Source organism: Phasianus colchicus, chromosome Z (genome assembly GCF_987193195.1).
Source record: "Phasianus colchicus chromosome Z, bPhaCol1.hap1.1, whole genome shotgun sequence".
NCBI lineage: Eukaryota > Metazoa > Chordata > Aves > Galliformes > Phasianidae > Phasianus > Phasianus colchicus.
The window spans coordinates 24,959,583-25,247,940 of record NC_143476.1 but is presented as its reverse complement, the minus strand read 5'-3'; the positions used below and the strand labels follow the sequence as shown (position 1 = coordinate 25,247,940).

The 288,358-nt window shown below is 41.1% G+C and overlaps 6 protein-coding genes and 4 long non-coding RNA genes across 34 annotated transcripts in view; 2 read left to right on the top strand and 8 right to left on the bottom strand.

The window, feature by feature from the left end:
- Positions 1-10,157, bottom strand: part of TMEM38B (transmembrane protein 38B) — a 13,118-nt gene extending 2,961 nt beyond the window's left edge. The window contains exons 1-4 of the mRNA XM_031607747.2: positions 9,932-10,157; positions 6,045-6,201; positions 1,886-2,070; positions 743-830 (exon numbers count right to left, since the gene is read on the bottom strand). Of these exons, the coding sequence (XP_031463607.1) occupies positions 743-830; positions 1,886-2,070; positions 6,045-6,201; positions 9,932-10,037 (536 nt within the window). The 5' untranslated portion in view covers positions 10,038-10,157. The remainder of the gene's footprint in view (positions 1-742; positions 831-1,885; positions 2,071-6,044; positions 6,202-9,931) is intronic.
- Positions 10,158-23,599: 13,442 nt separating this feature from the next.
- TAL2 (TAL bHLH transcription factor 2) lies at positions 23,600-32,757 on the bottom strand. Of its 2 annotated transcripts, none has more exons than XM_090131544.1 (2): positions 32,641-32,757; positions 23,600-25,415 (listed from the first exon to the last, which is right to left on the bottom strand). In XM_090131544.1, the coding sequence occupies exon 2, from the start codon at positions 25,403-25,405 to the stop codon at positions 25,052-25,054; it is 354 nt and encodes a 117-aa protein (XP_089987670.1). In that variant the 5' UTR covers positions 25,406-25,415; positions 32,641-32,757; the 3' UTR covers positions 23,600-25,051. The 2 variants fall into 2 exon arrangements, with proteins under 2 accessions (XP_089987670.1, XP_031463609.1); XM_031607749.2 differs by lacking the exon at positions 32,641-32,757 and adding an exon at positions 25,496-25,827.
- Positions 32,758-47,735: 14,978 nt separating this feature from the next.
- FKTN (fukutin) lies at positions 47,736-66,819 on the bottom strand. Of its 3 annotated transcripts, XM_031607742.2 has the most exons (11): positions 66,776-66,819; positions 66,460-66,633; positions 65,924-65,983; positions 61,363-61,566; positions 59,577-59,854; positions 58,172-58,304; positions 56,907-57,036; positions 55,664-55,797; positions 53,626-53,753; positions 50,617-50,694; positions 50,091-50,167 (listed from the first exon to the last, which is right to left on the bottom strand). In XM_031607742.2, the coding sequence occupies exons 1-10, from the start codon at positions 66,815-66,817 to the stop codon at positions 50,655-50,657; spliced, it is 1,323 nt and encodes a 440-aa protein (XP_031463602.2). In that variant the 5' UTR covers positions 66,818-66,819; the 3' UTR covers positions 50,091-50,167; positions 50,617-50,654. The 3 variants fall into 3 exon arrangements, with proteins under 3 accessions (XP_089987684.1, XP_031463601.2, XP_031463602.2); XM_031607741.2 differs by lacking the exon at positions 50,617-50,694 and having other exon boundaries at positions 47,738-50,167; XM_090131558.1 differs by lacking the exons at positions 50,617-50,694; positions 65,924-65,983; positions 66,460-66,633; positions 66,776-66,819 and having other exon boundaries at positions 47,736-50,167; positions 59,577-59,896; positions 61,363-61,452.
- A 109-nt stretch (positions 66,820-66,928) lies between these two features.
- FSD1L (fibronectin type III and SPRY domain containing 1 like) lies at positions 66,929-100,550 on the bottom strand. Of its 5 annotated transcripts, none has more exons than XM_090130858.1 (14): positions 100,287-100,550; positions 96,479-96,574; positions 95,402-95,533; positions 91,760-91,861; positions 88,537-88,559; positions 86,147-86,268; positions 82,711-82,920; positions 82,288-82,386; positions 80,455-80,581; positions 79,326-79,358; positions 75,303-75,397; positions 74,619-74,870; positions 74,197-74,285; positions 66,929-73,247 (listed from the first exon to the last, which is right to left on the bottom strand). In XM_090130858.1, the coding sequence occupies exons 1-14, from the start codon at positions 100,491-100,493 to the stop codon at positions 73,125-73,127; spliced, it is 1,710 nt and encodes a 569-aa protein (XP_089986984.1). In that variant the 5' UTR covers positions 100,494-100,550; the 3' UTR covers positions 66,929-73,124. The 5 variants fall into 5 exon arrangements, with proteins under 5 accessions (XP_089986984.1, XP_089986985.1, XP_089986986.1 ...); XM_090130859.1 differs by having other exon boundaries at positions 75,303-75,394; XM_090130860.1 differs by lacking the exon at positions 100,287-100,550 and adding an exon at positions 98,767-98,890.
- Positions 100,514-105,531, top strand: LOC149912751 (uncharacterized). The gene is made up of 3 exons (XR_016461501.1): positions 100,514-100,597; positions 100,862-101,267; positions 105,325-105,531. It is a non-coding gene; the product is annotated as an uncharacterized LOC149912751 (long non-coding RNA).
- A 12,462-nt stretch (positions 105,532-117,993) lies between these two features.
- SLC44A1 (solute carrier family 44 member 1) lies at positions 117,994-186,236 on the bottom strand. Of its 4 annotated transcripts, none has more exons than XM_031607756.2 (16): positions 185,985-186,235; positions 165,589-165,678; positions 163,977-164,119; positions 156,892-157,028; positions 147,448-147,541; positions 142,884-143,053; positions 141,043-141,132; positions 136,753-136,880; positions 135,528-135,714; positions 134,516-134,681; positions 131,883-132,039; positions 131,541-131,624; positions 130,933-131,070; positions 128,531-128,767; positions 126,958-127,038; positions 117,994-124,745 (listed from the first exon to the last, which is right to left on the bottom strand). In XM_031607756.2, exons 1-16 carry the CDS (start codon positions 186,009-186,011, stop codon positions 124,722-124,724), a joined length of 1,953 nt encoding a protein of 650 aa, XP_031463616.1. In that variant the 5' UTR covers positions 186,012-186,235; the 3' UTR covers positions 117,994-124,721. The 4 variants fall into 4 exon arrangements, with proteins under 4 accessions (XP_031463616.1, XP_089986639.1, XP_031463614.1 ...); XM_090130513.1 differs by lacking the exon at positions 117,994-124,745 and adding an exon at positions 173,913-174,165 and having other exon boundaries at positions 124,754-127,038; positions 185,985-186,236; XM_031607754.2 differs by lacking the exon at positions 117,994-124,745 and having other exon boundaries at positions 124,754-127,038; positions 185,985-186,236.
- A 12,597-nt stretch (positions 186,237-198,833) lies between these two features.
- LOC149912750 (uncharacterized) lies at positions 198,834-205,715 on the bottom strand. The gene is made up of 3 exons (XR_016462089.1): positions 202,557-205,715; positions 200,642-200,745; positions 198,834-200,469 (listed from the first exon to the last, which is right to left on the bottom strand). It is a non-coding gene; the product is annotated as an uncharacterized LOC149912750 (long non-coding RNA).
- A 25,026-nt stretch (positions 205,716-230,741) lies between these two features.
- On the top strand, positions 230,742-238,430 carry LOC149912749 (uncharacterized). Its single transcript, XR_016461980.1, has 3 exons — positions 230,742-230,825; positions 233,009-233,151; positions 236,869-238,430. It is a non-coding gene; the product is annotated as an uncharacterized LOC149912749 (long non-coding RNA).
- A 17,370-nt stretch (positions 238,431-255,800) lies between these two features.
- LOC116238192 (uncharacterized) lies at positions 255,801-264,958 on the bottom strand. Of its 15 annotated transcripts, XR_016461882.1 has the most exons (7): positions 264,738-264,824; positions 262,462-262,530; positions 262,306-262,364; positions 259,443-259,594; positions 258,674-258,808; positions 256,019-256,746; positions 255,801-255,918 (listed from the first exon to the last, which is right to left on the bottom strand). XR_016461882.1 is itself a non-coding variant. In XM_090131746.1 (5 exons), exons 1-5 carry the CDS (start codon positions 264,749-264,751, stop codon positions 256,699-256,701), a joined length of 342 nt encoding a protein of 113 aa, XP_089987872.1. In that variant the 5' UTR covers positions 264,752-264,824; the 3' UTR covers positions 255,801-256,698. The 15 variants fall into 15 exon arrangements, 2 of the variants coding, with proteins under 2 accessions (XP_089987872.1, XP_089987874.1); XR_016461883.1 differs by lacking the exon at positions 264,738-264,824 and adding an exon at positions 264,870-264,952 and having other exon boundaries at positions 255,801-256,746; XR_016461885.1 differs by lacking the exon at positions 264,738-264,824 and adding an exon at positions 264,870-264,951 and having other exon boundaries at positions 255,801-256,746; positions 262,462-262,525.
- Positions 264,959-279,849: 14,891 nt separating this feature from the next.
- Positions 279,850-283,488, bottom strand: LOC149912748 (uncharacterized). Its single transcript, XR_016462028.1, has 3 exons — positions 282,553-283,488; positions 280,585-280,661; positions 279,850-280,491 (listed from the first exon to the last, which is right to left on the bottom strand). It is a non-coding gene; the product is annotated as an uncharacterized LOC149912748 (long non-coding RNA).
- Positions 283,489-288,358: the final 4,870 nt, after the last annotated feature.

The following is a 288,358-nucleotide window of genomic DNA, read 5'->3' as shown; positions in this document are numbered from 1 at the left end:
CCAAGCAGTTGCCAAAGGTGTCAAAGAATGACCTTGTTCAAGTCTCATTCCACTGTGACACTCCACCAGTTCTACAGTTATGACCAGCTGACAGTTGGCTTGAATTAGGCCTTTGTTACCAAGTTTTGTCAACATAGCTGTGTTGACTTGCAACATGGAAAGATTTACATCTTCCATCTAGCTTCCTCATGATGGTACTTCAGCTGACATGTATGCAGTCAGAAAACATGAGAACTTTCTGTTAAATGAAGTCATGCTATATTTTTGCTATAATAAATAAACAGTTCGCACCTTCTCAAACAATCAGAATCTTTAGTGGAAAAAGTGCTGGCAGAGAAGGTAAGAGTGTTCAAAAGAAGCCATATTGGTGATGTTCAGAATGTGCGCTAAAACCACAGACTTTACTCATGTATTTGTGGTACTTTCCATTTTGGATTGAAGGCCATGTTCCTCCATAATGTTTTCCAACAATTTTCAACCATTGTTTAGCCATAATTTTTATTGACTTTTTCCCATTTGGTATACTTGTGCTGCAAATCCCAAATGACCAAAAGATTGCTAAAATTACACAAGATCAACAACCAATCTTTCACAAGATAAATACCAACCATCTATTATAAACATTTCTGTTTGGGTTTCGATTTCTTTTTTTTTCTTGTATTTTTAAATGTAAAGTGAGTGTCAACAGAGGAAGTTATTAAAACAGCAGTTAACATATTGCATTTGTTTTTAAAAAACTTACTAGGACATCTTCAGTAGTTCATTGGTTTCAGGTTTCCACACTCCTCTCACCAACTGCTCAAAGTTGGAGATTAAGCCGCTACCAGCTCCTGAAATTCCAAAGATTAACAGTAAGCCTTCACTGGCACACTACCACTGCTGCACAGCCTACTGTTGCTCCAGCAAAACTTGTTAAACCAGGCGCCAAATGTGGCACCCAAAGCTCAGACTTAAAGAGATTAATCCAATCTTTTATATGTGCACGACTTGAGTGACCAATAGGAAACTTCAGAGCTTCAGCTACTTAGGAAGAACGCCAGGCTCATCTTTACGTGGCAATCTGAAATGACACACTGATCATTGCAAACAAGTGCCTAAATTGATAAAGTAAATCGCTACAGAAGCTTATACTATTCCATTGTTCATGTTAGCAACTAAGTACAGAGAATGAGAGTACAAAATAGGAGGATCCTCCACAAGAGAAGATGGATGTGTGTTTTATATTACAAAGAGGCAAAACATAACCACGTATTAAAAATTCTGGCCGGTAAGACTGATCTGTATCATCAACTGAAAAAGTTATACGATAGATCTTCATATGAACCCATGTTGTTTCCCAAAGCCCAGCAGCATTAAGCAAATAGATTCAAGATCTGCAGCACTACAACCTGAAGCGGTTCTTACTTTGTCACTATAAATATAGCTGTTTGGAAGGTAGATTCCAGACAGCATGCAGGCTAGAAGGGTAATTCCGCTGTTTAAAATAAGCTCATGTTAGCAATAAAAAAGCTAAGAAGACAAGCTCTCTTCTTCAGCCACGTGTAAGGAAAACATTTTGGAGGACACGTTTTTGGAAAGGTTAGTGACAGCAGTGAAGCTACGTGGAAGATCTACTTCTTTATTGCCACCAACTGCCCATCCTAGAACTCCTCACAAGACCTTCTGAAAGGATAAGATGAACTTCCCTCAAAGTCATTCCGTGTCACCCTTATCCAGGCAGAAATGCTGCCACACAGACTTCTCCCTTGGGGGGATAACATGCTGTATTAGGACTATCATATTCATCATAGCAAGGAACGGTGCTAGAGTTATGCTGAAGGGCTAGGCATTTAAATACCACTCCAAAATATCATAACTCATCAGAAGAAGATGTTATGCATGTTACCTCTGGCCCAGCCCACAGCTACCATGACAAGCCAGGCATCTTCAAAATGACTGTCTGCATGCGTAACGCCAGCCACTATTTTCCAAGTCCTAGTCACTTCTTTCATTCCTGCAACCAGAAGCCGAAGAGGCAGAAACGCAAAGCACTGGTAGAATTTGTCTTGTGGGCAATAAAACATAAGATACCTGAAAATCATATTGAGAAAACCTGTTACCAGTGTTCAAATATTTCTGCTAACAAATTCACTAGATATTTCTTGAACGTGACTAGCAAAACTTGATACACTATTCATAGCTTAGTTTCATATACTGCAGATACAGAGCGAATCTGAAATGCTTTTGAGCATGTTTGAGCTCTTCTACCAAATCATGAAACATTACTATCATTGTTGTTGCCGCACTGTCCCAGCTGAGAACTCCTGAAAGCAATCAGAAGGAGCTTTAAATTTTTACAGAATATTCCAAGTTGGAAGGAACCCACATGAATCATCAAGGCAGGCTCCTGAAACTTCTTTCAGCAATGGTTCTGTAGTTTACATACCACATTTAGATTATTCAAATTATTAAATTGCTGTCTGACTTTGTTTTTGTGTTTTTGTTTGTTTTTTTTTACCACCAGAAGTAAGACAGGGTGATAAATTATGTGCTGACAATATGCTTTCCCCCAAAAGGTGTATGGAATTACATAATTGCAGCAAGAATGCCTTCCACTAGTTAGTATCACGCCAGACAAAATGCACAGCTATTTTCAAACCCATTTCACATCTTAGTAACCACTGATATTAATTTTTCCAGCTTTCCAGTTACAAGTACATTTCTTTCTTCAAAGTGTTAACAAAACAACTGAAGGTATACTTTAATGTTTTTTTAAAATCAGGTTGTTTTCAGAATAAAATAAAGATATCTAACAATGAAATCCTAAGTTGACAGTAACTTGTGTTTAGATTATGTGATGTTTTACTTTATCTCCTCAATCATAACCAAATCTCAGTCCTTAAACAGACACTCAAGGACTCCTCAGAATAAAAGTTAAAAAAAAAAAAAAAGCTTAAGCATCTATATTATCTCGTAATAGGAATAAAGCAGCAATAATGAAGTGAAAGCAGAGACAACCTGTATGAGACAGGAAGTTTACGTCTTCATTTTTTTCTGAAAGAAATACCTGCCTCTTGGTTTAGGCTTCTGAGCTCAATCTAATCTACCAAGAAGTACAAAGGCTGTATCTTTTCCCAGTTTTCTCAGGCAGCAAGGTAGAGATGCATCTCTTTCCCTAGTTCACTCTATCAAAACAACTATCACACACCAGAGCCAGGAAGATTCAGTCATGTTTCTTGGTCTGACATTAGAAAATATGAGAACACTTGGGTGTTTTTCCAGAAATAATGCCTATCCTTAGCAGCAGAATGCCATGATGCTTCCTCCACAGGAAGGCAGAACTTAGCTGAAGTCCTATCCTAGTTATGCACTTTTTTTTTTGCTGCAATTTACTAAGTATCTTGAGCTATCACTGAAAACATATGAAGCTTTTTCTCTTCAAGACCTCCCAGACTGAAGCATGTAATAGCCTTTTTCTCAAATACATGGAAGCTATTGGAATTTACATTAATAGCTAAGTATTGCTCCTGCACTATTAGTTCTAACATTGTTTTGAACTGCTTAAATTTCTTCCTTTATCTCCTATTGCAAATTCAATTGCCTTTGCAGCAACCAAGCTTCAGCTGGTATGTCATAGATGTGTATAGAGCATGCATTTTGGTGGCTACTGCAAATAGCCATTTAAGTCATGTAATCAATACACAACACAAGTCAGAATTAATTTACAATTGCAAAACGAGTGTTTATGACATCAAAGCACAGATAACTGGATTGAATTCAAATTGCAATGCTAGTCCACCACATTTCTGCCTCTAACTTCTGTTAGTAAAGCTTGCTAACAGTAGATGTCGCTGTCCTACAGACTATTTAGGAGCATTTCTTGAGCACAGCAGAACCCCTTTCATTTTCCAGTTTTATGCGTGATCTGGGGAATTTTGCTTCATGTGACTTGAGATCGAGAATTAAAGTTATTGTACTAATGAAGAGAGAACTCAAAACTAAAAGCTTAAGAAGTTTCATAACATTCATAGGTTCTTATTAAAACCTCATTTTATTTCAGCACAGCAAGTCACATTTGTCCACATTAAACTGAAAGTTACGTTCCCTCTTCCTGTCCTGTCTAAGTTTCAGCTGTGACAGAATTTTTTTCTAGAGAGTATGGTATGATGCTATGTTTTGGTTCAAGGAAAAAAATAATGTTAATAACACACTGATGTTTATAGATGCTACTAAGCAGTGTTGTACAGAACAAGGCCATTGACACTGAAGGCCCCAAGGAGTTTGGAGGGAACTGAATCAGGACAGCTGACTTAAACTGACCAAAGGGATATTCCATACTATATGACATCAAGTTGTAAGAATTTTGAAGGCCCTGGGAGTTCATCTCTCTCTCTTCCCCTGTTCAGGGTCTAGCTGGGTATCAGTAAGGAGATGGTAAGCAATTGCTTCTGCATCACCTGTTGTATATATTCATATACACATACATACTTTTTTTTTGTTATAATTATTAATCTTTTCCTTTTCTCTATCTTAGTAAACCGTTTTACCTCAACCCACAGGTTCTATTTTGTTTTTCTCTAGCCTTTCCCCCATCTCACTGGTAAGGAAGGGATTGAGTAAACAACTATGTGGTGCTGAGCCACCTGGAAGGTTAAACCACAACAGCTCATTTGGCACCCAACATGGGGCTTTTCACGGGGACTGGAGTGACCACAGGGCTGGTTGTGAGGGTCACAACACCTGCAGGGCCTATAAAAAGGTCTACAGTAACTGCAGAGTCTGTTCACAAGAGAGTCAGAGCAACTGCAGGACCTGTCACAGGAGTTGGAGCAGCCACAGGGTCCGTCGTAACAGTGGGAGCAGCCACAGAGCTTGCTGGAGGAGTTGGGACAACCCACCTCTTTGGTCCCTTTGTTGTGAAGGGTCTTGGCTCTGTACAACACTGCTTAGCAGCAACTACAACCCTTGGTGTATTATCAACATTGCTTTTCTCCTAGAACCGAGACACAGCACCATACCAGGCACTCTGAAAAAAACGATTTTGTCCCACCTGGAAATAAGACACCTCCTAACTCAAGTATTATTTGTTAGAACAGTCTAATATAAACCAGAAGCCGATTCTGTAAATATTTTATCAATACACATTTAATTGTAGGTTATTCATCCCAGTGATTTGCTTAAATTTGTCTGCATCTTCCACTGCAAACCAGAAGACTAACAGATACACTCATGTAGATGTAAACACTTATTTTCATTTCTGCGGTTTGCAGTTGTAAAACTTAATAGGCAACAAGGAAGGATTTCAAGCAGCCAATACTCCTGTAAAACAGGAATCCACTGCTGCTCACAAATTTTGTTAAGTTGGAGGATTCCTTTCAAGATCAAAGCAACAAACTGATCTTTCAAACAACTGACTTCCACTGCAAGGCTACCTTCACATGAAAATAACTCCAGCACTATTTACGAACTCCAAAACAGGCCAAATTGCTGCCACGTTCACATACCTGACTTCCCATTCAGCTCTCTATTGGCTTTCACTATAACCCCATCCATTTAGGAAAGCAATATGGGAAAGGGCAAAAGACAGAAAAAAAATGTCAGAAAGAAGACACTGGAAGAGAAGAAACAACATCCATGTCTTAACTCCCCAGGTGAAAAAAAGTTCAAGAACTTTATTTCAACCGCGTTCTGGACTTCAGAAGCTACCACTGAAAATCCCAGATGGCATTTATGACTTCTGTGTATCCAGAAAAGCAATAACTGAAGTCTATTTTACTCTGGATAATCTGTTTGACAAGGGATACCATAAAAATATAAGGAAAATGTAGTGACCGAGCATTTCATTATAAAGCACTTTGTAAGAATTGCTTTTTTATGAACATTTCACTTCTACAGAAAGGGTTCTTAACCAGCTATTTTGCTGCAGTGACTTCTCTGATGAAGAGAGACCATCTAAATTCATGATATTTCAAGTTAAGCTTGATGATATAATCTTACTATTTACAGTCAAAGTACAGCCTCCTCAGAATAAATAATACTCATGTGACTCAATTGTGGCTGCTTACCAGACTGAAGATGCCAGTAGAATATTTGTGGTCTTTGCCAAAAATGCTACTGGAGGTTCTCCAAGCATCAAGGAAGACAAAACAGATCCACCAAAGCAGCAAAGCATAGCACTAAACCAGCAAGCAACTGGACTGCGGATTGACACTTCCACAGCTCCTAAAGCAAAGAGAAAAGATATGGAAACAGAAGCACACATTTGAGAATCATGTTACATTTTAAAAGACAGTATTTTTTAAGTCACACAGTCTTGCACTGTTCCTTTAGGTCATGAAAAACCCTACACAGATCTGCAGGCCTTCAGAGGAGAAGTCTTTGCTAAACTTCCTATGATATTAAGTGTACACTATCTAAATAGAAGTGAAAAAATGACAGTGTTCTCTCAGCATCTTTTGTGGGTTGGTTCAGCCTAACTATTTGGCTACCAGTAACAGCTTTCAAAGTATGGTCTGAGAGGGTTTGTTGTAAAGTTGCTTTTGAATTTTTATGAAGAATATGTAACTGTTCCGCTGACTGAACAGGACTGGTACTAATACAGCTACTGTCTGAAGATTGTTTTACAACTTCCATTTCTGCTTTTTAGTGATTACGAATTCAAGTTTTTTCCTCTTAACACCCTCCTAACAGCATTCACTGGGTAAAATAAAAGCACAACCCAAAGCAATTGAGCAAATATTGTTTCGCCTGCAGTTCTGAACAGGTAAAAATGTTTGCCCAAAGACATACAATAAATTTAAGCTTCACGTGTTATTAAAGGCTTCACTGTTTCATCTTTAAAATCTTAAAAATTGTTTTTTAAATTGCAATTCAACCATACCAGAAGAGTTTTCAATAGCAGAAGATTATGCTGGACTAAAGAAAAAAGGAAACTTTAACCACTTCTAAGGGGAAAAAACACTTTATCAAAGCCAAAAATATCTTGAAATCGTTGTTTTGATTATTTCCTTTCACTTCAGGAGTTCGCCACTTTCAAATCTTCCCCTTTATAAAGACGTAGGGCTCCGTTTGCCTAAATTAAGTGCATTTTTTATAGTCCAAATGCTAAAGGTCACAAAAGCAAAGATGAAAACTAGTGTCCGCCCCAAAATGAAATGTAGCGTTTGGTTAATGATTCAGCAGAATCATTTTACAAGAATTCTACGGGAAAAGAAGGTTCTTATCAAAAGTGGGATGCGTAAATGTGTCAGAGAGAATACAGCACTCTCACTATAACTCACTTTAGACAAGACTATTAACAAGGCTGCTCCAGTTTTAAGTGTTAGTGCAGTATTACAGCAGAAGGAGATCATGTATAGAAGAAGCATCCCAAATTTTACAGAGTAACAAGAAAACCTGGATGATGGCAGCAGCCACCATAAATCACGAATCACTGGGGATCACATGCTACAAGGGCATGATGCTGCTAGTAAATATATATCAACAGTTGCATTATGCACTACTTTAACTCCTGGCCTGATGTAACACCAAATGTAATCTGCACTGTTTTTTGGAGCAAGACTGGTACTCATATTATCACAGGAGGTTCCGCACACAAGAATTTCTATCCTCCAGACCAGGTGCAGAAGAAATCTTACATTTCATCCACCATCAGGTGGGCCTCACCAACCTCTCCTTCATTAGCACGATGCTTCTCACCTGGCATTAGTGGAGAAGTAATCATCTTAACATCTTACTTGTGACCTCCTGGAAAATATTGAACTGTGCTCCTCCCTCCCCAGACACAGCACAGATGAGAGCTAATGAAAAGAAAGCCTCCTTCACCTCACCAGGTGTTAGGCAAGATTAGTGACTGAAGGGAAGGAAACCACTCCAGGTGCTGTTTCTTCCTGAAAAAATAGGATTTCACTGATGGTCAGTAGGAGAATTTTCTTAGTTAATATATCATACACGTAAAAAATAAAAAAGTTTATCCCAATTTAAAGCCTATATTAGCACCTAAATTACAAATGGGATGTAACTTTCAGAAAATAAATGGAGTTTTAAGTAGGTCACATGTTTTTTAAACAAGGAGTCATTTATTTTTGTCCTCTGGCGCACCATGAAAAACTAATGAGGCATCATACAACCATGCAGGATATTATCTGCCAAAAAGCCAAATGTTGTATTCTAGAAAGCAAAGATAAGGTTTCAAAATACAAAGATTATCATTCAATGCAGTTTTAAATATTATTTCTAGATGATATTAATAAAAAGCTTTGCCAGCTTATTCTGTAAGTAGGTTAAGATCTGCTTTAAGCTTCCTAACGTGTTCTAAACAGGCATACCACGAATACATCTAAAGATCAAACCAGAAGCACTTCTAGAAGAGTTTTCCCAGCATTCCAATTGAACTGTACATACTGTGAATTAAGCTAAAGCCAGATTTAAGCTAGAAAAAGGATGCCAAAAGCATTAGCTCTCCTCAGATAACTTGGATCCTGTATCAGAAGACTTTCAAGACCAAAACTAGCACGTTCCTTCTAAATGCTGCATATCCACAACCCTCAATTTCTGTTTTCTTCTGCTCCCCTTTCCTTCCACCTCCTCCAAGAAAATATGACCCCAAACTCACCATCTGGACTTACAAGCAGTTAGTTAAGCAACCCCAAATGTGCTGAGCAAGAAATCTTAGCTTAATTGATGCACAAAGCAACATACTGGTTGTCTCTGCTATAGTTCATCAGTACTCACAAGAGAGCGAGAAAATCTAGCTAGAAGGACTGGGAAAATTCCCAGTTAGTATGTGCACATCCATCATAAAAATACACCTAATCTGGTGTTTAGCAGTTAGTAATTTAATGAAATGCCAACTGAGATAAACCAAACTCGGCTGTGACAGGACTACATGTTTCCTCTGCCAACAGACACTTAATCACTACCCAATTATCCACGTGTAAAAGAGAATGACTGAGTTTCTGAGAACACACAGAGCAGCGCTGCAGTGGCACAGGCTGCCCAGGGAGGTGGTGGAGTCACCATCCCTGGAGGTGTTTAAGAACCGTGTGGATGTGGCACTGAGGACTGTGGCTGATGGGCATGGTGGGATGGGCTGGTGGTTGGACGTGAACATCTTGGAGGTCTTTTCCAACCTTAATCATTCTGTGCTATAATATTCAAACTGTTTGCAAGCAAGCGACGGACCAGCATGCAGTCACTGTAATTACTGTTACTAATTCTGAGTATGTGGGAATACTCAGAAGTTCTGAACTTTACAGCTACCAGGTTGAAAATTAAATTTTAAAAAAGCACAAACCATTGCTTTTGCTGTCCTGAGGTGATGTCCCACTGAAGCTACACTACATTCGGCATGAGCATTGCAAAGCAACTCCTATCACTCAGCTCCTCCCATGCGTGTTCAGTCCAAAAGAAAGTCTAAGGGCAGTGCTTTTTAACCACCTTTAGATAGAAAGCTCCTCTTTAAGTTGCAGAAATGAAGTGTTGCGTGTCAGCACCCAGAAACAACTTCAGCTGTAGTGACAAGCCGTGGTGAAGATGCCAGCACTTGACGTTGGCCTCCGCAGCCTGCTAAGTGCACTTACTCAGCAGGAAGCAAACATTCACCTTGACACGCTTCACAAGCGACCAAAGAATCAGCTCTCAGAAAGCAAACAGAGCCCTGCGGCTCCCGGCCAGCTCCACAATCCACAACGCCAGCTCCGTTTCCTGCACGGCTCTCAACCCGAAGTCACTCCACAGGTGGCTACGCTAACACAAGGCGCTCTCTACGCTCAGGACAAGGAGAAGGGGGGTGTGGGGATACCAGTGACAGTGTGAAGCGACGCGCTGGAAAAGAGCAAGCGGGGGCTGAAGCGTCGCCCCGACGCGCGCCGCGCAGACCGCCGTGGGACGCCTCTCCCGCGCAGGGGCACGGCGCCACCCGCCCCGCTCCCCGCGGACCCGCGCCGCTCACCCCGCTGCTCCTTCAGCGCCATGACGGAGGCCATGTAGTGCGCCAGGTCGAAGAAGGGGAACATGGGCAGGCGGGAGAAGAGCAGCGGCACCTGCCCCAGCTCCATGGCGGCGGGCGCTTGGGGGAAGCGTGGCCCTCGCCGGGAGCCGTCGGAGGGCGGGGCGGCGGTGCGCCGGGACGGGGGAGGGCGCGTGCGTCCGTGAGCTCGCTGCTTTGCGACTGAACTTTGTTTGCTGTCGGTTTCTTTCTGTGCTTGAGTGCAGACATGAAAACCGGTTATTTGCTAGAGCAGCATATCGCTTTCCACAGCTGGTGGGTGGCGATATGTCGGTAGCTCTGGCGGAAGGCAGGTCGGCACCGCTCTGTCTCCCGCTGAGTGCTGACGCGTTGCCGTGCAGCAGCGGAGGATTTCTGGCAGGCTGTTCTGCCCGCAAGCAGTGGAAGTGCCGTACCGGTTCTGCTCCTTGCAGTACTGCTGCGTGCCACGGAGCGGCACCGGCCTCGTTACCGGCAGGTGGGAGCCGTTCGGTCTTGCGTGGGATCAACGGGAGCCAAATGAACCGGCAACGACCGCAACGAAGATTGGGTGACAGAAAGAAACGCGAAAGAAAACGTGGGCCAGCGACACGTGCGGTGGTTGATTACACCGCAGGCGTGCGCGCTGCCGTGCCTGCCCTTCGCCTAAATAAACCCGGCTGCTCTGAAGTGCCAGCACGTCTTTTCACCTCTGGCAGCAGCCGCCTGCATTACTCGGGTCCTCGCGTACACATGGCATCCTCTGCTGGGGGTTCTGCTGTCAGTGTGATAAGATGGCATTAGTTTATAAGCTAGTTATGCTTTGTGTATTAGTAAAACATTGGTTTTTTGGTTTTTTGGTTTTTTTTTTTTTTTTAAACTAGGAGGTCTCCCCTTATTTCTTGTGGGTGAGATGATAAAAGGAATATTGTGTTTATAAGAAATTCTACAATGGGCTGATGAGTATTCTGCTGTATTCATAGTATCATAGAATGGCTTGGGTTGGAAGAGACCCCTAAGATCATCAAGTTCCAACCTTCCTGCCACTGGAGGGGCTGCCAACTTCCAGATCTGGTACTAGACCAGGCTGCCCAGGGCCCCATCCAGCCTGGCCTTGGACACCTCCAGAGATGGAGCATCCACAACCTCTCTGGACAGCCTGTTCCAGCATCTCACCTCTCTCATAGTAAAGAACTTCCCCCTGACATCCAATGTAACCCTTCCTTGAGCTTAAAACCATTCCCCCTTGTCGTATCACTGTCTACCCTTCTAAAAAGTTGATTCCCCTCCTTTTTATAATCCCCTTCTAAATACTGGGAGGCCACAGTGAGGTCTCCTTGAAGCTTCTTTTCTCCAGGCTAAACAAGCTCAGCTCCCTCTTTGCAGAGGAGGTGCTCCAGCCCTCTGGTGATCTTCATGGCATTTCTCTGCACCCCCTCCAACAGCTCCACGTCCTTCCTTGTACTGGAGGACCCAGACCTGGACGCAGTACTTCAGATGGGGCCTTACAAGGGCAGAGTAGAGAGGGACAATCATTTCCTTGTCCCTGCTGGCCACCCCTCTTCTGATGGAGCCAGGATACCATTGGGTTTCCGTGTTGCACGAGTGTAAATCTCTACATAAAAATAATAATTATTATTATTATAATTAAACAACAACAACAAAAAAACAGTAGCCCTGCTTTTACATGTGCCATAGTTGTTTTGTTTTATTTTGTTTTTGCAGGAGTATGTTGTTTTTTTTCCCAGTACAATAATAATAAATTAATACAAATGTTTTCTGAATTTTCTTCAGAAAACATTCTACCTATTTATGAAGTTGCCACGTTTTTACTTCCAAAACAGCAGTGAAAGTTTGAGGTGTCACATGCTTGTCTGCTGTTCTTGACAGCTGCCTTACTGCATGTCATAACTGATTCTGGACAGACAATTGTTGTTAGTCCATTCCAATCAAAGTTAAAACCATTATGTAACATTGGGCAGTAGCAGAATGAAGTGGTGAAGAAAACTGGTTTCAAAGTGAATTCAAATCCACATCTTTAGTCTTTGCAGAGCATGAGATTAGTTACTTGTTACTCCATACATCTTACAAAAGCCATGGAGAATCTGAACTAGATTATTCATACCCAATTAATAATGTTGTATTCATTTCTTCTGGCAGTTGAGGTGGTACAATTTTTGAAGAGGTCTATGTTCCTAGCTTGGAAGCACAACCTGGTTTCCTGCTGCTGAAAATGCTGAATATGGAATATGCTTATTTAGTGTTGTATTTCTTAATGTCTGGGATTCTACAGACACTGACTTGGAATTGAAAGATGGTACCGTAGGAAAAGAGGAGAACTTATTTAATCATCAATTTGAAAACTCATACACTTGCACCCCACTTTCCAAAACCAGGCAAACAGAAATGTTCATATTCTGTGGATTGCTGTATTTAGTTTATTCACCTTTCTTAGATTTTTCAAACTCAAATCTCTTAAGCAAAATCAATCCAGGTTAAAATCTGGGTCTTTGCTACATACAAAAGTGGACACTCTCATTGTCTGCTGTCACTCTGCCTTGCTTATGATCTGCGGTCATCTGCACACAATGCTATCTATCTTTCATAGAGTCATAGAGTCATAAAATGGCCTGGGTTGAAAAGAACCACAAAGATCATCTAGTTCCAACCCCCTGCTATGTGCAGGATTGCCAACCAGCAGATCAGGCTGCCCAGAGCCACATCCAGCCTGGCCTTGAATGCCTCCAGGGATGGGGCATCCACAGCCTCCTTGGGCAATCTGTTCCAGTGTGTCACCACCCTCTGTGTGAAAAACTTCCTCCTAATATCTAACCTAAACCTCTCCTGTCTCAGTTTAAAACCATTCCCCCTTGCCCTATCACTATCCACCCTCATAAACAGCCGTTCCCCTAAGAGGATCTTTGTCCTCTTCCAGTTCAGTTCCCCATTTGCTCCATAGTTCTCTGCCTCACTTGTATTTCCCTCAGCTTTCCCAGCAGTCTCTTATCCCCCTCAGGCTTCTTACTTTGATTTTCTAGTACATTTTTGACTCCTTCCTCTTTCTGTTGCACTCTATTTCTTTCATTGTGATTCTTCATAGCTGTATCCCAGCTTTTCTTATTTTCTTGTTTAATCCATGCCACTCTCTGCATTTAGTCATAGTTTAGTACAGGTCTCAGTCTTCATTCACAATCTGTGAGGTCTTTGTTACTTCTCTCTTCTGCAAGCTTTTAATGAATGCTCAGGCCATACTTTCTCTGTAGACCTTCCACCTTCATAATTAACTGTGCTATCACTCTCTTTCTTTTCCATGCTCTTTCTCCAGCAGGTCACTTTCTCCTGTCTCTTAAGTTTTTGTTTGTATGTTCAGTGTTTGCTAAAGTGCTTTGATAAAAATACCTGCAAGAGGTAAGCTCGGGAAGTTAACACAGATATTTATCTCCTAACATAACATCACTTTATTTTCCTTGAGTGCTGGTTGATGCAAGTCTAGACTGCAAAGTGGAGGTACAAAAGTGTTTCTTATCTGACTAACAGTTACTCAGTGCCTGAGTGCTCAGGTTTTTCATCCCTGATTAGTTTTCAGCACCGGACTAAGCATCTGCATAGTCCATTATGTGCTTTAATGGGGCTGTGCTTATAGAACAGAGTTGATTTCTAGAGTGAGCTTGAACTCGTACTCCTACTCCAACTCCAGGTGTATCACTGGATGTTTTGTTCTCAGGACTTAAACAACAGGTTGCAACACTGTTCACAGAACTACAGGGTGGCTAGAGTTGGAAGGGAGCTCAGGAGTACATCTGGACCAACCTTTGCTCAAGGGCCACCTAGAGCAGGGTAAGGGAAAGCTCTTGTGCTTTCAGAAAGGTTTCCTTAAAGATCTGTCAGTGCAATTCCTATATCCCTAAGAACAGCTTCCCAGGTGATCCCATCCAATAGTTCCTTAAACAGTTTAAAGTTTGCTTTCCGGAAGTGCAGGTCCTGCCTCTGCTCTCCCCAGGCCCTTATTTCTCAAGGCCATGAACTCAACCTGAATATGGTCACTGCAGCCCAGTCTTAACTTCTTTAATGTTCTCCTCCACATTGGTGAGCACCAGGTCCAGTAACACTTCACCTCTGGTTGCTCTGTCCGATGCCTGGACCAGGAAGTTATCCTGGAGTCTCTTGGATTGCTTGCAACCATACTGCTTTCCCAGCAGATATCCAGGGGTTGAAATCCCCCATCAGGATGAGAGCCTGTGAGCTAAAACAAGAAGGCCTCATCAACGGGCTCCCCTTGGTCAGGCATTCTGTAGTAGGCCCCAACAACCAGATGTTCTTTATTGGACTGATACCTATTTTTAACCCAAAGTTCTCAACTTAATCTTAGCTGTTTTTCAGAGGGAGCTCTTTACTGTCTACCTCTTGACACAGAGGGCACTCAACTGCCCCTCCTGCCCAGCCTATCCTTTATAAAAAGTTTGTTGCTTTTGGTCATCATTATGTGATTCATTTCACCATATTTCTGTGTTATCTAACTGCACCATAGCTTCCATTTCATACTGCTTATTTCCCATACTATGTACTTCCCAGGCACTTCTGCTGGGCTATTGGCTGCATTACCTTCTTGAGGGAGGTTTTTCCCTTTGCTTCCTAAAGCGACGGGGTTCCCTGGCTCTTCTCTGTCACTCAGAAATACATTTACTTCCCCCATCAAATCTAGTTTAAAGCCCTGCTATATACATCATATTTTCTGTGTTGGATGCATCAGTAGGGCAAAAGCCCAGACCTTTAAAGTTGACTGGATATCAGAGGGTTTAGATGTTCAGTACTTTCTGAAATCTGGCCTTCAAGAAGCAGAGGATCTGGGATTACTTTGTCTCAGATATCATGCTGTTTGTTTAATGGAATGTATTTATGTACAATGTAGCATAGCTTATAAGAACATTGGTTTGGCTCATGTCTTCCAAGCTTCAGTATTTCCCAGGAAAAAGAAAAACAAAGGAGATTTCTGTGTGAAATCCAATCAACATGTAGTAATTTCAGAAAGCATATTTTTTATATTTGCACTTAATATTTTAATTTTGCCTTTCTGATTTTTTTTTCTGCTTTGCTTAGTCATTCCACTCAATATTTTCTTTACTACTAAATTTGCTAAGTACTGGTTTACATGTTTTAATGCATGACATGCTCAGCAAACAAGATCTCAAGATACAGAGGAGCAATGCTGGCAAGATAATAGATGTCTCCTGCCCTATCAAATATCCTAGATGTAATGCCTTCCCTGAAACATTGTACAAATACAGCTGAGCCCAAAATTGAACTTGAGATGACAGCTTTAAGACAGTCATTTTTACTCCTCCATTTGTTTTCATAAAATGTTGCCCTAAAACATTCCACTTAGGGCTGCAGGACTGAACAGTCTGCTTTGCAGGAGAAATGAAAGCCATGCTACTTAAGATGGAGTGCAGAACAAATATCCTCCTTAAATTTCCCCTTTTCTCTCCCAGCAGCAAATAATTTATCTTTAGCAGAGGAAGGAATTGTCTCTCAGAAACCACCATTCTGAATTTCTCCCTGAAATGGGTGCAGAAAAAAAGTAAACAACAACAAAGTGGACTTTAGTATTTTCCCATATTCTTTTGGCTAAGAAAAGGCAAACAACATTCACCGGAGTTCTAGAGACAGCAAGTTCAGGCCCATCTCTTGCTGGAAGTGTTGCAGCGTCCACTTCCCTCTCTTGTAATCTCTGCAACTGATAGGCAGCACTTTTGTTATGTGTGAAAATGAGATACCTCCTTCCAACATGAAATGCAAAGTATACTTGAAATTAATACAGTTAGCAGAAGCAGAAGTGGAATTGTGTATGTCCTAAGCATCAGCTTACTCCAGTGCTGTAGCAGTGTCACTGTCCTGTGCAGCAATCATGGTTGGTAAGGCCAGAGCTGGAGTGTTTCATCCACTTTCAGGTTCCCTAGAGAGAGAAGTAGCTACTAGAGCATGCCCATTGGAGTGCCAAGAGATGATTAAGGAACTGGATCATATTCTCTAGAAGAAGAGGCTGACACTTGGAACTGTTCAGCCTAGAGATGAAATGTCTGAGGGGAATCTCATCAGTGTGTGAAAATGTGTACTGGGAGGCAGTGATGTAGAAGGACCTAGACTCTTCATTGTCAACTGCTGACAGGATGGTAGGCAATGGGAATGAATTAAAAACTTGAAACACATCTGAGCACAAGAAAAGATTTTCTTACTGTGGGGGTGGGTAAGCATGGAAAGAGGTTTCCTATAAAGGTTACAGACCCAGTCTGTGGAGATTCAGATCCAATTGGCACAAACTCTTGTGGGTAACCTGCTCTTGGTGGCATGGCTTGAGCAGGAGTGCTGAACCAGGCAATCTCAGGAGGCCCCTGGCAATCTAAACAATTCTGTGATTTTGTGATTGTCTAAATTTTACAATAAGGTTGCTTTTATCTTGAAAACAGATTTTCTCTATTCTTGAAGGAGAGTTTCCTGAGCAATTTCAGTGATAGCAAAGATAATGCTGATAAAACAAGGCTAAAGCAAGGGGACATGGCCAGCTTCTGCAGAGGTGGTTCTTATTTGCAGTTGTGTGTGCATGCCTGAAAATGCATTGCCCATTATTCAATAATTTTTGAGTGCAGCCTCAGTCTAGTTGAACAGATGAGGTTGTATCAGAAGCTGTCTAGTGCCATAGCTACCACCTGACTAACAATCCGTGGACCATACTTCAACTACTAGATTCTGGGAAGGATTAGTTGAGGAGAAAGAAAAGCAACGTTCAACAGGAAACAGACTTTCCATTGTGCGCCTTCATTGTATATTCTCTGTGCTCCCTTTTCTGCTCAGTAACGCAGGCCAGTTTGGAACACTCTAAGTTGTCAAGAGCAGCAAGGGGTTACCCAGAGTGTGCTTTGTCTGACAATACAGACAGCCTTTTTTGTTAACTGGCTTGAACCCATTAGACAATGGTGTGTTTCCCCCTCCCACACCCTCAATCCTGTCCTCACCACCCTCATCCCCAGCCTGGCTCACCCTCCACAGATCCCTTACAGTGTTTGGGTTCATGAAGTACAAATTAGCATAATCAGATTAGCTTCATGGGGTTGTAGAGCTGAAAAGGAAGAAAAAGAAAAAGTGGTTCACAAAGAGAAGCCCTAAGGAGGGCAGAAGGGGGTGATATTGCTGTTGTGCTGTGGTGCTGAAAACTTGCACCTGCATAGCAAGCAGAGCCTCTTCTCACTAAGGACTCTTAGATGGTATTAAAGCATAGGAATTAACTATGGGGGGAGGAGAAGGAAAGGAGAGGAGGAGAGAGGAGGGGAAAGGCGAGGCGAGTGGAGAGGAGAGGAGAGGAGAGGAGAGGAGAGGAGAGGAGAGGAGAGGAGAGGAGAGGAGAGGAGAGGAGAGGAGAGGAGAGGAGAGGAGAGGAGAGGAGAGGAGAGAATTCTGTAAATTGATTTATCTGTATTGGGAATGAAGGTTTGCTGACAGTAGAAAGTATTGATTCTATTCATCATGGTTTGGTAATCTGGACTATCAAGATAAGAGCTTTAGAATCTCTGCAAGAGACTGATAAAGAGACATTGTAGGAAAAAAGCCTACTGAGCAGGGGTGGTGGAGTGTGGTGGGGGTTTTTATTGTTTTGTTTTTTGTTGCTGTTTTTCTCGTAGTTTTTCTTGTTGCTAAAATTGGTAAATAACCTGCTTGATTGCTTTAGTGCCTGCCCTATTTAGCACCTTCCTGTTCTTGCTGTGAAAAGAACCTTCCTGCAGAACTGAAGACAAAAATCCATAGTCACAGGTTTTAAAAGCAGCTAGAGACTATGTATTTTTATATATATAGGAAGCAATATGAAATTACTTTTAGGTGCCTGACTTAGTAAGTCTTCACACGCCTTCCAGAGCTGCTTCTGCACTGCCAGCTATTCCATGTGGATTCACATTCATCTTTCTGAGATATCTTAAAAGCACACATGCCCAGAAATTACAAAGTAAACCATAAAAGCTCCCTACCCAGAAAACACCCCAAAAAGCACTCATGACAATCCTGAAATGTTTTAAGTTGAGCACTCAAGATCAAGAATTTTATTGTGAACTTCAGCCTTAGACTTCAGTACTTCAGAGGCAGGATAAAAGTAAACATAAATATCAGAGGAAGTCAAGCTTATAGGCATATTTATGACAAGCCCCTGGCTGATGCAAACCTGTGGATTTCAAGAAGAAATACTGTTTCTGTTTCTATTTACCTTAACAGCGCACGGTTGAGAACTGTTCAAAGTTTAAATGATGTAGTGAGGAGAAGTAAAGAAAAGTTTTTTATCATTTTACCATGATTTTCACTTATTTACCTTTAGAAGTAGGCAATCGATGTATCAGATGTATTGTTAACAAAAATATAAAATGTATTAAGATATTAAAAATATAATTAATACTTTTATGTATTGTTTCAGCAGCCTGTGCTGCTGGAAAACACTCTGGAAATGTTTAAACTAATAAGAATCTCTGCACTAGGGCTTTCTGAATTACCTGACAATTTGATTTATTTACTAAGTGTAGCAGAAATGGGTTGATAGTGTACTGTTTTCTGTAGGTGACATATACGTAAGTAACACAGAGGAAGTCTATGCACCCACAAGACAAGTGTGCCAGACATGTAAGATTCATCATACATGCTTTCTCTCGCTTTCAAAGGTATTTCCTTTTCATTTTTGTTATTTTTCTTTTCCCTTCATGTGAAAGAAGAATTAGATATTAAAGACAGAATTTGCACATGACCAGAAGTGAACTTTAGCAAGTGTCCAATAGATGATGAGAGGAATATATATACAAATATTTTCTAATCTGCTCACCAGTTCAAAATAGATTGTTAAAATTTGTCTGCTAACACTGCCTGTAATGAGTTTTTCTCCTCATGCCCATATCTAGGTGGTGGGGAATACCCGTTCGCATTGTGTCTGTGCAGAAACGTGTCCTTTGAGACTGGAATATCCTCTGCCAAATGCTTTGGCTGGGCATGTTCACCACACAGCAGCTGGCAGCTCTTCTGTGCCTGGAAACACAGAGAAAAAAGGAGCCAGAAAGGGCAGCTCCCTTCAGCACCAGGTTATTTCTGCTGCCTTTGCAGCAAAGGGAACATTTCCCATCCAAAGTAGTGCCAGTGCTGAATGCTTTTGGCAGATGCAGCCTGCCAGGCTCACTTGCTCTGGTGCGCCAGCAGCCATCCTCACATTTGGCAATGGGCTTTTCCCATTCAGAGCGACAGAGATCACAACAGAAGCTGTTACTCAGCTCTTAATAGGGCCAAATACTTTCTTCTGAAACGTTTTTCACCCTACAGGCAGTAAAATACACAGTCAGTTGGCCTGAATTTCTGTGCCTAGTTTACTAGGTTTAAGAGCCTCCTTCCAGTCTGAGTACTTTTAGCCATTGTAGTTTCCTCTTGGAAGTCCTTACATCTTTCCAGTACATGTAAATCCTTCTAAAGCTTGAATTTAATAATGTAGCCTTGAATCTGGGATTTCTGTAGATCATATTTTGGCTGGTTATATATTTACATATCAGAACACAGTAATTCTCTTTGATTTGATGAAGATTTAATACTGCTGTTCCTAGCCTCTCTCAGCTCCAGGTCATCTAACGTTTGCCAAAAACAGTCACCAAGAGAAAACCAATGCTGTGAACCAACTCCACTGTTAACAACGATCTGCATCCTGGGTTCACCCCTGTTAAGCAATGACGGGTTTCTTAGGCATCATACAGTGGTATTTTGTGGCTAACCTTGAACACTGTGAAGGCTCTTCCCCAGGTCTGAGCTATTCAGTGTTGTTCAGAACCAGCCAGGTGTAATGGAACAGAAAGGTGCGATCATGGGAAACTTCTTCCTTCTACCTGTGAATACGTCCCTGCTTTGCTTGCCAACACAAAAGTTAGAAGACACATCTGAGGCCCACAACAAGGACTTCTTCCTACCCTTCATCCTGAGCTACCTCTATGCTCTTTTGTGACACTGACACTCAGCAGAAGAATTGCATACACAGAATCATAGAGTCATTAAGGTTGGAAAAAACCTCTAAGATCATCTAGATCAACCACCCATCTACCACCAATATTGCCCACTAAGCCATGTCCCCAAGTACTACGTCTGCACTTTGCTTAAAGACCTCTAGGGATGGTGACTCCATAACCTCCCTGGGCAGCTTATTCCAGTTCTTCCTAATATCCAACCTGAATCTCCCCTGGCACAAGTTGAGACCATTCCCTCTCATCCTATCTCTGTTATCTGGGAAACGAGGACAACCCCCACCTTGCCAGAACACTCTTTCAGGTGGCTGTAGAGAGCAATAAGGTCTTCCCTGTGCCTCCTCTTTAGGCTGAACAACCCCAGTTCTCTCTGCTGCTCTTCATGAGATTTGTGTTCCAGGCCTTTCACCCCAAAGATGGCTGCTCTTTGCCTGTGTTTTTGCCAGGGGGATCTTTTTCCAAAAGATGCCACACCTGGAACTTAGCAGAGGACCCTCAGTTGTGCACTGTTGGTTTTGCAATATGGTGGCAGCAAAACAAACCATGGAGGGATGGGATATGCACTTGTTCACAAACATAGGAAAAGGGCTGGCTGAGAATACAATGGGATGAGTCTGTTTCTCACAGAAAAAGCCTGGACCAACCCAGAGTGCGTTGAAGACTCAGCGGTGGCTTATCAACAGAACAATGATGATAAATTCAACCAGATACATCTCTTGATCAGATACAGAGTAACCTGTCTACTTTCTGTTACCTCTACTTGTTTGAGCTTCTTCCCTTCTATTCACCTTCCCCCTTTCAATTCTCATAGCAGCTGCTGTACAAAAATACAATTATATCCCTGAAAACTGATGGATTTCAATTCTGACACTTCGTCTTTGGTTTTAGATTTAAGATTGGCTCTCAAGTGACCTCTGCCCCACAGGTCAGTAGTTAAGTCGCCTATTCTCTCCACCTCTTTTCATCAGCCAGCCTTCAAAGGACAAAAGTCAGATCTGCCTTGCTCACACTACTTTAGCTGTGGTCACTGCATATCATTCTCTAGTAGCAGATGAATTCATGAGAGACACTTAGATATAGGAAGATAAATTACTAAATGTTTGCTTAATTGTGCATCTCTGGAACACCTTGGTGCTGCAGCTTCTACTTTGAGCTTACAACAAGATGCTGAGATGTATCTTAGTATCCTAAATAACACCTTTTTGCCATTTACTTTGGCTGACTCAAGAATCCCGTGGGTCTCCCTTAAGTCCACTGTAGCTTCATCCTCCCTAATTTAGGCTCACTATAACTAATAAGGCTGCTGAGTGCATGTCTTACCACAGAATTTTGCCAATCTGGACAACACATCTGGGTAAGAAAAAAAAAAGAAAAAAGGCACCATCCAGACCTGTGTATACACTGCACAACATGTAGTGCTAGATGTGGTGTGTTTCTTGTCAGCTAGGATTTGAATCCACTGAATCCCACGACAAAACCCTGACTTTATGCCTGGCCTCCCTCTGACCACAGGCTGGCCCTCACTAGAATTCACACAAAACTAGAGCCTTCTTGCAAGACATGGTCTCAGCATTTTTCTTTCTTTACTCAACCCCAGTCTCTAAGGAGCGCTTCAGTTACAATCCATAGGCACAAAGCAGATATTGAGAATGTGGAAGACCACATAATGAACACAAGTCTGGAAAACAGGCTTGTTCTTAGGGGTAATGTGGTTAACTTACACTTTAACTTTCCTGGCAACAGTTCGCCTAGGTTCTGCAATAGCAGAAGAGTGCCACTTCTCTACTGGCAGCCCTGGCAGCCACCCTCTGAAAAAAGTAATCTTCATTCAGTCTGAAATGTGGAGATAAATTCTTCTGTTGATCTTGATGGAAATTCTGAGCAAAGGAATGACTCATCAGGATTTCTGCTTCACAAAGGCATGTGAGGACGCCTCATTCCACTCAAGCTAGTGTGTACCATGAGTTGAAGAGAAACATAACTTATTTTTTAACCTTGCATCATACCATTTACTATCTGGAGATACCAAAAATTCTTCTATAAAATGACCACCTTACTTAGTTTTCCATGCAGTATTAAGAGCCATGTTATTCCCCACCTCTCCCTCCCCCCCACCCCAAAAAAGGAAAACAATGCCGCTCAACCCAGTTTAGCGGCATATATAGATACCTGTAGGAGACACAGTAGGGGTCTTACTATTAGGGACACTTAAGTCATTTATAGTAAGGTTTTACCACTGCCACAATATGTGAGAGACATTTTCAGCCAGCTACAACTGATGTGGTACATCTCTGCGCCACGGGAGCCATTATCTTGCCAGACAATTTTGAGCATACCAACCAGTGTGACATTACCTGCAGCAAGCAGAAGATCATCTCTGAGTTGACATAGCCTTGCATGGTACAAATACATATCTTCAAGTTTACATTTGCTGATTTCATTATTTTTATATAGAATCTCCTGAGACATCTTTCTCAGGCATGTTTTGTACAAAAATGCCTCTCTTGCACATCATAAAGTACCATTGAACGTTTTGAGCTGGAAAATCATCAGAAAGTATGAGTGACAAAAAACAAAGAATTCCTGATTTTATTCATCATCTGATAGTACTTCCAAGTTGTTTCTAAGATCAAGAATCTTGCGTAAGAGCTGAATAGAAGAATGAATATTTACTGGAAATTACATTGCAGTGAATCTGATATTCTCTGCCAAGTGGTATGCAAACGTAAAATGAAATTTTAGATAAATTTTTAAGAACAAAGAGAGATTCATTTCTTAAATAATTTATTTAAAATATATTAGATGTTAAATAACATAATGTAGCGTAAAATGTGATCAGGTGCATCATATTTGTTCCTGATCATACAGATAAGAAATCCCCAAAACACGAATGAAAAAAAAAAAAAAAACGACAAAAAGCTCTTTGGCCAATAGATCTAGTCAAATACACATGGGATGTGAAAGTAGGGAGCTCCTAAATGGAAAAGGAGAAGAAAATGTTGATGAGAACCGAAACAATACTGAGAAAGGAACTTTAAGGGATAGGGAATATTACAAGCATGTTACATTACAGAACTGACAGGTTTCCTTTTGCCTTCCCCAGGCAATAATTCTGCTGATGAGATGTTTTGACTTGTCTTGGTGACACGTTTCTTAGGATAGCAGATGGCTGATAGAACAAAGAACACCATCACACCTCACCAATAAGTGCTCTGATTTATTTGGACTAATTCATCGAAAAGCTAGGAGGAGGTCTTGGCTCATTACCTTTGATGCAGAGGTGGGGAGAAGGCAGTGCTAGTTGCACAGACCATGCAAAAGACTCCTATGTATTTCCACTCAGCTGCTCTCCTCTACCATCTTTAGCTCTCAGAGCTCAGTAATGCAGGAATAAGCAAGTAGAGATTCACAATGTTCAGAAACAAAATGGTCATTAACCATGTAAACTTTTTTGTTTTTGTCAAAGGTTTCCACTGACATTCCTGCACCCTACAGCATCAACCCTGGATCGAGTGAGCAGTGTTGTTTTGTCAGTGCACTAAGCAGCACAATATGCACGTCACAAGAACCAGTCCTGTTTTTTGGTTTTTTTTTTTTTTTTTTTTTTTTTTTTTTGTGCAGCCCTGAAAGATGCAAGGAGGAAGGAGAAAAGTATGCCTGCTGTTTGGTGAAGCTTTAAATGCAACTGAGCTGTGGGTGGCAAATATCCTCAGGCAGAAGGGCTGTATGTGTTACTTAAACAATCCCTGTCTCCGTATCCTGAAGGCAGCTCCCTGTGTCACAAATAAGAAGAAACAGCCTAGAGAGATGCTTTGGCATCTGGATGCTCCATTTCTTTACCTGCCATGAACAGCTTTTTTCTAAACACTGACATGTACCTTGTTTCATTTGGAAATAGAAAGGACTTTTGTCAAAGGGAACACGTGTTGGCCTGGAAGCAGGTCTACTTGAGCCCAACATAATTTTTTCTCTTGCTCTCAGTGGCTTTGTACCTTTCACGAGCATGACAGATCTTTTCTCACACAGGTTATAATTCAGGAAAGTGATTTGTGTGCAACAACCCACAGTGATCACCCTCACAGAACTCTGCTCATCCTGCTTATTGCCTGAATACAGCATGGTGGTTGCCAAGACCCCTGGCATGCAGCCTGTGCCAAACAGGCTCTGGAGCACATTGCTTATTGCATCCCACCTGTGCATGAGAAGGGCACTGATCGCTTGTGTTCCATAAAGGGTTTCTGAGAGTGTCATTTAGGCCTTTTTCCTGACACCTCTTGCTCAGAACAAGGGCTTCCCCTATTTTTACAGCTGTTGAAGAACAAAGGCATTTAGCCAGCAACCTGCTTGATGGGTTTTGATAGCAGCTGGAGGGTAGTCAGCCAGCTTCCTTATTGTACACATTATCACTGCTAGGTATAGGCTTCACAGATTTCACTGAAAGTCATCTGTGACTCTTCCTTTATTTTAAAACAACAGTTCTGTTTTAAGCTAATTTTTAATTTTGTTAAATATCATTTTGCTGTAACATTAAGGATTCCTCCAGTCTGATAAAGATGTAGCCAGGTTCAAGGGCCAGGATTTGTATTTTAAAAGATGTTCAAGTTGGAAATAAGATTTGCAGTGAGTACAGGTGGCTACTAGAACCAGTAGTGGAGGACTGGAGAAAATACTGCATCCCTCAAAACTACCATGGTCAGGCATCTTTCTTGGACATGTTTTGTGGCACATTCATCATTTCTTAAGCTCAGAGTGCTTCTTCAAAATGCCATGGGAGAATAATCTCTTCCCCTGCCAGAACCACTGGATGGATTTCTATGGCCCCAACTGACAGAGGAGGTCAGGGCAGGGGCTCTTCTGCCTTAGAATTGTCTGTTACAGCAGTGAGTCCTTCCTAGTTCCCAGAGCATGACCACTTTCCCTCTGCTCTTTCAGTTGCTAACTGACCAAGGAATTCCTTTGCCATTAAACAGAAACTTAAATGAAGCGGTAATAAATACAAATAAATAATCATTGTACATAGAGAAGCAACCCACAAACATAATGACTATTGGACTAACACCAAGACTGCATCTCTCGTTCTCTGCTAAGGAGATGAAGTCTCTGACCAGCATTCTGCAATGTTGCTGCTCATGCTAGGAGAGGAGGCACCACAGCTTTCAATGAGAGTCAGCTCCTCCATACTCTGCAAGCATGGGGCTTGCTGGAAGAATCCCAGGATGCTGCCTCGCGCTGCCACTGCTGTCTGCTGCAGGCCTGGCTCTCCCAGCACCTTGACAAGGAAGTTGATGTACCTCATGGCTAGCCGTAGTGTCTCATTTTTGCTCAGTTTTTTGTCTGGTGGATGGGTGGGAATAAGTTTCCTCAGCTTGGCAAAGGCGCTGTTGACATTTTGCTGCCTCCATCGCTCCCTGGTGTTGGTGAAGATCTTCCTGGTCATTTTCAAGGTGCTGTAAAGTAAAGGACATGGAGATTGAGTGCTAGATATCCCTGACTTTCCTGCAGGCTGCTGCTCTGGGCATGCTGTTACCTCTGTAGCAACTGTGAACACTTTGTGATGATGCTAGGAATTCCTAATTGTTGCCCTCTGTGGCTGGTGTTCTTGCCCTGAGCACACAAATTCATCCTGGTCCTAGAAATTATGTCTCAATTTAAATCCACAATCATAGGCATAGCAGCTGCAGACATCATAGTCCAATAAGAATTTCACAAAAGAGTAAATGAGTTTAATTTCCTTGTACACCCCCTTGATGCTGCCTTTATCTCAGGTTCTCCAGCCTTCTAAGGTTCTCTCACAGGAGAACTCCCTTTAGCCTCCACGTTAGTCCTCTCAGCAGGCAGTGTGGGGCTCCTGAGCACTCCTTGAAGGGTAAAAAGGGAGGGGTGGGCAGGACCACAGCAGAACACCCGTGTTTGTCAAGGCCCATTTCACACCTTCGTGGGGGCTGTTCCCACCTGTCTTAAGTTTCAGAGTATAGCAAGAGATAAGCCATACATAGGTGGACCTCCAGCAGGGGCCTTCAGAAGGCAGACAGCTGATGATAGTGAACACATGATTACTTTAGGATTACTTTAGGTTATTTTAGATTTCTCCAGGGAAGCAATGGTCTGGTTCTCTGCTTACATTGATGGCTCACTGCAGGTGATAGGGATTCCCCAGTTCAGTACATGCAGGCTTCTATTTTAGCCTCTGAGATCTGCTAAGACTAAGCTACAAATGCCATGAGTGCTCCTGGGCAGGGCTCACAGGTTGCAAAGGGACAATGTGATGCCTACAAAATGTGCAGGCATTCCAAAAGTCCATGTAGATGTTACTTGGCCATGCTGCTTCACAGTACCAAGAAACAAAGGGGACCCAGTGCCCAGAACAGACCTGGAAACAGGACACTGCTGTGGTAGGTACAAGGGGTAGTTTTAAATGCCATTTAGTAGAAAGGTTGCCAAAGACTTCTGGAATTCACCTAATCCTGCTCATTGACATTGCCAGGCCATGGGAGATGTAGACTGGCTGTCAGGCCACCCTGCTGTTCTTGTTCATTTTCCTTTCCCAGGAAAGCCCTCAAGTCCTGCTCAGAAATATCTGATGGCTGTAGTTCCCTCTCAGGAGCCTTTCCTTCTGTCTCACAGCCCTGTGGGAGATGTTCACTCTTCCATTTCTGAAGCGGTTTTTTTTATGCCAATGGCATGCAGACAGCTGGAGCAGAGAAAACTATTGACAGCCAAGGGACTAAAGGACAAATGCTTCCACCTCCTCTCTCATGCATGTGAAACCCTGAGTTCTTTATATTCATCGGTAAACTCGCTCCCAGGGCAGTCCCAGAGGGCTGCAAAGCAGGGGAGGCAGCACTCCTCAGGCTCAGAAGGGAAAACACCGGGGTGAGATCCCTGCTGTGAAGCCGTAGCCATGTGAAGAACCTCAGACTGTGCAAAATGCTCACGTTCATTGGAGCACGTGGCAAAATTCTGGGTAAGTAAAGCAATCCCACTGTGACACAGAGGTCAGTGGGTCTTCCTTGGCAGGGAGACAAGACATGCACAGCAGACGGGAAGTCCCCTCTCAGCACCTTCACTTCACAGTCTAACACTGATTGCAAATCACCAGGCAAACACAGCTGTAGGGCCATAAATCATGTTGGAGCCACATTCAGACACCTCCATCAGAGACGCACTCATGTGGACTATATATGGCTGTGCTCCCAGGCTCCTCTCATCTGTAGCCTCTACACTGCTACCACGTTGCTATTTTGGTAGAAGCTTGAAACTACCATCAGCCCAGTTGTCTACACAACCTTAAGAGGAGAAGAAAGTTGTGTGATCAGAATGTGCTTGTTTCATGAGCAGCTCCTGTTAGAAACTAGCTCTAATATTTTAAGTGGCTGAGAGTTCTTCCTATTTTTGTAAACTTGCATGGAGACCCATTTCTTGATTCAAATGGAGATTGTCTTTTTAAAAAATATTTTTTATTTTTAAAAAATTAAATCGCCTGTCTACTCTGAGTATTACTTCGAGTTTATGCATTGTGGACAATCCTTCTTTGTCCTTTGCACCCACCTGGAAGAGCCAGCATGCAGCTTTTAGGCAAGAATGCTGCCGAGTCAGGAAAATAGATTTCAAGCATTGTCCTCCAGTGCTTCTGTCAGCTGCAGCATGTTCATTCCCCAAGGCAAAATTTTTGCCATTACAATTTTATTCTTCCAAGCAGCTGCTTGGATTTATATGAAATTCAGAGCACCACCCGCTTCTCTCCACCCTTTTCTGTTTTGGTTTGGTTCAGTTTGTTTGTTTGCTTGTTTTAGAATAAATTTATCTGTGTACAAAGCAGTTGTTTTTTTATAAACTAGAAAAGGTTATTTGGGCCTCCTTGTTTCCTCTAGTGATCTGGGTGGACTGTATTCAATCTCTGTGCTATCATTCCGGTACCCTGCTCTGCTTGTCTGCATCTCAGCCGTGAATGCCGATGGAAGCTTGGCTCCTTCCTCCTGCTGCATAGCACCCGCCACAGCACTCCGGGAGAACAGGTCAGCGCTGCGAGCTGGAGCATGTCACCTCGTCATTTTAGAAGCGTTACTGGTGGAGAAATAACCCCCAGCCTGCTCCTTTGCACCACGCTCGCTGCCTTTGTCTCTCTCCTCTTTCGCTTGGAAAGGACAATGTCCTTTCTGTGGTCACAAGCCTCGTCAGCAAATAGATGCCTTTGTGAGACCAGTGCCTGCTTTACACTTCAAAAGTGTGTGCTCGTATTTCTGACATTTGTTCAAGATCAGCAAACAGCAGCTTCCCCCGCCCCGCTGCCTCCTCCTGCTCTGGTGCCTCCACAGGGAGGTCCTCGCAGGTGTAAATCACCTCCACAGCCTCTCCACCTTAAATCTCAGTCCTCCTCCTCTTCAGTGTCTTGGTGTTTCACATAATTTCATTGTTTCTCTGCGAGGTTCTGCTGGAAAGGTGAGAGAAGAATGTGCCTGGTCCACCACTGCCCAATGTTAACGTTTCAACACAGCTTAATTCCTCACATCATCACCTACACACTCTTCCAATTTTCTCCAACTATGGCACCTTCCAGTCAAGGAGCAGCGAGTTCACTGACAAAGCATCTGATTTCCATTCCTTTTGTCTCATTCCTTCCCCCCTCCTCCCTCCTTCTCTCCAGCCCTCCCCACCAGGCTTGGCTTTCAATGTGAAATTGCGTGCAGCTTCAGATCTTTGCTAATGCTGCACGTCTGAGCAATATATTCTTTAGTTTTCCTGGTGCAGTGCGTAAAATATGTATTGGCTAGTGGCTGCGTGCAATTTGTATCACACCAGCCCATTTTAAATCTCTGCAGAAATCACCACCTTGTTTCCACATATTGCAGACAAATTGCTTTAACCTGCAAACGTGGATTATTCAGTGCTTTCTGGTCACCTCTGCCAGCCACAGGCTAACAGCCCACATTTATGTGATGAAGGAGGAAAATAGGAAGGCAATCCTGCCTAGATCCAGGAGGATTAATTCTGCTCACAAGAATGTAAATCTACATCAGGAGGGTTACACCGTTTTTACTGGAGGAGTAACGCTGCAGTTCAAAACGTTGTCATTGAGGACAGGATTTAACTGGGATCAGAGAGGCAAATCCAGAAGCAGTGGTTAAGTGCATCTTCATGAGCTGAGATCCACATCTGCAGCACGTAAAGAGAATTGTGCAGAGCCATAACCACAGCCCAGCAGTGAATCCGCCCTGACAGCCAGCGAGAGAAAAACAAAACACTGCCACCCACCGAACAGATAACTGAAGCTCTTCCCACCTCCTGCCTACCCTTTTGAAAAGCACAAAAATGGGGGAAAAAAAAAAATTCTGGCTGTGGCTAATGCAGCCGCAAGTGTCACCAGACAAAAGACTAAACAATAGCAGAGATGAAGATCTCTCTCTCGGTGGCAGCAGTTCTCTCCGTGCAAGAGTTGCTCAGGCAATTCCAGCAGCAGCTGCTCCAGCCTGGGGACAGAGCACCATTTCTGCAAGGACTTCCCTGGCAAACGGCCCCGAGCCAGCATTTAATGTCCAAGGGCTGGCAGGGGACTCCCCAGCAGCCCAGCACTCTATCATAATTAGCAGGTTGCTATTAAATAAAGATCTTGGAGGAGAAAGTTCCTCCCTCAGTTTATACCTTTGACCTCGCTGAAGTTAAATCCATGTTGAAACTAGCCACTGGAGACCTGCTTCTGCAAATCTTAATCAGACAGCAGATGCCTGCTGCCAGCAAGAATTGGAGTGCTGCTAGTAAACCTGTAATGCCATGCTGTTACTCCATAGGGGAAGAAACCCCGTGCCTGCTAAAATTGGTTATTTAACACATCGATTTTGTAAAGTCCCTTCAGCTCTGAGGTAAATGGCTATAGAGCAGCAGGTGGTGCCCGGATCTGGCACCAGGCAGGTGTTGGCAGCCTGATCTGCCACAGGGAGCAGAGATCGCCGATATAGCTGCCCACAGCCATGCTTTGTTCACTTTGCATCAATGCAACACGGAGAAGAGGAGAAAGAGGAAGCTCATTGTTTTCCTCTTCAGCTTCATGCCAGCCGTGGAGCACAGGACTCAGTGCTGTGCAAAGATTGAGCATGGATGTCACAGTACATTACACTGCCTATCAATAACACATGTGACTTTTTTTTTCTCCTCTCTGTAGGAGAAATAATCTTGAACTCTCTGCAGCTGCACCATACTCTGCTCAGGCCTGAAGGATTTCCCTTGGCCAAGAGGGGAAGAGAGGGAGGGGGGGAATAACATGCCCCAGCTCAGTGGACTGCTGGAGGAGCAGCACACCTCTAGGAGCTTGTTCCTCTCAGCTATCCTGAGTACTCCCATATCCTCCTCACGTGCTACCTCCCCATATCCCATCAGAACACTGGTGGACAAGTCATAGGGAGAGCACAGCACAGCACAGTGAGACAAAGCCATTCTGGCCATCAGGAGCTGTGCTGCTGTCCTCATTCCTGATAATTCTTTGCCCCTCCGTGTCCCTTCTACCCATCATTAGTCTGTTTCAGCTAGTGATGGGTTGTTAGACTAGTATGGTTTGGTTGCGGCTGGACTTGATGATCTTTAAGATCTTTTTCAACCTGAGCAATTCTATGATTCTGTGACTCTATGGTTCTATGTTTTTGGAGAGGAAGGCATCTATGTGTTTGTACAACCCAGTGGGGGAAAGGCCCAGCTCACAGTGGCCCAACTACACCAGGCGTTGGTAGTGCTGGGCTGGTGCAGTGAAGCTGAGTGTTTGCTCCCAGCTCTCACAGAGTGATTCCAGACATCTGTAAGGGAACTTCATTTTGTTTTAAGCCAGGTGTAGGAAGAGGAGCTACTTCAGCATTAAACAAGGGCTCCTTTGAGTGCCTCATGCCTCTGTGAGGAGTGTTTTCTGGCAGTCATGCAGTACAAAGTGCAGCAGAGCAACAAAAGCACCATAATGAATAGTCAGCATTGACAGGCTGATTTACCTTTTGTAGGGTCTGTAAACATGGGACAAAATGCACACAGTGAAATTTCTGCTTCTTGGAGCATTCCTGGCTAAGAGCAGCTCTTATAGAGCACTCCCAGCTACACTGTCCTCTTGTCAGACCTTTTGAAAAGGCACATCACTGGAGTCATCTTCAACAGAGCACTGTAATGGTCACAAGCTTAAGGCAGCCTCTGCATTGAAGGGTACTTGCCCAAATTACAGTTTTAGAAGGCAGGTTTCTCCACAGCCAGCCTTGCCTCTGTTGGCCCTGATTGCCCACCTACAAGATGCAGATCTCTAGGTAAGCTCACCGCTCTCCATCAGTCACACTGCTAACCTGCATGGGACAGTGCCTTATAGAAAGATTGGCATTCAGGTCTGCTAAATCATGTCCCTGAGCACCATATCCAAACAGTTTTTAAATGCATCCATGGGTGGTGACTCAACCACCTCCCTGGGGAGCCTATTCCAGTGCTTAAGAACCTTTTCTGTAAATAAGTGTTTCCTGATATCCAACCTAAACTTATATATTCAAAGAGGCAGTAAGAGCAAGCTGTGTTTATTTTGGCCCTGTTTTGCTTTTTCTTTTGTGATTTTTTTTTTTGTGTGTGTGTGTGTGCATGTGCGTGTGTGTGTGTATGTCTGAAATGATAGGCACAGAATGGAGAAGGGTTCTAAAAACCATGTATCATCCTTTACTATTTCATGGAAAGCAAGAAAAATAGGGATGATTACCTTAGAAAAAATGCTTTTATTATTTACTGACAATCTCAGGCAAATACAGCTCTATTAGCCCTGGAAATACTAACCTGTTCTGCATTGGGCAGTTTCAATTTATTTATTTATTTATTTATATTGAAGTCTGAGAGTTTTTATGTTTTACAGCTGAACTTAAATGAATAATGTCCTTAAACTTTTCCTGCTAAGTAAACTACTAACTGGGACAAATTTGGAATGCAATGTGTAGTGCAGACACATCAGCTGTAAGGCATATGACCAGCAGTGGGATGTTATTAAGTACATGAGGTTTGAAGTTTGAAGCTCTTTGTTTACATCCTTATTTATTTACACATTCATAGGATTTCCACAGTCTATCTAGTTCATAATCACACAACCAATTCTGGCAAATGTATGCTTCTCTATGTTTTCACAAATAATTTGTTTCAAATATCAAACATTCATTTATTTCTCAGGGAGCTTATGGTGCTCTATATAATCATTTCACCCAAATGCAACAACTGATTACAGCACTTTCTGGTAGTATAAATGAGTTTGCCTAATGTGTAGTTGCAAGGTCATAATGTAAGGACATTTCTTTCCAAAACAGTAAAAATAAAAAACTAATTTCTCCTGGTGTGAGGCTAATTCACTGAGTCTTCTCAGTAGATGGTAAGAACTGGAAATTCCTGGCACAAAATTAGGGGAATACAGTTACTTTGCTTGATTAAACACAACCGTTTCTGGAACTATTCTGTCAGATAAGATGCCTTACTATTAGCTTTTTGATGACAAGATTCTGAAGTGCCATGACAATAAAGAGGAATCTAGGGAATGGTAAAAGGTAATTGCAGGAATTCCTTCCCTGGAAGATATTCCCTGCTGTGTGTTTCAGAAAGGAAAGATAGGCATTCCTAAGAAAGTTGCAAGGTAAGCCCAGGAGATGGGATGCAGTTCTGCACAGAGACAAGTAAATTGTCACTTACATTTCTGGTCACAGGTACTTGAGGCTCGGCAAACCAGGACAGCAGATGAAGGGACAGCAAAATCAGACGCGTCCTTTTCCCGTTCCCTAGCAGCTCTTGCCGTGCCTGGCCACAGAGCTCGCTGCCGCTGGATGGAGTCAGCCTGGTGCTGGTCCTGGCTGCCTCATTTATAGAATAGCAGGTCCTTTGTCTGGCGCGTGTCACCACTGGTCCTAGCAATCCAGGAGCTTGCTTTGCATCTCCCGGGAGATTTTCTCTGTCCTGCCTTTTCTCTCCTAGACACCACTCTCTGCCTCTTTCTGTAGGGACAGGGGGGACTGTACCCACTAGCCCAGACACAGCTCTGGCTGGGTCAGATGTACTTTGTGGAGAAAAGATGGAAAGTGCTTGTAGCAAGAATCAATTTTTGTCCTTAAAAATATTTGTTTATTTATTTAATCAGCTCTGAAGCTGTAAATGTTTCTGGACACCCTGTCAGCTCGGTGACAGCAGCCAGCAAGCTCACATATGACCGCAAGAAACAGAACACAGACTGATACTGCGAGGAGTACTGAGGAGTGAGCCTTGTGTGCAGGGGTGCCCCCCAGCACGGGGCCGGCAGAGGAGATGGTAGCACAGACCCCCTCTTTGTCAGGCTGACTCTCCAGAGAGAAGGTCAGAGGGCGTGGGGATGTCTGAGATGACCTCTGAACACAACGGTCATGTTGGTAACGCTGACTGATTCGTCCTGTGTCCCGGGACAACGGTTCTCTTAGTGGGAAAATAGTCACAGAATTTCCCCAGACCCAAGCCAACAGGGGCACAACCTTGGTACAAACGCACGGTGAGCTGTTAAAAGCGCTGCACATCTCTGCTAAGAGGGCTGCCCCAGCGATCGGAGCGTCCCAGCGGTGGAAGGTCGCGGTTGCTCTCAGTCCCGGCAGGGCAGCTCCTCCGCCGCGGAGCTCAACCGGAGCTTCAGCCCTTTCATGCGGTGAATTAATAGTGGCACTACAGCCTGAAAGCTGTGTCAACTGCTTCATTTAGCACAAGTGTTATGTTAACTAAAGGTCCTATTCCAGAGGGGCCTTTGGCTTCACACAGCCTAATTTCCATGTAATTTACATTGGAAAGTTGCAGAGTGCTCCTTCTCTGTGCTGCGTCCCCAGCCCGTCGCTTACCCACAGCCTGCCAGGCATCCCCTGGTCAGCACGCTGTCTGCAGCAGCGGGTTTGGCCAGCTCAGAAAAGGGCAAGACTGAAATTGCTCATCCCTGAATGCTTGAACAACCCTACTGCTCAGGGTTTTCGAACCCTGGCCAAACACAGAAAATACCCTGCCAGAAAAGTGGCTGCTCTTGCAGTGAGAAGGGCTGCATGGGCTGTTTTATGTTCATGTTTATGTCTAAGTGCAGAGAGCTGGATCTTGCTCTGGCTGCTGTCAGACATGGGTTTCACTCATGCCCTCTGCAGGGCCAGGTTCATCCTTCCAAGGATGACAACTCACCTTTCTCTTCCTGCAAGTTCCAAGGTCTAAGTAAGCCCCAGCTGCCTCCGCATGGCACCCCTGCAGCTAAGACCAGGACACTGGGACAGCTGGCAGGCAGGGAGAAGGGAACCAGGATAGTGAAAGCAGTAAAGGCTATATTCTATCTTGGGCTCTTTCTCACAAAGATTTCTGCAGGGATTCATCCTGAAATCTTCCTTGGAATCTGAAGCAAATCTTCACTGAAAGAAATCTACGTTTTTAGCAGCTACTCATAATCAGCTCATGAAAAGTCAAAGAGAAACAGAATACTATTGGTAACTTGCATTCTGCCTCTATGCTTGCTTATGCTGTGGCCAGTTTTTCTCCTCAGACATATACGTGAGAGCAGTCCTGGTGCTGATGCACAGAGAAGGCTGAGGAGCACTTGTGCAGCTGTGAGAGTTGGGGACATCAGGCTGCTGTATGTGCCCCATCCCTGGAGGCACTCAAGGCCGGGTTGATGGGGCCCTGAGCAGCCTGAGCTGGTGGGGGCAGCCCATCAGTCCTATGGCACGGCTGTGGGACTGAGGGGTTTAAGGTCCCTTCCAACCCAAACCATTCTGTGATTCTGTCCACTTTAAGGAAGTCAAGAGCTTCCTTATGTATGTGGGTGACTGCAAAGAACAAACATCCACACTACTATGTTTCTTGTGCGCCCTTTGGAAATTTGTCATGCTAACCTTTACATTTTAGCCCCTGAAAACATCCTAGGGGGGTAATTCCAGTTATTCTTCTTCCTAAAAGATCGAAAATCTGCTCCTGGCACTTGTGACTGCACAGTACACAAGCTGGAGCAAAGGGCTCTGCCCTGCTGTGACACAGCTTCTGAGGCTAACAGAATCAGTTCCTGTGCACAGCCATGATCACACAGAAAAAAAAGAAAGTCATCCTGCAGATGAGCAGGAAATCCCCGCCATAGTAGGGCAAAAATTTCAGGAGATGGGCCTGGGTTCAAATTGTTTAGAGGGTGACCTCTTTCAGTTTGATGAAAGCAGGACACAGTGACGGGTAGAGAAAGGACAGCAAGGAGCTGTAAACACACAGTAACATTACTGCTGTGAGTTCAGAGCCGCATTTTACAGATGGGAACAATAAGAAGCAATTGCACACATCTGGGTATCTGCCCTTCGAAATTAAAATTTAGATCAATAGATTTTGAGTACAGCAAGCTGGAGGAGTCTGTGTGGGGCTCAGAACAGCAGCTGCATGCAGACTGCTGAAATATTAAACTTACATAATCTGCAGCTTTCTGTAACCTTTTGAATCTCTTATTAGTGCTAACAAAACATTCCCATCAGGGGGCGATTTAAATTCTGGCCACACTTTTCAGCTTAATTCCAGAAGCTAAAAATCTTTTCCTTTTTAATGCTGAAACTCACTGATAGCCTCAAAGAAAATGTTTTAGCCACAGAAGAGAGGAGCTGCAGACCCCTCTAAATCACACACTGTCAGCAGGGAGAAGAGGCAAGCAGCTCATTTTCCTCTTGACACAGAAATATCCAGACATTAAAAGTTCTCTGGAATTCACCTAAATGTGAGAAGAGCAAGACACTCATCTCAGTGAATCTCCACTGGCACACAACATGGAGCTTGACCAGGTGGTGTGCAGACATATGAAGCTACCCCATAAGCATTACTCAAAGGAGTGATTCAAAGGAACGAGGAGCTGAGTGTCAAGAGAGCTCCTGACCATCTTTTAGGTCCAGAAGGGTCCCTGCCATAGAAGCGTTTGTGCCTCCTGCAGCAGCACTGTAACCAGTGGCAAAAACTAGGAACCAAGAGATTCAATTTCCAGTCATGTCCAGCAAAATCCTCAATGCATTTGATGTGCTGGGAATGCCCAGGCTTTTGTGCTGTCTAGCAAGTTCTCTTCCTTCATGTGCAAGTCTGTGAAACCATTTGGCTTGCTTTTTGATGGAGGAAGATTAGCTCTGAGTCTCCCCAGCATCTCTTCTGAGTGCAGGTTGCTGCACTAAGGGAGTGGGTGAGACTGGAACACTCAAAGGAGAGGTCCCATAGTTGGTGCTTGGCCCTGCTTCTCTGCAGGACCAGAAATGCATCTGTTTGTGAATGGAGACAGCAACAACCCCAGCCTCTCAGAACTACTTTATGATCTTGCAATCCATTTCCCATAGAAAACTTGGACATGCTCACTTTTCTCACCCATAAATACAGCTTTCCTTCTTTACTTTTAAAGATTCACCATCCTATTTTAGGTCAGTGATAAATGCATGTCCTTACTGCTGCCTTGATAATTGTATCATCTGTTTCAAATTTCAATTTCTTCTGGTTTTACATACATATCTATAGCTGAGGTCAACTGATGCAATTTCACTGGCTGCTGTGAAGCAGCAATGGTGTACAGCATGCAGAAATCACTCCTCACTCTTTCCACTCTGCTGATTTGTAGTACAAGACTGGGTAGCAAGCCCTCCTGACCATCTATGAGTACAGCAGAACTAGTGGAAATCCCCATTTGAGTGGAAAAGCTCATTTCCAGTGTGTTGCATCTGCCATGGAGAGCAGCTTCCATCCTTGTCACAAACAAAAGGGGCTGCTTTCAGCCAGGACTGTTATACAGCGAATGTAGGTCAGCTTAGCTTCCTGGGTGATTTCCAGTGGCCGCACAAAGAATAAATAAGCTCTTCTTTGCTAGTTGTAGCTGACCTCTATTGCCTTTCTCTGCTTTCCACTCCAATTTGTGAAAAAATAGCAGTCCTGCCGCGATAAAAAAGTGACAGGCTCAGAGACCAGGTGAGGACTGTGAGCTAGAGTTTGAGGGCTGGTGCTCATTATGACATTTGTAAGACACTGTTGTGATTGCTGGAGCTCTGGACAAGCATTTCAGGGAAACACCATCCCATGTGAATCCTAGGGCTGGAGGATGTCATTACCTTGCATGCACTCAGCCAAAATGCAGGTTCAGGTGATGCAGTGCTACATGTTCAGGCTTAATGGACAGATTGCCAATGGTCATTTTTTATTATCTGTCCCTTCATTTGGTTTGATCACCAAAAGCATCATCCCAGCTGTTAGTCCCGCAGCACAGGAGGGGGAGAACATGGACAATGCCTGCTCTGGCCCGTGGTTTGGTGGTGTCTCTTGTGCTTGCCCAAGCAGCAGCACCCGCCTGCTCGGAAACAAAGCCCTGTGCTGCTGCTCCACATCTCAGCACCCTCTGCCCACCCCTTTCAGCAGCGCTGCCTTTTTGTGGTTTAAATGTTCCTTTTTAGAGTGCCTTTTATTTCCAGCTTGGAGAGCAGGGATAGAGATGGGATAGGGATGCTGAAGTAGGAATTTACATAATCTGATTAGCAGGGGATTATCCAATGGCTGCTGAACAGCCTTAGTGTGCTTGAGCTAAAAACCTCAGTATTCATTGCTCTCACCACCCTGCAGGACGACTGCACCTGCAGCAGCAGCTAATTCTCTCCTGGGGTCTTCAAGGAAGGAGAAAAGCGAGGGCATCTTTTTATTATTGTCTGGGGGAGGACTGAGGAGCTGCAGCTTTCTGTGGTGCAGTCTCTAATTGATCTGTCTGCATTCGCCTTGAGGATGCTAAAATGCAACTGAGCCCATTGGCATTACTAGACACAGGCACTGTCTTTGAACATGGACAGCTTCTCCATGTCCCCCATGTGCCTGCATAGGGAAACCAATGGGGTCCATCAAGATCTGCACAGAAAGCAGTTGGGCAGAAGGGTCCTCTGCATGCCAGAACTGCATGTCAGCTTTCTACTGTACTCACCCAGACGCAAACCAGTCTCTATCCTGCTCAAGCAGCACCAGTCAGCCTATCAGGCTGTATTGCTCACATCTCTCCTCAAGGAAAAATGCCATACCATGACATGGGGAGAAGTACACTCAGATCTTCTGAAGACTCATGCCACGTTGTCTTATTGCCCATGAGCTGCCACATGGCCACATGACTTGGTTAGGTGGTGGTTGCAGAACCCAGCACCAGGCCAACCAAGGAGTAAGGCTGCAATGCAGCTCACCCACTAGCACAGCCCCAGACCTCTGTATGGAACAGTAGTCCAGACTCTGAAAGCAGGCTAAAAAGCCCTCAAGAGAGTGCAAGGTGGATGCGGTCACCCTTAGGATATTCCAGAAAATTCAGCATCTGTAGCATTGTGGACTGAACTGAGCTGAGCTCTCTCCGAAGGAGGGGGAGGTAGATGAATTCTAGGCCCTGGTGGGACAGAAGGATTTCAACCAAGCCAGTTCTGCACCTCAAACATCCAACCATGAGGAAGGAGTGAAATTCCAAGGTGAGAAACATATCAGCTTGGGAATGGAAAGGAACTGGGATACAGATCTCCAGGTTAGATAAAACAGTAGGCAGCACAAACTGGACCCTCACATACGTTTGCATCAAAGCCAGGGGAAGAATTGGACATTTTTCCTTTGCACAGAGGGACTTCTGTAAGCTCAGGAAGCAAGAAAAGCTTTTTGAAACTTGCAAGTAAACAAAAGCTCAGGTTTCCGGAGGAAATGAGGCGCAGCACCAGTAGAATTCCTCTGGTAAAATCACTCGACTAAGGGTGAGCCTCTGCTTCCAGAATTACGCTCCATCTGCACTGTTAGGCCTGGAGATGCTGGTATTTTCTTCACTCATGGCTGCTGTATTTGCTTGGGGTCTCTGAATTATGGCTGCCATTCACAGACACCACCTCCACAGATTTGCAGTGCAATGTATCTTTCTCACTCCAATCAACAGCAGTGTGAACATCTGATGCAATATAGTTGTCTGGTTAAATAAGGTTGCAGAGCATCAGGAAGCCATCCTGCTCATTTGTTTCTACAATTTATGCTCTCCTTCTGAAGTAAAAGAAAGTCACTTCTGATTTCTGGGGAAGAAGCACAAGAGCAAAATCTGGAAAAGGGCATCAGGGGGAAGCTGCAGGTGCTATCAGCACATGCAAAGTCATCTCCACGGGGCATTTTCTTGGAGGGACTGGATGCAGAGAGACTCAGGCTCACACCTGGAGCTGCCTGGAGGCAGGAGCTCCTTCTAGCTGCTGGCTGGCCTGCTTTGTGCAAAATTGGATTCTTGTGGGAGGCAGCACATCATAGAAGGTGTCCAATATACTGCCTAGCATCAGTATCACTGTGTTTCATAGTAGAGGTATCTCCCAGACACTTCTGTACTTTGGTGTAATTTGCATTCCTGGCCTTAGTAGCTATCATCATATAGGGGGATAAACAGCATCCTGGGTTACAAGAGTTCTCTTGCTTTGGGGAAGTTCGTCTCTGCTGCTAGACTAATCCTTCATACTGGCATCTGCCCAGGTGCCAGGAGTGACTGACAACAGGTCTGCTAGCATTTATCAGTGTAGCCTGCTGCCTGCTGTGGGAAGCCCACTTCATGCAGAGCCTTACTTCTCTGTACAACTGCAGCTTAGTAAGGCTCCAATGCAGCAAAAGCTGAACCAAGACCCATGCCTCTTGAGCAGAAAAACAGTCAGAAAGGAAAGAAGCAAAACTGATCTAGTGCCTGATCTAGTGGTTGGCAGCCCTGACCATGGCAGGAGGTTGGAAGTGGATGACCACTGTGGTCCCTTCCAACCCAACAGATTCTGTGAATCCATAAAAACAGAAGTGAGGGCACTTGCACATGAGGGTGGATAAAATTCAGGCCCTCCCTTTAGTACAGGCCTTCAGTGTATTTTGGAGGTTAAAGTCTTGGACCTAGTGCAACCATTGGGCATCTCATGTTATTCTAGGCAGGGAGAACATCACTGCTGATCAAAAATATGTGGAGATAACAGCAGCATCTCCTTGTTCCGTTAAGTGTTCCCAGCTGTGGACTTTTATATGTTTATTTCTTGGACTTCAACAGCCAGAACAGTAAAACTTCCCCTCAGGTGTTACTAGTTGCTCTATCAGGCTGGATTTTAGGAAACATTTCTTCTCAGAAATGTGGTGATACAGTGGCACAGGCTGCCCAGTGAGCTGGTGGAGTCACCATCACTGGAGGCGTTCAAGAACTATGTGGATGTGGCACTGAGGGCTGCGGTTGGTGGGCATAGTGGGGGTGGGCTGGTGGTTGGACTTGGTGATCCCAGAGGTCTTTTCCAGCCTTGATGATTCTATCATTCTTGTTGTTCTATTACTTTTGTACATGCAGAACTGTTTTAGCTGCCATTCAATCCCAGGTACACAAACCTGACTCTTAAGAGGAACAGGAAATCTATATGCACAATGAGCAAAATGAGGAAATATCGTAGCACTAAAAGCCAGACTATGCTTCTCTAAAGCCTACAGCAAGCCAGTGACGACCTCCTCCTGTTCAGCTCTGCCCCCCACACTCTGGCACCCCATGCAATGGATCAACTGCTCTGCAATATAGGGCAGCTCTGCTCCAAAGCCTCTGTGTTATTTATGAGTTTGGAAATCAGAGCCACTTGGTTCACTGCCAGTAAATGGCAATGATTGGAAGGAGGGAGGGGAGGGCTTGTGTTCGGCTCTTCATTCTCTATTCATTGTGAAAAGGGGATCACTCCAGCTAACTGGCCCATGGAGATAAGGATTTCAGACAATCTGCATTAGCCTGATAAGCCAGGTTTGCATTGCAGAAAGATTATTTGTTAAGAACCCCAGTAAAACAAAATACAGTCAGAAAGCTTATCAGCACAACTCATTTCCACTCACAGCCCTCTGACATCTCCCTCCCCTCATAAATAAAAACCCAGCCTGAGCCTCAGCTCTTCGGTACAGAGCAGGGACTGAGGACAAGGAGCAGGGGGGAGGGCTGGGGGAGGAAGAACAGGCTGAGCTCCACTGCAGGAGGGCAGCCATGTCTGGCCAATGTGGAGCTGTCAGCTGGGAGCCAGGGCATCAGGGCTGGCCCCAACAGCCTGTCCTCTATGCCAGCCAAGGGTCAGGTCAGGAAGGAGGAGTTCCTGCGTAGAATCATTAAGGTTAGAAAAGATCTCTAAGATCACCAAGTAGCACATACCCACCATGCCCACTGACCACATCCCTCAAGTGCCACATCCACACAGTTCTTGAACACCTCCAGGGATGGTGACTCCAACACCTCCCTGGGCAGCCTGTGCCACTGCATCACCACTGGAGATGAAGTTGTTTCTTTTGGAGAAGAAATTGTTCGTAATAATCAACGTGAGCTTCCCCTGGTGCCACTTGAGGCCACTACCTCCTATCCAAAGCCAGTATGTCTTCTCCTAAAATGGCTTCTGTCCTGTGCAGAAATGATCTTTCTCTCTGACCAAAATGGAAAGCATCCAGCTCCAAATTTCAACCAGCCCTGTGTCAGCCTTCAGGAGGAGTAAGGACTGGGTAACATTTAGAGGAACTCAGAAATGGCATTGGGGAAAATGTGGGAGATGGGGCCATGCTGTGGTGTGGGCCCTTCCTTGGTTTGCTCACAGGAGATACTGTGGACCATCGCCTGTAGGTTTGAACAGCTCTACTTGTACAACAGGGAAAAGCAGCCAAGATTTGGGCCAAGAGGCAGAAGATGGATTGGCTGACATCAGTAGCTTCTTGTAATTAAGTGGCTGTAATCATTTGCTCCTAACAACAAAACAACAGGTATCTTTTAATGAAGAAATGTTTAGTGCGTTGCAGTGGCATTGCTAATGAAGAGAAGTGGCTGCAGCAAGCATCCCCTGACTGCTGAAGGCATCAGTGGTATAAGGACCACCAAAGATCCTGCAGACAGCACACTGTGAGCTCTGTGCTGGAGACAGGCCCAGCCTCTCACTATAGTGCTCCTGTGCTTCTGAGGTGCTGCATGTCTCTGTCAGGCTCACAGAGCAAAACACCAATGCCCAAGCACACCACAAAGTCATCTCTGACTGACAGCCAAAAATCCTACTGACTTCCTTTTCCCAGTTGTTTCTGGGACTACAAGACCCATAACTCTGGATCGGAAACTGACGTCCTATGGCAGCAGAGGGGTCCAGGCCGCAGAACAAGGGAGCTTGGCGCTCCGTTTCTCTGCAATAATCTGTTTGTACCTACTACATCTGTTTGAACCCACTGCATTCCCTTACATGGGAGGATACAGGAGCATGACCTGTACTCTTCTCATGCCTCTGTGGACCAGAATGTGAGCTAACAACTGGTGTATATGCTCTGTAGTCACTGCCCATAATACACTCATAACTGCCATCATCATCATCAGTGTGCTGGGGAACACCATGGCTTATCTCAAGCAGCATATGTCTTTTCTGGCATAAAGGATTCCCTGGGGTTTCTGTGCATGTCTCTCTGAACATGGGCTGGAAAGGAATACATGAAAATAAGTTTGTGTGGCATCCATGCTTATAAATATAGACAAAACATCTCCCTGGGCAGTAAGGTATGACGTGTTGGGTCAGTCATGGAGCTGGGAACAGGGCCCATCCTGCTTGCTATGAATGTATCATGGCTTTCCAAAATAAAATAGTTGGGAATAAATACTTCTGGCCTAGCTCCTGTCTTTACCGGCTGTCACCTATTTAATCTTCTCTCCCTTTCCATGTTTGTTCAGAAGTCTCTCTCTTTCAGTGCAGCTGGAAAGGTTGTTACTAATGGGTGACCAAGCCTGAATGCTGACAATGTCATATGATTACAACTGTCCAAAGAGCAAACACACCAACTTTTCAACAGGAGATGCTGTTGCTGCTCTGATGAGCTTCTGAGATACAGCTCCAGGCAGCGCTGGTGATGAATGGGGGATAGTGCCAACTCAAGATGAGAGGCCACAGGGTTCAACAGTTGCTGTATGGGAAAGCTGCTCTACTTCAGAGTTTTTACTTTTCTGACTGGGGGTGACTGGCTAACAAGGGCTGTAATTGTTTTATTGATGTCAAGGAGGGTCTCGGATTATTTTTGAAGTGGCAGGAACAGCAATGGCTGATCTGGTGAAAAGAAAAGAGTGAAGTGCCAGGACTGCTTGGCATGTATTTGTTGCATGCTGAGATAGCAGATCAAATCCAAACTACAACACAATCATCATAAAAAGAGAATCAATACCCATGGGACACAATCTGCCATGTGTGAGTCCTTGCTTGAATTTAGAGTTTGCAGATGACAGAAAACTGAGAGGAGTGGCTGGGGGTTGTGCTGCTATACAGGGGGACATCCATGGACTGGAGGTGGGGGCTAGCCAACCTTGTGGAGCTCAGCAAGAAGTGAGAAATCCCATTTGTGGGGAGGAACAATACCAGACACAAGGACTGGGAAAGAAAACAGCTCTGCAGAAAGGAGCCATGGAGGCCTGGCACACACTAGAGTGTGCCAGTGTCACAAGGGAGGCCAAAGGCCTCCTGGCTCCATTAGGCAAAGTGTCACCAAGCAAGTTAAGGGAGGTGATCCTTCCCCTCTGCTCAGAGTTAGTGAGGCTGCACCCAGAGTGCACTGTTCAGTTCTGGACTCCTCACTGTAAGAGAGACATACATAATTGAGACCACCCAAGAAATGGCCACTAAGATGATGAAGGTGATGTGAGATCTGGTACTGTTCAACCTGGCAGAGGAGGCTCACAGGGATCACATCAGTGTCTATGTCTATGTAGGATAAGAGTCAATGGACACAAACTGGAGCAGACATTCACTTGAACTTCGATGAAATGACCTGTGTCCTCCTTCAAGCAGGTGCCTGCAGCAATTTCACTCCACCTAAAGACAGCCATCTGCTTGCATGGAGATGGGACCATTTTAAAAATATCATGGAAACATAGTCATAGAATCACTGAATGATTTGGGTTGGAAGGGCCCTGAAAGCCCACCCAGCCCCAACCTGTGCCATGGGCAGGGCTGCCCCCCAGCAGCTCAGCTGCCCAGGGCCCCATCCAACGTGGCCTGGAGCACATCCAGGGATGGGGCACAACAGCTTCTCTGGGCAGCTGTGCCAGGGCAGCTGTTGCCCTCTGAGTAAATAAAAGCAAAATCTTTGGATGTAAAAGCCTTTCAAGAAGCTATGTTTCATAACTTATTTGATTGAACTCCACAGGGCTCTGGAGAGGTTCTACTCGCACTCAAGCAGTGTCTGCTCTTGGCATTTCAGATTGGGCCTGTTTCTAATATATATTTGTAAAATCCAGATTTTGCAGGCCTCTCGCCTTACATGGTGTGAAGAACACAGCTTTCCCCATCACCTCAGTTGCAGTGCCTTGGGCAGGCACTCAATCGTGTGATTATTTGCAGCGTCTTCATGAACTACCGCAACTTGAGAAGCATCATCTGCAGCACATTCCTAAATCATTCATCGTGGTTTTTATTTTAAATGATGCAGAAACTGCTTTCTAATGATTCAAAACATAACCGCAGTAATGAGAGCAAGTGTGCAAGAGTGCTCTCTGCTCAGCCTTGCCAAGCTTCCATTCAGAATTGTAAAGGTTTCATTTTGGAGTGTCAAATAGGAGATTTCTGCTTCAAAGACACAAGAAGAAAAAAAATCCATCACAGATCTTTGAAACAGTCATTCAGATACTGGCCAGGTTATTCTAGAATCCCGAGCACATTTCCTTTGCATTGTACACACTAACATTCACACTGATGGTTAAAGAAGGTATTCATAAATTTTCAGGCCAGAGGGGGAACACTGTGAGCATGCAGCATGATCTGCAGTGCAGCAGGCATGAAATTTCACACAGTTATTTCGGTATAAAATATTTGTCAACTCCTTTAAGCTGGATGAAAGATTTATTTCGGGAAAGCAGGTGCTACCACAAGTGTTCATTTCCCTCCGCTCAGAACAAAACTGTCAACAACCCTTCATTTTTTCAAGGAGAGGGGTTTTACCCAGACTCCTTAATTACAACTGTGATTTGGATTTGGTAATACAGATTCAGCGCTTACGTCGTGTACTTTGTTGCAGGCTAGATCAATAGGACATTTATGTATAAAACTAAGCCTCCACAGAGAACTCACTATTAGGCTAAGTAATGCCATTAGGGAAAACCATCAACAGATGGAGATCAGATGCTGGTGCCTATTTACCAGAGCTGAGGATCTAGGCCTTTATATGCAAGTGGAGGATATCTTTCTTTTACATGCTTATACACAGACCTCCAGTTTCTGTATTTTATTCAGCATTACATTGTGATATAACAACATGTCTATAAAGAAAAAAAGTCTCAAAAGTAAGGCTTGCACCAGTTTCTTGAGTTGCTGTGTGAACTTGGAGAGTTCTGCAAACATACAGTAAAGGACAGAACTGTTAGTGGAAGACTGGCTGGTATGAAGGAAGGTATTTGTTATTACACTGATGCCACCCCTTCAACATCTCATTCATCTGTGCAAAATAAACAATTCCAAGTGATAGCAAAAAGCAGAGACTGTTGTTCTCTTGAGCTGGCAGACTTCACAATACATGACAAGGGGAGAGAATTTTAAAGCAGCAAAGGATACAAACTGTTTTTAACACCAGGAGCCAACATCTCCCAGAGTCTGTTTCAAGGGAAAGGGCATAAGAAAATCAGCAATTTATTTTTCATTCGGACAGCAGAGAAAGACTTGGGGCGTATTTTCACAACTTTTTCATATCTGTATCATTACAGAGTTCTGTTTGCCTTCCATTCCTTGCTTTAAAAGAAGTCTGGGATGAATCATACACAGATCATTCTGCTATCTGAACATTCCTTCCGGATGGCATCTCCCTCCAACGCTTATTGCCCTGCACAGCAAAGCAGCGTCTGTTCTGTGCAGGAGAAGCAGGATTGTTCAACAGCCTCCGTCTGCCTTAGACATATCCTTCCAAAAAGCTGTGCTGCATTCTTGTTGTAAAGGGTCTAATTTTCACATGTTTAAGATCATGCACTTTCTTATCATTTCCATAGTGGTAATGGGAATGGCTTCACTATCATTCCCACTATGAGCTATTTAGGTGCTCAGCACCACTATCAGATTCCAGAAAAACCTTTCTTAGACTCATACACAATGTTTCCAACTGTAATTTTGTAGATGATGATCATGGAAAACAGTTAACTCACTCCAACAGCAAGACAGGATTAGCTACAATTAATCCTTAAGTCTAAGCTGACACATCTGATGACCTGATCTTAGTGACCACCAAAATCGAAAGCTTTGTGCATTTCCATGTGTAACATACCCCAGAATCCTCTGCAGGCAACCTTGCTGTGCATTTCTCTCATTTACTTTTATCTTCTGCCAGTTGTGAAGAGAGTAAATGCATCCCTTCCTTTTTTGCAGCACTCTGTTATGGATTTTGGAAATGTGCTACAGCTCTTGTCCTACAGCCCTTCTCTTAAGCAACCCAGTTTCTACAAACTTTCCTCACAGAGCTTTAAACTTCTTGTTATCCTCCACTTCTAGGCTTTCCTGAGCAGGCTCTGCAATCCTTAACAAATGAACAAATATAGCATGCTTTGTTTGCCACATGAAAATGACAGAGCTTCATGTATTGTTGGTTAAGACCTTAAATACATGCAGTAGAAAGAACTCTGAAGTTGTCCCCTGCTCATAACATTTTCAAAAAGAAGGTTGTAAATTAGGAAGGTAAAACAGCACTAGAATTAGGAATATGTCTGGGATAGGGCAATTCAGAGGAATATAGCAGGAAACAGATGCCTAAATCTGGGTGTTTCTTTGGCATTGCATCACAGTATGCCTCATAACACAGTATGCCTTCCGCTGTGTATACACCCTCCTTGGACACAATCCTACAAGTAGGAAACATGCAGCTGGGCGTACAAAGCACGTCAGGAGACATGCAGAAATATAATGTGGTTGTGTAATTGCAAGATCCTTTTTTCTACCTTATTCTAACTATCTTTGTTGTGGATTTCGATTACTTACATTTTGAAGACAATAAAAAAATAAACAGCAACATACACAAGCTTGGGCTCCCTTGTAGGTCAGTCTGACAGTCTTTCAAGACACCGTATTTGTAATCTTGACCACCATGGCACTCTTAAGAGCCTGAGGAATCTGATTCCAACACCAGTCAATACGCTGTCAGACTGGCTTTGCTGCTGCTGAGAATTAACTGCAGATTTATTCATAATATACTCCTGGACTGAGAACAGCAACATACCTTTGTAGTTCTCTGCTTCATCATGTGCTCAGCTATGGAAACAATCTGGTATATCATTTTGGAATCATATGAGGTCAGAAATGTGTTCTGGTTTAATGAGAACCAACAAATGTTGTGGAACAGGTGCAAGCTACCCTTCTCAGTTCAACTTTCTACTCTCTACCTGCTGACTTGTTTTGCTCCTGGTTTTCCAACTTCTCCTTCTGAATTCAGAGGAAGTTCTTACTCTACTGACAAGCAAGACAAATATACCAAAGTATTTTCAGTAGGCAAAATGAAGTCCACAAGATTCTGGAAAGCACCAACACCTGATGCTATTTTGCATTCTTATTTAAGCAAAAAAATCTATTTGATGAAGGGGACACTGGAAAAGGAATGTTAAGGGAGAACATATTAAATACTCCAGTGTTTTGAAAAACAGCTTTGCAATAGGAGCTGCGAGTGTAGATGAATGCTGATGAAGAGTTAAAGTGCTCCTCTGTGAAGAGCTTCCACTGTGAAGAAACCAGGGAGCATTCCATTTCAAGTGGCATGAAAATGTAATGATAAAATACCATTGTTAGAACACAGCAAATCAAATCAGAATGCCAAATCAGATTTGGCATAGCTGAATTCTCATCAAGTTTATTAAAAAATAACAGCTCAAAATAAACAGTCACTAAGCAGTGTAAGAAACAGCTCAAAATTTTTACCTTTACAATATTTCACAGTAACTACAATGACTGTGTTAGAAATGTTGACCAAGATGACAAAATAAAGCATGAAACCACAACTTGAGCAGTAAATTAGAATCTCATTCTTCTAATCAGTGTTAAATATTTATTTGTATCTTCTGAAAATATTTTAACTTGAATAACTTATATACAGTTATCATCAAATATTTTAAAGATCCACTCTCAGGGACATGCATTTTTTCCATTACAAATTCTTTCCATCTATGAAGTCAAAAATTTGACAGGATTACAATTTTCTGATAGAATCTGTCCTTTGATTCTTAAAAGACCTATTGTAGTTGTAAAACTTGCAGACTGATTGTACATTCTTTAGTACAGAAGTCAGTGACAACAGAGTTCTGGGCAGTAAAATCAAGAGGACATTGGCTTTTTCCATTTTAAGGAACAAAATACAAAAAAAATATACCTGAGAAATTATCCCTTATGATGCAATGTTTATGTTTGCAAGTAAATGGCAATAGTAGGATTTCACATCTTGTTTTTCTTAACTAGGCAAAGTTACAGTACCACTTCAAGACAACATGACAAGTTTTTGTCAGAAGTGGTATAATTCACTCAAGTGCCTCAGTGGCAGGAGAACTCTGGAACACAGAGAACTAGCAGGGAAATGTATGCCACACACTCCAGGATGAAAAATGCAAGGAAGACCCAGAGTGCACCTGGAATGATACAGTGCTGGAACAGCCCCACAGCAGCAGCTATTTCATCTCTTCAGAACTGTATGTATCTGAACATAGAGCTGAAAATTGCACACCACACTCAATCTTGCCATGTGGAAGAGCTGCAGATCACTGATAGCCCTTCTACTTTAACAAGAAAAGAGGGAATCTAGATCTGTTGCAAGAAAACAAGACAAACGTTCAGTACCTTGATACTAGTTCATAAGTAACCCTGGGTCTGTATCACATACTAGTCCTAACTCACCAGTAACACTAATGGTCTCATCTCCCCTTCACAGCAGGACTGGAACAATCCTGCTCATTTCACATGAGCACAAGCTCATATGAAAGCTATTATCCCTCCCTAAAACAGAGAACAAAAAAGCTTATTTCACTGACCAAAAATGCGACCAGAAACGAGAGCTGTCAGGCTTGCACTTTTCCCAGTCAAAGCCTAACATACACTTGCACTTCATTTGCAATTATGCTGTTGCAAACTTGATGGAGCAGTTGGTATTTGTGCACACTTCTGTTTACGCTTACAGAAAAGAGCTATGATTCACACTGACCTTCTGTGAGCCCCTGTTTAACAGAAAAGTATCAATTCCCTCATTTCTAGAGAGCAGTGATACATATGATCCTCTAAGCTCAGCTCCTACAGAGGGAATACCAATTGGGACATCAAAACCAGGAAATACCTTCCTGCAGCATATCCTCAAGTTTTTTAAAAAAGAGAGAAAAAACATCTAACATTCCCTGTTGTAAATACATGTGGTTAGTTCACAAAAAAAAAAAAAAAAAAAACAAACCTGTTACTGGAAGATCTCTGATGCAGATTGTGCTTTTGATTCTTCCTTCACTTAACATTACATCATAACCCAACACATGCAGTGCAGGTGGGTCACACAGGTTCTGAACTGAAACATTTCACTCCAAGAGGCAACTACCTCACATACTGTAGCAATACATCAGTCTCAAATTAAATGTATTTATGGGACTCACAAATTGGTGTTTAAGAATTGTAAATCCATGTGAGGTCCTCAGAAAAAAAAAAAAAGAATATCTTGAGGATTTTCCATCCTATCTTTCTTGAGAAGTGAACAGTCCCAAGGTTTTGATGATCCCCAGATCAAGCAACTTGGCCATGGGTTTTGCTTTAATAGTCAACTGCCCATACATTTACTGCAAGATTTTGTACACTTTTACTTTCAGCTTTCCCTCTCCTTAGTTTCCAGAATCTGCCTTTAATTTTTAGCTATGTGGACAACTCACAAATTATCTGCAAAAAATGGAAAATGTCTCTTCAGGAAACAGATGAGGAGTTACAAAAGTAGCAGTTGAGAGACAGGAAATTACAGACTGACAATTTCAAGGATACTAGACACTTTCTGGGAGCAAAGAGGTGTTCAGTAGATTTGAATGACTTCATCCCATTCGTCAACAGGCCAGACACCGTTGTACTGCACATTGGATGGTGAGTTCTTCCAATCCCACGTCTTGACAGGAACCTTCCAGTCTGGGCCATAGTTGGCTTCAACATACTGCAGGGTCTCACAGGGTACATGGACCTTGAGTTCTACAAATTCAGTCCAGCACAGAGTAAACTTCGGGAAGAGATACCTGCACCACAAGAGCACACTGTCACTAGCAGAAGACATGCTTAGAACATGTAAGTCAGACCATAGAGAAAGCAAGCAACTGCAATGAGTGGCCAAGTTACATTTGCAGATTTTTTTCTTATTTCATAGTTTTCTACCTATGAAACATCATCTACCAACTGGACGGGGTTTTTATCAAGAGTAGCTGGTTAATACTTGCCACACATTCTCAAGGAGGAGCATTTCTAATTCTATTACTGTTTGCTCCCACTGCTGGTCTCCCATGTAAAAGAAATTAGTCCCTGTCTCTACTTTTCCAATTACAAACTGAAATTAAGCTACCTTGTTTGAAGGATATCAAGATATTCGACACGTTTTTTGGGAAGGAAGATTTGAAATACAGCATGAAAGACTTTTCTGTGAGTCAGGCATGAAAATCAAAGGTATAATTTTTTATAAACAAGCTTTTACCTTTCTTCATCTCATGAAACAAAGCATTCCATTTGCTTTCAGTAACCCTGCTTAAACACAGTGCCAGACTTGGAGCAGCTGCAAAGAATTAAGATACAGCTGCCACTCTGTACTTTCTGAAACCCCCGTGGCCCATTTAAATTAATATATATTCTACCAAACCCACCTTGTTTTTTGCCTGTTCTTTTCAGCAGAGGGCTCAGTGTAGGCCCCAGATACGCTTATACTACTGGAAATTGACAGCTTGATCAGAATGACATCTGATAGGAACCCTATATGTTAAACCAAAGTGTAGGCACCATTCCTGCAGAGGATCACTCCTACTTCTTATGTCTTCCACAGAAAAAAAAAAAAAAGTGTTCTCAACATTATTTTTCACAGGTTAAAAAGGAATTGGAAGTAGTTAGCACTTCTGAGAAAAGAGTTAAAAGATTTGTGCATTTGCATGATTTAAAAATCTAGCAAGTTTCTCCAAGTACAAAGCCAATATTTTTTCTAAGAGCTGAGCAAACAATTTCAGAAAATAAAACAACCTTGCTTTCATGCTTTAAATGGAGGTGAAAAAGAGTGAACAAGCACTTTTTAATTTATATCTAGGGACTGGCAATTAGCTTTAAACTGAACTAAAAAGAGAAAAAAAGTCAGCTACCAAGGGGAAAACAAGATAAATAAACTTTATTAGTGGGTCTATAATCATCAAAAAGATATTTACTTCTTATTAACCCAGGAAATCATTCATCTATCAAGCTGAATTGCAGTGGGCATGCATGCAAAAGCAAAAGCTATCAGCTCACAACTGAAATAATACATCCTCCAAAGAATGAACTCTGAATAATCAATTTTAAGGAAAATGAACAGATAATTTAAACTAAACTATCTAATCTACAAATTTAAAGTCAGTTAGAAACTCCATCAAATTATTCAACTATTTCTGAAATCAAATGTTTACATTCCCTGATGAAAAATATTACTTTTGTTGAGGCTTCCCACCTCTGGGATCCTTGTTCATTGTTCAGCCATTACAAGTGGCTCAGACAAGGCTGGGTGCTTTTGTGCACATACATACACCATTCACTATTTCTTCTTCCAATTTCAGTCTCATCAATCAGAGAAGATTTTATGCTTACAGAAAAGTCTCTATATTAAGCAATTACAGAATTAATTTTAAGAATTAATTTAAATTTTAATTTAATCATTTTAAGGATTAATGCATACAGTGTAGATTCGATTATTAGGAAAAGTTTTTGTAAAGACATATTCTGTGCTAAGAATGAAACTATCTAGCACAAATCTTCTAAACAAAGAAAGAGGTTCAGTTCTTGTAACCTCAAAGACAAAATTGTGGGGGGATTTATGAGTTTGCCTGCCTCTGCAGTGTTGTGGGAGTATTTCTATACGTAGACATGTAAACCACATAGCAAGACTTGTATGGCTTGGAAACCCACTTGCCAAGGAAGTAAAGAGAAAAACGGCTATTGAAAAATATTTTCTAGACTAAATGAGAAATAATTCCATTCTTCATACTTTTATTTAGTAAGATATGTAGAAAATACATTCGCAAAAATATTTAGCTTTTTTGAAAAAAAAAAAAAGATTTTACCCTCCATTTATTAAAATCATAAATATCTCTGAATAGAGCCGCCTTTCAGATCTGTGATGATCCAGCAGCAATCAGTCTCTCTTCTGATACAAATGAACAGCAGGTGAGATTTAGGATTTAACATGACCAAACAATCACTTCACTTTTGACCGACCTCTCTACTTCAGCTAGTCAAAATTTTGAAAGTGTGACGGCTAAGAAAAATTGAGGGTCCCAAAGACTACTAAAGAAATGCAATTTTAAAGGAGGATGTCAACTTTTACTGGAATGGAAACAGATATGAAACACAAGTAAAGAAAAAAGAATTTTCTGGTCAGCTGCCTAAAAAATACATTAAAAAAATCCTCCATGATTTGTACAGAAAGAAGAAAAGACATTATACTTGCTCTAGACAACCATAAAACTGTACATATTAATGTACAGTTTAATGTAATAAAAATATAACATATTACATTTCCTATGCAGGAATTCTCCGGTAATTCTTCCCCTGGTCTATTTTTAAGTGTACCTTTTGACTCTGCTTGTCAAAGTACCTTCCCCAATCTTTGTTTATCATTTCAGAACAAATAAATCTATGGCAAGAAGTCACACACTATCACTGTCTGGATGACAGTGCACAGTTCCTGTTAGCTAACAGTAAGCAAATGCAGTTCAGCCAAAATGCAGAAGATAATGATATCCTATGTAAGTCAACAAGGCTTTCAACCAGTCTACAAGTGTCTCTGGGAGAAGATGGGTAATAGAAAGAAACAAATCTAATTACCAAAACCCCTCTTCAGCTTGCTGAACAGATTAAGAAGCTGTTGTACTTATTTGCTGCTTTAGCACTGAAAGAATGAAGCAAGAAATGTGGTATTCTATTTAAAATCCTATTCTCAGAACTTGAACAATGAGAAGGTCTGCAATAATTATCTGCACTGCTGTCACATCATTATAGTCAATGAAGTATTCCAGATCATTACCACAACATCCAAAACTATGTAGTTTACTTTGGAAGGACAGCTGAGGCTTTCTGGCATAACACTCGTCAAGACAGATGCCTAATGATTTGTTTTTCACTTAGCATGTTTGTAAAACAAAAGAAGGTTTGAGAGACTTCTTTCTCATCTTAAATCTTTAACTTAGCCCTTGCACACTCCAGATATCATCTGGCTCATACACGACAATGTTGTTTCAGATTTCACAAGAGAACTAGCATTCAACAGGCCCAGCACCTCTCTAGTAAGGCATAGTATTGTTTTCTTTTCACTTCTGTAGTCTCAAAGTACAAAAATCCCTCTGATTCTCCCCTGATATATGCCACAAAGAGCACAGACTTTGCCAAATAAAAAAGCAAAATACAGAATGCTAACACTAAAACCTAACTCGTTCAGTTTCTTTCCAATTAAAAGTATAAATCCAGTTCATACTTAAATTTCTTGCCCGACTTAGCCTGAGTTCCTCCATTCCATATGAAGTCATCTTCTTCATAGAAGAAAAAAATATCAAGTTTCACATCATCATCTCCCTGGAAAGAGAGTTCCAAACTGTCTTCTACCTGCAAGACAGAAATACAAACTATATGCACTCATAAAGACACAAGGCTATTGAAGCCAGCAGGTTTCAGGGAACAAACTCATTTTCAATAATGCAGTGGAAGTGTAGAAAATACACCAACACAGCAATTTCTTTATTTGAAAAAACTACAAATTTTCTGCACCTCGGTGAGACTGACTTCTCTTTTCCACCCCAAAGCTCTGGCACTATCTCCTTGTTTTCTGTCACAAAGTGAACACAGAGCTATCTATTCAATGATCAACTGTCATGTCATTCTGCCTAGGCAAGTAAGCCAGAACTCCAGCAGTTTTCCAGGAGAACACAAAAGAGCTGTGTGAAGAAAGGCAGAAATCTAAAGCAAACCATTTTTCATTTAGATACTTATGGTAAAACAAATGAAAGTAGAGAATGATGACCTTTCACTGCCATGAAGTCCGCTACTCCCTTTGGAAAGCACCTAAATGTAGCCCTTTCAAAAGAAAAGGTATTATGGTATGAGTTTAAAATAAGAATGTGTTGTAATTTAACCCCAGTAGGCTGATAAGCACTGCACAGCTACTCACTCACTTTCCTTCTCACTACCAGGAGGACAAGGGAGCAGGAAAAGATGAGTGAAAAGCAGAGCAAGAAAACTTGTGGGTCAAGATAAGGACAGTAACTGGTAAAGCAGAAGCTGCACACACAGGTACATCAAAATAAGGGACTAGTTTGTTACTTCCCATTGGGAGGCAGTTCTGGCAATTCCAGGAAATCAGAACTTTTTATGCATAACAGATACTTGAGAAGACTGATGCCATAATTCCAAATACTCTTCCCTTCTTTCTTCTTTATCCCAGCTTTCTTTATGGAATATCCCTTTGATCAGTTTATCTGCATTTGCCTCTGTCCTCTTCCAATTTTTGTATAACAGCATGCTAACAGGGAAGCATGATAAACAGAAAAGGCCTTGATGCTGTAGAAGCACTGATGAGCAACAGATAAAAACACTGGGATGTCCTTAACACTGTTCTGGTCGCAAATCCAAAACACAGCACCATACCAAATACTAAGAATAAAATTAGCTCTACTGCAGCACAAACCGATATGGCTTGCCACACAAAACTCAAGTTAGCTCTAACAGTACTATCCACTTACCACCACACCAAATCAACTTTTACAGCTGCATTTGCTCTGCATCAGAAATAGAAAATGGCTTGCTTAAGGCTCCCAGCTACCCTCACACAGGTCACACAACAGCCTACTGCAATCCATACAGAAATTGCCACCACCTGAAAATGCCATTTGCTAAAAAGCTCACATAAAAGAGCAGAGTAATATTAGTGAATAAGCAAGTAAGTATCTTCATTTAACACCTACGATAACACCTTCTTTGATGATAAAATGCTCACTAGCACCAACAATGGTAACTTTAATTGTGGCTGAACCTTCACATCCCTGTGCTTTTGTCTTCTACCTTTACATTCCACTCTGCAGCTTACACTCCAGGAAAAGATAATAATTCTCCACATAAGCTGATAATGGACTAGCTCAGTACCCACCTCAAGCAATCCTTTACTTTCTGCTATTTTTGAACATAAGGATGCAGATAATCTCAGAGCTGTTACCAATCCACTCTTACAATCAGCCACATCCACATCAAATTCTATCTCAAGTTTCTCTAGCAGCACTGACACAAATTAGACCCCTCTAGAATTTTATAAAATCTCTTCTGTGTGAAATTCAGACTCCCCAAACATGAATGAAGCCAGAATGAAGTAAGAATGGTGTCCCAGAGAACATGAAAAATCAGTGAGCAGAGTTCAGATATCCAATTCTACATAAATGAACTGCAGCAGTACTCAAACTTACTAAACTACAAAGACATAGTGAATTCTCATACAAAAAGAAGTGAATTCTTCCTTATCTGTGTACCTTGCCAAATTTGTGCTTTAATGGTAATCCTGCTTTCTGAAAGGCTGGAATGATATCAGCTTTGTAGTCCCTTATAAAGATCCCCAGGTCCACATCTTTGCTGTAAGGAATGACATTGCACTGTCTATACCATCCTGAGAAGTGGAAAAAAAGAAGAAAAAAATTAATAATTAGTTAACTTTGGAGCATGAGAAATATATCGCAAAACAAAAGCAGTACAAAAATGACCTATCAAAGGGTAACCAGCCTGAAATCCTCAAATGAGGTCATAAATAAGACTTCTGGTTTCTCTAGAAACAAATGAATCACACTAAAGAAAACAGAAGGACTAATGCACTTACAGACACCTCCTTTTTCTATTAAGTCAGGAATGAGAAAGTACTAACTCCTAAAATGAAAATATATTCAGCTTTCTATTCTAAATGTCTTCCAGGAAAGTATATTCTTTATCTGGGTCCAAATGTAACAAGAAATGAACAGTTGTAGGGCTGTTGCCATGCTTATAGTTTTCAATTACTTTAAATAGATTTGAAGCATGAAAGCAAAACACTATGACAAGAACTGGGACATTCTTTTGTTTGTTTTATTAATGCAGTTTCAGTAACTGTTCATTCAGAAAATAATTCTGTAGGCCAAAAAAAAAAAAAAAGACTTGTTCGTATGTGAGTTATCACAACCTCTTTCAGTAAGGAAAGCATCTTCACCAGTGAAAAGATACTTCTTTCAACTTTCAAAAGAATTAAAAGCTTGTAGTACCTACTCTACTAGTTTTTTTTAATTAAAAGACTGTGTTTTAAAATATATAAATAGATATTAAGTTTGCATAAAAGCTCAATGATAAACATTAAAGAGCATGGGAAGAAAATTAGGTGACAGCCTATAAGAACATCAGAAGTGCTCAGAAGAAGAATGTTCATCATTGTATCTTCCAGCCAGCACTTAACAAATTGTAAGCCACACAACTTAGAGAATTTGTAATTACTTTCCAGGCTGAGTAACACAGAAACTGCTAGCAATCCTTAATGCTTTACTTGGAATACACTCATAATCTCCAAGGCACAAGTTTCTCAAAAGAAATCAGGAAATCAGGTTAAGAGAAAAACGCCTTATTTTAATAAGGTAAAACAGAACATCTGCTTCACACTTCACAGATACCACCTTCCAGCTGCTAACCTCAGGTGACATCACAAATGCAGGAGAGGATAAAATGTTTAAGATTTCAGATCAATTAAAAATGTTTTACCAAGGCACGTTCCACTGCTCAGCCAGAACTTTACTCCCAAGTTATTCAGTGTCAGGGCAGCCAAATGCAGCAAGGATTTTGCTCTTTTTCTGAATTCCACTGCATCAACAGAAGCATCATCAGGATACACCTGGAAAGCAAAAGTAAGCTGTTATGAGAGAGCAAATTTCTCCATCCGTTTTTCAGCATCTTAGGAAAAAATGACCTCTGAGAATTTATTTAAGTAATATCTAGACATTGTCTTCTCTCATACACAGTTCAGTCTGAGAACATGCACTGGAATCATAGGTCAAATTTCAATTCTGAAATTTCAAGATTTGTCTTTTCCAAAGTAGTGTAATGTAAAGTCACAGTAAAATAGACTAAGACTACATATATTAGATAAAGATAGTGGTAACAACACACACAATTCCTAACTCTGCTCGCAGAGAAGCCAATACCCATAGCCTAGGGGAAAGCAGGGATGTAGTCACATTTGAGCATATTACAGATTTATTTGGCGCCACCAAGTGTTACAACTGGATGTTCAGAACTTCTGCTACACAACTGAAGCAACGTGAATGGAAAACGATGCCAACTACAGCTCAGTAACATCTTCTGTTAAGAAAAGCCAAAACCATGGAGGCAGTTCTGGGCAAACATCGCCAAATCAAACATGCAAACAATGCACTGACCACTCAACTTCAGAACCGATGTTACTAGGAACTCCTGGGTGACAAACACCTCGGAAAGTTTCAAAATAGAAGCCAGCTGCTTATTTCAGTATTGAAGTTCAATATGCTTTCCCAAGCACACTTTCTCTACCTGTGATAATTACTGCCTGGATGTTTCAGAGAATCTGAAATCAGAACTAGGAACGTACTATTGCAATACATTGCTCAACTGAATGCAAAAGTAACGATTGTTCAGAACCTTGAGAAATGTCGTAAGTAAAATTTTAGACTACAAAGATGCAAAAGATCTCATGAAATCTGTTTAACAGTGAGACTATGAGAAAACTGTGGACAGGTTAGTTACCCCATCTTTTCATAGTTTTGAAAAAAGGGATAAAAACCACACAAGTCAAAAAGAAAGACCATGATTCTTCAGTTAAAGCTTTGGTTTATTACCATTTACTGAATTATGTTGAGTCCCAGATTCTATAGTTAGCTTTATGCACATGAAAAGTTGCATTTAAATAGAAAAGTGATGAACTGCTTGTATGTTCAGGTCAATTGGTGAAAATATGCATTATATCTCAGAGACACTACTTGATTACCACTAACCTGAAAGAAAGCCCGAGCTTCTCTGTACCTACATTCAAGAAATCTAGAGTGTGACATCTCTTCTAGAAAACTGGATGGATTTTTTGGAATTTGAACTTTTAAGTCATCAATAGAAACAAGCAGAAGTTCAGGCCTGCATGGAAAGAAAGATAGTAGGTTACTCAACTCAACTTCTTTACAAACTACAAGCCATTTTGTCCTTTAGCACTGCGTGAAATCTTAAAACATACCTCTGTCAGTGACTCCTCTGTCCAAACTACTCAAAATGAATTAAGAAAGAAGAGAAACAAAAGCTTCAATACATCCTCATACCCTTCCAAATTTCATTTAAAAAGAAATTCTGTGCCTGTAAGCCCATACTTACCTTTTCAGATCAGCATTTCCTTTACTGATTCATAACTTACACTAAATTTGTTCAGATCTGCTGTTCAATGCCCTTGAAAATTCAGGTTATTTGGTTGTCTAAATACAAGATCGACTTTTAAGAGTCAAATTTCAACCTATCCACAGAGGCTGTTTGCCTTAAAAGTTTAAAAACGATTAAGTCTTCACAATGAGTGAAAAGAGGTATTTAATAGCTTACATAGTCATTTTTAAATGTTTAGGAACACAGTCCACATAGCTTCCGTGTTTTAAAAGGAAGAAAAAGTAGTCTCAGCTTTAAGGAAAAAAACATAAATAGATTTATTTTGACCTGTGAAATGTCTGGCTGTTTTAGCATGGCATAAACACATGCCATACAAGAATACTGCTCTCAAAGCATAGTGGTACCTGCTAGGCTCTGAAAACAGTGACAAGATTTGCCACCGTCTGTATTTTCTGAAACGCTGCTACTGAAAGTGCTTTAACAAAAAGCAGACATTTACAGTAACTTCACCAATGTGATGCAAAGTTTAAGCATAAGACTAGGGACAAATAAATTCAAACATTTGTGCAAATAAGGAGTTGGAGCAGCACTTTACAAATCTAGGTTTAAAAGTTATTTGTTGCTACTTTTCTGCATGATACAAATGCCACTTCTCTTTATTCACATTCTTTAACACCGGTCATTTATTAAAATATTACTAAGCAGATTTGTGTTGCCTTCCATTTTCAACCATGTTCTATATCTGTATTAAACTTTTGGATGCACATGATTGCAGGAAGAACATCAAATACATACCAGTTATTACTGTATCTCCTGCCACTTGGCTTTACCTTTCTCATTTATAAATGATGAGAAACTCTTGTTTTCAATAACCAGAATTGGATTTACTCTCATAAATTTACCTTACAGGCACTCCGAGAGCTAAAATATTCATGATTCATTTTAAAATTTATAGAAAAGGTCAACCTAATATACAAGAGAAAGAAATTATTTTGGAAATGATGCTATAGCCTTTTGCCTCCTTTGTTGTGAACTCACTTTTCATAAGCTCCAGGGTAGCGACCAAAGTGGAGTTTCCGGAAAGGCACAAATTTTCTGTCCATGTGTTGCTTGAGCCTTAGGGGGCCATGCCAGAGGAAATTACCACTCCTCTCATAGAACACCACCAAGTGAATGGCATGAGATGCTAGTTTAAAAATGTAGTGCAAGGGAATTTCAGTCCCAGACAGGTCATCCATCCCATCCAAGCGAGGGTCCTTATTTAGAACCTTTAGCCATTGGAATCCCATCTTCTCAGCAGTTCTAAAAAGTCCCACCTAAAAATGGGAGAGAAAGAATGGCAGAAAGAGGGATAGAAGCTAAACAGAAAAGAAACGAAAATTGAATGCTTAAGTTATTAGCTGACGTTATTCCCATTTTTCCATTTTCTTACTGGATTTAAGCATCAACCACTCAACAATTTGTTACAACCTAAAGATTAGGACTGCTGCTGTATTTCCTTTTCTTAAATTTTGACCAGCAAATTATCAATAAAACAAAACAGTAAACGCTGTAAGTCTTTTCTCAGCCACTACATTGTGCATTTTGTAGCATCAACAAAAGAACTCTTTGTTGAAACTCTACATAAATAATATGAAGTGTAATCCATGACCTTTACCATAATTAAAAGTCATTTTCATTACTGCAATAAAAACACTCATGCAGTTATCAACAGATTTTAAAATTTTAAATACATTAATATTAAGCCACTGACTTTTCTACTTTCATTAAAAAAAAAAGAGTATGAAATTCTGCCTGGTAAGAACCAATCGATCAGCACCTGACAATCCTTTCAGTTACTCCTCTGGATTGTACAGATAGTAAAAATAAGCTACAAAGGAATGGGGAGATGAAGTCCTATTACTGTTCTGCTACACAATGTTATTCTCAATTCCTTCAATTTCTTTACAATAGTAAAACCATTGTCTGATCAACTATGGAGCATCAGCACTCTTTGCTTGGTTAGGACTGCTTCAGTAAAATGGCTACAGAGCATTTTAATATTTCTTGATGGGGATGTGGAGAAGGGACATGAATGAAAAAAGGAAAAGAAAAAAGCTGTTTATCTCTGGCATCTGTAGTTTGTATAATTTAATCCCTTATGTATTTCCAGATGCTACAGATGAGGAAATTATCTTGGATTTAATTCTGTCCTTCATCTCCTACTATATCTCCACTTTCAAATGCATCCACTTAAAAATCTCATGCTACTGAAGAAAAGCAGCAGGTGCTACTATACTAAGTGACAAAACAAAATGGTGCGAATACACAGATGTCCTAAAATAAATATAAATGAGCAGATTATCATAATCTTTCCAGCCCTGTCATATTAATACTTGCATTTTCTCATCAGATCTCCAGATTCAACATTTATTATGGCTCTATCTACATAACAGGCTTAAAGATTTCCCCTTCCATTTTAAAATATCAATCTCTTTTTCCTTTTTGGGGATGGCACCTTAATACAATTGCTTCCGAATACTGCAGATAGCTTCTCAAGAACCTTTTGTTATCAGGAAAGGCTCTCAATACCTATTTTCTAATCAACTGTGTGACTTTCTTCAAAGCCAGGGTTACCATTCTCTTTCAACAGCTCATGTGTTTCTAAAACTTCAAAGGCTAGTACATGAAAACTTTTACTTTAAAAGAGTTTCTACCATCACTCTTAGGAGATTTACAGCAAATTCTGTGTCCTTAATGCAAACATGGAAGCACGATGACACAAAATCATAGAACAATTAAATGCATTAAAATACACTATGTGAACTGAAGAAAAGAAACTCACTTCATGTTTCCACGCTTTGTCCAGTAGTGCAAATGTAGTGAAGTCTCTTGGAGCACAGAAGTACTTGCATTCTGGACTAGGACCATCAGAAGAACTTCTGATCTGTTCAATGTCTTTATCAATGAGTCCCAGAATTAAAGGATCAATCAAATACACTGGTATATTGTGACTGGATATTAAGCCTAGGAACTTCCTAACCACATGCTGTTTGACAGAGGAGAAAACTAGAAGTTAGAAACATCATTTGGAAGTGTACACGAATCAGTACATTAACTCTTGACCAACTGATAAAAGGAAATCTTATCTCCCAACGTGCCTTATCTTATCTGAGTGTGCCTTTACTTCCAGAAACAACTGCAGAAATTGAAATTTCTTCTTTCAGAAGAGCAGCCTGCTCTCAAGCACACTCTATCTCTAAGACTAGAGGAAAAATCTTTCACATTCACTTAAAAATTTTCAGAAATTGAAGTGCTTCAGAGTGCTGTAATCTAGAATAGCCTCTAAATTAAGCTCTAGATTCTTTCCAGTCCCAGATCAAGTTGGAAAGTGCTTAAATAAACTAACAGATGACAGACATAGATGGAACACACATATGGCTGCTGAGGGAACTGGCTGATGTCCTTCTGAGGCTCCTCTATTACATTTTGAGTCAAGAAAGAGCCAAATTCCATACCAACTCCAGAAAGAAAGCTCTGGAGAACTCTGGTCAGCTTTATCTCAATCCCAAAAAGCTTCTGGAGCAAAAGCCCCTGTAATGTCACATGTAAGCATACAAAAGGCAAAAGTGTGACTAGGAAAGTCAGCCAAGTGCAAACTGCACCTAATGACCTCGCTGCCGTGGAAGAAATAATTAGCTCTGTGAGCAAGGGGAGAGCAATGGATGTTTGTTCACATTCTGATTTTAGCAAGTCTGTTGACCTACTCCCACGCAATATCCCTGAACCTCAAGTGGAGAGATATGTACTGGGTAGGTGCAATAGAAGCTTCATGGAGAACCAGCTGACCAGCAGGCATACACCTCTGGATCACCTGTACCATGTCCTACCAAACACTGGTTACTACTGGCATCTCAGCAGGGTTCAGTTCTAGTCAACACTGCTTTGTAACTTTATTAATAATCTCCACAATAGCAAGGAGTGCATTCTCAGAAATCTGGTAGACTACACTGAACTAGAAGATCATTCAGTATGCCAGAGGGCAGGACTGCCATTCACAAAGACCAAGAAAAGGTCCAGTTACTCATACTGATGGTGACAGGAAGCACAACAAGTACAATCTGGGCAAAGGCAAAGCCTGACATGTGGGATGGGTGAAGTTCAGCCAATAGGAAAGGCTGGGGCAACTGAGCAAGAGAAACTGCAGAAAAGTACCCAAGTGTTCTGGGGGAAAACAAGGGCAGTCTACAGAGTGTCAAAGACAGTTCGGTTAAACCAGAATTAGGAAGACACAATCTGGAGATCTAGTTCTGCCTTTAATAACAGCATAAGTAGGAGGTACAGAGAGGATGAAGTCAAGTTTTTCTCAGAGGTGCACTCTTGCAGGTTGAGAGGCACATGGTTATAAAACAGGGAATTGCAATCAGATGTTAGCAGAATTTTTTCCCAGTATATGATCAGATGCTCAGGAAGGTTGCAATATTTCTATTCTTAGAGCTATTGGAAGCTTAGCTGGCAAAAGGCTGAAGCAACCAGATCTGGCTGGCTCAACTCTGCAGAAAGTGCTGAATTTGCATCCACTTCTGTGGATCTAACAGAACGATCATATGGTAAATACTGAAAAGCAAGTACACACAGATTGCCTGGACTTTACTGCAACAAATTGGTTGTGGCAGATTCTCCACGCAGACAAAAACAGATCTCTTCTATCTCACTATTTTCAATTGGGTTTATGCTTTACACCTTAGGTTCAACAGAGACCTCTGCTGGAAAGAAGGAGGCTAAGCCTGTTGGAAAAAAAAAAAAAAGGCAACCACCCAGCAACCATAATAAAGAATATCAAATGAGAGAAAGAAGGAAACTTTACAGTCCTTATGAACCATTAAAAAGACCAAGACAACCACATTTCCAGTTCACAAGTATAGTACTAATCTTTCATGGAATGCTTTCAAGCAGAAAAGTTTTATGCAAACACTGACTACATGATGCAGTCACTCTAAACTGAAAACAGAAAGGGCTTTAGCATGTAACAAGTAATAAAAAAAAAAAAATCAAGACTTGTATGAATTCTGGAAGCTTACATCTTTGTACACAATTACAAATCAATCGTTGTCTTTCCAAAAAAATATGTGATAGTCTTAGCTTAGTCTGCTGATAAATGGAAAGAATAAACTTACTCTAATCACAGAACATCCTTAGGAAATAAAGTTCTTCTGTGACTTTTTGTGAGAGACAAAGTCAGCTATGATTTACTTTAACACTATTAGGAATTGTGGGAAATAGAAGATAAATTTTAGAACAGTGTTGAGCACCTGATGTCATTTACACCACTAATAAGAAAGAAACTTCTTCACGCTACCCACTGTCTATCAGTAACACTAACTATCCTTGATGCCTAATGTGCACAAAGCATGATTTGGCAAGGAGGCAGGAAGAACTCAGGACATTCAGCTGTGGCCACACTGCCTAAAGGCTAAAATATGTACCAAGAAGGCCCTGTGCATGGGGAGAGGATTTACTAACTTGACTCAGAGGAGAATTTTGATCAAGTACATTTAAATGTCCATGGCGCAGGGACAATTTACAGCAATCACTGTAACTGTAATAGCAACTGCAAGCTGCAATTGCTATTAAAATTGTATCTGAGACGTTTAACTGCAAGAATTAAATTTCATTATGGAAAATACAGTTCAAATCAGGAAAAAAAAGTTTGTAACAATACTGCTAGGCTTTATGTCTGTTATATCTCAAGGTTTCTAGTTGAGGGAAAACAAACAGCCTGCTGTCCAAGCTACTAGTCCACCAAACTGACCCTGGTCTTCCAACTCAAGCTCACATACTCTTAGAATCAAATTGCTGAGTCCATCCAAACAGATTTCACTTTCCAACTTCCAATACTGGTACAGGATTCTGACTTCAGAGAGGTAGAAAAACATGAGTGAAGACAGAACACAGATCAACAGTTATAATCGAGAGAGCAGCACACTACATGCGCTCTGCAAGCAGAAGCAAGCCCATCCCTTTAGTGATTTCCACTATACTCAGCCAAAAGGTAAGCAATATGCTAGCCTTCTTTCTATAATTACAACAAGCAGATGAAACTGATGAACAGGAAACTAATCTGTGCAAAGACGCCTACTTTTTTTTTCTTGTTACTTTTCCAGGAAAACAGGTATTTCTACTTGGAACTTAAATCAGCAGGAAGAGATGATCACAGTATCAAGCATAAACTCATTCACATAGAGTAGTTTGGACTCATCATGCAGGGACTCAAAAAGAAGGAGCTCTAAAGAGAAAAAACGGGACCATGGACCATCCTGCTCAATTATGAATAACCCTGTAAGATCAAGTTAGAGCTAAAGAGAATTCTGCTTACAGAATGGCAGGCTGGAAGCTCCACTTTGACTTTATCACCTAATGCCACATTAGTGGTTCCAAGAGGATGTCAACTCCAAAAATTGCAAGAGTCTTTGTGCCAGCAAGCAGTCCACAGAACAGTGGGTTTGCATTATTTCCAAGTACAGTTCTTAATACGAACACCATCCCTTCTGCTCAGCAGAAACAAGGCACTTGCATGGCTGTTTTGCTAACTAGCAGCGTTATCATACTGCATTCAAAGCAAAGGGCAAACAGCTCCCAGCACACCTTCTCCTTAACCACCTCTGCTATTCTTGCAGGAGGAGATCTGTCAGTGAAAGACTTCTGTACATAAATAATAACTACAAGTAGCTGAGTATCTGTACTTAGGTATACTACATACAAGTTCGTATTCAACTGACTGAGTTTTTCTTTCCCAGGACCAACATGATGTTCTAGCTGCAACAAATCCAGCACATCTTCAGTAAAACATAAACTAAAGCATGCAATTTTGAGTATGTAAGGGCACTCATAACACTTGTCCTGAATGCTGGAATGCAGCAAATAGCAAATGCTGAAATGTATAATTTTCCTACTTGTGAAGAGCTTTATGATCCAACATAACCAGGTAACAAGGACCACTTAGCAGCTGGCTAAGTGCTGCAGCAATAAAGAAGTACTGCCCTGTGACCTGCTGACTTTTCTATCATGATACTATCAAACAAGCTACAAGCCAAAAGGCCAATTTTCTCAATACTCTGTCTGAAAGCACATGTAAGCCTAGATTAAAATTTCTGTCAGAAAGAGATTTGATTTCAAGAGCACAAGACAACAAAGGACCGCACATGCAAAGGCTGCCACCATGTCTCAACTCCACGGTGAACAGTTTTGAAATATGTAACCACCTCACTCAGTGGAAGAAGCATCTTTCAGTTCCTAACACTAAAGCACCCCCAGCGAAGAGGCAAGAGAACTAGGCCTTGCATGTGCAATTCTGTGCAAGCTCTCCGAGAACCGCAATGGAAGTGCGCAGTCAGTGACGTACGTACCCATCTGGTGCTGTCTTGGCCAGACTGGCTTCCTCTGGCTTTTGAAAAAACTGCTCCATTCTATCAAAAACAAAGAAGGGAAAATAATTAAGTTTCAGCTGAATATCTGCTTATGACCTCTTACCAATATTTTCGGGGGCATTTCTCCAGTTAGCCCGCTACGATTATGCCCGCTGTCGCCTAACTACAGCACTGGAAGAGAAGCCGAAGCCTGCTGCTGTATTTATTAGCATTGAGACAGGCCGACACGAGCCGCGGGGGCAGGATCAGGTCTTCGGGTTTGTGAGCCGAGGTGAACAGCGGGGTGACAAACAGGCACCGCCCGGCCAGCACCACGGGGCAAAGCAGCAGGACAACGCTCTGCTCTTCCCAGACGCAAAGCAGCCCCGCGCTGCTGGAGCACCCTGACGCCGTGAAGGCACGGCAGCTAGCGGCTCAGCTTCCAGCCTCCACAGACGGTAAGGAACGTTCCGCCGCGGCCTCGTTCACAATCGCGGACTGCGGGAAAGCGGCCAAAGGCGGGCGCGCGGTTTTACCTTCTGCGACAGGTAGAACTTGTAGTAGTAGAGCTGGAAGAGGAGGAACACCAGGCTGGTGAGGCTCAGCACAGCCAGCACCACGTTCTTGTTGACCTTCTGCATCAGTCCCGGGGCCGCACGACAACGCCGCCCCACAGCAGCGCCGCGCCTCTCATCTTCCCCGCCGCCGGCCTGCGGGAAAACGCGGGGCGGGAGGCGTCGCTCGGCCACGCGGCGCCACTCGGGCCGGGCAGCCGCGCTGAGGCGGACGCCGCCGCGCCGAGCTCCCCGCCGCCGCGCCGGGCCTCCCGCGGCACGGAAGGGCCGCCCTTACCTGCGCTGCCACCAGCCGCTCCGCGCCGCCCGCTGCGCGCATGCGCGCCCGCCCCGGCGCGGCACAGCGCCCCGCCCGCCCTTCCTCCCCATTCTCTCCCTCCGCCCCCCGATCTCTCCCGCCCCCCGCCCCGGCAACGAAGGCAGCGTGCTGTAGGTTGAGGTGTACGCATCAGCTCTCAGCTTTATTTAGTAATACAAAACGCCGGCAACACACACATGTGAAACAGCAGAAGGCGCCCTGCCTCCAGCGGGCGGCGGCAGGCCGGCGGGCAGGGGGCTGCCGAGGGATGGGCCGAAGCGCGATGGCAGATGAGATGAGGTCCGGCAGAGCGGCCCGGCCCGCAGGAGTGAAACGTGGCCGAGTTCCCCTGGGGAGAACGCCTGCCTTCTGTCTGAGTACGAGGAGCAGCGAAGGAGGTTTGTGCCATAGCTTCGTGCCGTTCTTTGAGGAGAAAAAGCGATGAGGAAAGAAAGACGAGCCCCCTTCTGCCTTCTCAGCTTGGTACTTAAGGGAACACCTACCGGCTGGATGCTTTTACATCACCCTTTCTGCAATCCGCATTCCTAAACTCGCGCACCTTCTCACAGAAATGAAGATAACCTTCTGCTATATTCATTCAAGGGAAACCTCCAGTTCCTTACAAGTTACGCTGAAGATATTTTAATGCTGAAATATTACCAGTAACTGCTTCACTAAGTAGTAGTAAAATCTCATTTTGGTCATTAAGAAGATCTCCCCTGACTTGCCACCAAACAAGTGGCTCCAGAGCAGGGAGGCTCAGTATTGAAGTCACCAGCTGTATTACTGCGATGGACAGAAGATAATCCCTGCCAAAGAACCATCCCTCCGATCCCTGAAGCTTCTCTGGGAAAAAGCAGCTCGAAAGGCTGCATGTATCTCTCTTTACCCGCAGAGCAAGTTCTTAACAAATATCATTAATATACTTTGTACAAACAGTGTATCAACTGTATCACTAATATATTGGTACTCAAGTCAAAACAGACACTAGCTAAAAAAAAAAAGTCTAAAAAAATCTAAAGTGCTTAAGGCAATTCTTCATATCCCCATTTACTGGAAAAAAAACAAACACCAACAATGGAACTAGCTGTTAGCAGCAAAGATCTGAAATCTGTGCAAACTATTGTAACAAATTTATCTTTGAAGAGTACAAAGTCACATGTTAAGTTAATTTAGGACATTGGTTAGACTACAACTTGCAAGTCAAGAAAATCACAGTATGAAACACTTCACACTTCCTTCAAACTAGGCATTAAAGAAAAAAAATTACATAGGTTGCTCTGAAAGCAACGCCTCTTAGTTCCATGGAAACTACAACATATACAAAGATAGCACTATTTGATAGAGCACATTCTCAGCTACAAAACACTTTTTCAATACAATCACCACCATTAGCTATGCATTTTTTTTCTAACTGTGAGCAAGAGTGCAGCATGCAGGCTTGTAAAAATCTGCTCTAGCAGAAGTGACCCTCTATGGCCACTGGTGAAACACACCACTCACTGCCTCATCTTTACTCACATCCACTGTTTGGTCTCCATACACATTCAGCAAGTGTCGATTAATGTCAGTGGGTGCCACTATCTCCACATGGAGGAATTCAATGACACACCTTTGCTTCATTCCCACTTCCAAGTCAGACACCATTCTGTCAGACTGCCCCTCTACTGCCATTTCTCATATAACAACAAAATTTTGCCTGGAAGATTCAATATCTACTGCCATACCACCATCATCTGCTTCTGTCACCATAGGTTAACATAATAAAATAGGAGGTATTACTTTCTGAGGAGCCCTCATACATTTTAACACTTCATGTATAATCAAGTTTACCTTACAGGTTTTCACAGAATCAGAGAATGGCCAGGGTTGGAAGGGACCTCAAGGATCATGAAGCTCCAATTCCCCTGCCACACGCAGGGCCACCAACCTTCCCACCTAATGCTAGACCAGGCTGCCCAGGGCCCCATCTAATCTAGCCTTGAACACCTCCAGGGACAGGGCATCCACAACCTCTCAGGGCAGCCTGTTCCAGCACCTCACCACTCTTTCTGTAAAGAATTTCCCCGACGTCCAACCTAAATCTCCCCTCCCTCAACTTAAAACCATTTCTCCTTGTCCTGCTGTTATCTACCCTTTCAAAGAGTTGATTCCCCTCCTGTTTGTAGGGTTCCTTTAGGTACTGAAAGGCTGCAATGAGGTCACCCCGCAGCCTTCTTCTCTCCAGGCTGAACAAGCCCAGCTCCCTCAGCTTGTCCTCATAGGGTAGGTGCTCCAGTCCCCTGATCATCTTCATGGCCCTCCTCTGGACGCTCTCCAACAGCTCCCTGTCTTTCTTGTACTGGGGCTCCACACTTGGACGCAGTACTCCAGATGGGGCCTCACAAGAGCAGAGTAGAGGGGAACAATCAACTCCCTGTCCCTGCTGGCCACCCCTCTTTTGATGGAGCCCAGGATACCATTTGCCTTCCGAGCCACAAGGGCACACTGCTGGCTCATGTTAAGTTTTTCATCTATCAAGACCCCCAGGTCCTTCTCCACAGGGCTGCTCTCAAGGACCGCTCCTTCCAGTCTGTAGGGATGCCTGGGATTCCTCTGGTCCAAGTGCAAAACTCTGCACTTTGCCATGTTGAACCTCATCAGGTTCACCCGGGCCCACCTTTCTAGCCTCTCGAGGTCCCTCTGAATGGCATCCCGTCCTTCAACTGTGTCAACTGCACCACTCAGCTTGGTGTCGTCAGCAAACTTGCTGAGGGTGCAAGGGTGCACTCAATTCCGTTATCATCCATTTTCACTACATCATCTGTTTTCACTACAGCTTTCTGAAACAATCTCATAATTAAAATCATAGAATCCTAGAATAGTTGAGGTTGAAAGGGATCTTAAAGCCCACTCAGTTCCAAAACTCTGCACTGGGCTGCCCCCTACCAGCTCAGCCTGCCTAGGGCCCCATCTCCAACCTGGCCTTAAGCACCACCAGAGATGGGGCAACCACAGCTTCTTCAGGCGGCTGTGCCAGGGCCTCACCGCCCTCTGAGTAAATTGCCCTGACATTTAAGGTAAATCTCTCTTCCTTTAGTTTAAAGCTATTCCCCCATGTCTCATCACTTGGAGACCATGGAAGAAGTTGATCTCCTTGCTGCATTTGAACTATGGGAGAGCTGCAATGAGGTCTCCCCAGAGCCTTCTCTTCTCCAGGTTGAAGTCCAGCTCCCTCAGCCTTTCTTCATAGGAGAGGTACTCCATCCTTTTCATCAACTTTGTGACCTTCTCAGAACTTGCTCCAAGAATTTCATATCTTTCTTCTACTGGGTGACTCCAGGCCTGGACTCAGTACTCCAGATGGGGCCTCACAAGGGTAGAGCAGAACAGGGAAACATCACTTCCCTTTGCACTGCTCTTCACAGAATCATAGAACTGCTCAGGTTGGAAAAGACCTTAACGATCATTGAGTCCAACCACAACCTAACCATACTGCCCTAACTCTAACAACCCTCTGCTAAATCATGTCCCTGAGCACCACATCCAAACAGTTTTTAAACACAACCACCTCCCCGAGGAGCCAATTCCAGTACTTAACAACCCTTTCTGTAAAGAAGTGTTTCCTGATATCCAACCCAAACTTACCCTGGTGCAACTTGAGGCCGTTTCCCCTCATCCTGTCACCTGTCACCAGTGAGAAGAGACCAACCCCACTCTCGCTGTCAAGCATCTTTCAAGTATTGGAAGAGATCAATAAGGTCTCCCCTCAGCCTCTTCTTCCCCAGACTGAACAGCCCCAGTTACTTCAGTCTCTCCTCATAGGGCATATTCTCCAAGCCCTTCACAACCCTTGTTGCCTTTCTTTGGACCTGCTCCAGCACCTCCATGTCCTTTCTGTACTGAGGTGCCCAAAACTGAGCACAGTACTCAAGGTGAGGCCTCACCAGTGCCGAATACAGGCGCAGGATGAGTTCCCTAGTCCTGCTCACCACACCATTCCTGATACAAGCCAGGATGCCATTGGCCTTCTTGGCCACCTGAGCACACTGCTGGCTCATATTCAGCTGACTGTCCATCAGTATACCAAGGTCCCTTTCCATCAGGCAACTTTCTAGCCACTCCTGCCCAAGCCTGTAGGGTTGCCTGGGGTTACTGAGACCAAAATGCAAGACACAACACTTGGCCCTATTGAAACTCATACAGTTAAACTCAGCCCATCAATCCAGTCCATCCAGGTCCCTCTGTAGTGCCTTTCTCCCCTCAGGCAGATCAACGCTCCCTCCCAGCTTGGTGTTGTCTGCCAACTTACTGAGGGTGCACTCAATCCCCTCATCAAGATCATTAATAAAGACGTTAAATAGAAGTGGTCCCAGTACCAAGCCCTGGGAGACACCTTGTGACCTCTCTTATTACACTCTCATTACAGAGTTAGAGATTACTCAATGTTGTTTCTCATTACACACTTTCTCCTCTGGAAAGAAAAATTAATATATATAGTAGGGTAAATTTAAATAGAAACTGTAGTTGAACATTCAAAATCAAGCAGATGTCTGGGTAGTAGGAACAGGCGCTTGGCTAGATGTCTATTAACCACAGCCAAAAGAATAAGTCTCAAAATAAGAAGCAACCATCATAATCTTTTTCTCTCTAAACACCACCAGGGCCCAGGCATGCAAATCTTATATGACAATGACATCTTTGCAATTCAGCTCTACTCAGATGTTCACTGCAACAAAAAAGACTAATGAAATAAGGAAGAAATACTTGAGAATTGGATAGTAACAACTGTCTATGTGATAGTTTCAGATGCCATTCATTTAAGGATATTGTCATAATCACAGAACTACACAGAACTAAGTTGGATGGGACCTCTGGAGACCATTCATTCCAACTCACTGAGAAGGCAGGTTCCCTACAACAGGTTGCACAGGAAAGCATCCAGGTGTGTTTTGAAAATCTCCAGGGGAGACTCCACAACCTCTCTGCGCAGCCTGTTCCAGTGCTCTGCCACTCCCAAAGCCAAGAAGTTTCTCCTTGTGTTCAGACTGAGCTTCCTTTGTTCCCACTTGTGCCTGTTGCCCCTTGTTCTGTTGCTGGGCACCACCAAAAAGACCTGGGGCCCATCCTCTTTGACTCCCATCCTTTAGATATTGTAAGTGTTGATAAGATGCTCTCAGCCTTTTCCAGACTAAGCAGTTCCAGGTGTCTCAGCCTTTTTTTCATACAGGTGATGCTCCAGACCCTTGATCATCTCTGTAGCTCTCTGCTGGACTCTCTCCAGTAGTTTCCTCTTCTTTCTTGTACTGGGGGAGCCCAGAACACTACTCTAGACATAGCCTCACCAGGGAAGAGTAGAGGGGGAGAATTACCTCTCTTGATTTGATGACCAAGTTCTTTTTATTGGGGCCTTGGTTACCATGGGCCTTCTTGGCCACAAAAGCACACTATCTCATGGCCAACCTGTTGTCCATCAGGACACCCAGGGCATTCTCTGCAGAGCTCCTTTCTCCTTTGCAGGAGGCCAGTCCCAAATCTATACTGATGCATGTGGTTATTCCTTCCCAAGCTTAATCTCTACTACTATTCCACCTTCTCTGACACTGCGGGCCAACACAATAAACTAGGAGGCATTACTTTCAAAGCAGTCCTATTATGTATCTGAAAAAATTATTTCTAAGCTCTTGGATGTGATTAGAGGGAAGCAAGCAGATTATTTTTAACAGTCAATGATATACAAATAATTCTCACTGAAATATTAACTCTTTCCACAAAGAATATAACATGCCTTTTTTGTTGCTGCTGTTTTTTAGTTGGCTTTTTTTTTTTTTAAAGCTCTCCCACTAATAAATCATTTAACTACTATTAAACTTCCAGGTAAGAACTAAGATAAAAAAACATCATTTTATGTGATTTGTGGAAGAAAATATGACTTCCAATCCAAAAGTAAATTAGGTGTTAGTTTTTGATATATTTTTTTAAATCAGAAAAAAAGCACAGATTGCTCTATTTCTTCATATCTACCCCACAATCTCTTACATGCATATATTCTTTTAAAATACCTGCTTATCTCATGTTTGTATGAGAAGACCAATGGTATTAATCTATAGTCAAATAATTCTTGCTGAGAGAGCTAAAAAAAATACTATTTGTTATATTCTTCATAGAAAAATATTTGTAACAAAATTAATATTCAAGTCCATAACAAAATGCTTAAGTACAGTAATAGAAAAGTACACAGCTACAGCTCTTGATTTTCCCACCCATTTTTCAAACCAATTCTCAAGTTTCAGTGCATAGCAGCTGCACTGAAAAAAACATTCAATAATACAATAGTGTTCAGTAGACATTACTGGGCAATATTATTTAGACTACTAGTTGATCTGCTTAATCCATTTTCATTTTCCTGGAGTGCAGTGAAAACACTTGGCACCTGCAAACCAGTACTTACTGCAAGACCACCACACCAGATCTGAAAGAGAAAGGAAAAAAAATATTCACAAATAATCTAAACATTATGAAGCAGTTATATTTCTGTTCTCCCCTCCCATAGTGGAAATGACACAAAACTTAACCCACAGCTGCATTTGTCTTCTCTTTCTCTGTAGTCATCACACAGAAACATTCTGATCAGAAGCCAATTCTGAATAATCATCAAATAGCTTGGGTTGGAAAGGATGTTAAAGCTCATCTATTTCCAACCCACCTGCTATTGTCCAGGCACTTGAGTTGTTACTATGAAATAAAGTGACAGCCTTCTCAGATGTCTAAAGTTCTCCCAGGCCTATATCCTGCTCCCCAAATATGACGTGCTTGGTAGGCAGCTTATAATGCAGCTAAGGCCTCCAACTCCACTTGTTCAAAGCCCTTAAAGGGAAAACAAATATGCAGTAACTTATTCTCTTCTCCTGCATTTTTGCAGATTTGAATTTTCACAATTAAAACAAGTTTTTGTTGATTAGCTTATTGGCAGAAAAAAAGGCATGCAGACCAGTGAAACGACTAGCAAGAAAATCCCACTGCTTTAAACATTTGAAAGCCAGAATGTTTTATTTCAGAGGGATGCATTTAATCTAGTTTTATCTCATGAAATCTGCTGTGGCAGCTTTTAGCATATTGGGCTTTCATCTGCATCAGTTTGGATCAATTATTGTAGCAGGATCATCAGCTAACAAAACACACAATGAATTTATAAGGATTTTTATAAAGATGAAGCGTCTTATAGTTGAGACGTCTGTAGTCAAGAGTCTGCCCCAGAGAAGTGTCAGGCTATAGTGTAAGCACTGTGTGAAATAAAAAAGGGAACATTTAAGTATTCTTCATAAGCAGTAATCCATGTTTCCACCCTTAAAGCACAGCTATTAGTCTTCAGCAAAGTGAATATTCAATTTTAGAAAGGGATCAAAATTTTGGATACTGACCATAAAGGCTGGTAACAATGGCTGTGTAAACTTCATCCTGAAGGTATGTAGCGGCACCTTTGAGATTGCGTTGTAAAACGTGAGCTGACCTGAAAGAGGCAGAAAGCAAGCTGAAAGACATGTTTAATGCTGCTGCTGTCTAACTTTCTGCAAGTTTGGTACTTTTCCAGGAAAACATCTGGAATAATTTTCCTAGAACAGAATTAGTTTATTCTACGACTGAAAATTTCTCAGCAGCTGTGTCATATAGATGAACTCGGGTCATTTGACATAAGCATTACCACATGAACAGCTTTGTCTCTTTTTGTAAGAGACCATCAATTAGAAGCATCAGTAATGTACTACTTTGCCTTGCATTGCTTCAGCTAGACACTATTATTCAAATAAGCTTTTTAGCTCAATTTAATAGAATTGCAGTTTACCTCCATCAAAGTTGCAGTATACTCCTAATCTGTCTGGAACAGGTATATCCAGTGTCTTGGTCTTATTATTATGTTTCGCTGCAAATGTGTTTTGCAGCCAGTTGTTGACATGGATGCACCAGCTTATGTTAGTCTTTCCCAGCTGATCATATTTCCCCAGGGTTTTATACGCCACGCCCACACTGTAGGATTTGCAGTCCTTCTGTGCTCTCACTTCCCAGTAGTGCTGACCGCTTTCAATAGCATTATTTCCTATTAAAAAATACATTTAGTTGCTATATTTGTATCTAACAATTTTCGCTTCCTTATAGGCATCAGTTAGGTTTCCCCTATTTTAGCTTCTTTACAGTAAAGACTTTGAAACAAAAATGTGAACAAAAAAATGTAAGTAGATAAGAGATAAAGCAGAAAAAGGAGACAGTTTTTACTTATATCCACTAAGACAAGATACATTTAACATTAACTCGTGTTGAAAAGCTGTGAATGCCAGTCACTAAGAGCTTTGTAACAGAGGACTTCAAAAGACCTGAAGCCACTTGGTCTAGCTCAAAATTCTGGTGCTAAATAAGCAAGACTACCCCTTGGTGTGGGGCAGCATCATGTTCACAGCCTTGAACGAACTCAGATTTATCCTCTGATTCTTATCTAATCTGACTTCAAAGTCATTAAAAAAGTTCACTTTACCTAACACAGTGTATGATTCACCAGCAAAGCGATCTCTGCTGCCTTTCACTGTGGCCTTTCCACCAGTAGATGTCCTCTTCGGAGATGCACCACTTCTAAGAAAAGAACCGTTCAACATTTGCACACTACTACAGCAATACACATCAAAACAAGTCTTCCTATGCAAGAGCCAATTATGTTACAAAAAAACATACACAAGCTACTGAGATGGCAGAGTCAAGTTCAGCCACTAGCAACACAAAACTAGTAGTCAGCTAGTACACATGCACAAAAACTGAGATGGAAAACATGACAACCAGGAAAAAAAAAAGATACAACAAGTTCAGAGAAAAGGAAATAGATGGAAAAAAGTAGATGTGTGGCACACAGACTTCTACATAAGTCAGTATTTTGCCTGGAATATTCAGAACCTTGGACTGCTTATTTTTTGGATAAGATTTCTAATAAACCACATGAATCAGATACAACAGTTGAGTACGAATGCACTACTGATACTCAATGCAAAGATACCTAAATTTCAGTATCAGTGAATGGAGAAAATAACACCAGTCTTATCTTAAAGACAGGTTTTTCAGAATACATATTGCTTGGATAAACTGTGAAAGAAATCCCAAGAAAGAGTGCAACCCAATGAAGAACTACAAAAGGAATAAAACAATAACTGTAATTTCAAAAATCACACACTAAAGATGATAAAAACTCAGGAATATCAAATTTAAGCAGAATTAAAAGAGCTGAAGCAAGACTTCCAGAGTTTAATGTAGCACAACCCTCCTCAAAAAAAAAATTAAATATCAAAGATATATATTCAACAAGAAGGAATTTTATTTATTTACTGAGTCTTTCAAAGACCACACAAAATTAAGCTTTGCCATAACACACTGTGCTGAGGAGCACACAGCAACACCATAGGAATCTTTATAAAATTTAAGAGTCTAATCCTAATCAAGAAAGGCTTTGCTTTTGATTAAGTATGATCAGAAAAATCTCCCTTAAGAATTAATAACAAAATAAACGCAGAAAACTTTGTACTGGAGAACATATTAATAAGCAATCAGTTGTTTTAGAGAGTAATTTTTAACCCATGAGATTTCCAAACATTTTCCTTTACCTTTGTTATCCCTTCAAAATATAATTCCTAAAAATTTAATCATTAAACAAAATGAAAGCTATTAGCAAACTACAGTGAACATTAAACCTTGGTAGTCAGAAAACCATGTTGGGTTTCACTTTAAAAGTAATTAGCAGCAAAAAAGTTTAACTTCTCAGAAGCAGCTATGTAGCTTGCAGCTTTAATTTCACTGACAAAATTTAAACATTATAGAAAGCATATTACTTCTGACATATTTCAGGGAGATCTCCAAATCCACAACCCCCAGAGTCTAGCATACATGAGCTTATATACAAAAAAGGATGCTTTCCCTTTAACTTTCTAGTTCAGCTACACTTTGGTAATGCTAATTATTTTTAAATATCTAGTACAAGTACAGTGAAATTGAGCTTGTTACTGTTCTGATTCATTCTGGAATTGTTCTCAAATACCACTTCATAAAGGGTCAGAAAGGCCTCTTTTGCCTAGTATCAAAATTTAAATAAAGTCAGGTGGCAATCAAAAGCTGATTGGTATTAAACAATCATTAAAAATATGCTAGAATATCTTGTTCATCTTCACTTATTTTGATCTAGTCAAGGAAGCCTTCAAGAAATCACTGCTCTCAAACTGATGATTATTTTTAGCACCACAACCTAGCATATAAATTAGCAATACTGATCTGAAACTAGCCAACCTTCTAAATTGCTTGCAAGAACTACATGAACCAGGTGAGTAGCATGCAGTGATCCAAACTACATCAAAAGCCTTTCAATGTTATTAATGTGAAAACTTGTAGTTTACTTACCAAAGAAAAAAGAAGCAAGCAGTTGCATAAAAAAAACAAAACAAAGCAAAACCAAGAATTAAAGCATAATTTCAGGGGAAAACACTGCAGAATCCATCCTGCTTTAAATAGAGACCATTCATTTGCATATCCAACAAAAGCCGCTGAAATTTTTCTGCAAGATTAGGTATAACTGAGTTAGGCAGAAAGCAAGCGTGGCCACTTAGAGAATGACTGTAAGAAAAGCAGGTACTTTGCTAGAATTTTGCCAAAGTCAGGAATACATTAAAAAGTCTTCAGTATAATTTCTTTCAGATCTTCTTTAAATGGCCACGTGCACGGGCTTTCTCAACTAAATCTAACAGCCTTTACCAGTTCAGACAATGCATTCAGTATTAAGCATGAAAGTTTTAAAAAAATATTTAAAGTTGTTTTTAAGTGCTTACCTCTCCCTTCAGAAATGGAAAGGCAGGAAATTTTATAGCAGTAAGTCAGTTTGGTGCCCTCTTTCTAATGCAGTACAGATTTTATTAGCTAATAGAGTAACTGATGTATTTCTTCCACTCTTTTATAACAAAATCATAGTCTTATATGTCTATAGTACAGCAATTAGCCTCAGTTCTTGTTTTCTTTGGTGAAAAAATATGACTGAGCAACATTCATTCTCTTTTGGAGAAGACTAAGGACAGATATCAGAAGTTACAGAATGGCTTAGGTTCTAAGAGACCTAAAGACCATCTATTTCCAACTCCATCATAAGCAAGGATGTCTTTCTCCAGATCAGGTTGCACAAAACCTCTTCCAATCTGGTCCAAGACATTAATACAGTCTTACAGATATGTTACAGATCATTTAGAACCTTATGGCCATCACATCCTTCCAGCCCTTAAAAGATGTCTATTTGCCATGTAAAACAAGTATTACCACAGTCTTTTCACCAACCGTGGAGTTAGCTTCAAATTTTATACCGTCTAATACAGACGAATTTCGCACTGGTACTTTTAGACAGGGAAGAAAAGCCTCCTGTATGAATCAAAGATCCTAAATCTCCTGCAAGAAAAGGTGAGTTGAGAGGCAGTTGAACATGGCCATATCCTACCAAACCAAAAGCAAGAACTAGGGAAGCCCTTCACTGATAGCTACAAAAACAAGAGACAAAGACTCCCAAGGTTTGTAGAGCAAGGACTCAATCCCTGAAGCAGGCTTAAGACTTAGTTCAGCAGAAATTGATAGCTTCCTGTTGCAGGACTATTGGCAGTGCACAGTATTTTTCAGTACTGCTCACATCAAACAAAAACATATCCTCCTGATAGATAGCACAGAAGAGTAATGTCTATGAGAAATTAAGACCTGGGCGTTTGCTTTGATCCCACAACTACTAAGCCAGTGAAAAAGTACAAGAGAGCAAAAAAAGTAATTTCTCAAACAGGAGTTTGAATAGACAATCGTAACAAAAGTTCTAACTGAAAACACAGTTATACAAGGAGTAAGGGAATATGAAAGCCTTTTCATAACAAAAATGATGCTTTCTCATTTAAAAAATTGACTCAGTAGGTAGAACTGCCATTAATTTTTTTTTTTTTTTTTTTTTTTTTTTTTTTTTACACATACCATCAGGTTAAACTCTGTGATCTTGGGAGACATGAAAACATGTTTTTCCTGATCCAAGACAACTATTATACAAGTTCAGAAGCAAAAAATAGCTAGATTAAAAAATAAGAATTAAAAATATCAAGTTGTTTTAAAATTCTCAGAAATTATCAATAAGTGCAGTTGGCAGAATCACCATTAAGTCACCATGTGGCAGAAGTTTAAAAATATATATAACGGATGTATACTGGTTATATATAGATGAATCTGTAAATAACAGGAGTCTTTGTATAAACTCTAGAAGGCACAGTTCTTCTACTGCAAATCACACATCCTGCACACCAGGAGGTACTCTTATGGGACTATTTTCCAGTCACTAGAAAACATACAAAATCTGTGATAATACAGTCAAATTCTTAAGAATTTTATAAAGCACATAGAAGCTGTTACTGATAAAGGCTATTAGATTGCTCACTATACCAAGCAAAGGGATTTAGCAAAGAATCACAACAACACTAGATGTTAGACAGATCCTAAGAATGAGGTATATTATCACCTTTTACTGCTCTTAAGCACAGTATTCCGGCCACTGTCAGATAGAAGTATTCATTAAACAACTGTTCCATTATTACAATAAATTGTCCACATTTTTAAATAGCACTATTATCATACTTCTGGCAGTACATGCCTATGGGGAACATATTTGTTCACGTATTATTTCAAGCAGTGTTGATTATACTTTGAAGTTCCAGTTGAAAAATTTGAGGAAAAATTAACCAGCTCTATGGGCAATAGAAAAGTGATGGACACCATTCACACCTTTATCTTAGCAAGATTGTTGACCTACTCTCCCTCTTCATATCTTCAGTGGTGGGATATGGACTGCAAAGTGGGCTAAAAGCTATGGAGAGAATCATCTGACCACCAGGCTCAGTGCTGGGGATGTGGTTTTCCAGGTGGAAGAACCCCCACATAATAGGAAAGACTGGGAGACTGCTGAAAGAAGAGCAATTCTGCAGAAAAACCGGTAGGAGTCCTGGTGGACAAGTCTGCAACATGCCCTCGTGGCAGATTTGGCCAACCACATCCATGGATGAATCAACAAGCCAACCTCCAGGAGGCCAAAACATTTTTTAAAAAGGTATGTTCTATTATCCTTATCTTCCACTATCTGGTTTGTTTTATTGGTACCTCTTCCTTACCAGTAAGAGTTAAGATAAATTCAAATATCATTTATAGTATCAGTTTCATTCTTAACTTTAGCTTTCCAAAAGGACACAGCAGCCATATATTTCCTTAGTTATTTTTATAGTAGAAAACCTGTCTCTTTACAAGTATTGATCTGCAAAACTACTGGACACAATTTTAGAGCTGAATACCAGTTACTTTCCAACATTTACTTCATCTTATTTTAGAACTTTGATTGATGCCTTGGCAAATTTATTTTGCCAAGACTTATATTCAACTTAATGTTTTAGACATTTATGACTGATTCCAGAAATAGCCTCTACATCTGTTACAGAGGAGGAGAAACAAAGAATGAACATTCCTTGCAGAGAAAGACTTTTGAGTGAAAATTCTTTTGATGTCCCACCATTGCACCGTCAATTTAATTTCTCCCCACTCTCCCTTTTTAATTGCCAGATAATCATTTCAGACAATACATATATTTACAGAGTTCTTACCTGCTTTTATTTTCTTTCCCTTTTACTTTTTCTTGGCCTTTACCTCCAGTAGGTTCCCATTCAACATAGGAATCTTCAACTTTTAAGTTCAGATGAGATGAAGTATTGTCCAAATCAAACACAAATGCTAGTCAAGACAAAATGTGAAACAGTGAAGTGAAATAGCATTCTCTCCCTCTGGTGGAGACTAAAAAATAAATAAAATGATGAAAGTAGTAGAGAAATCATAACATTATTATTTCACTTATAAGAAACATCAACTTATTAGTTTGATGTTTGCAATCAAGGTAAGAAGCACCTTAAAGAACAATAATCTACCTTTAGTGTATGGGTTATATAAAAATATTTTTTTATCTTTGTAATGCTGCAGTTTTACTAATTAAATTCAACCAGTGCTTTCTGCTAGTTACAGCCTACTTAGACTCTTACAGTTATGATTGATTTTAAAAGCCATTCTCATTCTCTATGCACCACAGCACTGATTCTCCAATGAGGTATTTGTGATTAATAAGGACTACAATCGTGCAGAAAACAAAACTGTCAGGATAAAACATTAGAGTCAAACTGTGAAGTCCATTACAGATAAGAAAACAGGGGATGCATGAAACTAGAAAAGACTTGGCATTTGCTGCAGTCAACTTCTTTATCCAAGAAAAGGAAATGAACGCAGCATACTAAGTCCCCTAGAGATATTTATAAATAAACTGTTCTGTGAGCATCCTAATACAATCAGCTATTACAGTCTGATGCTGAAAGTATACTTGAGATTTTAAGATTTTGGAACTCAACAGCACCTGTTTAAAAAAAAAACAAACATGAAGTATGTGGATGCAGATATTGAGTTTCTATGGGCTGATTACTGAAAAAAGTAAACTAGATGCATTGTTAAGGTAGAAAAATACCACAGACAGTCTAAAAACCAGAATTACGTTTCTGGTACTGGATTAAGGAATGTAAGTAACTAAAGTATTTAAATATTAAAAATATGAACACACTACAATGACCATTGCTTAGAAGTATTAAAATAGTTAAAAAGTTATCAGAATGCACATTGCTTCATTCAAATTGCATATAACTTTGTTTTTATTTAGTGCTTACAAGTAACATAATTTATATTTTAATTGTCCATCAACAATTGTCCATCTATTGTTTGTATCAGCAATTTTGCCCATTATAGTACAGAACTTGGACTAGTTTGAGTATCAGAATCATTATTTCCACCAGAACAATTAAGAATTGCATTCTTTTACAAAACATCACTGCCATGGAATTATTCTTCTAGCTTATTGGAAAACATCATCAAGAATCCATCAGCTGCAGATTACCTCAATTTGGAGCTGCTTGTTTTTTGAATAATTACCATGATTAGAACCTAGAGCTACAAAGTTAAAATATCCATAAATACTATCAGAGGGCAGGAGCACCTCTTCTGCAAAGACAGGCTGAGTAAGGTGGGCTTGTTAAGTCTGGAGAAGGTTCCAGGAAGATCTCACTGCATTACTTAAAGGGAGCTTACAAACAGAAGGGAGACTGACTTTTTCACCGGGGGAATGGCTTTAAACTAAAAGAGGGGAGATCTGGGTTAGATGCTGACAAAGAAATTTACTTAAGAGGATGGTGAGGGCCCTGGCACAGCTGTCTAGAGAAGCTGTGGGTACCCCATCCCTGGAGGTTCTCAAAGCCAGGCTGGATGGGGTCCTGGGCAGCCTTATCTGATAGGGGACAATCCTGACCGTAGCAAGGAAGTTGGAACTGAGTGCATTTTAAGGTCCCTTCCAACCATTCTATGCTTTTTACAATATAAGACAAGGTTGAAGTCTTCCCATATTTTACCTTTTGTTTCCAGAGTCACAGGATCGGAGTATTCCCCTGCCACAGCTTTGTTGCAAGCTCGTACTCTAACATTGATATATTTTGTATCAAACTTTAGACCTAAAAAAGTAGATGTTCAGAAAACGGAATTGAGATTAACCATTGACAACTTTACATGACTAAGATCTATTTCATATTGCAGTCTTTCATTTATTTCAATTTGGAAAAAAAAAAATAATGTATCACCATGAACTTAATTTAAAAGGTGAGTTTTTATAAAACATCATACTCCAAATATGAGAAAGAGCTGTCACTGTTCAAAGCATCCAAGACCAAAATGAAACAAATGACACTTCATTACATACAAACAAACGGATACTCTGCAAAGCTTCAAAGCAAAAGTTACATCAATATTCTTAGGTTTTAAGCATAAACAGCCTTTACCTGATAATGTATATTCAGTAGCTTTAATATAGTCTATCAGTTCCCAAGACTGTTCATCTTTAACACGAGCAAGGCCATCAAAGTTGGTTTTCCTATATTCCAGTACAAAGTGATCAACTCTGCTGTCTTCTTCAGGCATTCTCCATGATACTGTTATACAGTTATCAATGACTAGACATGCTGACAAATCAATCACTGGAGCTTTAGGAACTGCAGAAAAACAAATACACAAATCAGCTCAAAGGAGAGAACAGAGTCAACATAGTATGTTCTCCTATTTATTAGAATTCTGAAACTACCTACAGCCCACTAACACTCATTTCTTCTAGGGAATAAACTCCATTATCAAAACACAATAAATGACTATGCATAACTTTCACTTAATATGCACAAAAGAATAAACACTGACATCAGAATTAACATTTTCATCATATTTTACACAGATTTGGGTTCTGTTAGTAAGTTAGGTTACGCAATAAGTATATGTAAGAGCAGAGAGGAACTGAGCCCAGAGTTATGACCCTATGTTTTAGGTAACATTAAGAAGCTTTATTTTTCGAGTCTTTTGATTAATACCAATTGCATCCCTCAAATATTATCACTTAGTTTGCTTCCATCACCACAGACAGCAGTAAAATAGTTTCCACTAGCCAGTTATCTAGTTCCTCCCTCTTTATCTTTTGTCTTAAAAAAAGGGGAGAGTGTTCTGAAGATCTACTAAAGAAGATACAGTACTTTTGTTTATAACAAAACAAAAGTTTTCATGAAATTGAAAAGCCTTAAGTCACTTGCTTGAAGTGACTTAAAGCACTTTGAAGTGTTTGAAGCACTTCTTGCTCAAAGCTTTTGGAAACGGGATCTGCAAAAGCTTTTTTGTTGTTTCAGCATTCACAAAAGCTTCAAAGAGGCAGGAACATTTGAGAAAAGTACAATGCTGAAGCATCCACAGGACTTGCAGAACTACAGATTTTGTCAAAAAAATACCACACCACTTTTCATGTTACTAAAGACTTGTGCATTTTTCCACATAGTTATGACCAATTAACTAATTTCTAATTATATTTAGGTTGTCTTTGTGCAATTGAATCTATTTCTTGAAAAAATTCTTAGCAGTGATTCCTCCTGATGACAACCAGCACCGCTTTAAGTATACTTAAGTCACACTTAGAGATGTGCAATTTTACTTCTAGATACAGCATCTCCACTAGAAGCAGGTCTAGTTTGCTTCATGCACATCACACCTTTCTATGTTTACTTGTTCAAATATTTTTAAGTTGCACTGGTGGTCTGTACTCTTTTCCCTTTGGTTAAGGGAAGTATACTCAACTAAGCATAGGTTTAAAATGCTTGAGAACAGCTAAGCTGCTCAGGAGTAAAAGTTTTAGTCTTGCTCCACCACAACACCAAGATTGTTTTCACCTTCCCACATTAGGTCACATCAGGAAACACCACCAGGTCAATTTTGTCTATAAATTTGAGCTATCAGGTTTCAGTGCCAGAGTTACTTGATAGCTTAGCACTAGAGAAAGTAGAAAGCTATATCCAGAAAATTTTCCAGCTTACAAATGAACAGCCCAAACAATACCAATTTTTTTTTTTTTGCATTTAAAAAGAAAAAATCACGCATATAAGGAAGGTCATACAAATTGTATCTTCGTTCAGATATAAGATTATGAATGTTTGGAGTCAGATTTCAACACTCATCTTTGTCAAATGTGCACAATGTGATCAGATTATCTAGATTGTTCCCTTATATGTAGAATACAAGGCAATGAGCAACAAAATCTAAGAATACAAATGGGAATTTCTGACTAGACAGTGCTAGCTAAGTATTAAAAATATTGATAATTTATTATGCCTGTTACTATGTACTGTATCTGCAGTAAAGATAGATGTGCAAAATGTAAACTGATGCTGCCAAGTCTTTCACAGATTTGGAATAGTGACATACAGATGAAGAAATTTACATCCCTGCCAGCAGTACTCCTGTTGACATATTCTCAGTATGAGTCAAGGGCAAAGTGGAAAGAAAATAGGAAAAAATGAGTAAAATATGAAACATACACTGGAATATATCATCTAAATTTACCACCAAACAGCTGTGATAGCATTCTGTCTCAGATGCGATAATGTTCATGTTGGCTGCTATTCATACCAGCTAGAATGGTACTTGTGTCTTGGATTTAAGATGAGAATAATACTGATAACACATCAATTGAGCAGTGTTTACAAAATTTGATTCTTACACTGCTTTGACAATGAGGAGGCTAGGAGTGCACAAGATACTAGGAGGGGACAGAGCAAGGAGAGCTGACCTAAACTGACCAGAGGAACATTCCACACCATATGATGAAGCCTTCAGAACAGCTCCTGTTGTTTATCGCCTTTTAAGGTTTCTCCATCACTATCTGTGGAAGTTGGCCTCTTCTCCCATGTAACTAGCATTAAGACTAGAGGAAGTGGCCTCAAGTTGTGCTAGGGGAGATTCAGATTGGATATCAGGAAAAATTTCCTCTCAGAAAGAGTGATCAGGTGCTGGAAAGGGCTGCCAAGGGAGGTGGTTGAGTCACTGTCCCTGGAGGTGTTCAAGAAACATTTAGATGTGGTTCTAATGGACATGAGTTAGTAAGGAAATATTGGTGATATGTAGATGTTTGTACTAGGTGATCTTGGAACCCTTCTCCAACCTTGGTGATTCTATAATTCTGTGTCAGTCTGAACAAAAAAAAGCTAGAGGGAGTCATCTTTGCTAGGGTACTGGCACAGCATCAGTCAGCTGGTGGTAAGGAAGTACTGTACACCATTTGTTTTTGTATTATTTCTTGTAGGGTTTTCTTTGTTTTCTACCCCATACATTTTAAACTGTTCTTACTTCAAACCACAAGTCTTGCTCTTTTACATTTTTTTCATTCTCCATCTCATACTGTTGAAGGCAAGCAAAGCGAATGGCTGTGTGGTGCTGAAGTACAGGTCAGTTTAAAACAAAACAGAAAATTCAAAAGTTCCACTATTATAGTAGATACCTATTGCCATGTATATAATATCGCTACTCACATAAGTAACTTAATAGCTTACAGTTCCATGCACAATTTATTACAGGTTATTAGGACTTCAGTGCATCACTAAGCATCAAGCTACCAGGTATAGTCTTCAGAAACTTCAGGTAGTTTCATGAAGTACAGAAGAACATACAACTCAAGAAAAAAAAACATATGACCTGGAAGACGTATTCCCACTTCAGAAAAAACATAAATATCATTCTCAGAAGTGCCATGTTTTGCAGAAGTGAACAAAAAACTAGAAAACTTTTACCATCGAGATACTCTGCTTAACATCCAATTAAAAACTGCTCATTAGGATGCATTAGGATTTTCTTTTTTTAATATAGTCACTTATTGAAGTAGTAACAAATTAAACTCACTGCATACAGTTTTACCTGGCAAAAACTTAACAGTCTGGAGTGCATGCCTTTCCCGGGTGAAGTCCACCATCAAATGAGTCATACTGTCACTGACCTCTGGTTTCAGAGAGATGCGAAATGCTGAAGCCATTGTGACTCTAAAGTCAGGAAAGCAGTATTAGCAAAACATGTTTTGCATTGTTTAAGACCTGTAGTCAGTTTCAGAAACAGCAATCAGATCACTTGTGTTTTTAGTTTCAAACTGTTAGCCAAAAAAAATACTCTAAACTACAAGTGTTCTAGTCTTTCATAACTGTTTAGCACAGATTCCAAAATAGTCCTGATGTCTCAAAGAGACTACAGTGCAAGTTCCCGGTGATTCCCTTACTAGACAGAGAGAGATACTAAAAATTACTAGAGAAAACTTCAAGCCTGTCTTTAATGCCTTAGAATCTGATTTGAAACAAAGAACTTGTATTACCTTACACAAAATGAGGAAGTGCATAAAAATCTAAAACAGTGCAGAATTAGATTGCGTTTTACATATTCAGGAATTTCAAATGTAAAACACTAAGTTTAATAAGTCCAAAAAGGACAAGATTCATTAACTACTTAAAGTAGAATGCATTTTCTAAAACTAAATGTTGCTTGAAAGCCATTAATAAACATCAGTGAAAAACCTGGATCTTGTGATTTTGATTCTTATGCATGGATGAAATGCCAAGGTTGCAGATAAACAGAACTCTGGAGCATGCAAGTATTTGATCAGCCTCATAAGACATATCAAAGCACTACTCCACTTCTGGAATCTTAGATTAGACATTATGAATATTCTTAGGATACTTTAGTACTACATGGACTAGACCAAAATAAAAGAGTAAGTCTATTTTCTGGTTCTTTAATACAGAAGTCATTCAAATTCTGCCACATGGTCTGATGACATTGATTTGAGATGGCACAAGGATCTGTTCCTGCTGTAGAAAAAAGTTTAACAACAAAATAGCAGATAGTCAACATTAGCAGATAGTCAACTGGAAACACTAACACCCAATCTACACGCACAGGTCTGATACATCTTCAGAACACCTAATGCATATCATTTCCATGAGGTATCATGTTCTTCACTGGCATATAATAGAGATGGTGTGCTAACTGCAGTTACATTAAAGAATAATAAAAAACATTGAAATGTTAGGCAGTGAAGAAAGAAGAATGAGTATGAAGGTGTGCATTAAATATACAAGCATGAGAAGATTATAGTTTGGGGAAACACAGGACTATTATGACAATGAAATGAGCACAGTAAAACAGACAATATCCCAAGGCACAGTAACTTCCTGAAATTCAGTGTGGGCAGGTAACAGCCAGATTCCACTACCTGACCTGACTGTTAGACTAAATCTCCTCTTAGGAAAGTAAAATGCTCTGATTAGCTTTTACAGAACATTAAGTCAGTTCCAGACATTAACTTCTCTTGAGGTGCCATTATTAACTTCTCTTGAGGAACCTGTCACAATTGGTTCAAAGGCAAGATTACAGAGCATTTCAAGAAAACAGAAAGGATAAGAGGATACCTCCTTAAGTATTAACGGTTAAGTATGAATTAAATTTTAAAGAGCTAAAATATCTATCACTGACACCATCCATCTGATTTGTTAACTACTTCAGTTCTTTACCCTTGGAAAAGTGAAGATTTTTCATCAATCACTCCTTTTATATAAACATCAAGACAATTTAGACAAGCAGATTCTCCCTTGAAAATATGTAAGCTGAAAGCAAACCAATTTGGTCAGCAGGAGTAATATACATAGGTAAGACCCTGTGAGTGGGTTATAATTGTTACATACAACATAGGAAACTTTCTGAACCAGGGTGTCAGACTCTCAGAGTACAATTAACACTTTCAGCTTAAGAAGATGATCTTAGCATTTATTTTGAAACAGAAACATTCCATTTCTAAACAGTAGTTTCAAGACACTGCACAATGAAAACCCAGTAGAAATAATGAATTTAAAACAGTTCAGTGATATCATCAGAAATACCTGAAGTTAGCTAGCAAAAGTCTGTAAGAGGTAATAAATTAATCAAGACTTGATCACAATTTAAAGGAGCAGAGTCAGCTTGAAATATTATTCAACCTCACCCACCAGCTACTAAAACAATCAGAAGTTTTGCATTAGAAATATGTTTCCCTATGTTAAAAACAACTCTTTATCAAGGGATGAAAGGTCTGGAACCAGCAAGGAACAACACTGAAGAGGAAAAAAAGTTTTAGTTCTCTTTCGTAAGTTGTGATGTCATGAGGAACACTTAAGAAAGCAAAAACCATGAATTTGATTCAAGCTGACTATGTTCCTTAAAAATAAATGCATTTTCAAGGATAAAACTAATTCAAAGAGACAAAAAGTGTAGGCTTTGTACTGTACCTATCTTTGATCTGTCTGGCAGCCTTGAGGCACATCAGGGAGAAGAGAGAAAAGGTAGTTAGCATTTTCATGCAAGTCTCAAAGGCAGTACCATGCAAGAAGACAGAACAATCTCATTCCTATTGCTCAGGTTTGAGAATCAAAACAAGTTCAACATTTGCATTAAAAAAAATTTCCATAAAGCATGTTAATAGTGTTAGTTAGAATTGCAACAACATATATTACCTGGAAACAAATCAGTCTCAAGAACCACAGGAAACCAGCTCCAAATTACCAAACTTCCTGTCTGTAATTTTGTCTCTGCAGATTTCTCTGCATCAGTTATGTTAAGCTCCATTATATTTCAAAAGAGCCCCGTGAATAAGTTGGTAAAATTTAATGACTGTTATTCCCATTTAAATTGGAAAGTGTTTAGTGGTATTCAGCCATACTTGAGTTATCCATGTTGTATATTCACACAAAAGATAGGACTAACATGTTTCCTTTGAAAATTACTACTCCAACACCACTTCCTAAAAGGCAGTGACTGTACACCAAAATTCCAAAATACAAAACAGTTTTTCCTCAGTATTTAAGTGATAACAATGAAGATGATGCAGAACCAATGTCATATTTCAAAGACAAATCTTAACCAGCATTTGGAAAGACAAAAATCCCAGTCCCTCACCAAGAGGAACTGCAAAGTGAAAACATTATTGTAGAAGTCATGATGGCTTAGGGAGACCTGTTGAATATCTATTTGAGTTAACACTGCTACTAAAGTAGCATTCATCTTCACTTTACCATCTTTACTACCATCCTTCCCAAAGACTGTACATAAACTTGCAAGCCAAACAAATGAGGGACCTACAGTTTTTTTCTAAGTATAAATAAGTGGGGGAAAAAAGATATCCCTCCTATATAAAAATAATCTTATGTTTCCAAAGCAGGAATTAGAAAGAACAAATGTTCATAAATAATCTAGCTTAAGAGATAGCTTTGTTTTATATTAAACCAAAGTTATCACTGGAACTGTTACTGATTTTCCTATGTGACAGCTGTAGACAAGTCACTGTTACTTACAAACCCTTCCTCGTAATCTCTACATCTGGTGGAATATGTGGCATTCAGGATTCAGTGAACACATTTCTCTGCAAGGCAGCCCTGTCTTAACTCCTTTGAATTTAGTTTCCAGACCACTGACAAGAAAGGGTTCTCAGCCAATTTCATGTTGGCTGCACAGCAGTGTCAAATCACATCCTATCCAACCACAGCACTCTAGCATGCTCTGACCTCCAGGTAATCTAACTCATTAAAAGTATTAAAAAAATTTACACTAAAAAATACAACCTAGTCTTGAGCTTGTTTCTCTTGAATGGATTTATTGCAGGATCCAAAAAAAAACATATGCCAATTAAAAAAAGGTATTCCAGTTAATAGCCCAGTAGATTTAACTAACTAATAGTCAATTCAGTATTACTACACCTGAAACACCTGAGTGTTTTTTTTTTTTTTTTTTAAGTTCAAACTACTGTAAAAGCTCCTCAATGTGGGGAGCTCAGTGAACTGGACTCCTGTATCTTAAGCCTCAAACTCCAAATTTAAAGACATTTTCTCCTAAACATTCAATAACTTGCCTTTGCATATTTGATTGGAATAAAAACGTTATGGATTGATTATCTGTAAACAAACAACTTACAGAGAATAGAAAGCTGCATTCTACATGCTGATCAAGAGTTAACAATCTTTGTACATCACTACAAGTCAGAAAAGACAACCCATACTGAAGTGCTAGGAAAGACATTTAGTTTAGGAATTGTTACTTTTCAAGGCAAATGAATCAAAACCGACACTCAAAGCAAGACAGCACACATGTTGCCAAGAGGTATAAAAAGGCAATGTAAGACAGCTTTCCTGCCCAATCCTCTGGAGTAATTTGCATTCTTGTTCCCATTAAAAGATGGAAAGAAAAAATAATTTGGTCATGGATTTGGTGGAACTGACCCTGCTACTATTGTGAGAATTATTAAAGTTATATTAGAGAACCCATTGTACTGAGTCATTGTATACCTAGAACAGTTTAACTCGTTTGTAACCATATCCTTCTTCCAGCTAGGCATATGCTGGCTCTCATTTACAAGTGTGCTGAGATAAAGCTTGCATTATTTGTATTAGAATCACAATGCAAGGCCCAGATCTGGCTCTAGGCTTCATAGTATACATTAGCAGGTTTTGGGAAATATAGGAAAAGTTGTCCTGAATTCAGTTTCATGAGATCTGATGGTCTGAGCCAAAGGGTTCAGATTATAAATATGAGTTCCATAGCCTTCATGAAGTTCTGCAAAACAAATACAACTGCATTTAGAATACTGGGACACTTCGCAAGTGTCATGCAATAGTGTAGGGCAAATAACAAGACATTTGCCATGGTTTTAAGGGCTGATTACCACAAGGTTTCAGTTCAGTTTCATAGGGATTTACTTCACCATCGCTTTTTGGGTTGACTTACTAGCATCAATACAGATTTGCTGAACACTATTAGCTATATACAAAAAGACATTCCTTTTCCTTCCTCCTCACACTAAATAAGATAGCATCTATATTAGTAGAGAATCCACATAGCAGCAGTCATGATGGACCAATTTAGAAAGGCCTCACAGCGGTGTGCGTAAGGTCTCAAACTTTTTTAGTACTTAAATATCATTAAGTGATACTGATACTAGAGCAACATAAAGATAACCGTAACAGGTTAACTGTACTCATACAGGAACTAAGTAGAGGCTCTGCAACTTCTTTTTGCCCAATCATCAACATCACACATCTGCATTGAAGCAACAAATGTCCCAAAGTTGAGTCCACCATGGCCCATGTTAAAAGCTCTACTACAGATATTCAGCTTTACCCTGTACTTTTGATGTAGCTAAAGCTCCAAGGAACTGCCTGAAGATGTGCAGTTGAATTGCAAGCCTCTACTACTAATTCATCTGGAGAAAGTTACTGAACTTTATTCATATAATTCTGTAAGCACTCCCAGATGATCACATTTGAGCTTGACCACAAGCTAAACTTCCTTGAACACCACATCTTAATAGGTCAGCTTGACAAAAGCAAGTTAAAACTCAACACTACAGGCTAAACAACACAGTTAGTACTCTGCTGAGTCCATTACCATAACACAGAAGCTACTAGAAATTAATCGAAACACCAGCACCTGCCTAACACACATCCATTTAACATTTTCTACCTCTGAGAATTTCACAGGGTCCTTTATGTCCAGCGACTGCGCAGCAAGTTCCAGCAGCTCTTCAGAACTCTCCAGGGCATTACTACACTGGCTAAGCTGATTCTGAAGAAAAGAGAATATTTTTATGCATTCATATTTAAAAGGTTATTTGCTATGTACTAGTGTTACAGTTACATGGCTTTGCTATGCCTCTTTAATTACTTACAAGGTTACCTTAGCTAGTTGACATATAGTGAGTTTTAACTAGAACTTCACTGTGCTTGACAAATGCACAGTGGTATAAAGCACATTCCAGAAACCCAAAAGGGAAATCGAGCTGAATAGGTATATAAAAGGCAGATTTGATTCTCACAACATTAGGTTTACAGAAGCTATGAGATGCCAAAGTCCATGTATGCTCTTATTTCTACCTACGAAATTGTCCTCCATCAATAAACTTGTAGCTGTAACAAAAAAAAGGCATTTTATTCCTATCCAGCTCTACAACTGGCATAGGTATCTTAAAAACAAGTAGTATAATATAATGAATGATGGCAAGGAAAGAGGAACAGATAAAGAAGAGCAATAAGAAACTTTTTCAAGGATCAATTGACAATTAACCATTAATAAACTACCATTTCCAGTAAATAAAGTAGTTAGTAAGGAATCTCTAACATAACTATGGATACACCCTCTAAGCAGATTAATTACGAACACTCCACAGGACTGTAAACAAACTGCAGGTCAAGCAAGACACACATTTTACATCTGGCAGCAGCTTTTCTACAGCCATTCAACATGTCTTTCTAACCATGTAACAATACACTGTAATAACTCAAAACAATTTAAAAGCAAGTAGTATTTTCATAGAACAGCTTGGGATTGAAGGAACATTAAAACCTACCCAGTCCCAACATCTGCTGTGGGTAGGGTTGCCAACCACTGGATCAGGCTGTCCAGGGCTGCACCCAACCTGGTCTTAAACACATTCAGGAACAGGGAATCCACAGCTTATCTGGGAAGCATGTTCCAGTGCTTTACCACTTTGAGGACAGAATTTCCCCCGAGAACTAAGCCAAACCTGCCCTCTTTTAGTTTAGAGCTATTCCCCTTGTCCTATCACTAACAGACTTCATATGAGGTCAATCTCCCTTGTGAGTGCCTCTCAAGTACTAGAAAGCATTCTCTTCTCCAGGCTGAACAAGCCCAGGTCCCTCAGCCTGTCTTTGTAGGAGAGGTGCTCCAGCCCTTTGAGCATCTTTGTCACCCTTCTCTGGATCCACACCAACAGCTCCACATCTTTGTTATGCAGATGGGGCTTCACAAGAGCAGAGAAGAGGGTGACAGTTACCTCTCACCCTGCTAACTGTCCATCTTTTGATGCAGTCCAGAGTAAAATTAGCCATTCAGGCTGCAAGCACATACTGCTGGCTAATGTCCAGCCTTCCATCCACCAGAATGTGCAGGTCCTTTTCCACAGGGCTGCTCTCAAGAAGTCTGTATCCATATCCGGGATTGTCCTGACCCAACTGCAACACTGCCCTTGGCCCTGTTGAACCTCATTGGGTTCACATGGATCCACTTTTCAATGTCCCTTTGGATGGATGGCAACCCTTCCTTCTGTCCTATCAATTGTACCACTTGGCTTGGTGTCATCTGCAAATTTGCTGAAGGTGCACTCAATCTCACTGTTTCAGTCCTTAATGTTGATGTTGAAGAGCACTGCTCCAAGGACAGACTTCTGGAGGACACCACTGATCACTGGCCTCAACCTGGACACAGAGCCATTGACCATAAGCCTCTGGCTATAACCATCTATTAACTTCAGTGTTAATAAAAAACACTGCCCTAAAAAAAATGTACCTTTAAAGCAAGGAATAAGAGTAATTTCTAGATTTTCAGCACTAACATCCAAGGAAATTTGTGAAACTAGCTTAAAAATGTAATCCTCAGTCTTTTAAACTACTGTGCAACACCAATATAAATGTTTCAAGACAAATTAAGAAAATCCCTTAAGTTCCCTTAAACATGAAATGTAGATCACACTGAAAGCTTTTGATTTCCTCATACAAAGTTTAATTCCAATCAATGGTAACAGTTTAGATTGATGCATTCAACACAACAGTTTTTATTTGTCAGTTTGCTTTAGTAGGTTCACTGTCAGGAAAAAGCACTCTTGCTGTGCACCTTAAAGGAATTTTGATCTGTCATCAAGTAAGGAGAACATTCCTTGGACCAAAAAGTTAGATAACAGCCACAGCTGAAAGATAAATAAGTGATTTAACAACTGTGTCAGTTTTCTGCAACATTGTATTTGTTTTCATCCTCATCCAGTGCAAATAGTAGCTCCCCTGTTCAACACATACCAGGCAGTAACAAGCGTTTACTACATGTTTAAATCATACCATTCAATCAAATTAGATTAACCTTCAGAAAATTTCTCAGTAAAATCAGGCAGCTAGCTGACTAACTATCATCTGACTGCCAAAATAGCTTTCCCCACCAGAAGTGTTACAAGATGAACCTCGGCTCTCACTAACTATATATATATGGTAGAATAATCTATGTAAGCTACAGCTGAATTCCTCCTAAAAGTTAATTACTGAGAAGTACTAAATACTTAACTTTTGAGTATACTTAGAGGTGCGTGACCACCATCTGTTGAGGATGTTCAGAAGGTCTTAAAGCAGACATGAAGAGAAATAAAAAATAAAAGAAAAAATAAAACTGGACATGGGAAAATAAAACTTTAGATATATACCCAAAAATTTTGGAATGCTTTATCCTCCTACTTAAAGATTGGTGTAAAGCAGACATAGTAAGGAAGCCTGTGGAATTCGTATTAAACAGTTACTTGAGCTTCTTTAAAATTATTAGCTAAGTAAAGGCTCCTTTTTTCTCCTTAATGCCATGTAAAAGCAAATAAGGAAAAAGATTTAAGAGGCAAAAGAATGATACAAGTTAAATCATGTAATGAAAAACACTAAAAAAAAAAAAGCAGCTTCTGCTTATAGGATTAATTATCCTACGTATCCTCATGTAGCTACACCTTCTGACAGCTAGTGCTAACTGGCTACACTCTACTGTAAATATATGGATTTTATACCTATTTCAAGAAGCTGCACTGTCACTTCTATATCTCTGAAGTCCACTGCAAAGATTCTCCTGCACTAAATCATACAACCATAAAACCATGAAATGTACTTAATGAGTTTAGTGGTGGGCACCAGTTTAACATTTTCCTATGCAACTCTCATACATTTTCCATACAAACTGAAAAAAAAGTCAAAAAATCACTTCAGGCATCAAACTGAAGTTTCTCATATTCCAAATGGAGAAATAAAGCAATCTCAGTCCAAAAGTTGTTCATTAGTTTGAAAATAGAAAGCATATGTCCTGCTCCTATAGAGCCTTTCTCCACCTGTAAGTTACATCATACCACTACCTTGATATACAGTAACACTTAGAACATAGACTTGAGACCAGAAGAGGTCAAAGAAACACTCACAAAGACATTTACCTTGTAGTTACTCTGCTTCCTGCAACACTGTCAAAAATCTCATTTTCAGGTAAGGCTTTAAATATCAGTTTAAAATTTCTTGTAGTTTAAAATCAGTTTAAAATTCTCAGTTGCAAAGAATCTCAGATATGTTTTACACTTACCTGAAGAGCTTGAATTTTACGAGCCTGTTCCTGCTGAATAGTGCTAGCCATACTCCCCTTCATCTCATCCAAAACAGAATACAGAGCATCAAATTCATCATCCAATTCACTAATCACATTAGAAGAGTTTATCTGAGAAAAGAATTGAAAACAGCTGCAATCTATAGTGGAAGCAATGCAGACTTCCTTGTTTTTTAGACTGAAAATCATGTGGTTTGCCTAAATGCACTTTGCCACGACTACAATATCATTTGTTACCATTCCTTACTTTATCACTAAATATTAAATGGAGGGCCCCCTTTTAGACAGACATAACATCAGCATGCTAAAAACTAAAATTCACAAAAACCTCATACTCAAACTCACACAGAACCAACATTTGGAAACTATATTCTGTGCCTAAAAGCATAGAATTCACGCCCCTCTCACCATTATATGTTAGGTCCCAGACGTTTGTAAACAGGATATTACACAGTTCTATTTGAAGAATTTTCATTTGAAACTAAACTGCACTCAGAAAATCTTAAAGATTTGCTGGAAAACTTCATTTTCTGAAATCAACTTGGCTCAGTTTTAGCTAGAAACTGCTTATTGACAGACAAAAAGAACCTTAACCTCAGCTAAGAGGTAGATGGTCTAAAAATTAGGTTTACCAGTTGACTTTAACCCAACAATTTGCAAATACTAAGTATGGAAAGAGCAAAGAATTCAAGTGTTTAGATGGTCTCATTTTTCAGTCTGCCAACAGAAGTCTGAAAGAACAGACAACTTGCAACTAGCATGAATCAAAATCAGACACTAACATCACACATCAGAATCAGACATTCTCTTCCAAACAAATCAAAACCCCAGACTGCTTTCTGCTAGAAAAGCAAAACCACTACACTTTCCAAGCTGAGGCAGAACTTTGGAAATAAAATGTTTTCCAGTTTGGTTCCAACATGAAGTTTTATTTCACACTTGATTTTTATTGCTCCTTTTGCACCTGTTTTACACTACACAACCAGTCTAAGGCTGACAAAACCTGATAAAAAGCTGCTCCCGCCACATACAGGCTACAAATCCTAACAAACATACCTGAACATTTCGTATTGTTTGGTTCAGCATGTCAATGAAGTTGTGAATTTCATCATTTTTGTTTGCGAGAGTAGAGATGATCCTTTGCAGAGTCTCCTGGAATTACAAAGACAAGTAAGAAGTGATTACAAGGTCCTTCTGCAGCTTAACACTTCAACACATGAAAATTCACCGTGCATGTTCTAAGTTCAACTCTTCTGATACATGACCACAAGATATGTTTTGTAATGAAAAAAAGATTAATGACCTAAGAAGCATTTTATTAAGTTAAATAACTTTAATTATACTGAAAATCCCAAATCATCTGAACAGCCAGGCTACTTATTGTCACCACACTGGCCTACGTAACTTCTCTAAAAGACTTTGCAAAGCAAATGAGAGAGAAGCAATAAAGAAAATAAAGCAGTTGAAAAGAAATAGAGAAGAAAAATTAACATTATCTCTGCTGTAAAAAAAAAAAGTAGAGTAAATAACTAAGCTAACAGCTTATCCTACGTGATCAGCAGAGTAAAGCTAGTAGCTATTTGTAAGCTTATTCTGCAGACTGTGAAATACTTCGGTAAATACTTTGTGTAGTCTAAGTAAGAGCAACCTCAAAGACAAAAGCTAAGTGATTACTAGGAAGGTTCTCTGTGATATACTGCTGCCAGCCATTGAAAAGCAGAAGATTAAATTTGCAAAATATGTACTCAGTATGAAAAATTGCTAAGGAAGTGCTTTTTTAAATTAAAACAGACTACAAGCTTAATTTTAACAAGCCATCCTCGTATCTGAAGACTAATAAAATACATCAAGTATTGGTACTTAAAAAACTCAGTCTTACTGTAAAGTTCAAATTCTGTACAAATCAGAATACCAAATAAATCAGTTCTTGAAACAAATCTGAATCTACAATACTATGTTTATGCCGCTTGTTAAAGTGAAAGCTGTCTTAATTGTAATTAGGATTTATTATTCAGCTTGACTCAGTTTCGAGTTGCTATGCTTAACATTGTTACTTACAACACAGGAAATCAAAGCAGATGGAGGAGCTTGTAAGCCAGTTTTTGAGGTGTGCTACTTAAAAGATGTCACAGAGGTCATTATCTAATGTTCCACCTCCCTCCACACAAGCAATTTCTTAGCTCTTTACTAAAGATCTCATGTCTGCTAAAAAGCAAGAAAAAAGTTTTATCCCTTAATAGCATCTAGTTCTACAGTGAACCCTTTTGTCACCTTGCCTTTAAGAAACCTTTCCAATATTCCCAAGCCCATTTTCTCCTGATCCCCTTCCTCACAATTTAAAGAATCCTCTATGATGCATTTACTGGGACTGTGACCCACTGCCTGTTTGTACACTGTCATGCTTTATCAGAGGAAAGTAAAAACTCTGCTGCTTTACACAACACATGCTGAAAAAGACATAATGCAACTGCAAGCAACGCCTGGAATTCAAACTCTCAGGTGCAAAAACAAAGCCAGGTTGGTTTCTTGCAGAAACAGTGAGTGCAGCGAGTCTTCATCACTTCATTACAGAATCTGCTCATTACTGGGTTAAAGTCTAACATATTTAAAAGACACCTTTGTGCACAGACTGCCAGATAAATGCAATCATCCAACCAGCTGCTTCTACATTCATTACCAACCAGAAGCAATTGTTTTTGCATGTCAGCCCACAGTTAAGCCTTAGATCCTATAAACATAACTGTCAATTTGGATGAACAAGAAAACTCCCAATCCTCTTTCAGCTGGGATTTTAGGGCTTACTCAGTCCTTCCATGCAGAAAAAAATTAGTCTTCTTGTACATAGTTCTGAACAATGCTTTTGGCTTTCATAGATGTGTGTGACTAAAGGAAAAGATCTACACTTGAAGAAAACCTAGTAATCCTTTAAACAAAGGATCTAAAGTACAGCAGCAAATCTAAGCAAACTAGCAAACAAGGTGTTCCACACCTGAAGTTACAGCGACCAGTCAACCAGTACAGAACTTTTTAAATAAACCACAAATGTCTCCAAACAAATTCCACCCAGTATGATGAAACTTGAAGAGTAACACGCCTTCTGCAAACACAGATGTAAGAGGCCTAAAAATACATTACGGTGTACTTTTTTTGACCACCTGAGGCAGGTTAACCTTGGCCAGTGGCTAGGTGCTCACCAAGAACTCTTCCACTCCCTTTCCTTAGGGGGGCACAGTGACAAAATGAGGTGAAGAAGCATGTGGGTTAAGACAAGAACAAACAGATCATTTACCAGTTGCCACCACAGGCAAAACAGACTCAGCTTGGGAAAGTATAATTTAACTTACTGCCAATTTGGATAACAGATTAGGGGAGGGAAACATTCCTTCACACAGGCTGCTCCACCAGGGGCTCTCCCACAGGCTGCAGGGAACTCCTGTCTCCGGCACCTGGAACATCTCCTGACCTCCTTCCGCATTGACCTTGGTGGCTGCAGGGCTGCTTTTCTCCCACTTTCCTTACTTCTTTCACAAGAGAACCTGCACAGTGATTTTTGTTTTACATTTCTTATGCTGTGTTATCACAGAAGCACTATCTGTGCTGCTGGTGATATCCATGCAGCCAGCAGTGGGCACATTTTGGAGCCAGCTGGAATTGGCCCTGTTTGACACAAGGACAGCCCTGGTTTCTTCTCAAAGGCCAACTCTGCAGCCTCTCTGCTACCAAAACTTTACCACATTGATCCAATACACCACCAATGCTCAAGCCATTAGAACAAAGTCAGCTTTCTAACATTGCCAATATACTTTTTTTTTAACATGTATTAGATCTTGCTCTATGTGCTCATGTAGGAAGGATGAAAGTATAAAAGGGCATGAAAGAGGAGATGAAGCTGTGCAACATGTAGCATCTTGTAGCTTTGCTGGCAGCGTAAGAGCAAAACAACATATCCTCCTCTGAATAACTAGTAACCGACATTGCATGACACCTGTTGAAGCAGATGCAAACCTGGCTGGAGCCGAAAAGTAAACTTCAATGGAGTTACATCAGTTCTGTTTAAATAGCAAGTTGTCAGTTTGCTCAAGATCAGTTTTGTGACATGGTTGGACGCAAAATGGAGCTTCCGAAGCAGCCTAAATTCAGTCTCATAACGACCACGCTTCAAACAGGACACGCTTCCGTTGCCTCCATTAGCCTAACCTGCTGCACTTCTTCCACACATTGAAGTCGCCAGAATTTGAAGGCAGCAGCAAATTAGCAGACGAAACACCGTGAAATCGGAGATGAACTGCAACTGTACTACTGCACCCAGAGCTCTGAGACCCACACAGGGCTGAAGGCACCAGGCGCACCAACCCACAGCAGCTGCAGCCCTCCCCGGCTAACGCAGTACAACGGAGGCACTGCTTGGCGACCTCACCTTCAGAAGCACCGGTGAGCATGACGCATCAGCACAGAAACGCTTACGGATGAGAAAGATAACAAAGCCCCCTAATCCGAGTGATGTAGGCCACGAGCAACACAGCGCTGCTCACGAGGCAGCTTCCAGGCAGGGGAAAGCAGAGCAGCCCGAAGGCCCGCGAGCCGAAGGGCTGAGTCAGAACTTTCTGCACATCTCCGTATTTAGACACCCAGCTCCGGGCCAGGCGCACCGCCCCGTCCCACACCGACTCCGCCGGGCCGGCAACGCACGGCGCGACCGCGACCCCGGCCCCGGACAGCGGCACCACCGGGCACCACCGGCTCCCAGCGCCCGCGTCCCCATCGCCTCGCTCACGCCGCCCGGGCACCCCGAGCCCTCCCCAGCCCCACAGCCAGCCGGAGCCCCGCGGGACCGGGGGACGGCTGGCCCGGCAGCATCACTCACTTTTTGCTCCTCCATGGCAGGCGATCGCGGCAGCGCCGCACCGCGCCCCGCGGCCGGCACAAGTAGCGCGGCCCGAACCGCCCACGGGCCGCCGCCCGCTCCCGCCCTCGCGTCACAGCGAATGCGCGCAGGCAGGCGCTTACGCACGCGCGTTTCCCCCCCGCTCCCTGCGCGCCAACTGCACGTGTGCCTCGCCAACCCGAGCATGCGCAGTCGGAGCCGGCGGCCGCGGAGCCGGGCCCTATTGCACCCCTCACCGCAGGTTCGAATCCCGGACACGGAGGGAAGGCGCTGAGCGGGGTTGGATGGTGGTGAGATTCCCCCCCCCCTCAGACTATTGCGAAGAGTGAGGTCTGCCCACCTCGGGGAGCTCAGAGCCGCCAGCGGCAGCCCCCGCAGCACCGAGGGGTGTGGGTTCTGCTTGCCTTTGCACCCAGCGTTATTTATGCGGCTGGATGTTCTGGCAGGCAGCCTTGCTTCATCTCAGAGACCGCTAATCCAATTTAAAAAAGAAAAATAGTTCCAGCACAGTGCTCGCGGGGGAATCGTAATTTCGTAATGGTGATGTTTTACAGAGCTGCTGCCTCGGAACAGCTGCTGAGTTGGAGAGCAGCTTTGCTGCACCAGTGCTATGGAAATCCCTCGCTGCTGGGAATGTTTGCTGCCTAACGGTGCAGGAATCATTTTATTCAGGTTTCCACAGAGCCCTCTGTAGTCACGGCTGTGATTCCTCCGCCTGCCCCAAAAGGCCCACAGGGCAGCAGCCCTTGGGCTGCCACGAAGGCTGGCATTCCATGATGCCTTTCACTGTGCGTGAGCCGGGGCCAGGCTTCAACAAGGAAAACACTAGCGAAGTGAGGCGGTGTGATGCACCGAGATGCAGCTCCAGCCCTTCGGAATCATCCACAGACCTCCTGCAGCCACCTCACCTCATGCAGGCTGGGCCTTGGCTGACAGTTTATTGCACACTCCAGCTATAAGGTATCTCCTTTGTTCCACATAATACCCACAATCGATGCTAGCATTTTCCAGGTTGGCATGTTCTTGGAGAGATAATCTTGTTCTCGTGTCCCAAGTTAGCTGTTTTCCAGTTCTGAACTGTTAATTTTGCATGCATTTCTATGTTAACACTTCCCCCACTGTTTTGAAGCATTGTCATCCTTGCTAGCAGCCCACAGGCCTAAAGACTCCACACAGAAATTCAAGGAAATAGCCCTCGGTTTGCAGTATGCGTTTTCACTTTATGTGCTCATTATAAAACTCACAATTAGAATCTACATGTAAAGGAAGAGGTAGAAAAATCTTGTCAGTTACTGAAGACTTCCTGATGAGAAGCAAGCAGTTGTACACCCGCAAGGAAAGCACTTACTGGTGGAGTCAAGACCTCCCCACTTGCTACTTATTTCAGAGCAGCCAGCTCTGTCTTGCACAGCTGCTGATTTTGCTAGCCCTGAACAGAAAAAGAAATCAAATAACAGGCTTTGGTTTGAGGACACCCCAGAAATCTCTTGAATTGTTTCAGACCACCACTAGGAAGTCAGCAGCCTGCAGCTGCTGGGCTACATGGCTGCTGATGGTGAATGAGTAAGCAGAACTGAATGATGACTGAAACTGCTCAAATACAAGCCACCTGGTTATTCATTCGTACATACATACATATATACATACATACATAGCTTTCCATACCAAACTAGTAACAAGCAGTTTCGAAGTCCAGAGATATTTCATCTTCTAGGTGATGGCATGCTTTCAGGACAAGATTATAAAACTGCACATTCTTTCTACAGATTAAAAATAAATAAATAAATAAATAAAATCCGTGCTGGAAGGTTGTTTTTTTTTTTTTTTTTTAAAAAAAAAGGCAGCTGTAGGTCTTAAAATAAATGCTTACATTTTTAGACACAGCTTCTCAAGAAGATTGCAGACTTAGCATGACCAATACTCCATGAATAAAAAACAAGAGTCTTCAATGTCGTTTTCCTTGAAGAGTTCAGAAACAAAACTAAAGATTTTCAGTGTCTTGGCCTGGGAAAGAAGTAGGCAGCTAGTTCAGAATTAGTGCCTGTAGTCAGATGCCTATAATGCCAGTAATATCAGCCTCAGGAAGGGGTATGTTTGACTCCCAAACACTTTGAAGGCCACATTAAGGAGAGGTGAGCAAAAATTGTTATTTCTGAAACTGAGAGTTCTTTCTTTAGTTTGAGATCTGGATTATGTGGAAAGATCCAACCACACATCTTCTTACATGCTCCCTTGTTACAAAACTGCAAATTCAAAGGAAGGTTCACCTTTGGGAAATAACTCTGTGTTTTTATAGGTTCCTCTATCATCTTTACAAGCACAAACTGACCAAACTGAACAACAGAATATCTGCTAAGATTTTCTGTGAAGTTATTTGTAATCTTTGTGTGTGTGTGTGATTAGAGATTTTGGAAACAGGAAGGGCTTGTGAGAAAAAATGTTTCATGTTATTAGAATTGCTGTTAAGGGAAAAATAATGAGATATTTGTGATTTGCACTGTAGCACTAACATATGTCACTGTATGTATATTCATCATAGAATCATCAAAGAATCATCATAGAATCCTTGGAGTTGGAAGGGATCTTCAAAGGTCATTTAGTCCAATTCCTCTGCAATGAACAGAGACACCAGATCGATAACAGCCTTGTCATCACTGGGCAACCTGTGCCAGTGCCTCACTACCCTCACTATAAAAGACTAATAATCTGTAACATTGTAAAAGGCATATCTAATCTAAATCTCCTCTCTTTAAGCTTGAAACCACTTCCCCTTGTTCTATCACCCCAGTCCCTGCTAAAGAGTCTGTCCCCTTCTTTCTTGTATTTCCCCATTAGATACTGAAGGGCTGCTATCAGGTATCCTCAAAGCTTTCTCTTCTTTGTGCTGAACAGTCTCAGCTCTGAGCCTGTCCTTGTAGAGAGGGGGATCCATCCATCCCTTGGATCATTTTTGTTACCCTCCTCTGGACGTTCTCCAACAGGTCCATGTCTGTCCTGCACGAGGACTCCACACCTGGATGCAGTACTCCAGGTGAGGCCTCACCAGCACAGAGCAGAGGGGCAGGATCACCTCCCTCGCCCTGCTGGCCACACTGCTTTAATGCAGCTCAGGATACGGTTGGCTTTCTGGGCTGTGAGGGCACATTGCTGGCTCATGTCTGGTTGCCATCCACCAGTACCCCCAGGTCTTCTTTGGCAGGGCTGCACTCTATCCTTACATCCCCCAGCTTGTATTGGTAGTGGGGGTTGCCCTGACCCAGGTGCAAGACCTATCTTCTATAAAAGGGGATAAAAACCCTTTCATTACATTTCTCATGAGGAGGAGTACTCCATCAAACTCTACAGAAGTCCCTAGATCTTGTCATGGTATATTTCAAGTTGAAAAAAATGAAACAATAAATCTGTGGAGAAAAAAAAAGTGAATATTAGATTTTTTTTTTTTTTTTTTTCAGGAAATGTTTATATAAAGTGGTGCCTTTAAAAAAAAAAAAAAAAAAAAAAAAAAAGGCAGGATGGCATTATTACCAGAGAAGTCAAAGAATCATAATTAATTAAGCATTTTAATACCTCTTCAGTTTCAAAATGACATATTTTTTAACTTACCAGATGATTCCTCTGTGAAAGTGAGTGTCTTCAAATAACATTCTGGTCCACGTTACTTTATCAGCCACCTTACAAGACTGAGAAGGGACATATAACCTGTGCCAAGCCACCAGTGTTAGGAACACACATGGGATTTTAGCCCAAATCCCTTGCAGAAACCATATTAGATAGGGTGTCTTATGGACAGATGGCTACAAATCTAAAGTATGAGCAGAAGTTCTTTAAGAGAATGGAAGAGAGACTAGAGAATGTCTTGTAAGTTAAGGTTCTTAAGGCCAGTAACATACATGTTGGGAAGAAGAATCAAAGGAAGCAAACGCTGGCAAGAAAGTTGTAGGAGGAAGAAACACTTCAGCTCCCTGAAACAAAGAATGGACTTGCTTGGATAATCACAGAATAATAGCAGTAGAGCTTGGATTTAATCTGCCTCTACATGGAGTGAAAATTAGAAACATCTGTTTAACAATTCTGTAATAACACTGCTTTACAACAGAGATAATAAAATGAAGGAAGGACTTTGCCCCAGAGCAACTTCCTTCTGGCACTGAACACGTTGCTTTGCTACAGTTTAATATCTGAAGCATAGAGCAAGATTTAACCCTAATAACCTGGCTGCCTGCTGAAATCTTACTATCTTCAGCTCATGACAGTTTCAACACTGAGATTCTTTTCTTTCCACTCCAAGCCCACAGTTGTTTTATACATACTATATATATATATATATAGTTGGACTGCAGTGCTTCAAGTTAGTTGCTGTGCCAGATATGTTTGTGCATCTGAGAAGGAGACAACAGGTTGTATTTCTGAATGGAAAGAGGTTAGAGATTAACGCTATACCTCTGGTTGAGAAAGCAAGCTAGCAAAACAGCGAGGTAGGGAGTCTGCCTATTTGTTTGTCAGTATTTGTTTTGAGTTGGACATGAGCAGGGCTGTGGCAACTGATATAGCATCTTGGTTTCAGCTGGGACAGAGTTGATTTTCTTCATAGAGTCAGATATGCTGCTATGTTTTGGCTGCAGGAGTAAGACAGTGTTAAGAGCACACAATGTTTGTACTCCTTGCTGAGCAGTGCAGCACAGAGTCAAGGATGTTTCAGTATTTCAGCATCTTACACTGTTCTGCCAGTGGGGGGGTTGGGGGCTCACAGGGAGCTGAGAGGGGACAGAACTAGGACAGCTGACCCAAATGACCACAGGGATATTCCATACCATATGGTGTCATGAGAAAAAAAGTATAGAACTGAGGGGAGCTGGGCAGGGTGCAGGTGGGCAACAGTTGGTGGGTGGAGAGCAATTGCACTGTGCATCAGTTGGTTTGTAGTTATAGTGTTATCATTGCTATTATTTCTATCTTCCTTTTATGATTTAGTAAATAGATTTTATCTCAACCAACGAGTTTTACTTTTTTTCTCCAGTTCTTTTCCCCATCCTCCCAGGAGAAGAGGGGAGTGAGCTATTGAGCTACGGTACTGAGCTGCTTGCTGGGTTAAATGACAACATACATCTAAAGAAGTGGCTAAAGAACTGGCGCTGGCATGAATTGACCTCCCTCCTACAGTTGAAAGTCACCATTATCTGTTACTTTCAAAAGGCTGTGTTTTCATGTCTTAAAATAAAAGACAGCTCATTCCCACCACTGACCCAGGGCACATTTCAGGGCGTGCATGTAGGCATGTATCAAAGCAAGATCACATCCCAAACAAAATCCCCCCACTAAACTCCTTTCTCCTCTCCTCTCCTCTCCTCTCCTCTCCTCTCCTCTCCTCTCCTCTCCTCTCCTCTCCTCTCCTCTCCTCTCCTCTCCTCTCCTCTCCTCTCCTTTCCTATCTAGCAGTAACTGGTGTATTTTTTCAGATGCCTGGTCTTTCTGAAGGAGACAGCATATGGACAGATATCAAGCAGAAAAGCAAAGGGACCATCCCAGTGATTCAAATAAGACTTAAGCTAGATATTGGGTGGAGACATTCAATAACAATAAAAGCTTTCCTGGCTTTCCTTCCAGGAAGCTGCCTGAAAACAGTGAGGGGGTGGGAGGGTTTTCATGGGTCAGCCCCAGAGCTTTCTGGAGTCCTGATGGTTTGGTAAGGGATGGTGACAGTGCTGCTCTTTCAGCACTTGGTTCATCACATTATTACTTTGATGAATATGAAATCCTCAGAAGTCAGGCCAATGATGGCTCATTTTACTAAGTTTTATACTGAACTTATATTTTTCAAAACAAAGTGGATGATAGCTGCAGTAAAAGAACTGAACTGAGAATTTTTTATTAAAATTCCCACTGATATTTCCTGACTAGTAGAGGTCTGCCTCCCTCACAGTGTTTTGATTCATACTGAGAACAGAGGACAGTGGACAGAGGCAAACAGGCTTTTCTACTGTTCTTTTCAACCTTGAGTCAGTCGCTGAATGAAACAAAACAATGCATTATTTATGCACACACAGAGAAAGCTCTGGCTATGAAATTGCTTTACTGTTTCAACTGTCTCCATTGAAAGGCACTGAAATGAACGCACAAACATTGCTTTGAGCTAAGAACTGCTTCTTATATATGTATACTTAGTAAAATAATGCTTTGGTTTTTGGAGAATTTTCTTAATAGGTTTTCTATTAGGAAGGGAGGAGAGCAAAATGTGTTTTGAGACTTAAATGATTGATTCCCTCCCCTGTAATTTACATTAAAATCTACTGCACTTCTATTTTCATATACAACAAGGCATTCAGCTTTTTGAAAACTAGAATTAAAAACAAACAAACAAAAACCAAGACTTGAATTGCCCTTCATTTAATGATTCTTTCATGCCAGTGTATGTAAATAAACAAAATGTCAAATGAGGATGTCATAACCCTCCAAGGATTTTTAATGTGTTTGCATCATATAAAGTACTGTAGATCAGTGGCAAATCTGTCCTTAGTGGCAGTGAGTTATGAGGAAGGAGGAAAAGAGTTTGATGTGGTTGACATATAAGTCACTATGACCACTTGGTAATAAATCAGGACAGGGAGGATAAAATCTTTTAATCTTAGCTCCAGCTCAACATGCTGCTAATGGAGGCTTCTGTGGCCCAGGTGCAGACATTGCCCTTGGCTTTGTTGAACCTCATGAGATTCTCTTGGGATAACCGCTTGAGTCTGTCTGGTTCTCTCTGGATGGCATCCTGACCCTCGGGCATTTTGAGGCACTACTCAGCTTGGTGTCATCTGCAAACTTGCTGAGAGTGCACTCAATCCCGCTGTTGATATCAATGATGATATTGAAGAGCACAGTACTGACCCCTGAGGGACACCACTTGTCGGTGATCTCCATACAGACACTGAGCCATTGACCATCACCCTCTGGCTAAGATCTCACAACCAGATTCTTGTCCATCAAACAGTCCATCCATTGAATCCATACCTTTCCAATTTGTAGAGAAGGATGTTATGGGGGACCATGTCAAAGGCCGGAAAAATGACATCAGTTATTCTTCTCTGATACAGAGATCTTGGATCCTGACTCCTGTACGAACCCTTCCTGCACCAAGGAGCAGATTCTAGGTGTTGTCTCCCTCCACCCTGCTGCATGCCATGGGGAGCTGTGCTGGTGCCCTGCTCACCCACAAGCTCTCCCAGTATGATCAAAAGACCTCTCGTGTGGGGCTGGGTGCTGTGGCCAGCTGGTGCTCAGCACACCCATTGTCCAGTGGATGGAAGGAAGTGTGGTTGGGGAATACCACCAGCTTGAGGAGTCAGGAGCAGCAAGCAGGCCAGGGTTTGCCACACTCATGGGTCAGAAAGGTAGCTTAGCCACAAGCTAACATGGAGCTTTCACCACCTCAGAGTCAGCACTACTCACCTGCTTCTGTAGTTATCCATGGATTTTTTTCATGTATCCAGTTTACACTAAGTGTACTGTATGTGTATATACAAATACAATTACACATTTTGCATTTTTATTTATACACCTGCTTTACACAGAGTTATTTTGTGGTTTTGGTGAAAGGGCCTCTGTGTGCTCCTGGTGCTTGGTTTTGCAAATTTCGTTATCTGCATGTTCCCCAACCCTGCTTTGAGACTGCTCTGAAGCCACGAGGCAAAATCTTTCTGAGGCCAATTAGTTGGTCACATGCTCTTTTTCTCCAAAATGCCATTTTAGTTTTGCATTCCACAATTATTTACTTCCCCATGTCTTATTCTCATATCTGTAAGCTCTGTACACCTGGTTTTGCTGCTGCACACAGCCTTTCTATGCACACCTACTGAGGTACTGCTCCAGGGTGTGCTGGCTGATGTGGGGCCACTTCAGCCTTGCTACTCTTGGTACTCTTCTACTGCTTGCTCTTCCTGTTGGGTCAGATAAGGCTCAAAAAAAACCCCAGCTCAGTTTTGGTTAACTTCTGTAAAAGTTCTCTTTCTTTCCTTTTAAGATGTAGGATACGCCTCTGTAAGGAGGTACACTTATGTACACTGCTCAAATAAAGAGCAGCCAGGGGAGTTCACGTGAGCTGACGGAAAGAAATAAAAAACCCATTACATGAAAACAAAGATAAGGATATTTCTTGGGAGTTACCTGCCCAAGAAGATGGAAGTTGAGTTCTTCGATCATTTCAGTTTGTCAGATTCCAGAGCTGCTCCTTTCATATGGAACTGGCTATTGCAATAAGCTTTGACCCATGATAAAACAGAGGGAATAAGTACATTTTCTTAGCCACCACAAATGGAGGGCTGGCCTGGAGCCACCAGCCCAGAAGTCACTTCACATTTTGAAGCAAATTTTGAAAAGCCCTGCAGTCATGAGCAGAAAGAAATGAGAAAAATTGAAGAAACATTAGAAGAAAAAAATAGCAAACCAAGGAAGATTTTTGGATTCATAAAAGCACGAACACCTGGGTAAAAGAGTCCACTGTTAAATGCTATTATTAATAGAGGGTTACAGAACAGGAAATAAGAAGAGATGAAGAAAGAAAAGCTTTAGCCTGCAAGGCTGTATGCTGGTATACTCCAGAGAAGAGATCATCATGAGAGTTGCCTTTTGGAGAGAGGGAGCACAATTAATGCAGTGTTCAAGGCTGGCTGCACTTTGCAGGACTACACAGTTGACTGCACTCCTCCGACCACTACAAATTAAGGAGCACTGCTTTTCAAGCTTGCCTTCTGGTCCTCCCTTCCCTCCCTTCCCACAAGATTCTCCAAGCACATCATGAACACAGTCTTCAGACTCTTGCGGTGAGACAGGGTGTGCCCAGGGCCCCACTGCTGCCTTAACTGGCACTCAGCAAGGAGAAGCTGGGGTGGTGGCAGGCGATGGAGGACATGAGAGACTTTGTGCAGCTGCTTGCTAGTGAAGATCAGTGGCTGCCTGCTTAACGGGCTCAGAACCTCCTCATCCTCTTTCTGTGCTTAGACCTGGTCACCCACTGTCAGCTGGCAGGCACAAACTCTATGTGTACCTATGTTCACTTTGCTGGTGGAGTACAAAAGTGGCTATGATGAACATCCTACCTCCTACAAGCAAAGTTGTGCATCAGGGACAGGTAGATAGCTGTGAGCACTGAGCTAATGGTACTGTGTTGCTGCAAGATTCCTGGAAGGAGGAAAGCCTGCAATGACTGGTTTGCAGCTGGAGTCATAGAATCATGGAATCATTAAGGTTGGGAAAGACCATTAAGATCACCATGTCCAACCATCAGTCCATCACTAACCACATCTTAGTGCCATACCTACACAGTTCTTGAGCACCTGTAGGGACGGTGACTCCATTACCTCCCTGGGCAGCCCATTCCGGAACCTGACCAGTCTTTCTGAGAAGAAGTTTTTCCTCATATCAATCCTGAACCTCCCTTGGCACAACTTGAGGCCATTCCCTCTCATCCTATTGCTAGTTGAGTGGGAGAAGAGACTTTGACCTCCACCTCACCACAATATTTCAGGCAGTTGCATAGAGCAATAAAGTCTGTTCTTTTCCAAATGAGCAATTCCAGCTCTCTCAGCCACTCCCCATTAGAGTTGTGCTTCAGAGCCCTCACCAGATTTGTTGACCTTCTCTGGACACTCTCCAGAGTCTCAATGTCTTTCTTAGAGTGCGGAACCAAAACAGGAATCAAACAGAGGCAAGCTGCCCTTGGCACAGTGCGTGACCCACACGGCAAGTTGGGCAGGGCAGAGGAGCCTGAAGGCTTGGTGCAGGGTAACCTCTTGCACGCATGGAGACCCGGGCACAATGGAGCAGGTGGCTGTTACTTGGATGGCAGTCCTCTCTCTTCTCCCAGCAGCTGCAGGTGGCCTGAAACTGTTGTGGGAATTACACATGTCAGCCACCACAACTGATTCACCCCTAGCTTTCCACTGAATAAACTGAAGGAGGGATTTTTTCTACAAAGTATTCTTAAATAGCAGTACAGTTCGAGGGAAGTGCCTCCTAGGAGGGACCGTCCTTTTCCAATAGCTTCCAGATTTACAGTCTTCACCACACCTCCTCTGTATGCCACCTACGCTGCTAAACAACATTTCTGGGCCAACGGGTTTACCTTTTCCTGATTGTCTTCTTCTGTCTTCAGGCAATTATTTTATGTATGACTTCTTTTTTGTTCTTAAGACGAGGAAACTTTGTAAATAAAATGTTGGTCCTACTTGCTTGTATAGCAGTTTCATCTGGGCTTGTGTTACAGTTTCTCTGCTTAAAAATGGAAGATTTGAAGTACATTCTCATAGGCTAAGGTTCCATCAACTTTAGCTACTCATGTGAAATGTCTGTGTATTTCTTTTTCTGCAGAAAGCCAGAGGAGCATGCCTTCTTCCCAGGGACAGCCATCTCCAGCTCTGCCCCTGGCGCCACTGGAAATCTCCAGCAGAGGAAGAGAGGTGCTCCAGACGTCAATCACACACCTAGACCAAGCAGTCCTGCTCCCTTCCCCACAGTGCCTCCTGCTCCCTTGGCAGGCCAAACCAACCTGCAACCAGCTGAGACAGCCCATGCCCATCACAACCTGCTGGCTTGCTCCACAGAGAGGAACAAGGGCTGAAGGACTGGTGTAGACCCATCTCTGCTCCAGCACAGGTTTCGCATAAGCTGCAGGTCCTTCTGCTTTGGCTGTCTCCACTGTGTGCTTGTGGAGTTTGACCCATGAATGCAAAGGCAGTTGCCACAGGAGAAGATGTGGGATGGACATATGGGCACCCATGACATCCCTTCTGTTTTAGGAATTGAGGAGAGGCACACTCAACAGATGCCAGTGTATTTCTGCAGACATCACTGTCAAGACTTGGCCCTCTCTTTGACTGTAGATGAAGTCTCTGTGAAGAAAAGTGCAGCTCCATATGTTAATTCCGGCCTGTGACCTTCTCTGTAGTGAAACGTGTTCCTCCAGAAGGGTAACACTGTGGTCAGAGTCCTGCAACAGGAAGCGGGCAGTTGTCCTCGAGCAAACAGCTGTGTGGTCTGCATGTCTTTCTGCAAGGAAACAGCTGCCTGCTGCTAATGCAGCTTGGATTAGCAGCCATTTGCTGGTCAGAGGCATCACAGACTGATCACCAGCAGGCATATAAAAGGTGGCTTCTGCCAGATCCTTGGGGGAGGATTATGTCCTCCCCTGCAGTGGCTGCAGTTTTTATTTGGCAAAGAGTTTACTGAACTTGTTGGAGGCTCTTGAGGAACTCCCTAAGAGATGGGAAGAGCAAAGACACGGGGAATGCAAATTTGCAAACACTTCCACTGCCTTTGCTGTGACCTGCATTATGCTAAGACATGTGCTGCATCCCCACGAGCATTCCCATTAGACTTTGGTATCAGCTGCCCCTTTGGCTGCACTCCTTGTCTACAGGTTCTTTCAGTCCCTGCTCTCAGAAGGTGATGTTGAGCATTGGTGCAGGAGAGGGCACTGTGAGACTGATTCAGGGTCAAAGCTGCAATTAGAAGAGCTGGCATGTATAGCCATACCACTGAGGGGGTACAGCTATGGTCTTTCAGAAGAGAGCTGAGTAACACAGGACACAAAGCTATGGAGCCCCAGCATGTGGCACTGTGCCTGCTAAATTCATTAACAGAAGGAAGCTTTAATTAAAAAATGCTAGTTACCAGAGATACAAGTGACTTTCGGGTGCTGTTGGATTTCTGTTGAAAGGCACAGCAAAACACTGCAGAAATCGGTGAGCCTGTGTTCTCTGAATTGCAAATGGAGTGTAGTGTTTAGCTTTCTCACACCTCCTCAAAGAGAGCAAGCACTCCAAGTAAACCCTAGTGTTTACTACATGGCAAATCAACACACACACTAAACCCAAAGCTTTGGGCTGTTCAGGTCTGAGCCAGGCTTGTGTCTCTAGATGGAATGCTAAGATTACCACTTACACTGACAGTCATTACCACCCACGTGATAACCCCGCATCCCTCCCTTTCAACTGAATGCCACTTGAAGAGAGCAGTTGAAATCCACAATGCATGAGGCTTTTGGGTCCTTGTTCAGACCGTTTCATTGTGAGATGCTTAAAAGCACTTTAAAGTGCATTTTTATTCTCCACTCTGTTTGCTGCAGGATTAAGGGAGGCACAGGCAAGTGCAATTGAAATTCCATGGGTAAGAGTGGGAGCCTTGTTTTATCAAGTGCTACACGATGACCTGCATATACAGAGACAGAAATGGTAGCACAGAGCATGCAAGAAAGCAGCAACACAGCCGTGTTCTCTGTTACCAGCATTTAGCTACTAAATGGAGAAGGAGATTACAGCTAAAAATAGCAGCAGAACAGCATGGTCATCAAGCAGCCCTGTAAGAGGCAGGCACTGGCTGGAGCTATTGTCCATCTGTCTACCTTAAGTTATTAGGGCACAGCAGAGCAGAGACAGCTTCCACCTCCTTTCCCCTAGGGATGTCTAGATCCTAAGACAGACAAATAGGATACCTGAGTTGACAGGGACAGAGATGGTGAGCAGCAGAAGAGGAACATTGCCAGACAGCAGGATCAAGAGTCACTGTGAGCAGCTGTGGCTATGCAGCACCCAGGGTCTGAGCTGGAGGAGCAGAGAGGTGGGAAGGGAGGGGCTGAGATGGGGAGAGTTGGGGACCATTCGTGGTGATGTGGAAAAATCACAGAGGACAGCAAAGAACCGGTGGGATGATAGGCACAACTGAGGCCATGCCTGGGATGGAATGCAGGGGAAGAGGAGGGCAGGATAGTAAGCGAGAAGAAATACAGACAGCGGGGGCACAGGGGAGTGCTGCCTGCTGCATGAAGATCTCGTGTTTGTTCAAAGAAAAGAGAAAACAAGGTTGCAGTGATGGATGATTTGGAGGGTATAAGATTCAGGGACGAGAATGTGACACTATTGAAAACATTTTCAATGCCTTGGAGAAGGCAGTGTTGCCCCTTTAGATGAGCAGCAGCAGAGATACAGGTTTAGAATTTTGGGTGGTATTGTGTGGAGCCAGGAGTTGGACTCCATGATCTTTGAGGGTCCCTTCTAACTTGAGATATGCTATGGTTTTGTGATATTCTATGATTCTGTGATGAGAGACCTGACTCCTTTAAGTTTCATGCATTGCAGGGAAGAGATGAGTGAGATGAGTGTACAGCAAATAAGATGCAGCAGGAAAAAACATGGTGCAGCTAGGCACGATGAACCTAACTCTCCTTATGAACAAGAAGCTGGGGAGTGCAAAATGACTTTCTGACCCTTCTTGCAGCTGCTATAACTGAAATGCACTGGAGCAGACAAATTTTGCTCTGAAGGCTGATTTCCTGCTGCTTCTTGGAGAGCAGCAACCTCTGGTGTGTCACCTTACATCCCACACTGACCAGCTGGCTGCAAGAGGCAAGTGCGGGAGCAAGAGGGTCTGGTACCATCATTGCCACTGCAGGGACTCTGGTGAACCATCTCCTGACCTGGGCTTGGGCGAGTCACAAGGTGAGATTCTCACCTGCTCATGCTTGTCATGGCAGTCACAGTCTGGCTGCACCCAGCAGGGAAATCACGCCAGGTGCTGGACCCATAGCCTGCAAAGCAGCAAACATTGACAGAAGCCAGCCCCTCTGGGAGCATCCATCAGAAGGCTGATAACAGGCGGTAACCATTTCTGAGGAAGGCAGCAAACTGTACAGCAGCTGTGGTTGGCACTGCAGTGAGCTCAGCCCAGAGCCAGCCAGGAGACAAAGAGGGCATGAAGGCAGTAAGGGCAGAAAGGGGTGTTCAACGTTGTTTTGCCCACCAGTAGCTCCTCTCAGCAACCAGCACTGGCCCAAGAGGTGCCTATGAAGGCTCCAGGATGATTTCTATCTTTCTCAGAAGATGCGCTGCATGCTGATGGCTTGCTTGAGGGCCAAAACAAGAGAGACAGAAAAGTGAGTCATTTGCTTTTATAATGTAAAATAAAAAACAAAACATGTTGCAAATTTCTTCCGCTGCAGGAATCCTGGCACTAGGCTTGCTATCAGGCTGTGGGAGCACTGCTGTCCAGCCCAGGGAGCAGAGCTCACCCCTGCAGGATGCAGGAGGAGCAGACATTGCTGGATGTTAAAAAGCTTCCCTAATAAGCAGTGTGCTGCTCGGGCCCCAGCAAGCTCTTCTTCTAGAAATGCATCAAAATGGTTTGCAGCAAAATACATGTGGATGTTTTGGTGTACTGGTTTTCATGGGCAGGGGAAAGAGTAGTGACATGGGTGAAGGCGTGAGCTGAGCCAAAGAGAGCTGCTTGAGAAGGATATCACAGGTCTGTGCACAGCATTCTGCAGAGAAATGGCTCCTGATGGCAGCCTGTGGTGAAAGTCACTGCTGGCTTCTTTACTACATTGCTTAATTGGACACACCTTCAGCTTTAGGGAATAAGCATTTCCTGTGATGCTATTTTGGTGTGAAATTTACTCTACCAGCAGTCTCTTTGAAGTGGGGTTATGATGAAGCACTGATCTTATTAGCTAATTGTGCTTGCTAGTCAATGGTTATCTATTTCACAGCCAAATTACAATGGTTGGCCAACAGGCTCTGCAGTCAGAGTGCTTTCAGTTCCCCCTGGATTTCAATATTGTGACTGCAAAGGAAGGAACAGAATAGCCAATGAAACTGTTACTGTTTAGGCTCTTGATGCTGCCTATGCCTTGTAGTGAGCTGTGGCCTTAGGCTGCAAGTTGGCAGGGCTCATCTGGAAGCAGTCATTGAAGCATTTTAATATGAAAAATTAACCCTTTGGCTCAAGAGCAGCCACATTTTTCTGGTCTAATATGTATCCACTAAATAATCTGCACAAGCACCATACGCAAAGTATACAGACACGACATGCTCAGCACCACTCGCCTGCTGTGCTGCTGCTATTACAGCATAATGGTGTTTGTCCTGGCTTGATATGGTGCCTTTTTCCTTCTCAGACCCCCTAACAGTGTCTCCCTCGGTAGACGAAGCAAGGACAGCTTTGATCTTTTGCAGAAGTAAGATGCTAAAGGACAGCTTCTCCAGCAGCCCCTTCTGCTGCAAATCCAATGATCCCAGACCATAGAGGCTTGTCTGTCTTCTAGCAGTTTTCCCATATAGCTCTATGCAAATGCCTAATTCTAGCCAAAGATGACCTAATTCTTTTTAATTGCCAGCAGAAGCTTTGTTATTCCAGGGAAGCCGTAATTGGTAGATGCAAACACAAATGCAAACACACTGCAAAGAAATGTGCTGCTTCTCATGCACTTCTGGGAAGCCTGGGTCTGTTAGTAGCTTTGTTTGTTTGTGGGCTTTGAGAAAATGATGCTTTGATAAAGTCGTTGAGCTTCAACACAGCCAAGTGAGAACCCCAAAGCAGCACAGCCCCTTCCGAGGCTTCCTGCCCTTGTGCTGTTTCACAGAGGATGGATCTAACACCTGCCTGTTCAAATCAACCTCTGTCCTTCCTTTCCTGCAGGCTGCAGGACTGTGCTCACAGGAACAGGGCAATCCTCTGCAGCCCTCCTATCAGGCATTATGAAGCAGGCAGCAAACTCCTGCCTGGAAACCCCTTTCCTTTCTCTAGAAATGTTCCAGCATTTGATATGGTTTGCACTCACCTTCTTGACATCCCCATCAGCTAGACGGCAAGCACAGGGACTGTGGGCAGTGGGCTCCAGCTCCAGAGCAGGTGGTGCTGAGCAGCCATGGGAAGCCATATCACAGAGCTCCCCCCCCGGAGCAGAGAGGAAGGACGTGGCAGGCCCTGCCACACCACCCTGCTCCAACCAACACCGCCAATACCTGCTCAGTGTTCTTTGCTCAGGGCTTGTGCTCCTCCAGGGCTTTGTGTTTAGAACCAGAAGACAGCTAAGAGCTGTCAGAAAAGTAATTAAAATCACGTGACATCTCGCTGCTTCTGGAACTGTGGAAGATTCACATTCTGTTTTTCTTTTTTCCCCCAGCAGGTCAGAGGGTTCAGGTTTGTTTTTTCTTCTTCAAAGCGTCAAACACCCGCTCACCCATTTATTTACCTCTCACTTGATTACTGCCAGCTCGGGTGGCCAAACAAAACAATTCAGAGCTTCTGCCACCGGCTTTGCTTCTACCTTTGACTCCTTTAACAAGGATCTCACAATGTCTGCCCTCGCAGCGCATTTTCTTACACGTTGATAAATGAGGAATGAGAGGCAGGTGCAGAGTATGACAGTAGGTGTCAGAAGAACAGTTTCTGTAGGTGCTCTGTGTACAGTGCAAGCTTCATCCACTTCACACACCCATAACTTAATTGGGTGTGTGAATAATAATTAGAAATTCTAAATAATCTCTCCCTAGGCACTAGCTAATCTTCATTAAACATCTGAATACCAGCGACTAAAACTGGGTCAGCTCCTTGGTGGTGCCCCCTGTGGGAGGAAGGAGATGTGGCTTGAGGGGAAGAACTGCTGGGAGAATTTAGTCTGTGACACGCTGAAGGTCGCAGCCCCACAGAAGGCCAAGCCTCCTCTGCTTGGCTGATCAGCATCCACTGTGCCCCTCCTGCTCCAGGCAACCAAACCCACCTAGCCAAGCTACGCAGCCTCATCCTTTAAAAAGATACAGAAAAGGTGTTCTCAGCCAAGGGGGCACACCTTCAGGGAAACTGCCTGTGTACAGAGGGCTGTTCGGCCCTTTCCATCCCAACTACATTCATTCACTGCGTTGCCACAATGGCAGAGCTGGAAGCAGCTCCCAGGTGAATTAAACCATGTTATTCTAATGCAGTGCTGATGTGGTTTGCAGTAAATAATTATACAAGCAGAAAACATTGTTCAGCTTGCCATATTAGTTTATTAAAAAAAACTGGCAGCCAGAAAGCAGAAACTAAGTGTGCCCATTGGAAGAAGAGGAGGATTAACGTGCATTTGCACACACCCCCTGCTAATAAGATTATAGGTGTTGTTCTGAATTGCTTCTGCTTACCGCCCATCTGTAGCTTCCTGAGCTCTTCAGAACATCTCTGCAGAACAGAGACCCTCTATTCCCTCCAGCGTGGGGAACATGTACAAAACATTTCATAAAGAGGAGCTGGCTCCAAATAAGTCGGGGCAGCACTGGGATGAAAAGTTTGCACAGCTGTCACAATACAGAACAGGACTTCCTTCACCTTTCCCTACTTTGAATTCCCCCAGAATTATCTCTGTTGGGCAAAGCACATTAGCAAGTCAGGTGCAGGTAGCCTTAGCAGCCCTGACAGGGCTGTCTCCTGGCCGTGAGCAAAAGACTCTGCATGTGCACAATGGAAAGTGAAGGCTGATCAACCTGCTCAGTGTGGGTCTGACCTTTTAGGAGCTTGCATTCTGGAGAGGCCAAGGAACCTGGCCATGGGGGAGACTTCATCTGCATATACAGCATAAAGTTAATGAGGCATTTTCATACCCCCAAGAAAGAAGCTGAGGAGCTTTTGAGAAGAAAGACAAACAAAAGTGGGCCCCACTGAGCCCACCCAGCCCAGCAAAGCACTTGTATAGCATGGATTTTCTTGGCACCAGGACAAGTGAGGGAGACAAAAAGCCAGGCTCAGCACTGCTGCAGCTTCCCATCTAGAGGGCAGGCTGGCACAGAGCACAAAAGCCAAGACACAGACCTGGGTGGACTCTGCTTGCTTTCAGTGCTGTCAAACAGCATTTCTATGAGGAAAGGTGGCTGCTAGCACTCCACAGAAACAGAAAGACTTTCTTATTTAACCAAAAAACAAACTTTATTTTGATACATTAAAAAATCTATACATTTCTTAGACTAAAATACAGTTTTGCATCAGTATTCTGGCACAATGTCAGTTTACACAGAAAATCTAAGATTAGATCAGCACTGTTATATTTCCCTTCTCTTCCTGCATTCACAGCTTGCAGTATAAGACATTTCTAGTTCTCAGACAACAATAAACAGTCTCACATTTATTTTTCCCATTCCAAAAGGAGGTGGCATTCCACTGGAAAAATGAAGCAGTTGTTAATTTATTTTAGTTGAATGTACATTATTCAACCAGTTCAGGGGTTTAACTTCCCTGTTAGAACTGTGAGTGAAAGAGGATGAAAAACTCTTTTTTTACATGAAGCTTTGATGGGCTATGACAACACAAGAATTTTTTTTAGTACTGTCAAGCCTTTAACATTTGTTTGGAAGATTTTCTTTTTTCCTTATCACAGTTACTGTAACCAGCAACACAATCCAAAGTATAAAAATAATTCCTTTCCGTAAGATTACACCTTTCTTGCTCTGAAGAGCAAAATAAAAGCAGGGCACAGGGGACATGGCTGTGAGATGTCTGTGAAATGGAATATGAATTTTCTTTACTATGAAGATTCTGTGAACTATTTTCTACCTGTGAAACTCTGCTCTCCATGGCTCCACTGGCCTCTGGCATTTGCTCCCTGGCCCATATTAGCAACAAAACAAACTTTTGTTGTGTTCTTCCTCCTCTCCCCCTCCAGACAGATGATCCCACAGCTGCTTTGTTTTTCTAAGGAGATACTCTTCAGTTTGAGCAGGGATGGATCCATCCAGTACCAACACCGGAGCACACACAGTAATTATTTTTAAGTCAAAAATCATGAGTTTCACAGGGACTCCAGTCAGAGCTCAGCTTTCGCTGGATTTCAGGAGTCTTCAGCTTCACAATCACACTAATCCTTTCTGAAGTAGTCATTACCTGCCCATATTTCAATCAAGCAAGAGGGGAGAGATGGCACACTTGAGGAGTGGCAGCCACCACTGCTACTAAAATACTTCAGAGATGCCAGAGGTGTCTCTGAAACTTCAGACATTTGGCTAATTCTGCAGTTACCTATTACTTCAGCTCAAAATTCTTGCAAGTTTGATTCTGGAGGGAGCCCTACAATTTTCCAGATAATTACCAAATGCTTAAAATACCAAATTGTGCTCAGTATATTCATATATCATGTGATGGCTTCAGTGAGACAAGGGAGTAGAATGTGACGAAGTTTCTTAGTTTTCTATAGTTCTGGTTTAGCTGATTTCTCTCAAATGAATGCCAAGTATTTTAGCCTCCCAATGGATATTTTAGATGGATTCGTGCTACCTATTATCCCTGGAAATATTCTCATAATCCTAATGTCCCTAAAGAGCTTTGGCTTGGTTGCATCAGCTTGCAAACACTGCAAGATACCTCACAGTTCCATCCCAGACCAGAAATTCTGCCTTCTGTGTATGACCCACATCACAAGAGATAAAACTCATCTCTTCTCTCATCTCTCTAAATATATTTAAAAAAAAATCTTGAGAACAGTATTTGCTACAGAGCACAAGAAATATAAAGTTACTAATCTCCATTATCTCTCTCGTAATGTGATGGAAATAACAGCAGAGGTGAAACAGTTGGAAGAGCACTGAAAAAATTTAATATTTGGAGTAAACTTCCATTGTCCCAACAAAAAGCTGAGCACAAGAAATGCTTCACGTAAGTCTGTTGGGTTTTGTTCCATGAAACAGTATTTTTTTCCATGGAGGGGAAGGAGTTTCCTCCTTTGGGAAGGAGCTATGTTTTTTCACAAAGATGAAACAGAACTTCAGTAGTGATAACGTGACACACAAGCTGTTCAAGAAACAATGGGCTTGAGATGTTCAGATTTAGTAAACAGTATCTGCACAGGCAAAGCCATGATTTACAAAACTGGGATGTGCACCATTAGGTATCTACTTTTAAACTCTAACGTTTCTTAAAATGACTGTGCCATGTTCAATACATGATGTAATATGCATTCAGAACCAAATGATCACTGGATGGTGATGATGAGTATATGTCTGCTACATGCATTTATTCTGACTCTGTAACATACATTCATAGAATACATCATAACTACTCAGAGCAAACCACTAAAGTGCAGGCCCTGAGGGCACATTAAATATGTTGTCTTCAGCGCTGGCTGCTCAGTTGCCAGGACGCTATACAGACAGGGCTCATTTCTGCTTTACATCCCCATTTTGTGCTGAAAGAGTAAGAGTCAGCATACCCTGCTCCCTCCCTAATGGGAGCACTGTGGAGCAGACTCATTGCCTACTCTGAAAAAAGCCCTTTCAGAAAGAAGTAACCACCCTGAGAAGGTGCAGTACAGAAATGTGGGAAGTGAGTCTTGGGTTAACAGTTAGGTAAGTGGACCTGGGGGCTGCATTTGGCTGGAACAGAGATAATTTTCTTTACAGGAGCCCATATGGTACTGTGTTTAGATCTGTGATCAGAGCAGCGTTGGTAGCACACAGTGTACAAACCCACTGCTGAGCGGTGCTCCCATAGGGTCATGGCCTTCTCTGTCTCTCCCTTCCTGCAGAGAAGGCTGGGGGTGGGCAAGGGCTAAGAAGGGACACAGCTGGGAAAGCTGGCCCAAACCACACAAAAAATACTCTGTGCCATGGAATATCACACTCAGAAAACAAAACAAAACAAAACAAAAAAACAGGGGGAGGGAGAGAGTCTTCCAAAGTAGCCATTATTCAGAGATTGACTGGGCATCAGTCTGCTGGCGGGACGTGGTGAGTGATTGCCTTTGCAACACTTGGTTGATGTTGTTTTTTTTTCCCCTTGATTTTTTCCCATTATTTAATGAACTGTCTTTACCACAACCCACATTCTGATTCTTCCCCCAGTCCTCCTGGAAAGGAAGGCACAAAGGGACTAGGGCTTACCTGGCAGGCAGGTTAAACCCCATGACAGTATGTACTTGGTTTTCCACTTGATGTTGTCCATTCTAGGACATGCTTCCTTACACTGAACATCCTTGGCTTACCACACCAAGCTAAGGCAACACGTAAAACCCAATCTTGTTTTTGGCAGGTGGGAGTACAAACAAAAGCTCATGGAAGGCTGAAGATGCAGTTCTAAATTGGCCATACCACGTGCTGAGCTTAGCTGCAGAGCAGCACTGGAATTGTGGAAGTAATGCATTTCACTCCTAATCACAGCAAGCACAGTGATGGAGTGGTACTACAAACACACACAAAAAAACATCTCAGAATTTCAGCTCTGCACCTACTCCCCCTCCCATTCAGTCCAGGTGATATCATTGCCTTGGGAAGGTGAGAAGGCATGGGCTAAGTTCAGTGGGACAGGGGGAGCTGACACTCAGCCGCTTGGTACTCCTTCACTGAAAGAGCAATACAGAAACAAGAGCTAAAAGAACAAAGATTCTTTAAGGTTGAAAGAATCACAGGGGTTGGAAAGGACCTTATCTAGTTCAAACCTCTGCCAAAGCAACAATAATACATTGCTCAGCCTCCAAATAAGATGGAGGATAACAAAATAAAAAGAATTAAACAATTAAAAGAACAGCAAGCTTTTTACCTTTGGAGCCTAGCTGATTAGATGCTATGTGCCAGACTGTCTGCAGAAACCAAGTGCTGGGAACCAGTAACTACACTGGCTCAAATCACCAGTCCTCACGCACTGCTTGGTTCAGCGGGCTTTCCAAGGAGATTATTTCTGTATCTCCTCCTCCTGCAGTGTTATTCCCAGTGCAGAACAGTCTAAGTGGTGCAGACTGCTTCCCACAAAGCAGTCCATATACTGATGCCAAAAAGAGTATTTAATCCATCTCAATTGGAAGTCCCTAGCACCTTTACTCCAACTACGGATTTACAGTTCAAGTGCTCTCCACTACTCCCATTAAGGGAGGAAAGCAGAGTTTAGGCTTGTCCTGAAAAGTTTTTTTAGACTCCAATCTTCTACTTATCTCCTTGCACAAGACCACACTGGAAGAGGATAGCTTGCAATCTGGTTGCAATTCACCTCAAAGAACATTCAAAAGCTTTGAAGGGCCACTGGAAAGCCTGCATGTTGATGGAATGCAGTTCGGCATGACTGAAAAGCTCAGCATGCCAGATACACAAGAATGGTACATATGATTTTATTAAGAACTCTGTAATGATATAGGTTTGTCACTTAAACTTTACAGCTACCATAGAAAAGTGTTGCCTGTATCTCTTAAACACCATGTAAATAAATCAAATTTGTTCTTAAAACAGGATAAACTGCTATAAAAATGGTGCACAGTCAAGTCATACAAAAATACAAAATTTGTTTCCAATTGCAGTTCTAGTTGCGATTGCAGAGAAAAGCTCCCACTTCCAGTGAGCAGAGAGCACAAACTTGCAGAACTTGTCACGGCAGATATTTGTTGTCAAAATGAGCAGAATCCAAGGCTTTGATCAAAGCACCTCCAATAATTTCCAACAAGATGGAAATTACAGTTCTCTGGAAGCAACTGGGTATGTGAGAAGTCTCTTAGCCTTGGAATCCAGTTTCTAGGATTCATATGAGCCAGTTTTTAAATTTCTGTGCTAAACCCCACTGATCTACACAGACAACAGTGTTCAGTGCAACTGAAGCTTTAGCAACAGGTTTAACAGCAGGAATGCTTTCTCTCCACAAGCTTAAGGCTGTTACAGGGCTTCTTCTAAATAGCCTGACTTCTAGCTCACCTTGAGAGGCCTCACCAGACAGTGCTCCAGTCTGAATCCCAGGCTGAAGTTCTAGTTCAGTTAACGTACACACAAATGTATCTTACAATTTCACTACTTTAGACAGCCTCCTGAACTCAGTGGAGCTGATGTGATTTGGTTAAACAAGTGTCTAGTGCTTGCAAGACTGGGTAATTCTGTCTTCCCATCTCCCCAGCAGTTACCACCTCTAAACATATTTTTATTTTCTTTTCATACAGTTTGGTTTCTGTGATATGAAAACGGTAAGTCTTTTTAATTGGCTTACTGAAAGAAAACTAAACAAATGTAAGTATCAAACGACTTCTAGAAGCAAAGGTGAAACATTTCACTATTGCCAAGAGGTAAGAGCACTGATTAGTTACATGACACTCTATTTTTCAAACGCCTGATCCTCTGAAACGAAGCACAGAGAACTGCTTATTCTTTAAACCATAAGTACAACTGAGTTTCTTTGACTAGACATACCTCTCCACTCCATTGCAAAGCTTCCACAGAAGGGCTTTTCTCTTTCAAAAGGTTTTCTTGAATGGAGTGATCAAACCATTGAGGCATTATTTATTTGTACAGAGCTTATATTTAGTGCAATAAGTTTAAAAATTCTGCTCTGAAGTATTAACTTTACATTAACAAAAATAGTTTTCTTAAAAAAATTGTAACAAAAGGACTATATAGCATTGACAGAGCATGAATTCTTAGCAAATACACTTTTAACCATTTACCATAACATTAGGCTGAACAAAATATTAGCATTCATATCTGGTGAACTTCCAGACTGAAAGAAATGCAATTATCTCAGAACCATACTACTGCTGCTTTTTCTTTCTTTCTTTTTTTTTTTGAATAAACAAAACAAAACACGTTCTCTTATCATTATTCGATGACTTCAAATAACTATCCCAGGCAGTTACACTTCCAAATAAATGTATCTCTGCCCTTTCCTGTTTTAACCACCTGCTACAGTACATAGAAATACGGGTGAAACAATAGGCAAGGAATGGTCCCTTACACATCCCAAACCTCTCTGACATTAAATGAAATGAACTATAGAGTACTTGTTTGTACAGTATTACAGTTCATTTCTCCTTCCATCCTCAGCATGTTTACATCAAGTCATGAATTAATCATGAGTATGACTAAGACTGAGCTTTAATAATCTGTTCTTTGAATTGCTCATATGGAGAATCTATGTCCCTAAAGGAGCACTGTTGACGTTTGAAGGAGGCTACTGAATTTGGGGCAGGGCAGGGGGGAGGAATTGGTAAGAGGGTAAGTAGGGTAAAACACGAAGTAAATTGCATATAAAAATCATTATTCCCCATTTTCTAGTTTCTGCTGAATAGGAGATGCAAGGGCTCCCACACATGTGAATACCTGAGGAGTTGGTTATTGTGATATCTGATACTGATAAACAAAATGGGGCCCTGCCAGGGCCGTAAAATAAAATGACTGCTTACAAACCAGTTAGAACTGAATTAACTTGCACTAAAACTACCTTTTAAAAAGCTAATTTAATACTGTTCTTGATTTGAATGTTTTGCTTATGTGTAGCTATCCTAGATTTAATGCAAATTTACACAAACTAAACAAAAAGCTCTCAGCAGATTAGCCATGTCATAGGAAATCTGTCTCTAAACCCAATCATCATTAAAATTATCTTTACAATGATTCCTCCTCCAGATTGTGAAATATCAAGCAGATAAGAATCAACATTTCTGTGACTACAATGAATCAATTTAAAAAAATGGAACAATGATAAAGCTGCTTGTAAAAGCCACCCGTATGAAAAGAGTACATGTTTCACAAAAATAATTGTTAAAAAAAGTATTAAATCCCTGTTCCTTTTCTCTGATTTTGGCTGATTATTTATATATATATATATATATATGTATATATATGTATATATATATTGTTTTGGAATGTCAATGGGTTCCAATATGGCTGGCTAGTTTCAAGATGAACTTGCTCCAGAGGCCTAGAAAACAAAGTCATACAGTACAGTCTTAGACAAATGCCACAGGTCAAGGAGAAACTGAGTCAAAAGGGTCACTGGAAACCATAAAGAAAGTACAGAAAGGTTTTCCTGACAGTCTCTTTGGAGACCAAATGTTCTAAATGTTTCCACACCTCTGGTATTAGTATCTATCTAAAGTACAAATGCATTTAGGGCACTCCATTTTTTAGAACTAACTGTCACACCTAGAAAATAACCATTTCAAGAAAACTGAGGCAAAACAGTAAAGTTTATTTGTTGGGATTTTTTTTGTTTGTTTGTTTTGAAGAAAAATTAATCTGATTTTGAAACATCCAATTTTGGGACTACAGGTGCTATAGTTACAGAACAGAGCTATTAATGATCCTAATCCAGATCTATCTCAAACCTTTATCAATGCTTTGGTGCATGGTATCAAAGACTTCCCAGAAATAATAACTGCCATTACCTATGCTGTGCACAGCCCTTGTCAGGAATAGGGGACCTAATATTTATCTTATTCACCTGGGTTTAACATCCCAAAATGGAGGACCTCTTGAGAAAACAAGGTCCCATCTGTTCCAAACAAGACTACTAAATGAGCACCAGAAATGGGAGTAATTCAGCACATGACACTCAAGAGTTCAGCATCTTCTCCAGCAGTTCTAGGAGTTCTGATCACTGCCAGGCTCAATTGCCTAGAGTCATGTTTATACAAGAACAAAAAAGATGCTCGACTTGCCAGTACTTCCATTGCCTTTTTACGAGGGGAATGGATATAAGCTTTCATAATGAAGCTTTAGGTAGTCAAGTACAGATCAGAGTACTGGTCTGTGCAAGCAGCGAGGAAAGCATAAGCAGAAAATCATTTAATCTCTAATTCAAACTATTGATTCATATTAACATAAAATTTTTGAAGGATAATTTTTGTAAATGTGACTAGAGGGTCTGCAAACCCAATTTTCAATCATTTTAATGGCAGCTTCATTGTTAGACCACTTTGAAAATCCTAATATAAGTGTTTGAACAGCTAGAATTACTCCCTGAAGGAAACAGTAAACGAGCATAGAATTTGTTTTTAAAATGTACAGACACAGGAGCATTTAGGCATAAGCAAATCTAGAAACTGGTATGCTACAATGAAATAGCAAAACACGCAAAGCTACACATCTATCAATTCTACAGCGGGAACTCATTCCAGCTAGGTCAAAAAGTGCTCATGCAACATGGCTACAGGTATATAACTAAAAAAATTCTAGTCATTAGCATACACTTATTTGGATCCCATCAGATTAACAGACTGTCCGCTTGGTGAAGAACTGAGTTAGGCCCCTCTGAGAAATTAATGATTGAAGATGACTGTATTTCATGAAGTCATACTGCACGATGACAAGTCATACCTTGCCCAGCCTGGCTTTCCATCATATGCTCTCAGTTCTTCACCTTCCAAACTGATCCACCTATCTGTTACTTGTATCATGTAAGGCTGTTCTTTATTCCAGGCTACTCAGACATGCAATGCCTTCCTAATAGGCACATCATAAGTAAGACAGGCTGCGGAAGCATAGATGATGCATTGTTCACTGTCTGCATATTTGACAGTGTGAGATGGAAAGAGCACACAAAGAGACAAGCAACATAAGTAGTTGGCAATAAAAACAAACAACTGGGAGAAATGTCATTTGAGCAGGTTGAAAGGAATCACTGTACACAATCCCTTGGCACTGTATAAAATAATTTGGTGACAGCTTTAAATGCCTGGTCCTACTTCGCAACAATGGATGTGCTCAGTAGTATTCCTCAGGCTTTTACAGTGTTTGTAAGATAAACAAAAATAGCTTATTTCAAGAATTGAACGTAGATTGAACTCAGAATAGTCTAACAAATTCCAGAGTCATCTTATTTTTAAAGTTCTCAGGAGTTAAGACTATCTGTATACCTCACAGCATTCACTATTAAGCCTGATGAAACGATACTGCATTTGTTTCATATGACACAGTTCCTTTCATCTTACTTTTACAGGAGATGGTCTCAGCTGTGACAAAAACTCTGCCATCCAGGTGATAGGCAAGCTCACAAACAGAAAAAGCAGAACGTCTTGAGTGATACAGAGAACAAAAACTTCTCCTGAAGAAGTGCAGTCAGTAAAGACAAAGAGGGAGAGGAAGTAAAAGTGAAACTCTTGGAGGATGGCCACCTCCTCATCTGCACCTACCATTGGTTTTAGCTCTCTGCCCTCAGCTCCACCTCCCCGGCCAGCTTCTCTCATAGATTTCCTACTATTCTCCACAAATTCCTGAAAAACAGCAGTAACATGAAAAGTGCTTTCTCAGAGCAGACTTCAAATATCTAATCTAAATATAAAACTTCAAAGATGTAACTGTGCAAAAAGTCAATGCAACTTCCTTCTTCCAATTTTGGGTAAGATTGTTCATAAAATATCACAAGAGCCACCACACGGTTCTCCGCATCAAATTCTGAAGAATTGGAAGCCAAACAACCATGTGTCATGGGGTGCCATAACAACTTTAGTAATGCCCACAAAGTTCTCCTTTTTTGGAGAAGGAAGGTAGGAGGGCAATTGTCACAAAGCTAAATTGCAGTTACTAAACCCTGTTCTAAGAATTAAGTGTAATGGCAGAGCACCATTAAACAGAGGGACTTGGAGATAATTACTTGCAAAGTCTTGTTTATTTTTCTGACTCCCTGAATGCACATTCTTCAAATTTTCGTCAATCAAAACTACCTACTCAAAGACTAACTGAGGTGCTTTTCATGTATTTTCTCCTCTTAAAGGCAAGCACTCTGTATAAAATTTCAATAAACTTTAACTACTAGCACTCTGTGATACTTACTGTTGACTAAAGAAAATTGCAATGTTTTTGTGATTGATCTTCGCTGTCTTCTTAGACAGCATGCTGCATTTTACTACTACTCTGTACTAAAATGCAAGTCATCAGATAGCACTCTCTCTTACTACATACCCTAAATTCTGTACTGTTTTACCAATAATTAATGTTAAATTCTTGGCACAACTTTCCAACAAGTTAGTCAAAAAAAAAATTACACTAAGAAGTCACAAGTGTCTTCCTCTAGCCTACACGTGGGGGTGCAAAGGGCCACCTGAAGTGCTAAAACATTATCAAGAACTCATCTACTCATCAACAAACTGAATGATTTGAGCGGCACAATTTTTGTGTCTTCTTCTCCAGCCAAACCAAACAGGGAATAAGACAGAACAACAAAAACTGAACTGTGCAAAGGGTCTTGACACGCAATCTGGCTCCAGCACAGAACATAAAACCTTATTTATGCATTTATGCATGACATATTTCAGGTTGCTGTCCATTTGAAAAGAAAAACTTCAATGTGGTCACCAACTGTATGTGAGGTAGAACATTCTAATTTTTATTTTCTTCCACATCACAAGGGAGGTCCCTTTTAGGAAAGAACAACTAGCAAATCTTTCCATACTGTTTTGCTGCCTTCTCTTCTGCACTGCATCATTTACAAGAAATGATACCCAAAGGTATGATTCTGTAAGAGGACTGCTCATCCAGCTGACAGCAAGTTCAAGTCAGCATTGATAATGCCAAATCAGGGAGGCCTTACTACTTATCTAATGCTCATCACACCATTCCTGGCTGATCAAGTCATGAATAAGACAGTGAGGTAATCTAAACTGAAAAAAACTCAAAATTTATACTCAGCTAATGCATTCACTGCACTCTCAAGATATCCATCTTATAGAACTATATGCTTTGACTCAGAGAGCTATGTGAACTTACCATGAGAACTTTATCCATGTAGAATTCCCTCCCAGGGCTTCCATCATTGTATTTTGTATCGATGGCAAAACATAAGAAAAGGACATCAACAACCATTTCATAAATGGAAAGGAAGCAATGAGCAACCAGGAACGCAAAGAGGCAGACAATTATGAGAGGCAGCACCCAGGTAGTGTAATCTCGTTGATAATTCAGCAACATAATCCCGGCCAAACCTGTACTGCAGACAATCAGGACCTGAAGTGGAAAACATAAATAATCAAAAGGTTTGTATCATTAGTATTGTCATAGTTCAAGTTACACTTTCCTTGCTTTGCCAATCCTATAACTATAACATCCTTGACTCCCCACCTCTCTGAATGGAAATGTTTTATTTGTTAGTCCAGCAAATGAAAATCAAAATAGTTTCAAACACATCCTTCAATACAAAAGGTATTTTTCAGGTCCAATTATATTTATATCCAACTGGTAATAGTTCTAGTATTACAGAATATTCCTACAACAAAAGAACATTACTCTTCCAATTATTAAAAAAAGACAGAACCAAACAACTTAGGTGCAACTATGTTTGGTTTTGGTTTGTTTGTCTTAGGGGGTGAAGCTTGGGGCAATGTTATGGTTTTTACTTTGCTGTGGGAATTAACTTAGCCAAAACATCTTCCAAGTTTGTCTTTACCGTCTTGTCTCCATACAGAGAAAGGAGATCAGAATTAGAAATGATCAGATTTGACTATAGGTCAGATTACAATGGTTCTATATACAAGGCACATCATACATTCCCATAAAACTATGGATGTACTTCCTTAGGTATCAGCTTCATCTTTCAGAGTAACAACTGTTGTGCATACTCAACATTTTCAACATTTATGAACCTTCTATTATGAACTACAGCTGAACTTCAAACTGAAGAATAGGTCAGCTTAACTGTACCACGAAAACACAGGGCTGGATTGTAGAGGAGATGGACTGGCAACCTAACACTGTTCAGTTGATACTATTCTTAATAAACTGCACTGTTTATTTCAACATTTCTGTTACTGGTGTATTTCTCTAATAATTTTAAAAGAGATTCTTTACAGGAGATGTTCTCTAACACATTTCAGACTCCTCCATAAAACTGCATTACGTATTTTATGATCCCTAGAGCATTTTATACTTTCATTATGTATTTACTTCTCCACACATTAGTTACTGGATTAAAGCTCAGTGCGCTGAAGTCTGATTTAACAGAAGAAGAATGTAATAAGGAAAACAGTTCAACTAGTGGGCAAATGTCAGGTGATTTAAGTGGACAAGTATCAAATTCTAGTAAATAATGGCAATTATTTGCTATAATACTATTAGTAAATAAATCCTCAGAAAGCTAGTAATTTACTGGATTACAGATCTCTATCACAAAATCATTAAGACTGGAAAATATGTCCCACATCAAATCCAACCATCAACCCATCACCATCACACACACTAAATCATGTTCATTAGTGCCACACCTACATGGTTCTTGAATACCTCAAGAGAAGGTGATTCCAACACTTCCCTATGCAGCGTGTTCCAATACCTCACCATTCTTTCTGAGAAGTTTTTCATAATAGTCAACCTGAATCTCCCATGGCAACACTTAAGGCCATTCCTTCTCATCAGGACTCTGTTACCTGGGAGAAGAGGCTGGCCCCTGCCTCTCTACAATCTACTTTCAAATCACTGTACAGAGCATTAATGTCTCCCAAGAGCCTCCTCTTCTCCAATCTGAACAATCCCAGTTCCCTCCCCTCAGCTAATCCTCCTAAGACATGTCCTTCAGACACTTCATTGCCCTTCTCTGGACACGCTTCAGAGCCTCAATGTCCCTCTTGTACAGAAGGACCCAAAACTAAACACACTGCTCAGACCATTTCTCAAGTAGCACCAAGTATAGGGGAGTTCTTAGAGAAACAAAAAGCTGACTGACCACAGGAATTATTCTAGTCTACTTCATTTCTCAGAGTATAAGTAACTTTGTTGCTTAAACTAACAGTTCTTAGTTGCAGACTCCCATACTGCCTGCCAGTGCAATTTTGTCAAAAATGGCGATCAACAAAGTGCCAACTTTCAACAAAAACTCGGAGAGCAGAATTCAGAGAAAATGCCTCATTTCCTTAAGATTTTACATTTCTAACCACATAAACAAACACATCCTCAGAATTTCTGGCCACACTTCGCTTGACTCCCTAAAAATGTATTCATGCAAAAACTCATCATTCAGCCATTTCTACTTGACCTAAGCATATCATCTGCTTACCTACTCTAATTTTGGACAGCTCCTTCTGTACATGGTGTAGATGCAATAAAGTGAGAAAAGGAATTTTAAAACACTTTGTATCTGATGTACACGTCATTGCTAAGGAAAGCTTGCCAAGACATACCTTTCCAAGGAACAACATAAAATCCCCAACAGTGTTTATGGCAGCCACTCGCAAAGCATTCTCCACTAGAATAACAAAGGCATCCTTTGCTGAGGTGCAGAAGTTGGTGCTGTTGATAGCTGTGGCTGTATATGCATTCTGGGAAGAAGAAAGTGAAGATTTACTTAATGAAAAGTCTTTCAAAAGGGGAATAGGAGAAGGAGTAAAAAATTGGGAAAATGGGGAAAATTGAATGTTTTTCAATTGTGTAAACATGAAATATTAAACCTAGAAAAGGTTCAGTCCCTTGTCACAGCAAACATCTTTAAAATCAGATGTAGCCTTGCAGAGGACCTAGAGAAGATCACCTCCAACCCCTAAATAAATCCATCTCATCTAAAGTAGAGATATACAAACTTTGCAAAGATCAGTACTGGCTTTCACCTTTGCAATGTAAACAAAGACTAATGTAATCCCTGTATTTTAATTTCAGTAACGAAGACAAAATTTAAGTACCATCGTCCAGTTCAGTTTCAAAGTATAACACATTATGTGTCATAATATGATCATTCTATGAATCACATAAATCATAATTTCTTTACATAAAACTTGAATACTGAAAATCCTACCTGATTTAAATAGGTCAGGCACTTTTCTAGACACCAAAGGCAGCAGATGCAGGCTTTAAGCATACAGCGAGCACAAGCATTTTCCTAGGAAAGCACAAAATTTAGGGAATCAAAGTAAAAAGACAGTAAAAAGAACAGATTTTAAGAAAACGATATTACTTCATGTTTCAAGTAGCTGATACTTAACTTGTTAACTCAAACAGTTACTCTCAGTCTTATGGTTCTTCAAAGACCAAATATTTCAAAATGACACTTTCAGCCTCCCCAGTAAGTTTAACTAAATCATCTGCAAGCACATCTGGCTTTGAGTTTCAGAAAGGATATGGAATCTATTTCTCTTACTTTTCCTTTGAGTTGTGTATGAATATACATAAGAATCATTCGTGGTATCTTCACCAATGTGATAATGAAAGACCCCTTTGCAACTGTTCCTAGATGGTAACATACAAGGCGGTTAACAGATGCCAGGATAGGAGTAAATGGCAGATTCCTTTTCTCCCTGTTGAAAAGAGAAAAAGAATGACATAGAATAATCAACATGCATTTAATGTCATCCTACAGAATTGCTACAAATTCCCAACAGTCTGGCTGCAAAAGGAATTTCTTATCCTCCTTCTAGTTGTGACTGCATATTGTTCACTCCACATAAAACACTGATAGTTTGTGCAAATCACAATTTTGGCTCAATTTTGGTCTAATTTACCTCTTATATCTTTAAGTAACCATGTTTTGAAAGAATAAGAGTTCCCATCTTGAGAGAAAACTATTTTCATGCAAGTTTCATTCCAAAGGGTCAAGAAATAGTCTTCATCACACGAAAGTAACTTCTGTGTAACTTCACCATGAAATGTTAATGACTAAACAGGTTTTCCCTATATTTTCTTCCAAATAACTTTAGAGCTCAGGTGAGGGAAGTCAAATTCCCCCTTGGACACAATCACATAAAAGTTAAGGCCTGAGTCTTCACCTAGGCAACCAGATCACTATCTCCTTGTCAAGTAAACATAACTGAGTGATGACTCTATCACATATGATGTTGAGATCAGCTGTTGCCCAAGTTGAAGAACTCCTTCCTGCTAAGGTGAATGAATAGCGAACATATCTAAAACATTCTTCCATACATATTTGCTGTGGAAATATCTTCATGCCCTTTACTTAATACCAAGTCACTTTTCAGTTTAGAATTATATTTCAGAATTCAAAAAAGACTAACAGTATGGAACAATTGATAATTGCTATCTTAAATTAAAATTCCTATTAAGGAATGACAGTTTCATTTAAAAAGTAAAATCATACACTTTCAAGTGATGGCAAATACATAAATCAATAAAGCAAATGAAACACAAGCATTGTTAACTTGCAGCAATGTAAAACTTTCTTCTTTACTCTGTACATCCACAGTTCTTTACTTTTTACAACCCTGCAGCATCTGATAACAACTTCTCAGATGTATTTCACTGGTATACTGGAGGACATCATCATTAATAAAAATAGTCTCTGTCACCACAGTAAATTAATTTACTTGCCTTGCCTTTGATATATTTTAAAGAGACTAGGGCAGATAAGAAATCAAAGGTAGTTCAGGTAACAGTCACAACTAGAAAAAGACAAACTAAACATTTGTGATTATGCACTTCAAAAAATATCTGTATGATTATTTAAAAACCTATTAAAATAAAAATCAGACTTTTCATAGCATATCACAAGAATACAGTAGAGTTGATGGATATCCCTACAAGTTTTTCTTAATCATATCCTTCACATGAAAAGCTTGCTTAATTAAATCAACACTGATAAATACTGTGTCAACACCTTTTATACATGCTGCTCTTTAACCAGAGATCCTGCATTTATATTGTTTGGAAATGGCTGAGAAAATCTGAAGATTCATTCCTGAATAATGATGTGCATTTTTGTCTATTTTACTTTTACAAAAGTGATAAATAGATAATTAGAATTGTTGACTCTTTTCCTTAACAGAAATATTGCAACAGTTCTGCTCCACATATCAAAACAGTATTTCAGATCATTGAAATACCATTTTTTTCTCGTGAAATAGCAATAACACAGCTGATATCAGGTGGGGTTTTTTTTGTTTGTTTTCTGACGTTGTTTGTTTGGTTTCTGTTTTGTTTTTTGTTTTTCTAGGGGAAAAAAAGTGGATCCTAAATGGCTTAAACAAGATAATCTTCACTTATTTTGTGTACATTTTGAGCACCCTTAACTTCAGAAAAGTCTTCAAACACTAGAGACAGAACTCTGAAGTTTGGATGAAGTTATCTGGACAAACCTGTGATTATGAAATGAGTCTTATCTCTGTGAAACCAAATTCTAATGCCTGAAGATTGTTAAAAAACACTGCTTAAGCATTACTATTCCTTTCTTGAACAGCCAGCAGATACGTGCAGAATAGCCAGGGTAATGTTCTGATACCCAACTGGGGACATGCAATGAAATATGGAGTTTTAACGCATAGTATCTCTTCAATATTTGTACATAATTTTGTGAGAATCTGTATGTAAATAACAAATCTATTAATATCCTGAGCAATCTGGAGTAGGAAAGACTAACAAAAACTAATTTAAAGGCCACTGTTTTGCAATTAAAATAATAACAACAAAATGCTGCCAGTAGATTTTCAATCTCTATTGAGCTTATCGTCACTAGCTATTAGTACAAAAGATAGTCTTCTAGGCGCATTCTTCTCTAGTAGACAATCACCCATGTTTTCACAATGTGCACGTGTTGCAAGGTAAATAAGGCTTCAAATCCTAAACACCCAGAATATCATCCAGCAAATAACCAGCAAAACATGTTATTATAAAACTTCACATGATATCAAACAGGTTAATATAATTCAACTACTCTCCAGCTTTCAGACAGGAAGGAAGTATTCTCCCCAAAAGATCTATCCCTCATTATTTCTCTTAATTGCGTTTCTAGGCTGCTCAAAATAAAGCTAAGTTTATCCTTACCTTGTGAAATAGTACGTCACAACAGCTCCTGCTACTGTCATCTGCTGACAGGCTAGGATAAACTCACTGATCCAGATGAGTCCTACTACGTGGTACCACCACATGTACTTCAGGGGGCCTGTCATCCGAAACTCAACAAATCCTTCTTCATTTGGGACAGGATTGCCTAGAAATTAACAAGGACAAGAAAGAATCAGTAATTAGCTGTTCATAACCATTCAGAAAGGAACCACTCTAGGTTCCACTCATGCTACTAGATGTCAGATTTAGGAAAATAGTTCATAAGAAAGACATACCTTTTGAGACAATCTGTATAACAGCATTTGAAAAAAAAATACACTAACATTGATAATATGCATAATATTCGAAATGCTGCAATATTTTTAATTTTTAGCCATACAGTGAAAAGTTCCAAGATTAACCATACCTACCAAGTACCAAGAACTCATAAAATTAAATATAATAAAAATAATTTTATTATATTTTCATTCTTGATTTGTCTGTTTTGTTCTTGATATAATTTACAGTGATCATTACAGAAATAGCTCTATGATCTGAAACACCAATACATTTAGATTAGCAGTAATTTTCAAAATTCTAAGGCTTTGGTGATGAATTATGGCCACAGTTCACTGCAAACTAAAACAAGCATCTTCCATTTTAAAAGCATTTGCTAGGCTTCTCTATTGAAGTAACTAAGACATGAACCTCTAAGACTGACTAATTCTAGGAGCTCCTAACAAAACCTTAACACAAACAAAGATCTTGTCTATGCTCTTACAGTAGACAGACATTCAGAGTACAGTAGCTTCTCTCAGAATAACATGTACAAACAGAAGAAAAATCAAAGAATATTTCACTAATAATCTGGAAAATACTGAACATTTCCAGTGCACTTATGTTTTGGGGACAGCAAATGCATGCAATGGCCCTTACATTACCATCTCTTCAAACATGTAAAAACTGGCTTAAATATAGTATGTTTTTCAAAATAAGCCTGGGAGCTGTTTACCTGTAGTACCAAGGAAAAGTAGGACTGTGGTCCAATATGTCCAGAAGAGGATAAGAACAAAGAATGTCCAAAATGGCTGGAAGACTAGCAGTGGCAGGTGAATAAAGACCTTGCCGGCCACATGGAACAAGGCAATAGTGAGAGCTACTCGTTTGCGCATAATTAACATTATCAACAGCAAGATAACCTAGAAGAAGAAGTTTTACAAATCACATTTTAGAGAACTGAAAAATAAGTAAGCAAATACTTTGCACAGTTGGGATATTTAAACAAAGAAAATTAACATATGTTCTATTTTGAGAGCACAAGATCAAAATGTAAAGTCTGGATCAGCTTCTTTTGGTGAGAAGTTATTTTCCAAATCACACATTTAGGGAATTCTAATCACAAATTATTTATTTGGAATCATCATCAGCTACAGGCTTACAAGAGTATGCCAGATTTCACCCTCAGTTACGCTGTCATAGCAATGAATTTAGCAAGATTGGAAGATTCAACAAAGAAAACAATTTTAACATTCATTTTTGGACATTGTATGGTGGACTTGTCATGTAAGTTAGTCAAACAGTGACAATTTTTAGTTGCAAGGCCAGTGACTCTGAGTGAATAACAAGCCTGAGAGAACATACAGTGGTTCAGTAGTGTTAGTATTTCAGTTCACAGAATCACAAAATGGCTTGGGTTGGAAGGGACCTTAAAGATCATCTAGTTCCAATCCCTCTTCCATAGGCAGTGTTACAAACTACTAAATCAAGCACTAGATAATGTTGATCAGGACCCCATCCAACCTGGTGGCTTTGAGCACCTCAAGGGATGGAACATCCACAACTTCTCTGGGCAGCCTGTGCCAGCACTTTCATAAAGATCCTTGTGTAAGTGGAAGAAATTTGGGAACAAGTGATTTCAGAAATACGAGTAGACTTTTAAATAAACTGAAATTGCAAAGTACCTCTGAACTGGGAGCCTAACAAAAATCTCATAAGTGAAACAGGATTGGGAGCTTCATACGCAGCTATTCATGGGAGGTCTCTGTGGACATCTTAGAGTACAACAGAGCAGATGCAGATTTAAGATCTCCCTCCTGACACAAGAACATATTACAGAAGGAATAAAAGACATTGCGAGCAGTAGAGATAAACTCTTAAAACTTGTGAGATATAAACCTTCCACCTGAATAAACAAACAGAAAGAGACAAGAAAATCATATGTAACTAGAAAAACATACCGTGAAGACAGTAGCTGAAATGGCATAGATCAGGAGAGCCTGAAGATTTTCTTTGGCTATTTGAGTCTCAACAGTACTGGCAGACATTCGTTCTTTAGCATAGAGCCACCACAGGACTCCTGTACCACCTGTGTTTTAGAAGGGAAAAACAAAAGTCATATTAAAGATGCTCTTTCTATGTGACAGAGTCACATCTAGTACCAAAGAAACTAAGAAGTCTCTTTTTTTAAGTCTGGTCTGATACAGAAGATTCAATGAAACAAATGGATAACTCAATACGAACCTGTAGAATCACAGAATCCTATGAATTGGAAGAGATCCTTTAAGATAATCTACAGCTAGATCACGTTGCTCAGAGCCCCATCCAGCCTGATCTTGAATGTCTCCAGGGACGACGGAGCATCCACCACCTCTCTGGGCAACTTACGCCAGTGTCTTATCAGCCTTATCATAAATAACTTATTTATATCCAGTCTAAATCTCCCCTTTTCATTTGAAACCAGTTCTCCTTGTCCTGTCACCACACATCCTGATGAAGAGCCTGTCCCCTTCTTTCTTATAGTCTACCATTAGATACTGAAAGGGTGCTACCTGGTCTCCTCAGAGCCTTCTCTTCTTTGTGCTAAACAGCTTCAGCCTGTCCTTGTAGAGGAGGAGATCCATCCCTTGGATCATTTCTTATGGCTCTCCTCTGGACATATTCCAATAGGCCCATGTCTCACCTGTACTAAGGACTGCACATCTGGATCCAGTACTCCAGGTGAGGTCTCATCAGAGAAGAGGATTACCTCCCTTGCCTTGGTGACTACACTTCTTCTGGTACAGCCCAGGATACAGCTAGCTTTCTAGGCTGCAAGGGCACACTGCTGGCTCATGTCCAGCTGCCATCCACCATTACCCCCAAGTCCTTTTCAGCAGGACTGTGCATTGTCTTTACATCCTCCAGCTCGTAGTGACAGTGAAGGATTATCGTGATCCAGGTGCAAGACCTTTCACTTCAAAAGACGGAGAAGTGCTCAACTGTTGTCTGTTTCTGTCTTCTCAATTTGATACACTCTTTCCAGAATCTCACCCCACTATGCCCGCTAAAAAGATTTGCAGCTCTTCATGTTTTAGGTGAAAGTGTGTGATGCAACTAGTTCATAGGAAACTCTAGTAGTTAGATAACAACAATCACTAGACAGACAACAGAGGAAGTAAAACTGAAGAAAGGAAAGAAAGAGCAATAGAAGAAAGGGTGAAATTATATGGCAGGATGTATGCAAAAATTCAGAAGGGGAAACCAAGAGGGAACTTCAGGTAAGGATGCAAAATATCAAAGGGAAAAAGAGGAGTCTATAATCTCTGGAAAGATCTATAGAGAAATAAAGGAACAGTCTTGACCCTGAAAACAGCACCTCAGGTTAATGACAGAGCTACACGTGCATCAAGACACTGTTTTTCAGGCATTGCAAAAACATCACTGAAAGGTATCATGGTTTAAACAGAAAAAAAGGCCAGGAGGCCAATACAATATGATACTTTCTTCTAATCACTGTAATGAAAACCTAGCCTTTAAACCAGTACTTCAACTGCATACTTTACCTGTCTTCCAAGTTAGAAATTTTTTTAAACACAGGATTCCAGCTTCTTAATGAACTAAGCTTTACTGCTGTTATTTTTTTTTTTCTCCTCGTAGTATTCTTTTCTGTTATTCCTTGTAAATCATCTGCATAAGCTTATCTAGAGATCACACTGACTTTGCTGAAGGTATTCTACTGAGCTCTAAACTGGAGGATGCTCTTTTGGCATCTCATAAGCATACATCAAATAAAGAATAAGCAATATATTTCACAGAAAACATGTCCTTTTTCAGTCTCTGTAATGGATGCAATTTTTTAGAACATTGTAACAGTAAGTTACAATAAGATAAGTTATTTAGTTCTTTCATTCAGTTTGGTTATCCAAGAATCATAGAACATTCTGAGATGGAAGGGACTCATAAGGATCTTCCAAGGAAGCTGTAATTGGTAGATGTAAACACAAATGCTCACACAGCAAAAAAACATGCTGCTGCAACTTCTTCAATAAAAGGTAATGCCCTGGGAACCATCTGAGTTTTCCCACAGTCCACTTCTGAAGAAGCTGTCTGCGTTCTGGCCACATCTGCATCCCATTGCACTGCTCATTGCTTATTACACGTGACCTCCTTACTGCCTTTCTAGAACCACAGAACATTCTGAGCTGGAAGGGGCACTCAAGGATTGAATTAAACCCCCTGCTCCACAAAGCACCACCCAAAACTCAAACCCTATGTCTCAGAGCACTGTCCAAACACCCTTTGAACTCTGATACAGGGGCCGTGCCCACTGCCCTGTGCAGCCCATTCCATGCCCACAGCCCCCTGGTGCCGGACCCTTTCCCTGACCCCCAGCTCCCTCCGCTGACGCAGCTCCATGCCGTTCCCTCGGGCCCTGTGGCTGTCACACAGAGCAGAGCTCAGCGCTGCCCTCCGCTCCCTGTGAGGAGCTGCAGCTGCCAAGAGGGTTCCCCTCAGGCTCCTCAGCTCTGTGCTGAGCACAACTTGCCCTCCATACATAGCCCTTCCTCACAGCCCTCCTTAGGATGCCCTCTAATAGCTTTATGTCCCTTTTGTACTGCAGCACCTGCACGCAGTGCTGTAGGTGAGGCCGCACAGTGCAGAGCAGAGGGGGCAGCTGTAGCACTGGGCCTGCTGCACCCGAGGGTATGGTTGGCCCTTTGGACTCCAGGGTACACTGCTGCCTCATGTTCGGCTTGCTGTAAGACAGAACCCTGTGATCCCTCTCCACTGGGGCTGCTCTATGCCTCTTGTACATATAACCAGGGCTGCCCCACCTTGTGCAGAATCCAGCACTTGCTCTTCTTGAACTTCATGCAGCTGCTGACTGGCCAGCCCTCCAACCCGTCAAGATCTCTCTGCAAAGCCTCCCTGTCTTTGAGGAATTCCACAGCTCCTCTCAATTTGGTGTCATCTGTATACTTACTTAGTATGCATCCGAATCCTGAATCCAGGACATTTAAAAAAACATTACAGGAACCCTACCTACCCTACCTTCCATTTATTGCAACATTTTCAGTGCAACCTGTCAGCTAGTTGTTCATTTACTGTATTATCTTTTTGTCAAGCTGGATATTTTGTCTAGAAGACCTCTGTGAGAAACAGTATTGAAAGTTTTGCTGAAATCCCAAAAGCTTATACAACTGGCTTCAATGATCACATCCTGCTGGGCAAACCACTGCCAGTTTTAATTACTACATAGGTATTCTTACATTCTCCTAAAGACAGTTTTTAAACTCTATGTTTACTAATTGCTTTTGTTTTGCTGTCTTCAAAAATAGAGTTTCTTACTAATTTTTATTTTAAAGTAAAGAAAATATATAACAAAGCTTCCAAAGAAACTATATGTATTTTTTCTCTTTTCTGTAGTCACAGACCCTGTGATCAGTAAGCAGAAAAACAAAAGTGATAGTCTGCTTTTTTTTTTTTTTTCCTTTTCCAATCCCTTGCTAACACAAATTGAAAATCACTTTGCTAGTACTTTCTAATTCAGTGGCTTTATTCTTGTTCCTTCCCTATATTCATCTGTCCATACATCACACATCTGTTACTATTACAAATATAGAATATAACCTTCATAGAAGATAATGCAGACTAAGAATCATTTTGTATAGGACAATCTTTGGTTGTACTCAAGATGTCCTGGCTAGTTCTATTTCATACACTACCTAGGTCATGCAGGACTTCCTAGGTCAATGGAAATAGGATTTAATTAGAAATTACAGAAAACCATCCTTGTTTCCTCTCTTCAAGGACATATCTTAGACAGGCCTACAATAGCCCCTAGGAAGACTGAAGGAGCTCATGAATGTGTCACAGTTATATGGACAAATCTATGTCCTGAGATACCCTGAGGCCACATAAACAACAGCTGCCCTTTGATTCCCAAATGCCTGAGTACACCCAGAGGGTTGGTATGCAATCAACATATCCAGATCAGCTTGCTGATATGACTGCAAAGTTAAGGAAAAGGCAGAGGTTAGGGCTGCATGACCTAGGCTGAAAGAAGCTTGCTTGCCAAGCAAGAAGTACAGAAAATCCCTATGGAGCAACATGCTATCTGAGAGAGTACTGCAATTACAAGGGGCTCAAATTAAAGCTGAACAAAAAGGAATAGTCCCAAAATAAAAGCAGCATTTTGCTAGCCTGTAGATGTAGAAAACAAATATGAGAACAGGGCACCCAAAAAGTTAGAGATGAATTCAACTTACCAAGTGATCCTAGAATGACAAGAATTGTTAAAATCCAGACAAGTACTCTTGAAATGTACCTGATTATAACCATCAAAATCATGGACAACACTGAAAAAAAAAAAAAAAAAGAGAAAAAGAAAAATGAGATAAGCAGAGAAATTATTTTAAGTAGGAATAGCCTTTCTAATTCTTCCACTGCACTAAGATCAGACTGCCTTCAAAATAATTTTTAGGCAGATTTATTTTCTGCATCTTACAGACTCACTGCACAGATAGTTAAGGAAATCAGGCACCTCTACATCTCCTGCTTTGGTGCTGCTGATTAAAACAAAAGAGAGCATAAGTACATGTACATGGTACACTACATACAAAACATAATGCGTACGTATAGACAGATGTATTTAGACAATGACATAACAGACAGCAAGACATGTTAGTACTCTTGAGTCTAGTAACATGAGCACACCTCCTCAAGAACACAACTTTGTGTTATTTTCAACATTCAGAATGAGTTATTTAACAAGCTCTGTTCACACAGTTCCACTGTCATTTAGGAACTACATATTAAAAAGACATCTTCAATGTCAGCCATTTAGGGAGTAGTGTACATTTCCACATACCTATTTGTATACAGTAGTAAGCTACTAAAAACAGGCTTAGATAATCACACTATCTAACCAATTATTTAAAAGTAAATTAACTATGAAAATATAAAAAAGTGGAAATTATCACATAGTTTTCTCCCTCAAGTTAAAACTAACTGTATGTAAAACACTGTACTAACTTCTAACTCTTAACCCAAAAGTAGCACTAACAATTCAGCTACTGATTTTCAGAATATTCTGGGCAGTTATTTTACCATTACAAGGCAAAACAATAATCAGCTCTCCACTGAGAGCTGAGAAGATACGCAACGGTTTCCTGTTTCTGTCAAGTGGTAACTAGCCTCTTCTTTTTATTTATTCATTTGTTGTAACTACAAAGGCAGATTAAAATAGAAAGACTTGTTTTTCAGTTACAGCTTTGCAGTCTTTTATTTTAACCTCACACTGCTCATACACACGACTAGTTCTGGTGCTTTTCATCTCACATTTACTATACCTGGTATACTCAGTGTAAGGACTTAGTAGGAGTATACCCATTAGGAAAGTAATTTATGTGAGTAACTAGCATTCCACTTTAATTTACAATATTTTGTTACCACAGCTCTTCAGTTTTGTGCAATGTGTCACTTTACAGGCCAGAAAAGGCCTGTATTTTAACTGAAAAACCATTCAGTACCTCTATACAGCTGGGAATTTATAGCTTTTAGGCTGTTTTTCAAAGGCCTGAAGTTGGATCTCCTTTTTTTTTTTTTTTTTGGGGGGGGGGGGGGGCGGGGGGGGGATGGAGTAACATAAATTACATTTCCTTCATAAAATTCAAGTATCCCTGCACAATTAATTTAAATTAAACAAACCAAAACAAGAAGGATAGTACTGTGCACCTCTCTGTCCTTTTTATTTGGAAGGGGACTTCAGTTGGCAGATGAATATTATAAAAGAAAAATGTGAATATTTTAATAAAAATGAGGAGAATGCAGATGCTCTGTTAACTACACCAAAACTAATCTTAGCTAATCAACTGTCCCACATCTTCTATCTCCCATCAGTGGAAGAGGAGAAAAAAACAAGAATGCACATGCACTGCTTCTGAAGAAGTCATCTAGCTGTCAAAAAATATGTACCATTCTGAACCATTTTCTAAGGGCTTAATGCTATAATACATGTTTGTTTGTTTGTTTTCTTCTCATATTGTGATTAGAGGGTGTTAACAATCTCCCACTGCAGTAAATAGCTAGTAATGAGAAAAACAATTACCTAGTGACAACAAGCAAAGTCCCATTATAATCTCTTTGCTGGTCATAACTCCACTAATCAGCCTGTGTAAGACACTACTGTCACTGACAAAGGTGATCAGGGCCTCTGCAAACTTGGCATAGCAGGAAATGTTCACAGGAGCACAGCGATGGAAGAATGGAATAGGTGCACTGGTGACACAAGAAAAAAAAAATCAGGAAAAAAAATTACTCCTACTTAATATAAATGCCACATCAACACACAAATGAAAGATGAATAGATGCAACCACTCCACCCTCATAACATCATAACCAGAAACCATGTGTTGAATGCACAAGTGCTGCTGGAATGAGGATGATTATATGGGAAATGATGTCGTTCTTACAAGTAACCCTGTGAAGTTGGAGCGCACATTCCAATAGCATATTACCCTCCCACCCATAAACAGTAAGGCTCAGAAAATGTATGTTCCTATGTCACTGAAACATATCTCATTCAAGCGTCACGTGGTGAACCAGCAGCTGAAACAATGCCTCTCACACATGTTGAAGTGGAGTACTGGCTCACATTTAAAGCAAAGAAATACCAGAATGACAATACTACTCTTAAAAGGACATATTTTGCACTTCAAGACATCCACATTTACAACTGTTGTCAAGCAAAACCAATACACATATTTTTAGTATTCCCCCATACTACACTTATTCTTTTACTAAATACTACAATCACAGTGTTTAGCTTCATTACTTTACTAAAATAATGCACTACATTCTCTGCAAAAAAATGCAAACATGTCTCTATGACTTCATTACTCCTTAACTGCTTTGGAAGCATCCTCACTCAAAACACTGGGGCTAGTATTAAACTTTTTTGAATGCTCAGCACAATTTGCTATCAGGTCTATCAGGGGAAGATAAAAGAGCAAAAATCTTCACACGAAAATTGGATGATTTTGTTTTCCAAATGTTTCCCATTTCTGGCTCATAAACAATGTCACCTCCCAAAGTGGCCTACTAAATCTTTGTGTCAAACTTCCCAATTGCAGTTCAGATGTATATTTCATTAATTATACACTCCTTTTTGTAAACTGATCCAATAAAAGAAATATATTTCATGCTAAGTCAATCTTTTATAGTTAAACTTATTTCATACTCTATAATGTTCCTTCCTTACAAGATTTCAGGGGATTGCAGCAGCAATGCACACAATGTTTTGCAGTATCCCCATTTCAGCAATGACTCATAAACCAATGATTTCCTATTTGTTTATAGCTATTTATAAATCTCAAGCCTTTCCAAAATTCCAACCTTTATCTTAAACACTCTGTGAGCAAATCAGCTGTGTTAGGCACATTCTTCCTCAGCATTGCTGCTTTTTATTTTGAACAGAAAAAAAAGAAAAAAGACAACATTCCTAAAACCATGAGAGTGTAATTATCTGCATGGAATTCAGGAGAAATTATGATTACCTTCCAGACTTAGATAATTAATAGATTCTAGGTTTATGATTGAAGTGACTGACAATTGTAAATTATACAGTTCCAATCTCACTGTGCCGAACAGACAAACACATTTGCAGGTGCTCATATTATAATCTACTGTTGGTTACTGATGAAGACAGCAGTTAAGCACAGCAAAGCAATTCCACATTGTTGTTAAAAAACAAACTAAACCAATACTCTATTTAAAAGACAGCTCGCGTATCCTCTCAGCCTATTTGGAATATGCAATATGCTACAGTTCATTATAAGCGTTAATAATGGGAAATATTGAAAATTGACTTTTATTTTACTGTTAACTGCTCCAACTTTGCACAAATTCTGGAGTATTTAAAAAATTGTCAATATCAGCAGCAATACACAATTTTTGATCTGGGAGTATGGAAGGAACTATTATCTCTGCAACATGAATAAGAAAATACCAATTTTGAAAAGTAAGTCTAGCAGGAATAAAATGCCATTCAAAAATCCACCCTAATAGGAAAAAATGTTTTTTGTGCACCACTTTGTATCACTTATCTAACACTCCCTATGTTAAAGTACTTAAACTACACATTTATTTTCCTATGTAATAATTAATTTCTAACTTTATCATAATTAATAAAAAATGAGGTTCCTACAAGTTTTCCTGAATAAACTGCACTCCCGAGAATTCATCTTTTGAGATTGACTCCTATTTCAGTGGTTCTGCCTCAATGAGAAAGGAAGGCAAGGTGTCCTGTTTAATTAAAAATGCAATAATAGATCTATTCTCTGTGACTTGTACTATCTTGTATGGCCTCTCGATCATTACTTGGAATACTGCATACTGAAACTGAATTGCAAGTTTCTCAGAATAATATGTTGCTTAATGAAGAATAAAGCAAACACAGTTCAAGCCAGCAAATGAAGTTAAGACCTCTACCTAACTGTTCAAGTATTCAGTTTCAGAAGATAACTCTTTTCTTTCACAATTATACCCACAGAAACCTATTATGTGGGAAATGCTGAATCATGGCCTGCATCTCTGACTGATCACCTGAGGTGTGCAATGAGTCAGCCCTGGCAGCTCAGGTGAAGACAATTCTCCCGTGCTACTGGAAGAGGTGGAGCCTGCTCCACCTCTCCTAGATCCCATTTAAGAGCTGACTATCACTAGAGAAGGATCTTTTTTGGAGACTGCTCCTCTTGGAGTCTTCTCAGTGAGTTCAGGACAAGGGTAAGCTTTCCATCCAATTCTTTGTCACTGTTACCTAGCTTTTTGTTTTCTATAAGCTTTACCAAATAGACTCTTGGTAAAGCTCCACAGAGCTGGTTGAGAGAGAAACACTGGAGGAAAAAGCTGCGTGGGTTTTCCTCTAGTGTTCTCTATTCCAAAACTAAAAAGAAAGGCTATGATCCACTGAGACTCTAGAAATTCTAGGCAGTCACAGCAGAAACGTGAATTGCTAACTGCACTGCTAGGCTGAACCGCTAAGTCAAAGGTACATAGAGCCTTGAAGGTGGTGGATCGGAGTCCATTGAGAACTGCACGGTGAGAAGAAGTCATCAAATATCAAGGGACAGACCTTGCAGCCTGAGCTACCTCCAATTCCACTGTCCTAACGGCAGTTAGGTGACGGTTTCTACATCTGAATCAAAGAAAAGGAGGGCTGGTAAGTTCAGCCAGAATGTCTCAGTCTACAGTGTGCAGGCTTTTCATTTGTCTCCCTCCACAGGATTCCATTTCCCCTCCAAATTACACCAATTTTCTCAAATAATTTAACCATAAAAATCTGAAAAACAGAGTGGATTACATATACAATACAGGCCTTTTCTGCCTGAGGGCATCAAGCTTAGACTTCTCAATTTCAAAAATATTCAAATATGTTGTACATTTTATTCATGCCAAATAACAAAGGGGAAATATACCACTGACACAATAGCTTTTTGGAAATAACTTGAGGCAGCGTTTCCACAGAATTTACATGGTATCATTAGAGTTCTAATATACTGTTCTACTTAGCTGTTTTCTTATTAAGTTACATTCATTCAGACTGAACGGCATGGGAAAACACAGTGAGAAAAGTCAATATATATCTGTCAGAAATTAAGACTGACAAGGCTTTTCAGTATGCAAGCCAGCACTGAAATTTTCATTTTTGTATTACACCTATAACAGCTGGGTAGCTGTGCAGAATACTGACTTGCTGTGGGGAAAAGTAAAATAAATAAATTCCAGCTGCTACATATATTAAAAATATATTTTCACCAGATAGCCTACCATAAAGACAAGAGATACTTAAAATTAGAGTTTCTAGAACTGACATTTTATTAAACTGTAACAAAAGATGATGCATAGAGCAAGAGTAGGCAGTTACAATCTCTACTGGATATGCTTGAAAAGCTAAAATGCGAGAAAACAGAACTGGATTCTTCTTGAGAAGAATTATTGATGAAAAGGTGTGCAATCACTTCTTTTCACAGAAATGCTTCCAGTGGAGCCAACACAGCTAGCAGTAGCAGAGTCTCTGGAGCAAGAGTCCTTTCTCTCTACTTCACAAAAAGCAGTCCAGCATAATATTTTGAACAATAAAACTCAAATTGATCTGTTTACAAAATAAAAATCTCTTTATTTCTTGAGCATTCCCACATTGGTCATCTGGGAACTGAAAGAATTAAAAATGAAGCACCTTGCTGCACCTGATTAGTTGACATAAGGTGCAAAAAGTGAATACTCAACATGTAATTTCTGAGGCATACTGGATTTTTGAGAGGGAAAATGACATAGTCACACATGGCTCCCTGAACTGCAGTGTTAGAAGGCAGCTAGCTGTGGGTAAAAGGTAGAAGAACAGCTGATACTCAGCACTGTATTGGTTACTTGAGACAGAAGAGAACTGAGTGATATCAGCTCAGTCTTACTAACACGTGTGGATAGTTCAGGTTTTCCTTTATGAGCTGCATTCCCAATGCATTTTAAAAACATGCAACAATACTAAACTAAAAAAGAATCCATCTGTAGAACAAGAAATTTATGAGGCATATTTTCTAAAGAACATTGAAGCGTATAAACAAAGTAAGACTCTGTTCCCTTCACCCCCACATCAGATAAGATGTTAATATTACCTCTCTGGAACAGGATATTTAGGACACAACTTGGCAGCCCTTGGATCTGTTGTATATTCTGATGGCAGTAGTTCATAGCTACACAGAGTAGATCCTGTTGAGAGGGGGAAAAAAAAGAAAAACAACTGATGGAAAAAAATCAAATATTCCTAATCTTTGCAAACAATATCAAAACTGATACAGGTTGTTGTTCTGTAGTGCCTCATGCTATTACTGCAATGTTATGCTACAGCTCCTCCTGTAATGAAGCATTGAATCAAGCTCAGCATACACTTCAGTTAACAGAATTGTGTTTTCCATCTAGTTTTGGATTTTCCAGAGTTTGTGAATTCAAGAGGAAAAGGCTGATTCATGACCCCATATAAAAGACACACAACACCTTGAAGTCATTTTTCCCTGCTACTCCACTACATTTTTTCTTGATTATTCAGAGTGTGAATATTGCATAATACAGCATTTATTACATTAATAAATATTCAGTTAAATTTTAAAAAATATTTTAAAAATACAACTGATCTATAGACTTCAGAGAAAAGAATAAAGGAACCAAACTGCAGAGGTTATGTAGTTGGCCAAATACAAGGTCTGACTGTATCAGATGTCTAAAGCTCTTAAAAAAGCTAACTATTCTACATGTACAAGCCAGTACAGTATTGTAAATATCAAATTGCCAAAAAGAAAACTCAAACATTATTTCAGTTTTACTTAATAGAACGTGCCTAATGGACATATACTACCAGGCAGCTCTCTTCCCATTTGTCTATGATCAACATACTCAACACTGACACCAGTGTTTCCAGGAATATAGCAATTGCCAAGTCAGATTGGAGCACTGCTTTCTCAGAAACAGGGAGAAGAGAGAAAGGCTATAAGTGGATGAGCTGCTTATCTAAAGTGAGCTTCTTCCCAAGCTTGCTTGCTTTCTAATTCTCCAGTGCAAGCATTCTGTGTATGTAAAAAAGAATGGTAAAGGCTAATAACTAAGGACATCTTGGTAATCCACAGGTACATTTTATTCCTCGTATTCTCAAAAGTCTTCGCTCCATGAATACTTAGTAATAGGGAGTTCTACAAACTGGATCTAAATAACATAGACATTATTAACTTTTCCACAAGTTAAACTGTGAGTCTTGAGAAACACTCTTCTCTCAGCTTGTGTGACACCAAACATAAGTACTATTCAAAGAAAGTGAGCATACTATTTGTAGTTGTAGGTATCTTGTTTACCATTGGCATATTGCTACTCCTATGAAAACATCTCTGTATATGGGCTGGAAGAGAAGACAGAACAGCTGAGGAGGCTATTCCATTCAGTCTCTGGAACACTAGTTAAGTATTGCTTCTACGGACTAAATTTCTGGGGGGAAGATCCAAAACACCAAATACACCACTAAAGAAAGTTAGATTTCTTGCAGAGGAAAACATCTGAACTCTGCTTTCAGTTCTATTGTTTGTGTGCATCCTGATGCTTCTGTTTGATTATGTGGATAACACTGTATTAGATTGAAAGACATGAGACAAAATTACCTTCTTAACATCACAGTAATAAAAGTAGTATTTAAAAGTAATTATTGTTCTTTTTGGACAAAAGGCACTATAATATTGCGGAAGTTTTTAATCTGGACACGTTGCTATAGGTATGAGAGGTATGAAGCGGGGTACACTGCAGGAAGCAGTCACATATGTACCATCTTTTACAGACATAGGGAACAAGAAAATATTTAACTGTGTTCTGCTTTGAATACAGACCAAAATCTAACTTATAGAAATTATTTCATGAAGAAGCAGAAGGAACTGTATAAAGACTCCCTGGCTGTGGAGGAAACTTGAAGCACGTTGTCAGTTCAGCCTGGAACCCTCCTGAGCATGCTCCCTCCTGTCATTCAAAGGAGCAATGAATGCCTCTGGCTGTCACCACCACCTCTTGACTGGGACTTTCATCCCTAGCAGTTGATATGAAGAAGGAAGTGAAGCCATCCAAAGGGACCTGGACAAGCTGAGTAAGTGGGACCATGTGAACCTACTAAGTTTCAACAAAGCCAAATGCAAGATGCTGCACCTTGGTTGGAGCAATCCCAGACATGTACAGACTGGGAAAAAAATTCCATGCAGGGATGGGATCAGGAAAGCCAAAGTGCAGGAAAAAGAACTTGACAAGAGATATGAAAAATATCATGGAATTCTGCAGGTACAATGGTCAGGAGACATGCAAATGAGAGTACATCCCCTTTAATAAATGAGAAGGAAGAACTGTCTTCCTTGGATATGGATATGGAGAAGGCTGAGGTAGTCAGTGAGTTCTCTGCCTCAGACTTCACTGGCAGGTACGCTTCCCACACCTTTTAGATCCCTGAACCTGCACACGGGATCAAGTGAGCAAAATACCTCCCACTGTAAGAGGAGAATGAACATGAGACCATCTCACAAGACTGAATGCATACAAATCTATGGGGCTGGTTAAAATGCATCCTAGGGTCCTAAATGAAATGGCTGACGTGATTGCCAAGCCATTCCTTCATATTTGTAAAGTCATTACTGTTAGGTTAAGTGCCTCTGGCTGTAAAAAGAAAAACATAACTCCCATTTGTAAGAAAGGGAATAAGGAACTTGTGGAATTACAGGGTTGTGAGCCTCACTTCAGTGCCTGGGAAAATCACAGAGCAGATCCTCCTGGAAGAGATATGAAAACACATGCGAAAGGAAGAGGTGAAACCAGGACAGTTGGTTCTGTGACATGTGACAGTGGCAAATCATGCCTTCCAACCCAAGCCGTTCTCTGATTCTATGAAATTCTTCACTCAGACGGCAATAAGACATTGGCAGAGGCTGCCCAGAGAAGCTGTGGATGCCCCTTCCCTGGAGGCACTCAAGGCCAGGCTGGCTGGGGGCCTGGGTATTCTGATCTAGTGGGTAGCAACTCTGCCCACACAGGGAAGATGGAACTAGATTATCTTTTTTCCAATCCAAGCCATTTTAGAATTCCATGATGATTCTATGAACTGCTTGCTCTTAGAGCTACTTTGGGCCTCTTGCCTTCAATTTTACATCCATGGAACATGCTTCCTTAGGACTCCTTTAATATGGGCTAGTCTAGAGACTAATCTTTGCGTAGCCTGTCTCAGTTGTGCTCTTTGAGTTTATGAGGGCTGGAGAAGCTAAATGATTAATTCCAGTTATCTACTTTGCTGAGACAATTAGTTTACCAAAGACATCACTATTATTCCTAACTACTAACACTCTTAATTGTTTCATAAACATTATAGGTAGAATTCAGAGAACAAACTGAAAAATCATTATATAATAGTTCTTTGTTACCTCTGCGCATATATTTCTTCTGGAGAAATAATTAGGCAAATAACATTCAACTGTCTTACATGGATTCAATTTGAGATCACAACATGATGTAACCTTAAAGAAAAATACTTCTGAACCATGTGGACTAACAGCTGCCCAGCCAGCAACAAATACACCAGAGTCTTCTGGTCTCACAGTGCTTTTTATTTGGTGCTTTCACACACTAGGTGGTATTCCGGAGATGCAACAGTTTCTGTCCCATGGCTTATCCATAAGAAGAGCTGCTCTAGGCATTAGAATATTTGTCCTAGTCATGGCCTCAAAATATCTCAGAAGATATGCTTTCCTTCCAACTTTAACACAGCCATGGGTGTAATCATCCCATTTCCTTTAAGAAAAAAAGAAAAAAAAAAAAAAAGATGGAAGCTTAAGACGCTGGATCATTTATCTGTGAGGAATTCTGCTGTAAATTCTACAGCCAAAAACCACAGAATAGGTAAGATGACAAGCAGTGTTTCCATAGAAAATGTAAGTTACTATTCATTGCTAACAGAAGTCTCTCTTCATTCCTCCAAATTTGAAAAAGCCTCAAGCTACCATGTAAGGAAATACACTGGTGCTGATTTTTCATTCCTTATTCACTAGGTTTGACAATTGTAATTATATCCTGCCAACAACCGTATGAAATAATTGCACTTAGAATGCGAGCACTAAGAATACATGAAGTTTAGGCTTGGATCAGTTTCCTACTTGCCAAGGGAGTAACGAAGACACTTCAGAAGCAAGAGAGTTCACATTTGATGCTTCATTTGTAAATGAAGCAGCATTATGTTATGCACAAGTTAGCATCAGAACTATAAACGAGTGAGAAAACAAGAACTCTACATCTCAGCCATCGATATGAATACAGTCTGAAGTAGTAATTAACATGGAAGCATCGGAGATCTGCATAAACATACCTATATATTGTAGACACTTCTGCTGTGAATGGTTCCAGGATACACATAAAAGGTCAGATGAAGATAGAATTTTACCTAAAAAATTAATCTAATTTCTGGGTCATACTAGAAACCAGAAAAGTACTGATGCCTTGAGATTAGCAAAATGGCACTGGATGAAGCACTTTGTGGTCAGGACTTCTTAGATATATACAATAGATACGTTCTCAGTAAATAAAGCAAGTTTCATTGTCTAGATCTATCCTTCAGAATCTTTCAGGAATACACTGTGTTTCAAGGAGGAGACTGTACGTAGCTAAACTCCTGGGTGTTCCAGGGGGATGTACCATCACAATGACATTCACAAAGTAAGGACGATAACACAACCTTTATGATGACAACAGAGCAAGAATTCACACATGTAATATGGCTCTTGTTTTCTCTCTTAATAATTAATAAATCTTACACTTTTGGACAATTCTGTGCCTTCCCCTAATTCTTTCACTGTACTCAAGAGCTTCACAATCTCTTTCCCAAGCAGCAATAACCCATTTGTAATAAAACACAAAAGATATACCAATGATTATTTCCTACCCCTTCATTCTGCAGGTATTCCATTACATTTGATGTTTTGTTCCACTATCACCAACTTCATATTTTTTCATGTAATTCTAAATAATTATATAGCAGTACCAAGATTCATTACCACACTGCTCCTCCCCTTTCCAAGTGGTTTTTTAATGTAATAAAAAATACTGTATTGGTGCAGATTACTGAAAGACTCCAAAGCAGCCTCCCTTTCTCTTGTGAAAACTGCTTCATTCTTTCTAACTGCACCCCATTTTGAACACAAAATAATTCTAATACCATGGTTGCAGTAACAGACAAAGTAGCCATACTGCCTTTTATCTCCAAAAAAAAAAAAAAGTTATTTAAAAAACTGGTAGTCAAAATTAATACGTTCAGATTCCCAAAGATCTTGTGGTTCATAATCTCTTTAACCATATGCCTACATCTAATGTGGAACAAATGGCTTTTAGAAAATTAAGGATTGAGTTCCAAACAAGACACTTCAATTGAGGGAAAGGATTAAAAATGGTAGTAGACGGAAAAAAAACAAGAAAAATGTCAGAATCTAGCAGTGATAACTACTATTTTTATGGTATTTCTATGGCAAATACTATCAGCATACTGTAAAGGTTTACTTTGATTACTATGTGTAAAGAAATTATTATCTTCAGACAAAAAAAAAAAAAGTGATTTCCCCTAGAGGTCAGAAAGATGCCCTCCTCTGATTCCCTTTATTGAATTTATTGACTTACTTCAAGTCAGTTACAGTAGCAGACTTAATGTACCTTCACCTCAAACTCTAAAGTCTACCTGAACTCCAAACTTGCCTGGTCTAGACACAGCATTCTCCTTATGGAGATGTCTGACAACACATATTAGAATAGAAATATTTCAGGTTCCTAAATCTGCATGTAGTTATTTACAAAACATATATGAATGCCAGTTCTCATAAAGACTAGTTATTACAAATAATATTTAATTAAATATGTCAGAAATTCTGGTCAGCTGTTTAGTGCTGTTTATTTATTTATTTGTGTTTTGTTTTTTTTTTTTTATACTGACACCACATCGCTCATATGTCACAATTATAAATTAATTACATCTTCAGAGATGTTAAGAAATGCTTTGGCAAGGCCTTGAAAAGGCCACTGTAATGTTTCCTGAATGTTATGCACCAATCAGCTTTCTGTAAAAAAAGAAACAATACACAACACACACTGTTTTTTTTTTTTTTTTTTTTTTTTTTTTTTTTTTTTAAGTGCGAAGACCAAACAAAAACATCAAATCCCTGCCTGAAATGTTCTGCTGGGTGAGAAAGTCCTGGAGAGATCAGCCAATAATCAGTTCACATTACAAAATTTCTTTGTTGTGCAAAATCCATTAGCTCCGTAAAGTCAACTATTAGTTTGACTGTGTGAGAGCAGCAGTAGAAAACATTCCCTGTAAATGCTGCATCAGCTTCAGGAGTCATTTCAAAACATATTTAAGATTTTCAGCTTGCATTTTTGTACAGGCTGAAGATCTCAGCCAACTGCCCAGCATTCTCCTTCCTTGTTTCGCCACTTGTAAGAGGTCCCAACCAATTACCAGTATTTTGTCGATCAATCACTCTCAACAGACTGAAGGCACACACTTTCTTGTTTCCTGAACATCAGCCTGACTTTCTGAAGAACAGAGTTCTCTTTTTCTTAGATGCAATGGCACTGCAAATGCAGTACCTTGTAGTGAGAAACCAAGTGGGGTAGAGAAGAAGTTACTGACCTGAAATGGCGCAGCACTATGCACCAAATCATCTCTTTTTCCCCAAATTACAGCAGAATAGCAAGTGCATCATTATTGATTCAGGAAGCCAAAAGGCTGCTTCACGATGAAATGTTCTTCATGTCTCAAGCAAGAATTTTCTCTCCCCTAAATGCATATTCATAACTTTGCTTACAAACATGTTGTACTGCACTATAACAAAGACTTCCTCCCTAAAAGCTTTGAGTCCTGGGGTAGCAGTTCTATCACACTGAGTGTAAGCAGTTAAGTACCTACCCCATTTTAGGAAAGAAACCATAAATGCTAAACTATTTGAAGGATCATATCTAAATAACAATAAAATAATGAAACAATTCAATATGTTGCAGTATGTTTTACAACTTGTATTACAACTTCTCATAAAGACATTCAGGTAAAATTCTTCATCTGAATTTACTACATCAACTCTTGATGGGCTGAGGCACAACAGAAGACTTCTTTTGAATAGAATGATTCTTAAGCAGTAATTTAAGAAGAAATTGCAAGGGAGGGCATCTGAGGCAGATGAAAATGGCTAGTTCTTCAAATTACATGCAGCAACCTACACAAAGCCTATCTTCAGCATCACTATAATCTTCAGGCTGTAGAAGGGTTAAAGCTTTTAGAAAAGTTCAGCAAATAAAATTAAGGTTTTATTGCATTCTACACCCAGGCATTTTCAAATATTAAGGCGTGGGTTTTTTTTGATAGGTGTTAGAAGTTGTTAGCATGGAAAACTCAGCATTGACTGTCACAGTAAACCAAACACATATCTCTTGCCTTCCTTCTTCAAATTTCAACTTGATAACATCACTAGAATAGAAACTGCAACTAAACTGTGTGCAGTCATGTTCAAATTTCTCAGATTTCCTTATCAATCTTTTTTATAGGGCTTATTGTCACTTGAAATAGTCTGCAATATTAATAGTTAATAGCTTAATAGTTTTATGTAGCTTAAACCTATCCTTAATGCTATAAAGCTGCTCTCAGAGAAAAGATCCTGATTAATGAATCCTATAATTTTTATATTAATTCGATGTTCCTTCGCTACTGCAGGATTGAATAATGCTTTAAATTTTACTATCTATATGCAAACTGCGTTGCCATAACATTTACAGTGCTCAATAGGTAGGCTGTTTATTTGCTACAAAATAAACTTTCTGGAACCTGCCCTGGTTGGTGAACATTTAAATCAGAACTAATGCCATGAAAATAAGTTCCACAGAATTGTGTGATTCCAGTTTTGTACAGCACACACTTTAAAAAAAAAAGAAAGCTTGACTTAGTTTAGTACCCTTCTTTTGGTTGTCTTGAAAAGCCCAAAATCATATAATGGAAACTGGGGCTTGAACTCATGAATTATTCTATTCTGCTTTAACAATAGATTTCACACTTTTGGCCAAGATTCTCTAAGCTGAAACAATTGGCTGTGATACTAATTAATGAAAATCTGTGAGTTTTGTTTAAAACCTAAAAATGCTAAGGGAAATACAGTTAGAACTAAGAATCATGAAGACAAAACGTTTTATGAAGAGCGATTTTTGCTATACTTTAAAAAATGATTATGCTGAAAATATTTCAGGCATAGTTAATGTAAGACTTTACATAGAAACACAGGAACAATATTCGTGGTTACACAGTATTACAGGTAAAACAGGTTACACAGGCTTTTTATTACTTCAAGGTGTACTTAAACTCCACACAAAAATAAACTGAGTCTGCACAAAGTAAGAGAAACTCAGCTAGATTTAGAGGTGAAAAGTAAAACCATGTTACAGTAATACTAATTTTCATTGTGGGCTTAAGTTGACAACAGTAAAATAAATTACATGAGGAAGTTATCACTCCCAAACTATCCCCTGCATTGTGTTGAGACAGCTATTTGTGCAGTAACATAGACTTTCAAGTAACACACTGGGAAGACCTGAGAGCGCTAATAGTGTTCTAGGGCCACTTGAACTCATTCTGTTTTCAAAAAAAAAAAACAAAAAAACAAAAAAACAAAACCAAGTGCTCATATCACCAGTAGTAGAACAGAGAACAACATGTCATTTCTGCCTGTGAAAAGCAGTCAAGTTCACTGCTTTGAACTTGGTCAACCAGACGGACTCATCATTAGCTGAGTCATGAAGAAATCTCATCATAGCATTTTAAAATAACAGGTGTGTAGTCTAGAACAAAATTCTCCACCTTAATAGTTGAAGACCTTGACAATTTCCTCAAATTATTTTCAAGTTTTTATCTTTACTTTGTTTTGCATGGTCCAAAAATTTATTATCTCTTGTGCATTTTATAGTATTTTAAAATATGGATCAAAATGATAATATCAGTATCATTACTACAAAGAAAAAGTACTGCTTTTGGGGATGGAGTACAGTGTTTTATATGGTAATACAGTTGTTCTCCCTATTTTTTTTTTTTTAAGTGTTTAAAAAAGCAAAAAACAAACAAAAAACAATCCCCAAAGCAAAAAGGTATTGCACTGTGGCACTGAATAAAAGCAGGACAATTTCCCACCACAGACATGCTCCAAGTGCAGTTTGACAGCAGAAATGCCAAGGAGTCACGGGCCTCTTGAAGGTATTTCAATAGTTATTGAACAGTAATATCAGAACATTTACGAGTTGGGACACGCTCAGTGTTAGACATTCTCTTAAATTCTCATTATACTTTCTGCTCCTGTTTTAAGAATGAGCCTTCAAAACTGTCTAAGACATGAACACAAACATACTAACACTGTAAGCTTTAAGAGAAAAGTTAGAGTTTAACAGCATTTCTTAATCAAGATTTCATTTTTCAGATAATGCATGTCTTTCCACAATCTTACAAAATTGGTATGTGAATAAATGTGTTTTTTTCATACCATTAGTTTCTGCAAATTTCTGAACATCAGCCAAAGTTTTTAGTTCTTTCCTTGGGCAAGCCGATACACACAAAGCAAGAGATTTGATCTTCTGATGTACCAGATCAATATTGCATGGGTCCAAGAAGAATACATACCTACGGAGGAAAAAGATGCAAATTACTTCTATTTTAATCAACAATTACATTGAAGAAAATTAATCTCAAGCTACAAGATTCACTGAAGACTAACTTTAAATCTACTGAGAAATGTGTAACATTTTACATTAATACAATTGCATGATTAAAAAGAATTCATATACTCAACATATGCACCACAAATACATTAATATTTTTATAGACATTTGGATCATACAGCAAGGATATTAAACTATCAGATGCAATCTATTCAAATCTATGTTTACAAATATATAGACTAGCATTTCTATCATACCTCTTCACAGATATCTGTCCTTAAATTGAAAGATAGAGCTTCTTTCAAAATCAAACAAACAAAAAAACCCAACAAAACAAAAAAAACAAAAAAACACCCCACCTCAGTATTTCCAGGCTTTCGAAACACAACAAATCCCATGAGGTTATACTTATTCTACAAAAAAATGACCATCTGTTCTTAATGAACACATACAATACGAAAAATTCAAAACAGCTTTTTCGTTTAGATTGATTTTTCATAGTGCCAGCCCATTAAGTTGAGCACATCATATTAGTATTTATTTTAAATTAACATTGTTCATGTAGTTCAAGTGGCTATAGCTCAGGTGCAGTATTTTAAAAAGATTCTATCTCACAACTTTCCATGATGGCCACTGCCACTAAAAACAAACAAACAAACAAGCTGCTTGTGAAGTACATACTACAGCTCTATAGCCAACTTTATCTCCTATCTGTGGACACTTCATCGCAAAGACTAACCCTACAGTACTCCCCATTCATGGTATAATGAAGTCAGATTATCTGTTTCTCTTCTCCCAAAAGCTGAACAAGCATTTCAAACTCCAATAACTCTGGTAACATGCCATGAATTAAAATACTCTCTTCATATCATCTAACATAATAATGATAAAACAACAACAACAAAAAACCCAGCCATATAAATGACTTTTTTCTGCAGTCAGAAATTCATCCCATAATCTATAAAAATTCCTTCTGACCTCAGAAAACTTTTCCAAGCTACTTTATAGTCACATAGAGTTTATAAGTACATCTTAAAATATATAGTGCACATAAGACTTCTCTAGAAGCACATTAACAGAAATAAAACATTAATGTTTCGTTTGAATATTGGATACTGCTATGTCAGAAAGAGTTACAACAAAATGTAATGTCCCAATATGTTTGACACTACATACTTAAGAGATAATACTCTGAAAGTGACATAATTTTTTAACAAATCTAACAGACCATGACAAAATGTCAAACCATACATCTTTTTTAGATAACTGGAACAAATCTGCTTCAAAAAACACAGCACAGACACTAGGAAAAAGAAAAACAAATACATTCTATCAGTAGGCCATGCTCGTAAAGGCTAATGTTTAGACTCCATTTCAACACTTTCTATGTGCAAATTCCCAACTAATCTTCCTTCCTTCCTTCCTTCCCCCAGTAAAACTTACCTATTATCCAATTCCAGTGTATGAGAGTTACTACTACTTCCTGAGTTTTTCAGCCCTTTGCTTCAAGACTTTGTCTCATGTCTTGAAACTTAAAATCCATGTTATCTAAGTAAAGTGTAATATAGTAATATCCCATATGCTTTCTTTTCTTTGTCCATATTTCATAAACATTCTATAAACATCTTTGAATTGATACTGAGATAGATAACAGCATGTTAGTCGGATAGTCTTGTTACCACTTCTTCATGAAAGCAACTCCCCGTAAGGAGGGGAACTTGGGTGTCTTTTAAGGGTATATCAAGTTCAAGCAGCCATTAACAAGAACATTTAAGACTCAAATCTGAACAACAAATGATGAGGGAGGCAGTGATGATCACAAACCTCCTCATCTCACTATTGTCAAATTCTGATAAGGGAGGGAGACAAACATTTGGACATAAAACATGTCCCATTAGTGAACTACAGCAACTGATGGGCTATCAAGTAGTAGCATGCAAAGAGAGACTTCACAACTGATACAGATACAAACATAAAGGTCCAGGACACTGGAGAAGGTCAGTGGAGCTATGCCAGCTGAGGTGACAACAGGGATGGGAACAAAGTGGGAAAGACATAAAAGGGGCTCACTGTGTGTATGCTAAGGCTAGTCAGAAGGAATCCTGCACCTGACTACCACAGCCTGTCCAATTTTCTTACTAAACCCTTGCTTCATCATCTCTGCATAACGTTGCTCCATGTAACATGCACTTCACACTGCCACGTAAGAGCTACCAGGGGACCAGCACACACAGATGTGGTGCCAGCAGCACTGAGGTGACAGGCGCGGCCATGATGATGGCTTGTGGATCTCTTGTGTGGGCCTGCACCAGGGCCTGCTGGCTCTGCCAGCCCCAGGGCAGGAGGGGACAGTGCTGTGCCTGTGTGCTGTGTGTCCTGTCAGTGTTCTGCAGTGTTTGTCCAGCTGTGTCCCTCAGCCTGGGAACAAGCCCCACATCCCTAGGTTGGACTCCAGTGGTTGTGCAGGAGGGTACTCCCAGCATCCTTTAATATGTACTGCTGGGACAGCCAAAGGAAAACCAATTCAGCATTGCTGGTACTCACAGACTGGAAGGCAGCCCAATATTCTTCAAATGAACTCAAGGACTAAGCTATAATCTTAACATCTGGAAGAAATTAGAGTATTTTGTAAAATAAATACTACAGCTTCAAGTCAAGACAGGTGACTTGGAAATACAATGCAAATATAGCACCATACACAGTTTGGACAGAAGTATGTTTAAGTGGACATATATGGTTCAAACACTATATTGTACAGTTCAGAGATGGCTCTAACAGAAATAAGGCAGCTGCAAATCAAACTCTAAGCTTTAAATCAGTGACTTCAATCCATGCTCTATGGAATCAGACTTTTTTTATTTCAAACAGCTAAAATACGAGTTGAAATATCAAATAACAGTATTATAGAGGAAAGTGGTTTGATTTTTGAGCTACAATTTATTGAAAACAACTAATTTTATTGCAGAAAATTCCATACCATGTCACCAATGAACAGGTTTTGCTCGTCTTGTACTGCACTTTCACTTCTTCAGAATCAAAAATAGACCAGTTCATTGGTAAGACTGCAACTTAGATCAGCAATACAAAGACTTGCAGCTTCCACACTGCAAGTGAAAATTTGAATGCCTTAGGAAATTCAGTATGTCAAATTCGTAGCCTAATAATTCTTCTGTAATATCTCACCAGCCTACTTTTTTGGAAATCTACATTTGTCTCTGAAATTCAGCACGATGAAAAAAATTATTTCAGGTAAAAATAAATGCATTAAGTTTTTAATATGTCTACATTCCATAGGTATAATAAAAACAAAAAATGTTGATTTCATGTCTAGTTTTAAATGCATTCTTATAACAGAGGAAGATGGCATGAGTCTACATCAATTTTCAGAAGTCATAGCATCTGAAAATAAGGTCAATATCAAGTTGTTTACCCTGAGGCAGAACGTTCAAAATGAACTTCAGTACAAGATTTAATGTATCAAACTTACACATGTAATGAAAGAATATATAAAATAAAATTTTTAAAAACTACGGGCATATAGGATAATCTTCCTTATTATTTGGAGTTTCTATTTTGATATGTTCCTTTTTTTCTAAAGGTAAAAGGAAGTAATATAATTTCAGAAATGATCTGAGATCAGAAACAGAGCATCAATAGCTCTGGCTCCTGACGAGTGACCTATTCATAACCATGAGAAATGCAGTAATCTCCTCTTCCCATGCAAAAACAGGAAGTCAAAGCATTATCCTTTTATACAATACATCTTGATTCTGGAAGCATGAACAGTACATTTTAAGCACGGTGGCAAATCGTGAATAAGTTTATATTACCTTCAAGTACTTCATACATTCTTATATTTGCCAGTGTCACTGACGTCCTCAAGGCATCTCTTTACAGGCAAATGAGCACTTCACAGAACAATCATTTACTGTGATTTATAAGCATCTTACCAAGATAATGGAGAAATGAATTAAACTATCACAATCAAAACAAATGATGTATAGGGCATCTAATTTTACTAAATAAAGTTTTCTTCATGCATGCTACAAACTCCACCTGGCTTTTGCTATTACCTAAACATCAACACTTTTCATGAGTCAAAGGCATTTATTAAGGTGAAATGCCACCTTAACTCTTCTCTGTATCAGCACATGTATATTATTTTGTACTTAAAGGAACAGCAATAACTGAATTCTGCATATGCACCAAAATATTGCTGATCAAAAATACCACTGACTAGCATTTCAGGAACCTAAACAACACTAGGAATCAACTATGCTTCTGAATAAAAAGCCATTTTTAGCCCTATCATAACTGCAAAACTTGAATTAACTGAACTAATTTAAAGTGGAGAGATTTACTGAGAATCCAGCGCTGGACTATAATTCTATGTCTTACTCTAAAATCACGGTCTATTAAAGCTGTTTTTCCTTTGTAGAATACAAAGATGTCCGATTCACTCTTTGTTGACAAGATCAAGTTGTAGAAACCTCCTTCCACCATTCCACTTCACTGATCTCAGTGTAACTGTTGTGCAATTGTGCACCTATATGATCACACCACAGTGAGATCCTCACCCTTACCACTAGATTTTCATATTCATGCAGATCACTCTTCACTTTCTCATTACTGTCTGTAAGGTTTACTGTCATGTACAAGAAAGAAAATGTTGTTTTTAGAGACGATTTAGCTCTTCTGCCTTGGACTGGGAAATGAAGACAGAATTACTCTGCCAGCAGAATAAAATGAGAATAACTTCACTTTTCCAAAATCACAGAGCTTAAAGCCCTTCCTTTCTCCATACAAACTGAAATATTAAACAGGAATAAGACAACATGATTTTTACATATATCTGAAAAATACTCCTAAAAAAAAAAAAAGCATGAAACATTCCCATGACCTGTACCTCAGACACTGCAGGAGCTCCATCTGCTAGAGACAGATGCAAAGTATCTGTCAGATACTCCCTCCCTAGAGGTATTCAAGGCCAGGTTGCATGGGGCCCTGGGTAGCCTGGTCTAGTATTAGATACGGAGGTTGGTGATCCTGCCTGTGGTAGGCAGACTGGAGCTTCATGATCCTTGTGGTCTCTTTCAACCAAAGCCATTCTATGATTCTATGAAAGTAGGTTGTTTCTTCTGAAAAACTGCCCCAAAAAATTAAAAACTCATGGAATATGAGAATGCAAATATCACTTGCCTACAAAAGAATTGGTTTCTAGCAAATCAGGCACCCTGACAACACAATAGCTGGAGAATAATTTGTCCTACTAGAAAGAAAGCCTTTTTACACTCTTACCAAACAGAAACGATGACATCCCATGTAAGTGTACCTAATCATTCACTTAAGCCATTTCTGAAGCTGCAATATCTTCTTCAGAAAAATTTGATCCTTCTGAACTGTACAAAGACTTTGGCTTGACAAATAAAAAACACTATATGTTAACTGCATTTAAAATTTTCCCTATTTCTATTAGTAATCTTTCCATCATGTCTATACAAGATGAATTCATTTCACAGTTGCAGATGTTTCTCCTCATGATGATCTCTGTCAAATGGATATTCTGGAATTTAAGAGACTATTACACTATTATTTGGTATATTTCAGTCATGTGCCTGTGATTCTCCACCTTCTTGCACCGAGACAGACACCATTTATTTATCAAGGGAAGGAAGTTTAAAATATTAATATTTAAATTAACATTTTCTCTAATAACATAAGAATGATGCTTCTTACTACACACATCTGACTTCAAAAAGCACTAAAATACTACATAGTAAAATAAGAAAATTATGCTGGGTAAGTTTTAAGCTTTTCAAGTCTCCTAGAAGTTTCAATTAGTTTAAGAAAAGATCTCCTTTCAGAAAAAAATCCATAGAAGTTTTCAGACTATTTGTTTAATTTCTTCTAATGACACAACAGACACCTGGCAACATTAAATTTTAAATCAGGTGTTTGAAAATCTTTATTACAACAACAAAAAAATAACATACATTAGAAAAGCATCCTCCTAAAATAACACCCACAAATTAATGACTTTCCATTAGTTTGAAAGTAAAACCATGAAGTAAAATCATCACTGTCAGAAATTGAAGATTTTTTAACTTTTCTAACATAATCAAATTTTGAAAGAGACTTTTTTTTTTGGTCAATTAATACCTGCGTTCCAGGCTAGGCTAAGTAGCTTACTTTCTGAAATTACCCAAACTGTACACATGCATTCTGAACAGACAAGAGGGCAGATCTCAATAGACATTCACTCAACAGGTTTTCAAGTCCTCATTCCAGAATTAACATTAATTAGCTCCTGTATTAATACTGAAGTATTATTATTTCCTCAAAATAGATAGATAGAACCCAACTTTGCTGATCCTGATCTCTAACTGTGATTTTCCTCATGACACTGCTTAATAAGAATTGTGCGCTGCTCTTGCATATTTTCTCCACGTGCCCCTTTTATATATGCTACTCACCACCCAAAGTTTAGTTTTAAAGTCCTATTTTAATGCGTTGGATATTTTCCAGTTCCCCCTAAACTCAATGGCAGAAACTAATCACAGAAGCCCAATCACTTGGGCTCCTTGCACAGATATCAAAGGCCTAATCTCAAATTTCTGAATTGCCATACCTAAAACCAAAACAAAGACGACCCCTTGATGACCTGATAGATATCCCCACATCTCATGTGGATGCCAAGAATGAGAAATTTCTCAATGACTTAACTGCACTCATGTTACACTTTTGTCAACATACACTTTTTAAAGTACTTCTGCTGTTATGGAAGGTTGTAGCTCCACAGATGTGAAGAGTGGAGAACGATCAGAAGAAAAGAGTTAGAATATTCATTTTCGAATTCTACTGAAAATCACTTTCAAAGGATACAAGGATGAAATTTTGGTTTCACACTCACTTCTTCTGTGTGAGGTCCAGACCACTGTTGGCTATTCCCTCCACCTTGACATTTTTCTGTCCACAGATATTTCCATAACTGTCATATCCTGAAAGCAGTCTTGCAGCTGCTCCTGTAGCTATTGTAAAGCCACAGATAAAGCCCTGTGGGGAAAAAAATCCACAATGGTAATATTCTGTCAGACAGCTGGGAAAATTTAGTTTAATTCATTTGTTTCTAAGCACAGTTTCTTTAAAAATTCTTTCAGGTCAAAGAAGGAAAGACAAGGACAATCCACAGAGAACTACTGTGCAATTATAAAACAAAACGCAAGGCCAAAAGAGGGCTCATATCTAGCACTGCACATTAATCCAAGCAGAATTAAGAATCTCATAGGTGTTCCTTTTTGAGAGTCATAATATCCTCATCAAGTGGTGCATGAAGCAGAAGAGAGAACAAAGGCACACAGTGAAAAAGAGCTACAAAAAAGAGCTACAAGACTTTCTACAGTCCTGCTTTTCTTGCATTATGGTTTGTTTTTCCTTCAAATTAAGTGCTTTCAATGATAAGCTAGAAAAGGCCTATATGACATAAGTTCATTTTAAAGAAATATTTTTGCTCTAAAGCAAAAGAAGTGGCCAGGTGAAAACCAGAACTGCTCCACACACTAGATTCAAACGCAGGAAAAAAAAAAAAAAGATACAGCGCAAGAGAATGCAAAATGACTCACAGAGCAAAATGGCAAATGCTCAATGTCAGGCAGACTTTGCTGTGCATTTTCTGAGCTCTTATACTAGCAAAACTAGCATCAAGCCAGCAATAATGTGAACATGATACTGTTTTGAAAAATATCACCAGCTTTCTAGCAATGCCTTTGGCATGGAGAAGCAAGCCATATGCTTGCCCCACTATCATTAATGATGAGGCAAGCTATGACATGAGAAATCAGTCGACACAAATGCATGGAGCAACAGGATCACATGAGATGATGACGACTGGTAACAAAGTCAGTACTGAATACTTAAAACGTGAGTGGGTTTTAAGGTCTGAAGATGTAAGACAGAGATCCTCTATAATGGACAGGCTATCGCTGTAGAGAAACTTCAGACAGCAAGCTGTTCATTGTCCTTCTCTTGCCAATGCACTAATGCACTTACAGAATTAATACTCAAAGTGAGAACAAGGTCAAAGTCGGGAAAAGGCTATCATCACAAGTAATAATTAAAGCTGATTTCCAGCACTAACTCTCAATTTACAGGATCTCTTTATATTACATGAAGGCCTTATGATCATGCATTTTACATCCTATAGTACTCAGCTTCTTGGATGGTTCAAAAATTCTTCCCTAAACACAATTAAAAGAAATCATGTAATTCCTCCCCATCTGATCTACGTTGAGACAATGCAAGGATGACCTTTCAGCCCATCCTGGTACTTGACTGTTCAGATGAACTCTCCCATAGAACATCAACTAATAGGGTATGTGAACAACTGGGGAATTGCTCTGTGTATTGCATTCCTCAGACAAGACAATCTTGGACACTCATTAGGTCACTGAGTTTCAAACTTTCTTCAAATAATGCAAACTCTTCAACTATGTAACAATCATAAAAATCCTTTACATTTTACTCACCATCCCTATGCAGAAGAGGATGAACAAGAGCAGCCATGGTACATCTGTACAGCTGTGGTCCTCCAGAGGCTTCCATTCTCGTTTGGAGCTCTTATATGAGAAAAGAGAGATGGGGTTAACAACATTTGTTTAAATTTTCTGCTCCTAATAGATAAAAGGCAGAAAATGATACCATGGGGCATTAACATAGAGCAGGAGTTATCTTTCAAATCTTAAATACCAGTGGCCAAAAAACTGGAGAGTAGGACTTGTGAAAGGCACATTAAAAAAAAATCTCCATTGGCAGCTAGATCAACAAAGAATAATTTACCCAGAAAAAACTGATTTATGCAGGAATTTACATTACCCATTACAGGCACTCATCCAATAAACAGATTTCTTTTTTCTTTTTAATTATCCAGAAAGAAGCTAACAGCATAGAATCAATGTCTTCTACTGTAGACTTCCACATCTGCCTTGCATTATTTGGTATTAGACTTTTCAAAAGCTCTTACATTTTAAAACACTACAGGCAGGTTTAACAAGTACAGTACATGAACAACAGATACAATAAACTGGTGTTAAAGAAACACTTGTCTACCTGCAAAGAAGCAGTTGAACACAACATTTCAGGAAAGAATTCTCTAGTAAGTATTGCCCAGGTGCCACAAAGGAAAGTCTTGTACTACAAGGTCGAAACAATAATGCTGAATGCAATTTATACCTTCAAACAATAAACAGGCAGTCTTAAGCAATTCAGATTGTTTGCTGCTCATGAGGTAAAATTTCTCAGGTGTTCATACACCACTAAAATACTTAGAGGTCTTTTGCTGTCTAGTCAAGTAGTTCAAGAAAACAACAATTTTCATGTAAAGAATTAATACCAGCTGTAGCAGGAAAAAAAAAATCACCATACTAGAATGTCATTATTATAGTGACAATATTAATTATAGCTACTTTTAAAAACAGATAGATAGCGTGCAATCTTTACAATTAGTTCCAAAATAAGTACTGTTCATACATTTCTATCAAGATCCCCAAAACTACTCACACTGTCTTTATACTCAGGGAAGAAAAGGAGATTGAAGTATGAGCATAAAGAACAGCTCTCTTCAGAAAAAGAATCAAAGTTTTAGATTTCTTTTTCCACTCACGACTCCAAAGCATCTTCAAGACTTAGGTGACAGGGTAGAAAATGTCAATATTGAATAAAAACAAACACTGTTGACATTTCAACCAACCATTCTATTCCCAGAGTCTTATATTAAGAAAAAAGAGAAAAAAAAAGCATGTAACCTTTGCGCTGTTACCAAGCCATACTTCGCTATTCACATATCTGGATGGATATCCTACACAGGTAATGCCATCTGAAAACAATAATGCTACAAAGTAAAAGAAATCCTGCACACAGCATGTATCAAAAAGGATCCTTCTGAATAGCTCAGCTTTTCACTAGGTAATTCCACCCTGTTCTTGCCACCTCATATTAAGGAAACTGCAGTGGCAGATACATGTGTTTATATTTTTAATTTGTGCTTTACACATTCACTCATCAGTCAAAAATCTTGCTACTTTACTCAACAATCACTTGTGAGAGGCACTAAAAGGTCACATCATTCATCCTACTACACTCATTCAACAAAACTGCCTTCTGATCCTGGCAAGCTCACGCTTAGAGCCAACACGCTATTTAAACTTAACATTTGCAGTGAGATTGTGACATTTATATTGTTTTAATTAACATAAATGAATTGCACAAAATATGTAAAGCTTTGTGCTTCGTATTCCTAAATTCACTTCCAAGAACCCTTGATATTTGAGAGTCTTACTTTTATTTATGCACAACAGAGAAAAATTTCAGCCATAGCCACACCTTAAGAGTAATCTGCCCTTGAGAAAAGAGGCAGCAGTCAGATGGATAGTGTGGTGTGGGTTTTTTCGATTATTTTTTTTTTATCCTCTGTACCATCTGCAAACGAAATCTTCTAATAGGATTTTTAAAAGCCACTGGACGTCCTCTGAAGTAGCTCCGGCAAACATTCAGCTTGTCTGACAAGTCACAGTTACAATAAGTAACCCATTTTACTGACAAAAGTGGACTGCAATTTGTGTTTCAAAAAGACAACTTGAAAAGCCACGGCGTAACAGGTATGTAGAAAGTTACCAAGAAGAATTCAGTCTACAGTAGTCTTAACTTGGCTCAAAAATACTAGCTTTTGTGGGGGGGGGGGGGGGGGGGGGGAAGAAGAAAGAAAGAATTAGGGAAGTTATTTAAAATAAAAAGTGCCTCTGGAAGCAATTAAAAAGATACTACTTATCAACTGGCAATTTAACCACTCAGCAAACAAATACAGTAAGAAATTATGCATCGTTAGGATAATGTCTCTAGTAGGCTCTCCTCTAATTCAGGGCTTGCTACAAGCCAAGCTAGCTGCCAATATCTGTTTGCTGCTTTCTTCTCAGTTGCTTCCTTGTACTCTGGATTTCCACTTGAACTTCTTCCTTAGCTTTACAACCCTTAATCATCATCTTTGACCCTGGTGTCTATGTCTCTCTACTGGCTACTCCCTGTGCACACTATGTACTTAAACTTTTATTCAGATACCAGTTTCCATTCTTGGGCAACAAAAATTATAAGCCTGCGCTCAACATAAGCTTTAACAAGTGTTTGTTGTTCTGCAGTCTGGAAACGACGCTTTGTTTCCATAAATCAGCAGTTCTACTAATTTGCACCTTTCCCCAAGACAGATTAAAATTCTTCAACATTTATTTAAATTTCCTGCCTCGCTAAAAGAGAAAACAATGCCAATGGCATTCTGGGGTGCATTAAAAAGAGCGTGGCCAGCAGGTCGAGGGAGGTGATCCTCCCCCTCTACTCTGCCCTGGTAAGGCCTCATCTGGAGTACTGTGTCCAGTTCTGGGCTCCCCAGTACAAAAAAGACAGGGATCTCTTGGAAAGAGTCCAGTGGAGAGCCACAAAGATGGGGAAGGGCCTGGAGCATCTCCCCTATGAAGAAAGGCTAAGTGAACTGGGTCTGTTTAGCCTTGAGAAGACTGAGAGGGGACCTGATCCAGGTCTATAAATATCTAAGGTGTGGGGGGCAAAGTGGCCAGGCCAGACTGTTTTCAGCAGTGTGCGGAGACAGGACAAGGGGAAATGGCCAGAAACTGGAGCATAGGAAGTTCCTCACAAATGTGCGCAAGAACTTCTTTATGGTGAGGGTGACGGAGCAGTGGAACAGGCTGCCCAGGGAGGTTGTGGAGTCTCCTTCTCTGGAGATATTCAAGACCCGCCTGGACGCCTACCTGTGCGACCTGGTGTAGGGATCCTGCTTTGGCAGGGGGGTTGGACTCGATGATCTCTGGAGGTCCCTTCCAACCCGTATGATTCTGTGATTCTGTAATATATACTTCCCTCTTCAAATAGAGCTTTAATTATTTATGCTATGCTACTTGTGGATCCCCTATGGCTAAGAATGCACAGAACTCCACACCACTGCAACAGTGCAGAGAACCAGAAATGCTGTCAGACAAAATGGACCGCAGGCAATAAAAAGCTCCCCAGGCTAACTGGCAGGTTGGGAATGCTTTCCTGTCCTCAACAGTTGATTTCACTCCTGATTTCAATGGTTTAAGAGTTATTTGCTTAAGAATCCAAACAAGCACTGAGAAGTTTGTGCATGAACAATTTCAAGAATGACTAGCAAATTCAACAGTTCCCAAAGACAAATGAGAATGTGAGAAACACAAGCCAATGACTTAGGCCCAGGCAAGGATTTCTGTAAACAGTATTATATTTCACTTTTGCAACAGCGTGTGTTCTGCAAGCAGGAGTGCCTGCTGTAAGAAAAATGGGCTCTTATACCTCCCAGTTCCCAATGCTGAGTCCCACCCCTGCTGCCAGGTTCACATTCTTCACATACACATCCTCTAGGTAGTTGACAAAGTCCACCTTTCTGTTTCTCCAAGCAAACAGAATCCAAAAAATACCAAGCCAGTATCTCCCCTTCACATATCCAATAACTTTGTTTCTTCTCGTGCAGTTCTGGGTGCAGATGTAGATCTCCCAGCCTTTACTTTTGGTAGCCCATCCCTCCACCCAGCAACCTCCCCAAGGGAGGTGAGCACACAAAAATTAACAGGCCAGCCAGACTCTTCATTTATCTCTCAAGAACGCACATACTCCATTCTTTAATCACTGACAAAATCTGGCATCAAAGGCTCTGAGGTATGTCCTTGCAGCATAACATTCTATTACTTACGCTAAAACAATATGTCGTCTCCCACAAGAACTGCTGGGCTTAGCACAATTTTACAACATCTTCATTCCAAACCGAGAAAGCTGGGTGTATAAAGGTGGGTACTTTTGCTGGAGAAAACTGAAAAAGTTGAATCTCTTCCCACTTAAATTCAGAGCTACACCATTGCAAGTAAGCAAGTGTTCATATGCAAATGTGAAATAGAAGAGACCATTTTCTTGATATTCCTTCTATCCAATCACTTTGAAGCACATTCGGATACCTCTCCTACCTTCTTCTCTCCCTGACATTTCCAAAGAACACCTTTGCAGGACTAAGCTGTGGGAGAAATCTGAATATAGATTCCTCCTGCATATGTTAATACAATTCTTTACAGTTATCAGCACAGCACAAAACCAGTGGTTACTACCTTCACTATAATTGATGTACTGACTGGAGGGCATCGCTCTTGTTGGGCAGTTGAGTGCTTATGTGCATGTTTTTAAGTAAATGCACAAAAGAAGTAAAATATGAGGCATGTGACCAATATCACAGATACAAGAAATTACAGAGAACACACAGAAGGGTGAAAACAACCTCATAACAGAAGTCATGGGGGGACACTGATTGCCCTGACACAGTCTGAAGAAAAAAGAAGTTAAAAAAAAAAACACAAAAGATAATTGGATGATGAAAATCAGGTATCAAAGACTTTCTTTAAAAACACAGCGTCTCCTGCAGTGCGAAATGTGGGGGTAATATGACTGAAGTAAGACACCAAATAAGAGTATGTGCAGTATTATGTGTATATATATATAATACATACATACATAGATATATGTATGTTTGTGTACATATATGCACACATAATCAAGCTGTGCTTAAGCAGCAAAGATGTGCATGAGATCAGGATAATCATAGAGGATGTTGCAACCTGGGAGAAAGGCAGCAGAAAAATCCTATAATCTTGTTGTAATCAGATCACATGTTTCAGGAAGACAAAGATGAAGCTATCACTGAGGTAACCGAGTGACTAACTGTTCTGAAAAACATCCATTGTCTGAAAAGATGAAGCAGGGAGAGGTTAGACTCTAAGTTATTTTAGCTAGTAGTTTAATGAACATACAGATTATAACAACACTGATGTAGTTCAGTTCAGGTAGGTAAGGACAAAAAAAGGAAAGGAGCCCACACATTTCAGTCCAAAACAAAGCTTAGAGAAGACCCAGGACGGAGTGAGCGCTCCATCAAAATCCCTACATCAATAGTCATGATGTAGGGTGATCTTTCAAATTACTAGTCTAATTCCAGAATTCCAGAAATACACAATCACAGTGATCAAAAAGCCATGCAAAGACAATAATTTAAAGCAATGCCCACAGTCAGAAAAGTGAGGTATCAGTTATGTGAACAAAGCCAATCTGGCTCAAGAGAAGGCTTCGAAGATGAGGCTTTCAGAGCTCCTGGAAAGTTCAAAATCATGACAGTTTGTTACCTGTATTTTCAAGTAATGATAGATACAACAGTGACCTAAAATTCTTGTGCTTTAGCATTTTTTTTATTCTGTTCTACTTGAAGCCAAAATACCAGAAAATAAGACAAAAAAAAACAGAAATCATTTTTAAACAGAGATACACATAAAACACTTTGACATTCCTTCTCAGAAGGCAATCAATTATTTTCTTTTAGTTATTTCTTACCTTCAATCCAGTTCCAACAAAACATGCCACAAAACACCTGGTTATCCATTTGCAGTCACTGAGAATAAGCTCTCACATTTTCTAGACTAGAAATTGATGCTTCTTTTTCTAATCCATACAGAATACAAGACAATTTTGACTTTAGAAGCTGTTTCTAAACAATCAGGTCTACATTTAAAAAGGATTTAAAAGTGCACTCTCAGGCACTTGAGCAGTTGGCCCAATCCCCCTTTTAGCAGTTCATTTTATGCTTTATTGAGATGACTTTTCAGACCAATTGGTTTCACTACTCTGCTGAAAGTTTTGCTAGGCTGCAGTACTGACAGGCACACAGACACACAACTCGCGTTCAAAGGCTTCACCGCAGCTTTCACCATTAAATTCAGTACCTGACCTTTCCTTAAAGGCTGTGTAAGTTTAGAACCTATATTCACTCCAGTACTTTCCCTTAAACACACTGCACTTGTTAGACTCATCCTCTAACACTTATTTGCCCTTTTCTATCTAACCCACCTTCCAAATTTTGAATATCTCAGTTACAACAGCAACTGCACACTTTTTAAAAAGATTTCTTCCCTAAGAGCATGTTGACTTCAAATCAGAAAATTTAATAAAATTTAAGATTTGACTTTCACAGAACAGTTGTTAGGCTGCTGAAACAAATGCTGGCGTACGTGAATATCTGAATTTGAGTCTGTCGCTAGTTATTTCTAGGGACAGATTTCTATTTGTTTTTGAGCACAGAATCTGGGGGAAAAAAACCCCAAAAAACAAGAAAATAATTAGCTCTGCAAGGCATGGAACTGGTTAACTTTTATTTCTCTTGGACTTTCCACATGATACATTCATACCTTTCTACTTCTGAAATTGTTACTGTGCTTCATGAAGTATAAACATTTCCTTGTTTTGTCCTCCGCTTTTTCTTACCCTTAAGATTTCTGGCATCTAAGAATAAATCAGCTCTTGCCACAGCCCTTTTTCCTGCAGTGACAGTTTGAACTCAGTCGTTCATTAACTCACAGCAATGTAACAGCTTTGAATTAACTGGCAATGCTGAATTAGCTATCACTGCGAAGCTGGCTGAAGTTGAGTCAACGATTTTAAGAGTTATTTGGGGGAGAACAAGTATTGCTCTGAAAGAATTAAATGTGGGTAATTTGTGCCAAAGCTTTTTCTCTTAAAACATAAATAGCTATCTGTTTAGATCATTGCAAAAGGATTATATAAATGAACTTTTCAAATGTCTATAATTCATTTAATTTCTCTACTGCTCTGCAGTCTGTAGAAAAAAAAAATGGAACATTCACTGTTATCCTTTTCAGTCTGTTTCAGTAATACTAAGAGGGTATTAAAATTTTGGACTGCAAGTATTTCAGGTTGTTTTTCTCCCTAAATGAAAGGATAGCTTTCATTGTACTTTAATAAATCCCCAGAGACATTATTAGTGATGTGGCAGTCTAAGATTACTTGTTACAAAACCTAACCTAAGAGCGATACTGATCTAACCACAACCCCTTTGAATTCTCTGTTTTTTATCACTTTGCTTTAACATCTAGATTCAGAGTATGCGCAACTGCAGCTGACTGCAGGAGAATAAGCAGAAGTAACAGCTGCTGGAAGCTGTATTTGTATTCGCAAATGAAGGAATTCAGAAATGGGTGTGTAGCTGAGTACCTATTTACACAGAATACAAACAGTCACAGCACACACAAAGCACTACTACACAGCACTTGGAGGCAAAAAAGACCCTCATTTTGACCAGGTCCTTCTGTGGGAAACAACTACTGTGTCCTGCAGAGCCAGCTCTCTCTTGAAAGGAGATCAACCAATTACCATTTATGTGAATTGCACAGTGGGCATCTGTACGTCATTCTACATCTACAGCAGAAGTTCAATGCTCCAGAATATCCAAAGTCAGATGCAATACCACACACAGCAAAAAATGGCACCCGAGGCATAGCCCACTCCTGAGTTCTCCCCCAGAGCACCAAATCAAACAGCTTGCTACCAAGAACACATACTAACAGAAGCTATCCAACAATCTATTTTTCAAACATGCTCATACTGCCAGAAAAAAAAAAACACTTTTTTTTTGTCAGTTAAATAGTGTTTCCTAACTAACTAACTACCAGGCAAGGAGCATTTCTTGGATCATTTTATGCATCATTTTATCTATGAGCTAAATAACAGGCCTATTCATATGCTGGCCTTTACCATGAAGCAAGCTGTGTGGAAAAATACAGATCACAGCCTGAAGAGGCGACCAGCCCATGAGAAAGGGCAGTTGTCAGCTTGGAAAAACAAGTAAACTGCCTCTAGCTTCATCGCACTGATAGAAGGAACTTGTTTGTGAGAAACTGCCCTGTAGCTGCAAATATCCTTGTTTTCTGTGAACTACCTTGCTTACCCTGAAACATGAGGCTTTGCTGTTCTCCCGCTGTTATATACATCTGGCCACATTATCAGGGGGTCGTGTGGACATCTTGCTGGCTGCCACAGGTATCTCCTGGGGAAAACCTGGGGAAGACACTCCACTGGCCAGCCTCCCCCAGTAACGTCATTTACCTCTCTATTCAATTGATGAATATTAACTTGCTTCTGTGTACTTTCTTTGGTATTGGTAAACCTTATGCAGAAGCACTGGTGCTTTTGAATGCAACCTATAAAAAAGGGGAAACAAACAAAAAAAAGTTTTTACTGCAAGAATGTAAATCTCTGTTTTACCAGACAGCATGGCACTTTTTTGTGTCTGAGGTACAGCACACTTTTCTACACTATTCAGCTGTTTACATGAAGAACTAGCACTAACTGTTCGTTGTCCTAACAAAATTTCTTTCACTTCTGTGAACAGATCCTGATTCTTGAACTGAAATGAAAGAGGAGATGAGTCCTGATCCATTAATAGCTCAGGATATTTCTAGATTACTCTACTTTGGAGGCTAATACCAAGAAAGAAAGAAGTTTCCCACTCCACGAACAGTTGCCTCATTTTGACATAATTAAACGAAGTATCCACTCTTCTGGATAGTTCTCCCTCTTCACAATGAATCTAAACTGCAATGAATAAGTAGGCTATATCCAAAATTAATGCTACCAATAGAACTGGTTTTTCCTTCCAAACTCTCTCAGGTGGGATTTGGGAAAAGCTCATGTAGATTTCTTGCTCAGCAGTAAATGGGAAGCTTGCAGAGGTATTAGAAGTGCTACATGGTTATATCATGGCCTTGTGCCAGTTTGTTAGTTCCCTCTTGATACCACATATCTCTCCTGGTTTGATTGCCTTCTCGCTTGTTACTTCACTCCCTGTTGCATAAGACTACCTGGGAGAAGGCTGTAGGGAACAGGGACAGATGAGAGGCTTAGGAACATCACATCCTGAAGCATCAGTACCTTTTGTTGGTCTGTCTCAGTGTGGAGGAGATATTTGAGCAGTTCAAAGGCTGTGTGAAACTATCTGTGAAATCAGTGAATCCCAGCGGAAGGGCCTGCTGCTTAAATGCAGGCCCACACGGCACACATGGCAAGTGCACTGCTGACCAGTGGCTGTGCACCCTGGGGCTGGAGCACCTGTCCCAACGAGAGCATCTGCACTGTGCTACACTTCCTTGCTCCCAGTTCTTCATGGAGAGAGCAGCCACATCTGCAGTGGGCGATCTGTGATGATTTCTGTTTACAAGGAATCCCCAGTATTTATAAACACTTGGGATTTTTTTTCTAGCTGTGACTGCTAGAGAAACTCAGACAGAATTCATGAATTAGGCAGTTACACTTATCTATGTGTGAATTTACTCTGGTAAATAGAAGGTACACAGGGAGACAGTGAAGATGTCTCAGTCCCTTTCATCTTTGACTCCATGACTGTTGGCCTTTCAAGTGGCGCCTGCTTTGGCAAGGTGGGGGTTGTACTCTTCTCCTGGTAATTAGCAAAAGGATGAAAAAGAATGGCACCAAGTTGCTCCCGGGGAAGTTCACGTTGGATACGAGGAAAAACTTCACTGAAGAGTGGTCAGACATTGAAGCAGGCTGTCCAGTCATTGTCCCTGGAGGTATTCAAGAAATACAAAGATGAAGCACTAAGGAAGATGGTTCAGTGGGCAACACTGTTGTAGGTCAATGGTTGGACTAGATGATCTTAGGAGTCTTTTTCAGCCTTAATGATTCTATGGCTTACATTTTGAACACGAAGTAGTTAAAATACACATGATAACCATTACAGGTGTAGATAAAGTGTGTCCCTCATAAATATCAATGAGTCAGACGTTACTTCATGAAAAGGAGAAGATGTGTCTGCCTATACAGCCAATCTAATAGTAATAACTGATCTGAACAAGTATGTAAAGCATCTGAATACAAAATTAAGATCTAGGAAATTGCTTCATATTTTCAAAGAAAAGCATTAGTCAACTCATAACCTGTTAAAATAGTGCACAACGGGACTCCTACTGAGAGGGAGTAAAAAGATATGCCCATTTTCTAAAGCCTTCACACATAACAGAGCCTAGAGCCTTCGACAATATGAAGGTTGATGCAAGCTATCTCTAGGGAGAATTAAGTCTGATTATTTTAGGCTCTTCTATTACTCGAAAGATTGGATGATTCTGTCTAAAAAATAAACACACTCAGTTCTTCGCACATAAAGCATCTGAGAGAAAGAACTATCTCACGTGAACTAGCTCTCTACATAAAATTTTCATGTGATAAAAAATGCATTGCCAAAGTAAAGTCCTGAAGTGCTAAATTTGTCTGCAATACATGACTTCATCAACTACAGAAACACTAATACAGTTAAAATGTTTAACGTTACCCGCTGATTTTCTGAACAGCATTTAAAATTGTTCAGATAAAATACCCAACAGTATAGAACTGCAGGCCACACAACAGCAAACACGGATTCTGACAATTCCCTCAGGTTCGTGTTACAACTGATTTATTATGCAGTAATTTACTGGTACTCCATTATTTGAGTAGATACAGAAAATCCAGGCTCTAGTAATCACTATGAGTTCACCTGAAAGGTGGAATCATAGAATCACAGAATCACCGGTGTAGGAAAAGGCCTCTAAGATCATCCAGTTCAGCTGCCCACCTATCACCAATATTTCCCACTAAACCATGTCCCTGAGTACAATATCTAAACGATGCTGTAGCAATAAAAACACCTCCATAATCACAAAGAAATTCTTAATAGTGACCTTGATACAGTCCCACACCACATCCTTGTCTGCAAATTGGAAAGATAGGGATTTGACGATTCTACTATTCAGTGGATAAAGAATTGGTTGGACAGCTTCAGTGAGAGGCTGTGGTCAGTGGTTCCACAACCAGTTGGAAGCCAGTGATGTACCCCCCAGGGGACAACATTGGGGGTCCTGGCAGACAAAAAGCTGGACATGAGGCAGCACTGCGTTCCTGCAGTCTGGAACAGTATGGGCTGCAGAGGGGTGGCAGCAGGGAGAGGAAGGAGATTGTCCCTCTCTGCACTGCTCTTGTGAGGCCTCACCTGGAGTACTGCGTCCAGGTCTGGGGCCTCCAGAACAAAGAAGATGCAAAGCTGTTGGAGTAGGTCCAGAGGAGAGTCACAAATTGATGAGAGGATTGGTGCACCCCTGGCTAGGGTTATCTATTAGGTTAGATACTAGGAGGGCATTCTTCACTTGAGCAGAAGCCCTGGCACAGCTGTCCAGGGAAGCTGTGGTGCTCCATCCCTGGAGGCTTTTAAGGCCCCGCTGGATGGGGTCCTGGGCAGACTCAGCTGGGGAGTGGCAGTCAGCCCAAGGCACAGGATTGGAACTGGATGAGCCTCGTGTTCCCTTCCTGCCCAAACCTTTTTATGATTCTAGACTTGGCCTGGTCTGTCCTTGAGGGTTAGCAGTTGGGCTCCTACTGCAAAAAACCTGCCAATACAGCTTCTCCAGGCAGACAGAAACTTGGAAATGCCCATATTTACATAACAGAAAGTAGACCTCCCATTTCCAGGGGCAAGGGAGAATGGTACTGCAGTACTATTACAGAAGTCACAAACACTACTGCAAGTGGCAGTCCGTCATCTCTAAAATGAAAACAGTATGCTGTGTTTTTTGCAAGCGCCCTCCACAATGATACCATTCTCTGCATAAGAAGCCAACCCAAACTCCTCCAGGCTACACCAAAAAGAATAGTGTTACAAAATATGCAAGTTATGGTGGTGTTTGGTGCCTATTTCTGTGGTACTTCTACTACAATCTCATTTATTTTTCAAGACACTGTGAAGCAAATCCTAGATGAACTTCTGGGACTTGCACCCATATTTGTTAATGGCTCCAGATCACCAACCATTATCCAAGGTCTTGTCCCCAGAAAAGACGTTCAGAGATCCAACTAGAAAAAGGAAGAGGTTCCTGACAGTTTAATACTACTGTAAAGTTACTCACTAAAAGATAATGAACTTATACTGTACTTCAATTCAGCACTTCCACACCTACAGTTTCATTAGTATTCTCATACACACCACACAGTATTTACAAGTTTACAACATAATGTAAACAAAAGCACATAAGACAGTGTTTATAATATTATAGATGGTGTAATATGTTTACACCAGAAATTCATACTTTGAGACTTCATTTATGAATCTGACATACACTGTGCACTATATCATATTACACTCGTTTTCAGTCAACTCATATTTAACACTGCTTCTAAAACTCCCTTGGTGACATCACTTCACAGTCTACAACTTAAATATTTATCTTGCAATATAACACAGCTGTCTTAAAAAGAGCTGACATGATCAGCACACCTGCTGATATTTTAAATTTCAGAAATAAGGCCATCTGGAGACAAAACCTGAGTTTTTAACTCTCAAAGTATTTTATTCTTGTTTCTTCTCTTCAAGAAATTAGTGAAGTACTTATTTGAAAGCAGCAGTAAGTCAAGACATTTCAAAAATATCACAGTAATATTTTTCAGGTAATTAAAATACACATTTCAGAGCATATTTGGTATTTCCATGGGGCTTTAGATCAATAAAAAGTAATTATGCCACAAGAGAAAGTTCATTTTAAAGATATTTTACACCATGTTAGTTCTTCCACATTAATTTTGTTATTTGTCCATTAACCTATTGAACAGTTTCTCAGATTTTACTCTTGAGACTGCAAGTCTCAAACTGTTACTTATTTTTAAAACTCTGTAATAGTAAAACTTTGTACAACTACAGCACACGCTTAGCTTCCAAATAAGTTAGCTTTGTCACAAGGTGACACCAACAGCAGAACATGACACTCAGCAGAATCCCCAAATGTGTGGCTTTCATGGGAAAGTAAGAAAATGCTGCCTGTTTCCGTGCACTCACTCTGTTGTAAGCAATTCGATCTAAAAGAACAACTTATCCTTTCTGAAGTACCTAAAGCTGAAATTCAAGACCAAACTGAACTCTTTAAGAGCTCATGGCTTGGATTTCCTTTTGTTTTGTTTTTTAATTATTATTACTGCATTTACAATGCCTGCAGAAGAGCCTCCTATCTTTTGAATGCAAGACCCACTTGGCAAAGAGTTCTGCAAGCTTAGAGAGTCATATTGGCATGTGCCAACACAAACACAGTTCTGGAACAAAAAATTGTGACTCTACACTAAACACTAGGAACTAACTCTTGCATATATACATTGGTCACCTACGCTATTCCGTATCACTGCATATGAAAGCAGAAAGACAGAGCTATGACAGAAATTGCGAAGCCATCAGGCATATTCAACCATAGTTAAAAGGTTATCATCAGCACTAGCTTCCCCTCACAGAGAGTGGGAAAATATTGAGTTTACATTGATTCTTCCGTAAAAAACCCTGACTTACAGGTTCCAGAACAGGAATGAAAACCACTCAGGATTACAATAAGAGGGCAGTTTGAGGACTGCCCCAATGTCTGAGGACATCTAAAGCGCATTAAACTAATAAGAACCAACACTAAGAAGGCTCTACTTGTTATATGGAAGAAAAAGTAGGAGAATAAAAAGGTAAATAATGCATCAGGTACTTACTTCATCACATAAACACATTTCCTTGTGTGTAAGCAATTATTTTGCAGTTCTTCATAGCAAACTAGGGGGAGCCTGATAAGGAATTCCCAACTTCTAAGGATTGCAGCCTTGTACAAAACACTTCAATGGCTTTCCTGTTTAGTTTCTACAGATCTAAAAAACAGCATTCAGAGTTCCCTTTTTCAGTCAAATAATTCATCTGGAGAGCAGCAACAGTGGCTCCAATACAAAAAAATAAAAATCCAGGTCAGAGTTCATTTGTGCTGTAAACAGCTGCTTAATTACATCATATTTATTAGGAGAGGATGAGAGGATGTCAGGCATAACTGCATAAGTCACCACATTTCCTTTGTCATTTCACTCCACTTCATTCTAGTAGTATTACTGGCTCAAACAGCTACAGCTAGAAACTATCATGTTAAACATATGATAGAACCTCAACTTTCTCATCGAGTGCAATCATCTCCTATTCTTGCAGTACACTGCATGCTGGTGTTAGTAAAGCAAGAGAAAAAAAATCGTAAAATGGTGAAGATGGACTTGAAAAGGGAAGATTCTGAATACTAATGCTTTTTTTTTTTTTCTTAAAACACTCTTAAGGCTGTTTTTAAACTGTACAGTTTTGTTCCCCATTATAAATTTACTTATCTAAAATATTTTTTAAGAAGGGAGAGAGGAATGGCCCAGGGACAAGAGGCTATTAAATGCAATGAAACTCATTCACTTCCTAAACCTGTTAAAGTGACTAGAAAGCCTATTCACCAACACAAACTTGCTCCATGCAATTCATGCATAAACAAACTCTCCAAATAGTTTCATCAAATATAGGTACAAATTTGCAATCAGTTCAGCCAGAGGGTAGAAGTAATCTGACAACACCCTGCTTCTTCACTGGCTTTCAGAAGCAAACTGCAGGATTTATACAACCGCCCAGATTCTTCAAGTGAGAAAGATCCAAACAAAAAATAAAACACACAGTTTCTGTCAAGTTGGTTCACCAGTTCTGATTTTCACAGGCAAAACAACTGATGTTCACATGAACAAAAATTATAATTAGCCTAAAGGAGAAAAGCGCATACAAAGTTAATGAAAAGCTCCCTTCAGAGCTAAGAGCATCGAGACGCTGGGAACTTCACCACATAACCACAAACACGGCCAGTTCAGCATCAGGAAAAACAGAAATAGTCAGTGGCATAATCCTGAATACACCCTTTATGATTATCAACCTGGAAGTCTGACAGCTGACAGCAATCCAGATGCCAGTGAGACTACCATAAGCTTTTAACTGAGCATTCACCATTAAGATAGCAATCTTTCCTGAAATCATTCTCTCTTTACAGAAAAATTATCTTCTAATGATGCAATACTCTATACTCGCTCTTAATCCAAGTGTTCAGCTTTTGAAGTGCTAAAAAAAAAAAAAAAAAAGAGCGAGTCAGAGTTATCAATCTCACAAAGGAAATAATGTGTTACTTACAACTTTTAAGATCTGACGTAACTTAAAGACAGTCTACACTTCAGAAGGAGCTAGACCTCTGCAAAAAAAACTCAATGGATTTGAAAAGGAGTATTTACAAGTAGCTCTGTAGTTTAAGTATTTCCTTCTATGAAAAGATCAAAAGGAATCCTATGTGCAGGTTGTGTAGCTGCTTGTGACAGCATTTGTAAAATGTACACCTGATGCTTCAGAGGGAGTGAATGGAGTTCACAGACCAGAAATACCGGAGGAAAAAAAAAAGAAGCAAACAACTTCGTGAGATGCCTGACTGAAAAGCACTGTCTCTGAATCCTACTTGCATGCTTCATCCTTCATTCTGTATCTGCTTGCCAGAGGCTTCTTCTAGAGTCCAGGTACTGAGAAGGAAAATAAATGCTGTAACTGCTGGAAGAAGAATTCACATCTCATTCTACTTTTAACTATAAACACTGTTAACCAGTTCATCTTTTTCCACAACCATATTCATAAGAGCAATGAAGTGGGCATGGTTTGAAGCCACTTGTATTTATAAATTTGACTGCAAGATCTTTTAGCAATTGGAGCTAATGTGCAATGAATGATATATGTTGTCCATAAGAGCTCACAAGAGGCTTATGTTTCACCAGAACTATGAAAATATTATAAAAGCTATGAATTCTAAATTTATTCTTTGATGCTTTAACATCAAGTGCCATAGAGAAGGTTAATGGATGATCTGCCTTCTCTTTTTATAATGGAATGTTTTTCTGGTCTTGTAAAAAACAAGTCCAGTATTAAAGCACATGCTATATTTAACCCACTCATCCCTACAGTTTCCAGCAAGGCTTGAGGTTCTTTTCATGCACATTTTACATCAAGTTCGCAGCAAATAAAGACGTGAAGATTAATATACATGCATACATATATACACACACACAGAGTCATTTCCCTGACCAAGCACAAACATTGATCCTACATGCCAAAGTACATATCTACTAACTACACTCAGCTTCTTCAATTTATCCACAGAATACCAGGAAAGGAGAAAGAATTCCGTATTGGAGTTAACCCAAGAAAAAGCAGTTTCAGAAAATCCACTTTGTCTCACAGCTTGTTCTCTCTTCCACAAACTCCAGAACTCCATATCCCTACATACAGGGATGCAAACTTTGCTATAAATCAGACCACTGGAGCAATTAAACTGTCATGGAAGTTTTCTTGCCTATGCAAACAAAATAAACAAAACAAAACCAAGAACAACAACAAACAAAACAATCCACCACCATCTGTATGGATTACTTCAGTCAAACAGCTCTACAGCAGAGACTGACAGTTACGATGAGACAGGAGTGATGAACTCTTATAGTACCTCCTGAAAATTCAATTTATCATGGACTAGTACAGTGAGACAGAAAACATCACTGAGGAATAATGGAAAGAACTGAAAGAGTGTTGCCCCACACCTGCAAACTCTTTTTTTTTTTTAATAGATGAAACCAAGCGTTTGATAAGGAATTTGACTATCTACTCAGAACTTCAGCACTACTAAAATTCAGAAAGCTCACTTCCAAAGGATAACAACAACAAAGAGTAATGAGGAAAAAAAATTAAAATATTGTCGAAGTTTCTTGCACAGCAGATCTATGGCGAAAGAGATGCACCAAGACAGAAGCACCTTGGAAAACTCATGATGAAAACGGGAAGACCTTGGGCTGAAACTGCACAAAGGTATTGACAACGCAGCAGCACTGCAAGGCAAGAGATACATTAAAGGTGAGGCTTTTTTCCACCCTTTACAAGGTTTCCATCTCAAATAAGTCACTGCACCTTTGCCTTACAACCATACTTCAAAGAAACTGAAGCATTAAGAGGACCCTAATCAATTAATAGTACACAGTTGGAAAGTTTAGCCAACAAAAGTTTAGCCAACATTGCACAAGGTTTGGTCAAAGCTCACAAAAATGCAGAGAACCAAGTATGCACAAAAATTTAAGTCCGCATAAGTAAGTACAAAATAGCATGAGCGTCTAAAGAACCAGAGACCATGACAGCCATAGCAGCGATAAGGCACAAGAACTTCGCCTGTGACAACAAAGAACAAATACCAATCAGAAAAGACTGTTTATCAGAAGTGAAAGAACTTTGTTGCAGCATGAAAGATTGAAATAAAAGGAAAAAAAATCCCTGGGTATTCCAGATTAAAGCACCTCAACAGGTAAGATGGCAGTGCACTAGCAGCAAACAATGGCTGTACCAGGAAGAAAGCCTGGGATCGTCCTGCTGAGTTTAAGCTGACATCACTTTTAACAGTTCAAATTTGAAAAATTTCGTAAGATAGGAGAAAGATGATGAAAGGGTTGAGAAACAACAAACAAATGGAAGTAAAAGCGCAGACAGTGGTGGTGAAAAGAAATAAACAGCCAGAGAGTGGAGAAAAGAGTAAAAAGAGGACAGTAGGAGCCCAGGAGAATACAGCATCAAGATGCAGATTACTGTCAGTATCAAAAGCAAGAGAGGGCAAGGAGGGTAAGAAAGCAGGGGAAACCTTGCTGCCTGGCCAGGAGCATGCAGAGAGCTTAATGAGGCAAATTTCAGTCAAGTACATAAAAAGGACTGAAAGAACTTGGTATGAAGGAAGAAGAGAGAATGTCCAACTATTTAGATTTCTATTTCCTGTTCCAGAAGTTTGGAAAAGAAGGAATGCAGACTGAAGCTGACTGTCAGTTCTACAAATGGAGGACTGTAACTCGATAAGATTTGGAAGGGAATAAGATGCCAGGAAAAGGTAAAACAAAAACAAAACAAAAATCCCCAAAACCCAGATGTTTGGAGATAAACAGAATGAATGGGAATTTAGGGTCAGGCTAAGCAATTAAAGGCAGAAGCAGCAGACAACAAACATGGGAATCCATCATTGAAAATAGTAGGCTCAGTGCAGAGAAAAGGTAAACACGTCAATTTGAATCAGATTTTTTGTTGTTGTTGTTGTTGAAACCTTGAGATTCTACAGGGAAAGAGAAACAGGAAAAAGCCTAAGGCAGAGCTCCTGACTGCCTACAAAGCAAAGGAACCAGGAAATGCACTGGAAAAAAAAAAAAAAAAAAAAAGAGGAAATTGAGCATGAAATAAGAGCTAGGGAGAAGACACTAAAAAAAATCTGCCTGGTTCAACAGCCAGTCACAGGTAGATGCAGTAACATAAATGAGATGAGGAGGTGGCAGTCGTGAGAAAGGACTTGGAGATGCAGAACTAGACAAGAAAATGGCTGGCAAAGCCAAAATACAAGTAATTGCCTCTCTCAGAAACAAGAATGAGGATTAGCAGATGAAGATCAAACAAGCTGGAAAGCTGGAGAATAAACTTAAGGAGAAATGAACTTGATAAAGTCATAAGGAATGAGGATAAGGAGTCACGATAAGAAAGACTGTCTAAGCCTAAGATGAAGCTGAACAGGGAGAAACAAGATATGAGGCAACATGAAGGAACATCTGATGGAACCCTGCTCAAGGAAAGCTTTAGAGGAAATAAGGGAGGGGAAGGCATAAAAGCAGGGGTAGAGGAAGCCAACATCTATTGTTAATGATAAAGGAAGGAGATGACAGACGATAGGCTGCAAAGCAGAGCTGCACTGTTGGTAGAAAGGTTTCTGCAAACAATATGCCAGACAAAACTGTTGCTGATAAAATATTCAGCAACTAGCCTTTGATTCAGATTTCCTGAGGAGATGCAGAATTGCTCTTGGTTAGGGAATTAAATAATCAACCATTCTCTACAGCTCAGTTACGTAGACGGGATGCTAAGCTCAATTACTGTGCCACATCTTACCACATACAAGGAAAGCAAATGAGAGTTTCAGCAGCATATTATCAGCATCATGAGATCTGGCAGGGAAAGGCAAAATTTCACAAAATAAAATAAAATGAAATCAGTTATTTGAAATCTGAGAACTTAAAACATCCAATCTTCTATTTCTCCCTGCTTTTGGTTTGACACAATCCACAAACGAGTCTGCTTTTTCATTTAAGAAAAGAACATAAGCGGAACAAGCAATTCAAATTCATCAGGGACACCTAAAAGGGGGGTATGAAACGCTTACAAAAACGAATTTTGTTACGGATCATAGAAAATGAGGTCGGAAGGGACTTCAAAACATCACTTCAAAACATCTGCCTCGCTCACAGTGCTCAAAGTCCATATCAGCCTCGCTTAAGCCACTCCTGGCAGATGTTTATCCAGCACAGTTTTAGCAAACCTCAAACCACAGACTCCCTGGCAGCAGCCTGCTGCAGTGGCCTCACGATCTGAACATCTCTAACATTCATGAAAAACGACATTCTCTACAACTCCAGACCATTTCCCCACACACAGCTCACTGCCTTCCTCTTTGCAGCAAAATTCGCCATACAGAAAGGATGTTGTTCCCTGCTGCAACTGGACAAGCTCTCTGCAGAGCTTTGCATGGGAAGGACAGAATCCTTATTTAAAAAAAAAAAATAAATTAAATTAAAAATATAGTAATAAAGAAGAATACTGACTGAACGGCTGACTTAAAAAACTCATCTCTGTGATGAGTCATCCGGGACGGCAGAGATGGACTTTCCCACAGAAGCAGCCCGCTGGAAACTGGATCCAGCCACCGTAACCTGAGAGCCAACATTCACGGGCGGGCACCGTCGCGGCGTTAGTCACGATCCACAACCTCGGGAAGGAGGCCGAGCAAACAGCGTGAAGTTCCGGGGGGAGCAGCGCTACAAGAGTGGAGGGACGCGGCAGGGAAAGCGGCCGGGGAGGAGGGGGAGAGGCGAGACGAGCACAGCCCCATACACCGGGAAGGGCGGCGGGAGCAGCCGGGCCCGGAGCGGGGCAGAGCCGGGGCAACGGCTGGGCGAGGACGGGAGGAGCCCCGGGGAAAAGGGCACAGCGCGGGTGGCGAGGGGGCGGCTGCGGGGCCGGGGGCGCGGGGGCCCGGCGGCGGCGGGGCAGAGCGGGGCAGAGCGGGGCGCTCACCTGCGCGGCGGAGCTGCAGCAGCCCATGGCGTCCGTGCGTCCCCGCCCCGGCGGTGCCCGCTAGGCGCTGGGCATCCACCCGCCGCGACGGCCCGCCCCGGGGCGGTGGTGGCGGTGGCGGCGGCGACGGGCGAGGCGACGCGGGGCAGCGCCGGGCTCTGTCGAGAGAGCTTCGCTCCTTCAACGGCTCCACCACGGCGCCCCCGCAGCCTCCCCGGCGGCGGCGGCCGCGGTCGAGGGGCGGAGCCTCAGGGCGGGGCGGGGCTCGAGGGCGGGGCGGGCCGCCAGGGCGGGGCCGGGGCACTGCAGCGCCGGGGGGTACCTGCGCCACCGGCCGGCACCGCCTCCGCTTCCGCCCCGCCCCGCGCGACGGGTCGCTTCCGGTGGCGCAATCTCTTTCGCCCCTTCGCCTTGTTGCCTAGGCGACAGCGGGGCCGGAGGCAGGCTTGGCGCGGGGCCAGGCCGCCCTCCTTCTCTGACTGGCTCCCGAGCGGAGTGGCGGCGCGCGGCGCCCCGCCCGTGGTTCGGGAGCTGCGGATAGGCTCTCGGAGCGCGGAGGGAGGTCCGTGCGCGCCTCTGCGGTGCTTCCCGCTCCCTGTTGGGAGGCGCTGTGAGAAGCCCGCGGGCCTGCGCCTTGAAATGCCTTCGGCTTTTTATCCCGTTCGGCAGCTCTTATTTTAGTCGCAGCCGTGTGTCTCATCCGGTCAGGCGAAGGGCTGGCCTGGACTGATTGCGGATGATGCGCCCGTAGCCCTGCACTGCGGGTCGGTTGCCGAATGTTTTTGCGGCTGGCTCGGGCAAGTTTTGCAGCCTTCCCAGAGACGAGCTCAAAGGCTGCTATTTAAACCTCGCTATTTAAACCAGACACGGAGGTGTCTGCCTCCGTGGCTGCAAGAAAAGTTGTTTCGTGTTGCTCATCAGCTGCGTCAAAGTTCAGGCTCCAAGTGCAGGCAGGACCACACGTGTAAAGCAACAGATGCCTCCGAGCCGCTGAGCTCAGTATGGCGAGGCTGCATCTCGTAGTCATTAATAGCAGCAAAGGCAACAACTCTGCCCAGAGTGGAGGAGAGTTCTCCTTGGAAGCTTGCAGCCCCTTTTCGGGTAAGGTTGTGTGGCCCAGCGGTTTTACTTGAAGGTCAGTGCAATCCCACCGATATAACAGAATACCCACAGAATACCCACAATTAGAAATAACACCATATTGATTTAAGTTTAAAGGAGGGCATGTGACTAGCAAAGGAGGCTAGTTAAGCAGGTTTCCAAAATAGAACTAAAACTGGTGTGTGGGTGAATTGTGAATCATGCATCTTTTTTAGCTCTTCTCACTTTAATGGCAAACAGTGTTGCCTTCACAATTTTCATAATTCCTTGCTCGTGGGTTAGAAATGTCTTTTTACCACTCGTATACACATTGCCATCGTTTTTCATTGCTCCGCCTGATTCTATCCAAATATTTCTATGGTATTTGAAAGTGTGACCTTCGAAGAAGTATTTTGCAGCAGTGCTTACAGGCCTGTCCGACCACAGCCTGCATGAAGCCCAGCACAGCTCACAGTGCAGCTGCCCCCTGCCCCGTACCATCATGGTGACATCTCTTCCCTTGTGAGTGGCCCACCGTGGCCCCTCGGCAACAACCAAATATTGGTGCACGATCAACTCTCCTCTTTGTCTTTTCAAGCCAGCAAGAGTTTGCAAGATACGTTTGTTTAACCAGATCCTTGTGACCGAAACTCTTCTCTTCAGCTTTATCTTGTTTTGCAGGAACCCCCCTGTTCTTCCTTTATGCTTCCAAAATTTCAGCTTATTTTGCAAGGAAATTTTATCCTTTCCTTTTTCATCTCAAGACTTCTCTCTTAACAGAGAGAAATGTCCCTCACTTCACAATCACGCCTTATTTGTGTCATCGCTTTTTGGTAGCATGCACACTTGTGAACAGTTGTCAAGGATGAAGTACAGGAAAAGTAAAATTTCAGCATTTTTGTTGAACCTTGAGAGCTCACTGAGAGCTTCATCCACTGCCACTGAACTAGCCTGATGCATTAGTTTCACAAAAACAAGATCACATATCCCACTAGTTTTATGTTTTTGTTACTCATGTTTGTGTATGTTTTAATTAAAGAAACATTGAAATTAAAATAAGTGTTGTTACTTTATATACATTAACTATGTTTTCCATTTAATGAGGGCTGCTGCAAAATCAGTGCCTCCTATTTTATGACACTGGCCCACAACGTAAGACTTATATGTTAGTTTTACGGCAGTAGAGGCTGAACCTTTCCTCTAACATTCCATTCCATTTTGTTGCCATGTGACAGATGGCACAGAGGGGCAGTCTGACAGAATAGCATCTGACATTGGAATGTATTAAGCAAAGGTGTGTCACTGAACTCCTCCATTGGAAAAAATTGTCCCCACTGACATTCATCAACGCTTGGTTTATGGAGATCAAACAGTAGAGTAGTGTGAGCACAAGGTGGTGGGTGCATTTCAGCAGTGGCAATAGTGACAGTGGGTCACCTCTGCTGGTGTGGATGTTTACAAGTACAGCATGAGGCCCTTGTTCATCACTGACAAAAATGTATAGCTAATGGTGGTAATTGTGTGAAAAAACAGTGTTTTGTAGCTGAGAATTTACTCAATCAAACAGTGTTATTGTGCTTTTTGTTGTCACTTCTGTAGAAATAAATAGGAGTCATAAATTTCAGAGCAACCTACATACATGTGGCCCAAGACGATTTCTCTTCACTCAGTCTAGCCCATGCAAGCCAAAAGGCTGGATATTCATGCTTTAGGAGGCATGTTTCCTTTATGATCAACGCAGGAATAGGCAATAAGAAACTTTAGTCAATGACTGCATGACTTTTGACACATTAGTCACTTTTGCTGTTTGTATAATTGACCTTTGTCCTAGCGTTTGTCTTTCTCACTTCCTTCAGTGACAGTAAGTGATACCCATGCCATAGCTGTGACTTAGTTTGTTAAGGAGACTTTTTTAAAGTAGTCATTGTGTTTCATCAAATTGTTGTTGTTATTATTTAATATTGCTTCTGCTTTTTAATTAGACACTTCATACATTCAGCATAATTATCTGAAGATAGCAGTGGATTAAAACATGATCTCCACATTTATAGTCTCTTTCTTGCTAGCAGTCAGAAGCTCTGTGCAGCTGTGTAGAGGGAGTGGTAGATTTGTAGTGATTAAATAATTCTGGGCCTTCATAGTGTGGAGGAGTACTTCTGGAAAAGCTTGTAAAGACATACCAGCTGTCACATAGGTGGCTGAGGTCTAGAATCAGTATGTGAAAACTGCAGAAAGCAATTGGTCAAATGTAAGCATTAGAAGCAATCGTCAGAGTAATTGCCCTTATCTGTGTCTCTGCCCTGAGGAAATTAGTTGCATTTTTGACAGAGGCAGTAATAGAGGCAGCAGTAAATTTCTGGCTTTTGTTAGTTGAACTGCACTTTTTTGGGCCAGTCCCAGAAAGAAGATAAAAGGTTTAAAAGTTCTTTCTTATTCATGTTTGCACTTGTTTTTGTGTACATTCAGATTAGTATTTTAGGGATAAACTTGAGGGGACAGAAAGCAGAACAGCTAAATCTTAATTTAGTAATGCAGAAGTTGAACCTTAAGCATATGCTTAAGTAGATATTTTGAACCATGCTTTATGGATTTCTTTTTGAAGCTGATTATAATTTGCTCTAAGGCATCTTTATATCACAAGCTGCTAGAATCTAAATCTAGCTGCCCAGATTTGGGGTTAATAAAAATTCAGACTTGTACAACAGATTTGAATCTAACCTTCTCCCTTCAGCCTGGAAGGATGAACTTTGTATGAATTTTTATTTAATTTCTAGTCTCAGAATGGCAGGTTAGAATTTCTGAAGTATCATCTGATACCGAGAAAGAGCGACAGCAACATAAAGAAGGCCTTAAAATGACAAAATGCCTTTGGTACATAAGTAAATTGTAGCTTATAACCGACTGTTTCTGCTCTAGGAAATGTAGGAGGGACAAAATAAAAGATAAGGAAACATTCCAGAAAGCACGTATTCCGTGACCAAATTTATCTTTTCTCACCAGGTGTAGAACCCTGACCTTGGGCAACCATATTTAAAGACCTAAGGGCTTTCCAAAGTTGAATAACAATCTCTAGCTTCTATTCCTAATTACTGGGAAAAATGCCCTTACCATATCAGTAGATAAAAGTCAGATCTTTTGTATATATCTCTAAATAAGACAGAATTTTCAGACAAGCCTCAGTACTGGGCTGCCTGCTTGCTGTTAATGAAAAGTTGCATCATGCAGACTAAAAGCTGAGTTCTGCTGTACAAGGTATTATTAGAGTCTGTGCTCCCCTCCCTCTTCTAAAAGACAAATTCAACTTGTTACCATTATGCTGACCTTTTCCACCCACTAACAACTTTGCACCCATGAATGCTTGGCAACCACTCTGTATTTTTAACAATCCAATCCTGTGTAACTTCTGTGCTCTTAGCGTCAATATTTCTTGTTTGGCTTTTTCTTTTTTCAGTCCTTTTAAATATAGAATCACATATTCCCTTCATATTTTACTTTGTGAACAAACTAGCTGTTTTCTTTCATACATGTCTGTCAGTGCAGGATGTAAGACTGATTCTGCTGATTTCACAATAGAAATGAAATAACAATATGAGAAGGTGGTCCAATAAACACACTGCAAATGGTATGGCTCTGAGCAGTGTGGTGGTAAAGCCCATTGATCTACTCAGCGTCTTGAGGCTGTGTTATTTTACATAAACTGATTGTCTTCCTCAAAGTTAAACATGTTTTTATAGTTGTTTACTGCTGGGGAACTATGGCATCTGTTGCATCAGTCACATGGGACACCAGTTACAGAGCAGAAAATTGAAGCTCCATCCTACAAATTCTAGTATTTACACAGAAGGTACTGTTAGTTAAGAGTTTTATTCAATCATGGCAAAAGCATTTGTGTATTCCTGCTATGCAGTTAGAATGGAATGATTCTTGCAAATTTTTCATCTCTTACAAAGAGAAGTTATGTACTGCTCAATAAAACAGCTCTCAAGTTTCTTCTTGGTGACTTTCTAACCACAGAGGAACAGATAATTTAGTGAAGTTGCTGGTAAACTTAGAAAACCTGCTGTGATTCTGCTTTTGCTGTAGCCCCATAAATTGATCAACTTAGATTTGTTTCTGTTTGAGAGATGAAAACTCCAAGGAAGGAGAAGGAGAAAGTTTTCAGGGTGAATCAGGATGGTGAAAACTTCCTTCCCACTTTCTGAAACTAGCCTAGTAACTTTTTTGTGAGGATAGAAGTGTACAGCAAAGGTCCTGGCCACTGATGTCTGTCAAAGATATTCAAGGAGTGTATTGGCAAAATACCTTTTAAGCATTTGCTTTATGTCTGTAGTAGTCCACTGATCCTGTAATTAAAGTAAATTATATATACTTTCTATATTAAGACTTTGACCTTTCCAAGGACTTACTTAGAGGTATCCCATTAGCTGCAAATTTGGAAAGTAAAGGGACCCATGAGAAATAGTTGACACTTAAGCATCACTTCTTCCAAACTCAAGACTGTTGCATCTCTAAGAGTAAAAATCAGGGAAAGTGGCAGGAGACATGCATGAATGAGCAAGGAACTCATGGATAAACTCAAAGGGAAGAAAAATGCCCATAAAATGTGGGGAAAAAAAAAGACCTGGCTATTCGGGAAGAATATAGGAATGATGTTAGGGACTGCAAGAGTGCAAAGAGGAAGGCTAGGGCCTTCTTGGAATTAAATCCGGCAGGGGAGGTCAAGAATAACAAGAAAGGCACCTTAACGTAAATCAACAGCAAAAGGAAGACTAGGGGAAATGTGGATCTGCTGCTTAATGAGATGGATGTGCTGGTAGCAGGGAATGCTGAGAAGGTGGAGTTACTGGATGCTTTTTTGCTTCAGTCTTGTCATGGTTTTGTTTTTTTTTTAATTTGATTTTCAATATTCCACATCAAAACATCATGTACTGGAATTAAAGTGTTAATGCTCTAATTCTACGTACCTATCCCTATACATTACGGAAGTCATGGGATCTGACCCTTCCGGGTGGGGCGGTCTCTTACTGCCTGGCAGTGGGTGCTGGAGGTGCTTTCCTAGCCGTTCCAAGCTTTTTCAGGTTTGACTCGGTCTCGGGAACTCTCTCTCATATCTTATTTGATTTATTAGTCTCAATTTCAATTAGATTGTATTATATTGTATTATTTTGCATTCCGATATCATAGTTAGTAAAATAAGTTTACCTCCATAGATTGTTGCCGCTGTTTTTTTCCTTTTCCCCCTTCCTTCCCATTTTGTGGGCCCAGGCGGGGGGTGGGGAGGGCAGGGGCCTACTGCCCCCTGTCACGGGCATAAACTGATCTAGTTAATTCTGTGACAAGTCTCCACTACTGAGACTGATCATTGGGAATCCCAGATCTTGGAGGTAAGAGAAAGAATGTGAAGAAGGGATGACTTCCCCTTGGTTGAGGAGGATCTGATCAGAGCGCATCTAGCCAAAATCAACTCTCACAAATCCATGGGACTGGATTGGATGTACCCACATGTGCTGAGGGAGCTGGCAGAAGTGACTGCTGAACTGCTTTTTATCATCTTGGAGAGTGGAAGAGGTGCCTGAAGACATAGCCAGTGATAGCCAGTGTTTCTAAAGATGTCAAGAAGGAGGATTTGGGCAACTACAGGCCAGTCATCTTCGCTTCCATACCTGGGAAAGGGCTGGAGTAACTTGTTCTGGATGTCATCTCCAAGCAAGTGGAAGAAAAGATGGTTATAAAGCGGATATGTTTATTGTGGCGCCAGGTGTGAGGAGGATAACTCCTCCTAACTTGCACACTCAATACAGCAATGGTTACATATTTAAAGACTTTACATATACACATATTCATTACATTCCAAGAAAATGGGCAGGAATTCTAAGTAATCATTAATATATTATCCCAGCCTCTTGAGCATATATATTAAAAATGTAGTGGGAGTCTCTGGTGGTCATTGGATGAAGGCTAGTAGTTTACCTTGCTGTGAACGTCCAACCTTTTGGGAGTGGGGGATAGCCCTAACCAGCTCATACTGGTGTTGTGTTGATCTGAGGAATCTATTTCACTGTCCTGTCTTCAACAACAGGGTATCTATTCTTCTTTCCTATCATTGTTTGACAGCGAGTTTCCGTGGACTCTGCATTCTGTTCTTGAGCTTACCTGTGTGCAGGCATCTCGTTCTTCAGCTTGTATCATTCACGTCATTGGAAAAGGCTGTTCTCACAATATGGGAAAGCTGTTCTCATGATTCAAGATCCTGATGTACAGCAGGTTGGCCATGAGTCAGCAGTGTGGCCAAGAATGCCAGTGGTATCCTAGGATGCAGGAACTTCTTTACTGTGAGAGTGATGGAGCACTAGAACAGCCTGCTCAGGCAGACTGTAGAGCCTCCTTCTCTGGAACTATTCAAGACCCATTTGCACAGTTTGCAGTGCAGCCTGCCATAGGAAACCTGCTTTAGTAGAGGGTGATCTGCAGAGTTCCCTTCCAACCCCTACAATTCTATGATTCTGTATGATTCTTTGATTCTGTATTGTTTTGCATCATTTAAATCTTTTTTTTTTTTTTTTTTTTTTTTCTGATGTTGGACACCTGTGCATGAGAACTATATGAGTAGATCTTTTCATGCAAGCAAAACATCTGTCAGACATTTATGTCATCACCAATGTGAGCCAGAATCATGCTGGCAATTTGCAACTGAATGTTCTGTATCCAGCATCCAAACCACTGAGAAACCCACTTTTCATGTTCTAGGACAGTGATGATGCCTGAGGGGGAGGAGAGGTATCCAGCTGATGTCACATTAGCAACCAGAATAGTATTATTTGTCTCAGCTTTGTGAGAAAGTTTTGCATTGCCCAAAGGAGACACAGAAAGCCAAGTGCAACTCTTCCAGTAGAGGCAGTATAATCATAATACATGATTAGCCATTATGATCTCCTGTCATTTCACTCTAGGTGAATTATGGCTCTCACACAGGGAATGCAAGGCTACAGATGGAGCACTGTCTGCTACAAATCTCTTGTAAAGCTGCTGCCGTAAATCTGGAGAAAAGTCATTGCATTAAAACAAACAAACAACACAGGCAAAACCAAACCTATGCTAAAGGAACTTGTCTTTGTTTTCTTAGAGAAGATAGTGTTCAGGAAGGTATTGTTCAACTCTGCACTCATTAAGGTCATGCAAGGAAGCCTTTATTGGGGAATATTTACCTTTTTCTCAAAGTAAGACAAAAAAGGAGATGTGACAATATTTGACATGCAGTTGGATTACTGTATGGTATTTTCCACAAAGGGGAAGGAGTAGAGAAATCACTATCCAGAGACTGTCTTAAGCTGTAACAGACTTTATATTAGCTAAATCATTGGCCAAATAGATGTTCCTAGGTGGTAGATGCCTCCTCTCTGCATGAGTTCAAGATCAGGTTGGATGGGGCTTCGGGCAATCTGATCTAGTGGGCAAGGAGGTTGAAACTAGGTGGTCCTTAAGGTCCCTTCCAACCCAAATCATTCCTTCATTCTGTGAGTCTATGCCACTGTTTTGCATTATTGACTATGAAGGATATCTGCATCATGTTCAGAATTTGAGTTCAGCTCAGATGCAGGCTTAAGACTGTTGTGCCTCGCCTTTGACACAAATGCTTATTCATATACTGTAAGTGAATAGACACTGATGAAGATGGGGATGAGTTACATCAGCAAGATGAATAGAGAGATGGAACTGTGATAAGACTCAGACTAATACAGATCCATACTGCAGTTGGCAGTACGCATACAGTCAGTGAAGCTGGTGGTGACAGCTGAAAGAAAATTTAAAGGGCTTCTCACTGATTTTTGCATGACTTTTTTTTTTTTTTTTTTTTTTTTTTTAATGTAGAATGGGTTTTCAAGGCAGTGACTGATTATCTGAAGAAACTTGCTTGCAATTTAGTTGTATATGATGTCTACCACTCCACTTAAAAACAAGTACAAATATATGTAAAGAGGAATCAAAATTTATTTGAAATTAAGGTTTTCAATTTATATGTTTCCTACACACATAGAAATGCTAATCTCTAAGGTTCTAACAAAGTGCCTTGCTTAGTGGAAGCCTGTAAGTGCTCAGAAAAATGTTTAAATATGGAGTGCTAGGTTATTTTTTCTGTCTCATGGAAAATGTGGAGACTTTCAGAAGTTCTGTGTATTCATCAGCTCCTGTTAATGAAAAAACTTTTTTTCTTTTTGAAAAGAAAAAAAACCACGTTGCTTATTTAAGAAACTAATTTAACTTTGGAAAGAGATGGAGCTTGTGTTGGAGTTCAATACTTACTGGTTCTAGACAGTTCAATGATACTATGAACAACATAAATGCATCCAGCAGATTTTTGTTGCATTTTTCAGCAGTATTAGATATTGGACTGCCCATGTCACTTGAACCAGGCTTGTCCTTCATGATATCAGATGTGAGATATGTTTCATTATTTAAATCACTTATGCTGTTCTCTGTAGAAAGCAATAGCAATGTTGTGAATTTGATGGGTGATAATTTTGTTGTTGTTTCAGGAGAAAATTTAGCTGCACCTCTATGTTACCTATGGGAATAATGGATTTAATGTGTTATGACAGAGTGCATATCGAAGGAATAGCATATCTAGTTTCCTCTGCAGTTCCTCAAGCAATGAGTAATGGCATTTCAGTGATTATTTGTTTTTCTAGAACAATACTTGTTAACATTTCAGAAGTCATTTGCTGATTATTAGGAACTTGGCCTCAGTTTGGCAAAAAGTGTTTAACCATAATATTTTCGCAGAAGTTCTCAGTGCTATCTTGATGTTTACCTTTAAGCTCATTGCTAAGTGCTTTGCTTAGTGAAAGCCTGCTGGTGTTTGTAAGAATGATGAAAAATCTGATCTGGTGTTATGTTAATTTTCCTTCCTGTCAAGGACATTTGCAAAACCTTAAACAAACTTATCCCTTCAATTATATGCTTGGATGAAGCTCTTCTAGTGTTCTGATTCCATGTTGCCTTATTCCAGCATCTTTACATTTCTTTCAGAGTGTTTTTTCTTTTCTATATCAGATTCTAGCTTGCAGAGAGCTGCAGTCAGGGTGACAGTATGCTACAGTGACACAAATGGTGTACATCCAATTCCTGACATCTACTGTGCTCTGCTGTGACTCACATGTCTATTCAGTTGGATAATTCCTTCAACAACTTTTGTTCTCTATAGTATAGTATGGCAAAGGTTGGCTCTTGCAAGTTGCACGTCTCTTATCAGAACTGTGGACAGCGGTTGAAGGTGATACCCCATTTTGTTATGTGCTGGATAAGCTGAATTTGATAAAAGATCATTAGGGTTGGAAAAGACCTCTGAGATCGTCTTGTCCAACCATCCACCTACTTTTTTTTTTTTTTTCTGGTGCCATTAGCTTCCTACACAAAAAATATGTCATGGGAAGAATGAAAGGAAGATGGGTAAAAAGAGTCAAGCCACACCAAGCCCAGTAATGTAGTAATTCTCCATTAACGTGCTATAAAATAGCACTGTGTACATTGAATACCAGATCACTGTCTGGTGTTCAAGCAAGTTCTAGACTTACTTCACAAGCTCATACCTCCTGTACTCTGCTACTGTTGTGCCTATAGCAGAAGCAGGGTAGGATGGTAATATCACTAACTGTAGGAGAATACTTTGGTATCTCAGGAGAGGATTTTACATCTATAGAGAACGCTTACCATAAGCCGTATTATCAGCAGGCATGTGTCTCAGCTTTTCTGTAGCTGATGCAGCCTCATACGAGCAGCAGTGGTGTCTAAGGCCGTAAAAACCTTCAGCAGGAAAAAAACATCCTTGTCCATCTGCAATATCACCGTTGTATAAGCATGAAAGAAAAAACACTGAATAATGATTGGCATTGTGCTTGAAAAGAGCAAGTTCTACTAATGTCTTCACGTTAGCATGTTTATCTTTGATTACCAGGTCTTTGATTACCTGGAAACTGTGGGCAGCCTGCAGAATATGTAGTTGCTTTTGATTGTTCGTTTGAACTCAGAAGTATTTTACAGGAACACAATCAGTCAATGGTTGGGGTTTTTGTTTTTTGTTTTTTGGTTTTTTTTTTGTTTTGTTTTGTTTTGTTTTATATTTTTGTTTGTTTGTTTTATTTTGTTGTAGCTACATCTGTTTCATTTGGCAAAGTATTCCATTAAATCTTCAAAAATCCACAAAATAGTTTTATAATGCATGGAAAGCCACAATTTGTTTGCAGATTTTTTTTTCTTTGTCATTTCTAAATAGTTAACAGTACTCTATACTGTCAATGCACTCAGTAATTTCTCTTTGCTTTTTTGTGATACCATTCAATCACCTGCATTATGTTTGCCTGATGCTTCCATCATCAATTTTTTCAAGTTTCCAGGTAAGAGAATACTTCCAAAATAAAAGCAGAAGTGGTTTGCATGTAAATAACAGACTGACATGCAAAATGTTGTAGAAGATACTTGAAGATATGTTATTGATGAGCAGGTGACACTGAGAAACAGTTCTTACACTGTCACATCAAAACAGCTGTGGCAGACACAAGCAGAAGTATTTAACTTTCATTTAAATTAATCACATAGAATTGAGACATTAGTGTGAATGGATCAAGGCAGCAGACATAAGAACATAGAAAGAAGGTGGGGTGAGCACTATTAATGTTCTGAAGAGGTTTTCATTATTCCTTCTGTCACTGTCCCTTGCTGATTAAATTCCAGAAACCTGACTGAGGCAGCCAGTTTGATATTGTCCATGGAGATGTGAACACATGCTGAGTATTAACACTACAGCTTTACCGATTTTGATGTAACACTGGAAAACCCATAGGGTAGGATGCAGTGACTGGCAAAAGAGCTCTTGTTAGCCCTAACTGGTGGGAGTGTTGGGGAAGAGTGAAGAGTGTGCCACTTTGAAATTCTGGAGATATCATGATGCAGTTTTCAGTCCAAAAGACAAAACATTTGAATGCAGAAGTGTTTTTTTCCCTCCTTCCTTTGTTCTTTGCTTCTATGTTGATTTTAGCAGTGCCACAATAATATTGTTTATTGTAGAAGAATGGAGCCTATCCATCAAGTCTATCCAAGGTAGGAGCTTGTAGTATCCAAGTACCAGAAAATCTCTTCCAAATTTTAGAATTAGATGAGGAATCCTCTCCCTGCTTGCTCTAGATCTAGATCTAGATTGTGAAGGGTCTAGAGTGCATCCTCCTTCATTGAGTTGGCTGAGTTGAGTACAGCTATCTGAGCCAAGGTCAGCTCTTCCACTGTTAGGAACTGTTGTAAATGAAGCCAGAAACAAGGACCTTCTGCCCGTGCACTGAGGGTTTACTGCTGGCCCTTGCCTGGCAACATCACAGCTGTATAAGCAAAGCTGTCAGCTGCCAGCCCTCACCATGACCCATGCCGGTTGAATGGGATGCCTGGCTTTGCATCAGACTGCCTCATCAATGGATAGTGTCTGAGCCTCACTGTGGGAGTGGAATATTGTTTCTGCATTAGATGTTAAAAAGGGCAATTGATTTGAAGAAGTAGAACATAATGTATTTGTATTCTTTAACTTATCCTTAGAAATAGTTGATGTAAAAAGTAGGAACTGTATGTTAGCAGCGTGTTTTAGAAACGTAATTGCTGAATTATGTGATTAATTCTTTCTTGCAAAACTGCAATAGTTTTTAAATGTTCCAAACAATGTGGGTATAGCGTTAGGGACTAGAGAACATATTGTAGGGTTGTTCTGTTAGGATAAGAAACTCCCAGCAAAAGAAAAACAGATTTAACAAACATCAAAGAAGCCAGGGCCTCTACACAAGGCCGGACTGTCTCACTCTGTGGGAAGGTTGGCATGCAACAGGCAGGCATCAAGATACTCCCCTCTGTCCTCCTTCTGAGCTTATCTCTGTAAGGAGGACAAGCAGATACCCAGAAACAATGACCAAGTGTGGAGTGAGTATGTGTCAGAAGTTAATTAAATAATTAGTGGTTTACACTTAGCCAGCCAAGATTTATGTTTGTCCAGTATTTGTATGTTTAGTGAAGCATTAAGAAGATTGTGAACCTGAAGTACTCGGCCAGTGAGGAACTAGGGGAGAAAGAGATAAGCGTCAGGCAACAGGACATAAAAGATGTAACACTGTTTTCTGTGTGCTCTCCTGCTTGCAGATGGCCCACCATTGCAATCACAAATAAAGTCTGCTTTATCAGAGATACCGTCCTGATAAATTATTTGGATATTCCCAACACCACCATCTCTGTCCCTGATCATTACTTGGACCTGCGCTCTGCATCTTGGCACCTTGTTGGTGTGGTCTCTGCTCACACCAACCATAACAAAGTTACTGTCTCCCTTCCCTTGTGGAGCATCTGGCTCCCTCAGACAGCCTGTTGGCTGTGGGTATGGCAAGTCTTTGTTTAGGAGCAGTGATAATGAATAAATGAGAACAGTAGAAGGAAGAGCTATGTATTTGCAGACAAAACACTGCATTCACTGATTTTCACTGTTAGACATTGGACTTAACACAATAAGACCTACTTATCAGTGGTAAAAGATTACAATACCACAGCTACAGCTTTTAGTAGCTATTTATTCTGCAGTATAAAAAAAAAAAAGGAATTAACTCCACATTTTTTATTAAAAAAAGCTGCTTTATCAGTTGATCAGCTAATTAATGAGGTACTACAGATGTTGATGAAACTGTTCTTGTACTGTTCACTCATTTTTCCATGTGAGTGCCTTACACACTGAACAATTGGTTGTTAGGACTGATCACCAAGGGCAGACTCCATTCTAGATTAGACACTGTACTTCAGCTATCAAAACTCTTTTCTCACCGATTTATGGCAGAATTTATGCATCACAAGAAGTTGTTTCAGTTTGAAAAGGCTTGTGATTTTCACTGAGAAACTATTAAATCAAAATTTCTTAAAACAGGAAGGTAGTTCAATTGCAGTAAAAGTGATGGCAGAGAAAAAGTCTTAAAGAGCTTCAGTTATGCTCAAAAGACCTGACTTCCTTTTCAGCTTTTATTCCAACATGTTTGCCAAAGAACATAATCTCCAGGGCTTTATAAGAATAAATATTGCCTATTACATGGCATTTCTCTGATCAGAGCCACCAGTTCAACATCTAGGCATGAAGTACAAGTCATTAGTACTTGTTTGTTAGGATAGCAGTTGTTTTGTATAGGCGTATATTTCTTCCGTGGTGCAGAGGTGAGGCTGATGGATCAGTAGATCCCTGGTCATCCTTTCTTGCCTTCTTAAAAATGGCTACAACACTGCCTTTTTTCCATTCACTGGGGACTTCGCCTGACCACCTTTACCTGACTTTTCAGGTATCATTGAGAGCGTCTGGTGACTTTGTCAGTCGGCTCCTTCAGGATTCTGGAATACAACCATCCTGTGGATGGAGAGTCAAAGCATGAGTCAGCAGTATTGACCTGGGAATATCCAGTCTACTGCTGGGATTTTTGGTCTCCAGTGGAGCATGTAGGGCAGTATGGTTCATAAAACAAAGCTGCCTACATATTTGCGTCAGGAAACACTGCAAGAATAATAGTGGAACACCTTACCTGTGTCAAACATTTTAGATTTATCACTTCAAAGATCTCTACACTCTTCTCTGCTGTGTTCCTAAGAGATAGCTACTGTCTTCAGCTATTTGTGCGTTTGGTTCCTTAGAAGAACATAAAAATCAAAACATTTTGTAAATCTCTTCTTGCATCTATTTAACTTCCCAGTTTTTCTTGGCATTATTTTTTAGTTCATTTTGGTTTTGAAACAAATGCTGCCTTAGTGGTTCTGCTTTGAAGCAGTAGCTAGATTTTCCTATTCCCTGATCAGAAACAGGACAAGCTAATAAACCAGATGGAGCAGGGAGATAAAGTATGTATATTGTGGAGCAAGAGACTGTCATCCTTCTCTCTCCTACCAGAATCTTGATGTGTTTAGTTGTTCTAATACATAGTTTAATTACCAACAATGTAGCATTTCTGTTTAGCATGGTAGTATGAAGAAGAAAAAGCTGAGTGATATTCTGGTGGTTTACATGTACTTCACAGCATTATTGTGATAATCCTGAGTGCCTCAGATTCCAAGTGGTAAGTAAATACTGTGCAAAAGGAGGGAATGCCTTCCAAAGACTTTAGAAATAACTCTGTGACAGGAAGTCTGCCATTGATCAGAAAGATTAAATACTTTTTTGTTTATTTCCTTTTCATATTGTTCTTAGGTAAAAAAATAAAAATAAAAATAAAATCGATCTACTTAAATACTGTAACTCCAACCAGAATACCAGCTAATGCTAACTACACTGAAGTACAGTGAAAAGGCTTCCCTTAATAGCTAGCCTTCTACTGAGACGAAGTTGAGTGGCTACATAAGACATATAGTTCTGTAGACATCGCACTGAACTATCCTATAACTTTGTTTTAGTTACATTGATTCTAATGGAAATCACAGAGTAACAAAGGTATGAAAAAGAATAAACCAGATGACTAGAATTAAAGCCTTGTAGTTTTTCTTCCAGTAACTTTTTTTATTGCTGTGTTACTAAGGTTGTAAAGCAGATGTACAACAACACAGGGACAAAGGATTTTTTAGGGGTTTTAGCAACTATTTCCAGCTCTGGCATCTTTTTAATGACTAATTGCAAGCTTTACTAATAAGTAATACTCATAAGTGGTTCAGCTTTTTGCATCCTTCGTTTAGCAAGATCACAGAACCATAGAATGGCCTGGCTTAAAAGGGACCACAAAGATCATCTAGTTTCAACACCCTGCTACGTGCAGGGTCGCCAACCAGCAGACCAGGCTGCCCAGAGCCACATCCAGCCTGGCCTTGAATGCCTCCGGGGATGGGGCATCCACAGCCTCCTTGGGCAACCTGTTCCAGTGTGTCACCATCCTCTATGTGAAAAACTTCCTCCTAATATCTAACCTAAACCTCCCTTGTCTCAGTTTAAAACCATTCCCCTTTGTCCTATCACGATCCACCTTGTAAACAGCCACTGACCCTCCTGTTTCTATACTCCCTTTAAGTACTGGAAGGCCACAGTGAGGTCTCCCCGGTGCCTTCTCTTCTCCAAGCTAAACAATCCCAGTTCCCTCAGCCTGTCCTTGAAGGGAGTTGCTCCAGCCCTCTGATCATCTTAGTGGCCCTCCTCTGGACCCGCTCCAAGAGCTCCATGTCCTTCCTGTACTGGGGGCCCAGGCCTGGATGCAGTACTGCAGATGGGGCCTCACAAGAGCTGAGTAGAGGAGGACAATCACCTCCCTCTCCCTGCTGGCTCCCCCTTTTTTAATGCAGCCCAGAACACAGTTGGCCTTCTGGGCTGCATGCACATACTACTGGTTCATACCCAGCTTCTTTTCCACCAGGACCCCCAAGTCCTCTGCAGGGCTGCTCTCAAGGAGATGTGGCCATGGAGCTTGTCTTTGCAACTGTAGTGTTTCTATCCCCTTTACCATCCCCTTTACATAAACTTACAGAATGGTTTGCTGTAGGTAGTAGACACTGAGAAGTGCTTCTTTAAAGGCAGATCTGTAGAAACCACATGGTTTTGCTCTGCAAAGGATCATGCCGTTTTCCATATCCATTTCCAATAGTGAGCACAGCTGAACTTCCACCTTAATGTCTTATCTCCTCCCAGAGCCTTTGGCACAGGACAATGAAAATATGGTCAGAAGATCCTCAGCGCAGAGGTGCACATACATTTTCACTGGGTGCAATTGATGTCCTTTCCATGTATACTTCCACTCAGAGTACTCCACCTGGCGTTTAGGATATTGCATTGAAAATCTCACTGGCCAACATGCTTCACAGACAGTGGCTATTGCTGGCTGTTCGTCTGGAGAGCTGTGCTGTGAAGCTTCACTCTGAATACGTGCTGTAAAGGTTCTATATGTGAATTCTGAAGAGGAAGATTCTGCTGAAATCACCACCTGTGTGCTAGAGATTTGGGGTCCAAACCATGCTTATGGCTCAGTAAGCCAAAGGATTGGAAAAGGAAGTCAGTGTCTGCTTTCTTGCTCTCTGCTATTATTGTGCTTTTATGTAGGCAGTAGTTGAGCCCACTTGTTGAGCTTTCTGAAGAAGGTGTAGAGTCATCAACAATTGAAGTGTGTGCAGTTGAATGAATGTTGGGACTGCACATCTACATATTGCTATGATCGTCCTTTTTGTGCTCTGCTAAGCAACATACAGTCTTCTACTTTTATGCTCTGAGCACGCAGGCAGTCTGCCTGAGTGAACTGCGTGTACTGATGATTATGGCACAGTTTTAGCTGTTTGAGCTAATCTGCCCTCAGCCTGTTCATTAACTGTAGGTTAATCTTTCTTTGTCACTAGGTGGCAGAACTTGCGTTATTAAAACAAGCGGAGGTGGTGGTTGTTTTTTTCCCCAGTGCTTGCAGACTACTTCAGTTCTGTCCCTGTTGGTGAGTTGCTAAATTCTGACGAGAGGATACCAAGGAAAAAGCAGGACTCCCTCTCAAGGATGCAATCTGTCCTGCAGCCAATGAGTCACTTACGTTATGCTGGATTCAAGACACAGGCAAATCTGACATGTTCTCCTAGTAATACTATCTTTCAGGCTTTGTTTTGCTGGTCTGCTAGCAACAGAGGCCCTACCCTGATTCCACAGATTTTTCTCTATTTGGTGGACAGTATTTGCACTTTTCATCTGGAGGAATTTGTCTCTGAGACAAATTCTATACCGGTTTTGGCTTACACTAGTGAAAATCTAAGCTGATGCTGGATCACAGGGGAAATTTTTTGAGCTAAGCTGAATCACTTGGAAAATTCAGGTTTAGAGAGATTTTTATTTTAATTTCTTTCTGCAGAGATTCTTCTTTTTTGTGTTGGTTTGACTGTTCAAGCCATACAATATAGTGAGAAAATTTAAATACAATTTTTTGTTCCTAACACATTCTAGCCAAGAAATGCATTTAACAGGAATGTGATTTTATAGAGAGATTTTGGAGTTAAAAAGTCTAGGCACATGGCAGAGAAGGTAAACAATATGATGCATGAAACAGCTCCAGATCCTATCAGCTTCTATTTTGTTACATTAATGTTGAAGTTGCTATATCTTCTGTGCTTGGCCATCTTAAGGCTGGGTCAACCTTGCAACAAATGAGGAGAACAAGATCTCCCAATCTGGAATAAATCTGCAATTTTCTGCCCTGGTAGATCTGGAAGTATTGCTGGCTGAAAGGTGTGGTTATGAACTGTTCTTTGCTAGGGCAATCGTGCAATATAGAGAAAAACACTTTTGCCATCTTTCATAATCCTATAATTATCTTATTTTGCAGTGCTATAAACTTTGGAAGGACTTCTCCGTAATATTCCCATTAGAATGACTGGAGAAAAGAGTACAACTTAAAGTGAAGTTTCTGATTGTCCACAAGGTAGAAAAACATTTCAGTTTATTAGTGATGAAGGAATGTCTGTCTTCCCCTGCATTTCATTCCAAATAAGTAGTTGTCATTCAAGTAGCAGTGTTCAGGTGGAACTTGGTAGTACAAGAACTCCGTTCAACCTTTCATAGAGGTTTAGTGAGATTTCAAGTTTGTACCAAAATGTTTGGGCCTCAAGGGCAATTCAGCTGGAATAAGAAGTTATTTACTAGTGCCTATTTTGCATTTTACAGTCTTCATAATCTTCTGAACCATTGTTTCAGCTAGGATAGTTCATTTTCTTCCTGGTAGCTGGTATGGTGCTCTGTTTTGGATTTAGAATGAGAATAATGTTGACACACTGATGTTGTGATTATTGCTGAGCAGTACTTAGACAGAGCCAATGTCTTGTCAGCTTCTCAAACTGCCCTGCCAGTGGGGAGCTGCAGAGGGGGCACAGGCAGACAAAAGGGATCTGAAGGGATATTCTGTACCCTATGATGTCACAATGAACAACAAAACTGGGGAGGTTGGAATCGATCAGTGTGTGGTAAGCAACTGCACTGTGTATCACTCATTTTGTGTATTCTTTTATCATTATTATTATTTTCCCTTCCTTTTCTGTTGTATTAAACTGTCTTTATCTCAACCTATGAGTTTTAACTTTTTTCCAGTTCTCTCCCTTATCACAGTATGGGGAGAGTGAATGAACCATTTCTTGGCGCTGAGCTGTCTGACAGCTTAAAACCACAGATACCATATTCTCAGATCTCAGCATCTTCAGACTTGAAACCTGATTCCTGCTCTGTGGCTTGAGCCCTCTGAAAATTATTCCACATGCACAATTCAGTGCTTTTAACCTTCATCAGCTGTGTTCCCCATGGCTGGGAGTACTGAAGTCTATAAAGGAAATTTGTTTGCTGTAGTGATTGATGTGATTTTATATTTTCTTCCTACTTCCGTCAAGTCTTTGTACACAATTGTGTTGTTACCACCCTTTTCTAGAGAGATTTTTTCCTCTTTTTTTCTTAGCAAAAATAAGTGTTTGTTTTGTTTGTTTTTTTTTTTTTTTTAATGGGAAAGTGGAATATTTTACATATATTAAGAAAAGCCACAAGAAAAGCTTAGACTTGTTCCTTCCTCTAATTCAAAACGCACATAGCATCCCTAGGCCTCTAGGTGGGAACTGGGGGAGAAAATCCCCCACACTGCTATAAGGGCAGCACAAGTCTGAGACTGTCTCATGACACTGAATATATACAAACCTGTGGGGCCAGATGACATGTATCCCAGGATCCGGAAGAAGCTGGCTGATATGGTTGCTGAACTGCTCTCCATCACATTTAAGAAGTTGTAACTGTCAGGCAAAGTCCCCAGGGACTGGAAAAATGGGAATGTTACTCCCATATACAAGAAAGGGAGCAAGGAGGACCTGTGGAACTACAGCCAATGAGCCTCGCCTCTGTGCCTGGGAAGATCATGGAACCGATTCTCTTAGAAGACATGTTAAGGCACATTAGGGATGAGCAGGTAATATCTGAGACAGCCCTTGGCTTTACAAAGGGAAAATCATACCTGACCAACCTGGTGACCTTCTATGATGGAGTGATGACATCAGTGGACAAAGACAGGGTGACTGATGTCATCTACCTGGACTTGTTCAAGGCCTTTAACATGCTCCTCTTCCACATCCTTATCTCTGCATTGGAGAGATATAGATTTGAGAGGTGGACTATTCGGTGGATAAGGAATTGGTTGCAAGGCCGTAGACGGAGGGTTGTGGTGAATAGCACAATGTCCACATGGAGGCTGGTGATGAGTGCTGTCCCCCAGGGGTCTGTCTTAGGACTGGTGCTATTATATATCTTCATCAGTGACATCGATGATGGGCTCAGGTGCACCCTCAGCAAGTTTGCTGATGACACCAAGCTGAGTGGTGCAGCTGAGGCATTAGAAGGAAGGGATGCCATTCAGAGGGACCTTGACAGATTTTAAAGGTGAGCCCATGTGAGCCTCATGAGGTTCAACATAGCAAAGTACAAGGTTTTGCATTTGGGTCGGAGTAATCCCAGATATGTATTCAGGCTGGCAGAAGAATTCCTTGAGAGTAACCCTGTGGAGAAGGACCTGGGGGACCTCGTAGATAAAAAACTGAACATGAGCCAGCAGTGTGTTCTTGCATCTCAGAAGGCCAATGGTATCCTGGGCTGCATTAAAAAAGGGGTGGCCAGAAGATACAAGGAGATGATTGTCCCCCTCTACTTAGCTCTTGTGAGGCCCCATCTGGAGTACTGTGTCCAGGTCTGGGGCCCCCAGTACAGGAAGGATGCGGAGGGAGCTCTTGTTGTGGGTCCAGAGGAGGGCCACTAAGATGATCAGAGGGCTGGAGCACTTCCACGAAGACAGGCTGAGGGAGCTGGGCTTGTTCAGCCTGGAGAAGAGAAGGTTGTGAGGAGTATTCATTGTGGCTTTTCAGTATTTAAAAGGGTATTATAAACAGGAAGAGAGTCAACATTTTACAAGGGTATAAGTGATAGGACAAGGGGTAATGATTTTAGGCTCAGGGAGGGAAGGTTTACATTGGATGTCAGGGGGAAGTCCTTTACAGAAAGAGTGGTGAGGTGCTGGAAAAGGCTGCCCAGAGGGACTGTGGATGCTCCATACCTGCAGGTGTTCAAGGCCAGGTTGGATGGGGCCCTGGGCAACCTGGTCTAGTTCCAGATTTGGAGACTGGTGGCCCTGCCTGTGGCAAGGGGTTGGAACTAGATGATCTTTAGGGTCTCTTCCAACCCAAGCCATCCTATGATTCTATGATCTCTTGTACATTTAAAATAGAAGCTATATATATATATATGTTGTTTTTTGTTTTTTTTTTTACTTTGCTCTGTATATGGTAGCTGCTGAAGGCAAGTTGTTTCACTGAAATACTGGAGAATCTAATTCAATTTCTGCTATTTCTATGGAAATAAGTGCTCCCCTCTATAAGTACTTCTGCTTAACCTGAGGGAAAAAAAAGGTAAATCTTATTTCTCTATTCAGATGTTATGATACTTTATTTTCAAGAAGGTGGAAGAGTCCCTTACAACAATGTATTTGTCAATGTGTTTGTACAGTTTGTAAAAATAATGCTTACCCTCCTTTGTACTGAGCAGTAAGATAGCCATCTTGCTGTTTCTATATTCAAAGACATGATTTGCTACAGAGCTGTAATAACTGCATATCTAAATTAGAATAAAAGAGCTCACAGCCCTGGGATTCTGCTTTTTTTTTTTCAGCATCTAGCCTCTAAAGTCAGATCTACTCTGTGTTCAAAGAAGACAGCAGCTATTTCTTTGTGCACACTAGAATTTCGCACTAGAATGAAGGCAGAAAATATTTTTAGCACTGAGCATTTGGATGTCAGCAGAAATGCTGTTAACTACTGTGTTAAAAATAGTTTGCAATGACAACATTTTCTTATCCCAATATTTTGGCTATTCCTGCAAAGTAGAAGTCTTTTCTGTTTAGCACACAGTGAAACAAGACTTTTTTAATTTTATTCCTGGCTTTTTGCAGACAATAGAATGCTTTAGAAACTTTAATGACTTCTCAGAGATGATGATTGTCAAAAATCAACCCCCACTGGCTGCTGTGTTTATTTTCCCCCCAGGCAGTGACTTTATTTAAAACATAGTTAAATGATTTTATCAGAAAGACTTCCCACTGCCTGGCATAATTGTAGCAGAACTCAGTAACAAAACCTTGTCGACAAAAGGATCTAGTCTAGCAAAGCACTGTACACATGCCATTGATTTCAACCGTATGCCTGGCTGAAGGATGGCTGAAGGATGAGTTGAGCTTGTTATACATCTGTAACTACCTACTTGGTGCTTTGCTTACCAGCTGCTGGCATTTAGGTTTCTGGGCCCAAGATTTGTTTCTGACTCATAGTCTCAGAGTGCATGAGTACAGTTGATAACTACTTGGGACAGGTGGAATTAACACTGTAATACCAGTGAAGATGCAGCTCAAGCCTGCCTTCCGCGAGAAGAGAATTTGTCTCTGGAAGGAACCAGTTGCAAATAACCAATTACATCTTTGCTAGGCCTCTATGCTGACTGCCATTAGTTCATCTGAAAATCACACTACTTCGCATGACAGGATGTGAAGATGAGCAGTTCACTAACAGCAGCACTACCGCAACTATGAGCTTCTGGTTGCCAGACCTGTTGGTTTGGTCATTTCATGGACTGATGGCTCTTCCTTCTCTGCCAGCAAAATAACATCTCCTTTCCCCTCCTTCCTGAATTTTGCAATGCTTTTGCAAGTTAGTTCTGTTTTATAAGAGTCACATTTGGCCGGCCACACCTCTTTCTCAAATGTGAGCCAAAACAGTGTTCAAGAAGTCTAAGAACAGGGCATGGATGCAGTAATATTTCTTAATTCTCTTCCAGACTCTAATGAGAGGACTTCATATGGACAATGGATTTTTTTCTCCCATAGATCTTTCTCTGTGGTGTTTTCTGTATGATACTTATGCAGATCTGTTTGCAGTGTTATTCAGATGATATCCTATATCGGTGGGAGCACCTGTGACAACCCCAGATGAAGTAATGTTGAACTGATTGCAGAAAAGGAAAAGTGTTTCTCATCCTTTTATTTAGCTGCTGGTTGGAAGCGTAGGAGTTGTATAACTTGTCAGAGTTGCTAGTTGCATGCTACTTTTCATCCATCAACCTGTGACCGGTCTTTCTTGTCATTAAGGAGCTTAGTTAGCACAAGACTGCATTTAGTTTCTGATTTGGGGAGTTTGTTTTATGGACCATGATGTAGAGATTGTTTGAATGGAATGATCAAACTGAAAATGTTTAAGCTGACTCAGTTATAATAGATTTAATTGTTTTTTTACTTAATTTATTAGATGCAGTTATTTCTGGCATTAGAGTGGATGCTCAAAACTCTTTCTTCAAGAGTACTCTTGTTTTTAATATAATATTCTTCAAGAAGAAGATGATCTGCTACCAGATTTTCTGTCTTCCTATAAATCTGATTCTAACCACACAATGATCCATGAAGTCAGTACTGCATAGTGGCTACAAAGAAGATTGGAAATTCAAGTGTGCTTCTCCTTTTTCCATTCCAAATCTTTTCTCTTTCTCAGTTAAAACCATTAACTATACAGAAAAGGAAATGTTTTTACGCGATTGCTTGTTACCCAGGGGCTCAAACAAGGTCTTCAGATGATTTGCTACAGAAATATATATATTTGAACAGCTCTGACCTTGAGATTTCTAGCATTCTTTACTCTCATGTTTCCACTGTTTAAGGTCAAGCTCAGTGGGTCATGTTTGGCTTTGCTAATATTATACCAATTTCAAAAAGTCATCTATCAGTTTAACTCATTGAAGTGATGACTGTGTGGTGTTATGACAGTTCTTCACATTTAATGGCTGTCATACTGATGAAATATATAGTATAAATGTTTTCTGTTTCTCTAAACAGCTGTCCCTGAGAGCTGTGTTCAATGTTTAGTGCTATTTGTTTCAGATGATCAAGCATGGTTTCCTACAGTTGTTGTTGTTACCATTATTATTACAGAATCTGGTCTTACTTCCTCTAATTTTGTAGCATTCTTTTTTTTTTTTCCTTTTCTCTACAAACATGCAAACTCTTTTGTACATCAAAGACAAAAATGTTATCAGTTTGCCTACCATTCTCTGGAATGCTACTTGCTTAAAGCTACCTGAGATTAGGTAGATAATATGTGTCTGACCAGAAACACGTGTCCAATACAAAACAATGTTTTTATCTGTGTAAATATGTCTTTGATCAAGTCAAGGCCTTCTCATATATGTGGCTCAATACAAAGGCTTTGTTGTCCACTAGTAAACTAAGAAGACTGCAAAATACTAAAATAGAAGCAGAAGTTGGTTTATGGTATTTGAAGGAGGGCTCTGTTGAGAGTAAAACAGCGTCTCCAGTGACACACACTTTACTTCTATGAAAGATGGTATTTTTATACTTGGGTTATACTAGGTAGCAGTCAGCTTATATAACAATGGAAAAATGATTTGCTTACCATAACAGCTGACTGATGGGGATTCAGTAAGCCCTTTGTATACAACAAAAACCTTGAATTATTTTGAGAAAGTCCTTTAAATTGCAGATCAATGCTTCCCTCATTAATATATTGTCAATATGTTTACTGACCTTTTGCAAACTTTTTGCAGTTCCTGGATGAACAAGACCCTTCAAAATGCCAGTAGTTTTTCTTGTTATTGGGAGCATGAGAGCAAGTGAAGCAGAATCTTGGCTGCTAGATTTTGTGCTGCTCTGGACATAGGTAGACCAGTATGTGAGCTGCACCCATGTTAGCAGGTCTTTGTAATTTGAACAGTACAAGTAACTATTCCTGCTTCAAAGCATCATGAACTTTCAAAGAACAAACCTATAAAGGGAACACAGTGCCAAACATCATAATGTTTGCTCTCACTCTTCCTGAATGAGTTCATGCATCAGCACCACAAAAATAATGACAATCCTGCTTAAGTTTCAAAGTTCTTGATGGAACTTGACTTTATTGGCATATTGACTAAGAGTGAGCTCTCGCTTTACTGAAACAGAAGTGTATCATTCTTGCTGCACAGTGTCAAAAACAATGAGACAAGAAGGCCAGTAAAGCATTTATAAACTTGCACTGTAAAGTCTGAGGTGCAGTTGGTGGTGGAAATACAAAGGAGAAAATAATTAGAAGGATAAAAAGAGCTAGTCATTATGCAGCAAAGAACTGTGAACCATTCTCAGGGAGAAAGTGAGGACATGTTGATCTCATCTAGGGATTGCAGTGTTAAAACTTAAGTCAGACTTGTTACTGAGTGTTTAATTTTGACTTTTCATATATGACAGTCTGGTAGCAAATTATTTACTTATGGTCCATGATTGAAAGGATAGAACACAACTAATAGCTAAGTTTGATCAATATCAGATAAGCAGACTACAGAAAATATTAATAGCTTCAGAGCTGGTGATCGGCTCTGTTAATTTAACAGTGGGAAGAAAAGATGTACTACCAAAGGAAAAGTAATTAGATTTTTTTTTTTTTTCCTTATGTCATGCTTACTTTGCTCTTCTTGATCATAAACTTCTGCATAGATTAAGGTGGCATAATATGTCTGAATTTCTCCTGAATCCTGCCCAGTGTCTTCATGGAAGCGAAGCTATTGCACATATGACTCTTCTGTAAAGTTTCCATTACACTATGGTTATCTGAACTGAGTGCCACTGCTATCACTTGAGATACGCTGAATTAAAGCATCAATTTAGGCATTTCATTTATAAAACATCCATGTCCAGCTGCTTTCCCAGTCTTTTGAAAAGATAGATATGCCTGTCATTGGCAAGGTACTTAATGGAGATACTTTCCATTTGAATGCTTAAAAAATGATCCACATTTCTTTTAGATGGCTAAAGGAGACATGTCCACGCCTGGGAAGGCTGCTTTCATATTTTCCTTTTCCAGCTATTTCTAACAGTTTCCACCCATTTCTACCACAGTCTTCAGCTGTACCAAAAATTGTCATTACAAACTCAGTAGAAATGTCTAAAAGCTGTATCCTTAAAAACAACTAATCTTATCCTACCTTATGAAGTTCAAGCATCTGGATCTGTATTTAGTGACAGCACACTTTGCAACCTCCTCTACAACCTGATAATGCTGACTTCTATCTACATCTTTTCATTTACGTCCTATCTTGGCAATAGGCATAAGACTGTACTCAGAATTGACTTCAACAAGCACTTGTATGCTTGTTCTAATGCCAAATGTGCCCACTTGCCCACTGAGTCAACATGCTCTTATAACACAAGCTTTTCTTTTCCACTCTTCAGAGGTGGAATCCAACCTCTGAAGTGTTAGCTGCACTGAATCCCACTTTCTGTGCACTACTTAGTGGTAGAAGTGCTCAGAAAGGAAGATCTTGCTTTCCAACTATAAAATGAAAAGCAGGCAAAGCAGAAGGTCATTTTCAGCAGGCAGTCTTGTTCAAATGAAACAATTTTTTTGAAGTTGCATTTGCCAGTTTATCATGCAAGTACATGTCTGCTGATGAATTCCTCACAGTTGTTCCAGTATTGTTTGCTAGTCCCAGATGAAGGTAGCATGAGTACTTGAGTTGTGCATCCTCCCTCCCAAGTGCATATCTGTGGGATTCTGCCAACCTACTGTTTAGTGGTCAAATTATACTGTGTGCATATCTGACAGTATTTTTCTCGTCCCATCACATTAGAAATGAATGTGAACTAGTTTTCTTTATGTCCAAATCTTTGAGATTAAATTAAATTTAAATCATAAATCATACAATGACATAGGTCGAAAGGGATCTTAAAGCCCATATAGTTCCAACCACCTGCCATGGGCAGGGCTGCCACCCAACTAGATGAGGCTGCCCACAGCCCCATCCAACCTGGCCTTGAGTATCTCCAGGGATGGGGTATTTGGCTGGAACAAATGTTTTTTAAATAGTTTAAAGTTTAGAAGAAAGTCCTTGCAAAACACCCTGACAGTGTAGGAGCTGCTCTGTATTAGGACCAGAGAATGAAATGAAGATGTAAGAGCAAAGCAGCAAGTGAAGGCTACTGTCTCTAGTCTTAGCAATATACAGATATTTCTACGTAAGACATAAGGATGCAGACTGTCCCCTTTGTGAAGAGTAGAATTACTTCTCACCACACATTACTTCTCACTGCTTTTCTGTTTAGGTCACTGATCTGAAAACAAGTTTAGTCTCAGTCTGGAGTCAAAAGACATTGCCTCTGCATTTCTCACAGGATCATAATGCTTTTCACCATATTAAGTGTATAAAATCATTCCCCAAAGAACTTTTTATGCAAAATAGTTTATATGATCTCAAAGACAAAAAGGAAAGCTTGTCATGAAAAATCATCCTAGACCTCCTGACATTTGTATTTTTAATGAAGAGTGAATTCTTAAAGCTGAGAATTCATACAACGTAGTGTGTTCTTAGGCTACAATGAGGAATACTTCTGAAAAGCAGTTTATCTATTTCAGGGTCTTCATGGACTGAACAGGATTTGCCTAGCAAAATTCTTATGTACAACATCAACCAGCATAGGCAGCGACACTTCATATCTGTACCAGTTCTTGCTTTTGAGCACATACAAATGGGTGCAGTTAATATTCCAAAGCACAGTAATTTTTACGTGGAGCTTGTTCTCTGGAGCATGTAAATCTCATTTGTCCTTCTTGATCCCAGGACACTCTCACAATGACAACCTTGTCAGACTGGAGAATCTCAAAGAAGATTTTCATAGAATAAATTCACAAAATATGTAAATTTGAATGTAGTACGGCATCTATTTTCAGGCAGCAGCTATATTGTGTCACTTGAAAATTAGCCTAAAACTCATGGTTATAATATTTTTTTCCACCTCCTTGTGCTAGTTTTTTTTTTTTTTTTTTTTTTCTAGTCACTGTCCTATTTGTCTAGACATTGAAGTTAGAAGGTGCAAATCCAGACAAACTCCATGACCGATAAGGCCAATAGGACTGATATTATCATGGGAGTCTGCTACAGGCCACCCAACCAGGAGGAAGAGCTGGACAAGACACTTTTATAGACAGTTGGGTGAGGTCTCAAGGTCTCTCCCCCTTGTTCTTGTGGGGGACTTCCCAGACATCTGCTGGATTTATAATACAGTACATAGGGAACAGTCCCAGAAGTTCCTAGATAACTTCCCGACACAGCTGGTGAAGGAGCCAACAAGGGGAAGCAAAATCCTGGACTTGCTGTTTGTTAACAGAGAAGGTCCTGTGGGAGATGTAAAGGTTGGAGGCCATATGGGGCATAGTGATCATGAGATGTTAGATTTCTCAATCCTTTTTGAATCACAGAGGTAAGTCAGTAGAACTTCCACCTTGGACTTCTGGAGGGCAGACGTAACCCTCTTTAGGACCATGATTGAGAGGGTCCCTTGGGAGGTAGTTTTGGTGAGCGTGGGAGCCCAGGAATGCTGGGAATACTTTAAGGAAGTAATTTTAAAGGTGCAGGAGCTGACCATCCCCAGGTCACAGAAGATGAGCAGACAGGCAAGGAGGCCAAACTGGCTGAACAGAGACCTTTGACTGGAACTCAAGAACAAAAGGAAAGTTTGTGGTCTCTGGAAGACTGGGCAAGCTTCTTATGATGATTACGGGTATGTAGCGAAGCTGTGCAGGGAGAAAATTAGAAAAGTTGAAGCCCAGCTAAAACTGGCCTTGGCCACCAAGATAAAGGACAACAGTAAATATTCCATAAATACATCAACATCAAGAGGAGGGCTAGGGAGAGTCTCCCTCCCTTGCTGGACACTTGAGGGCAACTTGGTGACCAAGGATCAGGATAAGGCTGAGGTGCTTAATGTCTTCTTTGCCTCAGTCTTTAATAGTAAGACCTGTTACTCCGTGGGCACACAGCCCCCTGCACTGATAGATAGGGATGGGGAACAGAATAGGCCCTGCATGATTCACAGTGAGATGGTTTTGGACCTGCTCCAAAAGTTGGATGCTCACAAGTGCAGATGGGTTGCACCCCAGAGTGCTGAGGGAGTTGGCAGATGTGGTTGCCAAGCCACTCTCCATCATTCTTTGGCAGTCCTGGCTATCCGGGGATGTCCCAGTGGACTGGAGACTAGCAAACATGACACCTATCTTCAAAAAAGGATGGAAAGATGATCTTGGAACCTACAGATCTATCAGTCTCACCCTGGTGCCAGGGAAGGTTATGGAACAGATAATCAGGGAGCCATCATGGACCAGTTAAAGGTCAACCAGGGAATCAGGCTCAGTCAGCATGGGTTTATGAATGGTAGATCCTGTTTAACAAACCTGATTTCACTCTATGACAAGGTGACCCCCTTAGTGGATGAGGGTAAGAATGTCAATGCGGTCTGCCTGGACTTCAGTAAAGCTTTTGACACTGTCCCCCGCAACATTCTTGTGGAGAAGCTGGCTGCTCACAGTTTGGATGGGTACATGCTGTGCTGGGTGAAACACTGGTTGGATGGCCAGGCCCAAAGATCTGTGGTTAGTGGAGTGAAATCCAGTTGGCTGCTGGTCACAAGTGGTGTCCTCCAGAGCTTGGTATTGGGGCTGCTACTATTTAACATCTTTATTTGTGATCTTGATGAGGGGATTGAGTGCACCCTCAGTAAGTTTGCAGATGACACCAAGTTGGGAGGTGGTGTGGATCTGCCTGAGGGAAGAAGAACACTACCAGAGGGACCTGGATAGGCTGGATCGATGGGCTGTGTTTAACTGTATGAGTTTCAATAGGGCCAAATGTTGGGTCTTGCATTTTGGTCACAACAACCCCAGGCAACCCTACAGGCTTGGGCAGGAGTAGCTAGAAAGCTGCCTGATAGAAAAGGACCTTGGTGTACTGATGGACAGTCAGCTGAATATGAGTCAGTGGTGTGCCCAGGTGGCCAAGAAGGCCAATGGCATCCTGGTTTGTATCAGGAATGGTGTGGTGAGCAGGACTAGGGAACTAATCCTGCCTCTGGTTGTAGCACTGGTGAGGCCTCACCTTGAGTACTGTGCTCAGTTTTGGGCACTTCAATACGAATACTTCAATACTTTTCCGATTTTGACAGATCCACTAGAAGTCCGTCCTGTCATAACTCAGAAAACAAAAAAGGACAGACCTGCAGGGGTACCACCTGATCAGTGGCCCCCTGCCCAGACTCATTTGCACATAACAGCCCGGCCATACATGGCAACGGAATTGATGGATTTAGTATAGCAATTTTGGCAGAAGCTTAGAGAAAGTGTGTCAGCCTGGTTTTTAAGACTGTGGGATTGTGGGGCAGAAAGTGTTTTGGTGAATGGCCCGGAAATAGCCAAGTTGGCCACCATGACTGTCCATCCTGCTCTCAGGCAGAGGTTAGATGTGGGTAATCAATATCTTAATGAAAACCATTCTATAATAGAATGGTTAATGGCGGCCTGCCATATGGTATGGCCGAATAAATCTGATATACTTCTACATACAGGGATGTGGTCCTCCATGGACGACTTTCAAAATTATATCTTCGAACTAGGCATAAGGGAAGCAATTTATGAAGATACATTTGATGGCCCTGATATGGTCAAATTCTCAGCAGGGATGAGAGATTTAATTCTACAGCAAGCTCCCTCTCATTTGTATGGTACTTTGGTCTCTATATTAAATCCCCTGGTGGCCTCAGAAGCGGTAGTCCAGCAGGCTGCCCAGTTAGTGGCTGACCTAGGAGAAACAGAATTGCCTGTGGACCAGGCGCAACATTCAGACATTAGAAGAAGCCAAGGTCCTGCTGGTGACTAAAACCAAGATGCCGGCTATGTGAGCTCCTTGATTGGGACCCATAAGGATTTCCCAAAAACAAATGTTTAATGATTTAATGACTTAATTCAGGTTGGGGTCCAATTTGCTAAGATGGACCGCCAGCCCAATCATGTCCTTCTCCAGCTTTGGAGACAACTAAAGGACAATCAAAAATTTCAGAACTACCCTAAGAAACCAAGGATAAGGGATATAGAGAGAATACCAACAGCGACATGGAACCTAGAAGATTTCAATAGAATCATAGAATCATAGAATCACAAGGTTGGAAACGACCTATAAGATCATCTAGTCCAGTCATCTTTACATTACCACTGCTACCACAAGCTACTAAACCAGATCTTGCAGCTCCTCGTCCAGACGGCTCTTGAACACTGCCAGAGATGGTGACTCCACCCCTCCCTGGGCAGCCATTCCAGTGCCTGACCACTCTCTGAGAGAAAAAGTTTTTCCTTAAGTCTAACCTAAACCTTCTCTGATACAACTTGTGACCATTTCCCTGGGTCCTGTTTGTTGCCAGGGAGAAGAAGACAAACCCCTCTTCACCGCAACCTCCCTTCAGGAAGTTGTAGAGTGCAATGGGGTCTCCCCTGAGCCTCCTCTTCTCCAGACTAAACAATCCCAGCTCCCTCAGCCGCTCCTCATAAGACTTGTGCTCCAGATCCTTCACCAGTTTTGTTGCCCTTCTCTGGACACGCTCCTGGGCCTCATTGTCTTTCTTGTAGTGAGGGGCCCAAAACTGAACTCAGTACTCGAGGTGCGGCCTCACCAGTGCTGAGTACAGGGGGATGATCACCTCCCTGCTCCTGCTGGCCACACTATTTCTAATGCAGGCCAGGATGCCATTGGCCGTATTGGCCACCTGGGCACGCTGTTGGCTCATGTTCAGCCGAGCATCAACCAACACCCCCAGGTCCCTTTCCTCTTCGCAATCATCCAGCCACTCATCTCCAAGCCTGTAGCGCTGCATGGGGTTGTTACAGCCAAAGTGCAGGACCTGGCACTTGGCCTTGTTGAACCTCATTCCATTTACCTCAGCCCAACGATCCAGCTTATCTAAATCCCTCTGAAAAGCCTCCCTACCCTCAGCAGATCCACACCACCTCCCAACTTGGTGTCATCTGCAAACTTACTGAGGGTACACTCTATCCTCTCGTCTAGGTCATCAATAAAGATATTAAACAAGATAGGCTCCAGTACTGACCCCTGGGGAACATCATTTGAAACAGGTTGCCAGCTGGACTTAACTCCATTAACCACTACCCATTGGGCACGACCCTCTAGCCAGTTTCTTACACAAAGGAGTGTATACCTGTCCAGGCCACGGGCAGCCAGTTTCCCCAGAAGCAGCCTGTGAGAGACCATGTCAAAGGCTTTGATGAAGTCCAGGTAGACTACATCAACAGCCCTTCCCTCATCTACCATTCTGGTCACCCAGTCATAGAAGGAGATGAGATTGGTCAAGCACGACCTGCCATGAACCCGTGCTGGCTGGGCCTGATCCCCTGGACACCACGCACATGCCATGTTCCTAATAGGAAAAAATAGCCACCTCAGGTGTCTCAGGCCACGATGCCTGAGCCACCAGAAGCAAAATAATTGGCCATAGCACAATTCATGGCGTGACGAGGGATGCTAGGGCCTCCAAAAGGGACAGGAGGCCCTATGTAAAATTAACGATTTATTGGTCCCGAAAAAATATTCAGAGTTATGGCATTAGTGGACACTGGAGCAGAAACATCAATTATCTATGGAGATCCAAACAAATTTGATGTAGACAGAGTGATGATTGGTGGTTTTGGGGGACAGACTATTCCTGTCACCCAAACGTGGTTAAAACTGGGGGTTGGGCGTCTCCCACCCCAGGAGTATAAGGTATCTATTGCCCCAGTCCAGGAATACATCTTGAGCATAGATATTCGATGGGGTCTGGCTCTCCAGACAGCTGTGGGAGAGTTCAGACTTCGACAGAGATGTATTAGTATCCAGGCGGTACAGGCAATATCAAGAGGCTATGTGAAACATGGGCTTATTTGCCTGCCAAAACCACACCAGATTACTAATGTGAGATAGTATAGACTCCTGGTGGGCAGCATGAAATATCGAAAATGGTGCAGGAATTAGAAAAAGTGGGCATTATAAGTGGGTATTATAAGATCTGCACACAGCCCATATAATTCCCCCCTATGGCCAGTGTGAAAGTTGGATGGCACATGGAGAATGACAGTGGATTACAGGGAATTAAATAAGGTCACACAGCCTATTCATGCGGCCGTACCCAATATTGCCTCCCTAATGGACACATTAAGTAGGGAGATAAAAACCTATCATTGCGTCCTAGATTTAGCAAATGTGTTCTTCAGTATCCCAATTGCTGAGGAATCGCAAGATCAGTTTGCATTTACGTGGGGAGGCAGGCAATGGACTTTTCAGGTTCTGCCACAGGGGTGCATGCATTCACCAACGTATTGTCACAATCTAATGGCACGTAACCTGGCTGATTAGAAAAAACCTGATGATATTAACCTATATCATTATATTGATGATCTCCTGCTGACATCTGCAGTAGGGCAGGCGGCGTATTCATTAACCGCCTATTTACAACAGAGGGGACGGACTATAAATCCCCAAAAGGTGCAAGGTCTGGGCCTGTCCGTAAAATTCCTGGGGGTGGTTTGGTCAGGAAAGACCAAAGTACTACCCTGTGCTGTCATAGACAAGGTTCAGGCGTTCCCACTCCCTACAACATCAAAGCAGCTGCAAGAGTTTCTAGGTATATTGGGTTATTGGCGCTCCCTTATACCTCACCTAGCACAGCTGCTAAGGCCACTGTACAGACTCACAAAAAAGGGGCAGCTATGGGATTGGTGGAAAACAGAACAGGATGTTTTCCAACAGACAAAACTGGCAGTTAAACAAGCCCAGGCATTGGGTATATTTGATCCTACCCTCCCAGCCAAGTTGGATGTTCACGTCACTCAAGATGGCTTTGGTTGGGACCTGTGGCAATGCCAGAGTTCTGTTTGGACCCACAGTGGTTTCTGGTCTCAGGTCTGGCTTGGAGCAGAAGAAAGATATAGTATGATTGAAAACCAGTTACTGGCTGCCTATTTGGCATTGCAGGCAGTAGAGCCAGTAACTCAAACGGCTGAAGTTATAGTTAAGACCACTCTGCTGATTCAATGGTGAGTGAAAGATATGACCCACCTTCCAAAGACAGGGGTGGCCCAAGCACAAAAAGTGGCACCATAGGTCGCCTATCTCAGCCAGAGGAGCAGCCTGTCTTCATTACCCTTGAAAGAAGAACTCCAGAGGATCCTAGGCCCAGTGACGTGTCACAGTGATACACCAAAAGAAATACTGGTCGCTCCACCAGAGAAAAGTCGCGTTCAGGAGGGAAAATATCCTATCCCTGAAGATGCCTGGTACACAGATGGGTCTAACAAGGGCAACCCGAGCAAGTGGAGAGCAATAGCATACCATCCTTCTACTGAGACAATCTTTGACGAGGTTTGACGAGGGGGATAGTCAGAGCAGCCAATGGGCAGAACTGTGAGCTGTATGGGTGGTTATAACCAAGGAACCCGGTGATGGTATCCTGAATATCTGTACAGATAGTTGGGCTGTGTACCGGGGGCGCACTCTTTGGATTGCACAGTGGGCCACCCAGGAATGAACTATCCATGCCTGGCCAATCTGGGGCAAGGACATGTGGTTAGACGTATGGAATACAGTCAAACACAGGACTGTACGTGTCTACCATGTTTCTGGTCATCAGCCCCTACAGTCACTGGCAAACGATGAAGCCGACACGCTGGCCTGAGTTCAATGGATTGAGAATTCACCATCTGAGAACATCGCCCATTGGTTACATCAGAAGCTACGGCATGTGGGACAAAAGACAATGTGGGCAGCTGCTAAAGCATGGGGGCTGCCCATACAGCTACTGATATCGTCCAGGCATGCTGGGATTGCGACGCTTGCTCTGAGACCGAGATCGTTGCCCAAAACAACAGCCCATCTTGCTAGAGGACACAGTCCTCTCCAGCGATGGCAGGTCGATTACACTGGGCCCCTTCCTCAGTCTGAGGGGGTAAGATGTGCCCTGACCTGCGTCGACACTGCAAGTGGGCTGCTGCAGGCCTATCCATTGCTGAAAGCAAACCAGGCATATAACATCAAGGTACTCACTAAACTGATGCCTGCTTACGGGACACCTCAACTTATCGAGAGCAACCAAGGGACTCATTTTACTGGTGCAACGATACAGCGCTGGGCAGAAGAAAACAACATCAAATGGCGATTCCACCTGCCATATAATCCAACGGGGCAGGCCTCATAGAATGTTATAATAGTATTCTTAAGGCTGCTCTGAAGACAGACTCCCAGTCCCTGCAGGGGTGGACTAAAAGACTGTATGAAACCTTGTGGAACCTGAATGAAAGACCCCAAGACAGCAGACCCAGTGCCCTCAGAATGTTGCAGACAACATGGGCCACCCCGCTTAGGATCCAAATTACGGGCACTGATAATCAGGTAAAACCCAGATTGGTAATGAAAATAATCTTCTGCTCCCTGCCCCTGAGAATTTAGATCCAAGCACTCATAGAATAAAATGGCCTTGGAAGGTGCAGGTAGGACCAAAGTGGTGTGGCCTACTTGCACCTTGGGGAAGATTGTTGGAGGGGGAGACTCAGTAGTCCCTCCAGTAATAGGTACATGGCCTATGGATACTGTGGGCAACATTCCAATTTTCATTGCTAAAGGGTCCCACATCATGTCCCTTCGGCAGATCAGGACACCTCCTTTGGTGCCCGACATAGTTATGCAGCCACAGACATCTGGCCAGAAGGTGTGGTACAGGCGGCCAGGACATGCCCCAGTACAAGCGGAAGTGTTGACCCAGGATAGAAATACGGCCTGTATCTTGCCCTGGAGAACAGACCTTCCCCTCCTGGTACCCCTGAAACATCTGTATTACTCCCCGTGAGTCTTTGAGCCTTCAGGATCACCGGAAGGAACGAAATGCTATCAAAGCGTTTCAGTGTTACTGTCAAATCACATGCAACACCCAGTGATGGCCTACATGGGACTGATGGAACAAAGGACAGACCTGCACCTCATGACTGCATGCCTCCAGTAACATCATTGAGCACTGGCCCATAAAAGAACATGAACGTTCACCGATCATCACAAATCTTGAATTGTACCAACATGCATCGCGATGGAAGTTGTATAAGCATCGCAGTATATCGGATCTCTGTATTAGGAAAAGCTTACCCTTTAGTCAACCTATTCATTGGCTCACGCTGTGAAGGGGGGGAGTGTATGGGAACTGCTGAACCTCTGATTGATCACCTGAGGCGAGCAATGAGTCAGCCATGGGAGCACAGGTGAAGGCAATTCACCTGTGCTGCCGGAAGGGGTGGCGCCTGGCTCCACCTCTTCTAGACCAATTTAAGAGCTGACTACCAGTGGGGAAGGATCTCTTCTGGACATCCCTTCCACTGGAGTTTTCCACAGGAGCCCAGTATACAGGTGAGTGTACCTATTGTTTCTGTTTCCTGCTTTGGTGTAACAACTATGTAGCCAAGTTCTCTGCTATACTGTAACATCTGTGTATTCATTAATTGTGCGGGTCCTTATTGGAACTCAGTAAGGCTTGCATATTTCAAAAAGATCTTCAGCAAACTGAGCAAGTTCAGCTTTAGGTCTCTGACTATTTCACAGCAAAACCAAGGTAATTTTAGAATAAAAATCCTGAAGATTTACCTCTTATATCACTCTTTGTTATTGCCGCTGAATAGCTTATCTTGCATATATCCATTTTCTATGTCACAGTCAGTTTCTGTCTTTTCGTAAAGCTGGAAGTAAAACTAACATGTTGCAGGATTTCCAGTAAGTGATATATTATGTGAATATATCAGTGGCAATTATTTCACCTGTAGAAATTGCTGTGGTTATTACTTTAATCTCTATTCAGCAAGACACACATGCTGCACTTTAGGCACACAAGCAATCTTTTTTACTTCTTCTACTGGATTATTCACTTACTTGGAACCTGATTTCAAGATTGCTCAGACTATTTTGCATGGGAGCCTCATAAAAAAAAAAAAAAGCACTGTAATACAATCAGTAGAATACATCCCAGCTGAGTTAGAGGGTTAGAGGACAGGCATGGGACTTACAAGTAGTCCACGCTCTTCTTCAAGCCCTATTTTTTTTCACTCTTTCCGCAGCTCATTTCTTCCATTTTTAATTCTCTTTCCCTTCTTAGACACTGGTATCTGAGTATTTCACAATTTCATAAAGAGTAATCATAAAAAGACTTATTTATTCTTTCATGAGGGTCCTCTGAAGCTCTTTGTTTCTGTGCTTAGGAGGGTGGTGTGCTGTGTGGACATCTCAATCTCCTCTGGAAGAGAGTCCCAAGTAGCTGCTGTAGCCCCTGTGAACGTTCTGCCTCCTGCAGCTGCTCTGCTTGTTCTCCATGCTAACTGTGACATTGTCCTATTTGTGTTGCAGAAACCTTCCACAGTCGGAAAGGTCATTTCTATGATAATGTGAAGATCAAAATCATCATCTTATTTTGACCTGGAGCCAGTGAAAAGAGCAGACACCAGAGCTGATCTGTTCTTAGCCATCTGTGTTAGCTGAGCAGATGGCTGGTTGCATAGTAAACCAGCTGTGACTGTTTTAAGGGGCAGCTGCTCTGCACTTAGGCTTTACAGTTGATGCTGTTCAGACTTGGCAGTTGAAAACATTGGATCTGTATCTTCTTTCACAGGATGGGTGTGGCTTCTTACTAGTCATCAAGGGATGATGGAAATAAGAAAAAAATAAAGCAGCTTCTACACTTTGAACAAAAGGGGAGAGCTCTCAAAGGCACACACCACAATAGTTGGATTGGCAACAATTTAGCTATAGAGAAGTACCAGCTTTATTATGTGATTTTCATGAGTTATGTTTTGTGATGTTTCGGATTGCTGATAGATAAACTGAGCAAAGCCCCAGTCCACTGCTTCACTGGGGTAGAGCAGGCAGGGTGCATGGTGCTTAGATAATCAGTGGATGAGATTCCCCTGGGAAACTGTCCTTGTGAACAGAGGAACTGACTACAGCTAGCAGCTCTCTAAGAAGACTTTTCTTAGAGTGCAAGAGCTCTCCATCCTCAAGTACATTAAATCGAGCAGAGAAGGCAGGAGGCCAGTATGGCTGGACAAGGACTGCCTTGAGAAGAGATCTGAAAAATAACAAGGAATTCTACTGGTACATAGGTCTACAAAGATAGGTAAAGGTGATCATTGAATCATAGAATCACAGGGGTTGGAAGGGAGAGAAAGTCCACCTCACTGCCCACTGATTTGTCTCAAACCTCTTCTACTCTCCAAGATGATAAAAAGTAGTTCAGCAGTCACTTCTGCCAGCTCCCTCAGCACACGTGGGTACATCCAATCCAGTCCCATGGATTTGTGAGAGTTGATTTTGGCTAGATGCGCTCTGATCAGATCCTCCTCAACCAAGGGGAAGTCAACCTTCTTCACACTCTTTCTCTTACCTCTAGGACCTGGGGTTCCCAATGATCAGTCTCAGTAGTGGAGACTGAAGCAAAGAAAGCATCCAGTAACTCCACCTTCTCAGCACTCCCTGCTACCAGCACATCCATCTCATTAAGCAGCAGATCCACATTTCCCCTAGTCTTCCTTTTGCTGTTGATTTACGTTAAGGTGCCTTTCTTGTTATTCTTGACCTCCCCTGCCGGATTTAATTCCAAGAAGGCCCTAGCCTTCCTCTTTGCACTCTTGCAGTCCCTAACATCATTCCTATATTCTTCCCGAATAGCCAGGTCTTTTTTTTTCCCCACATTTTATGGGCATTTTTCTTCCCTTTGAGTTTATCCATGAGTTCCTTGCTTGTTCATACATGTCTCCTGCCACTTTCCCTGATTTTTACTCTTAGAGATGCACCAGTCTTGAGCTTGGAAGAAATGGATTGAATAATTCCAGTTCCCTCAGCTGCTCCTCATAAGACTTCTATTCCAGACACTTCACAGCTTCATTGCGCTTCTCTGGATACGCTTCGTGGCCTTGATGCCTTTCTTGCAGTGAGGGGCCTGAAACTGAACACAGTACTAGAGGTGTGGCCTCACCAGAGCTGAGTGCAGAGGAATGATAACCCCTCTAGTCCTGCTGACTACACTGTTTCTGGTATAAGCGAGGATGCCATTGACTTTCTTGACTTCCTGAGCATATTGCTGGCTCGTGTTCAGCCAGCTGTGAATTAACACCCCCAAATACTTTTCTTCCTACATCTTGCCAGCCACTCTGTCCCAGGCCTGTAGCAATATATGGGGTTTGTATGACCAAAGTGCAGGACCTGACACTTGGTTTTCTTAAAACTTATACAGTTGGCCTCAGCTCATCAATCCAGCCTGTCCAGATCCCCCCCATGCTTTCCTACCCTCAGGCAGATAATTTCCTCTCAACTTGGTGTCATCTGCAGGGTGCACTGATCTCCTTATCCAGATCACCAACAGTACCCTTTTTATCATACTGACTTGGTGATTCTCTCTAAGGCCTTTTGCTTCTGTCCAAAGGACAGTTCTTTGTTAAACAAAGAGCACTCACAGGGGGTTTCTGGGGAGGGGGTGAGGAAAAGGGATTGGGGGTGCCAGGCTTTCTTGATGCCTCTTCAGGCACTTCTTTAGGCATATCATGATTTCTTCTCTGGTTTGATCAATTTCATGCAGGATATTCTTGCATGTGACAAATATTGCATATATATTCATCCTGGGTAAACATAAATATTTAACTTCTCCTTAAATTGTCTATCACTCAGGTCTTGTCTGTCCAGCACCAAAAATTAGTAGTCTTCCAACACAATGAGCCTACTGATATCCTTGTAAAGGCATTATCACATTGTTTAGGAGGGGGATGTCTAACCTGCCTTTAACTGAAGGCTCAGAGGTTTTCCAAGTGGCTGGACAGACAAGAGTTGCAGTCTTTGTACCTATAAATTACTCCATCTACCTAATGTCTTTGACTATAAATTACTTCAACTGAGCATGCAGAGACTAGCAGAGACCCCTGATGAAGTAAAAAGACCCCCCTTTGAAAAGAAATACTAGTAAAATAATTATCTTTTTAGTTCTAATGCAGAAACAATGTTCCATTCCTACAAGAGGGAAGGGATTGTCCCCTTCTGCTCTGCCCTTGTGAGGCCCCATCTGCAGTATTATGTCTAGGCCTGGGTCCCTTAGCCCAAGAAAAAATGTGTAGCTGCTGGAGCAGGTCCAGAGGAGGGCCACGAGGATGATCAGAGGGCCGAAGCATCTCTCTTATAAAGAAAGGCTGAGGGAGCTGGGCTTGTTCATCCTGGAGAAGGCTTCTGGGTGGCATCGTGGTTGCCTTTCCAGTGTTTAAAGAAGCTTATAAATAAGATGGTAACCATTTTTTTTTTCACACTGACTGTTAGTGATAGGACAACAGGCAATATTTTTAAACAAAAAGTAGGGAGACTTAGATATTTGGAGGAAATTATTTACTCAGAGGGTGATGAGGTCCTGGCACAGCTGCCCAGAGAAACTGTAGTGCCCCATCCCTGGACGCGTTCAAGGACAGATTGGATGGGGCCCTAGGAAGCTGAGCTGGTGGGGGGCAGACCTGCCCAAGCAGGGGGATTGGAACTAGGTGGGCTTTAAGATCCCTACCAACCTAAGCCATTCTATGATTCTGTTATACCATAAATTCCCCCTAGGGAATAAATAGTAAGTAGTGAATTAGTCAAAATATTTCCTTATGCTTGATACCTTTGTCTACCCTAACATGAGACAACTTTCATGCTCTTTCATGCTGATGGAGATATCAGCTGAACTTAGAGACATCTGAGTAAGATGGATGTTTGCACCAGAGCCAACATTGATGGGAGGAGTCTACTGCAAGCATATTAACTTGATCAACAATTTCATAATATTGCACTATAGCTTCATGTACTCTATGTCTTAAACAGGATGAGGAGCATTTGCAGATCTAGACCATTAATGTAAGAAATGCCCCCAGAGTTTACGAAATAGATACTGTGATATTCTGGAGAAACTGTTTGTTGGGTACTGCTTTTAAAAAAAACATCTGAAAAAGACAGAATTTATAGAAAAACTGAGTTAAACAGTACAACAATTACTGTTGAGAATGTGTTGAATAGGAAATTTCCTTCTGAAAGAAAGGCAGTTGCTAGAAGATGTAGACAGCTGGCAGTTAAAACTTCGATGATATAATGGCCACTGTGAGGGATTAAATGGGAGATTTTCTCTACAGCCTGCACTACACAGTCTGCCTTTTCAATGCAGGGCTATGAAAGACTCACATACCCACCTGATCAGTGGGTTACACTGGAGTAATGTGCTGTCTTCGCTCAGCTGAGTAGATGCTAAATTGAATTATACTGCTGTCCTGTTAAATCATCCTAGAATCATAGAATGGCCTGGGTTGAAAAGGGCCACAATGATCATCTAGTTTCAATCCCCTATGTGCAGGGTTGCCAGCCAGCAGACCAGGCTGCCCAGAGCCACATCCAGCCTGGCTTTGAATGCTTCCAGGGATGGGGAATCCACAACCTCCTTGGGCAACCTGTTCCAGTGTGTCACCATCCTCTATGTGAAAAACCTCCTCCTAATATCTAACCTAAATCTTCCCTGTCTCAGTTTAAAACCATTCCCCTTTGTCCTATCACGACCCACCCTTGTAAACAGCCATTCCCCCTCCTGTTTATATGCTCCCTTCAAGTACTGGAAGGCCACAATGAGGTCTCCCTGGTGCCTTCTCTTCTCCAAGCTAAACAATCCCAGTTCCCTCAGCCTTTCCTCATAGCAGAGGCACTCCAGCCTCCTGATCATCTTAGTGACCCTCCTCTGGACCCGCTCCAAGAGCTCCATGTCCTTCCTGTACTGGGGGCCCAGGCCTGGATGCAGTGCTGCAGATGGAACCTCACAAGAGCTGAGTAGAGGGGGAAAATCACCTCCCTCTCCCTGCTGGCTCCCCCTTTTTTAATGCAACAGAACACAGTTGGCCTTCTGGGCTGCAAGCGCACACTGCTGGTTCGTGTCCAGCTTCTCGTGCACCAGGACCCCCAAGTCCTCTGCAGGACTGCTCCCAAGGAGATCTTCCCCCAGTTTGTATAAATACCCGGGATTGCCCTGACCCAAGGGCATCCCCTTCAACTTAGCCTCGTTGAACCTCATTAGGTTTTCAAAGGCCCTCTTCTCCAGCCTGTCTGGATCCCTCTGGATGGCTTCCTTTCCTTCCAGTGTATTGACTGCACTGCTCAGCTTGGTGTCATCTGCGAACTTGCTGAGGGTGTACTCGATGCCAACATCTATGTCATTGATGAAGATGTTGAAGAGCACTGGTCCCGAAACTGACCCTGAGGGACACCACTTGTGACTGGCCTCCACCCTGACACTGAGCCATTGATCACAACCCTGTGGCTGCATCCAGCCAACCAATTCCTAATCCAACAAAATGTCCATCCTTCAAATCCATACCTCTCCAATTTAAAGAGAAGGATGTGGTGAAGGACCATGTCAAAGGCTCTGTAGAAGTCCAGGTAGATCCACCATCCTTCCCCTGTCCACTGTAGCAAGTCAAATCATTAAAATTAGCAGTCCCAGTCTTGCCTGTTTTTATTCCCACTCTATAAATGTTGCTTCGTGTAAAGATTAGTTAAGCACAGTGCATAGGATACACTGTAAACTGATGTTCATCTCTCCTGATCCCATACTGTGACCTAGCATTGTTAAGGATATCTCGGAGCAACAGACATTAAAATTCATCACCTCAAGAAAGTAGAAAAGCAAGGTGAAAAAAAATGAGGTTGCTTGATTTGTGCATGTATTTATTACAGTTACTGTAGAAAATGATGCTGCAAGATAAGGTGGAAATATGTAGGTCATTCAAAATGTGTTCTTCCCTGTTTTGAAAGCTGGTTTTCTTTTTTCCTGCAATTGGGAGATAGGGTAAAGACTGACACTGGGAGACAATGGATGTGACAGGTGATGAAAGGGAAAGAGAATGAAAGTGACTATTGTAGCAAAACCTCTGAATTAACAACAGATGAAAAGAAGTCTGAAATAATTCAGGACTGAAATACAGGCAATGTTTGTCTCTAGTAAGGCAAAACATATAGTGCAATTAAAGCTGAACATCAATTTTACAAGTTGGACTTCATTCATTTTGGAAAAGTGTGGTAATGAAAGATGCATATAACGTATCTCAGATCAAGATTGCTGTGGAAGCAGTTTGACTTCTGTAATATAGCAAGCGAATGTATTGCAATGTGAATTCCCTTCTTTTGAAAAGTCCAGCTCACACATGGACAGGGCTTTTTGGAGAGCTAAGGTCAGACATGCCCTCAGCTGTCAGAGACTGAAAAATACCAGTAGTAGCTAAGAAGTGAGACAAAATGGATTGGTGCAATATAGCCTAATGTGTTACACCTGTCTTAACAACTTAATTGGACCTATATAGATATTATAAAAATGTCAAACTTCTATAAAAACAGACTTGCTAAGCAAGGGTGAAATTCCAATAACTTCACGTATGTCTAATCTGTTTGGGTTTTTTTTTTACCACTTTGTTACTTCAGCTGTTGACAGACTAATAGCTGCTCCATAGCTGGCACTTTGGAACAACGTACTCTTCCCCATGCCCAATAAGAAAGATCAGCTAACTTGCTGTCCCTTTTGCTTGCACCTTATAATGCCATTCACACCTGGGTGAGTATGGCATAGCATGCTTCCATTTCAGTTTCAGAGTATATCATTTTTGTTACATCTTTACGTATTTGATAATTGTTAGGAAAAGTAGAAGGCAGTGCAGAATAAAAGTGCTGTAGGGAATATAACATGGTAATTTTGTCTGAGATGATAACCAGCTCAGCAAAGTCAGCAATATGTAACTATGGATTCTTCCCCTCCATAGCCCTAGTTCTGGTATTCATTCTCCTCTCCATATTTCTGTTTCCTACACTGGTAGAATTGTTCTAAATACATCAGTGATCTGCCATGGATGAAGGTTAAGGAAAAAAAAGGTATGAAAGTTTTATTTATATATATATATATATATATATATATATATACACACACACACACCCCTATATTTCAGAAGATCATTAACTATTTGCATGCTGTATTGTAATCAACACGTAAGGGAGAGTCTGGCTTATTTTCATTGTTTTGTAAAGGAACTCAGTTTTCCCATGAGCATGACTGAAGTTGTTCAAGCTATCGGAATTATCACATGAAAAGTGAAAGGTAAACTAAAAGCAGAAAAGCTGGTCTATGCCTTATAAATAGAGGAAAGAAAGTGGTAAATCCAGAATTTTTCATTTAATGTACCCTTTGCATGTCTTGGGTTATATAGTGTAGCGTCAGACCTGTTTGTTATTACAGTTTAACTAGTTTCCATAAGTACCTTAAGGGCTACATGCAGGTCAAAGTACTGTTACAGTTAGTTACACACAAAGAGGACAAAATTATCATAAATGCTCTGAAGACATTAATAGCTGTTAGCCAAAGCAGAGATTACACCTCTTTTTATATAAAATTTCACTAATTCTTTGGAAGTACTGATGCTGTGCATATTTATATCACTTGAGAATTTGCCTCCTATTTTTATAAATATGGCTGGATGTTGTAGCCTCCAAGAACATCTAAAAATGGCCTGGTCTCTTGCTAAGCTGCAGCTCCATTGCTTGCAGCTCCTGCTGCCCTTTGGATGGCTTGCTGGGCAGCCCCTTTGCTGGGAACTGTGGCTTCCCAATGTGCTGCTCTTTGGACATTGAGATGAAGTAGTGAGACAGTCATTTCATTCCCAAAGACTGAAATGTTCAACTTTTGCTTCTTGTCGCTCTGCAGGTGCATCAGCATTGCATCATTACAGCTTTCCAGCTGCTATTCCTTGGGTTGTTGCTGCTCTCTCAGGCAAGCAGCAACTCTTTGCTACTGAAAGGTAAAGCACCATGTCTTTATGTGCATGGGAGATTAGGTGGGATCTGCTTGTGCCTAGGACATTCCAGTTCAGTTTTCTGCTTGACAGGAGCAGATTCTCTCCAGACAGGCACATCATCTTTTCAACCCCTTATATCTGAACGGTGCCACCTTTATGCTCTTAGATGGCAAAGTCTTCTATGTGTGATTGCCAGTCCTGCAATGACAAGTCCCTCTCACTGGGCTTAGTATGTTTGTACTATACTTATGATCTGACCTTTAAATTGCCCTCAAACCCTGACTTGCTGATTGTCCACATCACAAAGTCCTTCGCTTGATTCATAGTAGCTGTACAGCACTTTCGTAGTCTTTGTTCCACAGTACATGATGTTACCTCTTTTCCTTGCACTTTTGCACGACAGGTTTGCAATTTGTTGCTGTGAAGTCAAGCAAAAAATATCTCCTTTGTGCTGCCCCATCTCACAGATCTGAGACAGTCAGGATGGCTTCACCAAGGGCAAATCTTGCCTGATCCACTTGGTGGCCTTCTATGATGGAGTGATGGCATTGGTGGACAGGGGAAGGGTGATGCATCTCATCTTCCTAGACTTCTTTGACATTGTCCCTTATCACATCCTTCTCTCTAAATTGGAGAGGTATGTATTTGAAGAATGGACTGTTCGATGGATTATGAGGAAGTTTTTCACTCAGAGGGTGGTGACACAGTGGAACAGGTTGCCAAGGAGGCTGTGGATGCCCCATCCCTGGAGGCATTCAAGGCCAGGCTGGATGTGGCTCTGGGCAGCCTGGTCTGGTAGTTGGTGGCCCTGCACATAGCAGGGGGTTGAAACTAAATGATCACTGTGGTCCTTTTCAACCCAGGCCGTTCTATGGTTCTGTGATTCTATGATTTAGGGCTAATCCCTGTAGAGGGAAGGCTTAAGCTCTGCTTAAGAAGCCAAGCACTTAAAGTTGCATGGTGGGAGTTAGATGAGGGAAGAAAGAGGAAAAACAGTTTGTATGGCACAGGCAGGGGAAAGGAAGTTTGTACTTGAAGTTTGTAACCTTGAAAAATTAATTTGAAAGGCTGATAGCTCTCTTTTCTTGGTACCATTTTGAAACAACCCATCCTTTCAGAGTAGAGAGAGAATCTCAGCTCAGAGTTAGACCTAGAGCATTTTAATTTTGCAGAAGTATCAACAAAACTATGAAAGCATCTTGTAGTTTTTTGTCGATAAGTATTATGACAAGTTTTGCTAGTCCCCCAAAATTCAATTTTAAAAAGTAAAATATTGTAATACCATAAGTGTTGAACTAATAACCCGGAAAATGTCTTCCTAAAAAGCATTTTAATTATGTTTCTTCTGCTTTTAGAAAATAGGTGTGGTTTTTTTTTTCAGATCTCAAGTCTGGTGGACTAACATGCTGGAGGATCATGCGTTTCTGGTTTAAATTCATTTATGTAGCAAGTTATTTAACTAGTACAGTTTAGAGATAAAACTTCAGTAATGCCAGGAATTACTGTCAGACAGGAAGAGAATTGTATTGTCAGCCTGGAATATCTATTTACTTAATTGCCACATAGCTACAGGGGGGAGTGGTCTCTGGAGCACATCATAGAATTGCAGAGTCTGCTAAGTTGGAAAAGACCTTTAAGATCCCCAGGTCAAATCTTTAACCTGACCTATCAGGTCTCATCACTAAACCATGTTCCTTGGTGCCATGTCCATTTACCTATTAAATACCTCCAGAGATGGAAACTCCACTTTGCTGGGCAGCTCACTGCAATACTTCACCAATCTCCAAGATGAAACTTCTAGTGTCAAATCTAAACCTCCTCTGAAGTAATTTGAGATTGCTGCTTCTTGTCCCATCGCTTGTCACTTGAGAAAATATAACTTCCTCTCTGCAACTTCCTTTTATATTGTTGTAGAATTCTAGAGATACATATTACCTATCAGTAATATCTAATAGCTAACCCTACCTAATAGCTAGGATAACCACAAAGACAGTAGAATAAAGCTTAGTGAAGAACAACCAACATTGCCCCATCAATAAATTCTGATGCTATAGAAACTCTGCTTCTTTGGATACCCCCATACTAAGAAGAAAATAGTCTGAATTATTGTTAAATCTAATTAACCAGTCAGCAACAGGAGGAGCAAAAGAAGCATTTTTGACACATGAACCATTGCTATGTTTCAGATAGCAGATTGTCTAGAAACAGACCTTCTTATGCCTGACGGCCTGTCAAGGATACAGCAGTGTCACAAGAGAAAGATGGATGATCTGGATAAAGGTATGCTGAAGCCATACAGCTGAGATTGTGAGTTAGCAGGAACACACAGGTATGTCTGTTGGAACAAAGTTCCCTTCCATGCCTATGCTGCTCTGCTATGTCAGGCACTTTCACAGAGCAGTTCATATCTGCTGTAAATATATACATGACCTACTAATTTATTGTAAGTCAAAGTTCATCCTGATAGAGGGCTAAACCTCCATTGCTTTGCATTCTCTCCTATTGCTGCAGAAATAAACTGCTTCTGGCCTGGTTTGAATCCACAAAATAGACTGCATGCTTATTGCACAACATTTCTGAGAAGGATTGTAAGGAAGGAGAAAATGGGGCTGCTTTCACCTTTGCTGGAGATGAGCAACATGTCCTTTTCATATTTACAGTTAACTCTGTTTGTTTATACTTTACTAAAAGTAGTCACTGCCTATGGCTTAGCTTTGTGTTTGGTGTTAAAACTCTGTGTCCATCCGCACAGAGGGAAAGAAGATAAGTAATATGAAACAACAGAAGGACTGGGGAGGGAAGTTAACTCTCTTTAACATGGCTTAAGAGCTCCAGAGTCTCTTTGGCAGCTACTAAACTTGGGCAGCTCCTCTTGTTAATTACTAGTGGTGAAAATGAGTATCAAGATCACATCCGTAACAGCTGCCAGGAGCTTAAGTGCTTTTTGAGATCCTATCCTGTTGATGATAGCTATTAAATTGAAATCTTAGCAACTCTGTGCGGGTTTGTTATTCCTGCTGATGTACAGTCTTTTGGGAAGGTTTTGTTAAGCTCTTGTTATCACAACTGTTTCATGAATGCAAACACATTCATATAGCATCAGCTATACTAAAAATGTATTTTTTATCTTTTTCTGCCTTTATATCCCTTAATGTCACTGATGACTCCTGTACACAACAATTGAGAAATAAGCAGGGTAATTAAAGCTTGTTGTCTATATTGCTGCCATGTAGCTTCAGCATGAACTTTGCCTTTTCCTTTTTATTTTTGAGTTAAACATTTATGTTGTTTCTCAACAGGTAAGTTTCAAGTATATCTCAAGCACCCATTTTTTTGTTTGTTTGTTTATGTATATTTTGTTTGTATTTTTTTTATGTTGGAGTCATAGAGTATATAAGTGATAAGTGACACAAATATAAGTATATAATATATATATAACTGACACAAATCTTTCAAATACATCAACACTCCAATATTTTTCTCAAAGCACTTTCTCTAAACATTTTTATTTCAGTTCAATGGCGAGTTCCTCACAAACAATTAGTTCACATACCAATGTGAACTATGTGAATACTATGATGGGATTGGACTACTTAAGACAAAACCAATACTCTAATAATGGAATTAACTTATGATTTACCTTTATTGTTTGTAAAATAATTATACATTCTTCTGGTTAGTTATAAAATAATAGGAAAACAGTTAATGCTTTATCAACTGGTTTGTAATGCTTCTGAAGTGCTTTAAGATGTACAGTATGTTAAGTGGTCATAGCTGAAACCTGAAATGGATTAGAATTAAGGCTAATTGTTTCTGGTCTAAGGCTCTTTAAAAAAAAAAAAAAAAAAAAAAAAGATGACAGCCTCATCTTTATCTTTTAGAACTGAAGTCTTCTGAAACTGGACTCTGATAAAGATAAGAGATAATTACTTTTAGAAGCTTGAGCAGAAACAAGCTGATGCAATCAATAGACTTTCTAGACTTCCTAGTTTTTACACTTACAAATAAAGGTGTTTTTTTTTTTAGTAGACTAAAGCATCTCAACAGGAGAAAATAGCTGAAATCTAGAATGGAAACAATCCATAATGCTCAATGATCTGGAAGAAAGCTCATTTGGTTCAGACAGATTTAGGCTGCGTGCCTTGGCACTTTTCTTTACTATGTGTATGTATTTTTTAACTGAGACATCACTGGGAAACCTGGATATGCTGTGGTGTCCTGCAGATGGATAGGGTACTTAACTAATGAATGAGGAAAGGCTACACTAGGAGCACTTGTGTAAAAGTAAACGTAGTTCAGATTCTTTATTAACTATGCAAAGAAAGTGTGAATAGGCATTGTAGGTTTGAAGATTGTACTGCAGTTGCACCACTTAGGCATAAGGTGGCATAGCTAAGACTTGGTGTACAGCCCTGGGAGACTGGACCTCTGAGTTCTTTACTTTGCCATCCTATTGTTCTGCCAGTAAATCTCAGCAAATACATACTAACATAATTTTGTCAACTGTGAGGTTGTTATTCTGAATTACATCATCAGAAGACCTACCTCACAGACTCATTAAGAATCAATACAATGTGAATCATGTTGTATCACAATTCTTTCTAACCTTTGTGTTCTATCTGCCCTAGCATGTGATACTGTATATCATTTTAGGAGCCAACCTAACTTCTTCTAATCCACGACAAATCCTTACTTAGTTTGGCTCTGAAATTAATCCAACTCATCCATGATTTAGCAAGACACTCAAACAACTGTGTCTTAGCTTTGAAGCATGTGAATGACCCTGCTGAAGTCAGAGTTTAGCATTTACATAAGTGTCTGCCTTGACAGGGGATATAATTAAAGATCTAGAGCAATGTCATAGAATGACTTTTAACTCAACAACTGTGGGATTGAGTGCACCTTCAGCACGTTTGCAGATTACATCAAGCTGACATGCTTGAGGAATGGGATGCCATCTGGAGAGACCCAGACAGGCTCAAGCAGTGGGATTCAACAAATCTCAAATCTCCAATGTCTTACAGTTGGGTTGTGGCAAACCCTACTATCATGACAAGCTGGGGGACAAAAGGATAGAGCACAGCCCTGATGGAAAGGATTTGGGGTACCATTGGATGGCAGCTGGACATGAGTCAGCAATGTGCCCTCACAGCCCAGAAAGCCAACTGTACCCTGAGCTGCATCCAAAGGAGCATGGCCAGAAGGTTGAGGGAGGTGATCCTGCCCCTCTGCTCTGTGCTGGTGAGGCCTCACCTGGAGTACTGCATCCAGGTGTGCACAGGAGAGGCATGGACCTGTTGGAGCATGTCCAGGGGAGGGCCACAAGAATGATCCAAGGGATGGAACACCTCTACTACAAGGACAGGCTGAGAGAGCTGGGGCAGTTCAGCCTGGAAAAGAGAAGGCTCCAAGGTGACCTGATAGTGGCCTTTCAGTATCTAAAGAGGGACTGTAAGAAGGAAGGGGATGGACTCTTTAGCAGGATCTGTGGTGATAGGAGAAGGTGAAATGGTTTCAAACTAAAGAAGAGGAGATTTAGAATGAGTAAAGAAGTTTTTTTACAATCAAGGTGGTGAGGCACTACCACATGTTGCTCAGAGAGGTGGTGAATGCCCCGTCCTAGTAGGCACTCAAGGTCATGTTGATGGGGCTCTGAGCACCTGATCGAGCTGTAGGTATCCCTGGTCACTGCAGGGGCTCTGGACTAGATGACTGTTAAATGTCCCTACCAACTCAAATGATTCTGTGATTCTATTATTGATACCAGAATTTCATCAGATTGCAGTTTCAGCTTCACTCAGAATGAAAAATATGCACAACCTTGTCTCTGGGATAGCTTTTCTTTTCAACCTGAACAAGATCTTTCAATTATTTCCTTCTATTTTACATAGCCTTCATTCAATCTCACAAAATAGTTGTGCAAGTAAACTGTCTAGAAACCTTCTAGCATCCTGCAAACTCAGAACTCTCTGTCCTTGCAATGACTTTTCCTCCTTTGCTTTGTGACAATGGAGGAAAAATGAGTAATTATTATTTGTTTAAACAGCAGGAATGTGGTGAAAGAAGTTTAAGCTATGCTATGAAGAACCATCATTTACCACTTGATCCAAATGAATGCTGAATGTAAACAGTGAAACTTAATATTCAACATTCACCGTATTTTGGAGCAGCAGAAGTACCTCATTAAAAAAATTTCTGACATGTCAGTGAGGAATGAATTGTCATGCAGTGTGGTATTGCACAGACAATAACAAGCAACTCCCTGCTGGTGTAACGAACGCATGGAAGATGATACATAGAATGAGACAAACAGTAACTCCTTAGGGAATAAGGTACTTCAGGCTTGATCCTGAGGTGGTGTTAGAGGCATATATCTCCACTGAATGAAACGGAGCTCAACAGATTTACAGCAGTCTGGGTGCCAGCTCTTCCTCATTAGTGACCTGAGATGATACTCTCTCCATTAAAACTTTTTCCTCTGCAGCTTAATAAAATTACTCTGGCTGCTATGTCAAGTTCCTCCATTGTTAGCTGTCTGCTGCTGAGACTCATCTTTCTGCATAGAGCATTAGTCTACCCTTCTGTTTCCCCTTTCTTTAGTGCTGAAATTTGACATGCCATTCTTTCCTGTGCTTGTGAATGCATCCTGACAATGCTTTTTTGTTGTTGTTGATGGTTCTCAACAACTTGTAAAGGGACCAAGAAAATCACTACCTGTTCAGAAGGCTTAAATTTACCGTATGGGCATCTGTATTTCCTTCAAATTGATGGAACTTTAACGTCATCGTCCTATTGGTTGACTTGAAACTTGTTTGAGGATACATCAGTGGATGGTGAGAGAGTAGGAAACAGCGATCAGTAGAAGAGAGGTCCAGATTTATGTAAGGAGAAACTGTACCGTTATGAGGACAGCCAAGAGGTAGAGCAGATTGCTCAGAGAAGTTGTGCCATCTCCATCCTTGGAGGTTTTTAGGATGTGACTGGACAAAGCCATGAGGACCCTGGTTTAGTCTCATGGCTAACCCTGCTTTGGGTCATAAGTTGGACTAGAGGCCTCCAGTATTTCCTTAAAAACCCAAATCAAGCACAGATCAAATAACCTTTGTGCATGGACTGCAAATAAGAAGTCTTTCTGAGCCATTCAGTACTGTCTATAATGTGTTCTGTGAATTTATGGACATTTTTAGGTCACAAGAATATTTGACACAAATCCAGGAGCAAACATATACCTGTAGATCAGAAAATCAAAGGAATATTGTGTGTTTTGTTACTTCCTGATAAAAATAGCTGCTTTTCGGTCATCAACAACAACGAAACAAACATACATACGGAAATCCTCCGAGGCTGTCTTTAACATTTTGGTCATATTTCTGCATTAAAACTCACAGATAAAAAAAAGTGTGCACACACATACATACATGTACATTACATTTACATGCATACATTTTAGCAAAGGCCATGGCTACTTGGTGTATTGAACCATTTCTTGCTGTAACTGTATTGATGCTATATTGTCTAATTGCTAGAGTACTGCAATTAAATCAGTTACTCTGTTAGTACTTGTTGCTTCTTATTGTGGCCAGTCTGCTTATTTGGCCAAATAAAGGATATAGATGGTAGTTCATGTTGTATTTGAATAATTAAAATTACAAAACACAAAATGAAATCACTGATTTAAGATGTCCCAAAGCACCCTAGAAGTTATGTTAATTAGCTACAAACAAACAGTAACTAAGTTAAGAAATACAATTTTCAGCAGATTTGCTTTCTTTGATGGAACTCCTGTATTGATTGTTCTTGCATATACAGTTATCGCTTAGCTGATGTGTTTACTTCCCAGTCATGCTTGCAAAATTGTAATTAAATGCAGAACATAAGCTATTGTTACATACATGGCCTCTCTGGGAGGGCGTTTATCAATTAGTGTTTTTGTCCTAGTCCTGGGGTTATTCTAGTGCAGTGGAAGACACCCAGACTAACAACCATTTGCAAAATTGCATCTCTGAGAAGTGCCAGCTCACAAGGGAATTTTTGAACCTGCCTGTATAGTTCATGCCAAGTAAGTAGCAGCAGGCAGTAGGGTTACTAGAGTTCACCAAAGGGCTACAGAAAGCATGGATTACTCAACTCTCAAAGAGCTTTTGCTGCCAGTGAGCAGGAAAACACCTCGGGATAAACAGCTGTTATCTGCACTTTGAGGATGCCTTCCAAGTGAGATGGAAGGTGTTCTGCCTTACTGGATTATCTGGCTGTTCATCGTATCATGTGAAACAGTCTCTGGTTGTTATAAAACATGGGCTGTCAATGCAGGGGCCAGAGGATGGTTACATAAGGTCATAAATACCATTTATGCGGCTCTTTAGATGGAGGTCTTACTCAAAACCTATTGTAACCTAAGTTCTCTGATACAAGTTGCTGTGGAAGAAACTGAAGCTTCTGTTCAAGCCAAACTGAGTTTGCAAAGCTGTTATTCTCTACACTGTTGCTTTCTCTACACTGAAACTTTCTCTTTTATTTTTTGGTGGTAATAGTCACAGAGGTTGAGAATCTGACATGGTTTTCTTCTTTTTGAACATACCATAATACAGCACATGATTGGTGTTCCTGAGGATAAACAATACTCAATTCAACCTAATGAGATGAAGCAGTTTAACATAATTAATGTCAAATATTTAACCTTTTGCTCAGAGGACACAAACTGAAACACAGAAGGTTCTCTCTGAACATCAGGCAGCACTTCTTTACTGCATGAGGGACTGAGGACTGGCACAGGTTGCCCAGTGAAGTGGGGACTCTCCCCACTTGGAGGTCTTCCAAAGCTCCCTGAACACAGGCCTGGGCAGGCACTGCTGGAGCAGATGGCTTCCAGAGATATCTTCTACATTCACAGTATTGTGATTCTGTGAGATGATCAGTTAAAGTATACTTGGATAGTTCCTCTGGGATCTGGTCATCTATGGTATCATTACTAAATTTTGTGGAGGCAGAGAGTGACAGATTTGGCAGAGAAGATAAGGATGAGATTATGTTGTCTAAAAAAGACTCAGTATGACTCACCAGCCTGTCTGTATATCAGTTATTATATCTCTTTGCTGCTTTAGAACATACCTGTCTTGTCCTAAATTTTTTTTTCTCCACCTTGCCCTGTCATACCTTGTTACTTTTTTGTAAGCCTTTCTTTGAGAGGAGCGCATGAGGAAATAAGAATTTAGAATTTTCTTAAATTTAACTTCCGAGTTGGATGAAAAATATGTATCTCACAGGATAGGTTCTGGTCTAAGATATCTCACTGCAGCATGACTTTCTTCAGTGAACTGTTCTCACTAACTTTGTGTGAGGCAGAAGTGGCACAGAACCTCTTTGCAGAACCTTTTCTGTAATAATCTGATTACGTCAGTAGTCAAAGCTCAGCAGATTTCATTGCTTCCTGTTTTAGCAAGCCACATGTTTCTTCACAGACCGCACTGTGCAAACCAGCAAACGCTGCTGCTTGTTATCAAGGGAAGGAGAATACTTCCTTCTCCTTCCACTTCCCCTTCCAAATGCCTTCCAGATGTAACCCCCTACTACAAGACTGGTACAGCTCTTCCTTTCTGCATACCACTATTGCAGCTAAGGATGGGCCTTCTGCCTATTTACTACCTTTACTTTGATATAATATTTATATTGCTCCGCTGACTTCAGAAGGCAGATTTTTTCAATTCTTGGGCCAGCTTCTGGAGCTATTGTCATACATTCTTCTGCTTTCTTGACTATCCTTACTTAAGGAGGTGGGACTCAAGAGCTCCTGAGGTCATGTCCGACATGGACTACTCAGTTTTTCTGTTTAAATTATGCTGACTAAAAGATGTCTTTGTATTTCAACTGTCTTCCTTTTAAACTCATCCTGCTGTTGTATAATGGAATATAATCACCAATTAAAGTAAGAGAGTTGCAAGCATGGAATTTAGTTTGCAGTTTAGTACTGAATAATAATGTTGCATTGTTGGTGGGTTTAGGTGCAGTATTATTCTGTGCTTTCAATGATATTGTGTTTTCTGTGGAAAAACATTTCTTGGGGACATATTTAGTGTTTCCTGACAGATCCAGTTCTGTTACCACTTGAGATTAGCAGGTTGACAGACTTAGATTGCCTTTGAAGTTTTGCATTTGCAGAGGGAGATGATGTCTTTTTTCTCCACTCTTTAGGTGAAATGCATTTTATCTCATGGTTGTTATATTTAGGCACTAAGTATTTCTTTGCATTTAATTTCCCCCTTAATTGTTGACATAAATGATATGGTTAGCACTTCTTAAAAGACTGAGTAAGATCCTAAAACTAACTAAGTGTACTGGTTAGGCATTTATATGAAGCCACTAAAGTCCTCTACAAGTAAATTTAGGGCATTTACTTACAATACTTACCGAGGAAAAGGAAACTTAAGACCAATTTTATGCAAATGATTAACAACTGCATCAAGAAAACATTTCCTTAAAGTTATACAGCTCTTGGTAATGCTGATTTGTCATGGCTCTATAATTTTTGATTGGTATTCCACATCATGACGTCCCGTAGCGTACTAGGAGTTAAAGACTTAATACTGCAGTTCCGTAGGTTGTCAGTCGTTCAGGTTGCCTCTTCTCAGAAGAGAAGAATGAACTACAGTTCCGAGAAGACTTCATAGTTCTGTTCAGAGGGAAAGATAAAACTGACAGGGAATCGTGAGATTGTCTCTTTGCTCTCTGTGCTCCTGGCTGTCTCACCAACAGCATTAGAGTAAGGACTTCACTTTTGGAAACTCTCTCATTTTATTTGATTTCTTTGCTTTAATTTCAATCATATTATATTGCAGCATCTCACATTCTGCTATAATATTTAGTAAATCAAGTTTTTTTTTTCCCTTAGTTTGTTGTTGCTGTTTTTCTAAAACTTTTACCTTTTCCCTTTCGCCCTTCCCTCTTTCCTGGGGCATGGGTCCATGAGTCCCCTCACCCTCTTGTCAGGAACTAGGCCAAACCAGGCAGAATTGTGACTTCATTTAAGATTAAAGTAACACAACTACCAAAGCAAACTCGTTTCTGGCTTGGAATAAAAATTCTCTCCTGAGTTAAGCTATTCTGTGAGCACAGCATATTGATCTGTCCAAATCACAGGAAGAAATCTGAAGAAGAGTCCAATGACTTCGAAATCCTGACTAGAGGATATTACCAAAGGCAGTCAGTTTAAGGGGTCAAATAAGGAAATAAAAATAAATTTTGTGCCTACACTGCAGTGTTACGAGTGGATGGAAAGCCTCCTTGTATGCTGTCTAGTCTCATACAGTGAATAACTTTTCCTTACTAGTTCTCTCATGGGAGCTCTGTCAAAAGGAGCTTTTGGCTGACATTTTATAGCTGAACTCATTTTCACTTTCAGGTTGCTATTGCAGAACATCTCCTTGTGGATTTTCTATAATACTTAGGTGTGCGCAAGACATGTTATATTTTTTTGTCTTTTACACCTCCTTTGAGAAATGAAAAATCTAGGGATGTTTTGGAGGAATCACGGAATCATAGAATACTCTGAATTGGAAGAGAAGCTCAAGGATCATTGAGTCCAAATCCTCACAGTACCACAAAAAATCAAGCCGCCTGCCTGAGAGCGTTGTCCAAATACTTCTTGAACTCCACAAAGCCTGTTGCCCCAGGAGGCCTGTTTCAGTGCCTAATCACCCATTCGGTGAAGAACTTTTTCCTAAGTTTTCAGGGTAATGTCTCTCCTCCTTCTTCGGAAGAAATCATGCTCAGAATCTTCCTCAGCAGTGATCACAAGCTGTTTTTAGTTGGCAGTGTCACCACCACTTTGCTGAACTAATCCTCAACTCTGCTCAATTGTAATACAATACAGAAGTCTTCTTTCTGACAAAGCTCTCTCCTTCTCCTCTAGCTTCCTCATACCTGCATCCTGTTTGACATGTTACTGATTTGTGGAGAGCTCACCCATGACCTGGCAAAAGTAAGAGATTGAAAGAATTCAGCTGCTTGGCACTCAATTTTCAAAATGCAAAAGCACTGTAAATGTCTTATAGGCAGATAGTAAAATTCTCTTAAAGAAGAGGATTGGGCTCTGCACTCAACAGAGTCAGGAGTCTGGAAGCTCTGAAGGCCTTCTTCAGATGTAACAGAAAGCAATCAAATTTATTTGCTGAAGTTGCAGTTTCCTCTTTCTGAATTTCAGTCTGAGGGTCTGGAAATGTTACTTATTCAAGTTCTTGCTTTTGAATCTTACTGTGATATTCACTACTTCTTTCTTGTGTACCTGCTACATAGCCTTCAGTGATGCTTCAGACCTCTAGTGCAGCGGGCTAGCCCATCACATGCTGTTGTTAACTTGGCAGAGTCAGTATCTGCACAGAGAATGAATCCACAGCCTCCTCTCCCTCCTCATCGTTTACATACTAAATAAGTCTGCTTTTTGGGAAAGCAGTGTGAACAGTTTACGGGCAGATGGCACTATTTTTCTTGCCAGCTAGACAAAAAAAGATGTAAACTGTTTAGATTTCAGAAAAGCTTTCAGTACTGTTTCTCACACTATCCTTCCAGACAAATGTCCAGCATACAGCTAGAGAAAAAAAAATAATGCAATGGGTGAGCAATTTGCTGATGGGTCAGGCTCAACAGATGATAGTAAATGAGTTATATCAGGCTGAATTTATGTTTAGACCAGAAGTCTGAGCACATTCATTACCTTCAGAGTTTCATCCCAGTACAGAAAAGGCATTTTAAATACTTGTTTTAATTACATTTAGAGGTAATTACTTGCTCCATGATGAGCACTACATGAGTACACTGAGTAAAAATTGACCGTTCTGCTCCCTAACCCTCCCCTCCTCACCATACAAGCCCAGCTGCTCCTCACTCCCATTCAGGTCCCAAACACCTCCTGGCAACAAACAGTATGTTGCACTGAACTCTGTGCATGGTGATCGCCTGATCTGTGCCAAGCAGTCCGCTGCCTACAGCTCAAAAAATCTAAGGGTTGGGTTCTGCCTGTGCTGGGAGACAACAACATCTGTCTCCTCTGCCATGTCTTTACTCTTACATCTACGTTTACAATATAAGTAACTTTTCTGTTTAGTCTAAAAGATATTCAGTGCGTTAAGAAGATGTTAAATTGAGACTACCAGAAAAGGAGATGCATAGCGCTGCTTTAGTACTAACCAGATTTTCTTAGGAAATCAAGCTCACAGTACAGGATATAAATCAAAGGCCTGCATTACCCTATGCTTTTCTCTCATAACAGAGAATGTTGCAGAGCTGCAGGATGGCAAAAACATCACAACAATAGCTGGCTTAAAAGGTCGAGCACGTGTTGACTTGCAAATTGTAAGTAACTACTTTTTCTCATGGTTTGTTTCATAACAATCAGAAAACTGTGCTGTACCATTTATCAGCAGAACTAGCAGGGACTGACGTCAGGGTGAAACACTTCAGAAGAAGAACATCTTCAGAAGGAATATGAGCTGGTGCTATGGTCACTCTATCAGCAAATGGTCTCTTCCGTGGATCACTGTGAAAATGCAGGTGAGTCCATCTCTCTTGGCTGCCTCAGACAATTTACACTGAGATAGGGAATGCAGTGTTGGAAAAAGGCCAGTTGAAGGAATCTGTTGTAGGCTGTACAGAGAAATAAGACTTTCTTGGACAAATCTGCCATGGTAGACTATGGAGTTTGGGTTTCTCTTGAGATGTAGGTTTGAAAAATATTTGTTCTGTGTATTTGAATCTGTGGTGTTTTTTTTTCTTTTTTTTTAGTACTAGAAAGAGATTTTTAACATAACTCATTAAACATTGGCTTATCAAGCTGAGAAGTCAGAGATGTTGTCTCTGTATTTTTCTCCAGTTTGAGATTCAAGTATGAAAAAGCAAATAAAAAATAGAGCAGACACCTCTTGAGTACCTTTGCCAAATGCAGAATTAAATCCAGATCACAATAATGTGGGGAGTGAAAGACATTACATGTTTTTGCATATGTTAGATATTAAAGTGGTAATAAATCAGAGAACCCACAGCAAATACTAAAAGTCAGCGATCTAGATGGAGATACTACACTCCACATCAGGACTAGATTTAGAAGTTTTGTAAAACTCTTGGAAGCAATTAATAGCTAGCACAGTTCTGGCATTAATATAAAGGTCAGTGTTATCTTGAGAAATTCTTAGATGGGAGTAACAAGGCTGGACATCACTGTCATATTAACTATCTTGCAAAATGTTCACTAGAAACTTCGGGTCTGTGATACAGCATTACCTTGTTTGGATGACATTTTATCTTAGCCTTTTCATTTCCAAGATTCTATCTAAGAAGCACAGCACAGCCTTTGTTGGTTTCATGTAGGCCTCAAACACTTAAAAAAATGTCTGTAGGTGCACTCAAGAAACAAAAGTTTGAAAAGTGCTGAAATCCAGGAACATTCCAGTGATGTTTACTCCTAAGATGCCTAGGTCTTTTTAAAAGTCTGTAGTAACAGAATTGGTAGTACTTCTGACTCATGTGTGTCCTTTGCAGCTTACCAATGTTTAGTGCACGCTGCAGACTTTCTCTTGGTGGGCAGGCTGAATCAGTAACCCATACAACTATTTTTACAAATCATGAAGGAATTCTCTAACTTTATAATTTCTGTCTCTATACAATTTGACAGTTATTTTTTTATGGTTTCAGAAATTATAAGGGAAATCATAGAAATCTGCAGCATGTGACTGCTGAAAATCCGAAAACACTACCAGGATACAAAAAACAAAAGTTGAACAATTAGGAGTTTCTGCTCTAAAGCAACATGCTTTACATTTGGACATGCTTCCAACATCAGCCTAAGGCTTCATTGTCTTGCCATAACACTACATCCATGACTTGATCTGCTCTGACACTAAGCAGTGTGCCTTAAGCCTGAGTGCAGTTAAAGCTTACCTATCCTTTCACAGAGTTGTAGAATCAAAGAATCACAGAATAGTTTGGGTTGGAAGGGAGCATTAAAATAATCTAATTGCAACCCTATTGCTACAGGAAAGGACACCTCCCTATAGACCAGGTTGCTTAAAATCCCCTCCAGCGTGGCCTTGAATGCTTCCAGGGAGGGGGCATTCATGACTTCACTGGGCTACCTGTCCCAGTATCTCACCACCCTCACAAAAAAGCATTTCTTCCTAATATCTAAATCTTAAAACCATTTCCCCTCGTCCTGTCGCTACCTCCTTTATAAAAGGTCCCTTCCCATCTTTCCTGTAAGCTTCAGGTACTGGAAGACTGCTATAAGGTACCCTCAGAGTCTTCCCCAGGCTGAAGAGCCCCAGCTCTCTTAGCCTGTCCTCGTAGGGGAGGTGCTCCAGACCTCTGATCATCTTCGTGGCCCTCCTCTGGACCTGCTCCAACAACTCCATGTCCTTCATGTGTAGGAGGCCTCAGAGTTGGACACAGTACTCCAGGTGGGATCTCATGAGAGCAGAGGGGAAGAATCATCTCCCTCAACGTGGTGATCATACTTCTCTTGATGCAACCCAGGATACAGTTGGCCTTCTGGGCTGCAAGCACACACTGCCTGCTTGTGATGAGTCTTTCATCAATTGACACTCCCAAATTCTTCTCCTCAGGGCTATTCTCAAGCCATTCTTCGCCCAACCTGAATCTGTGCTTGGGATTGCCCTGACCCACGTGCAGAACCTTGCACTTAGCCTTGTTGAACTTCATGATGTTGGCATGGGCCCACCTCTCAAGCCGTAATAGGTCCCTCTGGATAGCATTCCTTCCCTCTAGTGTGTCAACTGCACCACTCTGCTTGGTGTCACCTGCAAACTTGCTGAGGGTACACTCAATTCCACTGTTCATGTCACCTACAGAGATACTCAGTACCAGTCCCAGCACTGATCCCTGAGGAATACAACTTGTCACTGGTCTCCACTTGGACATCGAACCATTGACCGCAACCCTCTGAGTGCAACAATTCAGCCAATTCCTTATCCACAGAGTGCTCCATCCATCAAATCCATTTTTCTCCAGTTTGGCGAACAGGATGTCATGTGGAACATTGCCAAACGCTTTGCACAAGTTAGATGACGTCAGTTACTCTTCTTTTATTCACTGACACTGTAACTCCATCATAAAAACCACCAAGTTTGTCAGGCATGACTTGCCCTTGATGAAGCCATGTTGGTTACCACCAATCCACCTGCCTCAGTAGGGCCTTCAAGAGGATCTGCTCTAAGATCTTGCCAGGCACAGAGGTGATACTGACTGGTTGGTAGTTCCCTGTATTTTCTTTTTTTCCTTCATGAAAACGAGTGTTATGTTTCCCCTTTTCAAATCAGTGGTGATATAGGATGATATAGGTTGGTTTGCTAAGCAATAGGGATTAGTACGTTAGTTTAAGAACTAATATATTAGTTTAGCAAAAGGAATTCATAAGTGATACTTCTAAAACTATCCATTTTAGCTTTAGTGGGTAACAGTCTTGTTTTTCCTTAATAATTTTGCACGGGGGACATAACAGAATACTTTTATCTTCTACCTCAATGATTTTGCCTCATGAGAAGTACTGGAGTCACAACAGAATACTTCTATCTTTTGTCTCAAAACATGCAAGGATATTTTCCTTGGGTTTCACATACAATGTTTTTTAAAAAAATGGCTCACTGTGGCCTAATAAGCAATGGAAATCTTCCAAACTGGGAAAAAGTAATGAAAGTGAGTCAAAGGTTTCCGTGATGAAGTTGATGGTGTAAAAAGGGGAAGAAGTGGATGAGCACTTGACCACCCTAAATACCACTGAGCATGCCCAAAGGGTCATTAGCACATATCTGAGATCTTGGAAAAGAATGAATATGTATGCCAGTGTACTGCATATGTATGTCTTTACTGTATAAATGCTGAACCTGAACTCTGAGAGGATGCACTTGTTTGTCAAGTTGTCTGATGCGAATCATAAAGAATAAAAGAATGCCACTTTCTAACACGATATCTGAGTTAGAGTTTTCTTCCTGTATTTCAGATGATATGGGAACTTCACCAGATTGCCATGATCTTTCAAATATGATGGATAGTGGCTCAATAACTTCATCTGCCTGTTCCCTGAGAAACCATGGATGGATCTTATTAGGTCCCATGGACTTGTGCACCTTCAGGTTCTTTAGATGGTCTTGAACCTGATTTTTACTTACGGATCTACCTTCTCCAAGTACTCAGCATTGCTTTCTACAATTTGGGTGGTGTGGCTAGAGTTCTTGTTGGTGAAGACTGAGGCAATGAAAGCTGAGTAGCTCAGGTCTCCAGTTTCCATTTGGAGAGAGCCCACATCCTCCCTGACCTTATTTTTATAGTAATATACCTGTAGAGTTTCTTCTTGTTCATCTTTATGTCCATGGCTAGATTTAATTCTGTCTGGGTTTTAGCTTTTCTGACCTGACCCCTGGCTGCTGGGACAGCTTCTTTGTGGGCTCCCCAGGTAACCTGTTCCTGGTTTCACTTCCTATGGACTTTCTTTTTGAGCTTAAGTCCAGGAGCTTCTTGTTGATCCACAGAGGCCTCCTAGCATTCTTGCCAGCCTTCCTTTTTCTCAGGATGCACTGCTTCTGGGCCTGGAGGAAATCGGCTTTGTATACCAACTAGCCTCCTTGGTCACCTCTTCCCTTCAGGGCTTTCCTCCCAGGTAACCCTGCCTAGCAGTTTCCTGAAGAGTTCAAAGTTCTGTTTCCCCTGGATCCACTATCAGTTAAATAATCGCCAGCCTTTCCCTTCTGCATTACTTCAATTGATAATAAACAGGTCAGATGACATTTGACCTTACTTGTTTCTCACTTCAGGTATATCAAAGAATCACCCCCTCACTCTGACAGTCAAAGCAAGAGAGACTCCTACTACAGTGTCTCCTTTCCTTGTCTTCCCTTTAACCCTAACCTATAAGCTCTCTGTCACTCCCTGTCTATCCCCAGGTGAAGCTCCATGGACTCCATGTGGTCACTGATGTAGAGAGCAAGAACCTCTCCCCTTCTCCCCTGCCTAAAGAGTTATATTCACCTATTCCTACATTCCAGTCATCCCATCAAGTCTCAGTGATGTCAATGACATCAGAGCCTTCTGTGACATCATAGCCCTCTTTCCCCATCACTTTGCTCATCTTGTCTGTCTGCAGTCACTTTGTTCACAACTTTGCTGCTGTTAGTAGGAGGAAAATTCTTAAGAGTCCCGGGATGAGCAGATATGTCAGATATCCCCAAGCAGATCAGGCACATCCATCTGCAGGCAGCCTCTCACAAAACTGTCATTATGTCTGTGCAGCCAACACACTGTCAAAGATATCAAACAAGAGTATAAGGCAAAAGGAAGGGCACCTTCAAAGTGTTTGGTTATAACGGAATTCTAGATAATGGTGAAATAGGTGAAAGGCGTCTCTTTAGACTGAATATGAATGAATATTTATACCCCAAAATGTGATTAGATCCTCCATTCATTTCCTAGTGCAGGTGCAGTAGATGATGCAGGAAGGCTTATGTTGAGAGGAGATATAGTACAGGTAGATACCAGGTTCATAGATGCCAAGAACTCTCTTATTTATCCCAGAGCTTACCTCCTCCTTCTGATGGTTTTTATACCACTCACCATTCCTGTCTCTTGCTCCTCATTTGGGTAATAAGTATAGTATATATCTCTGGGTTCCCTATGGAGAGCAATTAAAACTTTAAAGATATGAATGTTTAGCATTGTTTACAGACCATCTGGAGACAGGAAATGTAATCCATACAAAGTACGCATTTTCTGTGAAGGGAGAGCCTTGAAAGAGTGTCAAAATGAACACTTTGCTGTGGTCCTCACAACAAGAGAAGAAATACACTGATATTTGTTTTACCTGCTGATTAAGCATTGTCACAGGCAGAGGAATTAAAAATAAATGTGGTACCAAAACCTAGGGAAATGGTGCGTGTTTGCCAGGACAAGATGATATTTGCATGGGATCTCATAAGGAACCAGGGAATAAAACAGCTATGCTGACAAAAAATATGCTCTTTATCATTCAGAATAGCTGTTTGCTGGATAGTGGCCCATGTTATGTTGCTCTTCTGGGAAAGCTGTTAGCAGAAAATATTCTGAAGTAAATCATTAGAGATGGAATTAGTTAGCATTGTGATGTGAACACTGTAAGAGAGGATAAAATCATTCTGCCTTTGTAAATCATACTTCTGAAGCAAATTTCTCGGGAAGACTAATGGAACAGATTTTTTTCCCTGCTAGGTTCCCAAACAATGTAAAACAGCAGAGCTCCCTAACTTCAGTGCTGTAAGGCTGAGATTCATAGGCTAAGGGAGGATGAAACAAACCATTCATGTTAGAGAACTGAAGTTTTCTAAATGGCTTTTTTGAAGTGCCTTGTTAAGGACTATTGAGTGAGGCTGAAATCCACAGGCTGAAAAAGCTCTGAGAAAGGTTAACAATTGATTACTAGCAAAGAAATAAAAGCTTCTCTCCCATTAATACAGAAAAACCTGCTGCGAACATTATCATTTAAGATAACTAAGGGGAGAATAGGAGAGTTCTAGAAAGACTGGGTAATAATGTAGCAGTAACACTTCTTCCCTCCCTATTTTGCCCCATTCTCCTGCTGACTTCATAGTCCCAAAGCTTCCCATCCTGAGAGCACAGGCAGAATCATGGACTTCCATGAAACCTGACTGATTTTAAAAAGATAAACCTGTTTCAGCAGCAAAACCCAAATAGAAAAGGAAGGAACTAGGGTTGGAAGGAAAGTGGATCTTTATAGGTGTGTCACACCAAAAAGTAATGCCTCCTATTTGTTTCCATGGAAACCACAACAGACACAAAGACTATTTGATAGAGCAAATTCTCATCCAAAATGCTATTTTTTCAACATAATCACCACCATTAGCTGTGCATTTTGGCAGTGATGAACAAGTGCCTGCATGCTGTGCTTATAAACATCTGTACCACAGGAGGTGACCGACTGTCGCTGTCGCCACTGCTGAAACACACCGCCCACCACTTGACTGTGTTCACACCCACTGTGTGGTCTCCATAAACGTCCATGAATGTCAGCGGGTGCCATTTTTTCTGCACAGAGGAGCTCAGTGACGCACCTTTGCTTCGTGTGCACTTCCATGTCAGACGCCATTCTGACAGACTGCCCCTCTGCTGCCGTCTGTCACACAGCAACAGCAAGTAATGGGATGCTGGTGGGAAGGTTCAACCTCCACTGTCCTACGGACGACATCTACCTCTGATGTCATGGACCAACATCATAACATGAGAGGCATTACTTTCGGAACAGCCCTCCTGTTAGTTCCAGCTGCCAGCATAAAATGGATAGTCCTCAGAAGAAACTCTTATGGGTACCTCTTACACTGGGGCAAGGTGAGAGCAGAGTGATGTGGAGAACTGTTCTTTCAGAATCAGGTCCGCAAGTACGAGTTGTTCCACAAGCTATCTCTGTGAGGCTGCTGTCATGCTGCCACTTGTACAAACACATAGCTGTGGATGAATGCCAGAAGTGGACTCCTGTCTTCACTGTTAGTAGAATTCCTTTCCTCTCCTTTGCTTCAGAAGAGTCAGGATTTCAGAACTACTTTTTAGTAGAAGCATATAGTCTGTGATATCAGCAATATGCAGCCCACACCTACAAACCCCAGCAAGACTATAGTTCTGTCTACTCACAGCAAGCAGGGGCCATCACTAGTACACAGCTATCACTGTGAAACACCAAAACCTCATGTGCAGTTGGGTAAAGGCACACTTTTATTCTGATAAGCAGACTTCATAAAAGAGCTTCAGCAAGTTTGCATGGAGCCCACGACACTGATTTTTGGCACAGGTGATTGAATGGGAAATGGATGTTTATGTTCAAAGTAATGCTGACCCAAACCTTCTTGCTTATCAGCAGGCACACGAGAAGCAAATATTTCTGCTGGTGTTTTCATTTGTGGAAAAGAAATTTTGCAGGCGCTTAAACAGTAACAGCACTAAGTCACTCTCCAAAGACAACATCCACAAAACAGCAAGTGGCACGAGATGAAAGATCCAGCATTTCCTGGGCTATGAAAGATTGGCCTGGTGGCCAACAGGGTAGAATACAATTGTCTGCCTGATCAGTTTTTCTTGTGGCTTGTGTCATCCTGTTTAGAACAAAATAATTGACAGTCAAAAGACATGCCAGCCTTCTTCATGGTGTGCAGTCCTACCCTTTCACCACCTTGAACCCTTTCATAATAACTAAAGCATTTTTAAAGCCTTTTTTCTCATTTTAATTAACTACTTCCCAACTATAGAGAGTTAAATTATTGGGGTAATATTTCAATGAGCACAGAATCCTTAGTATTTTCCTGGACAATTAAGAGTTGAACAAAAGAAAAGAGACTATGGTTCACTAAAAAGTATACAGGTTTACATAGAAGCAACTACAGCAATGGTTTGGCTTTGATCTTTTCTCTCTCTCCTTTTCTTTTCTTTTCTTTTTTTTTTTTTGGATTTGCTATTCTGTGTTTCTCATACTCATGGAACAGTGGTCAAAACTCTAGTGTCCAGGACCCAAAGCTGAAAAAATTCACAAAGCTAGTCTAATTTCCAGACACTAAGGACATACATACTGTTACCAAAGAGGCTACTGACAGCTACATGTGATCAGCGACTCTGGAAGCTTGTCCTACATTCAGAGTTTTTAAAAACTACTTAATATTCACAATGTGTTTATGCTCTCATATTGAAACACGCAGATTAGATTTATTAATGCAACCTTCAGTGTCTTCGAGCACAGCGATTTGTTCAGTAGCATCTGAACTTAATGGTGTAAGTGGCTGAAGTTCTTATCCTTCCTCTTCCCTGCCTCCAAGAAAATATTGTCCACAAGTGGTGAGTCAGGAGCACTGGCAATGAGAGTGAAAATGTTTGCTATTTTACATTTCTTATACTTCAGAGTTTTAATGATAACAAAATCAAGCACCTAAGCCTTCCAAATATTTTACAAATTCTGTCAGTCACGCATCTCATGTGATCGTTTATTTATGTACAAGGAAAAGAAGGCACGGCAGTCAGGTTTGCTCACCTTTTGTTACTAGCATTGTGTAAATTCCAAGTGAATGATATCAGCTACATCCTGGATTAAACAAGAGTCTTGTGTACATGAGATTTGGACTCAGACTTTCTTCCAACATTTGCATAGCCCAAGGACAGGTGAGTGTCACCTAATTGTAGATAATGTTCCCCACTGAAAGACACATTGTTGAAAGAACGAAAGGGAATTACTGAGATGGTATTTGTTCCATTTTGATTGCTTTAGGCTTCCTCTTTTTCCTTTTCCTTTTCCTTTTTTTCTTTTCTTGTTTTCTTTTCTGCCTTTTTTTTTTCATTCTCTTTTTTTTTTTTGTTCCCTCTTTTTGTACAGAGTTTATTAACATTTTCAAGGATCTCCACTAGAGACCTCATAATAAACAGATTCATTATTTGAAAGCCAAAGGATATGCAAAAATAAAGAACTGGTAGCATCTGCCAGACTGGACAGACAGAAATTCCCCTGGGATGTAAATACTCTGATAATCCTGACTGCCTCAAATCACACCATCACCATTTGTTCAATAGCATTCTTTTATGAGCAGAGATCATCTACAGCCTTGCAGTGAACCAAATAGGAGCATTAATTGTATCAGTGTCCACTGAAAATGTTCTTAGTGGGTGACATCCAAGAACACGCACAAAACCAAAGGGTATGTGGGGAGTGTAAAAAAAACAAGGATGACTAAGGATGACCACATCAAGCTGCAGTGATAATTCAGTCTTCCATATTCTGAATGGTTGAGGCTGGGAGGTGGAGGGGGAAGAGGAAGTTCGCAGCAAGAGGCTGCAGGCACTGGTCAGCAGCTTCCAACACCTGAACGACACTACTCTTTCAATAGTTTTCAACTGTTACTCAAAACACAGTTGTTATGAAGACAACAACCAGCAAAAACTCAGCTTGGGAACATTTTCAGAAAATAGCTGATGTCTTTAGTTGTAAAGGTGTGTGTAGCACTGGGTCCAGTTTTACATGGGATGCTATAAAGTGTTTGCACTTGTCCATATGAAGGCCTGCCAGCACAGTGTGTGTTCTTTTATCACACGTAAGTCATGCTGTACTACCTCAAAGTACTGATGTCAATTTGGCTGAATTTCATTAGATTAATTAATGGAAGGCTAATAAAGACAGAGTGAGCATTCAGTTTATGCCTCAGGAAGTCCTTAAAACTCAAACCATTGAAAGACAGCAGAGTATACTGGGGAGCAATTTTCTCTAAGCCTTTAAGAGAGAGAAGCTGGTGGATCTATGGATACCTTTTCTGATACATCTCAGATTTGTTGCTGAGCCTACAAGTTAATATTTGACAGAGTTGGATTGCTGTTGACATTTCCTATCTCTTGCAGTGGTCTAGTTTTCATTTTGTTTTCTGTAGGCAACACCTTTGCATACATCACACTCTTTTGTCACCTTTTGGCCCTGCACTCCTTCCAGAAAGGTAAGACAGCCATAAGGTCTAATCCACTTTGTTCTTTGTACCTCAGTAACTATCTAGGCAAAAGAAAATAATGTTCTATTTATCAAATTATTTATCACCGGATTATTTTAATATCTAGCATTTTTCCAGGTTGTTCCTTGAAAGACACATGTTCAGGCCTCTTATTTAGGACTAACTCCCAGCTATGCTGGGAATATTTGTGGCCAAGTAACACTCAGAACTGCATCTCTCACATAGTACTGGCAAAAACAATTACATTCACCTACTAGTAAATGTAAAATTGTTCTGAATCTAGATTGAGTTCAGGGAAAAAACGGCTAGAAAAACAAAGGGAAATGTTGTAATTTGTACTTTGCATTTCAGCTCTTAATTTTATGATTTACCAACATATGCTTTGTTTTTGATTGAACCAGAATGATTATCTCTCCAACTTTATGTGGGATCATCAGAGAAAAAGTTCATTATTTGTTTATTCTGACTTAGGAGAGAGAGGTTCAGCTTCTATATCTACCATTGCTTTTCAATATGATCTTGAATACTTCCTTCCATATTCATGCATTCTTTTATAAAATGAAGATGATATTTACAGTCTCCTTTGCAAAATGTTTAGAGTTGTACAGATGAAGTTCGCTGCAGGAGATCTAGATTGTATGTAATCATTGTATGTAATTGTATGTAATGTATTGTATCCAAGGGAGACACATGAGATTTATGTGCGTGGCAATCACTGTCTTCATTCACCTTTTTCTGAAGGTGAGTAAGAAGTACCCTTTGAGTCTTTCACTTTGCTGGAGCAAAGAAGCATCAGTGTGAAAATTGAGACCGAGTTCCCTTTCTCTTTCCTTCTCCAGGACTGTGTTTATATATACTATTGCCTTATCCAGGGTAGAGATGCTACAGCATAATACATAGTTAAGCCTTTCATTGATTGTTACAAACACATTTGTAGTTTCTGCTGAAGTTCTGCAAAGAAAACCAGTGCAGTTAATGGTGTGACAAGTTAACTGATTACAGAAGGAGTTCCTGGCTGTATATCGTGGCCAACTGCATTCCGCTCCTGGTCTTCAGATCAAATAGTGCCCATGGTTGTTGGTGACTCTAGACATAGGCAATCACATCCACACTTACATAATGCAATTGCTGTTTTATATGATATTCAGGTTTTTTTTTTTCTTTTCTTTTCTTTTTTTTTTTTTTCAGCCTGGCAGCATGATATTTTTAACCAGAAACTGAAAAGGCTTTGCCTGAGGACATGCTTTCAGGGACAGGGCTGGCAGTTTATATATGGCAGGCCTGAGATGCTGTCTTATCCAGCCTTATGACTGGAGTGAGCCACTTCCAAAATTACATTTAGACCTTATATGAGAGGGAATTAGCTTGCTATCCAAAAAAAGCAAACAAACCTCTAACCAATCTGACAAACAAACAAGCAAAAAACTCAGAGGATTACACAAACAAACATTTATTTGTGTAGTGGGTATTGATCAGAGAAGAACAAAAAGGAATGAACAAAGGAGCTAAGCAATTCAGTGCAGATACATACCTTCAGACAGTTATTCCAAATATTTTTACGGAATGAGGAAAGAAGGGAAGAGTTCCTGGATGAACAGACGATGATTTAGAATATTGCAATCACTCACATTAATGTAGGGTTCAAAGTAAGGGTAATCAGGCCTTCTGGCAACAGGAGACACATACCAAAGTCCTCATGTGGCAGAGAACCACAAGAAATGCACCACGCAATATGGAGGATCAAGGAGGTAGGACTTCCCTGGGCTGTTTGCAGACAGGAGGTATTATTGAGCACCACGGACTGATTGTACCATAGCATTAGCAGTGGTTAGCTGATCGACTTCAGGGCAACTTGAGACACCCTCAGACAATTTCTGGCTTATTTCATCTTCACACAGGGTCTGGATTACCCAGCAATCTCCACCTGCACAAAATATTACTGCCTAGCACAAGAACTGCACCCGTGGGTGCAGTTGGTCCCACTCTTAAAGCCTTTGTGGTAGAATGGGCTCCACTTTCTTACTTTTCAATCAAGGAATTAAAGTAAAATTAATTCACTTTTTAAAATGGCATATACAGAAATGATGAAATGTGCAAGTTTTAAAGAAGTGCTCCTTTCAACACATTTGGGCCATACAGGTAGAAACTTGGACTTGGAGTAAGAAGAGTGAACATATGATGATTCAGGAGAGAAGGAGGATACAACTTCTTAATTTTCTGAATGTAGTAACTACCATTATCTCATGGATTTCTTGCTGAATTATTTATCTTTGACAAGTAGACCAAAACTGAACATGGAGCCACTCTCAATGATCTCAGTAAAATGGGCAGATCAGGTGATTAAAGATAATTGCATGTTTTTGTCATTACTGGGTTTCTCTTGAAGAGCTGGTCAAATCATGTAGTGGAAAGCTCTGTGGTAAAAAAAAAACAAAACAAAATACCTTTATCAAAACAAAAAATTCCTGTCAGAATATGTCAGGGCTTGTCATGTGCTTAGTTATTTAAAAATGCCAGTTATTTGTGAGTAAATTATTTATTATCTCCAGCTAATTTTACTTTTATAAAACTCTGAGTTTACTGTTTGCTGTAGGATTTCTTATGATCAGACTTTAATTTAGAGGTGTTAAAGCAGTTTGAATATTCAGTACTTCCAAAGCTGAACAAGTAGGATAGCTGATAGGAAGAATTACATGCAAAATAACAATCAGACACTGTCTATATTGATCCATGTCCAGTAGAAGACACCTATTAAACTTAGGCATAGAGTCAAACTGTGTTTGCTTTATAGAGATTCTCCAAAATCTCCTTAGTCACTAAGTAAATGAGTGACATATTCAATGAAATATGAGTGACTAGTAGCCAAAAACAAAGTTTAAAAGCGACAACGGATCCTAACTAAGCTTTGTCTCTATTTGTAATATGTTTTCTTCATATTTACCAATTTTGTGAATCAAAAGAACCATCTCCAGTTCAAAACTTCGCATAATATTAAGCCCCATGCACAGAACATGCTGAATTTTGTGATGATTGTAATATTTTTTTGTTTAGCACGAGCCTTGATTACTATTTGAGGCATACTGCTCTGCAAAATATCAAAGTTCCCATGTACTGTGTGCTGACAGATTTAGTATTTGAGGCTAAGCATGTGTCAGTCCCCCTTCAGTAATGAGTACGGATACCTGCTCCAAAACTGCTTTGAACCTTCTCCTGTATTTATGATGTCAATACAGATTTCTAGCCAATTAATTTGAAAATACCAAATCATTATGTGTATCACTCAGAATTTTTCTGCTTCTGGGCAACCAATATGAAATCTCTTAAAAGTCTCTGACTTCCAGAGGTAGATGTCACATCTCTGGAGAATTCTGCATGTTTTTGGAGGTCTGGAAGTCACTCTACTGCATGTCTGACACGTGGTACTGTTGCATCTGAGCTGGGTCCAGGGCTTGGGACTCACTTCAGGTATTGTGTTTACTTTATTTAGCTGTAAAGGCATTCTAATAATCAGACAGCTATCCCTAATTATTTTTTAAAGTAGCAAGTACTTGTTCTGTGCAGAGCAAGATGTGATTCTAACACAGTGAGGTAATGCGTAACAGGAATAACAGCCCTGGTACAACAGCAGAGATTGGTTCTGATCCCAAATGATGATCAGTTAAAGAAATGCAGACTTGCAGCTGGGCAAAGCTCTTTGTAGGAGTGATAAAAAGTGCAAAGTTTTTGCAAATATAAAACTCATCATACGTAATAAAGTCAGGTGTAATGTTACAGACCAGTGAAGAAAGAACAAAGTTTGAAAGCATTATAGAAAACATCAAATATGTGAAAAGTGAAAGAGTAAAAAACAAAGATGAACATCGTATGCCTCCTGGCAAAGGAATTTGGATGCCACTGATTTATTCTACCTCTTCCCCTCCATCAGTACGGAAACTCTCAGTATTAATACTTACAGGAGCAGCAGAAGCAAACATAACACCAGGAAAAGGTGTGGAAACCAAAAATTGTTTGGGTTAACAACATTATTATTTTAACTGTATCCTTACTGAGACTGCCAACATTCTGGCATCAAGGAGATTAGAAGAGCAGATGCAGATGCCAAGAAAATAGCAGTAACTATTATAAAATAGCAGAAAATGTCAGTAACTGTAGGAGCTTTACTTCCTGAGAAGTTCTTTAATATTAAGACTCCTGTTGACATGAATAAAAGAGGCTTAGTTAGCAGAGCTATCAAATTGTAGTAAGACAACTGAAGGATGGTGGGTAACGCCTCACGGACTACGTGTAGTGACTCTCCCAGTAATGAAAGAATTAGTGGAAAGAACACAGAAGAGTACTCACGTGGGGTCAGAAGCTCTACTTGAAGCAGTAAAAAGATACATGGTGAGAATTAACAAGTTATCTATTGCCAAAAGTATTGTCCAGAAGCGCAGGATTTGTCTTAAAAAGTATCTTGAAATTCAGAGGAACCACCTTCTGAAGAGACATAAAAAGGTGTTCTATAGCTGGGAAATATTTTTCTGAGTTACTAAGGGTGAAAGGTGCAAATATTTGTTGCTATTGATTGACGCCTTTTCAGAGAGCCAAACCAACAAAGCTAGAGAAGTAGTCAAAATTTTACTAAAAGAAATAATTCCAAGATTTGGGATTCCAGGAGGACTCCCATCAGATAGAGGACTTCATTTTGTAGCAAGGAATATCTAGGTTCCTGCAAATGAAATGGGATTTAACATACCCTGTGGAGACACAGTCAAGAGATCAGAACGATTCAAAGATTCAAAAGACAGACTGGAAAATTACGTCAAGAAACACATTTGAAATGGGTAGAAGTTCTCCCTTTGGCAGTGCTGAGGATTTGAATAACCCATAGAGTTACAGAAGGAGTTAGTCCTGAAATCTTGTATGGAAAGCCACATACTATACATTTGACTGTGACAGGTCATCAGATGCATGTAGCTGATTATCAAATATTTACTGAATATCTCTTGTCTTTGGCAAGAGTTCTTTTGTCTCCCTTTAGACATGTGCACTTAAGAAGCATCCCTGGATGTTCTGGTACATTTCTTTAAACCCAGAGACCAAGTGTATGTCTGCACTTAGAATGACAAACCTTTCTTGGAGAAGTTGAGAGGTCCTTAGTTGGTGCCCCTAGCAATAAATATTGTGGTAAAAATAAATGGGACTCACTCCTGGATTCATTACACCGAAATGAAGGCACATCCACAGGAGAAGCAGGGAGCTGAAGAAGTCCATTCTCTGAAGCTAAAAATCAAAAGAAATACATGAACTGCCCTTGGAACAATCTGAATACCCATTTAGGATTGGACTGTACTCAGAGAACATTGTGCTTGTAACTTCGATTTTATTCATTCTATATTTTATATATTTAGGTAACAATACAGATTTATTTAAAGAAAAAAGACTAATGAACTAAGGGGATGACACTCTCCCATTGCCTTTGGATGATTAAGAAAAATGAGGAAAGCTTATGGGAACCAGGGAACTTGTGGGATCAGAATCTGCTTCATAAAATAATCCAAAAGACAGTTCAGGTTGCTAATATGGCCAGTGACTGGGCTTGTTCTCACCAACAGAGAATTTAACATTAAAATGAGGGGATCATACAGTAATTAATACTAGTTGTATATAGGTAAAAAGTGATACAGATTTGGAACAAATATGAAGGCAGACAAAAACACTGTATGAGGTTCAGAAGGACAATACTTCTTATGGGCTTGAAGAAGCCCAATTTAAGTTTATGGAATTAGAAAATTATAGCAACTGCATTTCCAGTAATATCAGCTTTCTTCTGTCTGTGTGTTACACTGCAGTGTATATATCTAAGCATTGCTTCATGTTGATTAACAAAATTTCAGAGGAAATGAGAGTGATCTAACCTGTATTAGATAAGTCTTAAAGGGGGAACTGTCAGTAAGAATAACCTTTGTACAAATCCTTGCATGTGTACCCTTATAAGAAATATGTACTTTCATCTAAGTCAGGATTATCATCCTTAAAACTGCTGAAGTGACTAAGTAGAGGAACATTTAGTCAAATTACAATGACTAAACTTGTCTTTGAAGATAGGAGCATCTTGAGAAAAACCACATGTGAGTTAATCCACATGTGTAGCTAACCTGCAGGTAGGGAGGTCAGCCCTATCTTTAACAGACCAACTGTGGGCCAGAGGCTGTTTTGAGCTACTGGTCAGAGATAAAAGATATTTGTCATCATAAGCATTCCATTTATTTTTTATTTTTTATTTTTGTAAAATATAGTTATACACAGCTAGGAAGTGAATATTGATGTTTCTTCTATGAATTTTCCAATATACAGAAGCTTCTAATAATTGTGGTCTATCTTAATGGCAGGTTTTTCTGTGGAATATCCATTAGAAAAAAGTTGGTTTTAATGCTATTTCCAGTCTAATGAAACTAAAGAAAAGAAAGAAAAAAAAAAAACACAAAAAAGCAAAAAAAAAAAAAAAAAAAACAACCCCACAACACTAAAAGCATTTCTGCAGTACTTAAGAAATAATCATCTGTACCATTATTTGTATTCTTGTAGTACCCATTAAATCAAGCCCTCATTGTGTCAGCTGCTGTGTGTAATAAGGACAGTCCCGGTCTGGCTGAGAGCAGATTAATTGGGTAGGAAATGCATGTGCAAGGGAAATTGGGCTCTGAAGTGGCATCCAAGAGTTTCCTGGCACCTGAGACATGCAGTTCTATATTCTATCTGTTGACTTACCTTAGATAGTCCCTACTTTCATACATATTTTTCTCCTGAAATAGCAGAGCAGAATAAATAGTCACGGCAAAGGAGAACTAATCTATCTTCAAAGTATCAGGAAAACATTTTAAAAACATATTCACATGCTTTTTATACTGCTTCCCAGAAATGTTCTCACACACGGATTTCCTAGCTTCACTTATTTCTCACAAAAGGAAATCAAAAGCTTGGTCATACAAGTAGTCCAGGCAGCTCTAATAAAGTGCTAACTCCTGGTGTGGATAAACTGCAGTGCTCTATTATGTATGCATAATCAGAGCCTCCTTACAACATCATAAACTACAAATCTGTGCTAACCAAACATGTTTTAGACTCAAATGCAAGATCTGAGACATAAATTCTTGTTGCTTAGCTACAAAAGTTCTCCATTAAAAACGAAACAAGCAACTCCAGCAAAAACAAAAAACAAAAAAACCCTATGCAGTGTCTGCCAGTCAGTCTTTGGCACTTGTGTCACCTGGGGGCACCTGCACCCCAAGTATTCATTAGACTGACTAAAACCTTGAAATATGAAAATGGCTTCTGAGGTCCAATGGCAGAAAATGTGCAGAAATAGCTCACGAGTCTTCTGTTCCCTGCAGAAGCAGCACTGTGAGACTGCAAAAAGCATCATGAGCTGTTCTCTAGTGCTCCCTCTGGCTGATACCAGAAACCGTAACTTTGCTGAAGTGCAGTGCAAAATGTGAGTGAGAATAAAATATCCTGAAAAGCATCAGCCATTCACCCTCGTTGAGTCACAAGCCCATCTCCCCTAAAAGCTCCAGTTCCTGGTATCAGCCAGAGGGAGTGCTAGAGAACAACTCGTGATGCTTTATTTCCTGTGGAAATAAAGCTGCTTGATGATTCCAATGGGAGGTGACAGACAAACCCACTGAAGCAGGACCTGTGGCAAAACTGAATGTAACCGCACCCACACATGTCCTCCATGTAGGACTAATGAACCATGGCAGACATACATCAGGTTGGTGATGCTAACACTGGCAGATGGAGATTTTTTTTTAACTGAACTCTGAATAATGCCGTGCTTGCCGTGAGTGCTGCAAAAGGATTACATTTAGCTAAATGCAAGTGGACGTAGAGAGTGGTAGGAATTTGCTTGAGGGTATTGACTCGTTCATTCAGGTGAAGGAAATGATAATAACCTATTTTACTTTAGTATCCATAGGCATTCTGGAACTTACCTGCGTGTAGGACAAACCTAATCACATGCCTGAGAATTGTGAAATAGTCCAAGCACATGCTGGGGCAAAAAAGAAGAAAACAAATCCGTAGGAACTTAAGCTTGTTGCTCATGGGAACTCTGGAGTTTATGGTAAAACGCCTTTTCTTCTACCCACCTTGAAATGCACCAGAGGCACTGGCCCTGTTTCGGCATTCCTCTGTCCTGGCAGCTGGGAAAGCCTGTGCTGGAAAAGAGAAAGTTATAGACTGTAAAAGAAATCCCGGAATGAATGTGTGTGAAATAAAAAGGCCGTAGCAAGATCAGATCTGACCCCATTATCTTTTCTAGTAGTTCTTTTCTTCTTTTCTTTTTTTCTTTCTTTCTTTCTTTTTTTTTTTTTTAATTACAATAAGAATTTCTAATCTCATCTCAGCATCAGGGCAGTGCGGTGGTGTCTGCACTGCTTTCCACATTCCTAATTCCCTGCCTGCTGTTCTTCTAAGATTAAAAATCAGCAGCAATCCCCAGGTGTATCAATGCAAACATACTAGCAAGCCAAAGGGCACAGAGGAGACCTCCCCAGCTCAATGTTTGGCTGAGGTGAAGACTAGGATTAAGGTCACAGGACCGTGGGGTGCAACAGCTGAATAAAGTGGGTGTAACCAGTCTCATCCTCTCATCCTGTTTGGATTCAGCTCCTCTTTCCCCTGAGTTTAGCCTTTGGACTAAAGCTTAGCCTCAAGCTTACAGTGTTGGCGTGGCAGTGCTTGTGGCACTGCTGTAAACAAGCAGCTCTCAGTTCCCAGAGCAGGACCCAGCCGCTGGTTGCAGGGCTTGCTGAAAGGTTCCCTGGCACTACTCCGCCAGGCAAAGCAGTGGAGCCCCCACAAGACAGTTCTTTCAGTCAATCTGTTGGTCTTGTTTGTGTTTCAAAAGGCAATCCTTCCAGTTGGCATAGGAGATAAAATGGTGAGGAAAAGCTGTACAAGCTGCAGCTGTTATCTTGGTTCGGTAAGTCTCTGCATCAGAGGTGCTATTGGAAAATGTCCCCAAGAAAATTAGGGTCAAAATCTTGCCTGAGATCTGTATGCAGCAAACACAGTGATTTAAAAGCACCTCTGTTTCCACACTGCCTCATGTGCTGCTACTGCACAGGGGGTGCTTTACAAGCTCTAGGATACTGAACTACTTCTGGATTTCACACAGAGTGGAAGATGAAGACCTACCAGCATTGTGCTGGCAGCATCTTCTTGGCCCACCAGTCCCTGGCAGCACTTCTAACAGGCACTGTGAGGTGGTCCTGCTGATAGACAGAGAACTACAAAGCACGTCCATACCTGGGCTGCATGCCTCTGGGAGACAGCACAGAGTGCTGCAGAGACTGAAGAGGCCAACAGGCTCTGAGTAAGATTTTCAGTAACACTGAAACAGCTTTACAACTTGTCCCTTCTTTGCTTGGCAGATTGCTTATGTTTGCACCTAACAATGAGGCCTTGCTTCCAAAGAAAAGCCAGCACGTTTCAGAACCCAGCTGTCTCTTGCCTACTTTGGCATATATTGCCTTGCAAACCAGATGCTTTCTTTAGTTGATATCTATTGCAGAAAGAGGAATTTTGCATTTCCCTATTTCTGTGAGTCACGGCAGGAAGATCTGGTTTTGCCGTGCGGCGCATGTCATAATGAAAGAGCTCTTTGTCGGGGTTACTGCAGTTCAGAGCCACCCGCCAAGCAGTGCTGCTCCATCCCCAGTGCAGCCGCTGCTCTCCTGACATGGAGGAAGTGCTTCTGCAGCAGAGCACGAGAGAGTACCCGAGAACAGAGGATAACGGATATAAAATAGATAAATAGTCCAAGCATGGGAGGCTAGCAGGAGCAGAACTGACAGTATTGCTACATCAATTTATTTACAAGCAGATGGCATCCAGAGGGCTCCTTTGAGGAGGATCAGGAAAGGCCAAGCCAGCTCAGTAAAAATAAGCAACCTCCATGCAAATGAGAGCTCCCGGTCCTCTGGGAAGGGCTGGAGCGATCAGAGATATAGCTCAGGAGCAGACATCTGCATGTTACAGCAATGAGGAAGAAAATGGAAGCATAGCTGCTTCTAAATCAGCAAGCACATAAAGGTCAGGGAACCGGCGAGCTCCCGGTGTGCACTGATGCTTAATGTGACATATTTTGTGACTGTCTTGAAGGCCTTTGGTAAGAGCTGAAGGTAATGTGGCTGAGCAACTGTACTTGAGGGAAAAGGGAGAGTCCTGCTTCCTTACTTGATTCCTGGGTAGTGCTGAAGTGAATGGGCACCTGGGACAAGCAAAGTCACAGCAACACGACTGGTTCCTTTATACCTCCTCTACCATTTATTTCAGTTTGGTTCCCCTCCATATTTCTCCCATTGAGTGCTAAAGGAGACGTCCCTGCAGATGCAGGATGGAAAAAAGAAGCAGCAGATACCTCCAAGAGACCATTGTAAGCTCTTTCTACACTATGCTCGCTTGAGATGGATTGATGGTCTCTGCAAGTTCTGTATCATGGACCAGGGGTAGGCTGAAGAAAAACTAGTGCAGGTTCTCTCCAGGCTCATACCTGTCAGCTCTCAAATTTTCATAGCAAAACAAGATGAAAATTTTACAACTCTCTAGAATCAGTCTGTCCTTCTCTTGTGAGTAGTTTGCAGGAATGTATTTTAAATCCAGAAACTGACAGTGGTGGTTCCACTCTGCTGAGCTGACCCAGGTGTGGTTTTGGAATCTGGTTCACCCATTCTGATATCACAGAAGACAATGAGTTCCTTTAAATTCTGGTAAAAAGCAGATGACCATTACTGAAAGTGGTGTCTTGCTGCAGTGTTGTCACGACATAGAGATACTGCTTCTGACATGAAAGGGGGACTGTGTGAAAACGGGGCTGTGGAAAGGAGGGATATGGTTCCTCCAAGGTAAGAGCCATGCTCAGCTTCAGGGTGAGGAGGATTTTTGCTACTATATCTGTGTTGTTACTTCTAAGCATGGTGAAAGATTACAGCCCCTTTCTCACGTTTGCCGCGTGTACAGGAGCTGCAGACCTGCAAGAGCTTATCCGAAGCACATGTGGCAGATGCATGACTCATCCGGTTTTTGCTACAGAATTAGTTCTGTGCATGGCTTGTGTCAGCCTGTTCTGTGAAACCACTTCCTTAATTTACTTTGTCTAGATGTCATGGCTTAATCACTTAGTGTTGAAACCAATCCGGGGTTACAAGAAGTCATTCACCTTATGTCTGAATGCAGGCTGTATGCACAGAGTAAATTAGAGGTAAATTTTCAGCCTAGCATCCATATGACTTCATCAAGAATAATATTCCATGTTGCAGAATGTAGGACAGTTTTTTTTAACAGCTTAGCACTAAGAAGTTCCAGAGAAATAAAACTGCCATGTTCTCCATGCAGCTCAATTCCCACTGATCCATGGGTGTCTGCATGGCTGGGGAAAGGCATGAAGCTATGTCAGGGGACGATTGGAAGGGTTAGGAAAAGTTTCTTCCCCAGAGGATGATGGGCATGGAACAGGCTCCCCAGGGCAGTGGGAATGGTTCCACGCTGCCAGAATTCAAGGAGTGTTTGGACATTGGTCTCAGACATAGGGTTTGTATTTTGGGTGTTCCTGTGTCAAGGCAGTGGTTGGACTCGATGATCCTTCTGGGTTTCTTCCAACATGGGATATTCTGTAATTCTGTGATTCTCTTCTCATAATGCAGGGGATGACAATCATGGTCTTCTTCCTCAAGCCTAGCACTGCTGAGAGGCCTAAATTTTCCCTTCGTGAAGTATTCTCCTGAGCACATACTTTCTCATGCTTTTCCAAACACTGCCCTGTAGTTGCCTGGCTCCACTGTCAATGTGAAGGACACTCACATGGGTGTAGCTCATTCTCACATTCCAAGGGCCTTCCCAGCACCAAAACTTGGATAAAAGCCCTTTGTGTAAATAAGATCTTGTGGTATGACCGACTTGCAAGCACTGTGAAGGAGCAGGCTGGGAAAGGAAAAAAAGCCCTGTGAGGCATTTAGCAGCCTGTGATTTGCTTCCTAGGCTCAGAGGCACAGCTTTGGCCTGAGGGCACTCTGGGACCCCATGAAGGGGCTTGAGGCAAAATTAGGACCTGCGAAAGATGGCTGACCTGTGGTAAACGGAGCAGCTGGCCTTTGCATATGTGGTTAGAAAGCAGGAAGAACTTGTGGCCTGTAAAGCACATGGTCTTGCAACAGCTGTGGGCAATCTGTGACAGACCCAATATAAGCAGATAAAACACACTCAGCTAACCCAAGCTTTCAAAGATCTTCAGGTGCCAAAGGGAACAAGCCTCAGCTTAAAAAAGACTTCTTTTCCAAAGGAACGAATTAAAAATTTCTGCAGATTATCTGGAGGCTGTCTCAACTCTGGTCCTCTGTGAAAGGGCTCAAAAGGGGCTGATATGTCTGTAAATAGTGGCCTTCTTTAAAAGGGCAGATTTGGGACAGGGTGGGCAAGGTGGGGGTAGGGTAGGACAGTGAGCACATGACACTTTCACATGCACCAGCACTGTTCCCCTGACATGTATGGTTCCTTCAGCTTGACCCGCAGACTATCCAGTAGTGATTATTTGTCCCTATTTGTGCCAAGGAGGTTCAGGTTGAATATTAGGAAAAAATTATCCAAAAGAGCAGTGATGCAGTGGCACAGGCTGCCCAGGTTGGTGGTGGAGTCACTGTCCCTGGAGGTGTTCAAGAACCATGTGGATGTGGCACTGAGGGACGTGGGCCCGGTGGGATGGGCTGGTGGTTAGATGTGGTGACCATAACAATTCTATGATCTTAGTCACTTAATTCTCACTGGTATTTTCTCACAGGACTAGCCTTTGCCTCCACAAAGAACACTCAGAAAGCCTGTTTTCAGAAGATTCTAGTAGCTGACTGCACACAATGCTATGCTGCCTGTTCCAGCCTCCAATAGCAGGCAGAAAGAGCAGCAATGTTCCACCTCAGAAGTACAGTTTATGACGCTGCAGTTCCTAACAGCTGGATTTTTAACACCATATGAGGACAGAACAGCTTTTCTGTTACCTACTCTGATGAGAATTCAACCATGGGTCCATGCAGCACAGCAAGGAGGGTGCTTGGAGAGGAAACCATGGTGCATACAGCACATAACAGCCCAACACAGAACAGCAATGTGTGGAAATGTCTTCCATTCACCGCTCAAGCTGAGCTCAGCATCAGCCTCCCCACCATTAGAACAGACTGTAAACACATGAAGCCAGAACGTATTCCTAAGCAGTTCTGCTCAGTCTCCATCTGTGTTGAGGGCGCTGTGCGACAGCAGTGCTCTGTTCTCATGGATGCCATTATCCAGCTGCTTTTACAAACACAGAGGTTCTGAAATAATACATTCTTCCCAACTTGCTCTGTATGCGATGCTCTGAAGGTTCACATCAAACATATTTGTCCTTCTCCATTAGGACACACCGGCATCCTCTCTGCGCTGCTCTCTGTTCTGTGCTGTTCGGGCTGGGGGAGAGCAGTTCTGTGACATTAAATGCATTTAGGTTGCTTGGTGTTGGGCTGCTCCAACCACCTGTGCCTGGAATGGCCACTCTTGAGGCAAAGCGTTGGCACACATCTCAGGAGAAAACAGCTGAGTGCACAGGGGGCTCTTAGTGAGGGACAGAGGGGATGAATGGAGACAGTCTCGCTGCACTTAGAGGAGAAAATGGATGCAGCTCATGTTCAGACACAGAGCAGGGAACATGCTGTACTGAGCACTGTGTTTTCTCTATGTTGTTGTTGTTGTTGTGGCCGCACTTACTGCAGCCTATGGCAGATCAGTTGAACCAGGTGATGTCCTCAGATTCAGTAAAATCAGTGTTTTGAGATTAAATCTACTGATCTCTTACATCTCCTGTTCACAAGAGACGGAAGTGGTGATATGGTTTTCGTTAGTGCAGTCCTACGTGAAGCGCTTGCAGAGCTCCTGGCACCACACTTCTGCTCCACAATGGCTGCCACCCCCACCTCTTAACCACGGCGTGTAGGAATGAGAATCCAGAGAAGAGAGAGGGGATAAATACGGGGATACAGCTCTGCTTCTGCCGCAGCCACAGAGCCTCGGGGAGTGGAGGGGACGTCACGAGGATGCAGCACTCGCTGGTCATCCCGAGGGAACGACAGCTGCAACTCCCCGGGCTGTATTAATGGTACCGGGGCTGCTCTGCAAGTAATGCCTCCGATTTTATTACGCTAGTTATAGCGTATGGCATAGTTAATGGTGATTACTGCGTGGGAAAACAGCGTTCTGCAGCCGAGAATTTGTTCTACCAAATCATGGGATTGTGTTTTTTGCATCTCTTGAAGTTTCCGTGGAAATAAACAGGAGGCATTACTTTTGGAGCGACCACCGCCGAACCTTCCCCCCACCCGCGCCCGCCTCGGGGCAGCAGCCGCGGGCGGGTGGAGGTCGGGAGGGGGGAAGGAAGCGGATCCGCGCATGCGCGGGGCGCAGCGGCTCTTCCTCAGGGCGTTGACACGGAGTTACCTCTCACCTACTTCCCGGCGCCGCGTCCCGGCGGGGTAACTAGCGGTCAGGCGGCGCCCATGCGCAGTGACGGATTGCAGCAGGAGCAGGGCGGCTCCCCCCCCCAAGCCCCCCAGCACGCGTGCCCCTGCTGCAGACCCGAGCCCTCCCCCAGCCTCGGGAGGTCCGCGGAGGGTGCAGCCCGGGTGGCGGCGTCTGTCGGTGCCCCGCACCCGGCTGGACGGGGTGCGGTGTGCTGCCGCGCCGGGGTTACTGCCGGTCATCGTCCCCGGCGCGCTCCCGCGGCGCGCTCCCGCTGCCGGCGGCTTCACGCGGGCGGCGGTGGGAGGGTGCGCTGCCGCGTTGCTGTGGGGGCTTGCTGAGGGCTCTCTTGGAATCACAGGATCGTGGAACAAAATCACAGAATCGTTAAAGTTGGAAAAGAACTCTAAGCTCACCAAATCCTACCATCATCCCATCCCCATCGTGCCCACAGACCACGTCCCTCAGTGCCACATCCACACGGTTCGTGGACACCCGCAGGGACGGTGACTGCACCACGTCCCTGGGCAGCCTGTGCCACTGCATCACCACTCTTTTGGAGAAGAAATTTTCTAATATCCAGCCTGAAATGCAGCCTGGACACAAGGCCTGTGCTGGTGCAGGGGGAGTTTCAGTGTGGAAGGACTAATTCTGAGGAGAACTTTGAGCTCAGGCCAGGCACAGTGTTCAGGAAGGATTTGGGAAGCCTCCAGGCCAGCACCAAAATGCTTCTTCTGAGCTGGGGCAGTGCATGATGAGGGAAGGAAGGCAGCGGGAATGTGTTCTCTGGCCATCTTTCGCAGAAGCAAACTGAAATTTGCAGACTCGCTTTGGAAGAGCTGTGTAGGCTGTTGGTCGCACAGTGCTGAAGCTCACATAGCTTTTTTTAAAAGAGAAAAAGTGTAGATGATGTCGGTGCAATCCACAAGGCCTGACCTGCAGGACGCAGCCACTATGTGAATGTTGTCTTCGAGTTAATAAGGACAGAGATGCAAGCCATCCAGGCTTCGTATCAGCCATCTTTATTACAGATATTCACCACATGGCTGTTGCCCAACCAAACGGGTCAGCAGTGACCTGAACCCACTGGGAAACTGATGGGTTGGGTCGTCCTAGGTTGGTCCTTGGTTTGTCTGTTTGCTGTATGTGGGGGGTTGGCACTGGGTGGTCCTTGGGCTATCCTTCGGTTGTCACTGAATTGTCCTCAGGTTGGCCTTAGGTGGTCTTTGGGTGGTCTTTCGGTTGGCCTTGGGTTGTTGTTGGTGCTGTAGCTTAATTTTAGGCATGTTTCTAGCATATTTAACAGCAGGATAGGCCCCCAAAGCAATCCTCCCTCCGTCTAGCAGAGACCAAAACTGAAGGAGATTCAGTCCTGCAAGAATCTGTAATACGATCCGCGTTTGCTTTCTACTGCTCCATAAAAGCAACTGAAGTACAGCATAACTGTTGTTAAATAGCTGCGAAAAGAGGTGACAGAAACGCTTTTGTTCTTTCAAAGACTATGCTTTACTCCTACTTAGCTTCTTAATCTATAGCGCACACTGACATAAATTACAGAGTATTGCACAGCAACGTAAAATCAAGCAGTAAAGGATTTGGGAGGAATGCTCATTTGCTCTTAGGAGCAGCTTTCCCCACGTAATATCTTGTGATTTGCTATAAAGTTAACTGCTTTCGTTGTTGTTTTTCCACTCCGTGTTGTGCTGCGTTTTCCCTGGATCCACCGCCCTCCCCTTTCAGACTTTCTCCTGTTTCCAAAGCCTTGATGGATTTCTCTCTCTCAGCATTTTACTGCTTACAGGCTGCTGGGTTAAGTTGCTTTCTGGTCATCCCTGTGCTGTCCCTGTGCTGGACAAAGGCACAAGTAAGTCAAAGGGAAATATTTAGATTGCAATGGGAAGCAAAAGGGAAGTTGGAGCAATCATTTATCATCTTTACAGCTTTAAAGATTACTTTTCCTTCCTCCCTGCCCCCCATCACATTGCTCACATGTGTTGATGTGGATTTTCCACTCATATTTGTTATCTTTCACTTCAGGGATATTTAAGGGAAATGGCAGAATTGCTGTTTACTGAATACTGAACTGTCTGGGGGCTCATTACACATACCAGTGGATCCTTTGGCTTCCTCACCTGCCTGTGAGCTGTGGGAAGCTGAAGTACGCTGAAGAAACAGTGTTGAAGACAGTTTTACAAATGCATTTTATTACTTGCACAAAAAACTCTCGACAGGGGCCAAGTGCTTTTTTTAGCAGGTTTGCCATTGAGAACCAAGGGGAATCCACGGAAAATAAAGTCCGTGATGAGAATTAAATTTTCTAAGCACTCTCTGTGCTCCCGTTCCCCTCTTCCCGGTTGTTTCTTGTTGCTCTGCAGCCCGATGTCTGCTCAGCTGCAGCCACAAAGAAAGCTGTGCTCAGGGCAGCAGTGTCTCCTCTCCTCCCCCACCTCACGGTGTCTGCATTTGCTAGCAGCACTCCTGTCCTGCTGCGTGTTAAGATGGTTTTACAATAACTTGCCACCTGAAATCGTGAGAGGACTGTTCTTTAGAAGGGTATTTTCTGCCCTAGGTAGAAAGCCCATGCTTGTGCAGCGCTTCAACAAGACAGGTCATGTCTCTCCAGCTGGGAAACTAAGCTGGGGCCTGCTGTAAACTGAAGTGCCTTTAAAAATAGCACGGGGATCCAAGTGAATTTCCTTGGAAGTGTAATTGGAGCTTTGTTTAATGGAATTTTCACTATCTGGCCCACAAAGACAAGAACTTTGTATGTCAAGTTGAGACGTCCTCACAAGTCCAATACTGAAGACAGCAGTTAGGATCTTCAAGTGTTCGTTTCTATCTTCCCTTTTAGAATCAAAAAGCATATCTGTAAGGAACTAGAGTTATTTCATCTCACACCAGGGAGTTTTTTGGTTCAGATTTATTTTCTTAATTAGCAGGAATATCGTAGAATCATAGAATGGTTTGGGTTGGAAGGGACTTTTCAGATCATCTAGTTTCAACTCCCTGCTGCAGGCAGGGACACCTCCCAATAGACCAGGTTGTTCAAAGCCCATCCAGGCTGGCCTTGAATGCTTCCAGGGAGGTGGTCGTTAGGGTCAATTTAAGACTTCTGCCATGTAGCAGGGATTTCATGAGTAGAGTTCCAGAAAGATTTAACCGAATTGTACATGTGATGAAGAGGATGGATGGGAATTAAGGGAATTAATTTATTGTGAGATGTTCACAGCCAGCTTACACAGTGAGCCAGGTGTGTAAATAATGTTTCTATGCTTCAGGAACTGTCTTCGTATTTGGTTTTGCATAGAACTTAGAGGAATATTTGCCAAGTTACTGGCTAGAAGTCTTATACATTACTGCAGTACAAACATAAAAATGTAGGCATTGTCATAGGCAATAAATGATAATGATAGTAAATCCTTTGTGTCAACTGGAGGTAAAGTCCTAAAGCAAACTATCGCTAAGAATGCAAAGTCAAAAAAAGGAGAAGTGGAAATTAGTTGTCACACCACAAGCTTTTCTCTCCAAGGAATACTGACTTTGAGCTTCTTTGTTTTCAAGTGGATGTTCAACATATGTTAAAGTAAGTGGTGAACATTTCTGTGTGTGAGAAAAACCTGGTATTTTTCTCCTTTTAAATTCTTGCTAAATAATCAGCCCGTGTCCCAGGTGCTGAGAGGCTCACACTCATGCATCTGCGTGCATTTGATTGCAAGGAGAAGGGATTTCAAGCCATCTCTGGTGGTCCTGCCCAGTACTGCCTGAGGTTTGTCAGCACAGCGGTCACCACCGTACATGTCTGAAACAGCATTCAGCTGCAGAAGTTTGGCTGTGAAAAGTGTTCTAGCAAGGCTGTGCATCTTTCTTTTATTTTTTTTTCATTCCAAAACGGTACCACAGAGCGTTGAGCACAATGAACAAGATGAATTCTTTGGCACCAACAGTTCCTTACAGCTTACAGATCTACGCTGCGTCTAAACAGCCTTGTGCTGTGAACAAAAGCCTTCCTATTGGAGAAGTAACTCCCTTCAACTTCGAGAACTGTGCTGAACTCAATAATCTCTTCCTGTTCAACATCTGAGGAATTGAGAGGTTTAATATTAAAAAGAAAACAAACAACAAGATATCTACTGCGGGGCAATTTAGAAGCAGATAGTTCTATGTTGAATCAAACGTGGCACCGAGCCTTCTTATCTGGGGAAGTGAGCAAGTTAAATTTTTGTTAGTGAGAGCATGATTATTGCTTTCCATCACATGCTGCTTATTTCATTTTCCCTTCTGAGCCTGTAACATGCTCTGGGCACTGTGGAAATAACAATTCTTTCTGTGCAACAGAAGCACATTCCTTTCTTTACATGTAATTATCTGTTAGCAATAACTTACAGTTTTCTGCCTGGGTCTGAGTTTTGGCTTTATAACCGCAGCTTGTTGAAGAGATGAAGTAGCACACAGACAATAAATGCAGCTATCTAGGAGTTAGAAACGTACAGGAAATCACTGGGAAATTTCTACAGGAACTTTCTACAAGAATATTTTCCTGATAATCCTTCTGATTGCCATAGCAAGTCACAAACATGACATTTTAGTGTGGGATTGAATAAAACTCTAAATCATATGGCTGAATCCCTTGTTCCTGGAGTTCACTCCAGAGCCTGCAGTACAATGCAGGCTGAATCAAGCAGCCCCACGCCTTCCCTTTGTTTGCCTGATTTCCATCATGCTGGTTCTGCTGTGAACTCACTGCAGCTTCTCATATCTTACCAGAGGTTGCATTAAGTTCAGCCATTTCCAAGGAAAATAGTGGAGAGGGGAGATGGAGGGAGAATGCCCATACCTCAGACACACGCTTTGAATTTATAAGATTTATGGGCTTAACGTTCCTTCCTCCTTTTTCTATTCAGTTGACATGGGGAGGAATACATGTCGTTCCAGCTTTTACATGATCTCATCGTACAGCTCATGAATCCTAAGCATGCTGCTTGGTGCAGTCTGGGGTAGGTGCTGTCCGGGAGGACTGCTTTATGTTTTCAAGTTGGTGCCATTCAGTGAGTGTGCAGGACATGCATTTTTCCAGACATGATATTAACAGCAGCCAGGATACAAAAACCCCAGTGCAAACAGGGTCTGTGTTTGACTGCAAAACTGCACACACACTAGAGAGATGCTCTAATCATGAGTAATTGTTGGCATTCCCTACTTATTATTACTTGAGAATTTCTTTGAATTGGTCTCTAACCTGACAGGAGGAATCATAGCCAAGAGTGGAAGGAAACTTTAGAATTGTGTACCCCCCTGGGGCCAGCTGGGTCAGTTTGCATGGTGCAGTGATAAGTCCTTTTTCTGGAGGGAAAAAAGAGGAGGATTTTGTGGGAGTCTTTAACTATCAGGGAAACCTGTCTCACCCTGACTTGCTTTTCCCATGATCACAGCTGATATGGACATGGGTGACACTGGTTACAAATGGTATCTGTCAGGCTGATTCACTGCTGACAAAAAGTTTTACTTCTATTTTCTTGGTATCCATGCACACTTTGAAAGAGATGTCCTGTTTTAGACTACAGTTTTACACCATTAGGATATCTTGAATTAAGTTATGCCCATATCTTCAGTGGCAGTTACCCTTTGCATTTTACAGCTTGACGGTTTTGGTCCATACACGCACCAGACAAAAGCACCTAGATCCTTTGGTTTGCATGTCTTTGCTCAAGTTAGGAAACATTCAACCCATTTCTGCTGCTGTGCTGTCAGAATAACAACAAAAAAGGTTGTTAGAAGTAAACAAAAAATCCCACCCATGTGTCTTTTCATTTCTTAATTTCTTCCCATAACTTACATGGAAGAGTTTCTTCACATTATTTTTAAATTTCCTTTGTTGAGCCTATGCAAAGTGTTCATTGGCTGGAGCAAGAGGGGGCAAAGGGTTTTTATGAAGAAGAGACCCAAACTTCACGTTTTATACAATGTTGGGTGATTGGCACTCTGTGCAAAGCTCAGCTCGTGTATGGCTTTTGTGGCAGAAAAAAAAATTGTGTGTTGTACATCGTAATTTATACCTGTCAGTTCCTTCAGACAGTCTTCCTGCATCTAAAATTACATCAAAATCCTGGAATCACAGGGGCTCAGCCTGACATGTACCCTCGTGTGATGGATACACAGTGACAAAACATGTGATGGCAAAGTTTCTGCTAATTTAAAATAGCTGTGACCTAATATTGTATACATTTCTTTGGATACAACTGAAACCTTCTCTGAATTTCTCTTCAGCTGGAAGGGGGATATTCTCAGACTACACTGCTTTGTCTCAAAACAACCACCCTCCTACTGAGTATTGCTTCTGTTTTGTGGCCTGGTTTCACGAAGGCTTAACTTCCTTTCTTCATCAGTGCTAATAAACAGCAGGGAAGGGTAGAAAAGCAGAGGAGAAAACTGTATGTTAAATAGGGCAGAGTTGAGAAGATCTGATGGGGAAAACATCTTGGCTGAAAATAGGAGAAGAGCCAGGCCAGTGAGAAGAGGCTTGTTGATAAAGATCTCTTGAGATAAGTTTTAGGAAAGGAAAAGGATAGGAGACAAGATTTTTCAGTGCAGTACAGAAAAAGAAATGAAATATCAGGGAAGTTTCATTTTCCTTTTAAAACGTGATTGTCTGCTAACAGCTGTTTGACTGAAAGGAGAAGTCACCTGGCAAAAACTCTTTAAATGTCACAAAATCACAGAGCCATAGGGGTTGGAAGGGACCTCTCGAGATCATCAAGTCCAACCCCTGCTAATGCAGGTTCCCTACAGCAGATTGCACAGCAAAGTGTCCAAGTAAGTTTCGAGTATCTCCAGAGAAGGAATTTCCACAGTATCTCTGGGCAGTCTGTTCCAGTGCTCTCTCACCCTCACAGTGAAGAAGTTCTTTCTCATGTTTGTTGGTAACTTCCTGTGTTCCAGCTTGTGCCCACCACCAAAAGGAGCCTGGTTGTCCAGTTGACACCCACCCTTCAGATATTGATAAGTATTGATAAGATCCCCCTCAAGCTTCTCCAGGTTGAACGATCCCAGATCTCTCAGCCTTTCCTTATACAGAAGATGCTTCAGGCTCTTTGCTGGACTCCCTCCAGTAGTTCCCTGTCTTTCTTGAACTGTGGAGCCCAGAACTGGACACGGTGCTCCAGATGTGGCCTCACAGGGGCAAAGTAGAGAGGGAGGATCACTTCTGTGTACTTGCTGATGACACTAAGGCTATGCTATGGTTAGAAACAATGTGTTAGCTGGCAGTCACAGTGAAGACTCCAAAGACAAGACCTAGTGAAAATATACTGGTTTACATACAGGTGTAATAACCTCTACAGCAGTTTAAACAACTGCAGGCCCAGAACAGTGGCTTTTGGGACTGTTTTTGGCTTGATTTCTGTTCTGGAGGTATGGTATTTGTTCTCTACTGTGGCCAATCTTCTTGTGGTTCTTTTTATCTTCTTTGCATAGGCTCAACAAAGGAAATTTAAAAATAATGTGAAGAAACTCTTCCATGTAAGTTATGGGAAGAAATTAAGAAATGAAAGGACACATGGGTGGGATTTTTTGTTTACTTCTAACAACCTTTTTTGTTGTTATTCTGACAGCACAGCAGTAGAAATGGGTTGAATGTTTCCTAAATATTCTTCTTTTTATACAAGAAAAACAAATGCAAGTAGGAAAACAATTACATGAGCCTTTACTCAAAGAAAGACCAATATGAGGCACACATATGAATGAAGATAGCCTTCATCCTGGCATTTCATCAGTTTTGAGTGCTTGACTTTTCCACCATCACAGTTTCCCAGTGAGGACTTGTGTGTGCATGTTTGTTTGATGCAGGGAGATCCTTTGCCCAGGAGATGAGGAGTTAAACCTCCCAGCCATTAAAGCACTGGGCAGCCCTTCAGTGAATGAATAATTCCTGGGCATATATTCTCTCAAAGCTTGGCAAATGGTAGTTTACTTCACGCACACTGAGTGTGTCCATGTGAGGGGTTGTGCTCAGTTGTAAATTCGTTTTTATCCTTACAGTGTAGGCCAGCTCTAAGTCATGTTGAGATTGAACTGGTGATACAGTGGCCCATGGAAAAGGAGGGATGTTTTGCAGTAATTAGTCATATTTAAAACACGTCCCGGCAATTCAGCAATTTGAAAAAGCAAACTTCCTGTCTGTATGTGCCAGGCTTTCATCATGCTCTTGCACTGGTGTAACCTAGCTGGGAACATCACATGTGCCCTAGTTTATTCCATGACAGATCTCAGCTCAGTAAGAGCAGGAAATGTTAGTACAGGCTGGGGATGGTGAGAAATAAAGGTTGTCTTCTAATGTGGAAGGAGTTGGGAGGAAAGGATGAGAGCGGATGAGGTTTGAACTGAAATAACACTAGAACACATTACTTATTCTGGCAGTATTTTTCTTTCATTCCAGCATGGAAGCTCATTGATAACTGCTCTTTACTATAGTTTTTCCTCGGGATAAATATGGATGAAATGCTTTAGAACCCAGTCTTGTCAGAGAGAAAGTGCACCCCAACCAGATTCTCACCCTTGTATAATTTACAAACTTTCATTAAAACCAGCAGATGGGGATTCATCCATTTGTTTAAAACTCATTGTGCTTGGGAATAATTAATTAAGCTTGTGAGAATGTGATGAGTGCAAACTTTGCTATGAAGGACTGTGAGATTTCAACCGCCCTGATGCTGCCTTGCAGCCCGATTGAAGGTGTGCAGGATTAGGTGCAATTTTCATGTGGTAGAGGGGTGCTTTTCACATAAGTTTTCCTGTCAGAAAAGTTTGGCAACGTTTTTCCTTTAGTACTTGCATGCAGGGCCCTGGTCTAATGCAGTTCCATATAAATTGTTAGTGTTCCTGGAACTGTTCTAACTGGAATCTCTGATGAGCAGAAAGTACAGCCATCTTGACCTGTAATTACATGAAAAGCTGAAATGAAGTGTCTCCTCCTTCCCTTTACCATCTGCTCTTGAACTGATGTGGGAGGAAAAATGAGGACTGATTGTGTCCTATCCATTACTGAGTACTCTCCTTTATTCCGCATTTATATAGAGCTGAAAAAAAGGCTTTGACTGTAGCCAGTCTCCACTGATATAAAATAATCACTCGTCTTATACAGAGCAGTAGGGAGGAACTTGAGTCAAAGGTGACTGACAGTGATTTGTGAAAGTGCCAGCAGTGGGGTCATTCTATGTATTGGTTTGCAACGCCTCTCTTCTATGCCATTATTTCGATGTAGTCTTGCATTCAGCCTCTACTTCATGGTCATATGCAGCCCTGAGTCAGTCTGTACATCTTAAAGAACTGGGGAAGGCTGGCCATCTGCCGTGTACTGCTGCTGCCAAGATTCCTTGGAATATTAACAGCGAGACAAAGCCTAGCTGCCGGCAGTCTCCATCTAGGAAGCGCCAGGGAGCACGAGTGAAAAGATGCAAATACAAAAACGGACTCTGCAAATCAATGCCAGGAACAAAAACCTGAAAGGGACGTGATTCTGAGATTCTCAGGAAAGTATGGTTCAAATAGATCTGGTTTACATATGTGGTTCTGATAATTCACTGTATGGAAGGAAACATGCAGTTAGGTGGGAGCCTATTACTGTTGATATGTAAAGGCATGGGTTAAAACTAGAGTTTAGTTTCTCTTTTTCATAAAATCAGCTTTGCTTTTTCTTCAATTCTCTTTTATTGTCTTCACTGCTTTTCTTCAGCAAATGGCTTAGGTGCACAGGCCCACACACTCTCAAATCTTAGACGCATGCCAGAAAAATGACTAGTAAGAATGTTCTCTAAAAGCACAGTATAAATGGGAAGGGGATATGTTAACTGTGTCTGTCCCAATCCTTTCACTTGCCAGTTCCAAGGAGAAAAACTCCATGCTTGAAACATCTTTTTGTGCATGGTAGGTAACTATCAAACAGGAAGCGCATCTATGGACAGCGGTGAGTCATTCAGGTCTCCAGAGCCTGTTCCACTTGGTAGGGGAGCCAATAACTCCTGCACTGCTGGGATGTTTTGAGACCTGAAATGCAGAAGCTTGCACAAAGCTCTGGTAGTGGTCAGTACACAGTATGGGCAGTACACTCACACTGCCGTTCCCAAGATGGCTTATACTGTGCAAAAGGAAAAAGCGCCTTAAAATTCCTCACCACTGGACCTCTTCTAAGCAGCTACAGCATGATGGGATTTCCTGTGAGAGCAGTGCTCCAGCCATGCTTTATAGGGCCCAAGCCCTTCTGCAGCTCCCCCGTGGCAGAGCACTGTGGTTTGTGCAGCTGAGCACGCTTGCAGTGCAGATCTGTGCAGGTATGCTTTACAGCTCTGTTCCTTCCCTTCATGGGGAGAGCCTTGTGGAAGACTGTGAGAAGATCCCTTTGGAAGTCATTTTTTCTACCCAGGATCAACAAAAATTTAAGCTTTCCTTAACAGAATTCCGCATTAAGATGCCATGGGTTATCATCCAGGAAATTAAAGGTATATCAATGTAAAGATATCGTGTAAATCAAAATGGATTCCTGCTTCCTGCTGCCATTCACTGGTAGGTTGCACTCAGTTTGCAGAGTGCCAGTGTGTAAGAGAGGTTATGTTCCAGCTGCAGCCCACAGGGACACACCTGCACTGGGGCAAGAGCAGATAAGCTGCTTACTGCAGACAGGATTCTTAATTCTCCTTAAAACTGACCCAAAGAAACCCCTGAAAGAATATTTATTTTTCTTCTCTCTGGATGGAGTTTGTTCTTGTGTAGGCAGGATGAGAATGCATCCACAAATCACTGCTGTTTTTATTTGTCCATGTGTAATGAGCTTTGTGGTCAGAGAGAACCGATGAAAACATTGATAATTATGCTTTGAAAACTCTGATTTATGGTTGATACAAAACTGAAACGTTTGTATGTTTTATGTGTTTGTTTAAAGTCTTAGATTTTTTTTTCCTAGTTCTTCCTAGCTTTTATTCATTGTCTTTTAACTTCAACTGAATGAATGGTAGCAAGAGCAAAGGAAAGAAAGAACAAAAGGAGAGCACTTTTGTGTTTTAGTTTAGGATAAGGAAGTATTTTTTTTTTTTATTTTGTAGACAGCAGATACGTTTTCATTTTTACTTTGATAGGCCAGTTCTGGAGACAGAAGAGTCTGAATGACTTTCCCAGTTAGCTCTCCAACTGTTGGTCCATCCATGCAGTCTCAGATTTCCCAGTTATAACACCCTTTAGCTCGTGTTGCTACATACGATCTGCTATGCAGGAATCCATCCTGGGCACAGTATTTCTTTATTTACGCAATGTTACTTGCATATATCTCTCTCGTCTTCCCACCGCTCATATGCCTGAACTGTAATTGCATAGAGAGGAGTTTGCATAAGCTCTCTGCCTGTAGAGATTTATTTATCATGAATACTGAAGCATATACAAACAGACCATTAATATTTCCTTCAAACAGTACCCTAATTATTATGTGCAATGTTTAGAAGCAAACAAGGAGAACTGGTAAGGTGTTGTGACTCCAGAGCTGTCACTGCTGTGTCCCATAGAAATTTCAGAGAGCGCTGGCAGCTTTGAAGGTAGTCATCTGTGAGGAGCTGACTCAGTCGTCCATTAAAAAGGACAACAAACTTGGAAAATTAAAACTGAAAGACAAACCCCAAAATTTCAAAGACAATCTTGGAGAATTTTTGAGTGGATTCTTTAAAGTTGCTTCAGAAACTGGGACAACCACTTACCTAACTTGCAGAGTCCAGGAGCAGCCTTACCTCCCTGTAGCAAATCACAGAACATGCAGATGGACTGCACCAAATCTCTGTCAGAGATAAACAGGCAAAGCCTGATCAATAGAGGGTGAATTTGAAGAAGACTGAACTTCTTCTGTGGAAGGAGTCTGTTGACAATAAGCATTTATTGTAAACAAGATCTCACCTGTTTACTAATAGGCATCCAGATAGTTCCTTGGCCTTCTAAGACCAAAAAGTGGTTATGGGATGGGGAAAGGAAAAGAGCAATGATGCCTAGTTCCAAATGCATAGTTCCCAAAATGCCTAGTTCTCAGTGAGAAATTATTTGCAGAGAAACTGTAGATTTGCAGAGGAAATACTAAAGTAGTACTGAGTTAATGAGCCCAGTGTGTTTACATGGAGTACCGTCCTGCATGAATGGGTGAGACCTGGAGCCCCTCAGATTAATCTCTAGAAGTGATTGCAACCAGATCTCTTACAGCATAGGAACACTGACATACGTCTACAAAGATATATCAGCTCATAACTCCCTATGATTATAACAACAGGTAATGAGTGACCTACTAGAAGCACCAGTGGAAAAAATGTTATTACAGAAATGGGATTGTGTATGTTTCCTATATGGTTTTTCTGATTGCAGCTTCTTAGGACTTAGTACCATTTTGGACTCCTGCATTGCAATAACTTGGCAAGGTGATATTTCCTGTATTTTAATAATTAAAAAAAAAAAAAAAAATCTAGCAAAACTTAAAATGCTTGTTGATCTGGTGGTAAACTGTGGGAGGGCTTTAAATAATTTGCCTTGCAGCTACTTGTATCCTCTCCTTTGTTTAGTGTGCCATATGCAGTAGCCTTCTATTCTTTTATATAGCTCTTTGGCAACTAACATTTTTGGGTGGGTTAACCAAAATTGACCTGATTAGGAATCATTTGCACAGCAGATTTCTTTTTGGTAGACTACAGTGATTCCTTATCCCACACATGAACAAAGAGCAGTCCTGGAAAGCTCAGTCAAAACATTTGTTCCTGGTCTTAACTTCCTTCAGAAAGATAGAAAAGTCAGCACTGATGAGCAGCTTAGGGAAGAAGCCTGGACAAAGACTGTGGGATACAGAATTTGTTGAAAGATTCTTTCTTGCATGCCAAAGAAGAAAGAGAACAAATTTTTACAAATACTGAGAAAAATGACATAAAGAGATATAATATTGCTGTGTAATTTTGGTGGGGCTGATACTGAAGACATTGGCTTTCTGAAGGATAAGGTTCTGTGGGATGTTCTGAGGCTTTAAAACAGAGAAGTCATTAGCAGGAAAAGGAGGAAGCTCAAGAATTGTTTGTTTTTATGGAAAGTCTCCCTAACGTGACAAGGAGCCAAATGAGCGACTATGTAGGGATTCAAAGACAGAGAGAAACAAGGGTTGTCTTTTTCTCCTCCAAAAGCAGAGGGGGCTCAGAATGTTGCATTATTCTTGTTACAGGGGCAGATGGAAATGTGCAGAAGGGGAAACATCGGGTGAAAGGAGACTCTCTGAGTTGAAAGGAAAGAGAGAACCTCTCCAGAAGGAAAGGAAGGATCTGGGATACCGAAGTCAGAGTTTTAATACTGGACAGTAGACTGCATTTCACACTTGGGCACACCATGTGGGGATAAAGAGGAAAACTATCTGGGATGACAAGAAAGGATGCGGATCATGTTCTGGAGCTTTTCTGGAAATGTACCATAGATGTTCCTCCAGCAACCTCCAGGAAGGTTGCTGATATCCTGACCAGCAACTGCACAGTTGCTTGTACAAACACGCAAAGCAAGTTAGAAACAACACTTGCAGCAATAGGATTAGTCCCTACAGCTACCCACTCACTCAGTAACAGAGAGGGGTGCATAAGACAAGCTTAAGCTCAACTATCCCCTCCTGCTACAGATGCTATTGAGAGAATTAAGAGGAAAGGGGAGATAAATACCTTTTATTCAGATTCAGACCAAATAAGCAGGAGCAGGAACTGCCTCTTCTCAGAGCCAAGAAGGAGACAGTGTCTGCAGCACATGTTGGCTACGCCCTAGATCCAGCCCCGGATGCCTGCAAGTAGCTAGAGAATGCAGAGGTCAAGCCTGCTGTCTTGATAAAAGAGCTCAGAACATTCAGAAAGTGAGGCTACTTCAAAAGGGCAAAATATAACTGTCAGAACTTAAAAGTGGTCCTGTTTTTTTTTTTAATGTGGAAGCATAGCGCAGAGTGCTCAGCCCACGCTGAGCAGGCACATAACCTAGTGAGAGGAAAACAAGTTAGGCTGTACAAAGCAGACTGCAATGTCTGTCAGCAAGTGTGGAAGTCAGCTGGAAATTCTGAGCAGCTCTGGAAAGATGTGGGTTTGAATAGAGATCCTTCATTTTCCAATATGACTTCAGCTTGATGTCCAGGGAAGTGCCTGAATTGAAAAGATACCTTTAAGGCTCCATTGCAGGAGATGCTTCTCCAGCTGGATGAACAGAAATAAAAGCTAGCCTCCATCCCATCTCTGAGAACAGTTGCCCCTGGAAAAGGAGGGGAAGGAGAGGTGTCTCTTGTTTCCTGGAAAGCAAGACCCCTGTGGGATGGCATGGATGTTCAAAAGCTTGGTAAAACTGGGTGTTCATGGGCTTGCTAAAGGCAGATGTGTGAAAAGAGGAGGAAACGGGTCTGACAAAAAGTATGACTTCTTTAAGGGAGATGAATGTCATAGCAAGCAAGAATCCTATATCTTCCCTTCTCACAGACATGGAAACACTGTCAGAAGGAGTGAGGCACTTTTTCAGCTCCACGCTGCAGGTTTGATGGGAACAGAGCAAGCTGGAGGAAACTGTTGTGATCCTAAAAGCGCAGCTCTTCTTGGGTGGAAGCCAAGGGGCTTGCTAGCCTATATATTGCACCGCAGCAAAGTAAAAACCTTCTGGGGCCTGAGGATGGCCTGTTCTGTGTATAAATCCTTTAAAAGGATCAGAGCTAAGGTATGGCCTGCCTTCCTCCATGGCCTCTTGTTGCTGAAGCAGACAGAACTGGTATGGGGCAGTCCTTCCTCCCTTTCCTTCTGGTTCACAAACTGGGTTTGAACACTTGACAGTGCCCTTCCTTCCCTTCTTGAGTTTGTTATCTAGTGAAGGAAAAACATCACTTCCTGAGACTAAACCCCCCCCCCCCCCCCCCACGAGGACTTGCACTGAGTGCTGTGGTGTGCAGCTCCAGATCATGGGAAATTTGGTAACCAGGAACTAACCTGTCTCTACTTACAGATTAGAGGGAGCACCAGTGGCTTCTGCCATCAAATTCCCAAATGCACATCTCTGCTGGCTTATGGAGCTGCCCATCCTCCCTGTATAAAAGGCAGAATCTGTTATAGCTCCAGTTCAGGAGTCCTTATTCAGGCAAACAGTTCACTGAGCTTCCTGAGCACTGATTTAAATAAAGATTTTTGATCATTCAATTCTTTATCTCTCTAAAATCATTGTTTAAGAAAACAGACAACTACAGTTGATGGGAGATGGCATTTGGCTGGCCACAAGGAAACATTTGGAAGTCACCACTTTAATTTATATTTCCAGGGTTAAGTTGCTGAAGTTTAAACCCAGGTCAGTTGATTTCACATAAGTTAAGATTTGTCCATCAATTTAGAAGCCATGTTGCATCCTTTTATTCAGCTTTCTTTGCATTTGACTTGGTCCTGTGTCTGCTAGACTTCACTTCTGTTTTGTGATGAAGCTTTGCTTCCTTGTTCTATTCACTGAGGATGTTACTAGAATGAGCATCTTTCACTGGGGTCGAAGCACAGAAATTTTCAAGCATGGGCTTTGTTCACATTGCATTTTTCCGTTCTCCATAACTAACCATTCAATTACATTAATTACACAGAAACACTGGTTTGTACAGGCTAGACTGTCCTTGTTGTATGGCAGTGTACACGTAAAGGCCCACTGAAGCATTTTTCTGAAGGAATCCTATTTGTTTGAAATGTGGACAGTTGCACAAAGGAATACTGAAATGTTAACACAAAAATATATACATGCTGCTTGCCATTATAAGGTGTACCTCTGCGGAATATGAGAAAGGAATAGACTTAGTATAAAATTAGAATTGCTACATTAGGTTTATTTTAGTTGGCAACTCTACATATTTTCTTTGCTCTTCAAACTATAGGTTAGACTGTGATTTGGGAAAATCAGCTTGTTTCTGGCAAACTGAAAGATTTTTACCACTAAGTATTTGGCCACAGGTATATTTTACATCCAAAATGTAGTAATTTTGTTAAGAGTGAACCTCACACCACTTCACTGTATATATAGATAACTGTAGATGTAATTTTGCACGTGCTTGTATTTAATGCTAAGCATTTATGAGAAATGACAAGGCTGTGCTTGTGGGAATGGGACCTCTTCTTAAAATAACAGCAGTAATTTGGCAACTAACCTTCACCAGAGACAGTTTTTAGATCACCCTTCTTCAACACAAGATATGTTCCATTAAGAAATGTTACTCATACTACTTCAGTTGTGACTTGAATTTGTCTGAGCTTCAATATATTTATGTTGTACTAAAAAGATTTAGAAATATCTCATTAATTACTGAAAGCAGATTGAAACATACATTTATACAGATGGATGGAGAGAAGGTTCTGTCCTCCATCAGGCACTGGAACAGCCTGCAGCGTACTTTGTTCAGAGGGCACAGTCTTCCAGGTTCAGCACTTGATATGGTACAGATAAGCACCTCAAGGCTTCCTCACTGCATGGTGGAGAACAGACAGGTCATTACGCCTCTGCAGGTGCTTTTCCTTCTTTCCGGCTGGAACGGTGTGTCTTGTAGACTGAGTGTTGCCTCATTTTGTGTTAATAAGGTGAGGGGAAAAATGTGAGCATGGCAGGCTGCACTGAAACGCCTGATGCAGTCATTTGTACTCACTGAACTGTAAATCAGGCTGAAGTGACTAACTCCCATGTTGGGAAGTATAAATTGAAGATGAGATGCTCAGTGAGAGTTTAATTTGCTATAAAATAACAATGCAGCTATTTCTTATTAAAAATTAAGAGTCTCTTTCCAGGAAGGCCTTATGAAAACTGTCATCTCAGCTGACTCAGATACTGCTAATCAAGGGAAAGAGTAAAGCAACACAGAACAGATGATTGAAAAGCTGACTAGCCTTCACTGTGTACCCCAGAATACAACACAGAAGAGTCTGGAAACTAATGTTGTGCTGCCAAGTAATCAAGAAGAGGAGATAAAAACTCTTCAAAAAGCACAGACATCCTACTAATATGTTATCTTCCCTCCTTCCTGAACTAAGCCTGAGCTAGTTCACCTGGATTTAAAACATTTCCAGGTGAGACGTTTCATCTCAACAGCTGACTGCAAAGGGTGTATCAAACAGTGGCATTCTTTATTTCTGAACTCTGCCTTAGAGCTCCTGTGTTCACAGCTAAGCAGTTCTTGGTGTGACTGGCTGAGTTGTCTGCCTCCTCTAGCATCTAGATGGCAAAGCTATCAGTCTTGCACGCTCAACAATAGTGTGTTTTGCCTTGTAGAAGCTACCAGTAAGTAGGAACAACTTTTCCTCAGCAAGAACACAGCATGTTCTCCTATTTTGAGTTCCATCCCTTCATTCCACTTCAGGTTATCTTGTCCATGAAGAGCAATATTCATGTTCTTTGATCTCTCGTTGTGCCCCTCAGTAGCCTTTCCCTTGCACCCAGCCTTGGACCTAGTGTGGGCTGCCTTTTCCAGACTTGCAAAAAGAAGGTCGCAGTGAAAGTGAGTGAGAAAACTAGCCTTTGGAAAAGAACAGGTCATGTGTGATCTGGAAAGGCATGCCATGGGAGCTGTGCTTTGGGCAATACTGGCAGGCTCTGAAATGGCTGATGATAGGCCCTGAAGGGTCTGCTGGCAGTGGAGGACCCATAGGGAAGCTGAAGAGTAATGGAAGGCAAGGAGCGGTGGAGGAAGTTGAGTAGAAAACAAGGGGCAGCAGAAAGAAACCGTTGCACAGAGCCTAATGTCCTTCATTGCCTCATAGAAAGAATTGAGAAGGACTGAGCATAACATTAATGGAAAGCAAGAGGTAACGGGGCTGGAGAGTAGGTAAGAGTGGTGTTTAAGGGGAACAGGATTTGTGGAAAGGACAGAAGGGTGTTCCCCAAAGTGTTTAATTGTTTATAGTGACTTGACTCAGCTGTCAGACACCCAAGAAAATGTAAATTTGATAAATGCTATCCAGTGGCACACAAAGATGCTCTTGGACCAAGTATTTAGCAAACTCAATTAAGTACTCCATTTTCTTCCAGTGAACAGCTGTTTGTTAAATGCTTTACTGGAAGATGGATATCTAAATGCTTTAACAGTTGACACAGATGCTGATTTCCAAAATTAAAGGAAGTCATCCCTTCTGATGATGTTTAAAACACCAACTCACTTTCCCTTTTTAGGAAAAGTGCAAAGATTGAAAGCTATAATATATGGTGAAATCTGTAAGCTGCACTTACCAATTAAAGACCTACAGATTAAAGACCTAGTGCTTGTTTCAGTTTTGCAACCAGGTGAATGCATAGCCAGTGTATGTCTCTTTCAGTCAGTGCAGTTGGGCAGCAGCTGCACTGGAGAATCTGGGATCAAAAATGGGGTCTAGTTTTGTGTTTCCAGTCCCAAGCCCCTCGTTATGATGGTGGCTGAGGGAAGGAGCATCGGTCACTGTTGGAATGAATATCGGCTCCCATTCAGTGCAGAAGGACATGCATTGTTAGTCTGAATATGTTCTGCTATATAAGACATTTCAGTGGATAGCATTACTTCAGATCACAGTCAGTCCAAGATCTCTGGAGATTGATGTCAGGTACTTGTATTTCTGTGCTCCTCTAAGAACATGCAGTTTCCTCAGTAACCATGGATTATCCAGGTTGCTTATAATGAGGTAGAGCATTAACAACGGCATGTTCAATAACATCATTGACTTCACTGTGGATGAGCAATGGCAGTGCATTATGTCCTCACAGGGAACCATAATTGTCTGTCTTTTGTGCACTGTTTTCATTCATAGAGTGTCTTATGCAATGGAAATGCACTTCTATGCTTTCATAAATTGCAGAGCAGAGCTTCCGAGTGCTCCTGACATGTACTGAGCAGAAATTTTAGAGTGGATTTGATGAAGGTTGCTTCTGGGAAAAGAGCCTAGCTGGGAGGACAAGGTGCCTTGAGATTGGTAATTGCTAAGCTCAGTAACATGCTGTTTCTCAGCTAGCCATCATTTGTGTGTTCTATATTTGGAGCAGGTGCATTTGGGCAGTGTGAATGTTTAAGCTGGGGTCAGCTTGCTTTTTTAAAGTTTGTGAATTTACTTTGTCCAAGAACTGCCTCAGAAACTGACTCTTGATTATGGATGAAGAATAGAGCATTCTCTTTCATGGTTCCTTTCTGTTTCTTGACCACCAAGTGACAGAGACCAGAAGCTCTGCTCCTCCTGAAACTTCTGTTGCTGGTAGTGATGTGTTAGCTCGGCATCTGAGGATGCAACCAGTGCCCACCTTGTGCTAACTGGTGGCACCCGATACATGAGCCAGTGCAGGTGCGGAGCTGAGGCTGGTGAGAGCACAGGGCTCTCCCTTGGCCTTTACCCTCCCTTTCACTTTAAATGTTAGCAAAAATTCCTTCTCCGAAAGAGCAGTGATGCAGTGGCACAGGCTGCCCAGGAAGGTGGTGCAGTCACCGTCCCTGCGGGTGTTCAAGAACCGTGTGGATGTGGCACTGAGGGC

What these genes read in the sequence shown, in the direction of transcription:
- TAL2 (XM_031607749.2), bottom strand. Translation starts at nt 25,590, where the DNA reads ATGAATTTGTGTGCTCAGGGCAAGAACACCAGCCACAGAGGGCAACAA. An exon ending in TGTTCACAGTTGCTACAGAG is followed by an intron (nt 25,416 to 25,495) that starts GTAACAGCATGC and finishes TTTACTTTACAG; the next exon opens with CACCTTGAAAATGACCAGGA.
- FKTN (XM_031607741.2), bottom strand. Translation starts at nt 66,817, where the DNA reads ATGCGCGCAGCGGGCGGCGCGGAGCGGCTGGTGGCAGCGCAG. An exon ending in TACCCTGGAGCTTATGAAAA is followed by an intron (nt 58,305 to 59,576) that starts GTGAGTTCACAA and finishes CTTTCCATGCAG; the next exon opens with GCCTGAACTTCTGCTTGTTT. An exon ending in AAGTCGGGCAAGAAATTTAA is followed by an intron (nt 50,168 to 53,625) that starts GTATGAACTGGA and finishes CTTGTGGTGCAG; the next exon opens with GTATCTCTTCCCGAAGTTTA.
- FSD1L (XM_090130858.1), bottom strand. Translation starts at nt 100,493, where the DNA reads ATGCTCGGGTTGGCGAGGCACACGTGCAGTTGGCGCGCAGGGAGCGGG. An exon ending in GACTGTTAAGTTTTTGCCAG is followed by an intron (nt 82,921 to 86,146) that starts GTAAAACTGTAT and finishes GTTTTTCTGCAG; the next exon opens with TTCCTAAAGCTCCAGTGATT. An exon ending in TACTGAATATACATTATCAG is followed by an intron (nt 82,387 to 82,710) that starts GTAAAGGCTGTT and finishes CTACTTTTTTAG; the next exon opens with GTCTAAAGTTTGATACAAAA.
- SLC44A1 (XM_031607754.2), bottom strand. Translation starts at nt 186,011, where the DNA reads ATGGGCTGCTGCAGCTCCGCCGCGCAG. An exon ending in GCCTGACCTATTTAAATCAG is followed by an intron (nt 131,071 to 131,540) that starts GTAGGATTTTCA and finishes TCTTCTTCCCAG; the next exon opens with AATGCATATACAGCCACAGC. An exon ending in TTATGTTGTTCCTTGGAAAG is followed by an intron (nt 128,768 to 130,932) that starts GTATGTCTTGGC and finishes TTTCCACTTCAG; the next exon opens with GTCCTGATTGTCTGCAGTAC.
- LOC116238192 (XM_090131746.1), bottom strand. An exon ending in TGCCTCTGGTGCATTTCAAG is followed by an intron (nt 262,365 to 262,461) that starts GTGGGTAGAAGA and finishes TTTTTGCCCCAG; the next exon opens with CATGTGCTTGGACTATTTCA. An exon ending in TAGGTTTGTCCTACACGCAG is followed by an intron (nt 259,595 to 262,305) that starts GTAAGTTCCAGA and finishes TTTGATTTTTAG; the next exon opens with CTTCAGAGAATGGACTTCTT.